This window comes from Vulpes lagopus, chromosome 4, assembly GCF_018345385.1.
Source record: "Vulpes lagopus strain Blue_001 chromosome 4, ASM1834538v1, whole genome shotgun sequence".
Taxonomy (NCBI): domain Eukaryota; kingdom Metazoa; phylum Chordata; class Mammalia; order Carnivora; family Canidae; genus Vulpes; species Vulpes lagopus.
In genome coordinates, this window is record NC_054827.1 from 80,915,226 (window position 1) to 81,203,583 (window position 288,358).

Sequence of the window (288,358 nt, forward strand, 5' to 3'; positions counted from 1 at the left end):
CGATCTGTTCTGTAGAATGTTTCCTGTGCACTTGAAAAGGGTATGTATTCTGATGTTTGGGGATGGAAACAGCCAACATAACATACTCCAACATAACATCCATAGCCACTGTTTTCTGGTTTATATTCTGTGTGGATGATCTATTCATTGTTGTAGTGTGGTGTTAAAGTCCCCTACTATTAGTACTACTACTGTCATTTTTTTCCTTGATCTCAGTTAATATTTGCCTCATGTATTTAGGTTAGGTAGTCCTATATTAGGTACATAGATATTAAAAATTGTTATGTCCTCTTGTTAGATTGGTACGTTTATAATTATATAATGTCCTTATTGTCTCCTGTAACAGTTATTTAGTTACTTTCAAGCCTTTATTTAAATTCCAGTTAACATACAGAGTATAATCAGTTTCAGGAGTAGAAGTTAATGATCTGTCACTTACATACAACACCCAGTGCTTATCACAATAAGTGTCCTCCTTGATATCCATCACCCATTTGACCCATACTTCCTGCCCAACTTCCCCCCAGCAACCCTCAGTGTGTTCTCTATAGTTAAGAGTATGTTCTTTGGTTTTATTCTTTTTTTCCCCCATATGTTCATTTGATTTGTTTTGTTTCTTAAATTCCATGTATGAGTGAAATCACATGGTATTAGTCTTTCTCTGATGTATTTCACTTAGCATAGTACTCTCTAGCTCCATCCACATCATTGCAAATGACAAGATTTCATTATTTTTGATGGCTGAGTAATATTCCATTGTGTATGTATGTATCAAGTTTCCTTTATCCATTCATCACTTGATAGACATTTGGGCTCTTTCCATAACTTGGCTATCATTGATAATGCTGCTGTAAACATTGGGGTGCATGTATCTCTGAATCAATATTCTTATATTCTTTGGGTAAATACTTAGTAGTGCAATTCTGGGTCATAAGGTAATTGAATTTTTAACTTTTTGAGGAACCTCCATACGTTCTCCACAATGTCCACACCAGTTTGCATTCCTACCAACAGTGTAAGAGGGTTTCCCTTTCTCTGCATCCTCACTAATACCTGTTGTTTCCTGACATGTTGATTACAGCCATTATGACAGATGTAAGGCAATATCTCACTGTAGTTTTGATTTGTATTTGCCTAATGATGGGTGATGTGGAGCATATTTTCATATCTGTTAGCCATCTGGATGTCTTCTTTGGAAAAATAGCTATTCATGTCTTTTCATTTTTTAACTGGATTATTTGTTTTTGAGTGTTAAGTTTAATAAGCTCTTTATAGATTTTATATTATAACTCTTTATTAGATATGTTGTTTGTAAATAACTTTTCCCATTCTGACGGTTTCCTTTTAGTTTTGTTAATTGTTTCGTTCACTGTGCAGAAGGTTTTTATCTTGATGAAGTCCCATTAGTTCATTTTTGCTTTTATTTTCTTTGTCTCAGGAAAAATACCTAGTAAAAAGTTGCTATAGCCAATGTCAAAGAGGTTGCAGTCTGTGTTATCCTCCAGGATTTTGATGGTTTCCTGTCTCACATTTAGGTCTTTCATCCATTTTGAATTTATTTTTGTGTATGGTGTAAGAAAGTGGCCAAGTTTCATTCTTCTGCATGTAACTGTTCAATTTTCCCAACAGCATTTGTTGAAGAGTCTGTTTTCCTTTGGATATTCTTTCCTGCTTTGCCAACGATTAGTTAACCATATACTTGTGGGTCCATTTCTGGGTTTTCTATTCCATTGACTTTTGTGTCTATTTTTGTATACTATCTTGATCACTACAGGCTTGTACTATACCTTAAAGTCCAGATTGTTGTCTTCAGCTTTGCTTTTCTATTTTAAGATTGCTTTGGTTCTTTGGAGTCTTTTGTAATTCCACACAAATTTTAGGATTGTTCTAGTTCTGTGAAAAATGCTGGTGGTAAAAAAAAAATGCTGGTGGTATTTTGATAGGGATTGCATTAAATGTGTAGATTGCATTAAGTAGTAAAGGTATTTTAACAAAATTTTTTCTTCAAATCCATGAGCATGGAACGTTTTTCCATCTCTTTGTGTCTTTTTCCATTTTTTTCATAAGTGTTCTGTAGATTTCAGAGTATAGATCCATTACCTCTTTAGCTAGGTTTGTTTGTTTGTTTGTTTGTTTACTCTTAGGTATCTTGTGGGGTTTGGTGCAATTGCAAATGGTATTGATGCCTTGATTTCTCTTTCTACTGCCCCATTAGTGGTGTATAGAAATGCAACAAATTAAGTATGTTGATTTTGTATCCTGTGACGTTACTGAATTTGTTCATCAGTTCTAGCAATTTTTCAGTGGGGTCATTCAGCTGTTCTACAGAATATCATGTTGTCTAAGAATAGTGAAAATTTGCCTTTTCCTTGCCGATTTGGATGCCTTTTATTTCTTTTTGTTGTCTGATTGATGAGGCTAGGACTTCCAGGAATGAGAGTGAACATCCCTTTCTTGTTGCCAAACATAGAGGAAAAGCTCTCAATTTTTCCACACTGAAGATGATATTAGCTTTTGTTTTTTTTTGTTTTTTAAAGATTTTATTTATTTTATTTGAGAGAGCATGCGCACAAATGGGGTAGAGAGCAGGGGAGAGGGAGGAGCAGATTCCCTGCTGAGCAGGAAGCTCCACTTGGGGTTCAATCCAGAACTGTGAGATCATGACCTGAGCCAAAGGCAGATGCTTACGCGACTGAGCAATGCAGGTGCCCCTAGCTTTGGGTTTTTTTGTATATGGCTTTTATGATGTTGAGGTATGTTCCCTCTATCCCTACTTTGTTGAGGGTTTTTATCAAGAATCAGTGCTGCACTTTATCAAATGCTTTTTCTGCATCTATTTAGAATATCATATCCTTTACTTACATGGTGCATCACATTGATTGATTTGTGAATATTGAATAATGCTTGCAACTCAGAATAAATCCCACTTGATCCTGGTGAGTGATTCTTTTAATGTATTGTTGGATCTTATTTGATAATATTTTAAAGAGAATTTTTGCATCCATGTTCATGAGGGATACTGGCCTGTAGTTCTCTTTTTTTTAATGGAGTCTTTGGTTTTGGAATCAGGGTAATGCTCGCCTCATAGAATGACTTTAGAAGTTTTCCTTCCATTTCTTTTGTTTTTAAAACAGTTTGAGAAGAATCCATTTCTTCCAGAGTGCCCAATTTGGTGAAATATAATTTTCCATAACATTTCTTATAATCAATTGCCTTTATATAGTATTGGTTGTTATTTCTCCTCTCTTCATTAGTAATTTTATTTATTTGAGTTCTTTCTGTTTTTTTTTTTTGATAAGTCTTCATAGAGGCTTACCATTTTTATTAATTCCTTCAAAGAACCAGCTGCTGGTTTCATAGATCTGTTGTACTGTTTTGGTTTGCTGTTGTTTCTTTATCATTTATTTCTGCTCCATTCTTTATTATTCCCATTCTTCTGCTGGCTTTAGGACTCATTTGTTCTTTTTTTCTAGCTCCTTTAGGTGTAAGGTGAGGTTACTTGAGATTTTTCATGCTTCCTGAGAAAGGCCTGTATTGCTATATACTTCCTTCTTTGGACCACTTTTGCTGCATCCCAAAGGTTTTGGGCTTGTGTTTTCATTTTCATTTGTTTCCACGTATTTTTTAAGTTTTTTAATTTTAAAAAATAAATTTTAATTTTCTGGTTGACCCACTCATTCTTCAGTAGGTTCTTCTTTAGCCTCCATGTATTTGTCATCTTTCAAACTTTTTATTGTGGTTAACTTCATATTTCATATTTTATGGTCTGAAAATATGTGTAGTATGATCTCAATCTTTTTGTGTTTGTTGAGGCCTGGTTTGTGACCTAGTATATGCTCTACTTTGGAGAATGCCCCATGCACACTTCAATAGAACATTTATTCTGCTACTTTAGGATTAAATGTTCTGGATATATCTGTTAGGTCCATTTGGTCCAGTGTGTCATTCAAAGCCATTATTTCCTTGTTGATTTTCTGCTTAGATGATCTGTCCATTGATGTAAGTGGGGTGTTCATGTTCCCTGCTATTACTGTATTTTTATCAATGAGTTTCTTTGAATGTTTATTATTGTTTTATACATTTGGGAACTCCCAAATTTGATCACAAATATTTTCAATTAGATCTTATTGTTGGTTAGATCCCTTTATTATGACATAGGGTTCTTCTTCATCTCTTGTTACAGTCTTTGGTTTAAAATCTAGTTTGCAAAATTAAAAATCAATTAAATGAGATGCAATCCAAACTGGAGGTCCTAACGACAAGGGTTAATGAGGTAGAAGAACAAGTGAGTGACATAGAAGACAAGTTGATGGCAAAGAAGGAAGCTGAGGAAAAAAAAGAAAAACAATTAAAAGATCATGAGGATAGGTTAAGGGAAATAAATGACCAGCCTCAGAAGGAAAAATCTATGTTTAATTTGGGTTCCAGAGGAGCACTGAAAGGGACAGAGGACCAGAAAGTGTATTTGAACAAATCATAGCTGAGAACTTCCCAAACTTAGAAAGGGAAACAGGCATTCAGATCCAGGAGATAGAGAGATCCTCCCCTAAAATCAATAAAAACCGTTCAACACCCCAACATTTAATAGCAAACTTGCAAATTCCAAAGATAAAGAGAAGATCCTTAAAGCAGCAAGAGACAAGAGATCCCTAACCTTTATGTGGAGAAGTATTAGGTTAATAGCAGACCTCTCCACAGAGACCTGGCAGCCAGAAAGGGCTGGCAGGATATAGTCAGGATCCTAAATGAGAAGAACCTGCAGCCAAGAATACTTTAATTGAGCAAGGCTCTCATAGAAGGAGAGATAAAGAGCTTCCAAGATAGGCAGAAACTGAAAGAATATGTGACCACCAAAGCAGCTCTGCCAGAAATATTAAGGGGGACTCTGTAAAAGAAAGAGGAAGTCCAAGGAAATAATCCACAAAAACAGGGACTGGATAGGTATCATGATGACACTAAATTCATATCTTTCAATAGTAACTCTGAATGTGAATGGGCTTAATGATCCCATCACAATCTAGTTTGTCTGATAGAAGTATGGCTACTATGTCTTTCTTCTGACTTCCATTGCACAGCAAATATTTCTCCATCCCCTCACTTTCAATCTTTAGATGTCTTTAGGTCTAAAATAAGCAGCATATAAATAGGTGTTGCTTTTTTAATCCATTATGATACCCTGTGTCTTGATTGAAGCATTTAGTCCATTTATATTCACAGTGAGGGATCCCTGGGTGGCGCAGCGGTTTGGCGCCTGCCTTTGGCCCAGGGCGCGATCCTGGAGACCCGGGATCGAATCCCACGTCGGGCTCCCGGTGCATGGAGCCTGCTTCTCCCTCTGCCTGTGTCTCTGCCTCTCTCTCTGTCTCTCTGTGACTATCATAAATAAATAAAAATTAAAAAAAAATATATTCACAGTGATTACTGATAGATATGAATTTAGTGCCATTGTGTTACCTGTAAAGCTGGTATTTCTAGTGATGTTCTCTGGTCCTTTCTAGTCTTTGTCATTTTTGGTCTTTCTTCCCCACTCAAAGAATCCTCTTTAATATATCCTGCTGGGCTAGTTTAGTGGTCATGAACTCCTTTAGTTTTCACTTGTCTGGGAAACTCTTCATCTCTCCTATCTTGAATAACAGCCTTGCTGGTTAGAATATTCTTGGCTGCAAATTTTTCCCATCAGCATGTCAAATATATTATGTCACTCTGTTCTGGCCTGCCTAGCTTCTACGAAGAGATCTGCTGGTAATCTTATTTGTCTTCTCTTGTAGGTTAGAATTTCTTTTACTTTGCTACTTTTAAGATTTTTTCCTTATTTCTATATTTTGCAAATCTAACTATAGTGTGTCTTGGTCTAATTCCACAATCCAAGATTTTTCTTTTCCTTTTCAGCTTCATTATTTTCCATAACTTTATCTTTTATATCACTTATTCATTCATCTGTTTTTTTTCCATCCTCGAGGTCATATGTCTTGTCTGTTCTAAATCTCAGTTATCATGTTTTTCATTTCAGCTTGATTAGTTTTTAGCTCTTTTATCTCTATAGCAAAACACTTTAGAAAACACTATAGCAAAACACTATAGAAAACACTTTCTGGTGTTTTCTATGCTTTTCTCAAGCCCAGCCAGTATCTTTACGATTGTTGCTTTAAGTTCTGGATCAGGCATATTACTTATATTTCTTATATCTGTTTTGATTAGATCCCTGATGTGACATTTTCTAATTTTCTTGTTTTTTTTTTCTTTTGGGATGAATTCCTTCATCATGGCATTTTGTCTAGTTGTCTGTCTCCTGTGTGTTAGGAGATCCTGTTATGTTTCCTGCTCCTGAGAGTAATGGCTTTATAAAGAAGAAGTCATATAATAACTAGGGCTAATATTTCCTACAGGACTAGTTTAGTGGTCACAAACTAGTTTTTGTCTGGTAAACTTTTTATCTCTCCTCCTATCTTGAGACAGCCTTGCTAGATAGCATCTCAGTAAATAGTTTTGGCGAATTGTTTTCTTTTTCTTATCCTCTGGGAGCTCCTTTCTCTATCTCACCTCTCTCCACAACTTGAGTTCCCTTCCCTGCACAGCACCCACATTCCATTTCTCCCCCAAAGCACATCTCTGCACTTCCTACCTTCCATGATGTGGCCTAGTCTCTCTCTCTCTCTCTCTCTCTCTCTAGTTGTATAGTTCTGTCAGTCCTCAAATTGATTTCTTGGATATTCAGAATAATTTGGTATTTATCTAGCTGTGTTCAAGGAATGACACAAGCCTACAGTCCTCCTACTACTCTGCCATTTTAGTTCCTCACAGTCTTTGTTTTTAAGTCTATTTTGTCTAATGAAAGTGTGGTAACCCTAGCTTTTTACTCACTGCCATTTCCATGAAATATCTGTTCCATCCATTTGCATTCAATCTGTTTGAAGGTTTGAAGTAAATCTCAGGTAAGCAGTATATAGATGGCATTCTTTGCTTGTTTGTTTTAATTCACTTTGCTACACTTTGTGTCTGGATTGGAGGAATTAGGCATTTACATTTAAAGTAGTTATTGATATGTACATATTTATTGCCACTTTTAATTCCTTTCTGGTTATTCTTATAGCTCTTCTCTGTTCCTTTCTTCTCTTGGTCTCATCCCTTATGATTGAGAAGTTTCCTACTGTTATATTTGGTTTCCTTTCCTTTATTTTTTGTGTATCTATTATAGGCTTTCAGCATGTAGTTACCATGAGGTTCATATATAACAGCTTAAGTGTATAGTAGTCTATATTAAGTTCCTGTTTCCTTAAATTTAAATATTATAGAAGCTCTACTTTTTTACTTCCCTCCTTTATGTATATCATATTTACATCTTATATACTCTGGAACTAGTTTTTGTAGATATCATTGATTATTTTTTGTTTAGTACTGTAGTCTTTTAATCTTCAAAGTAACTTTATAAGTGATTGATCTACTACATTCATTGTATGTTTGCTCTTATTCATGAATTTTTTCCTTTCATATTTTTCTTTTTTCTTCTGTTTTGCCTAAAGAGGTCCTAGTAACATTTCTCATAGGGTTGGTTTTGTGGTGATGAACTATTTAATGTTTCTGGCTGGGAATCTTTATCTCTCCTTCAATTCTGAATGATGTCCTTGCTTGGCAAAGTATTGTTGGTGGTGGTTTTTTTCCTTCCAGTACTTTGAATATATTATGTCTCTCCTTTGTGGCTTGCCAGGTTTCTGCTGAAAATATCTTTATAGCTTTGGAGGATTTTCTTTGAATGTAACTAGTTGCTTTTCTCTTGCTGCTTTTAAATTTTTTCTCTTAATCTTTACTTTTTGACTTTTTAGTTTTTAGGAATTTGGGTGTGGATCTCAACGTTTTTGGGGTTGTCTGTGCCTCCTGGATCTGAATGTATCATTCTTTCCCCAAGTTAGGGAATATTTTAGCTATTATTCCTTCAAATATGTTTCCTGCCCCTTTGTTTCTCTCTTCTCATTCTGGAACCCCTATAATATGAATGTGAGTTTGGTTAATTTGTCCCAGAGATCCCTTACCTATCCTCATTTTTTTTCTTTTTTCTTTTTGCTGTTCACCTCTGCTTTGATTTCCTTTAGTGTTTTTTTTGTTTGTTTGTTTGTGTTTTGTTTTTTATTGTAATCTTCAACTCTGGCTATTTTTTATATTTTCTATCTCTTTGTTTAAGTTCTTACTGAGTTTTCCACCTTTCTCTCTGTCCAGTGAGCATTTTTATGGTATTTTTAAAAAATGATTACCTTATTTTATTTTAGAGAAAGAATGAGACAAGGGAGGGAGCAGAGAGAGAGGAAAAGAGAACCTCAAGCAGACTCCACACTGAGCACAGAGCCCAGTGCAGGGCTCAGTGTCACAACCCTGTGATCACAACCTAAGCTAAAACCAAAAATTGGGCATTTAACTGACTGTGCCACCCAGGCACCCCCTTTATGGTATATTTCACAGTCTTTATCAGGTACATTGTGTATCTTTATTCATTTACTTTTTTGTTTTTGAAGTTTTGTCTTATCCTTTCATTTGGAGTATATTCTTCTGCCTCCTCATTTTGTTTGACTTTCTCTGTTTGTATCTATGAATTAAAACAGCTACATTTCCTAGTCTTGAAGACTGATCTCATATAAGAACATACCCAGAGGGATCCCTGGGTGGCGCAGCGGTTTGGCGCCTGCCTTTGGCCCAGGGCGCGATCCTGGAGACCCGGGATCGAATCCCACGTCAGGCTCCCGGTGCATGGAGCCTGCTTCTCCCTCTGCCTGTGTCTCTGCCTCTCTCTATCTCTCTGTGACTATCATAAATAAATGAAAATTAAAAAAAAATATTTTAAAAAGGAACATACCCAGAGTAGACTGCAAGTTGCTGGCAGCTCTGGCTGGAATTATAGCAGGCATGGGCTGAAAATCTCAGAGCAGTCTGCTCCAGGTCCATCCTGGTGGGGTAGATGGAGCTGATGTGGCTGTAGGCTGACTATCTATGTTTGATTCTATGGATTAGGTGAAAGAGCCACCCCTCTCAATCTTAGAGGAGTGTCCTTCTAGGGGTGATAAATCTACTCATTTAGTTTTCCCTAGCTCTGTGTTTTCTCTCTGATCTTCATGATTGTATAAACTGCCAGACATTATTGATACACTCCAATTATTGAGGATATCCCAAGATCTTTTGGTGGAAGAATCTCATTTAGCATTTAGTTGCTGGCTGATTGGAAGCCAGATCCTCAGGCAGCAGCCTTTAAAGTATACAAATATATATAATCCTATGGAGCCACACTTGTAGTCCCTGCTGGTGTTCAGACCAGGATACCTAGTGTTGTCCTCTAGATAGCAGTTGCAAAAATCAGGACTCCATATAGGTGTATAAGCTCTTTTCTGGGAGCTCTTATCAGGCATGGTGAGGCTGAGGGGATGTGCAAGAACGTGTCTCCTTGCTTACGTTCCATGGAAAAACCTCCTTAGCCTCTAGATGTATGGAAAACCTAAAGCCTATCTGTCAGGCTAAAGCTCCAATCTAGGAAATGGGCCCTTTGAAAAGGAAAACTGGGTTGTATTTCAGTCTGTTGTCTCCGTAGTGCCCACCAAGAACTCTTTCTGATTGTTGCAGTCTCGTGGTGTTATGGAATGACAGCCCTCTTATCCACCAGGGTCAGGCAATCAAGGGATGCCCTCTGCATAGGTTACCTGTGCCCACTGGCTTTTTGAGGCAACTGGATAGTGTTGGGGGCAAGGTAAGCTCACCAGCTTCAGAAAGGCTGTGAGGGAAATGTCTTGACTGTGTGAACCCACACTCTTCAGCAGTACAGTAGGAGGATGCCTTGTCTGTGCACTCATGCCAAATTTAGGCTGGGAGTGGGAGAGTGTTGAGGCAGCTTGCACTCACCAACCCCAGGCAGGAGATGGAGTATCACAACTGCCAACTCTCACAGACTTTAGCTAGGGAGTGGGAGAACTTTGCAACCATTTGTGCCCATCAGCTTTAGCCAGGGAACAGAAGAGCAAGTTCCATGTCTCAGCAAGTACCATGACTGCTCACCCCCACCTATTCCAGCAATGTGACAGGAGGATATCTTATAAGAACTTGCCCACCCATGCTAGTAGGCTAATGGAGAGTGCAAGGATGGTGTCAGCTGGTATCTCCACTGTCTCCTGGGAATGTCTGAACAGTCCTGTGTCTCTCTGGCTGATGCCCTCAGATATCAAATAAATGTCCCTCCCATGTATATGCACTTTCAACTACTTTTTTTCCTTCTGGTCTTGGGGTGAGTGAGACCACACATAAGCCTTCCAAGAGGGGAATTTCAGTTTCACATAGCACATTAGGGCTCCTGGACATCAACCTGCTGATTTTCCAAGTCAGACTTTGGGGGATTCAGCTCTCCAGAGAGCTGGAGTGCCCAATGTGGACACTAACCTTTGCTTCTCCAGAAGTGCTTATTTGGTGAGATCCCTTCCTATTATGTGTTTCAGCACTGGGGGTGGGGATTTTTATGAGATCATGTCTCTGCCTTTCCTAACCATCTTCATGTGGTACTTTAATCCTCCATTATGGAGAGCAGTTCATCTAGTGTTCAGATCTTTTTCAGAGGGAAATGATATGTAGCTGTATAGATTTGTTGTCTCCATGGTAGGACATGAGTGTTTAGGATCTTCCTATATTGCTTTCTTTGACCCTCTCCTCTCTTCAGAGTTTAAGAAAGTCACTTGTCCCTTTCTGTGTGCCTACATACTCAATGTCATTAGTGAACTCTGTACCATTCCAAGTCCATGATCCTTCCATTCTTTCTATTATTTAGTAAGCAATATATTTCTCCCAGCACTATTATATTCCCTGGAGATATGTCAATGAAATAGACAAAAACTCCTGATCTTACAGAGCTTATACTCTATTGGGTGAGGAAGAAAATGGGAAAGAAGTTAAAAAATAAAATAAAATAAAATAAAATAAAATAAAATAAAATATAGAGATAATACAATATTCTCCAGAGAAAAGAAAAGCAGTAATGAGCAGAGGTGTGTTTGTGAAGGTTAGGGGGAAAGAACATGGTTTTAAATAGTGTTTAGGAAAATTATCACTTAAAAGTCTGTTGAACACTGTACAAAGTAAAGTAGTGAATCATTGGTATAAGTATTCAAAGTAGAAGGGGAATGGGAAGTGCAAATTTCCAGAGACAGATAATGATTCTGGATTTAATTTGGGAAAAAATGGGGAGCCTTGGGATTATTGACAGAGTCATGTCATGATCTGACTTGCATTCATGCTTTGCGTTGAGAGTAAATGAATCCAAAGCTCTGTGCAGGCAAATGTAGAGTGGAAGATGTAGAAATGGAAGTCTTTAGTACAGATAGAGAAATTAAAACCATGAAGTTTCATGGAAACTCCAAAAGAAAGCATGTGAGAAGAATAATAAAATAGGGGCAATGATGGAAGCCTGCTGGATACCAATATGCAAGGGAAGAAACGAGGTGTATGAGCTTAAGGAATCCAAGAAAGAACAAGTCAGAAAAGCATGAGGAAAAAAACAGAAAGGCATTAAAGGTAAAGATTGTTGAACTTCATTAAGGAGCCAAATAAGTTTAGACACCATTAATTTGGACTGATCTATATTTGGACTGACATACGGTTGTTTGGTATATTTAACAGTACTACTCTGACAGGATAGCAAAGAAGCCTGGTGGAAGGATTGATTCAGAGTTGTAGTTCTGCTGAGCAGGTGCAATAAACAATAGAAACATCAAATAACCGAGATATGGATGAGAGAAAGTGGATAAGATATACAACCACATGGTTCCAGGAAAGAAAAAGTAAATAAATCCAAAAGAAAGACAAATAATGAGGAAACATAAGCATAAAGAAACGTGATGCATCTAAGAGCTTGAAGAGCAGATTTAGTGGGAATGAGGTTGAGATTGTAGGTGTGAAAGAGAGAGTCGGATCTGGGTGCTTAAGATTTTTAATGTGGAAATATAATGCAATGAAATAAAATTACACTGAACCTATTTCAATGTTGATATCTTTGTTTAATTATTTTAGGCTATAGGCAGTTTCATTTTGTGATATAGATTTCATCATTCTCATTTAACTTTTTTGCTGTTGTTATAAAATCCCAAATTAAAAGATTTTCTTCCAGGTGTTTTTAGTTACGGCTATCTGTACTGGTATATGCCAACTGGCCACTGTGAGCAAGTTTGAAGGGCCCAATGTAGGAAAGCTGCCTCTAGCTTACAGAATCTTCTTTTCATAAGGCTTATTTCAGAATGGATATGAGCATTTTACTCAAACTTACATAGTTCTAGGGAGTCCAAAGATCATGAAAGTAGCTTTTGCTGTGATCAAATGACAAAATGCCATCTGGGTAGATTTTTTTTGCTAAGTAGTCTGGGTTTAAAATCATTCATATTCATTTAGTAAAGCCAAAGAAACTAAGATATAAAGAAGCAAAGATGTATTATTTAAATAGAAATGTATTGCTTACTACCAAATATAATCACAAAGATTACATGGATAAGAGATGGATTACAGATAATAGCTAGCTAGCCAGACAACTTTAGTTTTAATTTTAAACTTTAGTTGGACATCTGTCTTTAAGCAACGTAATGTAGTTAACTAGTTCTGCTTGTGCTTCTCCAACTTTTCTGTGTCTTTTTTCCTAAATCAGCAGAACAAGTCCTGCCAGGTGTAATTTTCTTTTTCAGAGTCCAAGTTGAAGCAAATTGCTTCACCTTCTCTCAGGTGAACTGCACTACTTTCAGTTTGCTGCTGATCCCTTTAAGTTCCAGCCACTAAGTGTGAGCCTAAATTTTCAGCTTTACCCCCTCCTTTACTAGTATTCAAATCTGTCTGGCTGTGGGGTGGAGGTTCACTCTGTTAAAGCTATGTGTAAAATCATGACAAAATGATCTCAAAGGCTTCTCTTGGTCATTAATCTCCAAATGTCCCTCTCTAGTACATAACCCACAAAAGAAGAACTTGGTAACTCCCTGAAACAGAATGAAATCAAAATTTTATGGCCCTCAAAAGTAGTACTCCTGAAAGTAAATCTAGCAGCACAAACTCCTCCTTTTTCACTTAAATCAAATCTCCATTTTCCTGTACCATTATTAGAGAATGTATCAAAAGAGAGAATTCTCATAAAAGCTTAATCAGATATTAAGAAAAATAAGCTAAAAGAGTCAATAAAAGGGAAGATAATATCAGGCATAATTTGATGAATAATGTCCACCATTGAGTTAAAATAGGAAGTAAAAGAAAAGTTATGGAGGAAAAAAAAGAGAGAAAGGAACAATGTCCTAGAGGCATATAAAGAAAAAAATGAAGAAATGAATGAAAGAAGACAATGAGAAGTAAATTCTATAAAGAGAGAATAGAAATTTTCTTTTAAAGCATAATATTATTTTAATATTAAATATTAAATCAGAGGATGGTTAGTAAACAAAGATAAAATATTTTCTGATTAAAATTCTGTTTACATGCCACTTTACTGTGTTTTTATTTAGTGTACTGCCATTGGAGTAAAAATGTCAATGCCCCCCCCTTTTTTTTTTATCACTGAACGGATTATTTCCTACATAAATAAGTTCAGATGAAAAGAATAATCACACAATGTGTCAAATGCAGAGGACCCATTATGTGTGTACATTAATCAGAATTCTCAATTCTACTTGAATAAACACAATCATAGTACTAAAATTTTTTAATTTCCTGGATGTTTAACTATTCCATCAATGCTTTAGGATTACCTACTTATTTCAAGTATAATTGGGATATCCCCCCAAATCTATATTTCTTCTTTATTATAACCATGTGTTCAGATTTATTCAAACCGGGAGCAATTTCTGCAGCATCTTTTAAAAATAAATAAAAGTATCTGATTGTGATTGTTGTGTGGTAGGTTCAGACATTTTAATGCATTCTTCCTTGGAAAAAATAACAACTAGGAACAATAATCACAGGCAAAACTTTGCAACACCAATTGCCTTGAAAAGGAAACAAATATTTCCCACACACACAAGAAAAAATACTGTCCATTTCTGTCAGCCTTTTCAACCTCTTTTGTGTTCCAAGAAATTGCGAGTAATGAAAACAGGGCAGAGCCAATCAAATGGGTGTGTATACTAGTGCACTGTGAGAGTTGAAAGCTCTGCATTTAAAATAAGGTTTATGCATAATTCATAGACTATGCATGTTTATGTAAATTACCAAAGGCGGAAGTGTATACGAAACAGAATCTGAGGTAAAATGACGATGTTATAATATACTGCTGGACTTGCATCTCGCCAATTCAACATACCCCCGTTATACGATTCCTGAAAATTACATCATGTGCCAGTTCACACTAAGAAATCTAATAAAACTTTGGCTTACACATATTGTATATTTTTCAACATTCCTTTCAGATTCAATATAATATTAAACACTGACACTTAGCCATATATAATTCAAACAGTCTGGGAATAAAGATGGACATATATATTCCTGTTAATGGGTGTTATGTAAGTTGGGAGAAATAGAAAAGATGCCTGGAAATTTAACTTAAAGATAGGGAGGTTTTTTTAATGGATGGGAATTTTCAGTTTAAAAAAAAAAAGACAAAAAAGAAAATGAACTCTTCTATTATTGAAAATAGTGAATTTTGGAAGGTAAAATAGTATTTGGAAGGCCCCCTCCCATCTAACGTGGAACACTGGAGTGGTTTCTGGTTGGTGATATTCAGCTCAGACTCATCTTCTGGGTTAGAGTGTTCCTTTGAATCAGTCATTGTGGGCTGCCAGCAGAGGAGAGGAGCTCATTTGCATGAGCTCTCCACCTCCTGGTCAGCTCTGAAAATCTTGGCAGCTTAGCACTACAATTGGCAAAGGAGGGCTTCAAAAAAAAATTAATAAATAAGGCCTTCCAAACAAAACATTGTTGCTGAATTACGTCCAATGCACCTGAAATTCATTGCTCTGTTATCTTTTAAATTGTTATAAATATAGCAGGCATTTTAAAGTCATTTCTATTTATTCCCTTCCTAATGTACTGTGTGAACCATTTTTCACATGTGTTAACGTACTATATGCAAATGGCGTTTAATGTGTTTTATTCACAGAATGCATTTACAAATCATTTTGTGTGTGGAGGAAAGCCGTTGCTTCACTTTTGCATGTGACACAGAAAAGGAGGAGTACATATCACTATATTTCTAAAATGAGAGTAAATTTAAATGGAATGAGGAAAGCCCACAGATGCTATAATAGAAAATTTCTCTGTTTCTAATTTACTTATTAGTACCTTTTTCATAGACTTGCAAAATCTGGTGCTGAATTTCTCATGCTAGGAATTGTAAGCTCTTGTCATTAGAAACAATTATCCCTTCCATTATTCGTGCTTAAGTCCACGTGTACTGTACCTCGTAGAAATCAAAAGAAATGCTCGGAAAACAGCAAACACTTCTAGGTGAAGCAAAAATTAATTTAAACATTTGCGCTCCATGTGCTACCACAGTAACTGAGAGTAATTTCTCACACATCTAATCATCATGTGTTTTATTCACGGCATTTAAAGACTTTCAAATAATTTGCAACAGAATGTATTTTATTGTAAATAGTTCTCATCCCTAAACTATATAAAAATCACTTTGTTTAAAAATTGCAGAGTAGATTAAATATTGAAAGTATATTAAAATCCCATTCTTGTGTTAAACATGTAACAAAAAATGAACATCTCTAATTGTGATAAAAATAATGTGAGGAATATGTACAACATAATGCTTTTATTCTACTAATTTATAGAAATAGGTCTCTAAATGGTTATTATTTTCATTCCATGTATAGAATGACCAGGAAAAATGCTGGCAATTATTCTGTGAATGGTGTTCTACGCTGGCATGAAGCTATAACTAATTTGCATATAGCATTGTTGGAAATGAAGCCTGTGACATACAGATCATCATCAACATTGGGAATTCACACTGCCAACTGTACCTCCTCATACAAATACATACTGCCACTTATGGATCAAAGAGAGTGTTGCGACTATCGTCCTAAGCTATTAAAACACATCACGCTACCAGAATTTTAAACGTCTTAGAAGTGGGATATTTATCATTAGAAGGATTTTTTTCCTTTGTTATGTAAACAAAAGGAATTCTCTTAAAAGTTATTCCATGGAAATATTTATCTTTTACCTATGTCCTATTTTCCCCAAGTGAAAAATCATATAGTACAAAATTTTTAAAAACAATTTGATTAGTAAGTAGCACTTTGTATTTTTCTATTACAGGAAGAAAATTTAACTTTAACAGTAAGAGAGAGATAAAAACGAAGATAGAATGCACCAATTTTTGAACAATGGCTTAGTAGTTTCTATGGTGACATGAGTCCACAAATGAAAACTCGAGAGGCAACTTTTACCTAATTTATCAAATAGATAAGCAAAAGAGAGTTTTAAGTTACCTGGATAATTATCTCAGATATTGCTTTCAGGTCACGTATATTGATTGGCTTGTGTTCTACTATTCATCTTTATTTTTTAAAAAATAAAAATTTTGCTCTGGGCATTTTAGAAGACCACTTTCGACTTAATAAAATGAGAGATTATTGTTATTATTACTTGACATACATAAAAGCTTTCTTGACAACAAAACAGTGAATTGGTTATGAAACTTGAAGAGAATTAAGCTCTCAACAGTAAGATACTCTTCTACCAAATTTTTGAAAGAGGGCATGTGAATGTATTACAGAATTCACATCTGCCCTATGGGACTATCTACAGTAGATTGTTTCTATACATTTTATGTCAAGACTTGCCTACTGAGGCATATACAATAAGTATGCACTGGAGTATAATTTATAAAGTATGCTTACAAGATATTTCTGTAATGTCTTCACCTACTGCCTATTACCTTTCTTGTCCTCTAATTTTCATGAGGCTCCGTCGTGCATCTTATTTTCTATTTAGTTGAAGAAGTTGAGTGATCGGTTATGGATGATAACAGAAAAAATCAGTCAAATGTGGACAAGGCTGGCCTGATAAGACTGAAATGAAGTATGCTTTTGGTTGTGTAATAATTTTCCAGCTGTGTTCTAGTTTAAGAAAATGTCCAACATGACACTCCTAGCTTAACTCAGTCACACATTTCATACAGGTAGTATTTTTCAGATGACACCAACTTAGAAGGGGTTGCTAACACTTCAGAAGAGAAGATCAGAATTCAAAGTGACCTCGATAAATTGAAGAAACAGCGTGAACCAGATGAAATACTAGCTAGCCTCAGGTCTTATAGGAGAAAAAAAGTCCAAGCTAGAATTCATCACTCATTTATTTATGCATTCATCAAATATTTATTAAATGCCTACTATGTGCCGGCCACAAGCTGAATATCATTTGACACAAATGTATTTTTGGTTTTGAAATCTGCCCTCTCCTTTAATGCATGACTGGCCCCCATTAGGAAATCAATCCCTTTCAAAATTGCATGTTCTTACATTGTGCAAAGCCAATAGATTTAGAAAGGAAAATAGAAGCACCTCAAGAAATACCAGCATCATACTGAGATAGATGTGTATCTGTATACTTCTTTTAAAAGTGAGATATTTTGTGTGTGTTTGTGTAAAGTCTATTTTTTTTTTTAGTTTACATTTTATTTTGTTCATTTCTGTGTTTATTTGAGCACTGCTTGACTAGTTCAGTGACATTGGGTTGTTGTTGTTTTCTTTATCCCCAAAGTATTTGTATCTGGGTTATGGTCAAGATTCACAAGAACACAAAAACCATTTTCATTATGTTTCTTGTTCATTTATATACTACAAAAGCAGGAAATGCCTTTGTTTACAAGAATATTGATTGATTGAAGTATAGTTGACACACAATGTTATATCAGTTTCAGATACACAACGTTGTGGTTCAACAACTGTGTATGTTACCCTATGCTCACCACGAGTGTAGCTGCCATCTGTCACCATACAGTGGCTATTATAATGCCAATGACTTATATTCCCTATGTTGTATCTTTCATCCTCCTTACTTATTCATTCCATAACTGAGAGCCTGTACTTCCCACTTCCCTCTAACCATTTTAGCACATCCCCCCCGCACCCATTCTCTGTATTTATAGATATGTTTCTCACTTTTTGTTGTTTATTTCTTTGTTTTTAACTAGAATCATATGGTATTTGTATTTCTCTATTTCATTTAGCCTGATATTCTAGATCTATCTATGTTGTTGCAAAAGACAAGATCTCATTTTTCTTTATAGCTTACTAATATTCCATTGTATATATAAATACTAGATCTTCTTTATCCATTCATTTATCCATAGACACTTAAGCTGTTTCCATATCTTGGCAATCATAAATAATGCTACAATTAATGTGGAGGTGCATATATGTTTTCAAATTAGTGTTTTCATTTTATTTGGGCCAATACCCAGTAGTGGAATTACTAGTTCATGTATTATTCCTCTTTTTAATTTATTGAGGAACTTCGGTCCTGTTTTCAGTGGTTACACCAATTTATATTGCTGCCAACAGTGTATGAGGGCTCCCTTTTCTCCACATCCTCACCAACACTTGTTTCTCTCTCATGTGTGTTTTTTTTTTTAATACCAGCCATTCCGACTGACTGGTGTGAAATAGTACCTCATTATGGCTTTGATTTGTATTTCCCTGATGATTAGTGATATTGAGCATCTTTTCACATGTCTGTTAGCCATCTATATGTCTTCTGTGGAAAAATGTCCATTCAGGTCTCCAGTGCATTTTTAAATTGGATTATTTGGGTTTTGAGATGTATAAGTTCTTTATATTTTTTACATATCGACCCATCATTGGATATATTTTTTGCAGATATCTTTTCCTATTCAGTAGGTTGCTTTTTTATATTTTAAATTTTTAAAATTGCAATATATGTAATGTACAGTGTTATATTAGACTCAGGTATGTAATATGGTGATTCAACAATTCTGTACATTACTCAATGCTCATCACAATAAGTGTACTCTTAAGCCTTTTCATTTTGTCACTCTTTTTCTTTGTTGTACAAAAGCTTTTTTGTGTATGTTGTCCCAGTAATTTATTTTGCTTTTGTTTCCCTTGACTGAGGGGACAGATCCATAAATATGTTGCTGAGGTTGGTTTCTAAGAGATTACTGCCTGTAGTTTCTTTTATGAGTTTTATGGGTTTCAGGTTTCATTTTTAGGTCTCAAATCTGTTTTGAGTTTATTTTTGTGTATGATGTTAGAAAGTGGCCCAATTTCATTCTCTTACATGTAGCCGTCCAATTTTTCTTCCCCATTTATGGAGGAGACTGTCTTTACCCCCATTGTATATTCTTGAATCTTTTGTTGTACAATTAATTGACCAATAAGCATGGGTTTATTTCCAAACTCTCTATCCTGTTTCATTGATATATGCATCTTTTTTTTTTTAATGCCAGTACCATACTGTTTTGATTGCTATAGTTCTGTATTGTATCTTGAAATTTGGTATTGTGATACCTCCAGCTTTGTTCTTCTTTCTCAAGATTTCTTTTGCTACTCAAGGTCTTTTGTGGTTCCATACCACGAAATTTTAGGTTTACTTGTTCCAGTTCTGTGAAAAATGCTATTGGTATTTTGATAGGGATTACTTTGAATCTGTAGATTGCTTTGGGTAATCTTTGCAAAACTGAGTCACTTTAGAGATTCAAAATAAATCATATTTAATGTTTTATTTTGGATTATCATAAGGTAATAACAAAGGTGATTACAAAGTCATTTTACTGGCTCTTAGTCTGCTCAAATCAGTAATATTCTATTCATATTTAAAAATGTGATTCCAGTAGTGTCTTACCTTTGTTTCCACCCTGGCTGCCTTGAAGAAAAATAATCATGCATCTTGGTTTGATTGGGACAGTTTACACCTGCTGTGCCAGCATAATTATTAATGTATTTTACTCTAGAAGTGATCAGTTTAAACAACAAATTATGTGATTCCTCCTAGTTTGAAGTGTCTCTTCACTTGTACTAACTCACTGCACCTTTGATGGGGTGAAATAAAATGGAATTCCTTAAGAAATTGTCTGGACACCAAGGGAGGCATAAATATGAACAGATCCTTTCAGGGGAAAGCAAGGACCTGAAGGATGAACAGACTTCACACAAAGATGTAGATGAAAGGGAGCCAGGAATCGAGAACCCATTAAAGCTGTCAAATTTGAGAACATTGGACAGCAGAGCCTAATTAATAACTTATCAGACACAGTTCATCTTTGAGCAAAAACCACTTTAGGTAGGTATATTCAACTTGAAAAACATGTTCCAGAGACAAAACAGGCAGAAGTGATGAGTATATGCTAGTAATACCCATAAATAAATAACAAACACCCACATATAATGAAAAACATTTTTATTACTTTTCCAGCCTTTTGCCATTCCTTGAAAATAGACAATGTATATGTTTTTCTGATAACTAATACTTTGTTCTGCGCAAATTATATTTTTCATAATGTTTTTTCTCCTCTCCATTTTGTAACTTTAGGTGTGAGGAAATAAAGAGTTAAATTTTTAAACAGCCACTGATATGCTCTCTAAAGCAATTATTCCTTCTGTCACCAAGAGATAAATGTACTACCACAAGACATTACAAATGTGCTCCTCTAGACTCTAATACAAATTACTGTCAGACCACACCATTTAAAGTCTACCTCCTCTTATTTAGTAAAGCCAATTTCTTTTGATTCTTTTTACATACAAAGAAGAAAATATCTTGCTCTGATGATTGTTGAACACATTTTAACAATTTTTAACCCTTTTAAAATAACATTCACTGCTTAGTAACTCAACACCATTCAATACTGAGATTCACAGACATTCTACAACGAGTTGATGAGGAAGAGAGCCTCTGGTATTGTATGAATTTTCTACCATCTGTTAGGAATGCAGACAGCACCTCAAACAATGGAAGGAACTCTAAAGTTAGTCCTAATGCTAAACAAGCCTCATGAAGAATTCCAAGTACAAAAATTGGAGTATAGGTTTATCTCCATTATAGTCTCATCCCAAGAAGAAATTATATCTGAGTCATTCAGAGCATATAAATATGCTTAGGGATTGTGGGCACATGCATACATGTAAACTTATAGTTTTGCACTATAAATTTTTCAGTTTTGAGGGGCTATGACAAAAGTAAATCTAACTAGCAACTCATTCTTGGGAAGGTGAAATTAAAAACTGAACTATTTGGCAGCATATAGGCCATGAAAAATTGCCATGAATTAGGCTAAGGGCCATCCAAGGTTGTGAGAGACCACTGGCTTTTTAAAGTAAAGAACCAGTCTATAGAGTGGAGAACAGAATGTAGGAATTCAGAGCAAAGAATTGGTTTAACATAAGCCTAATAGACTGGCCAGTCCTTAGATATCTTTACAGACAAGGCTTGCTCTCCCAGCACTGGTTTCAGCCCCAGACATTCACTCTAACTACCAGTCCCCTTTAATTATTATATCTTAACAGCAATCTTGATTTGCTTTTTCAACTAAAAAAAAATCTAGGGGGGGAAAAAAGTGAAATTTTAAATTTCTGTTGTGAAACAGAAATTATCATGAGTACAAAGCAGAAGTAGTATGTTGAAATTGATGAGAAATAGGTCAACACTATGCCAAAACAGAAAATCTGGCTTTGAGACAATTTCTCATAAAAAAGTATTTTCTATACTTAATTGAAAAAACTTTCACCAGATTTAAGATAGCCCTTGGCCTTTATTCTCTCAAGATAATTTACACATTGATAAGATGTAACACTGGAGGAAATACATACATGGAATATTCTGCAAGTCATGCTTTGTTTGGGGGAAATTATGTCTACTTTCTACTTTATTGTATTCTATTAGATATTAGAGAACATTTGGGTTACCTCGGTGGCTCGGTTAAGCATCAGACTCTTAATCTCAGCTCAGGGATTGGTCTCAGGGTCATGAATTCAAGCCATGTGTTGAGCTCCATGCTAAGAGTGGAGCTTACTTAAAAAAAAGGGGGGGGGGGATATTAGAGAAAACCACTTCTCAGTGTCCTAAATACAAAGTTATATTTCAGTAGTATCACTTTCAATAGTCATTCATAAAAAAGGAAAAACTTCACCTTCTTTGAAAATAGCCCAAAGATCATTTCTCCTGAATTTGGGCTATGAAGAAAAAGCTATTTGGTAGCTACTCACAGCTCTGATCATGAATCTTATTTTATTGGAATTTTGAGACAACCAAAAAAACAGCAAAGAGTCAAAAACCCTATATATATATTAATATATATATTTATATATATATTTATATATATTTATATATTTTTATATATTTATATATATATAAAACCTAATTATTACCTAAAATTAACTAAACTTAATGCCACCAAATCATAAACTTAAAAGGGTTAAAATGGTAAATTTTGTTATGTACTATAAAAAATAAGTTAAAAATAAAGGCTTTGTTTAGAAAAGAAAAATCCGGGGCACCTGGTGACCTATTGGTTAAGTATCTGCCTTCAACTCAGGTCATGATCCTGGAGTCCTGAGATCTAGCTTTGCATCAGACTCCCTGTTCAGTGGGAAGTCTGCTTCTCCCTCTGCCTCTGCTCCTCCCCCCTTCATGCTCTCTCTCTTTCAAATAAAAATCTTTTGTAAAAATAAGAAACAAAGAAAAACTTGGTTTTGCTTCTTAAAATTCTGAGTATTAGAACCAATGGATTATGAAAATAACTGATACAATTAATTACGGCCTAAATAGACAAAGAAGACATCCATGATCAAGGTTTTCTAAAACCAATAGGCTAAGGCCAGAGTAGCACAGGCCTTTAAGAACTGGTTAGTATTATGTTAGGAATGCGTTTTAAATAAAACAAGCTTAGTCCTCAACCCGTCTTTATTTTTGAGGCCTTTATTTAATATTATGAAGAGAGATAAAGCACCAAGTGAACAGAGGAGGAGACAGGTGATAATTAAGAATGGAACAAATTGATTTTTAAACATTCAAAAGCCCTTCACTATAATTATTGCTTAGTTATAACTGCAGTGATAGGACCATTAGTTTTGTTGTTGTTGTTGTTGTTTTTTTAAAGAAAAGTTATTGGCACATGAAAGAAGTAAAATAATCCATGCTTATATGTTAAAATTATGGTTAGGATGTCCTCAAATAAACCAATGTCTCTTTACCCCTATAGAGAATGGCATTTTTCAAGAGACAAGATAGCACCAGAACCATATTTAATGAATATTTTCTCCCTCTGACCCCCTTTTGATAGTCCATCAAATGCTGAGGAATTCAGGAATCCTTCATACAATGCAAGCCAATATGTTCAATTGCTCTACCAAAAAAAAAATGTATGCAGTAGGAATTCAGCTAAATATACATTTATGGACTGTTTAAGGCCATTGATCCCTCTCTATGCTGCTCTACAGGGTCATTCTCATGCTCTTTTTCCATTCACTGTTCTCTGCCACAAACAACTCTTTGCTCTTGGCCTCCATCAAGAATCAAGCAAGACATCATCAGTTAAAATATAAAAGTGATAAGAAACTACCAACTGCCAGACAGTTGTATAAGCAGTAGGTTATTTCTTCAGAAAAAAAAAAAATGGCAGACAGGGACTCTATTTCAAATAGAATGTTGTATTTCTAAAATATTATAACAAAATACTTTCTTCCCTATTTTGTAGAAAATAAAAGGCAAAGATATGAAAAAATAATGAGGCTTTACTTTTATTTTTTTATGTTTTAGTGACATACGACCTGAGTCCAAAGACAAGGATGAAAAGCTTTAATTAAGGTTATAAGTAGGTAAGCATGACTCAGTTTCAACATGTCCTGATCTCAGGGCCCTGATCTCAGAGTAGTTACGATCAAGCCCCACATTGGGCTTCATGGTCAGCATGGAGTCTGCTTAAGACTCTCTCTCCCTCTTCTTCTACCCCTCCCTTCTGCTTGCACGCGTTCTCTCTCTCTCTCTCTCTCAAATAACACAAAATTTTAAGGAATTATTTTTCACATTTAATTTTCTACTCCACCTGCAATTACATTCTGTAGTTATAGAAAAGTGATCAATAAGTTCTCTTATCTTCCAAATGGATAGCTTCTTCTGCTGCTTATTAAAAATGTAGCCTCCTTCCAAATAATTGATAAATCATCTTTTGTATATTGAAGTACCTATGGACTGATCCCATAGGTACTGATCCCATATGTACTGGGATCTCTATTCTCACTGAATTTTCTGGTATACTACATTTGCCAGGACTTCCAAAAGAAATTGAATTATACTAATGGTGTCCATTTTAACTAACCTTTGTTTTGAACTTTTCACCATTTAGAATGGTATTTGCTATTAATTCTGCACAAGCAATATTTTTTCCTGAGTCAGTTGTATCTATTAAAAAATTATATTTTAATATAGTTGACACAATGTTAAATTAGATTCAAGTGTACAACATAGTGATTCAACTTCTCTATATGTTGTGCTATGCTCACCCACAAGTGTAGCTATTATGTCATCATACACTATTACAATAGCATTGACTACATTTTCTATACTATACCTTTTATTCCTGTAACTTATTCATTCATAACTAAAAGCCTGTACTCCCACTCCTCTTCACCCATTTTGTCCCAAATCCCCAGAATCCCCCTCACCTCTGACAACCATCAGTTTCTTCTCTGTAATTATAGGCCTGATTCTGCTTTTTGTTTATTCACTTGTTTTTTCTTAATCCCACATATGAATAAAATCATATGGTACTTGCCTTTTTCAGTCTGACTTATTTCACTTAGCCTAATACTTTCTAGGTTCATCCATGGTGTCAAAAGGGGCATGGTCTCATCCTTTTTTATAGCTGTGTAATATTCTGTTGCTTATATATATCACATTTTTGTATCATGCATTTATTGGATACTTAAGTTGCTTTTAATTCTTAGCTATTGTAAGTAATACTACAATGAACATAGAGGTATATATATCTTTTTGAAATGGTGCTTTTCTTTTCTTTGTGTCAATACCCAGCAGTGGGATTATTGGATCATATGGTATTTCTTTTTTATTTTATTTTTTTTACTGTTTCCCACAGTAGTTGCACCAATTTGTATTCCCACTTACAATGCACAAGGATTCATTTTTCTCCATGTCCTATCCAATAGTTGTTTCTTGTGTTTTTTATTTTAGCCATTCTGAAAGGTATGTGGAAATAACTCATTGTGGTTTTGATTTGTGTTTTCTTCATTATTAGTGACATTGAACATCTCTTCTTATGTCTGTTGAACATCTGTATGCCTTTTTTGGAAAAATCTCTATTCAGGTTTTCTGCCCATTTTTTTTTTTAGATTTTATTTATTTATTTATTTACTTATGAGAGAGAGAGAGGCAGAGACACAGGCAGAGGGAGAAGCAGGCTCCATGCAGGGAGCCTGACGTGGGACTCGATCCCGGGTCTCCAAGATCAGGCCCTGGGCAGAAGGCAGCGCTAAACCACTGAGCCACCAGGGCTGTCCTTTCTGCCCATTTTTTATTCAGATTATGGTTTTTCGGTGTGGAGATGTATACATTCTTTATATATTTGAGATACTAACCCCTTATCAGATATATCACTTGCAAATACCTACTTCTTTTCAGTAGTTTGGTTTTTTTGTTTTTGTGATGGTGTCCTTCACTGTTCAAAAGTTTTTTAGTTTGATGTACTCCCAATAGTTTATTTTTGCTTTTGTTTTCCTTGCCTTAGGAAACACATCTAGAAAAATGATGTTACAACTGATATCAGAGAGATGACTGCCTGTGTTCTCTTCTAGGATTTTTATGGTTTCATTTCTCACATTTAGGTCTTTAAACCTACTTGTGGTTTATTTTTGTGTTGGTGTTGACAAGTCATCCAGTTTCATTCTTTTATATGTGGCTGTCCAGTTTTCTCAGCACTTTTTATTGAAGAGGCTATCTTTTCCTCATTGTGTATTCTTGCTTTCCTTGTCATAAGTTAATTGACAACATAATCATGGGTTTAGTTCTGGGCTCTCTATTTTATTGATCTATATGTCTCTTTCTGTGCCAGTGCCATACTGTTTTGATTACTCTAGCTTTGTAGTATATCTTGAAATCTGGGATTGTAATACCTCTATCTTTGTTCTTTCTCAAGATTGCTTTGGCTTTTGAGGTCTTTTGTGGTTCCATACACATTTTAGGATTATTAGTTCTAGTTCTGTAAAAAAAAAAAAATACTATTGGTGTTGACAGATTACATTGAATCTGTAGATTGCTAGGGTAATAGAAATATTTTAACAGTACTAATTCTTCCAATCCATGAACATGGAATATCTTTCCATTTGTTTGTGTCATCCTCAGTTTTTTCATCAATGTTTTATTGTTGTCAGAGTACAGGTTTTTCACTTCCTTGGTTAAGTTTATGCCTCTATGTATTTTCTTCTTTTTGGTGAAAATGTAAATGGAATAGTTTTCTTAATTTCTCTTTGGGTTTCTTCACTTAGAATATAGAAATGCTACCAAATTCTAGGTACTAATTTTGGTACCTTTCAATCCCATAGAATTTATTTATTACTTCTAGTGGTGTTTTGGTGGAGTCTTTAAGATTTTCTGTGTATAGTGTCATGTCACCTGCAAATAATGGCAGTTTAACTTTTTCTTGACCTATTTGGATGCCTGGATGCCTCTTATTTCTCTTTCTTGTCTGATTTCCATGGCTAGGACTTTCAGGATTATTTTGATTAAAAGCAGCAAGAATGGACTTCCTTGTTTTGTTCCTAATCTTAGAGGGAAAACTCTTTTACCTTTCAGTATTATGTTAGTTGTGGATTTGTCATATATGGCCCTAATTATGTTTAGATATGTTCCCTCTAAACTCACTTTGTTGAATTCTTATCATGAGTTGATGTTGAATTTTGCCAAATACTTTTTCTACATCTATTTAGGTGATCATATAATTTTTATCTTTTGTGTCCTTGATGTGTATCACATTGCTTGATTTCTGAATATTGAGCCATTCTTGCATCTCCAGAATAAACCCCATTTGATTGTGGTGAATTTAATGTAATGTTAAATTCAGTTTGCTAATATTTTGTTGAGGATTTTTGCATCTGTGTTCATCCAATATATTGGCCTGTAGTTGTTCTTGCGTTTTTGTAGTGTCTTTGGATATCAGAGCAATGTTGCTCTCACAAAATGTATTTGGAAACTTTCTCTTCTATTCTTTGGAATAGTTTAAAGAGAATATATATACCAAGTCCTCTTTGCATGTTGGGTAGAATTCACATGTGAATCCATCACGTCCTGAAATTTTTATCTTTTGGTAGTTTTTTGATTACCAATTCAATTTTATTACTATTAATTGGTCTGTTCAGATTTTCCGTTTCTTTTTTTCTGATTCAGTTTAAGGTGATTAAATGTTTCTAGGAATTTATCCATTTATTATAGGTTGTTCAGTTTGTTGGCATATAACTTTTATAATAGTTTCTTATAAAACTGTGTATTTCTTTGATGTTATTATTTTGTTTCTGATTTTTATTGGGTCCTTTCTCTCTCTCTCTCTCTCTCTCTCTCTCTCTCTCTCTCTCTTTTACTTATTTATTTATTTTATTTTATTTTTTTGGTGAGTATGGCTCTAAGAGTTTACCAATTTTGTTTGTTTCTAAATTGGTATCATTGACTTTTCTTTTTTTGTCTCTGTCATTTTTTTTCCTCATATCATCTTTTTTATTTCCTTCTTTCTACCCATCTTGGGCTTAGTTTGTTATTCTTTGTTCATTAAGCATAAAGTTAAATTGAGTTTTCTTGTTTCTTGGAGTAGTGCTGTATCTTTGTATTTCCCTCTTAGGACTGATTTCATTCCATTCCAAAGATTTTGGACTATTGTGTTTTCATTTTCATTTTCATTTGTCTCCACGTATTTTTTTTTTTAATTCTTCTTTGATTACTCCATTGACCCATTGATGGGAGTATCATATTTAGCCTCCCCCTGTTTGGTTTTTTCCACTTTTTTCCTTGTGAATGATTTCCAGTTTAATACCATTGTGATTAGAAAATATGCATGGCATGATTTAAAATCTTAAATTTACTGAGGCTCATTTTGTGGCCTGACATGATCTATTCTGGAAATTGTTCTAGGTTCTTTTGAAAAGAGTGTGTATTGTGTGTTTTATGAGGTAGAACATTCTGTATTTATCTATTATGTTCATCTGGTCTAATGTATCATTCAAAGATGTTTCTTTATTCATGTTTTTTGCCTGTTTTGTTCTATCCATTAATATAAGTGGGGTGTTAATGTCCCCACTTACATTAATGCTATTGTATTACTGCCAATTTCTCTCTTTATGTCTATTAATATTTGCTTTATATATTAAGGTGCTCCACCATTGGGTGTGTAGTTATTTACATTGTATATCCTCTTTTTGGATTGATTATTTTATCATTACGTAATGGCCTTCTTTACCTCTTGTTACAGTCTTTGTTTTAAAGTCTATATTGTCTAATATAAGTATTGCTCCCCTGGCATTTTTGTGTGTGCTTTTTTTTTTTTTTTACTTCTATTTGCATGGTAAATATTTTTCTATCCTTCACTTTGAATCTGCATCTGTCTTTAGGACTGAAGTGAATCTCTTGTAGGCAACATGTAGGTGGGTCTTATTTTTCCATCCTTTCCATTGCCATATATCTTTCGATGGAAGTATTTAGGCCATTTGCATTTAAAGTAATTATTAATAGGTATGTACTATGCCATTTTATTATTCTCTAGTTTTGCTGTTTTTCTCTCTTCTTCCTCTATTTCTTTGAGATTAATGAGTTTCTGTAGTCTTATGTCTGGCATTCTTTCTCTTTATTTTTTGTGTATCCATTATATAGTTTGAGTTTGTGGTTACCATGGGGTTCATATATAGCATCCTAAATATATAACAATTTGTATTAAGCTGAAGATCATTTTATTTTTTTTAATAAATTAATTTTTATTGGTGTTCAATTTACCAACATACAGAAAAACGCCCAGTGCTCATCCCGTCAAGTGTCCCCCTCAGAGCCAGTCACCCATTCTCCCCCCCCCCGCCATCCTCCCCTTCCACCACCCCTAGTTCATTTCCCAGAGTTAGGAGTCTTTATGTTCTGTCTCCTTTCCTGATATTTCCAACACATTTCTTCTCCCTTCCTTTATATTCCCTTTCACTATTATTTATATTCCCCAAATGAATGAGAACATACACTGTTTGTCCTTCTCCGATTGACTTACTGCACTCAGCATAATACCCTCCAGTTCCATCCACGTTGAAGCAAATGGTGGGTATTTGTCGTTTCTAATGGCTGAGTAATATTCCATTGTATACATAAACCACATCTTCTTTATCCATTCATTTTTCGATGGACACCGAGGATCCTTCCACAGTTTGGCTATTGTGGACATTGCTGCTAGAAACATCGGGGTGCAGGTGTCCCGGCGTTTCATTGCATCTGAATCTTTGGGGTAAATCCCCAAGAGTGCAATTGCTGGGTCGTAGGGCAGGTCTATTTTTAACTCTTTGAGGAACCTCCACACAGTTTTCCAGAGTGGCTGCACCAGTTCACACTCCCACCAACAGTGTAAGAGGGTTCCCTTTTCTCTGCATCCTCTCCAACATTTGTGGTTTCCAGCCTTGTTAATTTTCCCCATTCTCACTGGTGTGAGGTGGTATCTCATTGTGGTTTTGATTTGTATTTCCCTGATGGCAAGTGATGCAGAGCATTTTCTCATGTGCATGTTGGCCATGTCCATGTCTTCCCCTGTGAGATTTCTCTTCATGTCTTTTGCCCATTTCATGATTGGATTGTTTGTTTCTTTGGTGTTGAGTTTAATAAGTTCTTTATAGATTTTGGAAACTAGCCCTTTATCTGATATGTCATTTGCAAATCTCTTCTCCCATTCTGTAGGTTGTCTTTTAGCTTTGTTGACTGTTTCTTTTGCTGTGCAGAAGCTTTTGATCTTGATGAAGTCCCAATAGTTCATTTTTGCTTTTGTTTCTTTTGCCTTCATAGATGTATCTTGCAAGAAGTTACTGTGGCCAAGTTCAAAAAGGGTGTTGCCTGTGTTCTCCTCTAGGATTTTGATGGAATCTTGTCTCACATTTAGATCTCTCATCCATTTTGAGTTTATCTTTGTGTATGGTGAAAGAGAGTGGTCCAGTTTCATTCTTCTGCATGTGGATGTCCAATTTTCCCAACACCATTTATTGAAGAGACTGTCTTTCTTCCAATGAATAGTCTTTCCTACTTTATTGAATATTAGTTGACCATACAGTTCAGGGTCCACTTCTGGATTCTCTATTCTGTTCCATTGATCTATGAGTCTGTTTTTGTGCCAGTACCACACTGTCTTGATGACCACAGCTTTGTAGTACAACCGGAAATCTGGCATTGTGATGCCTCCAGCTATGGTTTTCTTTTCTAAAATTACCCTGGCTATTTGGGGTCTTTTCTGATTTCACACAAATCTTTAATTTGTTCTAACTCTCTGAAGAAAGTCCATGGTATTTTGATAGGGATTGCATTAAACGTGTAAATTGCCCTGGGTAACATTGACATTTTCACAATATTAATTCTGCCAATCCATGAGCATGGAATATTTTTCCATCTCTTTGTGCCTTCCTCAATTTCTTTCAGAAGTGTTCTATAGTTTTTAGGGTATAGATCCTTTACCTCTTTGGTTAGGTTTATTCCTAGGTATCTTATGCTTTTGGGTGCAATTGTCAATGGGATTGACTCCTTAATTTCTCTTTCTTCAGTCTCATTGTTAGTTTATAGAAATGCCACTGATTTCTGGGCATTGATTTTGTATCCTGCCACACTGCCAAATTGCTGTATGAGTTCTACCAATCTTGGGGTGGAGGCTTTTGGGTTTTCTATGTAGAGTATCATGTCATCGGCGAAGAGGGAGAGTTTGACTTCTTCTTTGCCAATTTGAATGCCTTTAATGTCTTTTTGTTGTCTGATTGCTGAGGCGAGGACTTCCAGTACTATGTTGAATAGCAGTGGTGAGAGTGGACATCCCTGTCTTGTTCCTGATCTTAAGGGAAAGGCTCCCAGTGCTTCCCCATTGAGAATGATATTTGCTGTGGGCTTTTCATAGATGGCTTTTAAGATGTCAAGGAAAGTTCCCTCTATCCCAACACTCTGAAGTGTTTTGATCAGGAATGGATGCTGTATTTTGTCAAATGCTTTCTCTGCATCTAATGAGAGGATCACATGGTTCTTGGTTTTTCTCTTGCTGATATGACGAATCACATTGATGGTTTTACAAGTGTTGAACCAGCCTTGTGTCCCAGGGATAAATCCTACTTGGTCATGGTGAATAATTTTCTTAATGTGTTGTTGGATCCTATTGGCTAGTATCTTGTTGAGAATTTTTGCATCCATGTTCATCAGGGATATTGGTCTGTAATTCTCCTTTTTGGTGGGGTCTTTGTCTGGTTTCGGAATTAAGGTGATGCTGGCCTCATAGAACAAATTTGGAAGTACTCCATCTCTTTCTATCTTTCCAAACAGCTTTAGTAGAATAGGTATGATTTCTTCTTTAAACGTTTGATAGAATTCCCCTGGGAAGCCATCTGGCCCTGGACTCTTGTGTCTTGGGAGGTTTTCGATGACTGCTTCAACTTCCTCTCTGGTTATTGGCCTGTTCAGGTTTTCTATTTCTTCCTGCTCCAGTTTTGGTAGTTTGTGGCTTTCCAGGAATCCATCCATTTCTTCTAGATTGCCTAATTTATTGGCATAGAGCTGTTCATAATATGTTTTTAAAATTGTTTGTATTTCCTTGGTGTTGGTAGTGATCTCTTCTTTCTCATTCATGATTTTATTAATTTGAGTCTTCTCTCTCTTCTTTTTAATAAGGTTGGCTAATGGTTAATCTATCTTATTAATTCTTTCAAAGAACCAACTCCTGGTTCTGTTGATCTGTTCCACAGTTCTTTTGGTCTCGATTTCATTTAGTTCTGCTCGAATTTTAATTAACTCTCTTCTTCTGCTGGGGGTGGGGTCCATTTGCTGCTTTTTCTCTAGCTCCTTTATGTGTAAGGTGAGCTTTTGTATTTGAGTTCTTTCCAGTTTTTGAATGGATGCTTGTATTGTGATGTATTTCCCCCTCAGGACTGCTTTTGCTGCATCCCAAAGATTTTGAACAGTTGTATCTTCATTCTCATTAGTTTCCATGAATCTTTTTAATTCTTCCTTAATTTCCTGGTTGACCTTTTCATCTTTTAGCAGGATGGTCCTTAACCTCCACGTGTTTGTGGTCCTTCCAAACTTCTTGTTGTGATTAAGTTCTAATTTCAAGGCATTATGGTCTGAGAATATACAGGGGACTATCCCGATCTTTTGGTATCGGTTCAGACCCGATTTGTGACCCAGTATGTCGTCTATTCTGGAGAAAGTTCCATGTGCACTTGAGAAGAATGTGTATTCAGTTGAGTTTGGATACATCCAAAAGTTCTGTAGATATCTGTGAAATCCATCTGGTCCAGTGTATCATTTAAAGCTCTCGTTTCTTTGGAGATGTTGTGCTTAGAAGACCTATCGAGGGTAGAAAGAGCTAGATTGAAGTCACCAAGTATAAGTGTATTATTATCAAAGTATTTCTTCAGTTTGGTTATTAATTGGTTTAAATATTTGGCAGCTCCCACATTCGGGGCATACATATTGAGGATTGTTAAGTCCTCTTGTTGGATAGATCCTTTGAGTATGAGATAGTGTCCCTCTTCATCTCTCACTATAGTCTTCAGAGTAAATTTTAATTTATATGATATGAGGATGGCTACCCCCTGCTTTCTTTTGAGGACCATTTGAATGGTAAATGGTTCTCCAACCTTTTATTTTAAGGTTGTAGGTGTCCTTCTGTCTATAATGAGTCTCTTGTAGACAGCAAATAGATGGGTCCTGCTTTTTTATCCAATCTGAAACCCTGCACCTTTTGATGGGGTCATTAAGCCTGTTCACGTTCAGAGTTACTATTGACAGATATGATTTTAGTGTCATCATGATATCTATTCAGTCCTTGTTTTTGTGGATTGTTCCACTGAACTTCTTCTTAAAGGGGAATTTTAAGAGTCCCCCTTAAAATTTCTTGCAGAGCTGGTTTGGAGGTCACATATTCTTTCAGTTCCTGCCTGTCTTGGAAGCTCTTTATCTCTCCTTCCATTTTGAATGAGAGCCTTGCTGGATAAAGTATTCTTGGTTGCATGTTCTTCTCATTTAGGACCCTGAATATATCCTGCCAGCCCTTTCTGGCCTGCCAGGTCTCTGTGGAGAGGTCTGCTGTTACCCTAATGTTCCTCCCCATAAAAGTCAGGGACTTTTTTCTCTTGCTGCTTTAAGGATCTTCTCCTTATCTTTGGAATTTGCAAGCTTCACTATTAAATGTCGAGGTGTTGAACGGTTTTTATTGATTTTAGGGGGGGGGATCTCTCTATTTCCTGGATCTGAATGCCTGTTTCCCTTCCCAGATTAGGAAAGTTTTCAGCTAGGATTTGTTCAAATACATATTCTGGCCCTCTGGCCCTTTCGGCGCCCTTGGGAACCCCAATTAAACGTAGGTTTTTCTTCCTCAAGCTGTCATTTATTTCCCTTAATCTGTCTTCATGGTCTTTTAATTGCCTGTGTCTTTTTTCCTCAGTTTCCCTCTTTGCCATCAATTTGTCTTCTATGTCACTCACTCGTTCTTCCACCTCCTTAAGCCTCATCGTTAGGACTTCTAGCTTGTATTGCATCTCATTTAATTGATTTTTAATTTCTGCCTGATTGGATCTAAATTCTGCAGTCATGAAGTCTCTTGAGTCCTTTATGGTTTTTTCTAGAGCCACCAGTAGCTGTATAATAGTGCTTCTGAATTGGCTTTCTGACATTGAATTGCAATCCAGATTTTGTAACTCTGTGGGAGAGAGGACTGTTTCAGATTCTTTTTTTTGAGATGAGGTTTTCCTTCTAGTCATTTTGCTCAGTGCAGAGTGGCCAAAAACAAGTTGTATTGGGAAAAGGAGAAAAAAAGAGAGAAGGAAAGAAAAGAGAAAAAGAAAAAAGAGAAAGAAGAAAAAAAGGGGAAAAGAGAAGAAAAAGAGAAAGAAAAAGAAAGAAAGGTGAAAAAAAGGGGGGGTGGGGGAAGCAGTCAGAAATCAAAAAGAAAGAAAGAAAAAAAAACACACAAAACAAAACAAAAAAAAAAACAAAAAACACGTGGGAGTATCTTCCGATTCTGTATACTTTAAGTCCCTTGACTTCCCCTGGACCTGGTCCCTCCAGCTGCTCTTCTGCGGGAGGGGCCTGCTGTGCTGATTCTCAGGTGTTAGCACTTGGGGGAGCTGCTCTGCCCCTGCCTGGTGCAGGGCTCAGTGGGGGTTGTTCACCCCGTGAGGCCCCGGGAGGAAGCCACAGTGGCGGGGGAAGCTCTGGGAACCTGGATTCAGCCCCCGCAGTAGCTCCGGGGCTCTCCGTCTGCAGGGCCTGGGGGCTCCCGGGCGGGGCCGCTGATCTGCTCAGTTCCAGGCAGGAGCGTCCTCGCTGTCCTGGGCCCTCCTGGCCTCTGCCTGTCCCGGGGGGAGGCCGGATCCTGGGCTGTGTCCCGGCGCCCTGTGCTCCGGAGCCTGCGCTGGTGGATTCGCGCTCCCGGCGGTGCAGCCCCCGCCGCGGAGCCGCCGCCGGAGCCCCTCCGAGCTGCTTCGGGTCCCGCCGTGCGCACTGCAGCCCTTAGGGAGCTCGGCGCACTCTCCCAGGGCGCAGGTGCCTGTTAGTGCCCCTGGTAACCTGAGGGCATCCCCGCCCTCCTGGGTCCTGCTCTAACTCCCCCACTCTCCCAGGGCGCAGGTGCCTGTTAGTGCCCCTGGTAACCTGAGGGCATCCCCGCCCTCCTGGGTCCTGCTCTAACTCCCTTTCCACAGGGAAGGTTGGTGCAGCTCCTGCTCCTCCGGGACGGGGCTCTCCTGTCCTGGGGACACTCGCCCCGGCCTCAGCCCGGCTCCTCGCGGGGGCCCCTCCCCCTTGGAGGCCTTTTGTTCCTTTATTTCTTTTTCCCCCGTCTTCCTGCCTTGATAGAAGCGCGAACTCTTCTCACTGTAGCGTTCCGGCTGGTCTCTCTTTAAATCTCAGGCCGAATTCGTAGATTTTCAGGATGATTTGAAGGTTATCTAGGTAATTTGGTGGGGACAGGTGACGTGGGTACCCTACTCTTCCGCCGTCTTGCCCCTCCTCCTGAAGATCATTTTAGTTCAGATATATACTTTAAAAAAAACTTTTTCTTGCTCCTCTACATATTTTGTATACGCTCTCATATTTTACATCTTTTTTTCATAATTTACTTATGTCTAATTATAGCCATTTAGTTTCCACTTAAAGAAGTCCTTTTAACATTTATTATAAGGCTGATTTAAGGGTAATAAACTCCTTTAACTTTTGTTCATCTGAGAAACTCTAACTCTCCTCAAATTAAAATGATAGTCTTGCTGGATAGAGTATTCTTCATTGCAGATTTTTCTTTTCAGCTCTTTCAATATATTGTGCCACTCTCCTGGTCTGCAAAGTTCCTGTTGCAATATTAACTGATAGCTTTATGGGTTTCCCTTTTGGGTAAATTTTACTTCTTTCTTGCTGATTTAAAATTTTCTCTTTATTTTTTACCTTTGGACATTTCACTTATTTGACATATTCACTTATTTGACATTTCATGGTGCAAACTTCATTGGATTCACCTTGTCTGACACTCAGTGTACTTCTAGAACCTGGAGGTCTATTTCCTTCCCTAGGTTAGGGAAGGTTTCAACTATTAGTTCTTCAGATAAATTTTCTGCTCCCTTCTCTCTCTTTTTTTTTTCTTCTGGGAGCCCTATAATGTGATTGATTATTCTCATGATGTTGTCCAAAAGATCCCTTAATGTATACTAATTTTTAAAAATTCTTTTCTCTTTTTGTTGTTGAATTTTAGTACTTTCCTTTATCCTGCCTTCCAGCTCACTGATACACTATTCTGCGTCTGTTATTCTACTTTTGATTCCCTGCAGTGTTTTTTTTTTAACTTCAGTTATGTATTAAACTCTACTTCATTTTTATATTTTCTATCTCGTTATTGAAGTTCTTACTAACTTCAACTCTTTCTCTCTAGCCCAGTAAGCATCTGTACAATTACTACTTTAAATTCTTTATGAGTAAATTGCTTATCTTTGTTTCATTTAATTCCTTTTCTAAAGTTTATCTTGTATTTTCTTTTGGAGCATATTCCTTTGCCTCTACAGTTTGCTTGACTTCCTGTGTTTGCTTCCATGGATTGGGTGAAACAGCTACTTCTCCTAAACTTGAAGAAATGGTCATACATATGGTCATCCCCTATGTGGATTGTGTGTGCTTGGAGATTTTCACTGATTGGCTGGAGCTGTGACTGACACGCCTTGGGGGTCCCAGGGCTCTCCACATAGTGTGTACCCTGCTAGCACAGCTAAAGCTGAAGTGGGTACAGATTGGTACTGTCCCTGAGCTCTCTACACAGCAGGTACAAGCCAGACTGTCCTGGGACTATACATGTAGAAAGCACTTTGGCAGAATAGCTGAAGCTAATGTGGGTCTTATCAGGGTGTGCCACGGTGCTCTGTTGCACAAATATCTTTACCCAGCTTACTATAGCTCCTTTATCTGATTGATAAATCTCCCTTGATACTTTTGTGCAGCCTTAGTTAATAGGAAACTACAAATCACAATTTGATACGGACCAGGAGTCTTATACAAGGAAGAAACAATCACATGAACTTAAAAATACTTGTGTTTATTCAAAAGCTTTGCTATACATAGCCTTTCTCTTTCTCTATCCTGAAAATAAAAACATATTTAGAAATAGAAAATATTTACAAGTCCATAAACTTAAAAAAATAATTATCTGACTTACCAGGCTAAGTCATAGATCCTACATAAAATGAAATTTGTCTTTGCTATGTGCACAATCGTAAGTTATAGATCCTTTACATTTCTGACCAAGTTCAGCTACATGATTTGTGTGGCCAAGTGTAAAATTAAAATGTAGGGTCCCTCATTCAAAAAGTGAAAAACATGCCATGAAAGTTAGAAAAATATAAAACATTTTCCTTTTCCCCCACAGGGGGAAACTCTCTTGACCTGTCATGAGATTTGTTTGTTTTGTTACGATTTTTTTTATTTATGAGAGAGAGAGAGAGGCAGAGACATAGGCAGAGGGAGAAGCAGACTCCTGTGTGGAGCCTGATGTGGGACTCAATCCCAAGACCCGGAGATCATGACTGGAGCCAAAGGCAGATGCTCAATCACTGAGACACTCAGGTGCCCCTTTCATGGAGTTTTTATTTACTATGTAAGAACATGCTTTCTAGGTCATGGCAATACTTACGGCCAGAAACAGACTCTCACAGGCACCTAAGGACTGAACTATGATCTGCCCACAGGAAGACCCATTAGCTTCCAGGCTCCCCACCCAATCACTACCATCAGTATGCGTTGAGAGTTTCTTCACCCAGTAAATGATTTTGGCATGATTGTTGAAAATCATTTAGTCACAGTTGTATGAGTTTACTTCTGGACTCTCAATTCTATCCCATAGACATATATCTATTTTGTCAACAGAACACAAAATAGTGTTTTTATTGTACCTTTACTGCAAGTCTTGGAATCAGGAAATGTGAGTTTTCCAATTTTGTTCTCCTTTTCAAAATTGTTTTGACTTTTTAGGGACCCCTTGCAATTCCATATGAATTTGAGGATTGCCTTTTTCAGTTCTTCAAAAAGGGCCATTGGAATTTTGATAGGAAATGCATTGAATATATAGATTGCTTTGGATAGTAATGACATTATAATAGTATTAAGTCTTCCAGTTCATGAATGCAGATATCTTTCCACATATTTAGTTCTACTTAAATTTCATTCAGCAATGTTTTGTAGTTTTCAGTGTATAAATATTTTACCACCTTTTTCCACAGTATTTTATACTTTCAGATGCTATTGTAAGTGGATTATTTACTTGACAGAAACATTACTAAATTAATTACCTCTAATAGCCTTTTTTTTTTTTTTTGCATGAGGATTTTTTGTATTTTCTATATTTGGGATCAGATAAACTGGAAATAGAAATAGTTTTACTTATTTCTTTCCAATTAGGATGCATTTGTTTCTTATTCTTGCCTAATTGATCTGGCTAGAACTTCTAGGGCAATGCTCAATAGCAATGGTAAAAGCAGGCATCCTTGTCTTGTTCCTGTTAGAGAAAAAGCTTTCATTCTTTCACTATTGAGTATATTATGAGGGGTGGGTTTTCTATAAATGTTCTTTACTGTGTTGAGGAAGTGCCCTTCTGCTTTTGGTTTAGTTTACTTCTTCCTTAAGATATAAAGTGAAGTTACTGTTCTTTACTTATATTTTAAATATAAGCTTTCTTTTGTTTTTTTTTTTTCCAACAGTTGTCTTTCATCTTAAGTTCTTTCTCTCTTTGGTTTTTGGAACCTCCAAATAAGTTGATACATTTCTTTGACTACTCTCTGGAGTTCAGACAGCCATGGGGTACCTTAGGAAGTAGCACTACCAAAAATGGTGTTATGGGCTAGCTACAGAGCTGCCAAGGAGGTCGACAGGGCCCTGACTGAGAGTGGAAGAAAGTCTCTCTGCTCCTAGACCCCTCAACTGCAAAGATACTCTACTAGCCATTCTGCTTATACAGTAGAGAGAACTCAGCCACATACACAATAGAGAATTTTTAAAGATACTGATGCTTTGTGTAACTTTAAATTGAACTTCCACATAGGTATAATAGTAATTATACTAGCATTCCATGCTCAGAATAATAAATTAATTTCTTACACATATCCACATTGCTCCTTGAATTTTGTTTAGGCATTTTTAAGTATATATTTCTTCTTTTAAGTAATTGGTAAGAAATTAGTATGCTTGTGATTTAAACTCATAATAGATATTGCCTTTAAAGTAAAAACTTTCAGGTTTTTTTTTTTTTAATTAATAGACTCCAATTTTAAGAAAGTTAAGAGGCCATGAACTAGCTGGGTTGAACTATTATTTTTCAAAGGAACACTTAGGTATTTCTAAATGATTAAAAGTATTTAAGACCTCAGTAAAATAAAAGAAAGTATCATTCATAAGTAGATAGTAATTTGTTTTGCACCTAACTTATTCAAACAGTTCTTTCTATAAGAAGTATTTAGAAATTAACCGTAATTCCATTAGGAGGCTGACCTGAAAGCTCTTCTTCATCCTGAGCACTTAACACAAAAAGTTTGTTGTTAAAAAGTTGTTTGTTTGTTTTTTTTTTCATTACAGATGACCTTTATTGATAATGCAAAAAAGGAATTATAAATCACTTTGTGGACTGTTTTGATATCTGTAAAACAACTCGTAAAAAACAGAGCCACTCCTCTGCAAGAAGTTCTACAGAACTGAGAGCTCAGCTTGATAGATTGCATCATCTTTACCACGATTCCCTTGTAGATCGTGAGGTTACTAAGTATTTTTTTTCAGTTCTGTAAATCATATTAGTTAGTCTTTGCTAGATTATCCCTGTGACTTCATAGAAACCACAGCTAATGGGTGGAAGGGTCCCAATACTAGTAACAAATGTATTCCTTTCTTATTTTAAATTGCTACATTTTTGTATTGAAAATAAATGAGCTTATAATATTTCCTGCAGGCTAGTTTGAGGTCAGTCACTTCTACAACAGATTCAGGCAGTAGGATCTTGGGGAAAGTAGAGGTGATGGTAGGAGGAAAATACAGAGGAAAAGAACTAAAAGAGTGTTCAGAAGAACCCCATGAATATAAAATATCTGTGTACATTTACTTCTTGTACCATTTAAGATCCAGGTCAGCCATCTACTCTAAATGTTGACTTTGACTAGTTGAAATTAATTTCATTGTAGTTTTAGCAATGAATTGCAAGCCCTGAAAATAGTTTGTCTCCACTTTCTTCATTCTTGGAAATTCTCTTAATATAACAGTTTTGTTTTCTTACCCCACTCAAGCCTTCATCAGCATCTTCTATTATATGCAGTTTCTTTGTGAATATAATCACATACTATTATCTTCCTTATCTTTTTCACTTTGCATAAATCCAGTTTAAGCTATTTAAAGATCACAGATATGTGCTAATTAGAGTGGCCCCCCTAAAGGTATCAGTAAATCAGGCTGCTGCTAATCCAGCCCTTCCAGCATATTTGAAATGCCCTAGGATACACAAGGGTATTGAAAAATACCAACCCTGGAGAACAAGATTTATCACCCCTGTCAAATAACACTAACAGTGATGAATTCTGACATTCACCTCGATATAAGTTAGAATACACTTATTATTTAATTAGCCAATCTATGTAACTTTTGCCATTAAGTTTGACAACATATGCAGCCTTTCTCTCTCCTAGTATTATGGTGTAACCTAACCTGAAGTAAAGAGGAATTTAAAATTGAGAGTTCAGTCTTCAAAGTCACATATTCTTTGACCTGTAGCTGGCATCCTTTAGGCGATATGAGCTTTTACGAAAAACTAAACCCTGTTATAGCATTATAGTCTGATGACACTTTTTAAATGCAAATTCTTAACGCCAAATTGATAATTATTTTCAGAAAAAAACTAGCTTATGATTATATAATGGTTTGTATGATTTATCTGAAATATGTTGTTATTTAAATAGTCTTTGTCTTGAGTATTTCTCAACCAACTGGCTGGAACTTCTACCTCTGCGGGAACAGTAGTTTAGCTATAGAATTGAAAATGCCTCTATTTCCACATCTTGCATAACTTTGATGAATGGAATCCACTTTCCCTTTAGACTTAGAGATCTGGATTTATCAAAGCTACGCTGTGGACTGGTTACATGAGACAATAAATTATTTATATTTACTTTAGTGGAGTTTTGTCACTTGAAATTGTAAGGTTTCAAAAAGAAAAAAGAAATTGTAAGGGTTCTAAATATCTAAATAAGATATTTAGAGTTCTGAACCCTGGAATACGTGAAAGTCTTAATAATTTTCAGGAAGCCTAGCAGCCTCATATAAGCCTTAAAATTTTTAAAAGGAAACACAGACTTGTATGTAAGTACATATGATACACATACATACAGGATACATAGTGTTATACTAACTATTCCTGATAATCTCTTTGTCTCCAAGAGAAGTGACATTTATGAAGATGTTCAGATCGTGAGGTTTGCTCACATAATCTAAATCCTGGTTTTTCCACACCCCAGCTGTGTGACTTCAGGCAATTTACATAAACTAGAGCCTCAGTTTTCTCATATATAAAATAGATATAATAATACATACCTCACAGGATTCATTCAGTGTCTGGCACACACAAAGTACTCAAAATGGTACCTATTGTTTATACTTGAAACCAATGGCTTTATTCTTAGCTACCGTATTTTAGGCATCTAAAGCAGATAGAACTAAGATGTCCTAACCAAATATTTTATGCAATGTAATGAGCATAAAGAAACTTACTAACTTAAAACATTTACTGGGGATTTACTCTCTGCCAAGAAAAATGAGTATTAGAGCCTTCTCTCATAGTGATTAGTCTTATAGGAGAATGTAAACATGCACATCTTGTGGAATTATACAAAGTAGAAAAGTTATCGATTGGTATATGGGGAAGAAACATACAATAAAGCATTTTTGTGTCTGGAAATTCACCTTGTCAGAGCATGTAAGTTCTTTTTGGACTAAGTTTATAACATAAACTGGTCATCAGAAACTATAAAAGCTAGAAGACCAAAGAATTAGGTCTTGAAAATACTGAGGGACAAAAAGTCAACTCTACAATTATCTCGAATGAAAATAACAAAAGCTGAGAAATTTGTCATTAGAAGACTGAGATGGCATGAAATGATAAAGTTGTTCAGACAGAGGGAAAATGATACCAGATGGAAAGTTTGGACCTAAACATAAAAATAGCACCGAAGTGTTATGCTATACGGTGGCAAATTGAACTCCAATAAAAAAATAATTAACTTTAAATAAATAAATAAAATTTAAAAATAACACCAAAAAATAGTAAACATGTGGATGAATATAAAAGATTTTTTTTCTTACTTTGTTTCCTTAAAGGCTGAGTAACTGTTTGAAGTATATTATGGGGTTTTTCACATGTTTAGAAGTAAAAAATATATAAGAATTGTCCCAAGGGCAGAAGGGGAAAAAAGTATGCTCTTTTAAGGTTTATATGTTACAAATAAGTGATACGATATAATTTGAAGAAGGTGTTAAGTGTAGGTTTGATATAATAAACCCTAGTGTGAATGTTAAAAGTCATATAAGTAACAAGCCAATAATAGAGACAAAATAAAATATTAACAAGTATTTTATTTAAAAAGGGAAAATAAACCAATAACAAATGGAACAAATCTAAACAAAGCATCTAAACAAAGTATGAATGATCTGAACACAAAAGATAAGAGCGTCCTACTAAATAAAAAGTCAAGATCCAGCTGAATGCTATATATAAGAAATTTATTTTAAATATAAAGATAAAAATAACTAAAAGGATGTGGAGATACACCATGAAATACTAAGTGTAAGAAAACTGGAGTGACTATATTAATGTAAAACAAAGGAGACTTTAAAACAAGGAATTTTACTGGTGATAACATTTGACAATGATAAAAAGGTTCACTAGTCAAGATAACATAGCCATTCTAAATGTCTATATATCTAATAACACTTTAAAACACATGAAACAAAAACTGATAGATTTGAAAGAATAGACAAGTCCACAACTGTACTTATTTTATCACTCATTTCCCAGTAATTGATTAAACAAAAAAAATATTAGTCGCAATATAGAAGATCCAAACAGCACCAACCTCATTTAATTGATATAAATAAAATATTATATCCCACAATCATAGAATATACATTTTTTTTCCAGTGCACGTGAAACATTCATTGAGGTAGGGCATTTTCTGAACCAGTTTAAAGGGACTGAAGTCAGATAAAACATGTTCTGTGTGTACAATAGAGTTAAAATAGATTTTAACAGATTTCTGGAAAATTCCCAAATATTTGGCAGTTAACACACTTCTCTCTAACTCATGAACCGAAGAAGAAATGACTAGAAATAAAATACTTTTAAATCATTCATTCAATGAACGAATTTAACTCCTATCTTATATTAGATGTTAGCTTCTGGGAATGCATGATGTGAAAAGTAGCCTCTAATTCCAAAAACTAATGATCTTGTGGAGAAAATAATGTGAAGCAAATCTTTATAGTCCTTTATTGTTAACAAAGTTGTCCCATCTCAATTTTTAGTTTTACCCTCTAATCTCTGAGACTTCCCTATCCCTCTTCACTCTATAGTCAAATATATCAAAGTAATTTTCTTAAGTGTTTATTGGTAGATATTTAAAGTTTATACCAGGAACTGTATGGTATTATTTTTAGTTATTGCTATTGTAAATGGAATTACATCATATTTCTTAACCAGTTACTTAAGAATATGTAAGAATGTTGTTGATGTTATGCTAATTTTGTTATAAACTCTTATTTTGGATTTACTGATTATTTTTGCTCATTTTTTTTCGTTTTTTTACTTTGATTTATTTCAGGAACATAAGTTAATGATCACAATGTAATCTTCAAATAAAATGGAGTCTAGTTAGGTATTTTCTGCTATTCTTTTATTACGGAATATAATTGACATGTAACATTAGTTTCAGGTGTACAACATACTGATTCAAAAAACCTATATTCACTCAAGGCTCACCATAAGTGTAGTCACCATTTGTTACCATACAATGTTATTACAATTATTATTGACCATATTTCTCATACTATACTTATATCAGTGACTTATTTATTTTAAAACTATAAACTTTATACCTCTTAATACCCTTTATCTATTTAAGCTATCCCCCAACCCATTTCCCCTCTGGTGGCTACTAATTCTCTTTATTTAATAATCTGATATTTTTTCTTTGTTTTGCTTTTTGGATTTCACGCATAAGTGGAATCATGTGGTATTTGTCTTTCTCTGACTTATTTCAGTTGATACTATATTCTCTGGGTCCATCGAGGTTGTCATAATTGACAAAAATCTTATTTTTCTTATGGCTGAGTAATATTCCGTTGTACCTCATCTTTATCTATTTATTAATGGGCACTTAGATTGTTTCCAGTTGTTGGCTATTGTAAATAATGCTGCAATAAAGACAGGGGTGGTTATTTTGGGCCTTTTTAATACTAGCCATTCTGACTAGTGTGAGGTGCTATCTCCCAATGATTTTAATTTGCATTTCCCTGATAAGTGATGTTGAGCAACTTTTCATCTGTTTGTTAGCCATCTGTATGTATTCTCTGGGGGGAAAAAAAGTCCTTTCAGGTCCTCTGCCCAATTTTAATGGCATTAAGAGGGATTTTTGGTGTTGACATGAATACATTCTTTATGTATTTTGGGTATTAACCCCCTACAGGGTATATCATTTCAAATACCATCTTTATGCAGTAAGTTGCCTTTTCGTTTTGTTGATGGTTTCCTTTGCTTTGCAAAAGCTTTTTATTTTGGTGTAATCCCAGTAGTTTATTTCTGCTTTTCTTTTCCTTGTCTCAGGAGACATATTCATGAATATGTTATCAAAGCTGATATTCAAGCAATTATTGCCTTTGATTTCTTTTTAGGAGTGTTACGGTTTTAGGTCTCACATTTAGGTCTTTAGTCCATTCTAAATTTATTTTTATATAAGGTATTAGAAAGTAGTCCAGTTTCATTCTTTTTCATGGTTGTCCAGTTTCCCCAGCACAATGTATTGAAGATACTGTCTTTTCTCCATTATATATTCTTCTTCATCATAGATGAATAGACCATATAGGTACGGGTTTATTTCTGGACTCTATCCTCTTCCACTAATCTTTTGTGTCTATTTTTTTTTAAAGATTTATTTATTTATTTATGATAGAGAGAGAGGCAGAGACACAGGAGGAAGGAGAAGCAGGCTCCATGCCGGGAGCCCAACATGGGACTCTATCCCAGGACTCCAGGATCGCGCCCTGGGCCAAAGGCAGGTGCTTAAACCACTGAGCCACCGAGGGATCCCTTTTCTGTCTATTTTTGTCCCAGTCCTATACTATTTTGGTTACTACAAGTTTGTAGTATATCTTAAAATCTATAATTGTGATACCTCTAGCTTTGTTTTTCTTCCTCAATATTGCTATGGTTATTGGGGCCTTTTATGGATCCAGACAAAATTTGGAATTATTTGTTCTAGTTCAGTGAAAAACCTGTTGGTATTTTGATACGGATTATGTTGAGTCTGTAGATTGCTTAGGGTAGTATGGACATTTTAACAGTATTAAACCAATCTATGAGCATGGAATATCTTTATTTGTGTTGTGTTCCATTTCTATCTTCAATATTTTCTAGTTTTCAGAGTATAAGTTTTTCACTCCCTATGCTAAATTTATTCTTATGCATTTTATTTTTGGAGCAATTGTGAGTGGGATTGTTTTCTTAATTTCTGCTACTTTGTTATTAGTGTATAGTGTACTGGAATGCCTAGGTGGCTCACTCAATTAGCACCCAACTCTTGATCTCTAGTCAATTCTTGATCTCGGGATTTTGAGTTCTAGCCCTGCATTGGGTTCCACACTGGGCATGAAGACTACTTTAAAAAAAAAAAAAGTACAACGGATTTCTGCATATTAATTTTATATCCTGCAACTCTACTGAACTCATTAATCAGTTCTAATAGTTTTTTGGTGGAGTTTTTAGGGTTTTCCAAGTATAGTATCATGTCATCTGTCATTTTTACTTCTTCCTTACCAATTTGGATACCTTTTTTTCTTGTCTGCTTGCTGCAATTAGGACTTTCAGTATTATGTTGAATAAAAGTAATGAGAGTAGATATGCTTTTCTTGCTCCTGATCTTAGAGGAAGAAGTTTTCAGTTTTTCAACATTGAGTATGATGTTAGTTGTGGGTTTATTATAGTGAACGTTGTTTCCTCTAAAACCATTATGTTGAGAGTTTTTATCATAAATGAATGTTGTATTTTGTCAAATGCTTTTTCTGCATCTATTGAGATGATAATATTGTTATTATCCTTCTCTTACTGATGTTATATATCACATTGATTGATTTAAGAATATTGAATCATCCTTGCATCCCTGAAATAAATCCCACTTGATCATGACGAATGATATTTTTAATGTAGTGTTGAATTTGGTTTGCTAATATTTTCTTGAGGATTTTTGCTTCTGTCTTCATTAGGGATTTTCACCTGTAGTTTTCCTTTCTTGTAGTATCATTGCCTGGTTTTGGTATCAGAGTAATGCAAGCTTGTAGAGTTAACTTGAAAGTTTCCCTTCTTCTATTTTTTGGAATAGTTTGAGAAAATAAGTATGAACTTTTCTTTAACGTTTGTTAGAATTTTTGTTGGTATATAATTTTTTATACTATTCTTTTCTAATTCTTTGTATTTCTGTAGTGTTGGCTGTTTCTTCTCCATTTTTTATTTTGAGTTTTCTTTTTTTCTTGGCAAGTCTGGAAAAAAAGGTTTATTGATTTTGTTTATCTTTTCAAAGAACCATCTCCTGGTTTCATGGATCTTATCTATTGTTTTTTGTCTCTATTTCATTTATCTCCACTCTAATTCTTTTTTTTTAAACCTTTCATTTTTTTAAATTTTTTTATTTATTTATGATAGTCACACACAGAGAGAGAGAGAGGCAGAGACACAGGCAGAGGGAGAAGCAGGCTCCATGCACCAGGAGCCCGACGTGGGATTCAATCCCGGGTCTCCAGGATCGCGCCCTGGGCCAAAGGCAGGCGCCAAACCGCTGCGCTACCCAGGGATCCCCTCCCCTCTAATTCTTATTATGTCCTTCCTTCTATTCATTTTGGGCTTTATTCTTTTTTTTTCTGTCTCCTTTAGGCATAAGTTTAGGTTTTTATTTGAACTTTTTCTTGTTCCTTGAGGTAGGCCTATGTCACTCTAAAATTCCCCCTTAGAACTGCTTTTGTTCCATCCCAAAAATTTTGGACCATTGTGTCTTCATTTTCACTTGTATCCCTGTATTATTCACTTACTGTTTGATTTTTACACTGATTTGTTGGTTGGTTGGTAGCATGTTGTTTAGCCTCCATGCATTTGTATTTTTTCCAGTTTTATTATTGTAATTGATTTCTAGTTTCATATCAATATCATGGTGGTAGGAAAAGATGTTTAATATGATTTCAGTGTTACTAAATTTATTGGGATTGGTTTTGTGACTAATATGTGATCTACCCTGGAGAATGTTCCATGTACACTTGAAAAGAAAGTGTATTCCACCACTGGTTTTTTTTTTTTTTTTTTGGATGGAATGTTCTATGTAAATCTGTTAAGTCCATCTAGTTTATGTGTCATTCAAAGCCACCATTTTCTGATTGACTTTCTGTCTGGATGATCTACCTATTGATCTAAGTGGGGTATTAACTTCCCCTACTATTATTGTCAATTTCTCCCTTTATGTCTGTTAATATTTGCTTTGTATATTTAGCTGCTCCTGTGTTGTGCTCCTAGATATTTATAATTGTTATATTTTCTTGTTGTATTGATCCCTTTATCATTATATATTATCCCTTTTTGCCTTTTGCTACAATCTTTTTTTAAGTCTAGTTTGTTTGATATAAGTATCACTACCTGGATTTTTTTCACTTCTGTTTGCATGGTAAATATTTAATTCCTTCACTTGCAGTCTGTGTGTCTTTAGGTCGGAAAAGAGTCTCTTTTAGGCACCTTATAGACAGGTCTTGTTTTTTGTTTTCTTATCCATTCAGTCACCCATTATTTTTTTTATCGCAGTATTTAGTGCATTTATGTTTAAAGTAATTTTTGATAGTTATGTACTTATTGCCATTTTCTTAATTTTTTTCTGGTTGTTTTTGTAGTTCTTTTCTAGTTCTTTCCTTTCGTCTTGCCCTCTTCCCTTGAGGTTTGATGGGCTTTCTTTAGTGTTATGCTTGGATTTCTTTCTCTTTATTTTTATGTATCTTTTATAGATTTTTTTATTTGTGGTTACCATTGGGTTCATATAAAACATCTCATGTGTATAGTTGTCTATATTAAGTTGATGATCACAAATCCAAACATATTTAAAAGCACTGAAGTTTTTCTCTCCTCTCTATATTTTATATGATGTCATATTTTACATCATTTTATTTTTTTTGTATCCCTTGCCTAATTTTTGTAGATATAAATGATTTTTACCATTTCTGTGTTTTGTCCTCCATACTGGCTTTATAAGTGATTAATCTACTACCTTTATTTGTTGGCTTTTACCTGTGAAATTTTTTCTTCCCTGTTTTTCTTATTTTTAGTTATGGCCTATTCTTTTTATTTCAGGGATTCCCTTTGATATTTCTCATAAGGTTGCTTTAGTGCTGATAAACTCCTTTACCTTTAGTTTGTCTGAGAAACTCTTTATCTGTCCATCTGTTCTGAATGACAGCCTTGCTGGTTAAAGTATTCTTGGTTGAAGGCTTTTACTTTTACTTTGAATATATCATGCCACTCTTTTCTGCCCTGCAAAATTTCTGCTGAAAACTCAGCCAATAGTCTTATGGGGTTTGCCTTATGTCACAATTTTCTTGCTTCTTTTAGATTTCTCTCTTTATCATTGTCTTTTGTCATTTTAATTATTATGTATCTTGGTGAGAACCTCCTTGGGTTCATCTTGTTAAGGACTGTATTTGCTTCTTGAACCCAGATGTTTGTTTCTTTCCCCAGATTAGGAAAGTTTTCAGTTATTACTTCTTCAAGTAAGTTTCCTGCCTCCTTCTCCTTTTCTTTTTCTCCTGGGATCCCTATAATGTAAATAATGTAAATGTTGTTATGCTTGATGATGTTGCAAAGTTTTCTTATCCCCTTTCTTTTCTTTTTCTTTTTGCTGTTCAGTTTGGTTGCTTTCAATTACCATGTCATAAAAATTGCTGATTCTTTCTTCTGCATCTTCTAGTCTGCTATTAATTTCCTTCAGTTAACATTTTTATTTCAGTTATTGAATTCTTCAGTTCTGTTTTTTTTTAATATTTTCTGTCCACTCTTTTCCCAAGTCCAGTTAGAGTCCACCAAGTATCTTTATGACTATTACTTTGAATTTTTTTCTCAGACATACTTCTTATATCTGTTGAGTTAGCTCTTTTACTGTGGTTTTGTCTTACTCTTTCATTTCTGATTAATTCCTCTGGCTCCTCATTTTGTCTAATTATTTATGTTTGTTTCTATGTATTAGGTGGGTCAGCTACATCTCCTGGTCCTAAAAGTAGAGGCCTTCTGGAGAAGAGATCCTGTAGTGCCCTACAGAGCAATTCACCCTGGTCATCAGAACCAGGCACAGTTAGAGGTGTCTCCTGTGTAGGCTGCAGGTGCCTCCTGTTATTCCCAAGCCATGATTTCCTTTGGCCTAGTCAGTTGCAGTGCCAGCTTTGCCTGCTCTGGGTGCACTGGTCAAGGTTTCCTTTTTGCACTGTTAGAGACCTGTCTATAATATCTGTGTGCTTTTTGATGGATAAGGCTGGCAAGGCCTAGCATTCAGCCTGCAATTAGCCCCTCTGCCACAATTGCAGACACATCAAAGGGCAGGACTTGCTGCCTGCACAGCCATCTGTGATGTTCAGCTACAGAAACTGCAGGCATGCTAGTATGGGCCTATCTTCCCCTCTCCCCAGAGCAGGAAGCATTTGAAGGGATGCCTGCCTAGGCTGTTGGGGTGGGTGAGGCAGGTCCGCAGGGGAAATTCCAGGATGGGGCTTTCAGTGTTAGTGCTGGCTATTGTAAGTGTCCATCTTTTGAGGAAGGGGTTAGAAATAAATGGTGCCCACCTGTATTTTTGTTCCCAGAGAAATCTGCTGATCCCTGTCCCTTCAAAACATGTTCTGAGATTAAGATTCATAAATATGTCTCCTTCACATGTACCCCAGGCTCTTTTCAAACTGCTGCTTCTGTGACATTTCTCAGGTTGAGTTATTTAGTGTGCTATTTTTTTTAAGGATATGGACTTAGTTTATATAGCTCTTTGGCTCTCTCAGAGTTTTAAGCTCACTGATCTTTAAAGCTTCCAGAGTTAGGTCTTGGTGGTTTTCAAAGCCAGGTATAAAGGGGACTGATCCTCCCAGTTGGATCCCCAGTGTCAGGAGTGTTTGGTATGGCATCTGATATTGTTGCTTCTCTGTGCTTGTGGTATCCCTCCTGTTTGTGGCTAGTCATTCCAGAGGTTTGGTTTCCAAGCATGTATTCACCCCTTCTACCCTTTTCAGGGCAGCCTCTCTCTGTGATTAAACATAGAAGGTCTGTTCTGCTAGTCTTCAGGTCATTTTCACTGTTAGTCACATAGATGTAGCTGTTTTCTCAGTGTGTCCATGGGTCAAGGTGACTTCAGGATCTATCTACTCCATCTTCTCACAACTCTTAGAAAGTATTTTGAACTTAATGAAAATTAAAACCTTATGTATTAAAATGTTATAATAAAAAAATAAAATAAAATAAAATAAAATGTTATAATAAATATCAACAACTAAATGTTGTTAATCGGTCAGTTTCCCCCACATTGATAAATTGCCCAGAGTGGAAGCCATTAGCCACATAAGGCTATTGAATACTGTATATCTGACTAATATAAATTAAGATGTGCTATGAGTACCAGATTTTGATGACTTATTGCCAAAAAAGAATGTAAATGATTACATCAATACTTTCATATTGATAACATTTTGAAATGAAAATATTTTTATATGTTGAGCTAAATAAAATATATTAACATTAATTTCACAAGTTTCATTTTATACATTTTCGCCTTTCCTCATATATTTTGGCTTGAATTGTACTATGCTCTGAATATTTGTGTCTCCACACGATTCCAACCCAGATTTATATATTGAAACCTAACCCCCAAGGTGATGGCATTAGGAGGTGGGGCCTTTGGGAGATGATTAATGCAGAGCCCTCGTGAATGGGATTAGTGCCTGATAAGTGCAACCTATGAAAGCTCTCTTGCACCTTCTGCCATGTGAAGTTAGAGCTAGAATATTGCTGTTTATCAGCTGGAGGTAAGCCCTCACCAAACACAGAACCTGATCTTGCAGGCACCCTGATCTCAGGCTTCCAGCCTCCAGAACTATGAGAAACCTATTTCTGTTCTTTGTAAGCAATACTGTAATTTAGTCTGTGGTATTTCATTATCATAGCCTGAACAGGCTAAGACACATTATACCCCACTGGTCACATTGATCTATAGACTTAAGGCAATTTCAGTCAGATCCCTTACTGATGTTTGTTAAAAGTTGACAAACTGATTATAAAATTTATATTGAAATGTAGAAATTGAGTCTCATCATATATCCTCAATTACTTTTCAACAAGGCATGAAAGTAATCCAATGAGGAAAGGATTGTATTTTCAACAAATGGTATTGGAACGACTAGATAGAAGAATAAATCTTGATCCTTGTCCCATGTGATATACAACAATTAATTTGAAATGGCCCATAGAACTAAATATAAACTCTAAAATTATAAAACTTCTGGAAGAAAATACAAGAAAATCTTTGCAACCTTAAGATTGGTGAAAATTCCTTAGGAAGAAAAAAGAAACAAAAAGGACAAAAAAAATGTGTATTTGATATTATCAAAGTTTAAAATTTCTACTCAACAACAGACAGCACTAAAATTAAAATCCCACACACTGGGAGAAAATATTTGTAAGAACTATATATAAGGACTATATCCAGAGTATATAAAGAAATCAAAATGCAATAACAAGAACAGAAACAATATAGTTAAAATTAAGCAAAGATTTTAACAGAATTTTCACAAAAGAAAATAGATGGCAAATAAAGAATTAAAAAGACGCTCTTAGTCATTTGTGCAATGCAAATTAAAACCACAATGAGAGATAACCACAAATTCATTAGAATAGGTGAAATATTTTAAAACTGATAATACAAAATGTAAGAAAAAAAGTATGGAGTAAGGACTTTCATATGGTGTTAGAGATGTAGAGTAGTACAATCACTGTGGGAAACAGTTGGGCAGCTTCCTATAAAGTTAAACACTTACTTACAGACTGACCCAGCAATTTTACTCTTGGGTATTTCCTCAACAACAATGAAGAAAGGTCCTCATAAAGAGTTGTTTATGAAATTTTAAAGATTTATTCATTTATTTATTCATAGTAGCCCTAAGTCAGAATAGGTCACTGTCCATCAGTAGATAAATGGATAAATAAATTATGATATCCACACAATAGAACACTACTTAGCAATAAAAAAAAAAGAATACACTCTGATACATTCAACAACCTGAATAAATGTCAAAAACATCATTCTGAGTGAAGACTTTATATACCAAAGAGTACGTACCTTCTGATTCATTCATGTGAAACTCTTAAAAAAAAAAAAAGGCAAATTTAAACTATAGTGATAGGAAGAACATTGGTTGCCTGGGGTTGAGAGCAAGAGAGGGACTAGTTAAGGAAAAATACAAGGGAATCTTTCAGGATTCTGAAATGTTCTATCATCTTGATTGTGGTGGTTATACAGATATATGTGTTTGTGAAAACTCACTGAATTGTTTACATTAAATGAATACATTTACTGTATGTAAATTGAACTTCGGTAAAGCTGAGGACTTCTTTATCGATGAGAATGAAAGAAATTCTTCAAGTGAGATTATAAAACTATTTAACATTTCTATTTTATGTTTTTATTATAATTATTATTTAAAGATAAATTCTTACCAATAAGATTCCCTTTTACTCCATCCTATTCTTCTCCATAAAAATATCTGTCCTCATTTCATGGTTTGGTCTCCTATCCAGCACAGCATCAATGTTAAGATAAAATCAAGTTCTGAGGATGCAAAAAATTAAGAAGTCGTTTGAATACAACTTCATAAATTTAAGAAGTTGATGACTCACTAGCTATTTGCACCATAATTTTGTTTCAAAGAAAGGAAGAATTTTCCTTCAGAGTTCCAAGTTTCCGATGCAAAGTTGTTTTTGCAGATATTCTGAGAAATAATTTCCTGGCAGCCAAGTACTGTAACCCATATACTACACAGAACATCACTGTAAAATCATGAAAATTCTATCTATAAGATAAGTTAGTATAGCTATTGTCTTTTTTCTTCTGCAAGGGAAAATAAAATTACAGAACCTCAAGTCATAAATACATGGATCATGGCTTGTGAGGTTTTGGGCTTTTTTTTTTTTTTAACATTTTATCAACTACAAAAGAAGTCTAGGGAAGCTAAACATGTGCCTTTTTTTTCTGATTACTTTTTTATGCTATCCTCAAACTATTAACTTTTTATGTTATCCTCAAACTATTATCCTCAAACTATTAAACTATTGTTAGTAGCCAAACAAAACCATTCATGCTAACTGGAAGTGAGAAAGTTCAACTTGTTTATCAAGAGAGGAGTTTTTATTGTGAAGCAAACTAATAAGCTTTTTTAAAAGAGGAAATCTGCTCATGCTAGGAATATGGTAGAAGAATTTATCTTTAGGCTTAATCTCCTTTTTTGGAGTAGGCATAAAGAACAAAATTTACAAAATACATTTTTTTGCATCAGGCTAGCAGGTTACATTTCTACACCTTTAGCAAACAAATAGTCCAAAAAAGTCTTCAGGTTTGTTGATGATTTTTTTTTTAAAGGGTGTCCCTGTCTTTTTGTTTGGTTGGTTCTAGAGATCTACTACTCTTAGAAGTCTGACCTGAACTATACTGACAGCTTAGCCCCCAACTCACCATGTGTCTTTTGGAAAGTCATTTACTTTGTCTTACATGTATGTCTGACAAGACGAAGGAATCAAATAATACAGTAGATAGTTTTTCTTAAAAATACAGATTTTTAAATTAAGATTGGTTTCTGATTCCACATTCATGCTTGTGAATGTCCTGTGTGTTATAAATGATTCCAGTGTAGCATACATTTCACTGTCTTCACCCTAACTAAACACACCTTTACTTCTTTTTCTCCTATCTTTCTTTCAACGCAGATTAAAGGATGTTTGTCTTTGCAGTGGAAATCATTCTTCCTTCTCCTTTATAGCCACCACTCTTTGTTCAGCTAGCAAAATGGCTGACTGGCTACTGATTGTTTATACAATTACAGTCTTATGACAGCTTATTTACTTCCTCCTTTTATAAAGTTTTAGTTCCAACTGGAGTATTTAGCAATAGGTACAAAAGCAAAGTGGTGACTTTATTCTAACATTGAAAGGACACTTGAGGATTTCTGCAGAAGGAAAATGGAACTTGGTCCCTACTTCATACCCAAAATTCTGTTACCTAAAGATTAAAAATATAAATGTGAAGGATAAACCATAAACATTTTAAAGGAAATATGTTTATAATATCAATACATGAAAACAAGACATCAAAAGCAATATATGTAAAATAAGTTTAGTAGAAAAATTCAAATTAGAATAGGGAAGAATTTTTTGAACAATACCAAAAAATAATTACAAAAGAAGAAACTAAGTTCAACTACATTAAAATTAAAAATTTCTCCTCAAAATACACATAAAGAAAATTTAAAAATATGACAACTGCAAGATGAGAGTTGCAAATATAGGCAGAAAAGGACATATATCTAGGTATAGAAAAAACTCTTATACACAAAAAGACCCTCAAAAAAAAAAATAAAGGCTCAGTAGAAAAATGGACCAAAAAATAAAAAGAAAATATGCATTCATAGAAGAGAAGATATGAATAGCTCATGAACATAAGAGACTCCTAATAATTATTAGTTGTAAGGAAAATGTAAATTAGAAAGACAATTTGCTATCGTTTGACATCTACATTGGCATAAATTTACAAACCTGACAATACCCTGTACTGGCCACAATACGTATCACCAAGGAATCTGAGATACTTTTTGGGAATGTAAATTGACACTATCACTGTAAAAAACAATTAAGTACTATCCTGCAAAAGTGAATATCACATTACCTACAATTCGGCAATTGCACTCCTGGGTATAAAACCTATGTGAGAGATATGTATGACAATGGCAGTATAATTAATAAGCAAAATCCTGGAAAGCTAAATTCTTTAAACAAGAAAGAATACATATGTATGTGTATAATCACCTACTGGAATCTGAATATGATAGTGAAATGAATGAACCACTACTTGCTTCAGTGTGGAGGAATCTTGGACTCTGAGAGGGAAAAGAAACTATATACAAAGCGGGGCTATTTTTATAAACTTCAAAACCACAGTGCATTGTTTAAATATACATTCATGTGTGATTTTAGAAAAGCGAGTAGGGGCACCTGAGTGGCTCAGTGGTTGAGCATCTGCCTTCAGCTCAGGTCAGGATCCCAGGGTCCTGGGATTGAGTCCCACATCAGGATCCCCTCAGGGAGCCTCCTTCTCCTTCTGCCTGTGTCTCTCATGAGCAAATAACAAAATCTTTAAAAACAAACAAGTAAATAAATAACTGATAAATTTCAGCAGAGTGTCTACTTCTTGGAGGGAAGGGGTTAGGGGTACGAGATGAAGGGAGACCACAAGTGGTTTCAAAGGTATTTACAACATTTTAATTCTTAAGTTGAATTGTGATTTCATTGGTGCTTATTTTATTACTTATTTACCTGGATCAAATAGTTGATAAGTAAAAATGTAAAGATAAAGGTGTATATAAGCTAAAATGTGTCCCTCTCCAAATTCATATGTTGAAGTCCTAAGCTCAAGTACTTCAAAATGTGAGTATATTTGGAGGTAGTGTCTTAAAAGAGGTAATTAAGTTAAAGTCATTAGGGAGGAATCTGACCCAATGACTTGTGTTCTTGTAGGAAGAGGAGATTAGGACTCAGATGTTTACCGAGGGAAGAGCCTGTGAAGACAGAGAGAAGACAGTCATTTAAAAGCCAAGAACAGGGGCCTCAGAAGACACCAACCATACCCACACCTTGATCTCAGACTTCTGGCCCCCAAAACTGTAAGAAGATACATTTCTCTTATTGAAGCCACCCAGTCTAGGATTTATTATGGCAGCCCCTGCAAACTAATGCTATGTGACTCCATAAAACAGGATAAATTGTATTTATTACTTAAATTATTTTTTTAAGTTATTTGTGAGCTTAATTCATTTCTGTTAACTGGGAACTTAGCTATCATTTTGATGTGTTTTTTTAGGGACTATATTCCAGCTTTAAAACCAGTGACATATAAGTCAATATTTTTATTAAAATCTACTTATACACATAGGGCTCAGATTTTCTCAGTTTATGATCAAGGGGCCCTGACGTAAGTTCTTTAGTCACCGTGTTACTCAACCTTAATTTTTTTTAAGTGTCTAATTCTGTTTAAGAATGGTGATATTTGCTTCTTTCACAAAGCAGATGCTGACTTGAGCACAGGTAGTATATTTGGGAGTGAGAGAGTGGAGAGCCAGGGAAAAAGAACAAGCAAAGGGTATGTTAGGGAACTGGTTATTGTTCTGGGCAATGGGGCTTCTTTCAGCTGGGGACTCTCTGAGAAATCATAATCTTAAAACTATCCCTGGGTATATAGGAGGTTAGGGCATATCCATTAGTTCCAGTCCTCTACTAGTTGAGATTTGCTCCTAGAGGAATTAATGCTCCTGCAATGTGACACTGCCCTGCCCCTGGCTGAAGGGTCCTATGCTTGCAAAAATCCTCGAATACAAAAGTAGATACACCTGGTTAGACACTTGCAGTGGGTTGTGGTCCTGTGCATAGAAAGCATTCACTATTGCTTGTTTCTCAAGTCAGAGGCAGGCTGAGGGGATGTGACACAGGGTACAAAAGGCATCAATGTGTATTTTGCCATTCTAAAAAGAGTGTCTATGCTGTCCTCAGTTGCAAGAAGTTATCTTGGCCTATTGCAGGGAAAATTGCATAATTGAGGGAACAGAAAAGAAGCCCAACTATTAGGGCCATGATATCAGCAAGGAAGACGAATTAAAAAGAAATTGATACTTACCTGCTAGCTACCTAGTATTGATGCAGTAAAGGTGTAAAAAGTTTGTGTTATCAATGAGATAAAATCAAGCCATGGGATAACTGGGATAAAAGTGACTGAATACTTATCCAATTTGAGTGAACAGGTAGGAGTCCCAGCTAAATTTAAATGTAATATAAGAAATCACTAAGAAAAGTATCTATAGATCTGTAGACACCATGTAAGTAAAATACCCTAAAAAATATATAAAACCAAAATTTACTGGATAACAAATTACCTCTATTTTTTAAAATACAATTCATCTTATTTTAACTAATATCTTTTTCCCATCTGATAAAAATATTTTTTTTATGCTGGCTAAGCCTTAATGCCACTAACACCAATACAGACAAAAGCAGTGAATTAATTAATGAATCTGACTCCCTGACATAGTACCAGACTTGAGAAATGGGCACAAGCTTGTGATCTGAACATAGAATTTATTGTACTTGGAGCTATGATTAAAAGTGACTCCTTAGTTAAAAAGTCTGAACTGATGCTGAAAACTGCCTGGAATCACCATTATTAATAAGGTAAAATTTCTTTCCATGCAGAACAGAATCCTTGAGCAATGCATAAACATATATTATCACTTCTGAATCAGATTTTTCTTGTGTTCCCTGAAGAGGCTTCCTTTTGCTGGTATTTTTTTTCCCTCAGTGCCCTCTGCTTTTTTGTGAGACTAAATCTTCCCATTCATCAGGAGCCAGCTCAAGTTGGCTTCCTCTAGGAAGGTGCTCTAACTTCTTTTCTGATAATATCAGCCCCTACCCTTGAACCCTGTCTTTTTTCTTCAGATCTCAAGATTCCTAAGCCTCCATTATGGCTATTTATATATTTTCTGATCCACCAAATTATAAATCCTTAAATGTAGAATTCACATCTGATTTGTTTCTGAGCTTCCATTACATCTAAGACAAGCAATTTGCATATAGTAGTTCTAAAAATATTTATTGGCTCAGTAAGTTGAACGATTTGTACACTGGTAGCATACATAAATTATTTGTTGCTCCTTGCTTCTGTGTCCTAAAAATCACTTTGATCCTTACATGTAGAGGTCTAGTTCTCCCGTGAATCTGATCCATTTTGTAATAGATGATTTTTCCCTTTACTTCACAAATCGGTGATTGTTAATTATTGACAGTTTGGGCTTAAGTTGTCTAGTGACAGTATACTCTCTGAACTCTAGTTGGGCCATTGACAGTATTAATAAATGGTAAGGGGCAGGATCTCCTGATGAGACACTTGCCTGGAATTTCTTTGACAATAGAAAGCTTATAAATGAGTTTGTGAGCTCACATAATAGTTCCTTATTTATTCTATATCTTTATCCATGGACATTATTCAAAAACCTAGTTGTATCTTTGCTAACTAGTTCTTCTGAAAATGATTTCTAAGTATTACAGGAAATCGAGAGAGAAAGGAATTTGCTTGACTCGGCCAGTTGGCAGGGAGAAACCTACTCCTATCCTTCCTTTCTCTTTTTCTTCTCTGGAATATCATTCTGAGAAGGCAAGTATCTCTCTGCACTCAAGGAGACTGGAATGAAACCTCCCATTGAAAAACCTACAGTTTCCTCAGTTCAGTCATTCTGGATCTACACAGTATACATTCACATTCCAAAAATAGTGGTTATAAAGAAAATCAGCAAAGAGCTATTTTCTGTAAGATAGTCTCAATTCTATTATGCTAATATAACAACGCAATATACTAAATCGGCAAGGAAATTTTTCCAAGAATATTTCATGGAATAAACAGAATTAACTAAATTTGCCACTGACTTCCAATCTCTCTAATTATATTACCATCACCTTAATTACAGTCTCTGGGAAGAATGTTGGGAAAATTCTTTTGAGCATTTAAGTACTTTTTAGGAGCATCTAATATGAAATTCAGAAAACATTGCCAATTTATTAACTTTTCCAAACAAATAGAAAGATGGATTTTTTTAAAATCTTACTAGGAAAAATAGTGTTTCTACAGGGTCAGCATCCTTTTAAGAGGCTAAATCTCAAATACCTTTGATAATGTTTTATGTTCTAGACCTGTGCTGTCCAATACAGTAATCATGAACCACACGTGGTTATTGAGCATTAGAAATGTGGCTAGTCCAAACTGAGAGATTAAATGTAAAATATAAGTCAAATGTTGAAGACTGAGCATGAAAAATATAAAAATCTCACTAATAATTTTATATTGATTATATGTATAAATAATATTTTAGATATTTCTTTAAATATTATTTCACTTTTTCCTTTTTATAAAAATAGTTTCTAGAAAATTTTAAACCACACACATGGTTTGGTTTTTTTTATTCACATTATATCTGTGTTAGCATCATTTTATACTCTTAACCAGTGTTGCTCAAATCAGAAATATTTTTTCAAGAATACATGACTAAATTCATTACTGTAGATTTCACCAATTATTAGTAAGTCAGAAAATTTAAGAAAATAATGGATAACCACTGCTCTATCAAAAATGGACCAGTGTTTAAGAAGTAATAGTTTGGCAAGTGATCTTCCATCAATAGTTGTTTCCAGATACAGCGACAGATTTTTGAGTGAGTGCCAGTCCCTGTGTAATGACTAACAATCACATCAAAATATTAGTACTCTGATGTCAGGATATTAATAAAATAAGTGCAGAATTAAGAATAATTTGAAGACCTTAAAATGAAACACTACTAAGAACTAAAATGAAGTGACTTTCCTATCATATCACTTCATCTACAGATTGGTTTTTCTTTCTTTTCTTTTAGCCACTGAGATAGAAAGGATAATTGGCAAATATTAAAGCTATAATACGAGTTTTCTTATTTTTTTTAAATATGGTTTTTTGCAAATGTTTCACCTGCTTCATTTTTGAGAGAGAAAACTATTTGGTGGCTCCATGTTGTGAAAAGTGCAAAATCAATGACACACTAATAAGAAAGACATAATTTTAGAGGTGTCAATTAGTATATAAAAGTATATTGCACACTCATCGAATTTCCAATTTTTTTTTTTAGAACAACGCCAGTTCACTCTAATTCCATCTACTAGAATGATTCAGAATCAGATATGTACTTAGCATTCAGATCCTCGGTATTATTTAAACCAGAGGAAAAGAGACATGAGTAGTGGATAAGTAGTGTGGCTTTTCTTGCATGGTTTTTGTTGCTAGGGAAACCACTTCCTTCTAATCCCTGTGTTCAGCCTGTCCATCCTACTATCTGGCATCATTGCCTCTCAAGAAGGGCAATATCACAGCATGGAATAAGAACAGGAAACAAAGGACAAAAACCAGAACATTATCCTGCTACACATAAACATTTCTCAGAAAATCTGCATGGTAGTGACTTCTGGGAAACGAAAAGCAGAACCAATCCCTTAAAACTGCTATATACACATGTGCTGGTGGCTGCAAGGTACCGCATTCACACATACAAGTATGCAAAAACACCAATTTTCAAGTCACACTTGTGATTGCAGAAGAGAATGTAATGTGTCAGGCCTGGACAGGACAGGGCTTGGCACATCAGAATCTCAGGGCTTGCTGGGTCAGTATGGAGCCCTGTGATCTTTCTCAGAGGCAGTCACTGGCAGTCAGTGTAATCAGTGAAGTGACTTTGTAGGAGTAGATTCTCAGAACCAGTACAAAGACTAAGACCCCTTAGGTCCTGAGGTGAGGCTGAGGTATGAAACAGATAGTGAGCCGAATAAAACCATGAGTAAATGAAAAGAAAGCTGACATGCGCTGGTAAAATAACCATAGGCCATAAAGGTAACTGCCCTTACAAACTCAATATTGGCTTTTTTCTGGACATCTTAGCAACCGACTCAAAGACCCAAACTGACTCTCAAACAAACAAGCAAAACCCCAAACTCTGAAAAGTGATAACACACCACAAATGATTTGAATGAATATAGTCAAAAGCACAGTCCTGTCATCTGTGCATCTATAAGACATCAAATAATCAGTTCCTCTACTACTTTGTTTTACTTTGGTTTTCCAGTATTTACTGCATGTGTTCTATAGACATTGTTAAATTGAGTGTACGTGTATGGCAAAGGGTAAGTAGTGTCTACCAAATTCTGAAGACAATTGGCGATTTTTAAAAAAAGCTGCAGCCATAGTAGATAATTATGTAACTATTCAGATAAAAAAAATACCAAAAAATTAATCTGAAATAACTATATACAAAAGTTACTCTTATGAAACAGATATACTAGTGGGCACAGCTTGGTATAAGACCATGTTCAAAGACTATTCAGAGTCAGTCTGTTTCCTTTATTCTTTTATAAACCTGGTACTTCATCTTATACTGCATTCACTGCCATATATATGTATGTATACATGAGTGTGTGTGTATATGAATATATATACATATATATTCATTCATTCTTTTGTCTTCTCAAATGATAGCTGGTTCCCTAACCTTGCTACTTAAAGAGCATCTCTGAAGATGTCCTAGGATAGCCATATTAATTTAAGGCTTGTTCTTCTAGGCTCCCAAGAGTGACATTCTGTGTAATTCCACAATACAATTACCAAAAAACCACTAAAAAATGTAATAGCAATTTACCAAATATTTGAAAACAGAAGCAAATTGTCTCAAAATCTCTGTCCAATCAATTCTATCATCAGGTTCTTGACTGCTCTAAGTCAATCTTACAGACAGATGCCTTCAAATTTTCCTTCTGTAGACATATCCAAATTGTCTTCTGGAGCTCCTTTTTTACATGTTTATTTCATCAGCTTTGAAAATCCTAGTTATACCTGAGATGTGTAAGAGAGAAATTCAAATCCATTTTTAAGGAACTAAGGAGGCAAAAATAGTAATTTGCTATTGGTCACATTAATTGTGATTCTCTTTCTTTACCCTAGAGACTATCTTTCCATAAATACCCAATACAGGATTCCTTTCCTGACAGTTTGAGAAATTAGTTGCAGATGTTATGAATCCTTAATCTCCATGTAATGTAGGAGCTACTTATTCATGCCAGTAGAGAAACAGAAGAGGTAGGTAATATTCAAAACTGTCTACTTGTGACCTGTTTTTGCTCCCCAGAACATAGTTGTAGAACCACAGCACCAAAGACAAAGCCATATATGAGAAAAGTTACATTCTCCCAAAATTACCTGCTCTTATTTTCCTTCATCATCTATTGCAAGGGTACAGCCCTTTATAATGTTGTCTCCCTTCTACTCATAATGTTTGTAATTTAATATTATCACTTCATTGTTAGGCATGAATCACAAATACAATTTAGTAATAGTTCTCATAGTTATCATGAGGCATCCAGACACTTTGGGGCCAATCAGGCCATTTTTGAGGTGAAAATGGCTGACATAGATTACAGTCTGTTTGATTAGTTCACGTTAGTCATTGATACATAGAAACAAAAGAGCTTTTGGAGGAGACTGCATATATAGTAAAATAATTTTTAATATTTTAACAATCTCCAGTGGAACAAGAATTTGTGTGAAATTTGTACCCTTTCCTTCACCATCTCATGCTGCACCCTAACCCCCCAGTGAAAGTGCATTCGGGCATGTCCCATTTAGCTTCTGAGATGGAAAGAGGTCAAAATCTACACAGGTGAGTCTTGAGGAAAACAGTAAAAGCCAAAGACAAACTACCTATCACATGAGGGTGCATGTAGTGGGAGGTGATAAGTGTCTGCTGGGCTCCACGTAGGAAAGCAGGCCAATGGAGTATGGATTCCGGGAGCATAAAAGCCTAGAGAAAAAAGAGGATATGTGAGAGAACTGGAACCCCCACTGGGGCATTCCTGAAGTTCTACACCAGTGCAAGACTACACCCTTGGGTCTTAGTTTTGTAAGCATTGCACATAATAATAAATATCTATAATATTCAAGTCATAAATTTCTTTTGATGCAATTCTCAAACCTAATGTTTCCCCTGGGGGGAAAAAAGGCTACAGAAAATCATGGAACAAAATCCATACAAACAAATCCAAAACTTGGAAGACTACAGTAGCATCATGTTCATGTGTGACAATCAAGTATGCCTTATCTCCTCATAGTTGGCCTCCTGCTTTTTGTATATAAAATTGTCCTTGCACACATCTAAGCCAGAGCCCAGGCAGCAGCCAAGTCTCCCTAACAGGGCAGCTTCCTCCAGCTTCTCCTTGCCTTTTACACTTTTATTTCTCACCAAGTAGCCCAGAGCCACATTTTAATAAGTGACCTTCAACAAGCTGAATAATTTCTTCAGTACATGGGTACATTCAAAAGCCTTGGAGGATTTAGCTGTAATAAGTAGTCCTAGCAAATATACGGTCTTATGAAGCCTTTGAAGTCTCTAAAAACTTCCCTTAAATAGCCTCAATTGAAGGTTCGGGCTAGATGATTTACAGAGCCCCTTGCAAAGCAAAAATCCTGTGATTTGGGATCAGCAGAACCAGCTGGATATTACAGCTTACTGAAGTTAATATGGTTCTCCCATCTTTAAGAATATTTTTGGATCCAAAACAGGCTGCTTGAATTGCTCCGCTATTAACTATTAATTAATGTCCAGTCTTCGCTGGGCTAGCAGCAAAGCCAAACAAAGCAGCGATTTGTATTCTCATTCCCCTACCTTAAATAATGATCTGATAAAAAAATATTTCCATTAAACACATTTAGAAAATATTGTACAGTGCTGCAAGGCCAAAGATGTTTTCCACAACTCTGTTCACAACTCTGGATTGATTGTCAATTAACAGACTCAGGGTTTGTATTTATCCTCCAATGAATTCTTGAACTTTACTTGGAACTCATACCTTCCTCAACCTATGTCTGTAACTTTATTAAAAAGTTTGAAAATTGTATAGCAACGTGTTCTTAATATTTCATTTTTCAGTTGGAGATGTAAAATATTAAATACTTTTGGTTGGTCAGTGAATCAGATTTCTAATCATGTGCACTGAATAGCGTTTTTTGAAATCTTCAACACCTTTTTATATTAATCACTGTTTATCAGAATACTAACTATATACTTAATCATGTATGGTACCTAGAGCATGATTTTTGAAGAAATAAAAATTTAAAGCACAATCACAATAAATACACAAATAGAGAATCATCATTAATAGAGAACATAGAAATTAATAGAAAATTAATCTATTATAATCAGTTTGCCTAATAACCAATTTCTGAATGGCAAAATTGACTGATCAAATTTACCAAAAATTTGTTTTAAGAAATATCTTTTAGAGTATACCTGATGAAAATGATTTTTTTAAGTGTATCTACTGCCTCTAAACTTGTTTTCCCTTAATATTTATGGAGGACTTAAGACATGTAAGGCCTTGTTTTAAATACTTTACATAAATTAATTTACTCTTCACAATAGTCCTATGAAGTATATTATGTTATTATTATTGAGAAGAAAACAGACATACTGTCATGGTGGGTAACTTGCACAAGGTCACACACCCAACAAGGTGCAGAGTTTGGCTCACTGTGCCATACTGCCTCATAAAATGACATCCACAGAAATTAATGAGTTTAAGAAAGTTTCAGCATATCAAAAAATAAGGAGATCAGAGTTGAGAAGTTAAGATGGAGGAGTAGGAGGAGGACCCTATGCTTGCCTCATCCCTCAAACACAGCTAGATAAATGTCAAATCATTCTAAACGCCAAAGAAATCTATCTGAGACTATTAGAAAAAACTGCGCAACTAGAAGGAGAGAAGGGGCCACATCGTAGAATGTAAGAGGCGTAGAATGAAGGAGGTGCACAGAGATGATTTAGGGCAGAAAAGGATCGCAGGTGCTATGAAGAGGAGAGAGCCCTGATCATGGACAGAGGGAAGGAAGTGGAGAGAAGGTTGGGGGCGGGGGTAGGGGGGTGTTGCATAGAAAGGGAGAGGGAGGGAGTACAGCATACAGAGGATAGAACAAGGAAAACACTTCCTCAAAGCCATTGGCTGGAAAAATGAGAGGGACTGATTATCATTTTTATAACCAGCAGAGCTCAGACTGGAGTTTTAGAAGTCCACGGTCTGGCAGTTGTTAAGCCCAGAAGACACTGAAGGGCTCCTGTGGAGAAGGAGGTCTGAGGTGCACAGCTGATGGCACAGTCTGAGGATACCCAGGACACACTGGGAGAGAAGTTTCCCCTTCTTAGAGTGCATCTGGGAGAGGTGGCCTCACCTTTCAGAGGACAAAAGAGCTCGTGAACTATAGAGAATACACTGAGGATTGCTGGAAGGGAGGTGAGCAGTGAGGTGGGCTAAATGGGTGATGGGTATTAAGGAGTGCACTTGTGATGAATCCTGGATGTTACGTGTAAGTGATCAATCACTAAATTCTACTCCTGAAATGAATACTGCACTATATGGTAACTAGAATTTTAATAAAAACTTGAAACATTTAAAACATAAGGAGATCAAATCAGTTGTAACTCTTTCAAAATTCTGAATGTTTTTTTTTTTTTTTAAAGTACTGCTAAAACAGTCATATGCACTGGCTAAAATTTAGAGAATATATTCATATTTACAAAAAGTATTTAAGAAGAAAACTCCCTAAAATATACCATCACTTGGGCTTTATTCTATTCATTAGTAGGTTGTACTACATAAGGAGAGAATTAAGTTCCATCTGATGAGGGGAGAACCAAAGAATTCATTGACATAATTTGAAACCACCATGGAAAGAAAAATGAAATCAACAGAAAATCTTCACTATAGATTTTATATGAGGATTTCATGAGGTAAAACTAAAAGTACCATAGGTTAAATGTCCTATGAAGACTTCATTTACATGCAGGCTTTTCTTTTTAAATATTTTCTTTTAAAGAGATGAATATTTAGTTTACTATCTGTTTTAAATTATTTTCAGTGTTGAAATTTCTGCCGACATGGTGAAATGCATGTAATGGTTAGGGCAAGAAGCTCTTGTGTGCGTACTCTAAGAAACAAAATCTACTTCTTTTTTTTTTTTTTTTAATCTACTTCTTGACTAGATTCGTGGTTTGGTTCGCTGATAGCTCCTCACGCTAATTCTATGGGACTTAGGGTAGCTTATATTTCTGATCAGGGTCCGACTTTGTGAAATGATTTCAATCCTAATCCATTTTGAGTTGTTGATAGGATGTGCAGTCTATTTTTTTCTTCTAAAGTCTCTTAAGTCTCTTACCAAATTAACCAATAGTTCTCCACATAAAATCATGTTAATCATCCTAGTTGGAAATTTAATAATCGGAGTTGTGTAACTCCTTCCTGCCTTTATTGTGAAGATGTTGCCCTTTACGTCATGTGATGTCAGAAGAAAAAAAATAGATTTTTCTTCAGCAATGGGTCCATTTTTGTCCTATAGATATCATGAATCAATATAAATGATTATGTTTTTCATTTGCACCAAGGAAGTTCAGAGTCATGTTTGCATGCACTTCTACTCAGTTTATATAACTCTCTGACATGACCTTTGAAACAACATAACCCTGCTACATCATTCTTTGTCCTGTTTTATTCATTGTGTTTTGAATTTTATTACTATACAGAACATATTTATATAAGCAGACTTAATTACTCTTGAACAATTTAGAAAATACATAAATATATACCTGTACCAATCAAATCTCATATTTGCCATTACATCACTTCAGAACATGATTTTAACTTAGCTTCTCCACTTTTCACCTATATCATTTTTTAATAAATCCTTTTCAAACATCTTCATGGTTAATTTGCTGGCCAAGATATCTCATCCACATGCATGTCTTTGGCTAGAATCATTGCTAGATGTGACAACCAGCGAGGTGTGCCACTCAGATCTCTCCTTTTGAGAAAGATTTTTGTCAGTCAGTACTTGGAGGGCTGTTAGATGATAGCTTCTAGCTATAGTTCTTTCCAAACTCACCACAGTATTTGAGCCAAGGCTATGCTTTTCCTGGGAAGCACCTATCCAGTCACTGAGTACAGTGGGTGTCCTAGGGCCTGCCCAATGCGGCAACACAAGGGACTCTTGCAACAGGCCATCTTTGATCAGAGCCTCACCCTTAAGTTGGCCAGGCCGTTGTCATACCTACATCCCAGTCTACGATTTTCACTGTCCAATTCTTCCTCTTTCCTGTCAGGTGTTAGAATCAAAGCATCCCCATGATATAGCTTTTGTTTTTCTGCTTTACCTTTCATAGGCATTACCAACCCTCTACATTTCTAATCAATAAACCCCTTACACTTCTAACTCCAAATCAGCATCTGACTCTCAGAGAACCCAAATGACGCATTAGATAACTCACACATTTATATCTCCTTGATATAAGTTTCACACCTGTGAAATTGATGTATATCAATCCACTGGGATACACTTTGTGTTTTTTTATTGTGGTATTTAATCACAAGGGTCCCTATCTAAATCTTACCCATCCTTTAAGTTTCAGCTTAAACATCAGCCACATCAAGGTTTCCTTGACTTCCTAGTTGAAAATAGTTATGTACTCTATTATAAAATTCTGTATTCTTGTATGCTATACCTAATATGTAATTATTTGATTAAATATCTTTGATATTACTAATTTATCCAACTAAACTCCACATTCATCAAAGACAAGTGTTGAATTTATGCTTTTAAGTATTCTGTGCATCACCTAACATACACATGTGTATGTGTATACGTGAATGATTTGATTGACTAATCTAGCAACATCTGGATGATTTTTGCCTGCCACTAGAGCAACTGTGTTGATATTTGAAAAAGTGGATGAGGCTAATAAAAATGTGATGGCCCAGGGATCCCTGGGTGGCGCAGCGGTTCGGCGCGTGCCTTTGGCCCAGGGCGCGATCCTGGAGACCCGGGATCGAATCCCACATCGGGCTCCCGGTGCATGGAGCCTGCTTCTCCCTCTGCCTGTGTCTCTGCCTCTCTCTCTCTCTCTCTCTCTGTGACTATCATAAATAAATAATAAAAAATTTAAAAAAAAAATGTGATGGCCCAGTAAAAATGTTGGTTAGGCAATATATCTCTTGAATCTAACTTTAAGCATCAAGAATAGGAGACTCATTTGGCCTATAAAGTTTGTTGGTTTTCTAAACTCAAATGTCATAAAATCTACTTCATAGCTACAAAATATGCAGTGGCTGTGTGTCTGTAAGAATTGCCTAAGCTTGATAATAGAGAGATTTTCCAATATAATAATGTTTGTACTGTCAAAGACCAAAAAGTTGATTTTAGGTGCTATTGAGTCAGGGTGCTTAAAATTTTTCATCGATTCTTTTCATCGAAGCATTCAATATATATTGAATATATATATATTTGATATGCATTAAAAAACTCTCACATAAAAACCATGATTGTCATAGCTAATATTGCTTTGGATGGGATTAAGAAACAAGCATTTCAGTTTTAAAAGTAATTTTATTTTTTATGAATATTAATGAAAAAACTTTATATTTTGTATTGGTTTTAGGAGTAGAATTTTGTGATTTGTCATTTACATATAACATTCAGTGCCCTTCACAAGTGTCTTCTTGATACCCATCACTCATTTAACCCATCCCTGCACCCGCCTTCCCCTCCAGCAACCTTCAGTTTGTTCTCCTAGTTAAGTGTCGTATGGTTTGTCTCCCTCTCTGCTTTTACCTTATTTTATTTTTCCTTTCCCTCTTCTATGTTCCTCTGTTCTATTTCTTAAATACCACATATGAGTGAAATCATATGGTACTAACCTTTCTCCAAGACTTATTAATTTTTTTTTTTTATGATAGTCACAGAGAGAGAGAGAGAGAGAGGCAAAGACACAGGCAGAGGGAGAAGCAGGCTCCATGCCCCGGGAGCCTGATGTGGGATTCGATCCCGGGTCTCCAGGATTGCGCCCTGGGCCAAAGGCAGGCGCTAAACCGCTGCGCCACCCAGGGATCCCCAAGACTTATTTTACTTAGTATAATACCCTCTAGTTCCATCCCCATCACTGTAAATGGCAAGATTTTATTCTTTTTGATGATTCATAGTCCATTGTATACATGTACCACATCTTCTTTACTCATTCATCTGCTGATGGACATCTGAGGTCTTTCTATGGTTTGGCTATTGTGAACACTGCTGCTATAAACATTGGGTGCATGTGCCCCTTCAGATCACTATGTGTGTATCCTTTGAAATAATACCTAGTAGTGCAATTGCTGAATCATAGGATAGCTCTACTTTCAACTTTTTGAGGAGCTTCCATACTGTCTTCCAAAATGACTGCACCAGTTTTCATTCCCACCAACAAGATAGAAGGGGTCCCCTTTTTCTGCATCCTCATCAAAATCTGCTATTTCCTCAGTTGTTAATTTTAGCCATTATGACTAATGTGGGGTAGTATCTCCATGTGGTTTTGATGTGTATATCCCTGATACTGAGTAATTTTGAGCATTTTTTTTCACGTGTTAGTCATTTGTATGTCTTCTCTGGATAAATGTCTGTTCACTTCTCCCCATTTCTTGACTAGATTATTCATTTTGGGGGTGTTGAGTTTGATAGGTTCTTTATAGATTTTTGAATACTAACCCTTTATCAGATATGTCATTTGCAAATACCTTCTCCCATTCCCCAGGTTGCCTTTTAGTTTTGTAGATGTTTCCTTCACCATGCATAAGCTTTTTGTTTTGATGAAGTCCCAAAAGTTCATTTTGCTTTTGTTTCCCTTCTCTCGGCAGACATGTCTAGTAAGAAGTTGATACAGACGAAGTTAATGTAATTTTAAATAAAAATACTAAAATAATATGTGGTATGAGATATGGCCCAAACCATGGCTGAACCTTAGGAAACATTATTTTAGAGAACTGAAACATTAGTCTAACTCGTTAATGAAACCTAGGTTCTTACCGCTATTGAATCAGTAATCAGTTTAATAGCTTTCATTTGCCAGATATTTATGAGCACTGCGTATACGTAAAGCACTGAGCTCAAAACTAGGGAAATAAAATTAAGAACATGTCTTTCATCAAGGAGCTCATAACCCCAAGGGGAAGGCACTGTGGAAAAAAAAAAACAAACCTCATGTGACTGCCCTAATAGAAGGACATTTATTGAAGTTTCACTTGGCGGGGAGGGAGGTAAGAATGATTAGCTCTGCCTGTGAAGCGGCTAATCACATGAAAAAAAAGGATTAATACATGAGTTTCATTTGGGAGGCCAGGTAAAGATTCACCAGGCAAATAAGTGAGGTCCCTCATTTCAAGTGAAGGCAACAGTCTTGTCAAGCCAGAGAGGCTTCTACAACAAAAAGTAATCCCAAATGCCTGGAGTATGGGGTGCAGGATAGTAGGGGCTAGAAACTGAGGCACAGGTCTACTATTCTGTGCCAAAGAGTTCCTATACCTTAAAGGTGACAGAGGACCAATATACCAGATAACCACATGATCAGGTTTGTTTTTAAAAATAATAATAATGCCAGAGGACTTTTGTATTCTCTTTAACTTTAAGGCAGGAAATCTGAAAAGTACTTTTTCTCAGTATAGATTCTCTTAGAATAAATTTTTTCCAAAACACCCAAAAGTGAGATTTGAAGAGACAAAAGCTGAGGTGAGATAAGAAAAATTCAAACCAGAAGGGGGAAAAATCATCCACCTTAATGACTGCCATCTCCAGTCCTGAGGGTCTTACCTGTTTTCTAAGGGAAGCAGTTCTACCCAATCATTTACTATTTTTTCACTTCAGCATTTCCCGAAGTGCCATAGCCTTATCAGTCACAAAGTAACAAAGGTATATATTTTTATTGTAAAAAAAATCCTCAACCAGTCCTCAGAACTAGTATCACCAGTAATGCGATAAATAACAGTATGTGCTCTCAGATAGTCTTCCTGTCAAAAATGTTTAACCTAATCTAATCCTGCACAGTCCAAGTTGAAGGACACACCAACCTTTATGACGGTCAATGACAGCCTGGAGAACTGTTCTAGATTAAAGGAGAAAAAACAAGCAAGGTAAATTAACATCATTTGAAATCTTGGACTGGATATTGATTTAAAAAGAAAAAAAGCTATTTAAAGGATCTAATTGGGATTAGTGGAGAATTTTGAATATAGACCATATGTTAGATAATATATAATTATTAAATATCCTAAGTGGTGTTTTTATGTTGTGCTTATATAGAAAAATGCTCTTGTTCTTCAAGTTATATGCAGAAATGTTTGGAAGTAACATTTCATCATTTCAAAATAAGTTACTCAAACGTTTCAAGGATAAAAAAATGAATCTTACATAAACAGAAATCTAAACAAATGTTACAAGGATATATAAATGTTGATTTACTATTTAGTGGATATTCTGTAGGCTTGACTGTTTTCCAAATAAAATGTTGGAAAAGAATTGATCCCTGAATCCCATCTCCAAAATTTCTGATTTAATTGGTCAAGAGCCTAACGATGGAGACTTTTTGAAGCTCCCAGATAATGTTTAAGTTGAAAGCCACTGCAGTTGTTCAATATTATTATTTTACAATTATGAGGCCAGGAGTCAGCAGGTTTCACAAGTCCTTGAGCCTAGCAGTTCTTGAGCTTTAACTATATGCCCTACACTTTTGTAAGTGGTTAATACGTATTAATTGGCTACATTGATGAGTAACACAGGGAATAGGCCCAGATAGATGTTTAATTTTATTCTGTATTTTTACAAGATATATCTGTGAGTGATTTACTTTTCACCAGAAGCCCAAACCATTTCATCCCATAAATAAGACTAAACCATTTAAAAGAGCATCTGCTTGGAATATGTAAACTACCAGGCCACAGAGTTAAAATTTGAGAGTTTATGTGAAAAACACTCAAAATAATATGTGGTCATGATATATATCAGTGAAAAGGCAAGAATTTTTCTGCACAAAAATATATTAATGCAAGAAGAGAAATGATAAAATATGTACACAGTTAACTCAAACACTGAGATAATGACAGAAATATAAATTTCTAAAGTCAAAAACTTTATATCTGACTTTCACCCAGAGTAAGAGAGTCCAGGTTAAAATTTCAAGTTCTGTTATTATTTTATGTTACATTTTAATAAAAGGGTTTTTTAAAGATTTTTCTTTATTTATTCATAGAGACACAGAGAGAGAGAGGGGGGCAGAGACACAGGCAGAGGGAGCAGGCTCCATGCAGGGAGCCCGACGTGGGACTCGATCCTGGGTCTCCAGGATCCCGCCCTGGGCTGAAGGCAGCACTAAACCGCTGCGCCACAGGGGCTGCCCACATCTTAATAAAAGGTTTAATTGTTGACCTAATATTGAAGGAACTTTATATCTGTCTGGCCAAATGTAAAATTTAGGTTTCCTTTGGCTCTGATTTCAGGGATTTATTACTTGGAAAGCAAATGACAGACGTCATCTGGAGCTATAATTTACATCTTGGGTTTTTTGTTTTGGGGTTTTTGTTTTGTTTTGTTTTGGTTTGGGTTGGGTTTTCTTGGCCCTGCCTGAGCAATGTGCATTTGCCTAGTCAATGTTGTTGGGTCTTCCCATGTTTTTGCATGGCAGAAATTAAATAATATTATTTCTTAAAAAAAAATAGAAAGTACTCTTCAGTATAGCAGATTCACAATCTGAGTCCTTGTTGTCTCAAATAACATATTTCTTTATTGTTACTACAATAATTACATTTATCATTAAAAAGAATTCTATCCTTTAATAAAATGTAAATAATTAGATCCATACCTTTACTACATATGTGTTAAGAGTTCTAGTTGCACACCTTAAATTAAGGATCAAGTTTAGAGCTTATTTTACACAGTTGACCCTTGAATGACATCAGTTTGAACTGTGCAGATCCATTATACTTGAAATTTTTTTCTATAAGTATAGTACTGTAAATGTACTTTTTCTTCCTAATGATTTTCCTAATAACCTTGTTTACTTCTAGCTTAGTTTATGGTAAGGATATTTATAGGATACATATAACATACCAAATATGTGATAATCGACTATTCATGTAATTGGTAAGGCTTCCAGTCAACAGTAGACTACCAATAGTTAAGTTTTTGTGGAGTGATAAGTTCTACATGGATTTTCAACCACATAGAGAGTCAACATCCATAACCCCTATTCTGTTCAAGGGTCAACTGTACTGATGAGCACAGAACAGAATGAATTTTTACCTTTTAATATTCCTAGAAAACAAATTTTATTTAACTATTACTTCAGATATTAGCCCCATACGTACATTAGCTAAAGCAATTCAGCTCAACAATTCTTAGCTAGAAAAAAATGAAATTCTAATCCCACTCCTTGCCTCTTCACTGCCATCTGTCTACCACCCCCACAACCATAGAGAAGAATGATGCATTATTTCAGAACAATAATGTCCATGTCTTGGTTTGGTCATATACAGCTAAGGAAGCTACCATATGAATTTAGCATATTAATTATTTACTTTACCTAGTAGCTTTAGGAAACAAAATTTGGAAATGGAAGAATGAAAATTAATATTAGGAAAAATTTTGGATAATGGTAGTCTTAAAAACTATAGGGAAGGAAATTTCTTCTTTATGAATTTAGTCTTTCTTGACCCTGAACATTAATATCTGCCTTGAGGTGTGTGTGTGTGTGTGTGTGTGTGTGTGTGTGTGTGTGTGTGTGTATGATTCAACAGCTACTCACTGATCATTAAGAATAAACAACCACCTACAACTCACACCATTTGGGAGACTTTTAGAGGCTAAGCTTGGAAAGGCCACACCCACTCTTGACCTTTCTATGAGATTTGGAATGTGAATGATAGATCTGAACTGTCCTTCTTGAACCTAACCTGTATGGGATTCTTCTAATTCACACTTGGAAGAAGATACTTCTGTGAGAGAAGGGAATAGATTCTGAAGTGAAATCAACCCTTATGGTTAAAGTAGAGTTTCTAACACTAGTTGGTGAGATTGCCAAGGAGAAACCCTTAGAAATCTGTGTATAAAATAAGGTTGGGAACCAAAATATGGAAATCCTTGAGTGTTTTCCTGTTGAACTATGAGAAAGCTGTATCTAATACATGCATTATGATTTTTCTCCATTACTTTTAATTTTCTCCAACCCTTTAATAAATTCACATATAATTTGTTTGTAGTAGTTGTGAAGTAGAAGGAAAAGAGCCAATAAGACATATTATAGGGCTGCACCACTTTCATCAAGCCTATCTTCTGTGGAGGATTTTGGCAAGTAGCACCATTTTCCTGAAGGGACCTGACTTGCATGAACAGGATTTTTTTAAAGTAAAGTCTTGCATCTATTTCTTCTAATGTATGCCATTTCCGGCCATCCTGCCATATCTCTCTTTTCTATATACATTAGATATATTTTTTTAAGTTTTTAAAACTGAACTTTTTCTCATCAAAAATGAGATGGAAAAAAGAACTGGAAAGGAATAGTGTGGAATATGAGCTGCTGTTCCCAGAAGTCACTGAATTTCTGCAACCTCTACAGATGAACATGCGCTATCATAAAATCATTGTTAGGACCTTGGGCATTTTGATAGTAAAAGTATAATGCCAAGGAAGCCAGGGTTCCAAGTCATTTCAAGAAGAATATGAAATAGTTCTCACTTGCAAAGTTCATTTAGGAAAAAAATACATGTTGATGTGAGTATAAATGGACATTAAAAAGATAGATTGACCAAAACCCACAATTAGTAAATGAGTTAGTTCAGTTTTTTTCAACTCTAGAACTCTCACTGTACCCCCACTTGGCTGTACCACCCCCTAAGTGTATAAAGTTGGCCTGCACACCTAAGAGATCATAATGAACCTGTAAGTTCCTGGGATCTTGTGGAGTGACAAGAACCCTGCTGGAACCCTGAGGGCAGGTAGTGACAGTATCACTTATTTGAAAATGTGGAGCAGAGTTCTATTCATCACTTACCGTATAAGGATATTAATACTTTTTGTTCTTTATTCCAAATCAAGAAAAAGGACATGGGGCCATCAAATCTTAAATGCAGCAAGATCCTCCTGCCTCAAGCCCTGAGAAGCTGTGATATTTAGGTAGTTAAGAGGTGACTGGCAGGAGGATCCATTGTGTTCGCTGCATTGACACACACATCAGAATGTTGGGTAACAGTAAAATTCTGAATGCAGGATATAGATTTCTTGTCATATATCATGTTTAATAGATGTATTTAATATTCACTATTGAATATTAAAACTATATTCCCTTGAAGCAATAGAGGCATCAAGAAAGAAAAATGACATGTTATCTTTTTTGACATAGTGAACATTGGAAAAAGACTCAGAATAAATACTAACTTAACCATGACAGGCATGCCTGGGGAAAGCACATGATAGTTACCACAAGCACTAGAGCATCAGATGAGAAGTCCAGAAAGCCTAGTTCTGTTCATGGCTATGATACCAAATATATAAACTTGAACAATAATCGTAAGTCACTCTCCTTAGTATTTTTTTATCTATCAAAGGCAGTTAATCATAAGTAGATACTAATTATGAGGAGTAAATAAGATAATGGGCATGATCACAGCAAAATTTTATAAAAATACAAGTTAGTCTAATGGTTTAATGAGATAATGCATCTACTTTAGGAAAACTCCACCCATTAATCATAGAATTATTTTAATTAGCACCTACAGATCAGCTAAGCCATCTATATAAATTATGTAAATATTAATATAAATATTTGAATAGAAGTCAGAGAAACATTGAAATAGTATTAAGAGTAACTTCAGAAAAAAAAAAGTAACTTCAGGCCCTAAATCATTTCTTATCCCCTTGAAAAGGAATATGTTATTTTCACTGATAAATTATATCAAGGTCTTAGAAAATTACTGATATTTTAAAAGAAACATTTCAATGAACATTAAATTCTTAGTGGTACAATTTTTTAAAGAACTAGTGTAAAGAATAAACAAATATAAATTGATTTTCAAGTCTAAAAACTTAAACACTTAAAAAGTTAGAATTGATATATTAGGTGCATTAAAATAGTAGGCTGTAGGGTATGCATAAGTTTGCATATGTCCAGTTCCAGAAAGGCCCCACACTTTGGAGTGCCTTCCCTAAAGACTCTTCTGGTCCGTGGTGCTGGCCAGGGTTGGCAGTTCCATCCAGCATTCTCTGAGTCCAAATCATGAACCACAAGGTCTTCAGTCTCTTCTTCCCCACTTTGGGGAAAACTCCAATCCTCTTCCAAGGGTATAAAGTGAACCAAATGATCTGAGAGGCTCTGGTATTCATGCTGATGGGGTTGTCCTTCACTCCAGAGTTGGTCCTTGTTCCAGGAGTGCAGCCTGTTGAGTGGACAATTCCTGATAGTCAGCACAGCATTTCTTTGCAGGATCAAGTTGATGAGATTGGGTTGCCATAAAGGTACCACAGCAGCTGACTCTATCATCACATGTAAGTTCAGGCCTGGGCTACTGAGGATTCATTGCCAAACCTGGGTTTGAGCTATGTGTGTGGGCTTGTGAGTGGGCTCTCACTCAATTCTGTTCTGACCACAGTACCACCTCTGGTCTAGCATCCATGGGTGTGCTTTACCCCATGCACTCATGGCTACTGGCTCCTAGCACAGTCACTTATTCCCTCTGCAAACTCCATGCCTTATGTCTACCAGCTCTATGAGCATGGCAGCCGAGGGGTAGGAGTGGAGTTGGTAGGGGGAGGGGCTGAGGGAGAGGGAAAGAGTATCTTAAACAGGCTCCATGCTTAGCACAGAGCACAATGCATGGTTCGATCTCAGCACCTGAGATCATGACCTGAGTCAAAATCGAGTCAGACACTTAGCTGACTGAGCCACCCAGGAGCCCCTACAAGTTTTACTTTTATAAGAAAAGGCTAAAAGTAAAAATAACATTCAGTGTTTGTTTTGCAGTGAGTCATCATACAGGCAGCACCGCCAAGCTCCTTCCCTGGAAACTATACTCAGCATCTGGCCACCCTAGCATTCAAGTGTGTCAGTGAGCAACTGTGCTTTATCTAGATTTATTTTGTGCAACTGTTAGCAAGATGTGTCCTAAGGTATCTGAAAAGCCTAAAAGAGGTTATTTTTGGGATCTGGGGATACTCAAGAAATTTTCCATATAAATTTAACGGTAACTGTTCCTTCACTTCATGCCATTTCAGCTTACAAAAGTTTCATAGGAATGTTTTACTTTTGGATAGCAAGGGAAAATCTGTTATTATATGTATTAATTATTATAGTTCTCAAAGTATATAGTATAAGTAACTAAGAGATAACAATTAAAAATATTTTTATTGATTTATCATATGCCAGACCCTGATCAAATATTTGATATATACTATGTCATTTAATCCTAAGATCCTACTATCCTCAATTTTTTTTCAACCAAATAACATGTCTGAAATTTCATGCCTAGTTAATATTTTAAAATATTCTACTTAAAGGCATGGATAGAGAGAAGCCTAGAATAAAGAGTGTGGAGGACAAGGTGGGTGTTTTCAAGATATATTCAGAAGGCACCAGATTAGCTTATAGATTGGATAAGAACAACAGACATCAAGAACTGTGAAAACTAAGATTTTTCAAGGACCTAAGCATGTGAATGCCCTTCTCAGAACTCTGTTTCTTTCCTTCTTTTTATTTATTTTTTTTTCTGTCTGTTTAGAACTCACACCACCATCCACCACTGGCAACTCCTGGACTCATACCCTTAAATCTTTGCCACTTGAGATAAAAGGGCTCATCCTTCTAACTTAAGTTTAAGTTCCTAGGAAGGAGGTTGATGGACACAATACATATTATGTGCTCACTCCTTGGATTAATCACAGTGAGCACTGAGCAGAATGCACTATGATTAGCAATCTTTACAAAATATCAAGTTTAAATCCCAGAAGGGAAAGATGTCAGGCAAACCAATCAGAGAAATATCTATAAGGATGCATTAGATAGCTATGCATCCACCTTTACTATTAATTTATGAACTAACCTTATCAGTTTCATTGGTTTATTTTTTGCAAAGAAAGAAGATCAATTGTTATTCAAGCATTAAATACTTGAATAGCACCTAGGGAGCCAGAATCCACAAAGCCAAGAGCTTCCTACTATATATGAACATGGCCCTAAGGTTAAACAAGCAAAAAAAATGATGCTCTAATAGCCAAGAAATGTATTCTAAACACATTGTAGTTATCAAGTATCTTCAACCCTAAAATACTCCTCTCACCAAAAAGGGATTGCCCAGCAAGGCCATTAAAGGCAGTGGAGTTTATTATTTATCTTTAATAAAGAGCTAGATTAAGACTATCCAGTGTCACAGAAACACTAGTTAATTCATTCAGCAGCATGTTTGAATTTACATTAGAAAAGCAAAACCACTTGTTTAGTATTGCACAAAAATACCATCCATATTCTAATCATGAATTTTGACGTCAAAGGTGCTCAGCTAAATGTGAGCTCTTTGCAATGATTAACACTTTCAAAAACATTTATTTTCATAAACTTGCAAACTCTAGTAACCTCCTTCACTAGAGGGCATTTCAGAGAAGTGCTTCTGAAAACTGAGTGTACATGATAGAACTGTATTATTTTTATGACCGTTCGCACTCATTTCTAGTATTGGCACCTTTTTATTAGAACAACATCAAGATGTGTCTGTTAAAGAAAAAGTGGCTTTTACATGCCAAATGACTTACTAGGTGTGTGCTATAGTGAAAAAGCAGGTTAAGGGGATGATTAGAGGGACATTTTTCTGTTACTTGACATATGAGTGCCAGCAACTACCTCCTCTCCTGAAGGAAAAAAAAAAAAAAGTATACTAGGATAGATGTTGATTACCTGATAATAAAGACCAAGATACCCTGGTAGACACTATCAAGCATTTATATCCTGTGGCAGACATGGAGAGGTAGAATTTTTCTTAGGTCTGTAGGCTCCTTGTCTAGTTTTCCTGAAATCAGGGCCACTTGGCATTCCTGTGCCTAAGACACTTTGGTCTTCATAGACCCCTTCCTCCATAGAGATAATTACCGATTGTATTTATCATCATGTTGGCGTAAAGTTCGGTAACTTTATATAAAAGTTTTTATATTAAAACATTTCTTTGACCTAAAAGTTTAATTTTGATGTAAAGGATATTAAAACATGTTTGTGGACCTCTGAAAGCATTATGGTCACCAGGCACTGTGTCTGCTGCTGCCCAGTAGATAAGGTGGCCCTGACTGAAACCACACCTGAAGAATATGTGAAACCACATATTCTTCAGGAATATCCAGTCTAGCAAATCTAGTTCAGTTAGGGTTTTGACACTTCCAGGTGAGAACTATTTTAAGATCAAAGATGCTAAATGGCTAGCCAGTGAGTCCAAGGATCCACTAATTTAAAAAGAATAACCAAAGGGCATCATCACCCACAGGCAAACAGTTCAATCTCTGTTGACTCAAACACAAATGTTAGAGTTGAAAAATTTAGATCAAAAATAAATACAGTGCTGAAGCAACTGTTCCTAAGGAATCCTTCAAATGTTCCCTTTGAATGAAATAAGTTGGCAGAAGAGTGTCGGCTTTAGAATATATTTGACGTTTGTTGGTTAATATCGTGCCACATTCTGCACTCCAAGCCACAGAAAGGTAAGCAAACACTTAGGAGTTGTTTGACAGAAATAAACATCTCTGTCCTAAATAAGATCTAGCCATTTCATAGTATTCATTTAATCATTCAATAAATATTCATTCATGCCTACTGTATTAGATACTGGGGATGTGAACCCAAGCTTGGAGGTGTGAAAAAGCCTGGTGTGTTTCCAGGTAGGAGATGGTGGTGGTGATACTAAAAAAAGATAATGTGATAAGGATTGTTTGCTATGTTGAAGGATTTACTTTATCCTAAAATTGATGAGGAACCAATGAATGACTTTAACTGAGGAATGGCATGATTATAATTTAGAAATATATAGTAGTTGTAAGAATACGCATTGGTGTACAACCTTACTTTCAGGATAGAATCACCTATAGAGACTTGAACCTTGCCAATGCTCAGACCCCACCCTGCAGAGACACCTGTTCATTTAGCCTCAGATAGAGCCCTAACTATAAGGGTTTTTAGAAACTTCCCAGGTGATTGTAATGTACAGCCAATGTGGGAGAACCACTGCTATGGAAGACTGGATGGAACAAGACTGCACTATGCTGAGATAGATGATAAGGAAGCAAACAAATAGCACCCCAGGAACACGCAGGAATTAACAGAATACAGGAACAAGAAATTTGTTTGATGGGATTTACCATGAGAGATTTCAAAATGAGTACAATAAAACTGATGTCTCCAGGATCTAGCCACATGGCTCCACCATGTGGATAAACTGTGATGTATCAAGTCAGCTGATAGCTTTTTTCCTTCTGATCCTGGTTGTGGTTAACATGAGAATATCAGTAGAAATAAAAAGCCAAATATAGCGTGTTGCTTAGAAGAAAAATATGTATTGATGCATAAAAAGATTTGGAACTCAAATACTTTATTCAAGTCCAATATAATGTTTTACATATGAAATTTCTTTATAATTTTTCCTTGGGTATGATCTGTATGAAAAAAGGTATTTATTTACATTCCTTAAGTCTAACGTCTATTAAATAGTGAAATTATCACATTAGTTTTGGGGCAGAAGGTATTAAGAGTGTTGCTTTGAGGACTTGAAATGCCAAACATTTACAATTGCTTTTTATCTCTCTAGGATTCCTTGAAAGTAGCTTCATAATCACATCACTCCTATTCTTGGCCTATACTGAAACAATTCAGGTAGAAATTTTAAATTGATTAGAAGAAGATCAAAATAAGTTGATTAATTTTTATGACTGTAGAAGTTTCTCATCTTATTTAACTACTCACATAATTCTCTTGAAAGGCTTGGAATGTGTGATTCTTAATGGCAAAATAAAACATCTTCATAGTCTGTAAACTTTAATACATGATTGGCTACTGTAATTTATCAATATCTCTTCAAGCAAATTCTGAAAATGAGATTATTATACTAGTGAAATTAACATGGCATTTCTAATTCTCCAGTCTCCAGACACGGTGCTCAATAAGCACTTTTTTAGTTCATAATTAAGTTTTACTTTTCATCTAAAGGTTCAAGCCAAATTTAAATTTTAATTCCATAATCTGATTTAATATATCAATCCAAAGGTTTATATTTTACCTCAAAACTGTGTTTGTTCTGGACGAAATATAATGCTTACCAACTGAAATGTTTCAAAATCTATTAAAGCAAAAAAAAAAAAAAAAAGTTCTAAAAATGTAGGTGGCTAAGAATATTGCCTTATTGACTGTAGTGATACCCTATTGACAAGAAAGGTCTTTTCTACACATAGGACAGCTATTAACTTAAATATTTTTAGAATATCTCCCAGATGTAAGGCACTATACGAGCATCATAGGCGATGTCTAAAAACAGGATCCCTTCTTCAAAGGAGTTTAAAAGTCTTTGGGGCAAAGTCAAACAACAAGGCAACACGGCTTAATTTAAAGGCCAAAAGAGTGAAGCAAAGTACGTGCAATGAGTACGAAGGATAATATACACAGTAAGCTAATATACTTGGGCAGTAACAGAAGTAACAGGATTTAAGCTAGATGGACTCAAAAGAAATTTGTATAGGCAGAGGGAGTTTGGGGCATTGCAGTCAGGGACAGTGACAAGAGCAATAACAGAAATAAATCACCATTTGTCGACTAGCAGCACTGTCCTTACTTACAGGAGCATATTAGAAATGGAGGATCTTGGTCCTGGCCTATGAATCAGAGTCTGCGTTTGAACAAGAACCCTAGATGATTTTCACTTACATTAAAATTTTTAAAACACTCTTAGACAAAGTCAGCAAACTTTTTTCTGTAAGGTGTCAGATTATAAATATTTTTGGCTTTATAGGCCAACTACTCAGCTCTGCTACTTAGAATGAAAGCACCCATAAATGACAGTATGTAAATGAACAAGCATGGTTGAGTTCCAGTAAAATTTTATTATTGTGATGGCTAGTTTTATATGTCAATTTGACTAGGACAAGGGTGTCGAGATATTCGGCTGAACATTGTTCGGGGTGTGTCTGACAATGTTCTGGAAAAGATAGCATTTGAATTGACAGGCTGAGTGAAGCAAATTGCCCTCCTTAGTGTGGATGAGCCTTATCCAATCTGTCGGAGGCCCAAGTGGAACAAAAGGAGGGTTAAAGGTGAATTCGCTCTCTCTGCTTGACTTTTTTCCAACTCTGGCATTAATGCTCTGCACCCGGACTGGAACTTACACTATTGGTTTTCCCGGGTCTCCAGTTTATATACAGCTGATTCTGGACCTTCTCAGGTCCCATATTGCATAATCCAATTCCTTGTAATAAATTATAAAAGTATATAAGTAACTATATATCTATTTGTAGGATATCTATCTATCTATCATATTCCTATTGGTTCTGTTTCTCTAGAGAACCCTAATACAGTTGTTCAGTTACGGACACTAGAATTTGAATTTCATAAAATTTCATGTGTCATGAAGTACTACTCTTGTTTTGATTTTTTTAAACCATTTAAAAATGTAAAAACTGTTATTAGTATTCAGGTCCTGCAAAAATAGACATTGGCTAGATTTTGTCTGTGACTGTAGTTTACCGACTCCTGTCTGAGCAGCTAATAGAGATCCTGAAAACAGTTATTTTTATCAGCTAAATTCAACAGCAATAGAAGAATAATAACTAAAGAGGTTGGTAACTTTTATTACTCTATAACCAAAGGATATCTTAATCCAATTGTGAGAAAATGAAATTTTTTCCTTACCTTTTTTTAGCCAGTGGGAATGTGGTTATTAATAATTTTTCTTCAAATAGGTATTAAATTTCACTGTGGTCATGTTGCATGTGTATAAACACAAGGCCAACAAATGAATAAGCATCTCCCATTATTTTCTCTCACAAAGGTAACCTGGAATAAAAGTATAGTTTTCTTCATTCAACCCAGTAGAAAAGGTGGAGACTCTCCATGATAAGGCACACTGTCATTCTCCTCATTATCTGGGCTTTAAAAATCAACTGCATTGATGCAACTGGAATAGTAGTTCTCAAAGTGTAATTCAAGTTCCCACCATCACCTGGGAACTAGTTAGAAATGTTCATTCTTGGGCCTATCCAGGACTGGGTAGTGGGCCCCACAATTTGTATTTTAACAAGCTCTCCAACTGTTGAACATTAAAGTTTGAAAACCACCGAACTCAAGAGAACTCAACTTAAGAGTCCAGATTCCTGAGGCTCTACTCTAGATATATTGAATTGGAAACCTCTGGTTTGCATTTAACAAGCTCCCAGATGACCGTTAGATTCATTCATATTTCAAAGTCACTACTTCAGAGTTGGCTGCTTTTCTTTCATCCCACCACCCCATCCAACCTGTAGGGCTTTGTTAAGTTCTATACATTTTACATTTGCAAAAAACTTCCAAACCTAATGCTAATCATCAGAAAAAACTAATTTTTTTTTTAAAACACAGACTCCTAGGCCATGCTCCAAAATTACACACAAAAACAAATTAATGTATTACATTTCATACAGTATATATCATATATGATATGTATGATACAAGTGATATATATCTGGGAGCCTAGTGAGGATTTCACCTTTATATTCCTGAATCTGACAAAGCTACTCAAAGAGTAAATATTTGAGCCTCCCCATTAGAATTGACCCCCTTGTTCTATTTTAATGTGAACTTCATAAAGTCTTCATTATTAAAACAATCACAAATAACTTCTAGATTAAAGTACTTCAATTCTGATAATTTTTCTCTCTCACTCAAGATTTTTGACATTATTGCATACAAATTATTTGGCTTCACATTCAACACCCTCTGCTAATCTTCTTACAAATTCGTATCTCCATTAATTCACCTTATTCTCCAACCAAGCCATGTTTCTTCTGTCTCTAGATACACATTGTACTTTATGCCCCTCTACTTTGCCCACGCAGATTCCATCCAGCAGGAGTGTTGCCTCCCTCGATGTCAATAACAAAATCAAATTTACATAACTTATATCCTCCATCAGCCTGTTCTAGGTGTCCATTAAGTAATAACTAACATTTATTAAATAATTTGTAGAAGCCAGTCACTCTGCTATGTCTTCACATGCATTAACTAACTTAATTTTCATAGGTACTTTATTAGGTATCTACAACTATTTCCTTTACTGTTCAAAAAACAAAACTTAGGGCAAAATAGATTGAAGTGATTTTCCCAAGAATACTCAGTAGCAAGTAGTAAAGCTGGGATTTTGATTTCATATCCTGAGCGCTGAAATACTAGATTTATTGAGTCACAAATGAAATCTTTCCACCCTGTTAAATTGCTATAAAATTGTGTTGGAAATGATTACGTGGTACTCTATAAAAGAGATGTATTTGCTATTGATTAATTGGTATAAAAGAAGGATAAAGATCGTAACAGATCACTCCCAAACATGGTTGCAAGAGAACAAACCCCAACTCTTTTTTGGAAAGGTGGAGGTTAACAGTGATTAAAATACCACTCCCACCACCACACAGAAATTACTTTCATGTTGACCACACCTACCTATCAGAAAAGACACTTAGTCTTTGGACTGAACGTAACTGGTACAGGTTGAATGATCTAGGCTTTAGGCTTTCCGTGGGTTTCAAACCATATAAAGGTCATGTCTATGTCAATACCAGGTATCAGCACCTAGAGATAAGAAATCTTACTATCCCACTCTCTGTTGGGCCCTACCCAAAGTTACTGTCATTGAGAGGGGACTGTAATTGTACATGTCATAGTCATTCTACTACAGACCCTATCCTGAGATAGGAACTATGAAATAGTAGTCCACTTTTATGTCTCCTTCACCATCATCACCATCACCTAACAATTAGTACCAGATTTAGAGTATGGTGGGGATTTAGTAAGATGTGGAACTGAATATGGATTTATAGAATTTGTTCCTCAGTATGGTTGTCAATCCTCTTTACACTTTAATTTTAAACAGTCCTAAAAGGAAAGAAAAAGTGTTTCAATTTGGGGGAGAGGGTTACATTTAGGTCAAGGATATTTTTTAGATGCTGTGTCTTCTTTTCCTTTTCTATTACTCAGTTTTTGGAGAAACTAGGTATTTGCTGAATGTTGCTCCTTTTCTTTGAGTCACAATGTGAAAACTGGGGGAGGGGGGAGTAGGAAAGGATTTTAGAGCCAACGCTAATTGCATATATCATAAAGACTTGCAAAGAGTTTGTTTTTGAATATCATTGCCAAGCTATATTTAGAATGTCACATACCCATGTCAAGTAGCTTAAGGGGTACAGTTGCATGTCAGATTTTAAAGGAAGGAAGATATTGTGGGGTTTTTTTTGTGTGTGTGAGCATAGGTGTGCTTTATTCTCCCTGCCACTTTTTTTTTTTTTTTTTTGCCTTTATGGCCCTGAAATCAGAAACTTTGTGGATATGAGTATACTGATGTGTTTGGGAAGTAACTATAAGTTAATCAGGTCACTCAGTAAAGTGTTTTATTGGACTACAAATCTATTCAAGTTCCACATATGTTTATTGGTCATTCATTCCCTCACCCTTCTAATTTTCCTTTTCTTCTTTTATTCATAAGATCAAGCAGTCTGATACTCTTTTTTTTCCCAAAACATTACGATCACTAGGGTAGAGCCTGAAGAAGAGGGAAAGTTACAGCAAGAAGAGAAATTCCTAATGCTGTCATGAGAAACTTCGGCATCACACATGGGTAAGTACAGAGACTTTCCACCAGATGATGCCTGTTCTGCATCATCTAATCTCGGAGTCACAGTCCTTGGTTTTGAGGTAATGCATACAGTCAAAATATTTAGAGTTTGTCTACAAATACAAACTGCAAACCCAATTTAACAACTCCAGCACAATAAAAGAGATAGTGTTTACTTAAAAAATCACTGTCATCTTTTCTGCTAACATTTACTTTCTAGGTAGTATCTAACAAAATAACCTTGGCTTTCAAGTTTGCAATCTTTCTATTTTTTAGAAAGTATAAATTCTTCAGTTTGTTTAGTTTGTTTGTAATACCTCCAGCTAGTATCAGGGAAATTGTGACTTAACTGGGGTGGGATGTGGAGGGGAACTGACCGCCTGTATTGATAATTTTGAAATTTTCATTTCTCTCTCTTCTTTGAAGTTTTATACAAATAAAAAGTATGGAAGAAACACTTGCTACTTTTTAGTTGGAATTAGAAATGGAACTAGGTAAAGGCACCTAGTTCTATGTCCACAGTCTGCCTTCCACTGTAGAAATAGCACAAGGAATAAATTTGTGCTCAAAAAGCTTGACAGGGGAATGTGACTCTGACATAGTGACTGATGTAGCATCCAGCCTGCTCATCTTAATAAGAAGTCGTATGTGAGCCTCACTGTTAGGGCATCAGTAATAATTTTATCCTGTAGCTGGTTAACTTAGATATAATTCATTATACATCCCAAAAATATGGTCAGTATTAATTTTTGTAGGCTAAGATTTGTTACAGGTTAAAAAAAAATAGTTCCATCATCACCACCAGCTTTTTCACATTGACTTCCTAAATGAACTCTGACACTGAGCAATTTTACTGTGGAAATCTTATCCTATTTCTCCCAAATGCCCATCTTTGGATTCTCCTTTACATAAAATTAAAGGAGTTGTCAGATGTCTTTTAGAAAAAAACAAAAAGAATTGACATGGTGTACAAAACTGTCATGGGTCAAGATCTTCTGTACATACTAATTTACCTAAATCCCCTCATTTCCTGCTTATCTTTTATAACTTTTTTTTCCTTTATTTTTTTAAAGATTTTATTTATTGATGAGAGACAGAGGCAGAGACATAGGCAGAGAGAGGAGAAGCAGGCTCCGTGCAGGAAGCCTGATGTGGGACTCAATCCCCAGTCTCCAGGATCACACCCTGGGCTGAAGGCAGACACTCAACCGCTGAGCCACCCAAGCATCCTTGTTTTTCCTTTAAAATTATTCTTCCCTATTACACAATATTTTAAGGTGCTCACAGCGCACTGGGCTCTTCACTTACCATGTCCTACCTTAACATCATCACATTTTTTCCTTTCTCTTTACTGAGCCATTTTACTTGTCCATATTACCAACAAATGTTTAAGGAGTGTCTGGATTTCAAAAGTTACAAACTACAAATTTGCAAGTTTGAGAAATTCAAATGACTCTGGCAAACTCTACCCTCAACTGTACCTACCAAAATGAAACAAAACAAAAAAAGCCCTCCCTTAAACCTCTCAAAACTTTTTCATAGAACACAGACACCCTCCTACCTCTTTTTACCTATGCAAATTTTCAAGACCTAAATTCCTCATCTCCTCTTTATCTGCTTTTTATTTTTAAAAAAACCCAACTATTTGCTGTAGCTCATTCCATCTTTCTAACCTGATAAATTTTGCACAGAATAAAGTATGCCTGCCTACATGGGACAAATAAGAAAACCAGTAAAGGTTTTGTAATCAATATAAATTTTGTTTCACAAATGCAAGTTTGAAAATACTAGTAATAGCAATTGTAAATCTCTTCCGTATTAACAGTAGCTTATTGCAAGTCTTCCCTGGGGCAATAATGAAGATGAGAATTCAAGAAAATCGTAAAACTACCATATATAGTGCTTCAGATGTGGACATGGGGTAAGACTGGCTAGTAATCAGCAGAAGGGGAGGGGAAAGGTCCTGGGAAAAGGATAGGATCACAGCATTGGTGGAAGAGTAGAGAATGCATATGCACTGCTTCTGGCTTTTCCACCCTGTTTCATGCTCCCTGAGGCCATCTTTTGTGAGGTTCCAGGCACATTCTTCTTTAAAAGTCCCAGGAATGCTTCTGCCTTGGGACCCTGATGTTCTATCTGCCCCCAAATCCACCGCTCCCCCAAGAGGCCTATTCCCTCAACTCTCTCAAGCCTTTGCTCAAATGTCACCTTTTCAGGGAGGCATACTTTGAACACTCTATTTTTTTTTTAAACAATACATATGTATACATTATACTATATGAAAGAAGAATTAGCAGAAAACTGGATATAAGACTTAACATTTCTGGAACTGTAATAAACCATGTTAAACTGTTTACACAAATATGTGACTGTCGAGAATTTGCTAGGTGTATAATTAAATCCTTCCTACTAGGAATGTTATTTTTGCTTCAGAGTATATGAAACAGAATTGATCTTGAAGATCCCATTTCGGTGCTAAATTCTTTTCTAGATAACACATCTTCTGACTTGAAAAAGCGTCAATAATTTGAAAATTAGGTTCAGAGAGTAAGCTAAATGGCAGCAGGTTTTCTGCCTGATTTTGCCTAAGACTCAATGGGTAAGTGTGTGGTAGGTGCTCAGAAATTATTTGCCTAATAAATTTCACAACCAAAAAAAAAAAAAAAAAAAGAAAAAGCATTAACAGTATAATACCTTATTCTCTTACATATAGTAGCCATTTAAAATGAAAAAGCTAATCTAAAAAAATACATAAAAATAAAAAAAATAAAATGAAAAAGCTAGAAGCCTGGAGTTGCTTGATGATAGGATTAAATATAAAATGGGCGCATCATTACTTGAACACCTTACTTTTTTTAATTATTTACTTATTCGATAGACCTAGAGAGAGGCAGAGACGCAGGCGTTGGGAGAAGCAAGCTCCATGCAGGGAGCCCGGCGTGGGACTCGTTCCCGGGTCTCCAGAATCGGGCCCTGGGCTGAAGAAGTTGCTAAACCGCTGAGCCACGCAGGGATCCCCTTGAACGCCTTATTTAAAAGTTGACACCCGGGATCCCTGGGTGGCGCAGCGGTTTAGCAACTTCTTCAGCCCAGGGCCCGATTCTGGAGACCCGGGATCGAATCCCACGTCGGGCTCCCGGTGCGTGGAGCCTGCTTCTCCCTCTGCCTGTGTCTCTGCCTCTCTCTCTCTCACTGTGTGCCTATAATTAAAAAAAAAAAAAAAAATTTAAAATTGACACCCTCCCAGGCCCTTTAGCGGCTTCGGGTTACCGAACGTAAGTTGTTAATGTAGTCCCCCGCCCCCGCCCAGCCTCCACCTTCCATCCCTTTTGGACGCCCCTGCCTGGTGCTTCTCCTTTAAATTGTGTCGGGAAGCGGCGGGGCTAGGGCCTCGCGTCACCGTAAGGGGGCGTGCCCTTAGGCTCCGCCCACTGGCGTGCCGGGAGCCGCCCGGACCGACCCGAGGGCTGTTTTCCTTTCAGTCCGCTCCGGAAGCGCGACTGCCGACGGAAATATCACGTGATCTGGACGTCAACGCGCCGGCGCCCTCGGTTTCCGCGGGACCGCGGTGGTAGCCCAGGCGGTGTTCCCCGCCGCGTCGTGCCCTGTGGCGTCCTTTCCTCGGGCCGCCGCGGCCTGCCTCGCGGCTCCGCGATGTACCACAACAGCAGCCAGAAGCGGCACTGGACTTTCGCGAGCGAGGAGCAGCTGGCGCGCCTGCGGGCCGACGCCAACCGTAAATTCAAATGCAAAGCGGTGGCCAACGGGAAGGTGAGGGAGCCTGGCGGCCGGTTCCCTGCGCGCCCCCTTCCGCGCTGCCCGGCCTCGGCGGAGCGCGGGGCGTTTTCCCGACCACACGGGCGAGGACCTCGGGAGCGACCCGCAGCGTGCGGAGGCCCCGGCTCTGGGGCGCTTCCGCGGGGCGGGGCGGGGCGGGGCGCTCTAGTTGTGGGGCGCTGTGCGGGGAGCCGGCGCGGGGAGCCTGGGAAGGGACGTTCCGGGCCGGCGGGGCCACAGGTGCAGTGGGCAGGTCGGGGCCCGCAGGGGCTGGCGAAGGGCGAGGCCGCGCACCTGGAGGCGGAAGGAAGGAGTCCGGTTCGGGATGGCGAGATGGGGAGCCTGTTGTAAGACTTCAAGTGGGAGACTGAGCTTTCGGGTTCTGTCGCAGAGAGCTGGGAACCCCGGGGGTGCAGGGGGTGGAGGCGGGACGCGGGGGTGGTCGGCGCCCGAGGCCTCGGCCCTGCCCGCCGAGCCCGCCGAGCCCGTGCCGTCGTAGCTCCCGCCGCCCTGCTCCTCTTCCACGGGCTCCGCCAAGGGTTCCAGCACCAGCGTCCCTCCGGCGAGTATTCCGCCTTTCAGATCCCTTGGGGCCGAGGCCCTTTGATGCCCGACCGACGTCTGCATCACGCCGCCTGCGTTTGGCGCTGCCCCGAAGGGGGACCTCCCGGGCTGCGCCCCAGGCGCTGCTCTGAGTGTGTGTTAGCTCATTCAGTCCTCACAACTGTCCCACCAGGCAGATGCTGTTATTGTCCTTGCTTTACAGCCGGGGAAACTGAGGTATGGAGTGGTTGGATAATTTTTCAGGACTGGTAAGTGGCAGAGCCAGGATCTGTGAACCCATTCCTGCTGGGCCATCTCCATAAAATTAGTTGGTATTAGTTTCCTTGTGCTATCATTAAAAAAAAAAAAAAAAAAACACAAACTGGGTGGTTTAAAACAACAGAAATGTACTGTTTCACAGTTCTAGAAGCCGGAAGTCTGGGATAAAGTTGTCATCAGGATATATTCTCTGTAGTTTCCAGGTGACCCTTTCTTCCTTCAGCTTCTGGTAACTTAGGTGTTCCTTTGCTTCTACCAACTTTTTTTTTCTTTTTCTTTTTTTTAAGATTCCATTTATTTATTCACGACAGACACAGAGAAAGAGGCAAAGACAGGCAGAGGGAGAAGGAGGCTCCATCCAGGGAGCCCGATGTGGGACTCGATCCTGGAACTCCAGGATCAGGCCCTGGGCTGAAGGCGGCACTAAACCGCTGGGCCACCAGGGTTGCCCTGTTCCTTTGCTTCTATCTCTGTCTTTACAAAGTGTTCTCTCTGTATCTTCCCACATTGTTGTTATAAGGACACCAGTCGTATAGAATTAGGAGCCACCGTCCTCCAGTATGACCTCATATTAACTAGTCACATTTGTAGAGATTCTGTTTCCAGATAAGGTCACACTCAGATCCTGGGGGTTAAGACTTCAACATACCCCCCGCCCCTTTTTTTGGTAAACATAATTAATCCAGTAACACTGCCTAGTATATAATTGTTGTAAAATTGTCTTATAAACCATCTAGGTATTTTGTGGAGAGTTTTAAAGACAGGAGGTACTATTTGGGGGAGGGGGGGTTGGAGGTACTGTTTTTTTAAGGGTCATAATCATTCTTGAGACACTTGTTGATTTTTACCTCAGCCTATGTGACTTAATGACTGAGAAAGGGATGTTGAAACCTTTGCAACCAATGACAGTATGTATCCTTTTTTTTTTTTTTAAGATCTTATTTATTTATTCATGAGAGACTGCAGAGAGAGAGGCAGAGACACAGGCAGAGGGAGAAGCAGGCTCCATGCAGGAAGCCCAAACGCGGGACTCCATCCGGGGACTCCAGGATCAGGCCCTGGGCCAAAGGCGGCGCTAAACCCCGCTGAGCCCCCCCCCCCCCCTTGTATCATCTTTTTGATTTATAATTGACATCAAACTTGTGAGCAGATGCACACCCTCTGTCAGGATTCTTTTTACCCTACTGAAGTAAATGCCCAGCTGACATTCTGAGAAACTGTGATACAATAGGATCGTTTTTAGTTTATCAGATATTTCACTAATATTACTTCGTGTAATAATTTAGTTCTATGAAGAGAAAAGTGACATCTGGTTATTTCCCTTTGGTTGGAAATACAAATGCAGTCTGGACCGAGAAAAGTATTTTAAGATTATTCATTTCATTGAACTTCTGCTGTAACTTTTGATCTAAAGGTTCTTCCAAATGATCCAGTCTTTCTTGAACCTCATGAAGAAATGATACTCTGCAAATACTATGAGAAGAGATTATTAGAATTCTGTTCAGTGTTTAAGCCAGCAATGCCAAGGTCTGTTGTGGTAAGTTACAATAGTGATAAAGTGTAATGTCCTTTAGCTGACTTCTGAAATCAGAACTTTCCTAATGTGTAACACAGTTCTCTGCCCACTTTAGGCAAATGTATGTATTCATGTTTTTGTCATTTCATGTATTTTTTGATAAATTCCTTAACTTAGGAATTCTGTATCATTTCTTTTTCTTTAAAAAAAAAAAAAAAAAAAAGACTTATTCATGAGAGAGACAGAGAGGCAGAGACATAGGCAGAGGGAGAAGCAGGCTCCCTGCAGGGAGCCTGATGGGAGACTCCCAGGATCCTGGGATCACACCCTCCCTGAGCCAAAGGTAGATGCTTGACCACCGAGCCACCCAGGTGCCCACATGAAACTTTTCTTTCAGTCCAAAAATAGATAAGTATCTATTTCATTGATTCTAGTGAAATGACAGAGTAGTTAAAAGTACAGGCAGATCTTAGTTGAATCCCTCCGTGTTCCTTATTAGATATGTGACCCAGTTAATCTCACTGATAGGCAGTTTCCTTCTCTGTGGAGATAGCAATACTTCACCAAGCTGTTGTAAGGATAGAAAAAAGATGATAGCTTGGTGCTTGGCACAGAATCTGGCCCATGGGATACAGTCAATAAATGGTAGGTGCTGCTTCTACTATTTAATGTGGGAATACAAGCATAGTTCTACCACACAGAGCCAAAGTGGATTTACAGAGAGGGCTTATTGCCCCAAATGTATTAATTCTGTCCATGTTTTCACGAGTTTGGTTAAGCTGTGAATATTTGTATGTTTCTCCTTGATTTTTTCCTAATCTAGTTGGCTTTTGTTATTCTGAAGTCTAAAATAAACACACATAGACTTTTTAAAATTAACTCAGTGACCATAGGAAGGGTACCCATGGTGGGTGGGGAAGGACAAGAAAAGGTCTTTTGGCTGTGACATTGCTGTAATAATTCATCACAATTTATTTGATTAAAGAAGATTAAGTTTTGTATTTGTATCAGAAACTTTTTCAAAGAAACTTTTGCATATGTAAGTTTAAAAACATTTTATACAAAATTTAACATGGATGTGTGAATAGATTTTGATAATATATGTATTTTTAATCATAGGGTACAGCTTGTATGTATTTCAAGCGTTTTTATCTTAATAACTCAGTAATGGAATATCACCCCCGGATAATAATGTGAGTATAATTCTAATTTATTGATTTTCATTTAAGAAAATCTTTATTTGTGTGGGGAAAAAAAGAAATGGCTTTCTAATAAAGGGTAATTTAGACTTGCATTCTGTTATGAATTTATACTGTCCTTTTACTCCTATATATCTCTGTAATACTTCCCTCCCTATAGTACTTATGGCATCTGAACTTCAACTTGTTCAAAGTCTGTTTTTCTTATACTAACTTTCCCTAATACCTCTTTCTGTTGGTAGCACCTTTCTTCTCTTTGTTGCTTCCGCTGAGAATCATTTGTGGTACCTCTTCTCCTTCTGTATCAGTGGGTTTAAAAGTCTTGTAGCTCCGGATTCATATCAATTGAAAAAAAGTCCATTAAAAATAAAGATAAATCTAGTATGAGACTCATCAAAGAGCTTGCTATCAATCACATTCTCCTTATTTATTTTCTCTCTTTTTCATTTCCTTTTCTGTCAGTCTAGGTCAGGCCCTTGTTGCTTTCAATCTTGATTTTTGTGGTAATTTTATTACTAGATTCTTACTCTGATATTTATGGTAGTAGCCATGAGAGTTCCAGGTATGTTACTGACGTGGTAATCTTTTGAAATGCCTTCAGAGTCTTCACTGGTGGTCTTCCTTTCTTCCTACCTTTCTTCCCACCTTTCTTACCTTGCTTCCTTCCCAGGTATATCTGTGTATACTGCTGTGTTCTTCTGTCTACATTTCATGATCCAGTGTACTCTTATTTTTCAGTTATTTTTCCAGATATTTATGTTTAACTTTATGAAATTGCCATTAAGTCAATTATGGTTGAATGCTATGGCAAGATTATACAGTTCAACCTAATTATAGTCTTCTAATGGATAAAAAGCTGAAAGAGAAAACTCTTTAAAAAAAAAAAATTTCCTGTAATGTCTAGCATTGTCACCTGTTAATATTAGGCATTTTTGGAATTTATTTTAGCAATAAAATACTCAGATATTTCTCAAAGTATGTACAGATCCCATCCTATCCCTTTGGTTTTTTTTCCTCTAGGCTTACTTGTGCATTTTTGGCCTGCAAAGTTGATGAATTCAACGTATCTAGTCCACAGTTCGTTGGAAATTTGAGGGAGAGTCCTCTTGGACAAGAGAAGGCACTTGAACAGATTTTGGAATATGAATTACTTCTTATACAGCAACTTAATTTCCACCTTATTGTCCACAATCCTTATAGACCATTTGAGGGCTTTCTCATTGATTTAAAGGTATCTTGTTGATATAAAAAGTAAACTAGTAGAGTGTATACCTTTGCTATAGTTCTGTAGCTAGAAAAATCAAAATTTTATTTTAATATTCCTAATTGTTACAACATGAATTGCTCTAACATGTGAGTTTAGCTTGGATCTCTAATGTTATAGTTCTCAAACTTCGGTGCCACCTGGAAGGATTGTTAACCGTACTGTTGGGCTACAGTACCAGAGCTGCTCATTTAGTGGATCTGCATATTGGTCCAGGAACTGTAATGAGAACTATTATCAGTTTAGAGTAATGCTTTTGAAGACTTAAGTTAACTCTTCTAACTCTGAAGTATACTGCCATGGATCTGATTTAAAGAACCACAAAAATTCTTAATTTTAACTAGAAGATTGCTAAGTGATTTTTGTTTTTAGTGCATGTGTAGGCATCAAAAATGTAAGTAAATGAACCCTGACAAAAATAACTTGTTTTGTTTGGGTCCTGAAAGGGGACTTGGATAGTGTGAGTGAGGTCAAAATGGAAGTCAAAAACTGGTTCATTCATCTCAGTGAGTAGCAAAATTTGGGTACGTGTACCATATGCCAAGACATTGTGCTTGAGGATTAAGACAGGAACAGCCTCAACTCTCCTAGGTCTAATGGGAAAGATAATCATATATTCAGTGTGCTAAGTGTTACAGAAGGAAAGATACAGGATACTTTAGAATGAGATGGGTTGTTGTGAGAAAGGGTCATTTAGAGTGAAAATCAGAGCAAGAGTAGGAATTAGGCAGTAGAATAATATCCCAATTAGATTTCTTTGCTCAAAGGTCCAGATTCAAGAAACCATGGTGCAAGAACCTAAACAGCTTAGAGATAGAGTGGAAAAGACTGCCACAGAGTGCTCTCTGGGTGGAAGGTAGAGTCTAGACTGTGGAGGGGATATTAAGGATTTTGAATAGAGCAGTGGGAGACCACTGTAAGGCTTAAGTCTGGGCAGTGGCATAATTAGGTTTGCAGTTTTAAAAATTTTGTTTGGAAGCTCTTGAATCAGTCTGCATCAGCTATTTATTGCACGTATGTATGTGTCAGACATAATGTGGAGAATGGATTAGAATGGATGAAAGGATACCAGTAAGATGCTATTATGAGTAGTCCAAGCAAAAGATGGTGGTTGACTTGACTCATCCAGTGGCTGTGCATATAGAGAGAACTTCCTGGACTTAGGAGATACTAGTCAACCACTAGAGCTTGAGGATTTACTTCCTGTAGAGATTGAGAACAGAGGAGGAACCCCCAGGTTTCTGGCCTAAGAATATAGGTTGATGGTGGTTCAATTCCGGATACAGAAAATGCTGGCATAGAAGAGATTTATTGATAGTGGAGGGGTGGGGTTTGATGAATCTGGTTTGGGACATAATAAATTTCCAATACCTCCAAGACATCATGAGTGTCTGGAAGTGAGAGACGATGGCTAAGCTATTGGGTTTTGTTACTTCTGGAAAACTTAAGCTGGGTTGGCCAGAGGACCATTTAAAGGGTAGTTAGAGAAGGGTGCCTGGGTGGCTCATTGGTTAAGCACCCAACTCTTGGTTTTGGCTCAGGGTCATAAGATTGAGCCCCACGTTGCTCTGGGAGCACAGTGTCTCCTGGAGATTCTCTCCTTCCGCCCTCCCCCCTGCTCTCATGCTTGCTCCCTTGCTTGTTCTCTCTAAAAATAAGTTATTTTCATAAATAAATATAGAATAGTTAGAGGAATAGAAGATGCTAGTAAGGAGACTGAAAATATCCAAAGAGATAGGACTTTCTGGAGAAGTGAAGAGAAGTAGAGTACTTTTAGAAGATGAACACAGGTCAGTCTCTAACCTGTTCAGAATTCAGGCAAAGTAAAAGCAAAAGGGATAATGTTTGCTGGGTTGAGTGCCCGAAGGGTCATTTGCGATTTTTGTGACATTTGTCTTCATAGAGCATAGAGGAAGAAAGCAGATTGGAGCCAGTTGGGGAATACATAGAAGGTGAGAAAATAGGTATTTATGACATGGATTAAACAGCTTATCTTTGAAGTGGAAAAAGATGAGTGATTGAGAAGATAGAGGAACTCCTAGAAAGAGATGAGAGAGATGGCTTTTGTTTTGCTTTGTGGAAGAAACTGATGTGGAGAGCTAGTAGTGAGAGAGAGCTTAAAGGAAGAAGTGAAAAATAAGTTCAGCTTTCTCTTTGGAGTAAGGTATAAGGGACTGGCATGAGATTCAAAGCAAAATAGAAGAATTGGCCTTGAGAGAATAATAGCTCTTAGAACAGAGAAAGAGGAAAGCATGGGTTGAAGACAGCATTACCCCTGGGGATTGAGGCTGACAGAAAATAGTGTGTCTTTGTTTAAGGCAGAGATCATTTACAGAGAGTGATGGAATTTCTGAAAACTACCAGATACGTTGAGACAGGTGGAAAATGTTGAACACAGTTACTGAAAAATGGGAGAACAACTTTTCTATGGGATATTATCCTAGCTAGGCAGTGTTGAAAGTCCTCCTGAGGTCAGTGAACTTGAATTTATAATAATAGTATCAGACCTCTTGGTGGTACTATTTTCTATTGCAGCACCAAGAAATGTGGATATAGTTACAAAGCAGAAGATTGCTTGGATTCAGCCGTTGTTAAGGCTCTGTCTGAAATATATTGGCAGCATATTGAGGCAGGGAATTCTGGAGGGAAATGAGGATCCGTGGACATTGGTGAGTAGGAGCAAGTAGAGGGATAAGGGACCAAAGGTTCTGAAGAGAGAGTCAGGGAATAGCTGTGAAGTAATTGAGGAAATATATTGGGGGAAAGGAGCACTGTGGTCAGAGTGGAATGTCTGAATTTGTCATAGTAGAGGTCAGCCATTTCAGGGGAATAAGATTTGAGTGTGACTGCAGTTGACTCAGGATATTTTGTGTGGAGCATAGAAGAGATTTCTTAGTACCTTGGGACTTGAATGTGGATTTCTGAAATATATCTGAGGGTTTAGGATTTAGAGTTCAGCATAAGAGTTTTTAGGAAATACAGGCTCTTCCATATTTCCTGGGCATATTCTAAAAATAATTCTATAATCAAATTAAGATCCATTTCCATTCACTTCTTCCCAAAAGTAAACTTCAAGTAGCAGGAATTTCAAATCTAGATGAGGTGGTGCTTTGATTCCTAAACAGGCTTGCAGCTGAATCAAAGCTGGATTGCCTGGAAAGCCTTTTCCTTGGAGTATGTATGTCTTAGGTCAACTTCAAACCTCTCTTCCCCTTCCTCCTCAGCTGGAAAAGGATAAAGAGAGATTAACATAAATCCGAATAGTGCCAAGTACTATACTGGGAACATCAGATTTTTAAAGCATATATTTCTTGTTAGGGTTGTGATTTTAAAAAGTTTGAAAGTCACTGAGGAAAAGCAGATTCTTAAAACATGCAGAATTTAATGACTATACTTTGGGTACATTCTGATGCTGAGTACAAAACAATCATGTGGAAAGATTAAGCTGGTGTGTTACTTTTTTTTTTTTTTTTTTCTTCAAGATTTGAGAGCAAGAGTGCAAGTGTACAGGAACAGGGAGAGTAGGGGGCAGGGGCAGAAGGAAAGACTCTCAGGCAGATTCCCTGCTCAGTGTGGAGGCCAATGCAGGGCTTCACGCAGGGCTTGATCCCATCTGAGATCATGACCTGAGCTGATAGCAAGAAGTGGACACCTAACCGATTGATGGAAGCCACTCAGGCACCCCTGGGGTGTTATTTTTATAAATAAAAGAATCCTTTGTTAAACATTTTCTTGTTTATATAAATATTTTTGAACTCAATACTGTAACTCTCAAAAGTGGTAACGTTGGGATACTTTATTTCTAGACTCGCTATCCCATGATGGAGAATCCTGAGATGTTGAGGAAAACAGCTGATGACTTTCTTAATAGAATCGCATTGACTGACGCTTACCTGTTATATACACCTTCCCAAATTGCCCTGACTGCCATTTTATCTAGTGCATCTCGAGCAGGAATTACTATGGAAAGGTACTAATCTGTGTTTTAACTTGGATCAGACTCTTTATCCCTGCCTGTAGACCCAGCTTTTAAGTGAGACTCACTTTGTGACTGTAGTCCTCTGTGCCTCCTATGGTTGGGAGGGTTGGTGAGGGGCACTGAGAGAAGAAATGAAATCACCTTTTAAAGAAATCTTTAAAAATTGAGCATCTTTGAGCTGAGGGATATCCATTTTGTGATGAAAGTAGAAGTAAAGGAGGTGATCCTTGGAGGGCTGATGGAGCTGCCAGCAGAGGGTGAACTGGCAAGCAACATGCACACAGCAGATACGTTTGCCTTGATTTCTCATTATTCCCCTGCTGTGGAGCGTGTATGGCATGTAGAATTCCGTGAAGGTCTGTTGAATGAATAAGGCTTTAGAGACTGTCCATGTGACGTGCACCTGAGCTGCAGAAAGCAACAGCTGATGCATATGTGCACAGCGAGGACCAGGCTTCGCCATAAGCCCTTCACCTGAATTAAGTTTACTTGATTCTTCGCAATATCTTATGCACGAGCTAATTAAACATACTGATTTTTTTTTTAAGATTTTATTTATTTATTCATTTGAGAGACACAGAGAGAGGCAGAGACACAGGCAGAGGGAGAAGCAGGCTCCCTGTGGCAAGCCCAATGTGGGACTTGATCCAGGGTCTCCAGGATCATGCGCTGAGCTGAAGGCAGACACTCAACTGCTGAGCCACCCGGGCGTCCCTATTATACTGATTGTAACTCAGGCACAGGCCAGGGGCAAATGAGATTGTGTCCGTTTTTATGATGATTTCTCCGTTTCTCTGACTTTGAAGTTCTGACCAATCTTAGTCCTAGAAAAATCTGAGAAAGATGATAAAATTATCCACTCTCCACATTTGTGATACCCTCTTCCATGATCTCATGATGCATGGATTATGGTGGTGGCAAACATGAACAGATGTGTCTTTATTCCGCCTAATGGGAGTGTTTACATGTTTCTCAGAAAAGTACGGGCGTAACTGGCGACAGGCTGCTTCCCCAGACATCTCTAGCCTGTTGCATGTTTCATGGTACTTTCCACAGCTTCCCTTCCCAAAACATGAACAGTTTATGAATTTCAAAACAGATCTAAGATAAGGGATTGTGGGCTTACGTGTAAATCACATTTACTCTATAGTATGCCTCTTCTCTACAAACACAGCTCGCCAAATGTACATAATTTAATCCCAAAGTGATCATTTGTTTAATAGAGCAAAACTTTACCGAGTCCCTTCCCTGCACCATGCGCTGCACGGTTAGAATGAACCAAGCTGTCAATCCTTGTTCTAGTTAGAGAAGATAGCCAGCAGATGGTTGCTCTCTGTGGAGTTCAGGTGTGCAGCTTCCACTCTCCAAGAGAAGAAAGCCCCTTCCCCACAATTCAGATAACCTCACATTTGATTAATCTGTTGAAGCATTGTGTCTGATGCAGCATATATGCAAATTCTCCAGTGGTGAGATTCTTCTTCTGTAGTTGGAGAGGGATGAAGCATCCGAAAGTCCAAATCAGAGTTTATGTCATCTTGGAAGCATAGTTACAATTTCAGATAGTGGAAACTAAAATTGTGGTAACTTGGGCTCATTGCAAATTAAATATACTATTGAATTTCCAAGGGACCATAAACAGTTGGACTTTTTTTTTTTCTTTGAGGAAATACTTGCAGATCATTTTTAACTTCTGATATACTTTGCAAATTTTGAGGATATATTGGAATTCCCTTTATATTTATTGCTGGTTTCAGAAGGGGAAAGCCCTTGTGCTATTATATTCTGGATGATGCTTTAGATTAGTACTCATAGGATGTTCTGTTCTGAATTGTCTTTTTTACTGGATTTTGAGATTTATTTTTCATCTCCTACTTTGACTTGTTAAGTATTCCTGCTTGCTTATGGATTTTTTTAGAAAAATACTGAAATTCTCTAAAATTCAAAATCAGGATTGAGATTGAGTTGCTAATTTAAAGGTTTGTAGAGGTAAAGAGCCTGGTCAGCTCTTTTTTTTTTTTTTCCTGGTCAGCTCTTAGAACCCAATGTAGCACGCTTGCACTTCAGAAGTGGAAAGGAAAGGAAGAATAAAAAGAGACAAAAGAAGATGCCAGAAGTATAAGGGGTTTTAGGGAGAAAAAGGTTATTTTGAATTATTGATAACCAGAAATGTATTAGTTAAGGAAGTTGTTTTTATATCTAAAATTAATTCCCATCATTGATGATGAAGTTGTAACAACAAACTTAGTTATCAAAATTTATGTAATATTATTTAAATACTCTGGATAGTTTAAAAGATACCAACAAAATTTCTTAAAGAATTGTCTACTGTTGTAATTATATATCACCATTTATTCACTTTGCCATTTTTCAGAGACATTAATTTTTTGCACTTATGTTTGATGATTTATGTCTTCAAAATCTGTTCGCTTGGGCATTTATCAATTATAGATCAAGTTCAGAGTAACTAAATATTTACATACAGAAATTATTTTCATGCTGCTATCATTGGTTTTGAGAAAAACAGATAATTGGGCTTTATATCCATTTATGGAAAAGTATTAACACTTTTGATTCGGACTCTATGCAGATATGATGTGATAGATTTGCAGAGCATGAGGATATTCTCAACTGGTTTGAAACCTGTTAGTCTCGAGAAGAGCACCTGTAGCTTAACTTGATATTAAGGGGAGAGAGAATCCTTAGTCAGCTCTGCTAATTTGCAGCTTTATGACTTTGGGCAGGCAACAAGATCATGACTTGTCTGTCCTGTGATGGACATATATATGTAAAATATATATTACAAAATTTACACACTAATCTGAACATTAAACTTTTTTTTTTAACATTTTATTTATGATAGAGTAAGAGAGATGTGCTCCTCCACAAACAGGAGGAGCAGCAGGGAGAGGGAGAAGCAGGCTCCACATGGACCATGGAGGCTGATGTGGGGCTCAATCGCAGGACCCCAGGATCATGACCTGAGCCAAAGGAAGACACTTAACCGAATGAGCCACTCAGGCACACCCCGAACATTAAACATCTTTTAAACTCAGTTGTAGGGATTCCTGGGTGGCGCAGTGGTTTAGCGCCTGCCTTTGGCCCAGGGCACGATCCTGGAGACCTGGGATCGAATCCCACGTCGGGCTCCTGGTGCATGGAGCCTGCTTCTCCCTCTGCCTATGTCTCTGCCTATCTCTCTCTCTGTGTGTGACTGTCATAAATAAATAAAAATTAAAAAATAAATAAATAAACTCAGTTGTATTAAATTCTTAAGACTATAATAGTTGTAGATTATACAGTTTTGTGGAAATCAAAATATTGTTATTTAATACTTTTGAAGTAAATTACTTTTAAAATTGCCCTTAATGAAATGCACATGGGAGAAACTATGTTGTCATGTTTCTCAAGATGCTATATGGGTTCAATAGATTAAAACTTTTTTCTTTTCTTTACCAGTTATTTATCAGAAAGTCTGATGCTGAAAGAGAACAGAACTTGCTTATCACAGTTACTAGATATAATGAAAAGTAAGTGAAACAGGACAATTTCATAAAATGTTCTTCTATTACAAAGCTACTTTCTAAATATCATCTTGATATTTAACTTGAGGTATCCTATAGATCGTTTAGATTTATTTTCATTGAATTAATGTATCATGGAGGCATGAGGGATACATTCACTGATGAACAAATACAGCTTCCATGAAAGTAAGTCGTTTGTACATAAACTGAACTTACTAGGAAAGTGAAAATACAAGATTCAGAAAGGGTTAAGATTCAAAACAGTTCTTTTAAAGTGTACACAGATATATGATAGGCACAAGAAAAGATCTAAATGGAGCCAGATTAAAAGATAATACTTAAAATTTGAAGTTCTGTTTTGTAAACAGCTTTAATTAGTGAATAGACATTATTTGCTAGTCATGTTGCTATTATAAAAGCCCTGGTTCTCCACTGGGTGTGATTTTTGCAATGTCTGGGACACTTCTGGCTTTCAGGACTTGGGGCAGGTGGGGATGGTGGCTACTACAAGCATTTAGTTGGTAGAAGAATGCTGCTGAACATCTTACGATTCAGTGTAGCCCCTTGATAGGCTGAGAAACGGCTCCCCAAAATACCCATGTCCTAATCCTTGGAAACCGTGAATGTTCCCTTAGAAAGTCTCCGCAGATGTGTTAAAGTTGAGGATCTTGAGATGGGGACAGTATCCTGGATATCCAGGTAGGGCACAAATGCATCACAGGAGTCTTTATTAAAGAAAGGCAGAAGTTTGATCCAGAGAAGGCACTGTGACGACAGAGCACAGTGAAAAATCTGAGGGTGCAAACTTTGAAAATTGGAGTGATAGGGCCACAAGCCAAGGGATGTTGGCAGCCACAAGAAGCTGGGACAGAGAAGGAATGGATTTTCCACTAGAGCCTCCAGAGGAAACATGTCTATGCTGACATTTTGATGTTGACCCAGTGAAAAGGATTTCAGACTCCTGGGCTTCAGAACTGTTGGAGGAGAATCCAAATCCATTTATCTTGTGATAAGCCTTACTGAGTTTGTGATAATTTTCAATAGCTGACTCCAGAAACAAATAGAGCCCCTCACAAGAAGGCCAAACTGTCAGCATTGTCAGTGTCCAGAAACCCTGTCTTAATAGTTGAGTAGAGATTACCCACCCTCTCCTCTTCACTCTTGCCTGGGCGTCACTGATGCTCATGGCTACTAAGCTTTATGATTCAAAGTCAGTTGTGTGTAGCCCCCAAACTCTTTGTGCTATTTATCCTTGTTAATTAAGTATGTAGTTGAAATACTGAGTAAACCAATAAACTACGACTAAAAATCTTGATCTTGAATGATAGTAGTAACTGAGGGTACTTTTTATATGCTTTATGTTTCAGAAGGTAAGCTTCTTCAGGGCATGTAAAATATCATTTCTTGATTCTCTGAAATGATCTCATGGGGGCTTGCTTCAGTTGAGTGATGGATTTGTGATTTATGAATCATAAAACTGTAGGTCTTCAGTTACACCACTAGAGGGTTCACTTCCAGAGCTAATTGTGGTTTGGCCAGAGATTATTAGTTAGGATCATGAAATTGAGGAGGTAAAAGGAGCCTTAAAGATAACCCACTATGTTCATTGTACAGCTGATAGTTTTTGATTGATTTCTTCTCAGTACCTTTATTTTACTCCACTTGTTTTAATGTGAAGTAAGAGTAGCTCCTGAGAAAACACTCAGCTTTCACAATGTTAAGATGTCTTATCCTGTTCATAATTTTTCGGAACAAAGATACTGTCCTAAGGGTAGTGAGCCACAAGTATTAGTTCAGGTGAAAACACTGCTTTGCAATGCGAAATAAGCCAGTAGCTCCACCTATTTGGAGCATGTAGCTGCTAATAATAAACCTATTCCCCTAAAAATCTTGAGATTTATATTCTTTGGTTTATTGCAGTTGAATAACATAAACAGACCAGGGAAAGGACATTTCTGCAGTTGTAAAGTCCCTGACACAGTAGTTTACTCCTAGCCTAAAGAGGACGTTTTTGTTTTCTTGGTGATGCTTTATTATATAGCTTCTGCCTTTTATTGAAGCAAAGGATCACTGACACATTTTTACTAAGCATCCTCCTTCTATTGCATGTCATCTAATATTCGTTTCCTTTGTCAATAAGAAGTAAAGTCTTTGGGCCACCATCTGTAGCATAGAATGTCATAAATACAGTTGTTGGTAGAGAACAAAGCATGTTTACTAAATCATGGATTTTTAAAGCGTTAGACCTCAAAACCGACTATGCCGGGATTTGGTAAAAATACTGATTAGATTGTAGAACATGTTTATTTTTATGCTGTATATGATATAGGCTAAGCAGCAGACAGCTACCATTATTTGAAGTATGGTGTTCACTGTATTTTTTTTTTAAAGATTTTATTTATTTATTCATGAGAGACAAGGAGAGAGAGAAAGAGAGAGGGGGAGCGGGGCAGAGACACAGGCAGAGTGAGAAGCAGGCTCCATGCAGGGAGCCCGACGTGGGACTCGATCCCGGGACTCCAGGATCACGCCCCGGGCCGAAGGCAGGTGCTAAACCGCTGAGCCACCCAGGGATTCCCGTGTTCATTGTATTTTAATGCCTAACATTGCAAATCCTGATTAAGAAAAATCACATTTCTAGAGTTTTGTTATTGTTCCCATAATAAGATGGGAAAATACTCAGCTCCCTTAGGGAACAGGACTTTTTACTATGTAGTATGAATTTTTTTTTATCTCCATATAGGTATGAGAAACTTGGTAAAAAAATATGAGCCACCCAGATCTGAAGAAGTTGCTGCTCTGAAACAGAAGTTGGAGAGATGTCACTCTGCTGAGCTTGCCCTTAACGTAATTACGTAAGTAGATGAGAATATTATTCAGTAGATAAAACTGTTACTGATACTAGCTTGTCCTTAAATCATTTAACTGGTAAATGTGTGCTTTTGTGGGGAAAAAATGACTTACCCATTACACGACGTAACAGCTTGGCTTTCATAGTACAGCTCCTGCTGTATGACTAGCTTGTTCTTTAGCTTGTGGGCCATATCCTATTACTTCCGTGGGATCTCTGGAGTCTTTCTAGAGAATCTCTGAGCCTCTTCTTGCCCTTTTAACAATTGGGTTCTTTACAGGTCTGGTATCTTGTCTGAGAAAACAGGTATACTGTTTCAGAATTATTTATTAGCTGGAGCAAGAAAAGCTGACCTATTTTCTTTCAGGGTAAGCTTTAAATTGAAGATGGAACCAGTAAGAAAATGTGCTGTTAGGAATCCTCTTGGCAGCCATAAGGAACACCTATAAGGTCTCTGATTTGTAGGCTGACTGTGGGAATCACACGATTTGGGCTCTTTGTGCTTTACAAATTGAAGGATCCACTCAAGCCTCATCAACCCACTCAAGTTGGGGGTTTGGGCAGGTAGTAATGGGAAAACTTTTTTCTGTGGAATACATTCTGATTCAAAAGTTCTACCTTATTATGCAGTGGGAGTTAGCCTTGATATTTTACAGTTAACATCCATTGAATATGTTTTTGATTTCTGTAATTGGAAAATATACTGAAATGCATAATGTCTGAGAAACCAGAACAGCATTCCATAGCCTTCAGGTCCAGATCCACATGGCTCAAGTTCTATAACTACACAGTTGTAGGTGAAGAATATCCAAGGATTTATGAATCATGCAGAATAGGGAATTATGATAGCCTAGCTCTCATGGCAAAGCATGCCTTAGTCTAGAACTTCAGATTGGTAGACCTCACTCCTGGGTTTCAGTGGTAACTCACAGAAATGACAGAGTGGTTACAGAGAAGTATAGAAATGTTGACTTTAATAAATGAAAATATTGTAGCAGTGATTATATTCTTTTCACATTGATTTTGAAATGGGCTTCAACCAGGGGTCCGCAAACTGTGGCCCATAGGCCAAATGTGAACTCTGCTACCTGTTTTTAGAAAGACTTGTACTGGAGCAGAGACATACCCGTTAGTTTGCATATTGTCTGTGGCTATTTTCACACCATGACAGGAGTTGGGTAGTTGTGACTCCTTGTGTAGCCTAGACGGTGAAAAATATTTGCTGTTTGACTATTTAAAGAAAATGTTCTCATTCTCTGGATTAGACCATTGAACTATTAATCTGCCCTCTTAGGTAGGTAACTGAATGGACCATAGTCCAAAATTCCTAATTGCCAGAGTACCTCTTACTCTAAAAGTTACTATGTGCTTTTGTAGTATGTCAAGCAAATTCTGCGTTTCCACGAATACTTGAGAAGGGCTTTTCAGACCACCTGTAAAGGACTTTTTTTTAAAGTCCAGTATGAAATGCAATAAAATAAAGTACTAGAAAAACGAAATAGAATATAAGTTGAAATTTTATTAGAAATAGTCATAAAACTAATCGATGGAGTTGCTATAAAAGTTCTAAACACAGTCTGTTTCTATACTTCAACTTTTTCCATTCTGAAAATGGTTCACGACTGGTGCGTGGAACACACTGAGACAGGCACTACTTCAGGAAAAAATATTTGTTTTCTGGGTCTTTAAAATTCCTTTACCTTTCTTTTTCATTACACAATTAACTGTATTGTCGTTACGAAAGTCAGTTAATACAGGTAAACTAAAGTTCTCTTTGACCAAAACCCAAATCCAGTTGTGACCTCAGAGGCAACACCTAGTTGGTTTACTTTTGTCAGTCTTTTTTCTGTATATGTGTGTATCAAATAAGGTTTTTCGTCTGGGATGTTTTCATACATATTGTAAAACATATAATAGTATCAATCTTTAACTTGCCAGTCTGGGTGAGAAAGCTGTATCACATTGGTATTTTAATTTGCATTTCCCCTCTTACTCTGAGGCGTTGAGGCTTTTGTGTTTAACAGTCATTTGTAGTTCTTTTTTCCTCCTTACAACCCTTGTGCAGTTTTCTGGTGTTACTTTCCTGATTTGTAGTTCTTTATATATTTTATATACTTGTCTTTTCCTTTATAGCCTACAGCTGTTTTCTGGTTTCTTTCAACTTTGTGATATATAGGGAGATTTGTGTTCTGTTTCGTGCTTTTACATTTGAATGCCATTTCTTACACTAAGGTAATCCGTATTTTATTTTGCTTTTTGTTCAGCTGTTTAAACCACTTAGAATTATTTGTTAATGATGTGAGGTACACATCTCCTAACACTAACTTTTATCAAATAATGTTATCGCCATTTTTAAGAAATTGATAATTTTCCCCAGTTATTCATTGTGTATTAAATTCCTATATATACATCGTTTTTTGCCTGTCTGCTCCAATCATTGATCCATTTAATTCTTGCTAATACAGCATTTTATCTTATGTATATAGTGTTTTGATGATAACTGGAACAAAGGCCCCACACTTTATTCTTTCAGTTTCTTTTTGCTATTTTTGCATAGTCTTTTGCACATCAGTTACACTTGACAGGTTCCATGAGAAATTTTATTAGGATGTTAGTTAGAATTGCATTAAACATAAAGATTAATTTGAAAGGTAATGTCTTCCTCTCCATAATTCATCTCTTTCCATCTACTGCAGCTTAGTTCTTCACTACACACACACACACACACAATATTTCATATCACCTTACTAGTTTATTTTATAGTGTCTGTTCCCAGTTTTAGATTACTTATTGATGGCTGCCCAATTACAGGAAGAAGAGGAAAGGCTATGAAGATGATGATTATGTCTCAAAGAAACCCAAACATGAAGAGGTATGTTCTCCAAAGGTAAATTTAAAGTTACTGTTGTTGGATAATCTGTTATAACCATACTGTTCTGATTTTATTGTTCCAGAACACAAGTATCTTAGAGATGTGGGCTTTGAAGCCTTCATTTTTGTTTTTCGCATCCTTCTTGATGTATACTGTCTGATTATGGGGTTTTCTCACTTCTATCTTAGCGTGTTCAGAAGCAGTATGATAGTTTATTGATGAAGAATCCTTCCTGTGGTTCTGGAAAGCAGCAGAAATAGAGATAACATGCTAAATTTTTGCTTGGTTTTTGCCTCTTCAGGGATTTTTCTCTTACCTTTTTCAAAGAATTGTACCTTACATGTCAGATATAAATTAATAATAAGAGGCAGAAAGTCACAATCGTAACCTTTACTCCTGTGATTGGTGTAGTCTCGTGAGACTAAGCCACATTACTAGAAGATTGAACTCTACAAATTTTCCTAGTTTATTACCTTCCTGTAACCGGAGGGAAAGGAGGAAGATGATTTTCGTGAAGAGGTAAACAGTGCTGTTATCCTTCAGTGTAATGTCATTCTTACTATATTCTCTTTCCTTCTTAGGAAGAATGGACTGACGATGACCTCGTAGATTGTCTCTAGCCATTTGAAATTGACTTTTCAAGCTAACTGATCACACGGATGAAGCACATCTTAACTTTATTGAAAAATGAATTAATGTGAAAGTATCAAGTATATTAAACTTTTCTATTTGTTATTTTTTTTTCCTTCCAAGATAGCTTTATGTGAAATAAAACTTGCTCTAAAAGGACCCAGAATAGCACCTGGTTTAGATCTTACCCCATCATGACTAATATCAAATTAGTCTTTCTACAGTAGTCAAAGCTATAATTTATTTGCCTATATTGTCTTAAAATAAGCAAACCTATCCTTTTAGGGAATAAAGGCACAAAAAAAAAAAAAAAGGTCTACAAAAAATAAAACCAAGTAATCAGCTTTAAACATGGTAGGACATGGTTTTTGCCCTCTAGAAACCTTTATAAATGTCGTCTCAAAGGTCATCGTGATATACTTAGCTTTTTTGTATAGAACTACCGAACGACAAAAATGTACTTCAACTGAAAGCCAGTTAACCCAGGGTAATCATCATCTGCATTTTTTTCCCTCAGTTACCTGAAATCATTACCAAAGAAGTTCTAAAAAAGAAATCAGATAAACACATAGTCTTGGATACGATCTAGACGAAAAGATAAAAGTTGCTGTAGGGGAGCAGATAGCAAATTGTATATTCTGTTTCAAAACTAACATTATTCAATCTATATAAACAGGTGTTATAGTTACTAAGAACTTTTCAAATTAAATACGTTCAAAACATTGAATTCAAACTGAAGTGAGCTGATCTAAAATGTAATTGCACAGATGATGGTACCAAGATACTTGGGTATGACCTTGGCTGTTTCACTCCGTGACTTTGGTCGAGTTCTAAAGCTGTGACAGTTTTCCAAGGTATAAATAGGGAAGATAATGCCTACTTTTCATAGGATTAATGGGAGTGGTATTTGCATATTCTAAGTGTTCATTTGTTCGGGTATTTAACTGTGATCTTATTGTTCAGTTTCTAAGTTGGAACCAAATTATGAATGTCAAATTTTTGTCTGGAAAACTAGGTTGTAGGAATTCTTTTTTTTTTTTTTTTTTGGAAAGATTTATTTATTCATAAGAGAGAGATGCAGGCAGAGGGAGAAGCAGGCACCTTGCAGGGAGCCCGACGTGGGACTCCAAGATCATGCCCTGGGCTGAAGGCGGCGCTAAACTGTTGAGCTACCCAGGGATCCCTGGTTGTAGGAATTCTGAGGAACTCAGTAGCCCTGTAAATCTGAGTTTGATGGCTACACAGCGGTCTTCAGCGTCAGCACATCCCAGGCCGTGCTTACCATGAAAGTGCAGGTACCATTTTAATTCCACCTCAGTATTTGAGGGCAGTATTTATTATATTCTAATATTCTTCTAATTCTTTGCAAAGTTTATGACTTTTTTGGTTTATTTTTAGCACCTTCTAATTGTAGAACAATGAATGAAATTCATGAAGCGTGATTTTTTTTTTTTTACATAGAACAGAAGAAGCTTAAGTTGACAACCTTCTTACGCAGTCCAAGTGAAGCAGCAGTGCTGCTCGTCTCTAGACACCATTGTGTAGTGTTCATGCCTTTGATCCTGTTTCTCTTTTAGGTCACTAAGCTTTGGTATCAGAGCAAGGTCCACATTTATTTCTGAAAAGTCTCCTACCCAGCCCCTTTAGAAAGTTTGTGGTTTTCTTTCATCTTTGACCCAACTAGTTACTGCAAGGCATACAAAGGTACATGACACATTTCCTATTACAGCTTTAGAGATGAAGATGGCATTAAAATATCAAAGGCAGAAGAGGAAATTCCTGCCAGGGGAATGGTGGATGATAGGTCAGTATTGGTGAAGACTGACGAGTGATGGATGGGGGAAGAGTAAGTTGCCGTGCACTAGGATTTGGCCCTCTTTTGCATAGTGTTGAAACATTTCTGGAGTGGTCACTGGTCTGTATCCCTTCATGGTCCATCCTTTGTCCTGTAACCCAACTGGGCTACTGCCATGGCAGTGCAGCTGTGAAGCAGTTGTGATGGGAAAGGTCAGGAACTGCGTAGACACCAAGGAAAAGGAGGCTGTTCACCTGCGTCTGCAGAAGAAACAGCCTCCAATAGCTGACACCTTTGCTATGCATCAATCTTTTAAAGCCCTGATTGGTTTTTTTTTTCCTGTATTTTAAAGTGTTAACTGAAGTGTTGCTCTTGGAAAGTTAGTTACTGTGGAAAATGCTTTTCTGCCATTTACTTTTTGTAGGCCTTCTCTCCCCTGCACACTCATGGGAGAGAAGGAATTGTGATTCTTCTCTCCGGGCCTTGCTCTGGTGCTAAATTTGAACTGCCCCAGAAGGAGGAGGAGAATGATGAAACTGAATGCTGAGCTGTATTTAGACAGAAGTAATCAGTTATTCAAGATAACCCTTGGTTTTATTTTAACTTAAACCCTTGTGAATATTTCACAAAAATACATATACAGAAGCAAAACTATACAAACTAAATATGCAGCAGATAGAACAAGTAGTCAGAAGTTCAAAGATGGATAACTGTGTAAAAAAAAAAAAATCAATTTGGAAATGAGTACTTTCAACAAAAGCATTCCAGACTTTTAAACACAAAATAAATTGTAATCTACAGAATGGATGAATGGGTAACATGCATTGATCAGTACAGTGACCAATAATATTTATTGAATTCAAACTATTTACTGTTGTAAACATTTAACGAAAGCATCATGAGATCTAAATACAGTCTTTGACAATTCCAACAAAATAAGTGGTATGTTTAAAAAATAAAGCTGATGAGCAATAGATCATATTTTCTTTCAACAGTTCCAGCAAGAGAAATAGCACAGTATTTTAAAAAAGTATACAGCAAAGATTGTTCCTATTATAATGGCAGACTCTGAAAACTGTAAATACAAATAGTCATTGAACAGTCAAACGGTCATATTCCTAATCAGGAGGAAGTTACAGTAAGAACAGTCAGCAATCCAGTTAGAATCCTTTTCCTTGTCAGTTGGTTTCATAGTTCTTTTTCAAAGATGCAGCAAAACTTTGGCAATTGGATGTATTGAAAATATATTTTCCAAGTTCAAGGTATAGTCAGTCTCATAGCATTTTGTCATGTGAAAGGTGATCTGTACACAAAGGCTCAGATGTTGGTAAAGATTGATCCCATATGTGGAAAAAGTGCAAATTTCCTGCACAGATAGCTTACAAAGCTGCTGGCACATTTAGTCACCAGCAGAATCTTGGATTTTGTTTGCATAGCTCACACATCACTGGAATGTGGAAAGGTGTGCTATTTTTTTGGCAAGAGCAAAGGAGACATTGTACTGATGTGAATTACCATGTTGGGCATGCTGAATCCAAGCAGAACACTTGGGCCAAGGCTGCTACCTGACATCATTAGTTTTTGTATACTGGTTTTGTTTTTGTTGAAGCAGTTCTGTTATAGCCAGAAGCTTTTTCAGTACGTGCTAAAACAAGGAAAAATAGTATGAAAATAATTAGTAAAGAAATGAAAGTTCAGGCAAATTTCTGGGAACCTGGATTTTGTAAATAGTCACGTTGATTCAAAGGAATTCATAAAATATTAACCATTCTACTTAAAGCATAAAATTTTGATGGTTTCTATCATTAAGTCCTTGACTCAGTATTTTTGGTCAAGATAGAATTTTTGTACACTAGATAGAAATTCATTTGGCATTTTCATATCTACTTAGAATAGAACATCTTGCCAGAAGATAGATTTATCATTACAAATGACATTATTATCCTTAGTGGATCGAGGATCATGGAAGAAATAGAACTACACTGGGCCTAAAAATAGGCCAAATTCTCCAATAAGAATTTTATTTTAATTAAGGCAGATCATAATAAACAATGAAATGTCCAGTGTAGCTGCAAGACATTGTATGTACCACAGATACGTAAGTGGGCCAGTGGCACATACTCTGCTAAAGTGATTAGAATCTCTGGTTGAAGAAAACTTGGAATCCACAAACACAATGCTTTACTTTTAATCTCTTCTCCAAGGCCCCTGCCACTTGGTTGGCCAGTACAGCAACAGCACTCAGGAAGAGCTCATTAGAAATGATAGTTTTCAAGGCCCACACTCCAGAATCTTTGAATCTGGAGCTTGCAAGTCATTTGACCACGTGCTGTGTATGTGTGATAAGCCCACGTCACTACTGACTTGAGAGTTCACGCTGTGTGGTGTCAAACACACGCATTTCTGGTCCGGGTCAGAGATCTTTGGGGAGTAGGATTCAGATTCTTAAAAATATAACTGATTTGACCACAATTCAGCTACTTCTCTGAGTCTTATGCTGACATTCTGCTTAAGTGCTAATCAAACATCACTGTTAAGGAAGGCTGACAGAAACCTACCTGCTGTGCACCACGTTCATTGCTGAGCGTTCGTAGTTCATCTGAATGGGCCACACAAATCTCATGCAGTGCTGCTAAATCACGGGACAGGTCGGTTCTAGAATGCTCTGTAGTGTCCGGAAGTTCGGGTACATTCTTTATGGGAATGATAAGATTGCATTTAGAAATACAAATCATTACAGTCACTTCTGAAAAGATCCTAATTGCTTATAATATTTATTCTCTTACATTTCTCCTAACAGTCTAAGATGCTGTGTAACCTTCAGTTCTAAGATTCTGGGACCTTAATATTCACATCAAAACCAGGCTCCAATGTTCTTAAACAGGATTGGTATTCAGAATAACAAGAATACCGAACAAGAGTTTTGGGGGTTTTTTTGATTTGGCACATAGATCACAAAACAGTGTAACTGCTAATCTGGATTAAATGCAAGCAGAACTTGAGCTATGATAGTTTGTCCAGATTTATCAGTTTATATAAGTTAGGAGTTACACTGTGGAAGCGTGATGAGAACCTGTCAGGCTATTATTGTGGCCTGTGCCCAAAACACTTGATAATGTGTGGAAATGATCAGTGTTGATTATGGCATCTTCAGCTAAGGGTCATTAAATAACGTAGTACTTTATTAGTACTAAACACCAAATGTTAGCTTGAGCCTTGGAATAAAATTCAACATGGGCTCAGATTGCTGGTACTTTTGACTAAATCCACTGCATTCCTAAAAACTGCAAAATAGTTTTCTATGGCATGAACAAACAATTGAAATACAGTCCATTCTTGTTAATTAACTCAGTTACCCATTTATTCATTCAGTGAATGGAGGATTCTAGAGGGGAAAGAGAACCAGTATTTGCCTTCAGAGAACTTGCAGTCTCTCTAAAAGGTAAACCGACCATAGCAACATGGATATCCAGGATTGCAGAGGATACTTAGGAAGCAGATGAAAAGGTCTTGGACTCAGGTTTAGTTCCCATCAAAGCCCTTCTGAAGTAGATAATTTGAAGTGAGTCTTGAAAGAGTAGTATGGACTTATTATGTTGCAAGTAATTTCTTTCACACTGGTTTTATCCCTGAGGTAGCAAACGAGGGACACTCAGGCAGTACTGGTTAGCTGCAGAGCATACTGGTGTGGTTGTATTTTTAACTGGATCTGAATACATTAAGGCCAAACATGGAGACCTCAGTCTCCTACCCTAGCATTCCCTAATGCCGTAACACCTGGCTAACCTGGGAGTCTTTTTGATAAACCTATTTGTTTTTTAATGAACTGAATTACTAATATACTTTAGTTTCTGTAAGTCTATAACAAGAAAATTAAGCTTTACTAAGAAATACAGGGTCTTAGGGAATTTTTTAATATATAACCATTTCTATTAATTTATAAATAGTGATTTTTAAAAAACATAAGACACTGGTAGTCCCACTGAATGAAGTATATAATATTAAATCCATGTGTTTTATTCCTAGTGAAGCCCCAAGAACATTCACTCTACAGTCCATTTACTTATTTAACCTGGTCAGATCTGGGTCATCCATCTTGTTTCAAGTACAGCTAAGTACTGCAGTAAAGAGATGAACCAGCTAAAGGGATAATGGAAAAACAAGACAAACTAAAAAATAACACAAGAAGCACAAAAGCTACCATAGTAAGTACTTGATATAAACCATTTGGTGTAAAAATAAGTGGTTATAATCAATAATTTGCTTATGAAAGTAGACAAAAATAGGCAGCTTTTTGCCTTTTTTAAGTGGAGCCCAATGTGGGGCCTGAACTCATAGCCTGAGATCAAGAGTCAGAAGCTTAAATGAGTTAACTCTCAGCTACCTTAACTATAGGTCTCAAAGTACTTTAAAAATTATATACATACCCCAAGTTCATCTAAAAACATGATCATACGATGTTTGTTACTTTTGATAAATGGATTGACACCCTCCATATAGGGCTCCTAAAAATAGAACAAAAAACTTACTGTATGGCATCAAAACCAAACGTGTAGCAAGAATTCTTATGTATCTAATTACGTACATCAATACCAGTACATGTTCACAAGAATTGTAACTTTTCCTTCTAATAAAAGCTATACCAAGGAACTAGAGTATTTTAATGAAAGAGTAAGAAATTCTGGATAAAAACCCAGAGCACTACCCCAAGTGGTCAAAAATCCATAAATAACTTGACCCCCCCAAAACGTGACTGATAACCTAAAGTTAATTGACACATATTTTGTATGTTCCATATATTCTATTGTGTATTATTACAATACAGTAAGCTAGAGAAAAGAAAATACTAAAATCATAAGAGAAAATACATTAAAACCATGAATAAGTGGACCCGTGCAGTTTGAACCTGTGTGTCAGAGGTCAACTGTAATTCATTCAAAAATAATTATTGAGAAACTATTATTTGCCAACTGCCAAGATCAACATGGGCCCAACCCAGAGCTTAGAATCTAGCAGAGAATATAATTAAAATACAGTGTGCTAAAGACTGCAACAGGAATAGGTAATAGAACTTTCCTCACTATTCAGATAAATTCAGAAGCTAAGCCATACAATAAACTGCTCTTCATACTAACAACATATTAAGCCTATTTAAAAATGTGCTATGATGTAAAACAGAAAATGTTTAGTATTAACAGAAGCTCTTTTAAAGTCAATACACAGAAAATGATAAAGACCTCATCAGTCAATTCCAATGAAACAGACGTGAAAAATCAAAGTAACATTATTCCAGCAGGTTGGCAAAAAAATAAACAGAATACTGAATTTTGGCAAGGCTCTGGAAGCAAAAAGTCTTACTTGGGAATTTTCCTCCAAACTAAGTTTAAGGAAATAACTGGAAAACTTTGAAAGGAAATATATATGGATACTTGTAAGAGTGACAAGTTGGAAGCCATCTAAATGTTAAATAAAAGACTACTTAACAGCTATATGATGATGTAATGATTATTATGTTTCCAGGTATGGCAAGAAGTTTGTTAAATACTGACAAAATCAGGCCACATGGTACAACCACTACTAGATTATTAACAATCCTTATCCTTTATGTAGGATCACATATAAATGTTTTAAGACCTCATCTGAGTTATTTACAGTAAATGTTTATGGTGAAAATAAATAATAGGTACATTTAAAAATATGCTTACTTTTATATTTAAGAGTAGGAAAATATGAATATATTGGAAATAGAAAATGTAGTTTTCTATATACTTGCTAAAACAGTGGTTTTTAAAATTTCATTAAAATATACATTTAAAATATACAATATACATTAAAATATAGTAATATTTTTAAAAAGACCTACATACCAACAAAAATGAATAGTCTTTATGCAAGAGACACTACTGAAAACTTTATATTCTATGGTTTTATCATCTCAAGGTTTCATTTGTGATTTATCAAAATGTTTTTACCTTAGCTCCAAATTCCACAAGATTTGCTAAGTTCTGCACAGATTTAGCCACTAATATCAGTGTTCTTGCAGCAATAGGAGATGGGGAATCTATAAAAGAAAAAATGGGTACAGGTAATGACACAGACTCCAAAGGCATTTTCAGGGAAAGCAGTATAAAGTTTAACACTTAAACATTTTTTTCCTGCTAAAAATACTGACATTCTTGGAAATGACATGACCTGTATAATTCACAAGAAAACCTGAATTAAAGGGGGGGGGGGGGAGTTAAATACATTTATCAATACTTCTAGTTTGTGAAAAGCTGCTACAAGACTCAGCAATTCTCAGCTGGTTGATATTTCCCATAAAGCTTTATCTTTATTGCTAAAAACACTGTCATTCCACACACCTGCTTCATGATAATTCACAGCTAATTCCAACCCCTTCAGGTTAGCAATTTGCAATCTGAGCAATTCCCTATTACCAACCTCCAAATGACTACAAAATCACTTTAGAGCTCAATAACAAAGATAAAATCTGGGACTTCTGCTTTATATTGAAGAGAAAAAAAATAATAAACTTAAAATATCACAGAATCAAACATAAAGATTAGTCCGGAAACATTTCCCTAGAGAATGTACATAGTATGGTGTAAATGAAAACCATCTGTAGCGATTACATATAAGCCCGGAAACATAACAGAATTATGTAACTAAAAATGTATAGGTAGGTCTGTCTGACTGCGTGATTTTAGATTAATCTTAAGCTGAACTGTAAATAAGTATAGCCTAGTGGTTTGGAGGCCAACATTAAGATAAACTAATCTCTCCAACAGAATGCTAAACCCTTAATTCTTAATACAACCATGGTTTTAACCATTTTAATAGCAATAGAAGATAATGACAAGAGATGTGATGACTATAATAAGGTAAAACTTAAGATGCAGTCCGAAGTATTTTTAAATACAACTTTGAGCTTCTAATTACTAAAAGAAAAATGGTTCAGGTTCCTTCTGTTGTTAATGGCTCATTATTACATTTGTAGTCACAAATAACACTGTTCACCTTTCTTTGAAAGAAACTTATGGCATCTGAAAGTCCTTGCATAATGGACATATGGGCAGTAAGCAAACTAAATCTGGTTTGTTGGAGTTTAAACTGGCCAATTAACGTTATCTAACTGGTCACAAACCTCTATCTCTCAAGGGCCACTGTCAAGTATTCATAGAGTACTACTGCAACTGTAGTTATCTTTTTAATTTGACTTTAAAATACAGCTTGCAATGGTAGTGACAGGGTCTGGCATGGGCTAAGAGAACACAGAATCCTCTTCCCAATTGAAAAAGCCAAGTTGCAGAGTGGAAAAAAGTCATCATAATGAGAGTTGGAGACAAAGGTGGGAATGGGGAAAAAGTGATACGTGTCTAATCAAGCCACCTCAGGTTTCAGATACTAGATGGAAAGAAAAGCAGCAAAATGCAGAAGGTAAAGTAGCAAAAGGAAAGAAGGAGATAAGGATGCATTGGAATGTTTTATATCAAGTCTTAGAACTGGAGAATAATAAAAAATCAGATGTAAAAGAAAAAATGAATAACCTTACCAAAGAATATGAAATTTTATTCTAATTTTTTTAATTCCAAAATTTTATCAAAAGCTGATTACCTGAGATGATATTAAACATCCGTGGATTCAGGATGGCAGGACAGATAAGTCGAAGAAAAACAAAACCACTGAATGGGAGGGAAATTTTTTCTTTTTAGAAAACTACTATATATGTTACATAAAAATAATAAACAAAAAGTTTAATACTTGTAGAACCATGAGCTTTGAACTGATGTAAAAAGCCCAAACAAAGCTTTAAGAAAATAGCTTAAGTATCTTACTTAAGGTACGTGTATCTGTGCTTCTTACACTATTTACTTTTCCCAAATTTGGAATTTTCAGTTTATTTTGGGAAGATGTAAGTTACATCTGTAACATTTACTGTCTTGACAACTCCTTTTTATTCCAGTATACTTACTCTGAGGAAGCAGTAGCTTTAGGAACACTAAGATTTTCTGAAATACTATAGGAGTATGAATTAATCCTTTTTATAGAGACAGGCCTATATGGTGCTAAAACTCTCATTGTCTCACTTCTTTCTTTCCTTATTTTAAATAGAATAGCCAAATAAAATCTGTTATAAATCAAGTTGATTATAACTGATTTTGCTGGTGAATCCTAAAAATAAGAATCCATTCTAGTACAGAAAAGTGACTTCTTGATAAATGGAAATGTATACAATTGAATGCTATAAATATAAAGCTTTTATTAAAAAGACCTCACTTTTCACCTTCTCCATTACAGAGAGGATAAGTCAACTTTACGACATTTACTTTCCAACCTAATGACAGCTTACTACTTTTTGGACTCTTAGAAAATAATTGTGTATTATAATTGCAATAAATGGTATCTGAGAAGTAACAATCATCAGCTCATTTATGAAGAATCTTGCACAAATTTGCTTGAAAACATTTTGATACTTGTTTGAATTTGAACTATAACCTATAATTTAATCATGAAAGAATTTCAGTATACAAATCTATTTTCTGTGAATTTGTAGAGGTGATTTTAAATTTAAAAGGGATACTAGGTACATACATATATATTTAAAGGCTTGTTAGTAGGGACAGAAATCATCACCTTGGGCATCAATGCCCCTTAAAAACCCTATCGTGTCAGACGATTCACACAGCAGAAATTCCTGCTGTGTTTGCTTAACAATTATATTTGTTTGAAACAGTTTACAGAGGCTTTAATTTACATCACACACAAAACTGTGCTGAAACTTATGCCACTAGTGAAAAAATAGAGAATCTGTCATTCTTTCTTATGTCATATCATTACTAACCAAGAGAAATACTCTCTACGAAGAGTAGAAGCCTCTTTACAAAACTTTGGTTGAGGGCAGGATTAACACATTTTTTCAAAACTAAATGTATGCTATTGGTGTCTTCAGTGGTTGTCTAGTTTTTGTTTGTTTGTTTGTTTTAATGGGATATAACATGACAGGAGGATGTATTCTACTGAATCTATTATTAGTAGACCCCTATATATTCTCTGATGCTTTGACACTGATTTCCAGTGGTCTTCAGTGGGCCAGGTGTACCTACCAAAAGCCTACAATGGTGTCAGCTCTGATGACACCATTGGTTCAGATCTGACTGAATCTTAGAAGGCTGGCCTTTAGTTCTGCCTTAGTACGACCCCTTTCTATATAAAGTTAAGCAAACAATTTTAACTTCTACAGATCTGCTTCCTCATCAGAAAAAGTTAAAATAGTGATATCAAAGTGTGTCCCGCCGCTGTACAGAAGGTACAACATCCTGTGACTTGCCCAAAGCAATTCCTCCTAATTACTGTGTGGCAAGCTCACTGGAACTGGAGGTTCTGGCTTGGAGTTTAGCACAGAACCACTGCTACAAACCCATCAGTCAGCACCGCAGTGGTTCCATTATTGCTCTTCCTTGGTAGCACCACATCAAGCTCTGTCTCACTCCTGCCACTCTCCCCTTCCCTCTTCTTCCTCTCTAGATGTATGTACATGCGTGTAGGTAATGTGTATACGATTACTACTATATAAAGTTAGCTAAAGAGTTTGCTGGTTATGTAACTTTTAACCTTTCTGTCCACAGGATAAAAATTCCCAATAGTGAATTGATTATACGTAAGCGTTGAGGTTTTCAGAAATGCACAAAGTAGCTAAATATCTCTTGGTAACGTCCCCCCAAAAATAAAGTTAAAACTTAGTAGCTGTCCGAACTCAGCCAATATTCAACAGGGTTCTGAGATAAAAGAAAAAAGTCTTGAGTTGTATACTGTTACTCCAAATTTTCAGCCACTCTGCATACTATACACAATGATATATAACAAGTAAATTGATGAGCCTTACCTAACAACTCTTGTTCTCATGGTGGTATTTGTAGGCCACTTGTGCTGGACAGATTTCTGTAAACACCCATAAATATATCTCAGTGTCCTGCCAAAACAACACAATCATCTCAATACACAAACCAAGGGAAAAATGCTGATCTCATTGCTGCCAGAAGCTTAATTTGGTAAATACACATATGAATGCAACTGGCCTTTCCCCCTAAAAAGTACTCTGCTACAAGGAAGGAAGGACACACTCAGCAAGGGATAAGGAAAACAAATAGTTTTCATCATCATTTAGTCAACTCTTTACATTTACTTTGGAAGAAATCTTACCATTCTTACAGTGCCTCTGTATTAATGCAAAGGGGGGAAAAGTACCGGAATGAGAACACAAAGGAAATAAGTTCAGATTCCAGTGATACGGATTTTATAGGATAACTTCTACCTAAATAAGTGAATTCACTTACACTAAAAGCTATTAAGCAGGTACAAACTGTCTGGTGTCCGTTTAACTATGATATCTATGATCTCAAATCTGAGATTATAAGTCTCTATTCATGACTCAAGTTACTTTATAAACCAGACATGTTAGCCTGTATGAAAACACAATTTTGTTTTTATTTTAATGTAAATATTTCACCACCATGGTTTCTTCAAGTCATTCTTTTGCCTTAAACACAGTTTACCTTGTAAAGACAAAAAAAAAAAAAAAACTTTTTCAGAGTAAAAAACATTAAGATAGTTGAAAAGTTTACATGTTTTAGAACTACAGATTTTTCAAAATGCAGTACCGTTTGTCAAATTAAAATTTCACCACTTACGGTGGAAGTATTTCTGAAGCCATGAATATTTTCTCCACAAGCTCTGAAAGTATGTTCAATAGGTGTGCTAAATTAGTGTTCACATCTTCATTTTTTTCTAACTTTGATGGACTTAACTAAGAGAAGGAATAAATTAATATAAATGCATCTTGGCAATGATAAATGCAAATGAATCAAGGTAATCAAACAGTAGTTCTTCAAGGTTCTCTGTTATTCCATTTTTCAATCTGTTTTAGCTCTTGGGGGGGTGGGTATAAATGGGAATTCTTAAGTAGTTTGCTCTATGGAACTCATTTACCACTGATTCCCAATTACTCAAGTGTACAATAAGCAGTGATTACTCAGCACATTTTAGTTGCTCTGGGATTCATACCAGTGTTAAAGTTCTCTTATTCATTTACCACAGATTTTTAATAGCCACAGAAATTGGATTAGACTTTATTTTTAAAACAGTATTCTCAACTACAAGACAGAAATCCAGCTTTAGTGATCACATACACATAAATACACTGAGTATTTGAGAATAATGATCACCATGTATTATAAAATCTTTAATTATATTTGAAACAACCCTCATATTAAAATAGAAAGGCTTTTCTGAATGCTGTAGACAGAATAATGAACCTTTCTCAAAATTTTTCCAGTAGCCCTTGAAAATCTAAGACTTCTGATCTAGAATCAGTGGAGTAGATTCATCTACGTAAGTCTGAATTCCCTAGCCTGAATCTAAGAATTCAGCCAGAGACTCTCTGCAGACTTACTTCATTTCAGTAGGCCAACTATGGCATTACCCCAAGTTTTCAACACTAAATCCTCAATTTCTTCCCTTTAAGTTAATTAGTAAAAATTGACAACTTAGTGCAAAATTAGCCTCTGACAGCTCCCAATGTACATTATCAAAAGCAATTCCTTGTTTTATTAATAAGCTTCTATCAGATCTTTAAAAAATGTATCTAGTATCTTCCTTCTGTAGTTGCTCTAATTAGCTTCAAAATAAAATGAGACAAGAGTCCTGTGAGATTCCACTCTATCTCTTCATGGTTCATTATGAATTTACACTGAAGCCTTAGTAATCCTAAAAGAATGTTTTTATCTGCTTTTGAATGGATTATGTCCTACTTCTTTACCCCCAAAACCTTCAAGGACACCCCTGGCTGTTATTAGGAAGTGCTTCATAGACCTTAGTAACTAGTTATACAACAAAAGTCTCTAGCAAAACTCCCAATTTATGTCATGTACACTTTCTGAAAGCACCATATACTTTGTACAGTAGGATAAATGAGAAAGTAATTTGATTAATTTCTGGTACAATTTGAGGTTTTTAATCTCAAAGTACATCTTTTTTTAAAAAGTCTGTTTTGTCTAACATTTTTCTAAATGTATTACAAAATGTGTAAATGCTCTGATGAATAATTTTAGAAAGCTAATATATTTTCCTTAAAATGTAATTAGCTATAAAGCATCACCTATTAAAATATGCTCTTTGCTGAAATACTTAAAATATGAAATCCGTACCTCGCAAGACTGCTTGCTTTCCATTATCTTTAATATAGAGTCTTTCAAAGCATGATGAACAAATTGTGTAGCAGTGGCTTTCATATACTGCTCCATCAAGGTGCTTGCAAGTGTTGTGGCTCGAAATAGAGTAGTGGCTTCATCTACATAAATATTTATATTAAAAGATTATTTATATAAAGGATTGTACTAATGTGGACAAGATTAGAAATTAAATGAATTCTTTTTTTTCCCCAAACATAGCCATTTAAGTATGCTTATTTGCAGCAGCACTGAAGTATGGATTATAATGATATCCTATTATTTCTATAAATTTAACTCTTCAAAGGACTGTATTACTTCATTAGATCAACAGGAAAAGGTGTTGACACTGCCAGGAAAAGGTGTTGACACTGCCATATTCATAAGAAAAACCAAAGGCCTAGAATGGTTACACGACTTGTTAGGACCAAAGAGCCACTGAGTGACAAAAATAAGATCAGAATTCAGCTTTGTTATCCACTGAGCCCTCGCTTTGGAAGTTCTGGGTTAATTTCCGAATAAGAACATAGTAGTATGAATAATTAGACTTATCATGAGGGTCACTTGGTAATGTATAAAAATACCAAAGCGCACTATGATGTATTACTGAAACTAATAGGATATTGCATGTCAATAACACTTCCAATTTTTTTTTAAATGCAAAAAATGGGGGGAAAAAAGACCCACAAAATCCTAGTACAAATTATTACCTTAAAAAAATGGCTATTAATTATGTAAAACACAGAAATATTGCCCAAAAAAGACAATCTCAGTGTAACATCTGAACCATCACTTTATCTTTCCTGACAAATCTTATGTCTTTTATATTTTCTAGTTTATTGGGGAATCTAGAAGCAAGCACTGTTACTGAGCCAAAGTGCTAGCTAGAAAGGGATTGTGACAAATTTGTAAGCTGTCACAAAGCACTGTGTGTCCAGGCCACTTAGAAGCTAGAAATAAAATTCAGCTGCCACCTAACTTTTGAGCACTGAATTAGCAAGTAAAATATAAACAAGAGAGTATTGGTAGGCACACCAAACTATGCTTAATAATCAAGCACCCTGAGCCACTGATAGGGGTAAGAAGTCACTTTCTTTTGACTTCTGATGGATAATTTACTAGGACAGAAACCGCCAAATGTTAGCCAGCACAAGGATCAGAACTGACATCCCAACTTTAATTTTTAATGAAGGAAAGACAGAATAACAACGTATTTTGCAAGATGATTTTGTTTTAAAGTATCACACTAAAACATCTGTGCTTTACCTTCCATGCTTATTTCTCTGTCATTTAGTGTACATAACAACAATGATTCGAGCTTTTCATGAAGAAAAATCCTTAGCAGGATGCTAGCCAGTAGTGTTCGGTCCTGTCCACATACATGTGATAAAGCATAGACGACATGAAGCTCCTTTTGCAGTACAAGCTAAAAAGGACACCGAGAAAGATTGTTCAAAGTACACGGCATTAAACATTCTCAGTGAGATTCACAGGAATTATGTTCTTCTATTTAGAAATATGTTCTATTGAATATATTTATTAAAAACAATTTTACAGCCTACACATTTATAGTCTCTTAAGACCAGTATCATACTCCCGCAAGACTTTCCAACTTTCTATGCCTCCCACCATGCACTAAGCTACAACATTAACTATGTTTAACTTAATGGATCTTGTGTTTAAATGTTAAATATTTGTTAATTCCATCAAAAATAATCAGACCGGTAAATAACTTAATACCTCTTTAAATTCGCTGTACTCTTCTTCTGGCATGATTTTTTCCATAGAGTATCGTGCTCGGACACGCAGGGATCCTGGTTCAATACCTTTTAATGGTATATGGGAGCTAAGCAAAAACCATTCATCTGTGGCATGTCCTTTCTGTAACCGGCTCAACTGGCAGCGCATAAATACTTTGATAGAAAAACATCAAATGATTACTTGTCTAAAAAGAGGACACTGTAATTTGTCATACCAGTAAATTTTCCTGACATTTTGTCTTCTCTATGGTGTTAAATGCTTTAAAGGAGTTTTCAGTAGTAACATAAATTCAATACTTGATGCCTGCTTCATTCATCTACTCAATGCCTATTTTGTACTGACTATGGTAGGCAAGATACAGACATGGTCTCTGACTTGCATGGAGGTCACAGTAAGGCAAGGACTCAATCCTGGTACAGTGTGGTAAGTGCTGTTAACAATGGTTAATGCTACCAAAGTACAGAGAAATAATATATAATTCAGCCCGTGGAAAAATTCATTCCAAACAGGTAACCCTTAAGTCGACATGTAACAGGATGTGGAGGTGTAGCTAAGTACAAAGGCAGAGAAACAGCGTACGATCCAAATTGAAGGTACGGTGGGCACTTTTACAATCCGTGGATGACTTACGAGCGCTAAGAAGGCTGGTCTGTCTATAAAGAATATACCAAAGATACACTTAGGAGAGCAACAGGGGCACTTTTACAATCCGTGGATGACTTACGAGCGCTAAGAAGGCTGGTCTGTCTATAAAGAATATACCAAAGATACACTTAGGAGAGCAACAGGGGGGAAGAGTGGAACAGGAAGGGCCTTTCCTCTGTGCTTACTATGGGTTTGGATTTTCTTAAAAGTAATGGGGAACCACTAGAAAATGTTAAGCATTTAAGTAGTACAGAAACGAAAGAATAAATACTTTGTAGAGGAAAATTCAGGCTTTGATCTGTTAATGCGTATCACTTCTTTCCCTAAGCCTGACTTTTAAGAAGGTATTAACCTAACTCACGCTGATGCGATCTAAATCCCACTGCCACCTGTTTCAGCAACAGGCTGGGTGGGAGAAGATGTGCCAACTGAAAACAAGAATCAATAAGGTTCACCAGAAATGAATACAATCATAGACTAATTTAAAGAAAACATGTTAATAGAGGGCTTTTAACCACTTAGGTAACAGTCTATGAAAACAGGAAAAATGTAAAGTAGAAAGAAGGGATCCTGGAAGCACCACAGAAGGACAGCCACTCTTCCTGTTCTCTTGCTCCCCTGTCCTCTGGGGACCGAAGGAAAGAGAGTTCAGTAGCAAGGGCTGACATTTACAGTATGTACAGGTTAGCCATTTTCACCTTTTCTTTCTTATTAAAGAAACTTTTTCTCAATCAAAATTCTTAGGAGTACGAAAAAAAACTATGTCAAACTGTAGTATTTGCACTTTTTAAAAGTTTCACTTTAGACTACATTTCATTATGAAAAAAAGTATGTAACATTTTTACTTCAGAAAGAAATTTCTGCATCAACTTACAGATATCAGGATCTTTGCTTTTCTTTGTTTTATTACTAAGAGTTATCTCAAATCTGTTGATGTCAGGAGGAAGATCACTAGAAGAGAGAAAAAGAATTAAAATATTCTGGCCTCAAATTCTAATTCTTTTATTTCTAGTATCAAATAAGTTCCTTATTTCTGCTACTAAGCAATTTGAAATGCTAAATTTAAAACTAGATTCCAAACATATTATTTGAAATACAGGAATGCAGACAAGCAAATGATACTTTTCCTCCTATCTTTGACCATTATAAACATTTTGTATGTGTGTTAGTATATGTTTTTGAACTTGTCAGTAACACTAATTCCTATTAGGAACTAGGTGAAAAACCAAGGATATAGCACTTTGCTAATAAAAGCAGGGGGAAAAAATGTAAGTACTATTAAAATGCCTGGACTTGGTACCTTATTCTGATAGTTCAGAGACAGACACCCCAAAAAAAAAGAAAAAAAAAAAGAGAGAGAGAGAGAGAGAAAATGCAATAGGGTAAAAGAAGAAGATTTAATGTAATGATAAATGAGACTTACTCAAAGACAAACTCTTCTGACCATACAGGGTTTTGCCCTTCCCTTGCATGAGTTTTTGCTACCTGGACACTATTCAGGTAGATGTTACAATATGGATTAGTAAAATGTTTTACAGGGAGTTTATGGGCTTCTTCAATGTGTAAAACAAGACTGCTGACCTAAAAAAAAAAACATAAAAATTGTTATCCCAGATTTCAAGAATTATGAGTTATGTTTCAAAAGCAATTATTTAAAAAATACCAAAACGGATTTTTCCCCTTTCTTCAGACATTATGACCTGTAATTATATTTTCCTCTTTATGTGATATAATGTAACATTCAAGCATTTAAATTATTTTTTGAAGTGCAGATTTTCTTTTTAAGTTATTCCTTCAATAATATTCTTGTAGGAATTTAATGAAATGCACCTTTTTTACTAAAAAAAAAAAAAAAATAGAAAATGAAATAGAGGAGGATTTTTTTTATTAATAAAAGTAAACAACTGTCATCCCCAAATCAAAATCCTCATCTGGAAGATTTATCTATACACCTTCCACAGCCAGAAAATACTTTCACAACACGGATTATGCCTCTCATTTACAGATAAAGATACAAATCCAAAGAAGCTCAGTTATTCATCAGCTATGATGCCAAAACTTAGAAATCATTCACTTTCTAGCATGAGGGTCTCTTTCCCCCTTAGCACATACTACTCGCATGGCGCAGGACAAGTCAGCCTCTCTGGACCTCACCTCCTCAAATTTTTTTTTTTTTTTTTTTTTTATATTTATGATAGGCACACAGTGAGAGAGAGAGAGAGGCAGAGACACAGGCAGAGGGAGAAGCAGGCTCCATGCACCGGGAGCCTGACGTGGGATTCGATCCCGAGTCTCCAGGATCGCGCCCTGGGCCAAAGGCAGGCGCCAAACCGCTGCGCCACCCAGGGATCCCGACCTCACCTCCTCAGATACAAAATTAGAATAAAGTCCACATTGCAAGCTGTTTTAAAGATTAGAGGTAATACATGGAAATACATAGCAAAGTGCCTGCAGAAGGGCTCAAGGCACGTTAGCTATGATTTTATTGTATTATTTTTTATTCTATTATAGCTAAAAATGGTAACTTCATAGCTGAAGTCTCACACAAGACACAATCTGCAAAAACTGATTTTTCATGGCTTACAAAATGTTAAAATATGATTTGAGAACACATAATAATTATGTGTAAAATTAACTGTCCTTAGGGAAAGGGTCAGACTTTTGGTTACAGGAAATATAATCATCTAAATATTAACCATTTATTGACTTGCAATAGAACATTGTACTAAATTCACAAAGCTTACTGGAAATTTCCACGAATACAACAAGAATCACTTTGGTCAATAATACTGTACAAAATGTTGCTCCAAACTTAAAGAATAGTAAAATAACTTTTTCCAACTATCCAAAGATAACAATACGGGGGGGGGGGGGGGGAAGCAAAGATATGGAGGGTATAGAGTTGACTTTACACACCTAGAAAGTCTAGCTTATTAACTCTCTATAAATTGAACATGTACGACATGTTAAAGTTCAAAGATAGGACACTACCTAAGTTACATAACAGACTTCAAAGGCAATTACTATAAAGTGAAAAACAAAAAAATTTATTTGGAATAATAAAGTCAGATGATCTTTTCAATAATTACCTTAATTGTACTTTTTTGAAATAGGCCAAAATAAATTTTCAATAAAAAACTAATGAAGGTGCCCAACAGAATGGTTTCTGGCTGTTGGTTTGGTATTGTTATTTCAAGTAGAAGGAAAAAAAAAAATCTTTGGTATGTATTCAAAAGATAGCATTATGGACTAAAGTACCCAGCAGGTATATAAAGAATATTTTTTCATAAATATTTCTCCTGTTACTGAACCAAGTAAAAGCATGTCTTTAAGATGCCTGAAAAGATAAACCTCTCTTAAGAACTCAGAAGTGTCTGAAAGGTTACCCAAAACAGTTCTGATAGAAGTAAAGAGTAAAGTAATAAAGCGTCACAACATATAATTATATAGGTCAATTGACATAATTCTTAATTTAGAGAACCACAACATGAAATCAAAGAAAATTAAGTTTCACCTGACGCAGGCGTTTATTAGATGTCCCTGGACTACTTTTCCGTAAATTGCAAAATGCCTGCAGACCTTTCATCCAGTCCTACAAAAAATAACAGCATTTCAAAAAAATACACTATACAATAGTTTATTCAGTTTTCAATAACCAGGGTTTTTTTTCCCCCAAATTCAGGAATTCTTTCCTGCTCCAGACTGCTATTTCTATACTCAGAGTATGCTGCACTTCAATATATTTGTGGCCCCATAAAACAATGATCAAAACAAGTATAATCATCCCTAAAATCATATTTCTGTTGAGTCCCTAAATTAATGTTAAGTATGCCATGAGTGACCATTAGACAAAAAATATAATTCACGTCAAGTTATTAAGCAGTTTTGTATTGTGAAAGGAGGGCTGACTGAAAAACCAACTGATCATGTGATGACTGACTTGATGACTAGCATTCTAATCTTACCTTGGACCATGATGATATAGGTAGAAATGTGTAAGGGGATCTGGGTTAATTTGTAAGCTTTACAAATATAACATGAGGTTCGAAAAAAATTTCATGCTAATTTTCACATTAAATTGAAGCTGTATTTTTAAATGTTTATCTAGTGGTCTGGAGAAAGGAGAAAACAATCTTAGGCTTATCAAAAATAAATCTAAACATTTCACTTTGGCTTACTTACTTCCACAAAGCTCTGCACTGCTGCTTTACTCAGTTATATCCTTACCTTGCTGACTATTTCAGTCTGAACTCTGAATGTTTAGAGGATATCTTTACAGAACAAATTACGCCCTAATCAATTACTATAGCTTTTGGAAATAGAAGAGAGTAACCAAAGATCCCATAGGCCACCAAAGTAACAGAGACTGGAAATACAGGTAGTATTTTTGGACTTTAAGTGGTATATGGAAATAAAAAATATGTAAAATAGTTTACGTATAAATACAGTAAGAAAATGTTCTACTTATACTGAAATGTTATCGAAGTATATAACACATCTTTATTGAGAAAGAGGGAACCTGGTGAAATAATTGGAGCATAGGATACCAAAGGTTAAATTTCTTGACTAACTCAATTTCCAGCATTTAAAAAAAATATGTATCTGTTACTGAAATATTTTCAACTCTACTTTTTGCATCTAAATATTAGGGATAATACCCACAAAACAAGGTTTTCTGTGTTATATGTTTATAGTGTTTATTTGAAATATTTTGCAAAGATTTCAAACAGGACATTCAGTTGTGAACCATAAAATAATGTGGCTCATTCATCAAGTTTATTCTGGACTCTAAGACATTTTCATAATTTATGAATCAAGGACCCAAGCCAAGATCCAGTTCTAAGAGCTACTGCTCCATATCCAGAGTTTTCAAATTATCTTCTATTTACAATAAAGTTTTCTTTGACCTCTTAACCACCTTCAGATTCTTTCCATAGAGTACAAACAAAAAAATATCATATTTGTACAAAATACCAATAAATACCACCCCTGAAATATTACGGTTCGAAAAAATCCAAGTATTTTTAAAACATTCTCTCATCACAGTGATGCTTAAAATTTAATAAAAGTTATAAGGGCATTGCACATGGATCAATGCCTAGTGCTAAAAGTAAGACATCATATGTAGACTTAGAGAAAATAGAAAATTCCTAAAATACTTTTTATTTTTGATGACTGAACTTCTATTTTTAGACCTTGAGTTCAACCAGTGAAGAATAACACTGCTTCTTAGAAAAACTAACTGCCTTACCTTTCTATTGTACTGAGAATATCTATAACCTTTCTGCAGAAAGGACTTTAAATGAACACTTTGAGTTGGCCTCAACATGACAAAGTATTTAAAGGCCAATTTAAATTGGAGTTTTCATTTCTAATAACCCTTCACTGAGTTTTTCTGCATTTCTTTAAAAAAAAAAAAATTTACACATCAAAGTTCTCATTCCTTGAAATAATAAGATGATTAGATTTTCAGTCTTCCTTTTTATTACTTATCATAAATGCAGAAGTTTCCTAGTTAAAAAGAAAACATTGGCTAAATAAAGGTTTGCAGTAATTGAGAAAACAATTAACTTACCTCTGCTTGTTCTGGAGTTTCTCCTGCAAAGTAAAAAATGTAATGTTCTTCACTAAAGTGCTGAACCACTATCTGAAAACAGTTTGGCCTTTAAAATATAAACAGAACAGTTATTAGGAAGCTTAACAAAAAGCATCAAATGACACCAACTTTTAAAAAAAGTCACAACATATAATTATATAGGTCAATTGACATAATTCTTAATTTAGAGAACCAATATTCCACTGTCCAGATCATTAATGAAAAGAAAATGTCAGCTGCATACATTTTAAAAAACTTTTTGTCGGCACCACTGAAATTTTACCCTTCAAAGTTTAAAAATGTTTTATGCTAGAATTGCACATAGCTCATCTAAAACACTTTCTTAAAATTAAATGTTACTAAACTCCTTACTTCAGAATAATATATATTATACATTTATATGTGCTGGAAAAAAGACATGTTCTTAGACCAAAAATGTTCTTAGTGGTTATCTCTCAGTGGACTATGGGCGACTTTCTGGAAACTTTTTTTTTTTCTTTACAACTGACGATTTTTCCTCGTCTTTTAAAATGGAAACATCACCTGCTCACACATATGCTTGTTCTGGTGATTAAAGAACCCAACAGTGGTATACAGCACACATTAGTTTTTGTCCTTTGTCCTCCAATAATATGCACCATACTACAATTCATTCCACATTAGGTACCACATCAGATAGTAGTTTATATCTTTTTTGAAGATATGTTTTTTATCTTTCCAACAAGACTTGAAAATGATCATGAAATGTTTATTAAGGGCCTTCATGTTTTTGAAACTCAAAATTCAATAAATGTTATTTCTATTTCTTGCACTAACCAAAGATTGTATCTTTTACTTCAGTATTAGAAGACCATGGCAAAATACCCAGAGTAAAGTTTAACTTTTATTTTTAAAACCATTCTTTCATGCTTTGAAAATGCTATAAAATAATACAGGTACAAACTGAATACTTCAGCTTCTGAAAGTGCTTGAATCACACTGGCCTTCCTGACTCCATAAAATACAAATAAAACAAAAAGCAACTGTTCAAAATCACTGGAGAACCACCAAAGCAGCTCAGACTCAAGAGGCCAAGATCACAGTGAGCCCGAACTTCTCCACAGCTTTTCCTTTCAAGGTGTCTGCCAATTCCTAAAATGCGCGGGACAAAAAGTTGAGAAACTAAGCAGAAGGAAGGAGCCCCTAAGAGGCTCAAAAACTAACTAGCACGTTCAGCAGTTTCATATTGCCAAGAAAGACAAATGACTTTAGGACCTTTAAAAAGGAAGGCTTTCATCTGAGACTCCTACACATGCCTTCAAAATAAGGGCACCTTTCAAATAATGGTAATTAGAAGGTTTCATAAAATAGGTAATAAAATAGAGAATTTTGTCAGCTAACTACATCTATAAAAGAATCAAATGGAAACTCCAAATTGAAAAATGTAATAAAATTAAGACCTCAAGAAATGCATTTAGCTGCAGAGAGCATATTGGTGAACTGGAAGACAAATAAGAACATCCAGCCTAAGGCACATAAAGGAAAAAATTATGAAAAACATAGAAAACTATATCATAGATACATGGGACACAGTAAAAGATGGAATATGCTAGGGCAGCTGCGGGGCTCCGTCAGTGAAGCGCGAGACTCTTGATTTTGGCTCAGGTCTTGATATCAAGCCCTGCTCAGTGGGGAATCTGGCGGAGATTCTCCCCCTCTCACTCCGCCCCTACTTGTGCTTGTGCACACACATACTATCTAAATAAATTAATTGAATCTTTAAAAAAGATATACCCTGTAATGTGAATCTCAGAAGATGAAAGAGAATGTGGCAAAAGAAGTGTGTAAAGACAGGGTTACCAAGGCTTTCCTAAAACTCACAAAAGACATCAGGTATTGAACTGAAGTAGTTCTACAAATATTAGGATAAAGTTTTATCTAAAGAAAATTTACAGTAGGCACATTTCTGTTAAACTGCTAAAAATCTAAAGTAAAACCTCAACCAGAGAAAGATGAAATACAGTATACCTAAAGAGAAAAAAAAAAGATGTATTATCTCTAAAAGAGAATCATAAAAGAAAAAGTTGGAAGGCAGAAAACAATCCTTAATTAAAACACTGAAAGAAAATAACTGTCAACCTAAACATCTAATATCCAGTGAAAACATCATACCTAAATGAAGATAAATAAATATTGCCACAATGAAAGATTCAGCGCACAAAAAGGTGTAAACATTCCCACATAAATATTCACTACGGTAACTCTTTCACTGAAATGTCTTTCAACCTGTGCTTCTTAAATGATTATATTTAAACTAAAGCAATATTAAAAGTCATAAGTTTAATGTAAAGAAATGGTGTGCTTAGTGACTTCTTAGTATTGAAAATAATCTGGAAAACTTGCACAGCTCTGCAGCTAAAACAGTTCAGGAAAACAGGCCAATGAGCAGTGCTACCTAAACATTCCCTCGCCGTGGCCTGAGTAAGCATGCTGTCATTTAACCTGTGTTGCAAGGAGCTGTTACCTTTCACATTACATTTCACTCAAATGCAGGTCAGGCAGCGTATTGGGTTCTATGCAGACACAAAGCATAAAATGTCCAGCGCCAGTCATTTGTGTCAAAGAAAAAGGTAACTGCATTCATCCACAATTTCCCTTTTCGTACATGATATTTGCATTCTGTGTTACATAATTTGATGTCAATTTTTCATTAGTCCTACTATCTGGTAGAGGTATCTGTTCACGTCCTTGAAATATATTTTGCTGATGCTGTTTTTCTTGGGATCCACTCTTTCTTGGTACTTCCCATCTCTTTCCTAGTAAAGGCCCTCAAAAAAAGAGCTGGTGATGGTATACTGGCAGACTTTGGGAAAAAAACTCAGTTCTTTAAAATAAAAGACTTGTACCATAGTTCCTGTGAACATATCATTTGTAACACCAAGTTTAGACTTGGTATCATTAAATTCAATGTCAAATTCTTAAAAGCCACCTTCAACAAGAAACTCTGCACAAGAAGCAAGCTGTGATCCTGTAGCAAATGATAAATGTGTATTTACTGCTTTTCTGCTTCCTTAAAACTCCTTTCTTGATAGTAACCATAACAGAAATAATTCGCTCTTTAAATTGCACTAAAAGACCTGTTCTTTAACTCTAGCCATCATTTTCTTTTTTTTTTTTTTTTGATACTGCAAACTGGTTTTCAGTCCGCTCACATCTGTTCATAGAAAGTATGTCAAAAATAATTTACAGTTTTTCCCCAACCACTTTTACACAGATGTAGCTTTTATTAGTCTAAATGATTCTAAGATTCTTGTTATTCAAATTTTAAGTATCACTAGGGAATCAATCATTTTTTACCTTCATTTTTCCAAAGTTGAATTTCTGCTTTGAATCCATAAACTATCAGAGCACATTAATATATTTTTATGTTGTATTTCTAAATCTGAGGAAGTTTACCTATTCTTCAACTAATCTGTGATGTGGAAATCATTTGCCAAGAAGTTTTTTTTTCTTGTAGATCTTGTAGACGTCAGCAGAAGTCTCCTTTTGGACAGCTTATGGACTCTGGAATCAAATAGCTCAGTGGTATTCTGATCCCACTTCTTCCCATGAAAGTGAAAACATGTGTAGCTGAAGCAGCCTGGATTTTATTAGACTCATTTTATAATATTCAATGTGGAATTCTGGTCTACAAACAGACTTTTACATGTAAGAGTCTTTCTGTATTGCTTATTTTCCAGAATGAATTTTTGATGTAAAAACCTTTAAATGTTCCTCTCATGAAGTGTCATCATTGATCATGAACTTAAATACTATTTCTACAACATCTTCTTTGTTTCAAAGGATTAATTTACTGTTTTGAATACTTCATATTTTATAATTTCTTTTGGTACTTCTTTGGATGGCCAACAATTTACCTCCAAGTATTTCTCTAATGTTTGCAGATTTATCGGTGTACAGTGAAAATGTAATCTCTGGATCTGTATACAGCCTATCATTTGATTCACCAATGCGTTTACTGATAATACTATCTGAACGCAATCTAATACTATTTGAAAATCATATTTCTTCTATTTCTTTTGCTTTTTGGCTTCAAACATACAATTAGCAATGTCCATACAGACTGTTTCAACAAACAAATTCTCCAACTCTGCGTGAAGCATTTTGGCTTTAGCTTTAGCTCTTAATTCCAAGGTCTCCAAACAAGCTTCCCAAGTATACTTTGATAGTGTAGGAACAGATCTATGGAAAGGAGGGGGTTGGGAGGGGAAGCTATGTGGACAGAGGGACTTTTACTTAAAACTTACAGTTCTTTAGGGATATGGTGCCAACACAATGTGCTTGGTACCACTGATTCATTCAACTTATATGCAAAATATTTAGGCTGAGGAAGAGAAGATTTACTGGATTTAGTTATCCCAATCATTTCTTAAGTGGCCTAATACGTTGAATTTTTTAAATTAAGCCTACTGTTTTTATCTTGTGATTTTAATGACTTTCCAGCTTTATAATCATCTAATTGCCCCTGGTGGTAAAATAAGTATCTATACATTAAAGCCAATCAAAGAAGTAACAATGAAAAAAATATCTAAATATCTAAAATATCTAAACATCTAAAAAATATTTAAGTTATTATTTTTTGAGGAACTCCATTATATATTTTATAATAATGAAATTCTGAAATTTAAAACATTTAGTATTTTTATTACAGTAACATTTTTTACAACTACCAATATCTCAAGGGACACCTATAACCTATTTGTGACACATTGGTTGGGAAAGCTTTGATCTATCTAGATGAATGAATCCCTATCTTCCAAGACTCAGCTTAAGAACCACCAATTTCTTATTACCTATTTCCCCCCAAATCTCTTCCCTTTTGTAGCTGTTCATAGTACAAATAAACCATGTTTGGTGGTGAATAATGCAGTTGTCTCCTCAACATCCATTTCCCGCTCCCACAGAGAAGACCATTTTAAAAAGTCTATTAAAATTATAAATAACACTAATATGATGTCTGGAGAAAAGAAATGACAAGATTGTATGTTCTACAGCTACTTGTGAAGTTTTCTGAACTTAAACAGGATAAAGCTAGACTTGCTTAGTAGAAATGCCATCCTACAACAGAAAAAGTTGTAAAAAACCGTGTTTTTAATTGTCTTTATTAAAAATAATATGTAATAAAAATAAGTTTGTCTAAAAAAGACTCTAGAATGGATTATTAATAATACTGATAGTGAAAGGTAAAGACATGCCATTGTTCCTGATCAAAAAATTAGAAGTAATCAAGAGTTGCATGTGCTTTGTGATGGTCAGGATTCACTTTTAGCTTATACATTGATATTTATTTTTTTAAAAACTTTGAAATTAATTTAAGAAAAAATGCTTCCAACTCCAAATCTGAAATACTCTCCTTTTCCCTACTGAAGCAATTGTTTTTATATTAGAATTATTTCTTAATGTCAATTTTTTTACGGACATGCTTATTATCAAGTTAGTAATACAACTGAGTGTACTCAGTACTATCAGATGCAAGGAGTTAAAAGAGAATGGGATAAAATGGGAGAGGACAAGACTCACACTGAGTTACTCAAAAGACTGGTGCTAGGCGCAGGGAGGAAACATGCCTTACACAAGCCATGTTTTACTACAGGAGATGTCATTCCAAAGATTTCTATGTAATACAAGAGTGGAATTTCATGCACAGGTTAGTCTAAAATAAAAAAGGAAGACAGAAATTACCCTAGAAAGTAAATCAGACCTTTTCAGATGATTTTAGGACTCTGAAAATCCACTGGTTATGCTTCAAAAAATGATGAACATATCCACTATTTTACAATTAAAGCAATTCCAAAAAGAAATAGGAAATTAATTTCTTACCTGCCAAAGAGACTATCATGAACAACATAGACAGAACATACACTGAGATCTATTAATCCTTTTGGTTTTGTAGCTCGTTTTTCACTTTCAAAATAAATAAGTTGGGCATCACTGCCTTCTAAGATAAAATATAAATTTTTCCACCGTTTTCCTTTGCCTGTTTAAAAAAGAATGTTTTCTGTAAGCCAAATGATAAACTATGAAGCCATATATATTAAAATCATAAAAATTATTGCTGAAAATAAAAATCGTATATCCATTTTTATTCCAAAGCTTCAACCACACATCTATCCTTACAAAATGACAAAATACCTAAATTTATCTGTAGAAAAATGCCTTATGCTATACTGCTTGTTTTAATGAATCACAGAGTAAATGACAATGGTACCTTAACTATATCTTTGAAAGTTTCATTACGATAAAAATCTTTAAAATTCTTGCTTTGGAGTAATTCTTCTCTAATCATATGAAAATACTCTTCTACTCCACATCCTAATAACCAACCCCCTACATTTCTGAATGTTAAAATGAGGCAAATATATAAAACAGAAATATCAAAACAATGAATGTGACCAGTGTCATCAGAAGTCTCTCTTTAAGAAGAAAAATAATAATGAAGTGTGGGGTAGAGAGGGGGCAAAGAATCAAATATCTTGCACTGGAATTGACCTCAAGAATGAAAGACACACTTGAAAATATATAAGCTTGTTTCACGAAACTCTGCTTGGAAATGTGGACTTGATATACCTAGACTCTAGATTTTTTAATTTAAATTCAATTAATTAACATATACTGTATTATTAGTATCAGAAGTAGACGTCAGTGATTCATCAGTCTCATATAATACCCTGTGCTCATTACATCACCCAGTTATTCCATCCCCCTAAGCACCCCCTTCCCTCCAACAACCCTCAGTTTGCTATCTAGGATTAAGAGTCTTATAATTTGTCTCCCTCCGATTTTATCTTAATTTTTTCCTCTCTTCCTCTATAATCCTGTTTTGCTTCTTAAATTCCACATGAATGAGATCATATGATAATTGTCTTTCTCTGATTGACTTACTTCACTTAGCATAATACCCTCTAGGTTCCATCCATGTCATTGCAAATGGCAATATTTCATTTTTTGATGGCTGAGTAGTATTGCACTGTGTGTGTGTGTGTGTGTGTTTATATATACATCTTCTTTATCGTAGACTCCAGATTTTGAACGATGCTTATAAAAGCTTTAACCAAGGGTCAGTTATTAATAATTCATATCAAAATTTATTAAATAAATCAGTGGGAACTTTTATGCCAATATTTATAACGTGTCTATTAAATATTAATGGTAAAATACTAAAATTGAATCTTTAAAGTTAATACTTACCTTTTTTTAAAAGATAACCTTTTTTAACAATATTTTTATAAAAGGCATCCTTTGTTTTTCGACGAATTGTATTATAGATTTCCTTGCCATCGACTGTATCATTGAGTACTTGTTCTTGATCCTGAATTTTTAAAAATATTAAAATTATTTCATGAATTCTTGATAGAAATCAAATAAAATCTACTAAATTACCAATTTAAAAAAAACAGGCTGATTGTCTTTCTATGACATTTAAAAGAAGTTTTTAAGACTAAAATTCTAAAAATGTAACAACATTAAGAGATCCTTTGTTTTCCAAATAAAGTCTCAAAAATACAAGATTGTGTTACAGCAAGTAACACTGAAAACATGAATTTGTCCCAAGAGAACTGATAAACTGGGAGCCAACTTAAGCATAAAACAAAAACCTGGTTGCTTATGCAAAATTGTATCTGTGAGGAGGACTAGATGAATGCACAAAGCTATGCCCAGCTAAAATGAGATGCATGGGAATACAGAAAACATACCTCCAATACCTTACAGCTCTCAATTCACCAAGCATTCTATGCCACACTCATTCATCTACACCTGGTGATAGAACGCCATCTGATTTCAAATAATCCTCCTTCTACCACTTTATAATAATCACAACCCTTCTGGTGGTAGCCTCTTCCACAAGTAAGCTTCAGGTCTTTTTCAAGGTAAAGTACCATATTTATTGTTCTGGTTAAACATTTCTTAAGCAGTTATCACATATAAAAACTATACTACGTTTTATTAGGTTATCTTTATGTGTTACTGATGAGGTTCTTGAGTGTTGTACCCCATAATCTCACCTTCCTATATAATCTATCGTTCTTACTACATGGTTTTACATAACTGTGACTTGTAGGAATGGATGCATGTGTCTTAACTGCTAAACCCTCCTAAGTAACAAAAAGATTTCTGACGTCAGGGAGACTATAAAGAGAAGAGTGTCTTTATAATGATCTTTCCAAAATAAATCAATCACCAATATTATCAATGGGATCCACTAGACTTAATTTCAGTTTCTTAGTTTCTTTTTTGAGCAGTTCTTACTATTTACAAGGATTAATACTTAATGAATGATTTTTTAAAGACTTCATGGGTCTTTCTGATCCTTTTATAAATCTAAGATATGAGATTTTCGTAAATCATATTTTTCCTGTATCTTAAAACATTCTATTTCATCATCCTAGAAATCATTTCATCATTATTCAACAATTACTTTTCAAGTATACTAAAGAGCAAGAAGGGTTGGCAAACCATGGCATATGCGCCAAACCCAGCCCACTGCCTGATGTTGGACATAAAGTTTTATCAAAACACACCCACACTCATTCCTTTTGTCTACAGTTGCTTTTATACAACAAAGGCAGAGTTCAACAGGTGAGATGGAGACTGAATCGCCTGCAAAACCTAAAATATTTATTATCTGGTCCTTTACAGAAAAGTTTGCCAACTGTTAACTTAAAGGATGATGCAAGAGTGAAATAAACCATCTCTATTGCATCACCCTTTGTTGTTGTTTTTTTTTTTTTACTATGCTGCCAAGTATTGCAGCATCTTTCAAAAGTATAAAAGCCCATCTACCATCTGTGTTAACTTTTCAGTAGCCTTCATTGAACACAGCCCAGAACTTTCAATGTTCTGCTAACAGCAAAGAGAAAAAATTGACATAGGAAGATGTTTGACAATTATTAAAAGAATCAAAATACGAATGCAAAGAGGTAGTGGCATTTTGGGATCTACTGTGATGATAAAATTGATTTCTGATAAGCAAAAATCTCAGACTTTAATTCTTCTAATGCAGTATCCTTAAACTTTCTCAAACTCAAGAAACACTGAGTAAATGATAGATTTCTACGTGGGGGGAGGGATATGGGGTGTTTCTATCTAGTCAGTCATTTAGTAGGAAGGATGTCTTCATGCAGTATTTTGTGACAAGAATCTAGACTGTCTTGTTTTGCTAAAAAGAAATAATGGTTCTTTTAAATTTTTATGTTTGTGCACCAAGATTTATTTAAGATGATTTGTAGTGGCCAAAAGGTACTTTGTATCCAAAGGTTGCTGGAAGGAAACATAATGTAGAAATTTTAAAATTTACCATATTTATCACTGTAATTGATGTTTAAAAATCTAAACAGAAAAATATATTACCCTTATGGAGTGAAGAAGACTATACTCTCCCAACAAAATTTATATAAACCATACAAGTTTTCAAAAGTATTCTATTTGATGGATGATTCAAGTACATGAACAAAAAAGAATCATAAACTAAAATCCAGTAAGAGATAATTACATCTGGAATTGGATTCTGACCGTGAAAGTGTGGGAAGAATAACCTGAGTAATTATAAAGCAAAAATTAATTAGAGATGTATCTGAAATCTGGAATTAGGATTTAATAAGATGGATATGTTCCAAGTCCCTGCCTGAGAGTGGATTAACAGCTGCCTATTTTAAGCCTTTATAACAAAGGAAATATGGAAAAAAATTTTCAGTTTGCTATATTTAAATTCCTAGTATTAAACTTTCTATTAACTTTTTTTGGACTATATCTTTACTCCCACTTCTAAGAATTATTCATAAAATGACTTAAAAAGAAAAATTTTAAAAGGATACACTGGACCCAGATGATAAACTGTGATGACTACCTTCCCAGTTATATGGATGTGTACTTTTCAGTCTTTTATTTCAGTAATGATAATATTTAGTCTTGGCTACAGAATGGGCATATTTGTAGTGTGTGCATTAAGACATAACTATTATTTGGATTTAAATATCTGATTTCGGGATGATCTCCATAGCACTTTTCTAAATTATATTAGGTAGAGGCTGATATACTCATCTACAACTTCTGAAAGATTCTAATATATTAGAAGAAATTATGGCCAAGGACAGAACTTTGCTTTCCAAACTCCAGTAAATCACTGGATGACAGAAGAAAAGGCTGAAATCTACACAGTTCCAGAGAAGTCTTAAATGTTTCCATACATTTAATTCAATAAATGTCAGTTTAGTGTCAGGGTCTGTTCTAGTTCTTGAAATACATCAGCAAACAAATCAAAGATTCCTCAAAGATTATCCTCAAAGAAATGAGGGAAAGAAATAAACAATATATAAATCATACTGTATGTTAATAAATGGTTAAGCGCTTTACAGGGTAGGGCAAGTACCAGTATTAAATAAGGTGTATGGGTAAATCTCATTGTGAAGCTAATTTCTGAACAAAACCTGAAAGAAATAAGAGAATGAGTGAGGCAAGAGGATATTGGAAAAAAAAAAAAATCATTTTGGGCAGAGTGAACAACTAAAGCAAAGATCCTAAAGCAGAAAAGAATCTGGCATATTTTAAAAAATAGCAGAGAGGCCAGTATGACTGGAGACAAATGAGAGAGAGGATGGTAGTAAGAAGTTCAAAGGACTAATGAGATGACATCTATAGTCTGAGAAGCCACTCTAAGAACTTTGGCTTTCACTCCAAATGAAATATAAAACATATGCAAGTGAGTATTAAACAGAGGAGTGAAATGATCTTACTCGCATTTTAAATGGATCCCCCTGCCTGTTGTGCCGTGTTAAGGGGCAAAAGAGGAAATACGGAGACAAAGTCAGATTCTAACGGTGGTTATGTGTTAGATTTGGAAAGCAGAGTCAGCATAATGTACCTGACAGTATGGATACAAAGCATAGGAGAGAAAGAAGAGTCAAGGAAGACTCAATGCCCTAAGTTGTTATTTCCCTATTGTACAGTAGTTCAACACGTTGTTGAAAAACTAAATAAATTAATAAGAACAGTGTCTAAATCATAGTGCAAAAAAAAAAAAAAATGTTGCTCATTTAATTGTGGGCTGCATTGGCTCAAAAGGCTCCTTCTCTTCTAACATCTGTCTTGAGAAGTGTTAGCTCCAGAAAGTAAGCAAACCTACCAAAAACTGTTCTTTCTATTCCATCATCTTACTCTGAGTGGGGGTAGGCAGAGTCACCTCAGGGGGAGTGAGCTAATCAGTTTTTCATTAATAAAGGTTATTATTACACTTTCTGTTCTGTAATAGAAGCCTGCTGGGAAGGATAGGTAAGTATTCTGATTCCCAAACTTCTACAGTAACCTACTTTTAACTCCAGGCTCAAATTAAGAGACTTCAAATAGCATTTAATGGTTTTTATGTAGCAATCGAATTGCTTTGTAATTGGCATCAGTTATTTCTGAAGTATCCAAGGCACTAATTGACACTTTTACAAATGACAACAATTTGGGGTTTGTTGACTTATGAAACCACAACACAAGAGTGCAGCAGACTATAGTTGAAGTAATTCTTAAAACAACCTTATAACTGAAGTACAAAAGTTTACTAAAGGTCAAATACTACTTATTTATTGTGCTAAATAAGTTTTTATTCTAAAAAATAAACTTTTCTAAAAATTTTTAAATTAAAAAATTCTAAGCCCAAATCCAAGATGGGAAAACATAGGACTTAATTTTTAGACAGAATCTGTAGACTTCTGAAACAAATTAAAACCATCATTAACTCTAACAACCAGTGTGAATTAGAATTTAGGATACAGCCGTGAGACACAGTGGCACAATCTTCATCTGGAGGTAAAGGCACATCTGATCCCTAATAAAAAGACCCTGAGTAGTGCTTCTAGAAAATAAACTGTGATAACAAAAGCAAAACAACTTTTTTTAATTCATTTTAATATGCAGTCAGCAGAGCAGTGAACTGACACTGTCTGCCCAAACTGCCAAAGCAGGACATCAGGGCTGACTACCGTTATTTGGAAGGTGTCAACAAGGAGAAAGTAAAACTTGAGATGGATCTTAAAACTAGCAGTGTTTCGACAGTCCTAGAGGAAGGGGTGGACGTGGAGATAACAACAAGCACAATGATACTAAGACACATTAGTGATAATACAGAGGGGATGAAGGGGGTGCTTCCTACTGGAGAGCAAACAGTTATCCATTCAGTAACACTGATGCTACTCTAGACACTGGGAATATAACACAACACCCCTGGCTCTCATGGACCTTACAGTCTACCAGAAAAGTATGGGGAAATGAAGCTACCATAGTGTGACAAGATGATGATGATTCTTGAATTGATATTAAGCATCAGAAAAATGATCCCCCACCACAGCAACTTCAATGACTAGCAGGGACAACCCTCTGGAACTAACATGTTAGGAGGGAAAACTGAGACGCTAGAGACACTATCAGTCACTGGAAGTTTAGTTGGGTACCCCCAAAAAACCTTTATGTCCCTGAAGTATCAATACCTCCATTTTCCACATAGACAATTCCTAATCACTTTTTTGAAATACCTGTTCCTACATCTGCTAAAATCTTTGCCCACCACTCTTCAGAAAGTCTAAGAAATACACAGACTAAACAATCACCCTATGCATTAAGCAGCTAATACTGAACAGGCCCTCTTGTTAAGACCAATCTTCCTTCTTATACTGTGGATTTAGCCTAGGAAATTGTACATCAGGTACTGCCACTACCACATCTCATCCTCATCATCACTAGTGGCTTTACACAGAGTATGCAGACACGCACAAAACTCTCTCACCATAAATCTATAGCCAAATAAACCATGAAATAAAAAGTTTAAACCCCTCTCAACCCTATCTTCTTCTAGAATTAATTTTCATTTTATTTACCAAGCTCACCTAGGTAAGCCCAGCTGTGATTTATCCTTGTGGTCTCCACTTTTGCCTCCAACAAACTCATTCATTCCTTGACCCCATGTAACATGGCTTCTGTCCCACCACTGCTTCTATTCTCAAAAAGCCACAAAGGCTAGAATCAACAGAAATAAAAACTAAGTGATTCTCTTACAATGTACTTTCTGAAAGAATCTGAGTAATGGCAGTTTTAAATTTTATCCAATTTTAAATGCATGACTGTGTGCATAAAACATAACACCAAAAATGCATTTTAAAATAAAATGCTTATTACTGCAAAAAGAAAAACAACACTGACCTGCATTGGTACAGGTTCCTTAAGATAATACCCTTCAACAATTTGTTCTTTTCGATAGTGATCTATGATGTCCCCAATGCTGTTAAAATAAAAATAACTAACATTGACATAATTTGTCTTATAAAAAAATGCAAATCCTGAAAATACACAAAGACCCTGTTGGCAAGAATTATGTATTTGCCAGTTTTTTCCCAAAGAATATAACCCAAATACAGCAATAGTACATAGGATTATAATAGTTCCATTATTTTGGAAAAGCAAGATTTGGTTTACAGGTCAGAATACCTGAGTCAGAGATTCCAATTTTGCATGCGCATACTGAAAGAGTCAGTATAAGTAATGAAAGAATAAAAGCCTACTTTTTTTTTTTTTAAAGAGTATTTCTGAGGAATTGAGAAAGAACTAATAGAGAAATAGCATTTATATAGCAAGTTCAGGTAGATTTTAAGAATTTTTATCATGAAAACACACATTTAGCTTTCATAATAATCAGATGAGTTAGATCGTAAAACATATTAACAGCAAGTAAAAGGAGAAACAAACAGAAGACCAGGAGATAACTTTACATATAGGATTATCACTACAACAGAGAAGGCTTATTGATGATTTTGATAAACAAACACTATAAAATATTCTTACTATTTAGGAAATTTTACAAACAAAACTGAAAATAAAATGACATTGTATAATGTATTTTAACACATATTTTAGAAAGGCATAATGACTTTTCTCGATATTATTATCTGTATAATCAGTAGCTCATTTTATTGTCCTAACTATTTAAGTCCTAGACTTTTAAACTTCCCTTTAATATCCTGGAGGAATGGGTATTTTAGGGACAGCTAGGAAACATTTCTCAAAAACAGATCTTGTTTAACCTTCCACTTGATTTTTTCCAGTTCTACTGATGGAATTGAAATATATATATTATCTTCAGAGACACATATGTATGTATGTGGGTACACACACACACAAACCCCTCTCCAAAGATACACAAATATATACATATATATGTCTCCAAAGAAAAAATATCTCTGCTATACTACAAAATTAATTTAAACCAAATGTAAAATAGCGAAATAGAAGACTTGAAAGGATTAATGAAAAACAATCATGAATGGATATGAACTAAATACCAGACGCAGCATTCTACACAAGGGGAAGGAGTGCAAAATGAGACAAATAAAAAGGTATTAACATTTAAAAAGACAAGGAGGGTTATACATTTTTAGAGGAAAACGAATGCTACATATAAATCCAAAAATGTTAAAAGAAGAAAGAAAATCAGAAAAGAATACATTTGTAGACATAGAGATGACTATGTGTTTCAAAGCAAAAGGAAAAAGCATCAAATCTATATAAAACAGTAAATATCAAAGGTTTCTGATTCATTAACTATAAAGTGCATTTGATCCTGTGGAGCTTCTCAGCGTTACAATGTAAATTCTTGTCCAGGAGCTCAAGGAATAGGATACTGTTGTGGAATGCAGTTCAGGCTGCCCAAGAGCAAATTTAAGTGTGTGACAACCAATGGGAAATATTTTTACAAATGAGCTAGACCCTCAAGATTTTTTTTTTAATTACTTTATATTCTACCCAGATATACCTAAAGAAACAGTCAAGGAAGACACAGCAACCCAGAATTTCCTAGACATTCCATGAAAGTTTCAGATATGAAATCAGATAGGTTTATATTTCAGAAAACTAAAACATGTTCACTATATGTCAGTGAAATAAATGTGAGTTCTGAAAGACACCATATCCTATACTTTTATTTTAATTAATTTACTTAATAAATAAAACCATGTCTCTCTCTTTGAACCCCATAAATGTTAGTAATCTTCAATGTTTGACCAAAATCTTCCTCTCTCTCTCCCTTCTCATCACTACCTCAACTGCTCTCTTTCCACTGACTCTCCTATGCCTATGTTCACATCCCTGAACTTACCACAGTCAGCCCACCATCTTTTCTCATAAACCTGTACCTCATAGAACTTTCTCTTTAATGATATGCACAGGATCTATACAATATATTTCAAAAAGCAAATTAGTTAATAAATGCTTGCTGAATTATATTTGCTTTTAAATGTTTCTCCTGCTTTTCTTAAAGTTTATTTATAGGAAAGTTAAGAGTTATGTCTCAAAAGCACAGTTTCTAAATGAACCAGATATAACTACCTCTCTTTACCAAATGATTAATATTGAGTTAATGGGGAGAACAGACAGTAGAGTATGGCTCTTTTATAAACGTTTATTGTATAATTCAACTTTACACTTACATATCTAAACAATAACTGATAATCACAAAGGTGTATCTTTTTTAAATTCATTTATCTTTTCTTAGTAATCTTAGTAAAACTCACAACCCCAAGATTAAGAGTCACATACTCTTCCTAATTGAGTCATCCAAGTAACCCACAAAGGTTTATCTTCTAAGTTTTACTTTATTACTGACACTAATGCTGAAATGGTATATATATATATATATATGCATATATATATCCATGCTGAAATACATACTTCCAAAACAACTATAAAACTGCCTTTTTCCCAGACATCAGATTTACAAAAATATTTCTTTTAAAAAAATTTAATATTAATACTAGAAACAACAATCCCCCTGAACTTTACCAAATAAACTATAAAGAAAATTTGTGGGTGGGGGTGCACCTCGGTGGCTCAGTCAGTTAAGCGTTGGACTCTTGATTACAGCCCAGATCAAGATCTCTTGAGTTGTGAGATCAAGCCCCACATTGGGCATCACACGCTTGTTGGAGAGTTGGCTTGGAAGATTTTCTCCCTCTGCACCTCCCCCCCACTTACACATGCTCTCTCTCTAAAATACATAAATAAATCTTAAAAAAAAAAAAAAAAAAGAAAGAAAGAAAAGAAAAAATTAGGGAGAATGATCACAGTCACTAAATTAACATGTACACGTATTTAAAATTTTTTGTCATTTTGTAAGCAGACTAATAATTTTGCAATTTAGAAATATACTTCAAATACTTCTTTCTTCCTGCTTCATTCTAGTCTTTATCAATAAAAAAGATAATCTTTACACAATTTACAGACTTCCTCCTTATGTAGGAAAAATTTTCATCTTTGCAGAATGTGTATCATAAGGAAGTTTGTTTACTGACAAAAAATAAACCAAGTAAATTATATTATCTTTAAAAGTTTCCATGGACATTTATCAATTCAAGTAAGAATATATGTTTTCAATTTACAGTTTTATATATTCTAAGTCCTTAGAAAACTGGACAACGGGAAAAAGTAGTTTACCTTCATAAAGAGCTCAAATTGCAGGTAGCTAGATTTTCCGTGAGGATGTCTAGATTGGACTATTAATGTAGAAACCACTCAAGTAGCATTTCTGTATAAGGTGTGTGAAAGGATTCAAACGTCTAGACTCACATCTTCCAGTTGATGTCTTATAACTGTCCATGGGCCTTCTGTCAAGCAACTACAACTTGTTTTTGTTTTGTTTTGTTTTCTAAGATAAACCAGTTGCTGGATCTCTATACACACAAAGGTCAAGCTGGAATTAAGAAAAATTCTAAATGGGATGGAGAATACTGCTGTGGTATTAAGGGATTAAACTAGGCAAATGCCACCACTTTTGTTTATAAAAGCCTCCAAAAGAGGAAGACAAAACCACTCTAGAGTTAACTCATATGGGAGATTATTCACATTCAGAAGAAAAAAAAGAAAGAAAAAGAAAAGAAAGATTCTTTTCTAATATATGGGGGGGGGGGGTTCTATTATATGGTTTCTTTATTTTTTTAAAAAGATTTTATTTATTTATGCATGGGGGGGGAGAAGGTGGGGTGGGGCACAGACACAAGCAGAGGGAGAAGCAGGCTCCATGCAGGAAGCCCGACATGGGACTTGATCCAAGGTCTCCAGGATCATGCCCTGGGCTGAAGGCAGCGCTAAACCGCTGAGCCACCTGGGCTGCCTTATCATATGGTTTCTTGATTAACTTATTTTCTTGCTCCAGTGGCTACAGTTCATTCTGAGTTATGGGATAAGCAATGATTTCACTGTAATTTTTAAAATGAGAAGTAGGAACCAATAATTACAAACAAGAAATATCAACTTGAGAACACCCAATAACATGGGTAACATTTGTAATAAGTCTCAGTTTACTCTTTAAGAACTTTCTTTCTAGGGATCCCTGGGTGGCTCAGCGATTCAGTGCCTGCCTTTGGCCCAGGGCGTGATCCTGGAGTCCCAGGATTGAGTCCTGCGTCAGGCTCCCGGCATAGAGCCTGCTTCTCCCTTTGCCTGTGTTTCTGCCTCTCTCTATGTCTATCATTAATAAATAAATAAAATCTTTAAAAATAAATAACTTTCTATTAAAATGTCTCCCTAAAAAAAAATAAAATAAAATGTCTCCCTAATAGAAGAATGTAATATATTTTCTTTTTCTTAGAACAAATGTTTTGTTATCCTATAGTTAAGGACTTAGCAAATTTGCTGTAAACAGTTTGCATACAATCAACAAACAAAAATTATCTTAGAGGAAAACAAATTACAAGTTACTAACTTACATTCATGTTTTACATTGTGTGAATGTAATGTAAATTGGACATGACTACTATGTGGACATGACTACTACTAAATTGTATCAAAGGCCTTATAATTTTAAATGTTAAAAAGTCACAAACTTTTATGCAATTTTGAATCTGATACACTAAATATTGAGATTTCAACTACTTTTGCCAAAAGAAAAAGATAACTAAAATTTCTCACAACTCACCTGTTATAATACCGGCCTCCCATCATAAACTGATTGTTTGGTGTTGGACATATTTTGAATCGCTGAATATTTTCATTGGTCCGAAAGTAAAGTGAATAGTCACCAGGAGTATTATCTGAGGGCCTCACAAGAAAACTGCAGACTTGGCCAACTGTAAAAATTAAGCTGTTAGTTTTATTTCCTAATTATCAAATAAAAAAGAAGCAGTGTTAAGAAATGTAACTATAAAGTACATTTAAACCTGGAACTTGTTTTATAATAAAGACAATTTTAACACATTTTTGTATTTTCTAGTTTATAAGTCACAACCACCCATGATGGTGCATGTCTGTATTACATAGAAATAGGTCAGCAGCAGTGATTTCTGGTTAATAATGTCTATACCTGTCATGACTTGGAAAAAATAATCTAACCATGGGTAGAGGACACTGGCTAAAATGGGCACATTCTATTTATAAATCCTCTTAAGAAGAGTCTAAAAAAAGTTTAAGTCAATTTTGTATAGGAATACTCTATACGGGATCCCTGGGTGGCTCAGCAGTTTAGCGCCTGCCTTTGGTCCAGGGTGCAATCCTGGAGTCCCGAGATCGAGTCCCACGTCGGGCTCCCGGCAAGGAGCCTGCTTCTCCCTATGCCTGTGTCTCTGCCTCTCTCTCTGTCTGTCTGTCTATCATAAATAAATTTTAAAAATCTTTTTTTTAAAAAAAAGGAATACTCTATACTTAATGCTTTTGATTAAACATTAAAAAGTAATAACTGTAATAAAATAGTACCAATGCTTACAAAGGTAGATTCAAAAATGAAATATGTGTGTACCTTATCAAAATCAATACCTGTACACTATCTTTCCTTTAAGAACCTGAGAAGTCATATAGAAACAAATTATCATATACTAAAGATTTTCACACTAATCTTAGAGAAGGCTTTCTGATGTCTTCAATTGGCAGTGACTCTTAACACCAAAATACTTTGTCTTTCCTCTGCCTTAAGTCCTAATGACATAGAAAAGATCAGAACTTGATTGCTTTTAGGAAAACACATTGAATACTTAGAATATCAGATGTAATTTTTATGTAAATTATTGAGAGTTCCAATCATCTAGCTAAGACACTTACTACCAAGTAATTTCATGTTTAATACAAAGAATAGGAACTCATGCAAAATAGTGCATGCAAGTGCTTATGTGCATTTTTCAGGGAGAAAATCACCAGATTCTTAAAAAAAGCACATGACCTGAAGAAAATATAAAATAACATAAAGATATTAAGTTTAGCTCCATTCAACTTGAAATGCATAAAACAAGAATGAGTGCCTCAAGTATCTGGGGATCCAGTTCAAAAATATAAACTTCTATTCAAAAGTATGTAAATTTTAAATAAATATTTTGGCCCCACTCTCACATGCTGATAGCAGGTCACTGTGGTTGAGCATCTGGTCTCTATTACTCCCATAATGTATCATCATATTCTTTATTTTTAACCTACTTAATCTAGGTCCTCACAATAAAATTGAATGCTTCTAAAACCTTAAATCTTACAAAAGAGCCAAGTATTAATTACATTAGATTCCAAAGCCCACAGTTCAAAAGAGTAATTCAGATTACATCTTTAATAATCAGTAGTTTATTCACCATATATGGAAACTATCAAACGGGTTGTTTTTAAAGAACTAAGATTTCTACATTATAGATTATGGCTTCAACTTGTGTCAAATCCTCATATGTGTACAGTTTATGAAAAAGATACTCATTAATTAAATTAATTCTGTCTTAAATGTTAGATAAATGATGACAGGACAGTTTTTAGTTCAAATAATAAATCCACAATAAAAGTCAATCTTTACTTTGCATATCTCTATAACCAGACTTTTAGAAATGTTAAAATAATATATTTTAAATAAGGCACAATCTATAATTCCACAAGTGCACAACGATAAACAAGAACATATGCTGCAGTTGAACAACAAAAAAAACAAAAATATAAACTACACAATATTCCTCTAAGGACAGATAATAAATTATGGTTTTTATATAACAGAAGCTTATGGTCATTCAAAAGAATAATGAAAACTTATATATAAGCAGATATAGAATGATCTCCCAAAATACATCCTAACAGGAAAAAAAGTATGTTGCATGTTCCTAAAGTATGTGTGCGTGTGTGTGTGTGTGTGTAAGGGTATGTTTAGGAGAGAGAAACAGAGATACACACAGACACTGAAAACTTATAAAAATGCAGAAAAAGAAACTCGTCTGGTGCTGCTTGTAGGGAAGAGAATAGGGACTGGGACAGAGAGAAACATTTCACTGAATTTTATACTACATGGATGTATTCAACTAAAAAACACTGCATAACAAATATACAAGTTTCTCTGTGGTGGGCAAGAAATTACAGTATTTTTAAATTTTAAATGAGCACTAAAGGCAAAATTGATGATAAATGGTCAGTTTGCTCTTTTATTCTTTTTAAATAAAGTTATTTTAAAAGGCAAGTGAATATACAAGTACCTGTCATAAGTAAATTATAAGCTTCTTGTTTGGAAATTTTCCCATGGAACCATCTTAAAAAGAGAACAAATAAGATATGTAAATCTGAAGTCCTTTTTGTTATTATACAATCAAAACTAAACAACCAACATAAGTTTAATTCAAGCTGACAAAATGAAATGAATGCAAAAGCAACTGATCAAATTATGTCATCTTTTACATTTATGTTATTGCACTTTGTAAACGTATATAACTTCAGCGAAACAGAAAAATAAGGTACCAGTATGAACCATAATTTCCATATTAACAATACAAAAACAATAATTATTTTTAATTCTGATAATGACAAACTGTGCATGCTTACATCATAGCTAGGGTTCTCTTTTCTTTGTATTAGGAGGGAGGATGGTACAGGTAGAGCCCACTACAGAATTATCCAGAAAAAAAATTAGCAAATGAATTTTCCCCATATTACTCTCAAAGTGACCTTCCCCTATTATAAGAGGTAAGTTCTCTCTTGAAAGAAAACAGACATGGCTAATTAATACTTCCCATATTAAAGTCAGAAAGTAAGATTGAGTGATGACAAAGAGTAGATACCAGAAGGACTGAAAGAAATGAATGACTTAGCATTCCTAATTCTATCTGAGCTAATGCCCTAACAAATTAGATGGCTAGAGTATTTTAGTTTCTGTACACTTAAAATAAACATTTAGAAATTATTATAAATGGCATTATAGTTTGGATCCACTGCATATAATAACTAAAGTATTTAAATTTACCTTAGAATAAAATAACACACCTGGTATTACAAATTAATTAGTAATTAAATTTCCTAGAATCTCTTCTCATTTACCTGAAGGACTATTATCTATCTTGCTGATTAACACCTCTTAAGGCCAGGCTGACAACTCCAGATCATCCCTCTATCACTTTGCCATAAAAACTTGGGATCTACTATAACTTTTGATAGTGGCTTAAAAAACAACTTAGAAAGTGAAAATACTGCAAGACACAAAAAAGCAAGACACATCCATATGCCGCCTACAAGAGACTTACCTCAGACCTAAAGACACAGGCAGATTGAAAGGGAAGGGATGAAAAAATATCAAGCAAATGGATGTAAAAAGAAAGGTAGATGTAAAAAGAAAGGTGACAATACTTATGTCAGACAAAATAGGCTTTAAAAACAAAGGCTGTGATGAGAAAAGAAAGACATAAAATGATAAAGGGAACAACACAAGAGGATATAACAATTACAAGTACCTATGTATGGGAGCACCTAAAGACATAGAGTCACTATTAACAGACATAAAAGAAACAACTTGACAGGAATACAATAACAGTAGGAGACTTAAACATCCCACTTATATCATAGATGGATCATCCAGACAGAAAATCAATAAGAAAAAAGTGCTTTTGAATGACACATTATACTAGATGGAACATAGATAGATAGATAGATAGATATCTGCAGAACAATGCATCCCAAAACCATGAATACATATTCTTTTCAAGTGCACACAGAACATCTCCCAGGATAAATTACATTAGCCCACAAAAAAACAAACAAACAAAAAAAAACTCAAGACATTCAAAAAGACTAAAATCATATCATGCATCTTTTCTGTCCACAACAGTATGAAACTAGAAATCAATCACAAGAAAAAGTCTGGGAAGAATACATGGAAGCTAAATAACATGCTACTAAACAATGAATGGGTCAACCAAGATTCAAAGAGGAAATCAAAAAAATACATGATACAAATGAAAATGAAAACAGTACATAATCTTTGAGATGAAGCAAAATATGTTCTAAGAGGGAAGTTTATAGCAATACAGGCCTACATCAGAAATAAGAAAAATGGGCAGCCCAGTGGCTCAGCGGTTTAATGCCACCTTCAGTCCAGGGCCTGATCCTGGAGACTGGGGATTGAGTCCCACATCAGGCTCCCTGCATGGAGCCTGCTTCTCCATCTGCCTGTGTCTCTGCCTCTCTCTCTCTCATGAATAAATAAATAAAACCAAGAAAGGAAAGAAAGGAAGGAAAGGAAGAAAGAAAGAAAGAAGAGAAAAATCTCAAATAACAACCTAAACTTAACACCTAAAGGAGCTAGAAAAGAATAAACAAGCCCCAAAAAAAAAAAAAAAAAAGAATAAACAAGCCCAAAGCCAGTAGAAAGAAAGAAATAATAAAGATTACAGCAGAAGCAAATACAATAGAAACTAAAACAGTAGAAAAGATCAATGAAACCAGGAGCTCATTCTGAGAAATACACAAATCTGTAAACCTTCAGACAGACTCGTTTTAAAAAAAAAAAATTAAAAAGCAGGGCTCAAGTAAATACTATCAGAAATGACAGAAGAAAAGTAACAACCAACATTACAGAAATACAAAAGATTTTAAGAGATATTATGAAAAATTGTATAGCAAACAAGTTGGACAACTTAGAAGAAATGGATGGACTCCTAAAACATATAACCTTCCAAAACTGAATCAGAAAAAAATAGAACATCTGAATAGACTAAGTACTAGCAATGAGGCTGAATCAGTAAGCAACAAACTCCCAATAAACAAAAGTCCAGGACCAGACGGCTTCACAGGTGAATTCTGTCTACCAAACATTTAAATAAAAGTGAATACCTATTTTTCTCAAACTATTCAAAAAAAAAACAGAAGAAGAATGAAAACTTCTAAATTCACTCCACAAGACCAGCATTATCCTGATAACAAAACCAGACAAAGATACTACCAAAAAAAAAACAAAAAAACAAAAAAAAACTGCAGGTCAATATCCCTCATAAAGACAGATGTAAAAATCCTCAACAAAATATTAGCAAACTGAATTCGACAATTCATTAAAAAAACATTCAACACAACTAAATCGATTTCAGGGATGCAAGTAGGGTTCAATATTTGCAAATCAATCAACATGATACACCACATTAACAAGAGAAATGATAAAAACCATATGATCATCTCAATAGAAGCAGAAAAAGCATTTCACAAAGTACAGTATTCATTCATGATAAAAAAAAAACTCTGGACAAAGTAGATTTGGAGGGAAGATAACTCAACATAATAAAGGCCATATAGGGGAAATCCAAAGCTAGTACCATACTCAATGGTTACAAACTCAAAGCTTTTCCCTTAAGACCAAGAACAAGACAAGCATATTTACTCCTACTATTTTTATTCAACAAAGTATTGGAAGTCCTAGCTGCAGCAATCAGACAAGAAAAATAAATAAAAGGCATCCAAATTGGGAAGGAAGAAGTAAAACTTTCACTATATTTGCAGATGACATAATACTATATATGAAAAAGTCTAAAGATTCCACCAAAAGAAACTACTAGAACTAAATGGAATAAGGTCACAGAATATAAACTCAATATACAGAAATCCATGCATGTCTATACACTAACAATAAAGAAGAAAGAGAAATTAGGAAAACAATCCCATTTACAATTGCACCAAAAATAATAAAATACCTATGAATAAACTTAACCAAGGTGAAAGACCTGTATTCCAAAATCTATAAAATAATGATGAAAGAAACTGAAGAGATAAACTGAAAAATATTCCATGTTCATGGATTAGAACAAATGTTAAGATGTCCATACAACCCAAAGCAATCTACAGAATCAAAAACCCACCACATTTTTCACAGAACTAGAACAAACAATCCTAAAGTTTGTATGGAACCATGTATCACCTTGAATAGCCAAAGCAATCTGAAAAAGAAGAACAGGGATCCCTGGGTGGCGCAGCGGTTTGGCGCCTGCCTTTGGCCCAGGGCGCGATCCTGGAGTCCCGGGATCGAATCCCACGTCAGGCTCCCGGTGCATGGAGCCTGCTTCTCCCTCTGCCTGTGTCTCTGCCTCTCTCTCTCTCTCTCTATCATAAATAAATAAAAAAAAATTTAAAAAAAAACTACCTTAAAAAAATGTTTGAAAAAAAAAAGAACAAAGCTGGAGTTATCACAATCCTAGATTTCAAGATATATTACAAAGCTGTAATAATCAAAAAACAACAACAACAAAAAAAAAAACCAGACCTATAGATCAATGGAACAGAACAGAGAGCCCAGAAATAATGTATGATTATATATGGTCGATTTGTCTATGACACAGGAGGCAAGAATATACAATAGAGGAAAAAAAAAATCTTCAACAAATGGTACTGAAAAAATGGACAGCTATATGCAAAAGAATGAACCTGGGCCACTTATTACACCATTCACAAAAAAGAATGTTAGTTGCCATTTATCACCACACTTTGTGCTGTTGTTTGTATCATAGGGAAATAGTTCCATATGGCAAAGAGGTAAAATAGCAAAGATCAAGATTACTGTAATTTGAGAAAAATAGGAGTATTTACACCTGACTCACTTCATTTGCTTACATTACTGGTATGCCCCTTCCAAACATTAATTAGAATTTGTAATCTAATATAGGTAGTGGAAAGACTTCACACTAAAAATAACAAGGTACAGACTCATTCATGGAGCCTATTTTGCAGTTACACAGCTATAAAGAATAAGGAAAATGAACTTAGAAAACATCTCATATGTTCCACATCTAAAGAAAGGGGGGAACTAAAGGAGATTTACTGAAAGTAGAGAATTCAGCTTAATGTTTTTGTGTTCTAATGGTTACAAAACAGAGAAAGCAACCACTTGAGAGACAAGCCTTAAATTCCATTCATAAATACTAACTGGATGGTAAAAAGAAAAAAAAAAAGTTCCAGTGTAAAGAGATCAAAATATGAACAGTTTCTATTAAAATCATATGAGTAAAATAGAATTGGAATTGAGAGTTAATATCTTCAGAAGAAAATTAATATGCAAATAAATGAGGTGATAAGCAGGACACTAAAAAAGATCTCCAAGGACAAAAACAAAATTAGAGTAAATTTCCCATAGGAGATTATTGTTAACAGCTAATAACTTCTGAAATATGAGGATACTGTGGCAAATAACAAGTATAGTAATACCTGGTCTTTGAATTAGCCCTTACAAGATACTTAAAATCAGCCTGAAAAGATTATGAAAAGAAAGGCCTTGCAGATTCTTATTAATATGGTAAAGAACCATAATCTGGAGTAAAGTTACTCCCTTTCTCTCTCTGTCTCTCTCTCACACACACACAGACACAAACAAAAAAAAGAAAAAAAAAAAACTGAAACATAAAATACCCAAAGGATGTAGTCACAAAAACAAGAAATGCTATAAATATATCAGTAAAAAAAAATATGAAGAATTATGATTTATAATGTTATTAATGTTTATAGAAAAGCCTTTAGTTTAGTGACAGAAGAGTTTCATATAGGTAAAAGACATCTTCATTATTTAAAAATAAGACTATCAGTAGATCCTAAAGAAAATACTAATGTATCAGTTCCTGCACCAAAATAAAAACAATTCTTTGGTCAGCCTCAGAAGTAGCAATTTTCTTTTAAAATAAATTTTGGCCTAAGTATTCCAATTTTGTAGGTTTTCAACATATTTTCTTTTTCCTTTTAGTAATGAACACAAACTCACATTTTGCCTTCATGTGGATCTTCTTCCCGGCCCTAAAGGGTAAGACATTAAGACAGTATTTTATGTAACTTAAAATATTAACCTGTTTTTATTAAAATTAATAAAAATCACATCTGCAAACATATCTCTACCCTGTTCCTCATATTTACTTGTGCATATACAAGGAAAGATATATCAGTTCAAGATATCTTTTCAAAACTCTCTCCCTTACCATTACACTCTTTTCCGCTTGTTGTGGTTACTGTAATTCAGGCCCTTTTCCTCCCTTTTCTCAAACTACTACCACAACCCAGTGAGTTTAATTCCCCTATGCCCTGTCCCACCCCATCATCTCACCACTCCAATCTGGACTTATCAGTTTCAACTGCAACTTTGTCTTACAGTGAGAAACACCAAACAAAACAAAAAGAAACAAAATTTAAAAACCAAACCTGTAATACCTCTCTGCTCCCTACAAATTCCTCCTTTGATAAAACCAAAATCCTTTATCATATCACTCAAGTCTACATTCCTATCTCCAACTACCAATTCTCTTTAGTTATCTATAACAATGGACACACATAACTACTGATGTGCTAAACTATATTCTCACACCACTGGCTTGTTCTTTTTAACTTAGAATATCCTATTCCTGTTTGTTAACCTAAACTATCCAGACAGGATCTTCCTCAAATACTAGTCCTCAGTAAAACACTGAGTCTCTTCTAAAACATAAACTTCTACTTTGAATAGAAAAGAAAACCTTTTTTTTTTTTAAGCATCTTTTGAAGTTTACCTTACTCTGACATTCCTATTAGGTAAGATACACCAGTGTTACTCATCCCACTATAAAGGCTACAACCACCTTAAGATCTTAACCCTTCTTTGTTAACACCCAACCACCACCATAACCACCAGCACAATGCTGGGCATATAATTTTCAATGAATATTTGTTGAACTGTACTCCTAGTACCCAGCAAAACTGGGTACCTGGCACCAGGTTTTCACTGAGTAATAAAGGAAAAAAGTAGAAAAATGGTCTGTCTATATACATGGATTTGCTTCTTTCCATTTGTTCCCTACTCATCAAATACCTGACAGAACTAAAATCAAATAACCACTGAATGTCTTAAGAAAAAAAAATTACACAAAAACAAAATGCATAATCACTGCCCAAAAGGAGTTAATCTCTATAGAATAGATTTACAACATAATTTTATACAATAATTCTAATAAATACAATACAATTCTAATAAAATATAGAATTAACAAAGTGCTATAAAAACACAAGATGAAACAACTTAGCCCAAGAAAGGCATAAATCCTCTGTCAAAACAGGAGCAACACCTGAGCTGAATTGATAAAGATGAATCAAATTTTACATGGCAGTAGTCTAGCAAGGCAAGAGTTATCAGGAAAGTGTAGGCATAAAGAAATTCATTCAACAAACATTTGCTGAAGGCTTAATAATGCCAGACACTATACTATGCTGTGGAGATACACATCATTGAATCAGAGATAAAAATCCTCACGGACCTTACATTATAGATTTAGGGCATAAAAGTATAAATGTACTTGGAGAAGAGTAATTAGAATTTCAGAGTGGGAAAATCCTTAAATCTAACTACCAACCTAATGTCTGATATCTAGAAAACCTCCAAATGGCTTTTCAAGCTACAAGGAATCACTATGCTCCAATGAAAATCATTATGAAAACTTATTTTAACTATTAGGGTAAAAACTGTTTATTAATTCTAACTTGGAACTATTCCACTAATTAATTGAAAGTGCTTATATTCCTTTTAGCAGCCACATAATATTGTTCATTCATGCTGACTTGTTAACTTGTTCTTCTTTTTCCTTTTATTGATGTTAGATCATGAGCCCTTATCTTAAATTGGGATTTTTTTTCCTGTACTCATTGGGTAACTTTCACTTATCCTTCTTAAAGTTTATCTTATTAAGTTTGACCCAGAATCCCAAAAGCTGGAGAAAAATTAAACTATACTAAATCCTTCAAATAGTCAGGAAAAAATCGGGGGGGGGGGGGGGGATGATAGCAGGGAGGAAAAACTCCGACATAAAAAAGTTTTAACTAAGAAATGTGTAGTAATACCAAAACAGTAAGATTCTTCTGTTTGAACACTTCTGTCCTATATAAAATAAATTACTCTCCCTACTGTAAAATACCAAATACTAACCTAGAAATTAGGAGTTCTAATCCCAGCTCTTCCAAGTTACTATGTGCAGGCAATGCATCATACCATTTCCTCAACTGCCCTCCACTTTTCCTCATATGTTCTACTTCTACTTATCAAGATCTATTAATCAAGAGAATTAATAACAAAGAAAAATATTCTCCACTGCTATCTTCCTGGAAAATAATCAAAACACAGGTTTCAGAATATTACCAAGTTCCTGACATAATTTAAAAACAGTAGCTCTGAGGGTTATAAAAAGGAAACCATTCCATCATACTAAACAAATCCAAAAAGAAAGGATGAATTCCAAAATTGTAATATATTTAATAGGATTCAGTAATACTGGGTATTATCTCTGAAATGCAAATGCTGCTTGAATGCAGACCTGCTATCAAAAAACCACACAATTATACTGTGTGAAAGACTACTGATATGTATTATGTGGTGACAATGAAAGTGGGAATACTGGAAATGTAGAAATATAATAATAAATGTGTAATACAACTAAGTTTTCCCAAGGTTACTAGAAAATTGTACAAATATTTGGGAGATAACAAATCTGAAAGCAAACATGTGCAACCCTATTTGATTGATTCCGTGATCATTTTTTCATAGCCTCACTTATGAGGAAGACCACTAAAAGATACAAAGAAGGACAAATGTTCATCTTTTTCTTTAATCCTTAGAAACTCATAAAAACTTTCTGAAAATTGACAGTTATAGATTCAAACACGCTAGCTTAGTTATGCTCTTTACTTCAGTAAATTAGTAATGTTTACTACAGTAAATATATTTTAATGAAAAATTCCTCATACTTAGGAATTGAGGTTTTTCATTCAACAAAGTTTCATTTCTAACTTTGCCTGATTATGGTGAAGATCCAAAAATGTACATAATATTTAAAATTCTAAGAGTGAGAGGAAAAGAACAAAACTTACCACCTCTTCCACCAGGTCTTCAACAATAAGGCCCTGTTCATCTGTTCTTAGATTTGTAACCCACATCCATCCATCTTCTAATTCATTGTGAACAATAAACATATCTCCTTTTAGGAAACTGAAAACAGCAATTATGAAGTTATTAAAATTTAACTAAAATTTTAAACATGGAAATTTGAGTAATCATGTGCCATAGTACAGAGATAATATGATATTAGAAAATGCAAGAAATTAGAGTCAAATACCCTGGATTTTTTATCCTGTTTTTGGTATCATCTATATATAAAATTCTGAAGATACTTATTCTGAATCTTATTTCTTCATATGTAAAACGGATTTAATAATGGTATCTGCACTATCTACATTATTGGATTACTCTTAAATTCAAATTATAATTTTTGTAAACAGTAATTATATATGTATTACAGGCTTTAGGGAATAACTCCAAGAAGACTGAGCTTAAAAATTTAAGCTTCCATGTAATTAACTCTTTCAGATGTGGGCTAGATATAAAATCATAATATAATTAACTCATTACACATACACAAGATACAGTTACTTTAGAAAAAATTTAAGTAAGCACAATTAGCCTTATCAGCAGTTGTTTATGAGAACTAACATTTTTCTCATAAAAAAACAGTAAGGTTTATTTAATTCAATTAGATAGCCATGATACAACAAAGCACTTGTTCTCTGAAAGTTGTATCAAAGGATAGGCAAATGCATGCATGTTTTTTCTGTTATCAATTTCTGAGTGGGGGGATGCATACACAAACTAGTTTCTTTTTCTTGTAATCTATATGTTTTCAAACCCCATAAAATCACAGGAAGAATAAGTTTTATATTGATGCCCTCTATCAACACCAGTAATTCACTGAACTTTTCATTTTAGGCCTGATTGCATGCCTCTCCATGTTTAAGGTTTTAAGATTGATTGGTTGCTGCTATTCACCCTACATCTGTATCAGTATCTATTGCATGTTTTTTTAATCAATTTTCCTTCCAGTCTAAATTTTCACAAACCAAAGTTCCATTTAGCAAATCTCCTCTCATACTTCTAAAAACTGTTTTTCTCCAGAAAAATCACAAACTTCAGTGTTGGACAAGTTTAAGACTAGAAAACTTTAGATGAATACTATATCAATGAGCATGTAATACTGCATCCCATCTTGATTCTACAACTCTTCTTAACAGTGACCAATATTTCACTGATTGGCAGCAGACATAACTACTTAACCAAATAAATTATTCCTTTCTAGAACCAATCTCCTAAATAACTACATTAAAGAACAGAATTATGAGTAAAAGGAGAATACATATGGACAAAAATACAGAAGACAAATGTGAAGTGACAAGTTTCATTTCTTGGTCAAAAACAGTCTTAAGAGAATTCTGTGGTTTCTAGAACATGAAATATATGGTACAAAAATGAAAAAAATTTAATAAAATGATTACTAATACAAACAATATAAACCTAAGATTCTTTTTTATTTTGCATTTTCCCCAAAAAAGGTTAAGATGCCTTATTAAATCTCATTAATCTTCAGATTTTTTTACCTAAAAGAAAAAAAAAACCTTCAGATACATACAAATTTTTTAGGACTCATACATTCCCATATATTTCTATGATCAAATTAAAATTTATACATTCTAATTCTTATTTAAATTTTCATCTTCTTAGACCAGTAGCTGTCAGTTCTGAAGGTCTCTCAGGAATCTCTTATATACCTAAAAACTGATACTCTGATAGGCTTTTATTTACAGTGAATTTTATCTATTGATATTTACCATATTAGAATTTAAAATGTTCTTAAATGTTTACTAATTTCTTAAAAAATAATATACCTCATCACACATAACATAAAGAATATGAAAAATTATTTTTTACAAGTTTAGTGTGAATAATATTGTTTTACATTTTTGCAAATCTCAACATCTGGCTTAACTGCAAACTGCTAGATTCTTCTCCTTCTACATCCCATCTACTGTTTTACATTTTTTTGTTCAAAGCATATGAAAAAAAATCTGGATAGCCAAAATTATGTAGTTGTGAAAGGAATGAGTATTTTAATAGCCTCTCAGATAACTACAGATATTCTATGATATTACACCAAAAACTCAACAATTGGTACTTGGAAGGTTAGTCGTAACATGGAATCTATACCAATGAACTTTCCGTACCCCATTTCAGTAACATCTATTTATCCATAGACCTTTACCGAGGCATAATTCTTTAACAGCGTGCATTGATCATTTAAAAAATACTGATTCACTGAGCTGATCATCCAGATGTAAATACATTTTACACAATCAAAACATCACATTCTTTAGCATCTCTACCAATCTCATCAGAAAAATCAGGAAGTATGTGGGAAGCTATCAAACTCCTGATAGCAGATACAGGATTTCCAAAATTCTCATTTTTGCTTGCAAGCTCAAATTTTGTCATCGGCAACAAATATCACCAGTTATTCTCCCTAATGTAACATAATAGATTTACTCTTAAAAAAAAAAAAAAAAAGAAAACAGATACTCTAGACTGAATAACCATAGTTTGCCTGTCATTCTCTTAAGTACAAAGGGTGTGCACAAAGGCAGAAGCTAGCTCAGTTCTCAACTCACTGCTTTCCTCAAGACAAGGACCTGGGGTACGCAATGAAGATACTTTGTGTGTACTTTACATTTCGTCACACTGAAGATTAAAAATGTATTCACCACACAGAATATTAAAAGAGTTTAGATTTTGGAAGAAAAAAAAAAACAACTTTTTACAGTCTTATCAAGAAAAATATGAAAATATGAGGGGAAACTGGTTGGTACTATTTCTCCAAGTATGTGGCTGTAAAGAACACTGTATACTTTGGTGCCACTGCACTGCCTTGATTTGTGCTAAGGCACTAACAATTTTACTGCTTGATATTTTTGTCCCATCAGTGTAAATGGCACGGTGAAAAAGGCAAATTCTATGGTAGTCTTATTAAGAATAGTTTTGCTCTCATGAATCCTCTAAATGGATCTCAAGGATCTCCAAGCTTACATGGACCACACTTTGAGAACTGCTGTCCTAGATGATACACTAGGAATTTACAAGTTATTCAAAATTCCTGAATTGGTAGCTCACCAGTGTTCTTTTTTATTGTATACATTTCATTCCTTCTCTTTCTTTCACTGGCTTTTCCTGATTAGATCACAAATAAAGGTATGCCAATAAAAACTAAATGAGAAGTTGTTACTTCATGCACAATCATATAAAAATGGAATCCTTGGGATCCCTGGGTGGCGCAGCGGTTTGGCGCCTGCCTTTGACTCAGGGCGCGATCCTGGAGACCCGGGATCGAATCCCACGTCAGGCTCCCGGTGCATGGAGCCTGTTTCTCACTCTGCCTGTGTCTCTGCCTCTCTCTCTCTCTCTGTGACTATCATAAATAAATAAAAAATTATTAAAAAAAAAAAAATGGAATCCTTATTCTGAGATTCCAGATAGTTGAATCTTTGTTTTTTAAAATATCCTATTTCCAGAAATTTCAGTAACCTCCCCCCAGTTACTGTTTTTTAAATGCTGCTGTTGACTTCAGTGAGAAGCTGTACACTTAGAATCAGTAAACATTTTACCAGTAAGAAAATTTTCTATTGCAAGGTTAAATAGCTTATAGAAAGGAACTGATAATTTGATAATTAATCAAACACCAGATTATATAAAAATAATAAAAACAAGTTATATATCAAATTATATAAAAATAACTTTTAAAAATTATCATGTTCTGTAGTTCAATGCCATACTTAAACTATTCACTCATCATGTAAACAGAAGTTCAGTCATCATTTAGGTACAAATTACAGTTGAGACATAAATGCCACATAGTAATTAAAATTAAAATAAAGAATATAACAATTATCTTTACTTTGTCAGAGACAGTCTAATAAAAACTGAATTTATTTCACCTGCCATCTTCACTGTGGCCACTCTGATCCAAATCCATTCTCTGAACAAATAAGCCAAACACAGGAGTACAGAAACAATGAACTCCATATTTAAGTCACTTTCACCTTGTCGCATGCTATTTCCTCAAATTCCAAAACCTTCCTAGTCCAAGAGTAGCAAGTTTTCAAAGTCTGTCAAATGCCTACAAATGAGACTATGTTATAAAATACCTTATTTCATCAGTGTCTGGAACCTTTGTATAAGGTAGAATGGCTCGGACACGCCTTCTATCTTCTACTGGCTAGGAATCATAAAAAAATAAATAAATTTTACAAAAGATAAACTCTTTATGTCAAAGTCAAATCAGGTATGTTCACATCAAGTCAAAACCAACAAAAATCCACATTATGAACACCAGAGGATCCTTCAAATTATTCTTTAGTAAGGTTTAAATACTCAAAGCCTAGAAATACTTGTCTTGTTTCAGTTTTTTCTTTAAAGAAATTCTTTTAATGGTATAACCAATGTTTTTATCAAGTAGTATGAATAACCACTTGATTTTAAATGAACTATGTGGAACACATAAATTAACCTTTCTCTAATGATGTATAGGCATTTCAGAATCTTGCAGCAACTTCAGGATTACCTATGCTATCAGTCATTACTCTTCATTCACTTAAAAATATTTGTTAAGGTATCACCATATGATATTGTAAAAAAAAAAAAAATAGGCAACTTAAATAGAAAATTACAGAGAATTTTTCTTTTTTTAAGAGGGAATCGGTTTTGCTCACAGTACAACCAGAATTAAGAAACTGAACAAGAGCTAACCTCATTAGTAAAGTGAAATAATAAATTTTTGAAAATTATTAAAGTTTTACTTGCCTCTGGTGGTGCAACTGGATAAAGCAATTTTTCTCCTTTAAGCAAACAGGAAACATGACTGTAATAACCTATTAGGTCTGACAATGAAGAAAAACGTCTTCCACCAATGTAGTAATCTCCACACATAGCAATAATCCTATTTGTACAGGAAAAGACATACAGTATAACAAAAACCTATAGAGCCAATTTTGAAGACCAATTTCTAAAGAAATTATAAATCCCTAATTTTCATACTGTTTTCAACTATATCTTTGCATTACAATAATACCATTTATTAATATTTATGCCAATGCAAATTTACCTGAGGTTATTTCTTCAAAAAAAAATGTGTATATATGATATGAAATACATTATGTGACTACAAACCAAACCCCATTACATAACTCACTGCAATATTTATAAATCTATCCTCATATACCTCTGCTCACTTTTCATATTTAAGGCTGAATAGCAATTTTAGTAAGTTTTCTCTGGCTAAGAGTAGCTCACAGATCTCAAAATACTTAGAGGATTATAATTTTACATTCTATGTGTGGTATAAAATGCTCTTAAAATTTATTTTAAGATCTGAAAGTCAAGGGTATACAAACATTTTATCAGTTAACATTATAGGCAGCATATGATTTTTTCAATGTCTCCCATAAAAATGAAATTAAAGACATTAACATAGGGACATGTATTTATATAGACTTTGATATCTGTACTTGAAAAAATGCATACCTTTGACATGAATGTTTATAAAGAATTTCAGAACAGCAAAGCAAAATGAATTAAAGAAAAAGCACACATCTTGACTCTTAAATACTATTTCCTATAATTTATTACTTTGTAGTCTAAAAATATACATTTCATTTCTGCTTTACCGTTCAAAGTTCCTTCATAGCTCTTTATACTTTAAAAGTGATCATTATTTTTGAGATTGGCACAGTAATGCCCAATGTTTTTAAACCAAAAAAGCATTCAATTATCTACTCTATATCACCTGATTAAGTCACTTAATTGAAAACAAATCACTTTCCCCATCATTTAAATATGAGCGAATCATTCACCTTCATTAAGGCAGATATATTTAAGAACAGCAAAGTACACTATATTATCTAGCCTCATATTAGAAATAAATACTTACCTAAAATGGTTGACAACACTTGTCTGGCTAAGAAATGAAAGCACAAAGGACCCTGGCCTCCGATCACTCTCTCTTATAAGGTAACTGCCGGACTTCCCTGCCTGCCTTAGGCGTTCTTCTGCTATAGTTCTATCAAGTTTTCCATGATACCACCTATAGGGAAAAAAATTGACATTAGAATACAAATAGCAACCATAAAATTACTATTGGTAGTTGAAAACTTACCACTAGAGGTTTTAAATACCTAAATGTAACTTAAACATTTACCCTTTACTCTGCATTGGTTATTCCAGTTTTAACTCAATTGTTTTTAACTTCTCACTCTCTCAAAAAAAAATTCATTTACTCAGTTTCTAATTTGTTCTATAAGCTCAGGGCTAATCATCTCACATATAAACTTCTTCCATGTCTGTCCATCTGTCTCCCTCCAGGATTGTCTACCTCATGAAGATATAAACACTTATAACAGTCAAATCTTTATTTAGAAAAATTAGAATATGATAGACAATGGAAACAATTACTATCTCTCTACATACTAAGGAACCTAAGCATATAACTATCACTTGACATAACAAGCAAAATACATGGTACCTGAAAGAAAATAAAACTATTCCATTTCAGTGTCTGTGCTCTAGAACAGGAAAATAGAATGACACTGTTGAAAGACTACTGTTCTAATTTCCTATTTCGACATGCAGCTGATTATTTCCACTACTCCATAACCACACATATGACCTTAATTCCTCACATGTATTTAACAAACATGTAGGAAATAAATAATACCTTTGTTCCTTTAACTTTCCTATTCTGAAATTAAATATATTCTACCTACCATGCTACTAGATAATCTGCTTAAATGACTGGCTATAAATCTAGCATCACCCACGCTACCAATTTATGCCTATAAAAGACTCATAGATTGATATAAACAGAAGCATAATTAGAAATGTAGGGATCTCTGGGTGGCGCAGCGGTTTAGCGCCCGCCTTTGGCTCAGGGCGTGATCCCGGGGACCTGGGATCGAATCCCGCGTCAGGCTCCCGGTGCATGGAGCCTGCTTCTCCCTCTGCCTATGTCTCTGCCTCTCTCTCTCTCTCTCTCTCTCTCTCTCTCTGTGTGTGTGTGTGTGTGTGTGTGTGACTATCGTAAATAAAAAATAAAAAATAAAAATTTAAAAAAAGAAATGTATTAGAATTTTCACATGGCCATGGTAATAGTTCTACAAAATAATTGTTATGAAATATTTTTACACCTTCCATATGTTAGTCATCCAAAGTCATCTTGATACTTGTAGTCTCTTTTGAAACACTCAGGAAAACAATAAAACATTCATATTGTACTGATATATTTAATATCTAAAGAGAAGTCAATAGTCAAAACCATTACAGTCCTGTGACTATTTTTATAATAGTCCTATTTTTGTAGGCTTGTTGTAAGGAAGGCTAACTACTCTAGACTCATTAGTTTATTTTTTAAAAAAAGCTTAAAACTTATCAAATGAATTTTCAATTTTCTTTTAAAAAAACAACCCAGGGGATCCCTGGGTGGCACAGCGGCTTGGCGCCTGCCTTTGGCCCAGGGCGCGATCCTGGAGACCCGGGATCGAATCCCACATCTGGCTCCCGGTGCATGGAGCCTGCTTCTCCCTCTGCCTATGTCTCTGCCTCTCTCTCTCTCTATCATAAATAAATAAATAAATAAATAAATAAATAAATAAATAAATAAATAAATAAAACCCATTTATTTAAAGTCTATGCAGAAGACAAATAAAATAATAAAAAACTTAATCATGAAGCTAGTTTTAACTTAATAGGAAGAACATAATTATAAATTGTATTAGAGAAAGGAGGCAAAGAATAAACACTGCATTCTTCTAAAATTCTAATCTCAGTTCAATCATGTATTTGAGGCTACTGACAAGTAAATTCAACTTTCAAGAGCTATTTTTTTTTAATCTCAAAGGAAAAGTTTAGACTAATGATGATTAAAAGTTCCTTGAAAAAAAAAAAAAAAAGTTCCTTGAAAAGCTAAAATTTAACCATACATGATCACGACAAAATTTATTTAGAGGGCACCTGAGTGGCTCAGTCAGGTAAGTGTCTGCCTTCAACACAGGTAAGTGATCTCAGGGTCCTGGGATCAAGCCCCACAGCAGGCTCCCTGCTCACCAGGGGAGTCTGTTTCTCCCTCTTCCTTTGCCCCTACACCCGCTTGTGATCCCCCCCCTCCTCAAATAAATAAAAAATAAAATAAAGAGATTTTAAAAGTCATCATTTAAAAATATTTATTTAGAAGTTTATTTTGTCATGAAAATACATGGGACATGTCCTTAGAACATGAAATTGGTACATTCTTTATTACCTAAAGCAATGAAGCTATCCCACGGGGCAGATTTACACACTGAAAAGACAAAAATTAAAAACAATTATAAGCAGAGCACCTGGGTGGCTCAGTTAGTTAAGAGGATGCCTTCCTTCTGTTCAGGTCATGATCCCACAGTCCTGGGATGGAGCCACATCAGGCTCTCTGCTCAGCAGGGAAGTCTGCTTCTCCCTCTCTCTCTGCCCCTTCCCCCAATTGTGCTATCACTCACTCACTCTCTTTCAAAAAAAAAAAAAAATCCTTAAAAAAAAACAAGTATAGGGCAGACCCGGTGGCTCAGCGGTTTAGTGCTGCCTTCAGCCCAGGGTGTGATCCTGGAAACCCAGGATCGAGTCCCACATCAGGCTCCCGGCATGGAGCCTGCTTCTCCCTCTGCCTGTCTGTCTGTCTGTCTCTCTCTCTCTCTCTAATAAATAAATAAATAAATAAATAATCTTCAAAAAAAAACAATTATAAGCAAAACTCCTATTTTTATATGGTTTATATTTGTTAAAATTTCGGTTGTTTTGCCCAAAATGTCTTGATTAAAACATTTTAATCTCCTTCATCTTGTGAACCCACCATGAGGTGATACACAAGGCTTGAGGTGTTACACAATTACTAATTCATAAAAATACTTGACTAAAAACTTTTACTACTATATAAAAGTATATTTGTGATTTTGTTTTTAGCTCTATGTACTTTCTGTAAGATTATGGCATTAACACAGGTATTCAGTTTAAGACAAACATTATCTTAAACAATTTTGTTTCTTGAATACTAATAATTCCCTTTATGCCAAAAGCTCAGGAAGCTTCAAATACATGATGCAAAATATGTCAATTCATTATTATTTTTTTAATTGTTAAATAAATAAACTAAAGAGAATCAGACCTGTAAATACAGAGAACTAATGGTTGCCAAAGCAGAGAGGAGTGGGGGGATGGGCAAAATGGGTGAAAGGAGGTGAGAGATATAGGCTTTGGGTTTGAAATGAGTAAGTCATGAGAACAAAAGGCACACTATAATTAATATAGTCAATAATATTGTGGGATCCCTGGGTGGCGCAGCGGTTTAGCGCCTGCCTTTGGCCCAGGGCACGATCCTGGAGACCCGGGATCGAATCCCACGTCGGGCTCCCGGTGCATGGAGCCTGCTTCTCCCTCTGCCTATGTCTCTGCCTCTCTTTCTCTCTTTCTGTGTGACTATCATAAATAAATAAAAAAAAAATTAAAATATTGTAATAGCAATCTATGATGATAGATGGTAGCTACACTTAAGATGAACACAACATACTGTATAATTGTCAAGTCACTAAGTTGTATACTTGAAACTAATATAATGTGTGTCAACTACAGTAAAAGAAAAAGTCATTGATTATGATTATAAATAGAAAATAAGTTATCCAGTAACAGCCTGGATGAGCATATATGTAGTTGAGTTGGATACTCTAAGTGTTGAAATTCCATTGTTAAAACCCACCTGCTGTTCTACAAAAAACAAACCAACAAAACTGAATTGTCTTAATCAAAACCCATACTTTCTTGAATTATCTTTATTGTTTATTTGAAATTAAGGTAAATCATACTAACAAGAATATTTTAAATGTACCTGCACAGCTATTTTAAAGCTATTACTGAAGAATAAAAAGCACTTCAAAAAAGCGGTTACAACATGCAATCTTTTTCCCATTTAAAAACTTGGGGAAAAAAATCAGTATCAGGCTAGGTAAAATAATAATTTTATTATAAATGTATATAGTATCACAATATGTAGCTAAAACAAATATTTTATAAATGGATCACAATTCCAATGTGATATGATTTGATTAAAGTACTTCAGCTTTATAGAACCTAAGCTCTACATCCACAGAGCACTGGTCCTTCGGTCTTTAAAACAATGTCTCTCAACACCTTTTTTTTAACCCATGAAATTTTGATAAACATAAAATTTCACCTACCAGGAAATCCAGAATACTTAAGCTGTCACATTCTCACAGAGAAGCATTATAGATTCTATTTAACCCCGAGTCAAAAAAAATGCTATCTACTTTCATTTTCTGAAATTTGTAATAAAATTCATTTTATATAAAAAACAACGTGTATGAGGATCCCTGGGTGGCTCAGGAGTTTGGCGCCTGCCTTCGGCCTGGGACGTGAACCTGGAGTCCCGGGATCGAGTCCCACGTAGGGCTCCCTGCATGGGGCCTGCTTCTCCCTCTGCCTGGGTCTCTGCATCTCTCTCTCTCTCTCTGTCTCTCATGAATAAATAAATAAAATACTTTTAAAAAAATGTGTAATATGGCTTTCCAAAACATACCCCCATACCAAAGATGTGAACCCACTAGAGGATATGTGCCCCTAGTGGATATTGGTTTAAGATCCATTTTACAAAAATGCTACATTTTCTGACTGTACACAGTAGAAATATTACAAGGAAATAAAAAAAATCTGTTTAATCATTCCCACTATTTCTTAACAATCTTTACAATCAAAGTCTTATTATATCTTGGTAAGGGTAGTTTCGCTGGTGATTGTTTTCAAATAAGTTTTAAAAAATGTGAATCTGGAATATCTCTAAGGAACGCAGAATAACTAACTGGTATTGTATTGGAGTATGAGGATATTCTGAGTGGAACACGAGATTACCGAATATATATGGGCACCATTACCTAATGTAAATTTGTTACTCTACTTACTACATTTATGGCAAATTTTAACTTACAGAATATACCTGGCACATAGTAATATTAATTTTAAAAGCATTTGTTGAGGGATGCCTGAGTGGCTCAGTGGTTAAGCGTCTGCCTTTGACTCAGGTCATGATCCCGGGGTCCTGGGATTAAGTTCTGCATCAGGTTCCCCACAGGGAGGCTGCTTCTCCCTCTGCCTATGTCTCTGCCTCTATCTCTGTGTCTCTTATGAATAAATAACTAAAATATTTTAAAAATAAAATAAGAAAAGCATTTGCTGAATGAAGAAAGAAGTATCAAATCATAAACCATAATGTTGGGGAAATAAATTTTTTTTTTCTTCAATGTTCATAGTAAGTTAAGTCCTGATCTTTGAAGACTGCCAGCTAGGTCTAAAATGAATATGAAAATAATTTAGACCAAGGGAGCTCAAAGAAAGATGGCTACACTGACACCTCCTAAACATGTTCAGGAGAGACTAAACTAACTGGAAAGATGAAGACTTACCAGAAACCTCCATGATTCTGGTCAAGCCTCTACATTTTGTTACTTATTACTATCAGTTAAGAAATATGGAAAACAATTTTCATCTAACCTCAGAATAAATTACAGATTTGTCCTAAACTCCTTCAAAGAAAAATATAAAAATGAAAAACTACTACCTAGGCTATAATTGCATAATGGTTAAGTAAAGACTCTGGAGCCACCCTGCTCCTGATTGAATTGTAGCTCTGCCACCAGACTATACAAGTGTGGGCAAATGACTTAATTTCTGAGCCTCAGTTTTCTCCTCTATAAAAGGCATATAATAACAACATCTACCTCATAGTAGGTTGGCTTGATATTAGATGAAATAATACATATAAAATTATATATATACATATAAAAGACTATGAGACTGATTAATACAATTTCATCAGTGAAAATCCCAAATTTTATGACTCTGGTATAATGGATAATTAATATGTAGATCACATAAACTCCAGTTATCTTCCTATTTTCCAGTCTTGTTTCACCTTCCAGCTAATTTGGGGAAGAGAACACAATGTCTCTGCAAAAGTCTTATTTTTAAGAGAAAATTTCTTCTCCCAAAATTCCTTTTCTGAACATTACAGATCATACATGTTAAGTGGCACTGGAGATGCCACTGTATTCATAAACTAGAAATTCTTCCATTTCTCCTGGCAACTCCAGGAGAAAACCTGCAGATAGCCCCATTCTTTCTCCAGTGGATATATTCTCTGCAGGGATGACAAAGAATCACAATGCCAGATTTCCGGTTGTACTACAAAGCTGTGGTCATCAAGACAGTGTGGTACTGGCACAAAAACAGACACATAGATCAATGGAACAGAATAGAGAACCCAGAAGTGGACCCTGAAATGTACGGTCATCTAATATTCGATAAAGGAGGAAAGACTATCCATTGGAAGAAAGACAGTCTCTTCAATAAATGGTGCTGGGAAAATTGGACATCCACATGCAGAAGAATGAAACTGGACCACTCTCTTTCACCATACACAAAGATAAACTCAAAATGGATGAGAGATCTAAATGTGAGACAAGATTCCATCAAAATCCTAGAGGAGAACACAGGCAACACCCTTTTTGAACTTGGCCACAGTAACTTCTTGCAAGATACATCCACAAAGGCAAAAGAAACAAAAGCAAAAATGAACTATTGGGACTTCATCAAGATAAGAAGCTTTTGCACAGCAAAGGATACAGTCAACAAAACTAAAAGACAACCTACAGAATGGGAGAGGATATTTGCAAATGACCTATCAGATAAAGGGCTAGTTTCCAAAATCTATAAAGAACATATTAAACTCAACACCAAAGAAACAAACAATCCAATCATGAAATGGGCAAAAGACATGAAGAGAAATCTCACAGAGGAAGACATGGACATGGCCAACAAGCACACGAGAAAATGCTCTGCATCACTTGCCATCAGGGAAATACAAATCAAAACCACAATGAGATACCACCTCACACCAGTGAGAATGGGGAAAATTAACAAGGCAGGAAACCACAAATGTTGGAGAGGATGCGGAGAAAAGGGAACCCTCTTACACTGTTGGTGGGAATGTGAACTGGTGCAGCCACTCTGGAAAACTGTGTGGAGGTTCCTCAAAGAGTTAAAAATAGACCTGCCCTACGACCCAGCAATTGCACTGTTGGGGATTTACCCCAAAGATTCAGATGCAATGAAACGTCGGGACACCTGCACCCCGATGTTTCTATCAGCAATGGCCACAATAGCCAAACTGTGGAAGGAGCCTCGGTGTCCATCGAAAGATGAATGGATAAAGAAGATGTGGTTTATGTATACAATGCAATATTACTCAGCAATTAGAAACGACAAATACCCACCATTTGCTTTAACGTGGATGGAACTGGAGGGTATTATGCTGAGTGAAATAAGTCAATCGGAGAAGGACAAACAGTGTATGTTCTCATTCATTTGGGGAATATGAATAATAGTGAAAGGGAATATAAAGGAAGGGAAAAGAAATGTTGGGAAATATCAGGAAGGGAGACAGAACATAAAGACTCCTAACTCGGGGAAACGAACTAGGGGTGGTGGAAGGGGAGGAGGGCGGGTGTTGGAGGGGAATGGGTGACGGGCACTGAGGTGGACACTTGACGGGATGAGCACTGGGTGTTTTTCTGTATGTTGGTAAATTGAACACCAATAAAAATTAATTAAAAAAAAAAAAGAAAATATGCATTTGGGATACTGTGATTTAAACTTTGCTAATGTAGCATTTTAATAATAAAGTATCTAATGTCCTCCTATTTAAAAGTAAAGTACCTCTCTCTTTTTCTCTTTCTTTTAAGGAGGTAGGGAAAAGAAAACAGCAGGAAATTTAATAAGTAATATATTTTTCTCAGCTAGCTTTGTAATTTTTTGTTGAGAAATCTTTTCCCCAGTTTTTATTTAAATTCCAGTTAGTTAACATACAGTGTAATATTAGTTTCAGGTATACAATATAGCGATCTAAGACCTCCATACATCACCTGGTGCTCAGCACAAGTACCTTCCTTCATCTCCACCACCTATTTCAGCCATCCCACCCATTCCCTGGCTCACCTCCCCTCTGACAACCATCAGTTTGTTCTCTATAGTTAAGTCTGTTTCTTGGTTTTTCTCTCTTTTTCTCCCCTACATTCCTTTGTTTTGTTTTTTAAAGTTGAGAAATCTTACAGGCAGATACAGAGCTGATTTCATCAGAAACTACATAATCAGTTTATCTAAGATAACATGCCATACAAGATGATACTATATATTTCAAGAGTCAACAATAAAAGAGACAAGTTGGACACGTTGCAGGAAACAATTTACTTTAAAACTTGGAATCACCTGAATTGTTTTTATAAACTTCTGTTGTGTATCAGTAGAGGACATTTGATGGGCCTTATAGGAGCTTTTGTGCTCTTTAGTTTGTCTTTCTTAATCAGGAAAAATAATACAGAAACCTATGCAATGAGAAAACCAGCTGGTGTGAAGAAAGACACTTCAAACTATACAATTATTTGATACTAACTTGACATTCCTCTATGGAAACTGTCTACTACAGTAGAAAATAATTAAAACAGTGTCACCATCAACATACTTCCTTCTAAAAAGCAAACTACATTCAAGTTCCCAGTTCACTTTTACTTTCCACAATGCTCTTCCTCTTAATTATGTCACTGACAGACACCAAAGTCCTTCCTGAGAAATGTATCTGCATGTATCCTATTGCAAGAAATCCCTTCTGTCACCTAGTCACCTGGGATACTGTGTGCCTGATCATACTACGAACTCCTAAAGTGTTTTCTGTAATTCTCAAAGATGCTAATCAGATTTTCTTACATGCTTGTCCTTTTATCAATTGAACTGGTTATTTCAAGATGGTATGATATATTAAAAAAAATTTGCTAAAACTAGTATTCATCTCTTAAAGCCCCCATTTTTCCTTTCAACAGACTTCTTACAGTCACTGAGTCTGGGCCGATGATTAAGAATAACAAACTGACTTTTTAAAGTGAATGAAAAGTAAAGAAATCATGCTTTACACTGAGAGACTTTACTTGGTCCTTTTTTTCATATTACTATGCACAGACATTAAAATTTAGTCACTAATAAATTCATTTGAAAAACCACTGGACTAATAAGCATAAGGCCCCTCAAATGCCTTCTACCCTAGTCCAACTACATCACTTAAAACTTGAGAAAAAATGCTTATGTATACAGTAGGTATATGTAATACTTATGTGCATATATGTTAGGTACCTTGAGTATATTTGTGCATTGAGGCAAATATCCTGTGTGCATATTTAGTTATATGTTTCAGATCTAATTAGCTCAAATCAAGAGTAGAAAATCTATTTCCTTTTATTCATAAAAATACATATTTACAGAGTCCAAAAGAGTTAATTCCTGGGAGTACTTCTAAAGAAAAGCACTGCCATGTGATCTACCCACCAACAATTTAGTCTGCTAAAAGACTAATATATGGAAGATGGGGACCAACACACAATGCTTACACAGGCAAAAGCTTATTTATATTAAAAGGCACTCAACCAAGATAGCCTCATTCTCATCACCCTTAACTCCCATTACCCTAGGTAACAGTGAAGAGCAGAAAAAGCCACACCCTCCCCAAAAACGTTATGCACCAATCATATGAGAGAGAGAGAGAGAGAGAGAGAGAGAGAGAAGAAGAAGAAGAAGAAGAAGAAGAAGAAGAAGAAGAAGAGAGAAAAGAGAAGAGAAGAGAAGAGAAGAGAAGAGAAGAGAAGAGAAGAGAAGAGAAGAGAAGAGAAGAGGAGAGGAGAGGAGAGGAGAGGAGAGGAGAGGAGAGGAGAGGAGAGGAGAGAGAGGGAAGGAAGGAGAGAGGGAAATGAGGAAAGAGAAAGAAACGAAAGAGGAAGAAATGAAAAAGCACAATATCTACTAGCAGGAAGCTAATATCAATTCCTACCTCTATGGTCAATCACTTCTATCTGTGTAATTTCATTCCTCAAAAACTACCAATTCTTAGAACCTTAACAATTACAGTGTCATAAAAGTAACTGAGCACATGAAAAACAGGAGGAAATGACTTGTAGCCACCTTGCTGCAACAGAGTTGTAAATCACCTTTATGTAAAAAGAAACACTGTTTCTTTAGTTTCACAATGTTCATTCTAAAACTTTGAAGGAAATAGTGATTCAGTGGCTATCTGTTTCAACCAAAATATTTCTTAACCTGTATTTTAATTTTTTTTATTTATTTATGATAGTCACAGAGAGAGAGAGAGAGAGGCAGAGACACAGGCAGAGGGAGAAGCAGGCTCCATGCACCGGGAGCCCGACGTGGGATTCGATCCCAGGTCTCCAGGATCGCGCCCTGGGCCAAAGGCAGGTGCCAAACCGCTGCACCACTCAGGGTTCCCCTTAACCTGTATTTTAAAATATATCTTTAAAACACTGAATCTGAAGGTTAAAAGCAAACTTAGTTCTAACATTGCCTTTTAACTTAGTCCATCTCCAACAAACAATGGCCAACCATGGTGCTACATAGAAAACAAGTTAATGCTAATGAACACCATGACACAGAAATTTATGATCTAGTGGAGAATATAGATAAAACAAGCAACTGCAATCTGGTCCAGTAAGTATCAGAATGTGAGGGCACAGAGAAAAGCAGCAGTCTTAGGATTTTAGAATACACTTCCTAAAAACACGGATGGCTAAACAAAACTTAAAAGATGAATAGCAAATGATTCAGAGAAAGCAAGGGACTGAAAAAGTGAGAAAGTTTCATTAGGCAGAGGGAAAAGTATAGGCAAAGAAAAGTTTACATACAGATATAAAAACATAAGAATACTTCAAACTTTCAAAATATTGCTTACACATCAAATTCTTAGCAGAAAAAAATGTAAAGAATATATGCTTTAAAATTAGACTAGACTTACAACCTTACTTGCTGAACTTCTTTCAGTTCCTCAAACAGAAATATACCTCAAAGAACATTTTAAAAGTTCAAGATATTCTAAGTTCTATTCTCTAATCAGGTCCCAGACATAACCCTGAGAGGCTGGGGCGGGGGGGGGACATTATACCGTATCTCAAAATTCTCCACAATGTGTCCATTTATTCCCCTATAAACCCCTATATCTTGACCAAATTACATTTATTCATTCAACAAGTACTTTTTAAGCACTTGTTTTAGGCACTCCCTCTCTGTGCTTTCTCAAGGTCTCTTTCCTACATAACTTTTTAAATAAATAAAGGTGGAAAGATTAAGCACTTTAGCCAAAGGCCATCCTAAAATTAAAGCATTTCCTGTAAGGTTTTTTATTTTTTCTCAGAGTTTTCTGTTCTCCATTATTCTTACTCACAGAATATTATTACTAATAATAATTAGTAATAATATTATTCAGTATCAGCTCAAACTATAACCTTCATGAGAATAATTTTCCAACTTCTTTTTATCAACCTGACTTTCTTCCTAAGTATCAGGCCTAAATTAACAAGTACCTGCTAAGAATCTTCAACTTAAGGGTGAATATAGCCAAATCTAAAATATTGGCAATTACCCCTACTAACACACACCCCCATTCTTCCTCTTTACTTCTCTATGCTGTTAATGACATCAGCATCGTTCCTAACCTTCAAACTCGCAACTTTCTTTCCTATCTCTCTAGCCATAATACTAGTGCCAACTTGTATACCGCCTCTCCAACATCACTAGCGTTACAATAGACAAATTATTCTCAAGTTTTCCATTCCCTCCTCCATTACTCTGGTTTAAGCCCTCTTCTCACACTGTTTCAACCCTTCCTACAACTGTGGAAAGATTCACTTTCCCAACAGGCTTTTCCTAAACCATGAGCTCAAACACTTCACTCTAATAACTCAAGTCTACAAATAGCTATGCATTACCAAATACCAGGTATAAACTATTCACTTAGCATTCAAAGGCCACCACAAAAGGCTCCAGTCTTTGAGAAAGAGAGGTACAGAATTTAGAGAAAAGAAAGACAAAAAACCAAAAAGGTTTAAATTTTAAATTATGTTTGTCATTATCAAACTTAACATTTGTCTGTTCCTCATCTAGAAATGAGAATAAGCTATCCGTTGACTTTTAAAATTTTTTCCACAACTATATTTTACATTTCTTTAAGTGCATTATGAAACCAAAAGGCCCTGAATGGCATGACCATGGTAACTGTCTAAAGAAAGAATTGTTTAGTATGGCCAGAACAGTGAGTGATACCTTACAGGGTGTTTGTTAAAGGCAGGAGAACCATAGCACAAGCTAATAATTATTCCTTATATTGGTTTTAAATTTATACCCTTCTAGCTTTGTTTTCAAATAAATAGATCTGGCCTCAAGGTATCTGTACCACTAAGAAATTAAACATTAATAGCTCTCTCAAATCTACCCACAAAAGTATCAGTAGATAGATTTGAACATCTACTATCCCAATATTTGCTAAATTTTAATGAATTACAGATAAATTGTCTAAGAAGCTATAGAAAATTTTGATTAAAATTTTGATTAAAATTTTGAACTTTTGGGATGCCTGGGTAGCTCAGCGGTTGAGTACCTGCCTTCGGCCCAGGGCATGATCCTCAAGTCCCGGGATCAAGTCCAACATGGGGCTCCCTGCGAGGAGCCTGCTTCTCTCTCTCTGCCTATGTCTCTGCCTCTCTCTGTATCTCTCATGAATAAATAAATAAAATATTTTTTAAAAAAATTTTTCGATCTTTCATTAACAGAAATCAAAGGATTAACCCACATATTGACTTATAAAAATTAGGGGGGGTTCTTTGACCTAGAGTGCATTCTATTTTATATCAAAATTGTTAAGCCAGACAAATAACCATAATTGCTGGGAAGTATTTAATTTGCTTCATTACTAATGGAAAACAAAGCTGTCATTCTCAAGTTGCTTATTTACTAGTACATAAAATACAACAATGGCAAAAACAATTCTTCAATCCTCTCCCATATGAAGCATTCTAACATGAAATAACAAACAGGACTCTACAGTTGGCCCCTGAATAATGCAAGGTTAGCGGCGTACTAACCTCATACAGTGCAAAATCTGTAACTTTTGACACTCGCAACAAATAATAAATAAATAGTCTACTTTCCACTGGGAAGTCTTACTGATAACATAAACAGTCAATTTACAAATATTGCATATGTTATATGTGTTCTACATTGTATTCTTACAATTAAAAAATGTTAAGAAAATCACAGGGAAGAGAAAAAAACATTTACTATACTGTATTGAAAAGTCGCATGTTAGAGGACCTGTGGAGCTCAAATCTGTGTTGTTCAAGTGTCAACTGTACTTATTCCAGATTGAGATGTTTTCTGAAAACCCCGGATGATAGTTTACCTCTTTTAAAACCCTAGATTTTTTAAAAGGAAGCTTTTGCTTGTTGGCCATTAATAAGAACTGCAATATAATTCTGTACTTATCTATGAACATGGTGTTCCCTCACCTGGACACTCCAAGCACCCTTACTCTGAATTACCATAATATCTATCATCTATACAACTTGCTGAAACTCAAAGATGCTGATTTGGAAGTTGCCTGTTTGGCAGCCATCCCATTCAGGGAAAACACACCCCCTCTCTGGGAGGTCTTTCTTCCTCAATTTTAACAACATGGTTTCTAAGGAAGCTTTCATTTTCTTTGAAGAACTTGGCTTAGTCAAAATTCATCACTCCATGGTAAGTACCTGAACCAAGCAGAATCAAACTCTTTTCAAGTACTCTGTTCTCGCTCGAACTAAAAAAGAGTCAGTCTTTCTCTGATAGCATAAACTACGGTCAAAGGGTGCACGGTCAAAGGGTGAAGAGCAGGTTGTATGTTTGCTAAACTTCCCATCACTTGGAAGAACCAGTCTATAATAAGAAAAAATGAAACTGACAGGACTAAACAAATACAAAGATGGAAATGGAGACTCATGGGGTGCCTGGATGGCTCAGTCAGTTAAGTGTCCAACTCTTGATTTTGTCTCGGGCCATGATCTCAGGGTTTTGAGATTGAGCCCCACATTGGGGTCTGCACTGGATGTGGAGCCTGCTTAGGATTCTCTCTCTTCCTTTCTTGAGAAGAGAAGAGAAAAAGAGAGTCATGACTGTGTTCAAATCCCTGATTCCAGTTCTCTCTGAGATCTCAGTAACAAGCCTACCCTTCCCTTTGTTTAGCTGTTCATCTCATCCTTTTTTATTACCTATACACCAGCTATTGGTCTCTATGTCCTTTCACATGTTTTCACATGTTTTTTTTTTTTTAAGATTTTATTTATTCATTCATGAGAGACAGAGAGAGAAAGAGACACAGGCACAGGCAGAGGGAGAAGCCGGCTCCACGTAGGGAACCCGACATGGGACTCAATCCAGGGTCTCCAGGTTCACACTCTGGGCTGAAGGTGGTGCTAAACCGCTGAGCCACCTGGGCTGCCCCTTTCACATGTTTTTTAAAAAAACTACAGCACCAAATTTGTTTATGTGGGTTATATATATCAACATTAGCAGTATTAGAAACAAAACTGAGAACCTTATCTGGATATTCATATCTGTTTCTACATTTAATTAGTTGCTGCTACTGCTTTCCTTCATAGTATATGCAGATTGTTACTTAAGATAGTTACTTAAAGGGATCCCTGGGTGGCGCAGCGGTTTGGCGCCTGCCTTTGGCCCAGGGCGCGATCCTGGAGACCCGGGATCGAATCCCACATCGGGCTCCCGGTGCATGGAGCCTGCTTCTCCCTCTGCCTGTGTCTCTGCCCCTCTCTCTCTCTCTGTGACTATCATAAATAAATAAAAATTTAAAAAAAAAATTAAAAAAAAAAAAAAAGATAGTTACTTAAAGGTTAGATGAATATAGTATCTAACCATACCTATAAATGTTTCATACTCTGCTAGGTTAAAATCCACTGCTCTATCATTTACTCGTGTATATTTTGTAGCATCATGCAATAGTCATTTGACAATACTGATTCAATGGCCTATGACAATCTTTCAAGTTTTAACATTTTATAATACCAAAAATCACATTCTTTATAACACCACTAGACAGAAAACACACTTGGGGGGGATTGTCCAAACTATATACATTTGGCCCTTGACTGGCTGCTGGGAGATAACCTCTAAGCCTTTTCAATACCTGCTCAAAAAGAGTGTCTTAGTTTACTAAGAACCTTGGGCTATACCAGATTATTTATGATAACATAGTGATTTCTGGTGGGGATCCTAGACTCAAACTGATGGAGTAACTAAGATCAGCCACAGGGGGGCTCCAGACCTATTATAGGACCAACTCTTAAAACTTCTGGACACTAAGACTCTGGTGAAAAAAAAAAAAAAAAAAAAAGACTCTGGTGAGCTTTCTTGATTGACATCTGGTATTTGTCACACAGCAGTTGGGAGAATTAAGCAGGTCTGTGTGACTCCAGCAAGAGAGGAAATTAGAAGCCTGCATCTAGTCTCTTCTTGACTCTGCTGTATTCATTTTCTTCCTTTGCTGATTTTAATCCATATCCTTTTGTATAATAATTGGTTACTGTGAGTCTAACAGTTTTGACGAGTTCTGTTAGTCCTTCTAGAAAATCACTGAACTGGAGGGTGGTTTAAGGGACCTCAAACAACAACCATCAATATCATCAGAAAAGTCATTAAGTATTTCGGAAGTTCTCAAATTTAAAGATAGAAGGTTCTTAAAATCCTAACTTTTATTTAAAAGCTCAAATTTTGCTTGAAAGCACCAAATATTGTCAGTTATTTTCCGTAAAGTGACAGGCTCGTTTTGTTCTTTTTCAAGAAAAATGTCTGTTAAATATTCAAATCTGAATTACCATAGTCTATTATTCTTTATAGCAAAAATAGTGTGCCATAAAAGCAGCACCTAGTTAAGCTCCTAAGTCAATCACACAACCGTTTTCCCCAAGACAATGTACTCAGGAATACAGTATTATGTGTGTACTGATGAATACAGTATTATGTATATTTTCCATTTCACCACACAAAATATTAAAAAGACAAACTCTCAAGGACAGCAGCTTAAAATAATTCTTACTGCTGCATCAAGGTATTCTTAATTGAAACTGGTTTTCTTTTTTTCTACCAGTGTCTGGCAATGACAAACACAATGACTTAAACTAGTACAGTATGGTGCCACTGCATGAAATGACTTTAAAATACCACAAGTTTTACCTCCCAGTGCACCACTGTGCCAACATCAACAAAGTGGAAACAGAAATAGGAGTTTAGTATTATGAAAACCATTTTAACTTTACAGACCTCTTGAAACGGTCTCCAGCCTACCCTCCAGGTAGGGTTCAGAACTAATACCCAGTCGAAGTAGACTAGAAGAGGCTATCAATCCCAGGGAAGATATTCCAATCTCTTTCACAAACAACTTCAGCTCTTATACAGAAGACAAGGCCATCACCAGCATGACCAAAATCTTGATTAATTTCTATTTCTTTATGCGAAGATCACCCAGCCTCCATTTCTTATACATGGTTGTCATTGTTTATAAATAAGATCAACTCTATTATCAAGTACCTTATTTCCAAATAATTTACTAATTCAAACATTTTTATATTTTACTGACGTGCTTCAAATGTTTTAACTTCCAGCTTTGACATCTTTCTTCTGCTTACTAATATTTTGATGATCAACTATTTTCTCTTTAGATTATTAATTTTTCCTTAGCTGAATCACAGGCTTCTGGGATTCCTTAAAATTCTTTTAAAATTCCTCAGTTTCTACTTAACAATTTGCTATATTCTTTACCTTTAACATATTTTAGCTGTTATTAAGTCTTACTTACTGATAACTTTAAGTTATGCACAGAGAAATGAACTTCAAGCCAGCTAACATGTAAATTTTCAAAATCAATCAATCCTTGACATTACTTGACATAGCAAACAACATAAGTCTTCCCTCTAGTCAAAACACTATATACACCTGCTTCCTATTCTTCCCTCTAAAGCTTTTCCTCAAGGTACCCAACTAGCAACAATATCTTTCAACTACTATGCACACACACAAAAATAAATAAATAAAAAAATACTATGCACACATCAATTCCAGAAAAGGCTTTTATTACATATAAAAATGTAATATAAAGTGGGAGGCACAGCACAAAAAGTATTCAATAAATAGTTCTACAATAATCAATTAAATGTTTGGAAATAACTTAGATTCCCCAAAATAAAATAAATGCCAGATAAATTATTTAAAAAATGAAACTATGAAAACTATAGATTTATATATATGAATCTAGATAGATGACAATCTGTGCTTAGAAGCCAAAAAAGAAAAAAATACACACAAAGATGACAGAGATTTTATTCCACAAAAAAACTGAATACGTCAAAATAAAAGTAAAGTATTAAATGCACACAAATGCTCAAATAACCCACAAGGATTATCATAGTAGCTGTATACAATATCATGATTATATAAAACTGAATTATTTAATGGCTAGAGGACTAAATAAATTAGGTACATCCAATAGCAAACTATGTTGCTATTTAAAAGAATTCACAAAAAATCTCTGAGTCCTATTCAAACCACCCTATTTAAAATTACACCTTCCATTCTGGCACCACCAATACCCCTTTTATTATTATTATTTTTTAAGATTTTATTTATTCATTCATGAGAGACAGAGAAGGAGAGAGAGGAAGAGACACAGGCAAAGGGAGAAGCAGGATCCATGCAGGGAGCCTGACGTGGGACTCGATCCCCGGGACTCCAGGATCAGGCCCTGGGCTGAAGGCAGCGCTGAACCGCTGAACCACCCGGGCCGCCCAATACCCCTTTAAAGTGAGCAACATTTTCTTCTTTTTTTGTCTTAGCACTTATTACCTCTAGCATTTTGCACAATTTATTACATTGTCTTTCTACTCCTGGCAAAATATAACCTCCAAAGGGGAAGCCATCTTCATCTGTTTATTTATTTGTTCTAAATCATCCAGAACAGTGTTTGGTAAAGAGACAGGTTCTGAAAAAAAATTTACCATTAAATAATAAACATACGAAAAAGTGGTAAATGGTTGACCTTAGAAAGTATAATTAGGGAACCTAAAGCCTGTAATAGAAAAATTTTATCCCTTATTTATTTACATTTATTTTTATTGAAGTATAGGTTGACAAACTTGAGATGTATAGCAGTGATTCAACAACACTATACATTATGCTGTGCTTACCGCAAATGTACCTACCATCTCTTATCATACAATGTTTTTTAGAATATCACAGACTGTGTTCCCTATGCTGTACCTTTCATCTCTGTGACATTGATTTCATAACTGAAAGCCTGTATTTCCAAACTCCTCTTCACTCATTTTGCACTGCCCCTCTGCCAACTACCATTTTGTTCTCTGTATTTATGGATCTGCTTCTACCTTTGTTATTTCTTTGTTCATGTGTTTTGTTTTTTATATTCTACTTATTAGTCTTTCTCTTTTCATATTTCTCTTATACATACTTAATTTTTCCCCACAAGCAAACATAAACTGCCTATTGGAAAACTTCATAATCTTAACACTCATACTAATCATATATATATATACACACATAACTTGTAACAATCACATATATGCATATATATAACATGCACTACACATATATTTATGAACAAATACACATATAAATAATAGCAATGGTAAAATAATGAGATTAAGGAGTTATAAAGGAGAGGAGACTTTCCTGTATTGTTTGGTTCTTGTTTATTTTACAAGAAGTATTCATCTAATACTTGTAACTTTGCTCACAGCATAATAATCCTTCCACCAAGAATAACTTTCTCAAGCAAATAAAATACAAGAGAAAAAAAAAAAAAAAAGGAGTCTGTCCATTTGAAGTCATCCCAGAGTTACTTCAGGCATTCACAATTTGAGTAGCCCAAATTTCACAGGAAGTAGAGTGCCAGCAGCAGCCACACTGCCATTTTTTCCCTCAGAGTATTTCCCAACTGAGGTCACATAGAGGCTGAGAAAACAAGCAAATGACCCAGGTCTTCTGCCTGGGTCCTATTTAGAGGAAAAGAATCCAGTGGAGATTTTGATAGTCTCACGAAGCTGGTAAAACACATTGAGAGACTTGAAGAGGATTCCAGTCATAAAGGAGAGACAAAGGAACTAAATTCTCAACTAGAGGGATAATGAAACTTAGCAAAGACTCTGCATAGCAAAATGCATATTTGAAAATTCTGTGATTAAAGTAATTTGACTGCAGGACACATGGGTGGCTCAGTGAGTTGAGTGTCAAACTCGATTTCGGCTCAGCTTGATTTCAAGGTTGTGGGATAGAGCCTCACGTTGGGTTCCCCTCTCAGAGTAGAGTAACAGAGTCGGCTTGTCCCTCTCCTTTTGCTCCTCTCTTCTACCACCCCATGCTTGCTCTCCTTTCTCTCCCCTCTCTCTTCTCTCTCTCAAATAAATGGATAATTTTTTTAATTTTTTTTAAAATAAAGTGATTAACTGCATTCTATCTGTTTAGCAGAGGAAAGGGCAAGCTATCCTCTGTAATAAACTATCAATTCAGATCTCCTATAAACTGTTAAACACAATGTCTGGCATTTAAAAAGTAAGAGCATATCATGAGACAGAACCCAATAAAGAAAGCAAACATGCAAACAACAACAACAAATGTATAATATAAAAATTCAGGAAAAAAAATCAAAAGTTGTTTCTCAGACTAATAAGAGCAAAATTGATCAGAAGGGGAATAAAAAGCCACAAATTACCAATTTCCAACCCACAGATGAATAAATCACAAAGTTACAGAGACTGTAGCAATTCAAAAAAAAATAGGAAAAGATAAAATAAATAAAAAGATGGAATTTAACCATAAAAGCGGTATGATTAAAAAGCAAATTTACAAAGTTAAGAACTAAATATGAGATTAGTATTAAAAAAAGAGATTAGTATTAGATTAGGCATATTTTTAAGAAGCTACCAAATGATTAGCTTTCATAGAAAATATCCTATAGAAGCACAAAAAGAATACAGATATGGATAATAACAGAAAAGAGCATAGAAGATAAAGAGGGTATAATTTTTTAAAGTGATTAACATATATGTTAAGTCTCAGAGGAAAAAAGAGAAGAGAACAAAAGAACATCTAAAGAGAAAATGACCAAAAGTTTCTCAGACTCAAGGAAAAATAATCCAGATTCAAGAAGCTCAGTAAACCACCAACACATTAAGAAAAAAGAAAGTGAGAAAGAGAAAGCCACATCTAGGCACACCATAATCAAGATACTAAAAAACAGTAACAACTACATTTTAAGAGCAGTCAGAAGAAAAATGTATTATCTTCAGAGAAATAACAGTAAAATCTTTGCTGACTTTGCAACAGAAATACTGGAAGCTTGAGAGGATAAAATTATCTTCACATGGGAGAATAACTGCAAACCTAGAATTTTATGCCCAAAAATAATCCTTCAAAATCAAAACAAGCATGTTTTCAGATGGACAGTAAATTTGGTGACAGATGTTTACCAAAAGAAATACCAGAAGAAATTCTATAGTGGGAAGGGAATGGGAAGAGAAGGGGAAGGGGAAAGGGAAGGGGGGGGGAGGGGAAGGGGAGGGGGAGGGGGAGGGGGGAAGGGGAAGGGGAAGGGGAAGGGGGAGGGGGGAAGGGGAAGGGGAAGGGGAAGGGGAAGGGGAAGGGGAAGGGGAAGGGGAAGGGAAGGAAAAATATTTCCTTACAGGAAAACATGGAAATGCACTATGAAGTAAAGCAGGTAAATACATGGGTAAATCTAAACAAACACTGACCGTATAAACCATGAATATCTACTGAGTATTAAAGTTATGTACAACAAAAATTTAGGACAATAGTTAAAAAGCTAAAGAAGAGTAAGTAAAGTTCAAGCATTCTAAGTTCTTAGCATTGTTAGGGAAGTGGTAAAAGCAAATATTTTCAGTCGACTGCAGAAAGTCAATATGTGTTGTAATCTCTAAAGCAACCACTAAAAGATCAAGATTGTCAGAATAGATAAAAAATAAAACATATTTATGAGAGATACATCTTAAATAAAAGAACACAGAAAAGTCAAAAGTAGAATAGAAAAAGTTGTACCATACTAGCATTAATCAAAAGAAGAATGATATTAGCCAAACTAGATTTTAAGACAAGAAGTATTATTAGACATAGGGCAGAAATTTAAACTAAACTAACAATGCATATACCCAATAACGTAACATCAAAATATAAAGCATTGTAGGTTGGGAAACAAACTTCTCTATTTTAATAATTGACTACAGAAGTAAACAAAAGAAAAAAGTCAGTAAATATAAAAAGATATGACCAAGATTCTTAAATATAATTACCTATATAGAAAACTGCATTTAATAACAAAATATATATTTCTTTCAAATGAACATGGTACATTTATCAAAACTGCCATATGGTAAATCAAAAAAAAAAAAAAAAAGCCTCGTTTAAAGGACTGAAATCATTCAGACTTATGTTCCCTGCCTCAGTGGAATCAAAGAAGTAATCACTAAACCAAATGAACAAATAAAAAATAAAACCTATTAACAACTATGAAGAAATTAAGAAATGATTTCTTGAGTCAAATAAGAAATCACAATGGAAAACAAGTATTCAAATGGACGATAATGAAAAAAGGACATATAAAACTTATGAGGGACATCCAGCTGAAGCTTTACTTGGAGTTAAATATATGACCTTAAAGGCTTACGTTAAGAAGATGGACAATAATTATTTAAGTATCTACCTCAAAAAATTAGTGAAAGAACAAAGAGTTAAACATGAAAAAACGCAAAAAGAACAGAATTAATGTAATCAAAAGCAAAGGTATGGGCAGCCCCGGTGGTCCAGCGGTTTAGTGGTGGCCCAGCGGTTTAGTGGTGGCCCAGCGGTTTAGTGGTGGCCCAGCGGTTTAGTGCCGCCTTCGGCCCGGGGTGTGATCCTGAAGACCCAGGATCAAGTCCCATGTCAGGCTCCCTGGTGAAGCCTGCTTCTCCCTCTGCCTGCCTGTCTCTCTCTCTCTCTCTCATAAATAAAATCTTAAAAAAAAAAAAAAAAAAGCAAAAGTGTAACAAAACTTCAGAAGAAAAATTAAAGGTTGATTTTTGGAAAGATCAGTAAAACTGAGGATTCTATAAGACAAGTCAGAAGAAAAAAGTCATAAATTGTCAATTTCAATAATAAAAAGGAGGGACTCTTAAAGGTCCTACAGAAAAGTTATTTATGCAATCATTTATCAAGACTTATTACAAAGTTAATACAATAAACCAAAGGAAAAGAACTGAGATGTAAAAAACTTAATCATAGACTGCTGTTAATTTTTGACAATGGTAAAACCTGAAAAAGATGTTTTTTTTGGTGAAAATGCTGCTGGTTCAACAGGATATGCATGTTTTTTAAAGGGGGGAGAAAGAATGTTAACCTCTTCCTGCTCCATACACAAAAATCAATTCCATATGTATGTTACATCTAAAAGTGAAAGATAAAACAATAAAGCTTTTGGGGAAAAAAGATAGGCAAATATATTCACACCTCTAGGACAGGCAAAGATTTCTTAAACACGCCCCCTCCCCAAAAAAAAGAAAAAAAGAAAAGCACCAATCAAAAAGGAAAAAAGCCTGACACATATAAATTGGTATAAAATAATAGAATTAAGAACTTCTGTTCATTAAAGATGGCATTAAGATGGTAAAAGGGTAAGATACAAATTGACTTCTATAAGATATACATCCAAGAAAGGATTCATAGAACAAAAACAACTAGAAATCACTAAAAAAAAAAAAAAAAAAAAAAAAAACCAACAGAAAAACAGAAGACTTTGAATAGACAACTTATAAAAGAGGTTTCAAAATAGTCATTAAAGGGGATCCCTGGGTGGCTCAGCAGTTGAGCCCCTGCCTTCCGCCCAGGGCATGATCCTGGAGTCCCGGGATCAAGTCCCACATCGGGCTCCCAGCGAGGAGCCTGCTTCTCCCTCAGCCTATGTCTCTGCCTCTCTCTCTCTCTCTCTCTCATGAATAAATAAATCTTAAACAAACAAAAAAAAGTCAATAAATATGAAAAGATACACAGCATCATTATTCCTCACATCAGGAAAATACAAATTAAAACCACAAGGGCTATTTTCATCACCTACCCACAAAAACAGCTACAATGAAAAGGATAAAGCACTATTAACTGTTGGCAAGGGATCCCTGGGTGGCGCAGGGGTTTGGTGCCTCCCTTTGGCCCAGGGCGCGATCCTGGAGACTCAGGATCGAATCCCACGTCAGGCTCCCGGTGCATGGAGCCTGCTTCTCCCTCTGCCTATGTCTCTGCCTCTCTCTCCCTCTCACTGTGTGCCTATCATAAATAAATAAAATTAAATTAAAAAAAAAAACTGTTGGAAAGAATGTGGAGTAACTGGAATTCTCATATGTTGCTACTAAGAATGTAAACTGATACTGGCACTTTTTAAAACTATTTACAATATCTATCAAGCTTACCATATGAACATCCTACCAGTAATTCTAATTGTAGGTATACAACTAATAACTGCATATATATGTTGATCAAAAGACAAAGACATTACCAGAAAGTTCAAAGTAGTACTATGTCTAATATAAAACTGGTTACAACTTAAATGTCATGTCTGTCCATAGCAGAAAGATAGGGGCACCTGGGTGGCTCAGTGGTGGAGCATCTGCCTTATGCTCAGGGCGAGATCCCTGGGTCCCAGGATGGAGTCCTGCATAGGACTCCTGGCAGGGAGCCTTCTTCTCCCTGCCTATGTCTCTGCCTTTCTCTCTCTCATGAATAAATAAATAATGAAATAAAAAAATAATGTTTAAGAAAGTAAATTTTTAAAAAAGATAATAAACTGTGGTATACTCACAGTGTAACAGTATAAGCAATGAGATGAGTGACAATGGATAAAAAGTTTTTAAACACAAAAGAATATGTGCTATATTACTCAATTTACACAAAATCTTATTTCCATAGAATCAAAAATTCAAAAATAATCTATGGTATAAGATGTTAGGACTATGTTTATCTTTGGGAGAGGTGGCATAGGTATCACACTGGGAGCAAGCACAAAAGGACTTCTAGAACACTGATAATATTCTGTTCTCAAATTTAAGATGGATTACAGGGGACCTGGGTGGCTCAGTTGGTTAAGCATCCAACTCTTGGTTTGACTCAGGGTCATTGAGCCACATAACTGGCTCCTAGCTCAGGAAGTCTTCTGAAGAGTCTATTTGAGATTTTCTCTTTCCCTTTTTCCTTCCCCCACCCCTCCTGCACTCTCTTTCTTGCTCTCTAAAATAAATAGATAAATATTTTTTAAAAATAAAAGATGGATTACATAGGTATTATGGTAGTGGCAATGGCAGTAGTAACATACTAATAGATATTAACACATAGTATCATACATATACAATACCTAATAATAAAATAATTATGTATAAATACATAGATACTTGTTAATATTCACTGAGATGAAAACTTATGGTGCTAAACTTCATGTATGCTGTACTTCAATGTGTTATCCTTAACCACACACTTAAAAAGTAATTCTAAATAAAGAAAAAGTCTTTCTACTAAAACCTTCATTTTAACATTAAAAGGGACCATGCTTAAACGTATTTTGTTACACAAACAATATTAGGCAAAGTTATATCCACATTAGACACTCATAATAGTATACTGCCAACTGTTGCCCTCTCCCTCATCTATTACCTCGTCCTGGACTCAATATCCCTTAACACCCAATACTGCCAAATGTTAGCAGAAGCCAAGACTGTGCAATGTTATGTTCTGCTCAATAGCCTAGGACTCTATGATCAGTACTAGCAGCTGAGTCAATGGATAACAGACCAAGGGCCTAGTCCTGTCTGCCTGTGACTAACAACTCTGACCACTAAGGTCAGAGAGAGCAGAGAATACACACTTCTACCTCTTTGGCATGTGTATTTTTATATGTCTCAGGGTTTTGTCACCATTTTTCACTTTTTCTATTCATTAATTACGTAAACTTCAATCATATATGTCATTTTTAAGCTTTTCAGTGATTAAAAAAGCATCTGAATACTTTAGTCCCTCTTCAAATAAAAAGCTTTTTCATCCCCAATTACCATAAGGATTATTCTAAAACGCATACAATTTTAAGTTCCTTAGTACAGGGATCCCTGGGTGGCGCAGCGGTTTGGCGCCTGCCTTTGGCCCAGGGCGCGATCCTGGAGACCCGGGATCGAATCCCACATCAGGCTCCCGGTGCATGGAGCCTGCTTCTCCCTCCGCCTGTGTGTCTCTGCCTCTCTCTCTCTCTCTCTCTGTGACTATCATAAATAAATAAAAAATTTAAAAAAAAAAAAAAAAGTTCCTTAGTACAAAGCAATTAAACTAAGTATAGATGTTATCTCAAAAACAAATGCATATGATTTTATCCAAATCTCTTCTGTCATGTTCCTATCCTATCTCTGTCATTAATAAACAGGATAAGATTCCCCACTGGGAAATTTCCTCTTTTATCTAAATCTTAATAAGTAACACTAAAATGCATATTTATTCTTGTTTATTGTTATTTCATCCTAGTCACATACTTTTATGTGCAAAAAAATTATATGAAAATCAAGTTATTAGCACTGCTGCCTATACATACATAAAGTTAACAAGCAATTCACTTATGTACTTGATTCACTTACTATTTCAATATTTATACAGGTTTCTGATTTCTGTGACAATTCACATCAATGTCACCTGCTTCCCTAAAGGTAGATGTGAAATGTTCACTTTCTTCTTTAAGAACCACAAATTAACCTTATATGTAAGTGCTTTACAAAAGCTGTTTTTATAACTATGAAACACCAACATCACCGGAAATTAAAAAAGGAGAAAGGCTACAATATTTTACAGAAAAACTCAACCAAGAGGAAATTAAATAAAATTTCCAATAGTGATTCACTAAAAGCATTAAAAATAGAAGCTCAGGTTTCCAAACTCTATTATATAGGTTCTTCCTCTATATACTACTTCCTCTATAAGCACAGGTGGATAGAAACCTAGCTACTTACTGTTTCTCAACACGTTCCAACACAGGGTTCACTAAACATAGTAATTAATAAGTAAGTTCAAGAAAAGCAGAGTTAAATGAAAAAGTTTTTTTATCACAATAAAAACATAGGAATCTTGCGCCACATGCATTCTCGATTTCTTTTTTTTTTTTTTTTTTTTTTTATTTTTTTTTTTTAAATTTTTTTTTTATTATTTATTTATGATAGTCATACAGAGAGAGAGAGAGAGAGGCAGAGACATAGGCAGAGGGAGAAGCAGGCTCCATGCACCGGGAGCCCGACGTGGGATTCGATCCCGGGTCTCCAGGATCGCGCCCTGGGCCAAAGGCAGGCGCCAAACCGCTGCACCACCCAGGGATCCCCGCATTCTCGATTTCTAAGAACATGGATCCAAATTATTTAACTATCAAAAATGTCATAGAACACTAATTCTTATGACTGAATAATGCAGTGCACAATTTAGGAAATGCTACGAAACACAAAACAGTGGACACTGGTTGGCTAGTAATTCCCTCTTTTGTTCAAACTACTTTCTTCCAATGATAAAATCTCTACCTTGTTTTGCAAGTTTTTATTAAATATATTAATATATTTTAAAATAAAGCATTACTTACCCTTGAATACACTGAAATAAAAACAAGAAACCCAAGCTAAATGACTTTTTAAAAACACATCTAAGTATTTACTATTAGTAATAAAAATATTCTCATTCAAATTACTTCTCTTTGCTATTTTGAAAAAGCTGCTACGTTGCTATATGTCTTTTACTTTGCTACCATTCTCTTAAAGGATTTAGCCTCAAAATACCCATAAACCAAATTCATTTTAAGCTCTTTAAAACCTTTAACTTAAAACAATCCTTTAAGTCACCTGCAATTTTTTTGTCAGGCACATAAGGTACTTAGAAGTTGCTACTCTGTCCGAATGACAAGTAAAAAGCTCAACAAACTGAAATAGTCAACAATTCCTCTTGGATCCATCAGAGAAATGAGGTCATAGGGCAAACAACTGCCCCCAAACTTGAGAAGAAAACAGGTGATTAATGAGAATCCTAACTTATCTGAGCAGATACCTCCCTAGGAAAACACCACCAGAGTAGGAAAACCTAAAGCACAATTGAAGAATTAATTACTGGAGGTTCAGTGTGGAAAACTCTTAAGAATTAAAAACTCTAGGGAGACTCAGTAATGGAGGGGAGGAAGCAACACCTTTGTGACTTTTACTTTCAAGACCTCTATCAGGTCCTCACAAGTAAGTATCTGACAAAAATCACCTCATGCTTCTAGGAAGCAGAGAGAAATTAGCCACTTTGAAATCTCCAGAGCAATCTATTCTTAACAAGGCCTGCACCCATAAGAAATTAATTTATCAATGTCAAACCTGCTGGAGTCCTACCAAGAGTCCAAAGCACTAAAGGAAGGGAAATATCCTACTCAAGCCAGCTTTAGCCTTCAATATAGGAAAAGAGAAATATTCTAGCCTTCTGTAGCCATCCTGTTCCACCTAAAGGATAAAAAATAAACAAATTAATAAACATTGAGGTTCACAGTTCAGGGACACAGGATCACCAAAGAACTAAGACCTAATCACAGGACTATAGAACATTTCCTTTCTCCCACACCTTAGCACTACATTGTTAAAGACCTATCCACCAGTTATTTTACCCAGCACATCATGTCTACTTTTCAACAAAAAATTACAAAACATGCTAAAAGGCAAAAAACATAATTTGAAAAGACAGAGCAAGCATCACAACGAGAATCAGATGGGGCATGAATGATGGAATCATGAGACCATAAATCTTTTTTTTTAACTTGTTATTAGTATGCTAAGAGTTTTCATGGAAAAAATGAGCAAGAATAGAAAGGCAATGTAAACAAAAACCTGTAAATTCTACAAAACAATCAAAAAGAAATGTTAGATATAAAAAAGCATTGTAAGGGAAATGAAAGTTGTCTCTGATGGACTCATTTAGTAACTGGAAATGATAGGAAATAATTAATGAACTTGATATAACAATAGAAACTTCCATAACTGAAAATAAAAAAAGAAAAACGCCTTAAAAAAGAACAGAACATCCGAGAACTGTGGAACAAGTAGAAAAGATATATGTGTAACAGAAACACTAAGAAAGAAAAAAAAGAAAGGAAGAAAAGCAATATTTATAGAAACATAAAATGCTCAAAACCACAAAAGGCAAAGTGTGTTAAGATAAAAACAGGAACAAGAAAAAAGGAAACCAAATAGAAAACAGTAACAATTAAAAGGGATATTAGTCCAACGATATCAATAATTAAAGGTCAAAGTTCTAAGGCACCAATTAAAAGACAGAAATTGCCACATGTATCAAATAGCAAGACCCAACTGAACGCTGTCTACAAGAAACTGACTTTAAATAGAAAGATACATAAATATTAAAAAGAGATGGAAATCTTGAAAGTTCTCACCACAAGAGGGGGGAAAAAGAACACTGTAAAACAGACAAACAACAAAAGAATAAAGAGGGACGCCTGGGTGGCTCAGTGGTTGAGCGTCTGCCTTTGGCTCAAGGCCTGACCCAGATTCCCACATCGAGTCCCACATCTGGCTCCATGCATAGAGCCTCCTTCTCCTCCATCTGCCTGTTTCTCTGCCTCTCTTTCTTTGTCTCTCACAAATAAATAAAATAAAATCTTTTAAAACAAATTTTAAAGAGTAAGGAGATACAGAAAGATAGATCAGGTTAATACTATTTAAAAAATAATTTTGGGGGGTGCCTGGGTAGCTCAGCTGGTTAAGCGTCTGCCTCTGGCTCAGATCGTGATCTCTGGGTTCTGGGAAAGAGCCTCACATCAGTCTCCTTGCTCAGTGAGGAGTCTAATTCTCCCTGTCTGTCCCTCCCACCCCCTGCTCATGCTCTCTCTTGCTCTCAAATAAAGAAAATATTTTTAAAAAATAAAGAAAAAATAAAGTAAAAAATAATTTTTTAAAAAGCTGGAGTAGCTATAATTTCCAACAGAAGAGCTTCAGAGCAAAGTTATCAGAGTTAAAAAACATTACATGATATAAGAGTCAATACTCCAAGAAGACAGGACAATCTTTAGTCCATATGTCCCTAACAAAAAAGTATCAAAATATGTGAAGCAAAACTGATAGAACTGCAAAGGGAAATACAATAATTCACAATTATAGTTAACAATCCTCTTTTAGAAATGAACAGATACAAAAATCATAAAAGACATAGTTAGGGACATCTATGGCACAGTTGGTTAAGCATCCAACTCTTGGTTTGGGCTCAAGTCATGATATCAGGGTCCTGGGATTGAGCCCCACATCAGGCTCCACACTCAGCATGGAGTCTGCTTGAGATTCTCTCCCTCTCCTTCTACCTCTGCCCTTCCCACTTGTGCACCTTCACACATGCACTCTCTCTCTCTCTCTCAAATAAATAATACAATAAAAATTTTTTTAAAAAAAGGGGACACATAGTTAAATTCTGCACCACCAACTGGATATAATTGACAGCTATGGACTATTTCATCCAAAAACGGCGGATAACATATTCTGCTCAAGCTCATATGGTAAATTTATCAAGATAGACTACATTACAGGTCATTTAAAAAAAAAAGTAACAAATTTAAAGTAGAGAACAATGTCTGGTCTCCGACAATGGAATGAAAATAGAAATCACTAACAGAAATATAGTTTGAAAGCCTCAAAATACTTAGAGATGACACATTACATTTCTAAATAACATATGCCTCAAAGAAGAAATCTCAAGAAAAATATTAAGATATTTTTAACTAATTAAAAATTAAAATAATATGACTTATTAAAAATTTATGGGATGCAGCAAAAACTGTCCTTAGAAATTTATAGCACTGAATGCTTAAATTAGAAAAGGTCTAGATTCAATATCCTAAGCTTCCTTCAGAAAATAGTAAAAGAAGAGCAAATTAAACCCAAAGCAAGTACCAGAAAAGCAATAAAAATTAGAGCAAAACTCAGTATTTCAAAACTAAAATTGAAAACAAATCAATAGAGGAAAATCAATGAGACCAAAAACTAATTCTTTGAAAAGATCAAAAACTTGATAACCCTCATGCTAGGCGAAGATAAAAAAGAAAAAAGATGCAAATTACTAATATCAGGAATTAAAGAAAGGACACCACAACAGGTCCTACAGACATTAAAAGGATTACAAAGGAACATTATAAACTCTATACCCACTAATTTAAAACCTTAGATGAAACAAAAACCAATTATTTTAAAAACATAATTTGCCCAAGCTCATATAAGAAACAGATGTTCTGAAGAGAGAGTACCTATTAAAATAAACAATTAATAACCTTCCAAAATGGGATGCCTGAGTGGCTTAGTGGAGGAGTGTCTGCCTTTGATTCAGGGCGTGATCCCGGGGTACTGGGATCGAGTCCCACATCAGGCTTCCTGCATGGAGCCTGCTTCTCCCTCTGCCTCTGTTTCTGCCTCTCTCTCTCTCTCTGTGTCTCTCACGAATAAAAAAAAAAAAAAAAATCTTTAAAAAAAATAAATAAATAACCTTCAAAAAAAAAAAAAAAAACACTAGCCCAGACGGGTTCACTGGTGAATTCTACCAAACTTTTAATGAAGAAATTATACCAAATCTCTACAATCTCATCCAGAAGACACAAGTAGAGGGGAATAATTCCTGATTCTATGAACCCAAAACCAGACAAAGGATTACAAGAAAACTGCAGACCAATATCTCATGAACAGATGTAAAAACCCTCATTGAAATATTAGCAAATCACTTACAACAATGTGTAAAAATATACATCATGACCAAATATTTATCCCAGATATGCAAGGATAATTCAATCCATTACATCAACAAGTTGAAGAAACTCACATGATCATATAAATGCCAAAAAAAATTGACAAAATCCAACATCCCTTAATGATAAGACAACCTCTCAAAAATCTAGAAATATCAGGAAATTCTTTAACTTGATAAAGATCTTAAAACTTTAAACAACTTTATAAAAAAATTACAAGTGACATTACAAATGGTGAAAAACTTGAACTTTTCCCACTAAGACTAGGAATAAGGCATGGTTATCTTCTCTCCCCATGCCTTTTCAATCATAATGGAAAGTGCTAACTAACACATTAGACAAGAGGAAATAAAAGGTATAGAATCAGGAAAAAAGAAATAAAACTATCATTGTTCCTAGATGACATGATTTTCTGTAGAGAAAATTGAGAAGGATCAGGAAAAAAAATCCTGTAATAAGAGATTATACAGCAAGGATGCAGGATACAAAGTTAATATACAAAAGCCAGCAGCTTTTCCATTACAGGCTATGAACAAGTGGAATTTGAAATTTAAAACACATCACCATTTGTTTCAGCACCCAAAAGACCCAGTTTTTTTTTTAAGATTTTATTTATTTATTTATTCATGAAAGACACACAGAGAGGCAGAGACACAGGCAGAGGGAGAAGCAGACTCCACGCAGGGAGCCCGATGTGGGACTTGATCTCGGGACTCCAGGATCACACCCTGGGCCAAAGACAGGCGCCAAACCACTGAGCCACCCAGAGATTCCCAAAAGACCCAGTTATAAATCTAACAAAATATGTTTAAGATCTATATGAGGAAAACTACAAAATTCTGATCAACAAAGAGATAAATAAATGGAGAGACTATCTCCATGACCATAAATAGGAAGACTCTGTATAGTGAAGACGTCCTATCTTCCTAATTTGATCTTAATTCTAGGCAACTGAAATCAAAACTCTAGCAAATTATTTTCTAGAAATTAAGAAGTTAATCCTAAATTTTACACGGAAAGGCCAAGGACTAAGAATAACCAACTCAATATTAAATAAGTTGAAGGACTGGTATTATGTGACTTCAAGATTCATGGCAAAACCACAAAAGACAGGGTGCTATTGGTGAAAAAACAGATGAATAGATCAACTGAACAGAATAGAAAGCCCAGTAGCAGACCCACATAAATATAGTGAACAGGTCTTAGACAAAGGAGGAAAAGCAATACACAGAGCAAAGATAGTCTTTTCAACAAATAGTGTTGAAACAACTGGATATTCAAATGTCAAAAAAAAAAAAAAGAAAGAAAATCCTGCACACACCTTAAATACTGAAAAAAAATTAACTTAAAATAGATATCAGATGCAAATGTAAATTGCAGAACTACAAAACTCCTAGAAATAATACAAGAAAAAAACAATGATTTTTTAGATACAACACCAAAGACCTAATTCAGAAAAGAAATAATACCTAAGCTAGATTTCATCAAAACTCAAAATTTCTGCTCTGTGAAAGACAATGAAAATACTAGATAAAGACTGGGAGAAAATATTTGCAAAAGACAAATGTAACCAAAGGACTGACACCTATTAGAATGGCCAAAATCCAAAATGCTGACATCAAATCCTAGAAAGGGCATAGAACACAAACCTCCATTCATTGCTGGTGGGAATGCAAAATGTTACAGCAACTTTGGAAAACACTTTGGAAGTGTCTTAATAACTAAATATACTCTCTCTTACCATATAATCTAGTTAATTGTACTCCTTGATATTTCCCCCAAATGAACAGAAAACTATGGCCACATAAAATCCTGCAACAGATGTTTACAAGCAGCTTCATTCATTCCAACTTGAGTGCAACAAAGATGCCCTTCAGTAGTGAATGGATAAACACAATGAGGTATACCCAGAAAAATGGAATAATATTCAACACTAAAAATATATGAAATATCAAACAATGAAAAGACATATAGGAACCATAATTACATATTACTAAGTATAAGAAGCCAAACTGGAAGACTACATACTGTATGATTTCAATTCTATGACATTCTAGAAAAGGCAAAACCATGGAGACAGTAAAAACATTCTAGGATTTGGAGCATGGGGTGGGGCGGGGAAGAAGGGATGAATAGGCAGCACACAAAGGATGTTTAGGGCAGTAAAACTATTCCCCTGTGATACTGCAGTGGTAGATACATCTCATTTTACATTTGTTAAAAGCCATTAAATAAATGCACAAACCAAGAGTTCATGGCCTAATGTAAACCACAAACTCTGGGGGATAATGATGTGTCAATTTAGGTTTGTTGATTGTAACAAATGTACCAGTGTGATACAGAGTGATAGTATACATGTGTGGAGACAAGGAAATGAGAATTCTCTGTACTTCCTGTTCAATTCTGCCTTGAACTTAAAATTTCTCTGAAAAATAAATTGATTAGTTAAAAAAATTCAGTTAAGATAACATTCCTTTAAGCTTATCTATAATCATTCACTGTTTTACTCAAACAGCACTTCTATTAATTATTCATCACCTTTAAACAATAAAATCCAACACCTTTCTGATATGCATACCCCTGGCTCTTATTTACTTTGAAATGGTCACTGTAAAAACATAAAATGAAAGGATGCTAGAATCAACTTGCTGGTTCCCAACACACTTCATGAGATCACAATAGGCGAGGTGACTTCTCTAAGGTCTATAACTCAAAATCAAGTTAGTCAAGTTTCAAGAGAGGACTCAAGGTCGTCAGTCCATTCTAACAAAATTCACAAAGGACTAATATAGAAACCGTAATAATTTTTCTATTAATAACAAAAATGCCTGCCTGTATCTCTTCTCAGCTTATTCTGCAGAATGCGTATTAAGCAGGAAGCCAAACTGTTATCCCAAGGTTGTGTAATGAACGCTGCCAACTAGGAAATTTCAAAATAATAATAAATAGGACAAAACTCACCATCTTATAATACCAGTACAACAAAGTAACAACTGATTCAGGTAAAAAGCATCAAAGAATACTAAAATCACTAAGTATTCATTATTTATTAATTACCTCTTTTTAATGGCAAAATCTGGTGGGATCCATCTTAACCAAGTTCAAACTTCTATACATCAATAAGACAACTGACATTGTGTGCCCCTGGATATGATGTGTGGAAAACTCATGACTTATGGAGTATTTCTGCCAAGAATGGTTAACCTGCATCTAATTCTGAGGCAACAAATACAAATTGAGACACATTCTGCAAAGCAACTGTCCTGGACTCTTCAAAAATGTCAATGTCATTAAAAAAAAAAAAAAATAGTGGATGAACTGTTCTAGATTAAAAGAGACATAAATACAATTCACTAAAATAAATAAGTAGGTATCAAGGACAAAGGAACAATGGTCAGTATCTAAAAATGAATATTAGTGTTAAATTCATTCTATTTGACTACGTAAGCTACTGTCCTTATTCTTAGAAAACACATGATGAGTATTTGAGAGTGAAGAGACATGATCTCTGCAAGTAACTCCCAAATAGTTGAGTGGAACTATGTTGGTATAAAGGCAATCAAATAAATGAAATGTGGTAAAATGTAAAGGTAAATGAAATATGGTTACTTGGTACATTTTCTTATAATCTTTTTGCAAATATGAAATTTTGCAACATAAAAATTTACAAAAACGGTTGCTCATGGAGCATAAAATCTGGGCAAAAAGATAGCATTAATTCAAGGGAGTGGCTGGCTGGCTCAGTGGGAATCATAGGACTCATAATCTCAGAATACAGATAATTCACATATTTAATATAAGTATTTACATAATAAAAAAGATAAGTGCACCAGATATAAATCAGTTCCATCCTTGGGCTTAAAAAAGCCCACTCCTGGGAGGCCAGGGTGCCTCAGCAGTTGAGCCTCTGCCTTTGGCTCAGGGCGTGATCCTGGGATCCAGGATCGAGTCCTACATTGGGTTCCATGTGGGGAGCCTGCTTCTCCCTCTGCCTGTGTCTCTGCCTTTATCTCTCTCTGTGTCTCTCATGAATAAATCAATCTTTAAAAAAAGAAAGAAAGAAAAACCCACTCCTTTGAACATAGATGATCACTGACAAGCTTACCCTTAATATGGCTCCATTTTCTATGAACCCATTATGATCATGTTATTTAAGTCCCCATTATTTAAATACAGCAATAGCACCAACCACATTACTGCCAAGACTTTCTAACCAGAAACATTTTTTATTCATCTTGTGTTCATTTAACTGAGATATTGCGGTTTAATTCTCTGAGAAAACATTTCTTTGCAAGTCTGTTTGATGAAATCACTGTTATTACTGCTTAAGAAGAAACCTTTATTTTTATCATGATACACTACTTTGGGTAATGTCTCAGCTGTATTTTAGAAAAATGAGTGACAGTTTGTCACACAATCAAGATAGAGAGAAGGGCACTCCAGACAGAAGAAATAGTAAATTGGAGAAACAAAATACCACATCAAATTTAAGGAATAAACAGTATGGTACTGACAAAATATGTAATAATGGAAAACAGGGAGGAGTCGTGTTGTATGTCACACTAAAGTAAGCTTTAATTTTCTTTCTTTCTTTTTTTTTTTTTTTGTCTCAACCTGCAGGTCTCAATCTTTTAGTCAAGAAATGAATTTAGTAAGTCACAATCAGCATTTTCTTTTAATTAAGTGAAAAAGGTGAGAACAGAACAGCAAATGGTGTACCTCATAAGCAGTAAGGGTAAATTTTTTTCATTGAACTTTTGTTTCCATTATAAATATCTGTTTATATGTGTATACTGGGTCACAGATGTAAAATCTATTTCTTTTGGTGAGTGATGGTTAAACTGAAGTTTGAAAGCCACTACTCTCCAGATGATGGAGACTCATGGAAGGAAAGGTTTCAAAAAAGAATATGGTAAAATATGTCTTTAGAAAATCATGCTGGCAGCTAATACAAATCAGCTTTTCAAGTTAATGGGAGTCTCAAATTAAATTTACTCTCTGCCAGTATGTTTAAGTAGAACAGTATTAAAAAAGAAAAAAGAGCACATCATAAGTAGTAATTTATACTTCAGGCATGTTGGTTTCATTGTTTTGTAGTTTCACATACACGCACCCAGATAAATTCTGTATAACAAAGCACAATGAATTTCTTAATTTTTACTTGGATGAAATAAAATTTTTGGAAGGCAGTGATAAGGAGAGTGGCTAACTGGCAGAGAAAGAGATGAAGAACAAAGAAAATTTACAAACTATTCCAACAGGAGGAAAAAAGAAAATGAGGGTTTGAAATCATAGAATATTTAAAAAGAAAAAGAAAACAAATATTAGATCTGGGAGCACTTTAGGAGGTACAAAACAATCTTAGTAAATGCTTAGATAAGAGGGGGAGAAAGAGAAAAAGAAAGCCAAAATGACTGAAATCTTAAAACAAGAAAAACTATTTTGAGTAGTAGGAAAGGCTTTCCCTCTGGATTCTACACTATAATGCACAAGCTCCTTACTGTGACATTTAAAGCATAACATGATAGGTCTGCAATCTATTATAGTTCAACTTTTCTTCATTGTACTCACAGTCCTTGTTACTAGGCAAATAATGCCATTTCCATAAATATCAATACTACTTTTATTTTTAAGATTTTATTTATATATTTATGAGAGACACAGTGCGAGGGGCAGAGACATAGGCAGAGGGAGAAGCAGGCTCCCTGCAGGGACCCCAGAATCACACCTTGAGCCAAAGGTAGATGCTCACCACTGAGCCATCCAGGTGTCCAATAGTACTTTGTTATAAGATATTAAAGACTCTACAGCACTGTAAGATTTTGTATGATTACAGCGCTAAATGCTATTTCATCACATCATAGAGAATAGGTTCCTTAAAAAACCTATTAAAAAAAAAAAAGTCAAAATAAAGATACTATTTTATTTTCTATTCACTTTTTTTTTAAGATTTTATTTATTTATTCATAAGAGACAGAGACAGAGAGACAGAGACAGAGAGAGAGAGAGAGAGAGGCAGAGACACAGGCAGAGGAAGAAGCAGGCTCCATGCAGGGAGCCTGATGTGGGACTCAATCCCGGGTCTCCAGGATCACACCCTGGGCTGAAGGCCGTGCTAAACCACTGGGCCACCGGGGCTGCCCTTTATTCCCTTTTAAAATTATATCAAGAGGCACCTGGGTGGCTCAGACAGCTGACGTCTGCCTTGGGCTCAGGTCATGATCTCTGGGTCCTGGGATGGAGCCCAATGTCTTGGGCTCCCTGCTTAGGGGGAGCTGCCTTCTTCCTCTCCCTCTCCCACTCCCCAGGCTTGCGCTTTGTCTCTCTCTCTCAAATGAATAAATAGAAAAAAAATCTTTAAAATCCTATCAAAATAGTTTCATGATGAAAACATTCTGAGGATGATATTCAAGAATTTTAGTATTAATTAAAGGATGCAGTCTCTTGCAGTCTCCTGTCAGTCTGATCTGTGTTCCTTTCTTTTCAATTTCCTGAGAAATTTATGTAATGACTACAAAGAAACATCAAATCACACAGTTAACTTGTCTCTAATTGCTAGCAACGACAAATGAAGACAACTCTTACAGAGTTCCAAAGAACTATAGATGACTCTTGAAGTACAGGTTTGAACTACACAGGTCAATTTACATGCAAATTCTTTTCAGAAAGTACAGAACAGTACCATAAGTATATTTTCTCTTCCTTATGATTTTCTTAGTAACATTTTCTTTTCTCTAGATTACTTTAGTGTAAGAACACAGTGGAAAATACATGTAACATAAAAAACGTGTTAATGTATTGTTTATATTATCATTAAGGCTTCTGGTCAACGGTAGGCTATCAGTAATTAAATTTTAGGAGAGTCCAAAGTTATACACAGATTTGACTCTGCAGGGGGTCAGTGCCCCCAACTCATACGTTGTCTAAGGATTAATGGTAGTGAAAATTAATTTAAATTTTATTCCTCTTACCACCAATCATAAGCATTACTATGTCCCATAAGTAAATATAGTAGTAATTCCACTGTAGTAACTGGATTGGTTTTCTTAGCTAAGAACTAAAAGGCAATAAAATATATTAGCTTTCATACAGTCACTGATTAGGAATTTTCTCTAAACCAATGCTTATGTAGCCATGCTAAGACTCAACGGATATGGACAAACAACCAAGCTCACTATATGTACATAATGAGTGACCTTATGGTCTCTTAAGTGAAATAATATGGGGAAGAATATCTACAGTTGTTCCTCAACAAATAAGGAAGGGTAATAAAGATTTACTTTAAAAAAGAAAAAGAAAAAAAGAAAAACACTAATGCTCTTAAAGGAGGTACAAATCTTTTTTTTTCTTTTTTAAAGATTTATTTATTCATGAGAGACACACAGAGAGAGAGAGAGAGAGAGAGAGGCAGAGACATAGGCAGAGGGAGAAGCAGAAGGAGGTACAAATCTCTAAGAAAAAAAAAGGTCTATTATTACTTTCCATTCAAATCTAAGGAGATTTTAATTTATTTATTCATGAGAATGCATAAACAGAGGAATATCAAAGCTCCTTTCTCCACTACCAAAATATATATGTATGTATCTAAACAAACTTAAATTATCTATAAACACATATAGTGAACTACTAAAACATTATTCAAAATATTTTAAGAATGTTATTAATCTATTGATGATTCCTCCTCAAAGAAGTTCATTCTCCTATTGAAACAATTTATTTTAAGTGATTTTTTTAAAAAAGAAAAAGATAGAGTATTCCATAGTGGTTTAAAATACAGACCTAGGGCAGCCCCGGTGACTCAGTGGTTTAGTTTAGTGCCGCCTTCAGCCCAGGGCGTCATCCTGGAGACCCAGAATCGAGTCCCACATTGAGCTCCCTGCGTGGAGGCTGCTTCTCCCTCTGCCTTTGTCTCTGCCTCTCTCTCTCCTCTCTTTGTATTCTCATGAATAAATAAATAGAATCTTTAAATAAATAAATAAATAAATAAACAAATAAGTACAGACCTAGGGTTCAGAAGCTTGGTTTGAATTATTTGGTAGCTTTGTGAACCAAGAAAGTTACCTAAAACTCTCATTACTTCAATTTGCTCATATATATAAATGCTAGTTATAATTATATGTCAGGAAAATAGAAATATGCAAATATAGTTCCTTTCAAGAATTTTATGTGTGTGTATGTATGTATATGTGTGTGTGTGTGTGTGTGTGTGTGTGTGTGTGTATATATATATATATATAATGTGTAAATAATCTACAAAAAAATTAACAGTAGCTACCTTTGGTAGTGAAAAGAGTGATTTTTTTCCTTTGTATTTCCAAGTCTCCAAATTTTCTACAATAAAAATATACTCATCAATATTAAGGGTAAAAATGATTTTTTTTTAAAATTGCATAATAGGCAAAAAAAACCCAACATCCAATCAAAAATTACCCATCATACCAAGAACCAAGAAAATGACTACTTGAATGAAAAAAAGACAATCAACAAATGCCAACATTGAAATGAATTACATATTGGAATTGTCTAACAAAGATGTGAAAGCACAGGGCACCTCGGTGGCTTAGTCAGTTAGGCATCCTACTCTTGGTTTCAGCTCAGGCCATGATCTCAGGGTGGTGTGATCAAGCCCCATGTTGGGCTCTGTGCTCAGCAGGGAGTCTGCTTGAGATTCTCTCTTTCCCTCTCCCTCTGTCCCCTCCCTGCTCATGAGCATACATGTGCACTCTCTCTCTCTTTTAAATAAATAAATAAAATCTTTTTTAAAAAAGATGTGAAAGCAGCCATCGCAAATAATTTATCAATTAAAAATTCTCTTTAAAAAAAATAAATAAAATAGGAAATCCAAGCCAAGAAAAAGAAATTATAAAAATTATAATTATATAATTAAATATATAAATTAAATATATATTTATATATTTATATTTTTATATTTATATATTAAATATATATTTATATGTTTATATATTATATAATTAAATATATAAAAAATTTTAATTATATAATTAGAAACTACAGAATTGGAAAACTATAATAAGAAAAAAAATAGCTTAATGGACAGCTCAATAGTAAGAATAACAAATGGCACAAATTAGTCATTTTGAGGACGGAATTTACCCAATCTGAACAAAAGAGAAACATGACTAAAAAGAAACTAACAAAGACTCAAAATCTAGAAGATCCAATTCTGTATTCACTGAAGTCCCATAAGAAAGAAAAAGAGGGTTAAGTTGAAAAGGTATTCATAAAAATAATGGATGAAAATTCCAAATTTGTAGAAACACAAAAACCTACAGATTCAAGTGACAACTCCAAACGGGTAAATCCACAAAAATTACACCTTGCCACATCATTTCACATCTGAAAACAAAGAAAAAAATCTTAAAAGCAACCACAAAGAAAGGATTACCTATGAGGAACATGAATTCAAATAACAGATTTCTCATCTGAAATCACAAAGGTCAGACAAAAGTAACAAAAATTTTTCAAGAGCTAAAAGAACAATCAACCATGAATTCTATATCTGACAAAACTATCTTTCAGAAATGAAACAAAGACATAAGCAGGCAACAGAATACTAAAATCTGTTAGCATATGTATTCTTCAGGAAGAGCTAAGGAAGGTCTTTCAAATGATAAAAGAAGGAATCTTGTAACATCAGGAAAGAAAAAAGTACAATGGGAAAAGCAAGAATGAGTAAAACCTATAGATTCACCAGACTACCCTTCTACTACTCAATAAGTTTTAAAATCATAGTATTGATGGAAGAAATAAAAATTATACAGTCAACCAAAAAATAGAGTTCATCAAAATTTTTAAAACTTAAGTACATCAAAAGACACTATCAACAGAGTACAATGGCAACTGATAGAATGGAAGAAAACATTTGCAAACCATTTATCTGCAAAAGGATTGATATCCAGAATATATAAAGAACTCCTGTGATTCAAGAGGAAACAAACATTTAAAAATGGACAAAAGACTTAAATAGGTATTTCTCAGAGTATGATATACAAATAGCCAATAAGCACATGAAAATTTGCTCACTCATTAGAAAAATGCAAGTCAAAATAACAATGAGATAGCACATGAGGTCAGCTATTATGAAAAAGGAGAAGGAGAAAGGAACAGGAAATTACAAGTAATGGTGAGAATGTGAAGCAACTGGAATCCTTGTGCATTGCTGGTGGGACCATAAAATGGTATAGGCACCATCACAGATGGTATGACAATTCCTCAAACACGTAAATACAGAATTACCATATGATCCAGTAATTCTACTTCTAGGTATATACTTAAAAGGAGGGACTGACTTAAAGAGATATTTATGCACCCTGTTTGAGCAGCATCACTCACAAGAGCCAAAAGGTGGAAGTAATCCAAACGTCCATCAATGGGTAAATGAATAATCAAAATGTAGGAGGCCAAAATAGTGTTCAGGCTTAAAACACTATTATTAAAACACTTATTATGCTAAGTGAAATAAATCAGTAATAAACGAACAAATATGATTTGTATGTATGATTCCATTTAAATGAGGTACGTAGAGCATTCAAATTCATAAAAACGGAAAGTAAAATGGTGGATGCCAGGAACAGGGGGAGAGAGAAATGGGGAGTTAATGTTTAATGGGTACAGTTTCATTTGGGCAAGATGAAACAGTTCTGGGGATGGATGGTGGTTAACAGTTGCACCACAACAATGTGAATGTACTTTTTATCACAGAACTATACACTTTAAAAATGGTTAAAAAGGTAAATTTTATGCCATGTATGTTTTAGCACAACAGGAAAAAAAAATATTAACACTATCTGATCAGCTGTTCAATGTATGAAAACATATTCGTAACTGTGATATTTACAAAGTGGGAGAGTAAAGGGGTCTAAATGGAAGGGTAGTTTCCATACTTAAGGTACATATACATCTTAATATCCAGTACAACCACTAAGAAAACACTACAAAGTGATATATTTGAAAACAATTATAAATAAATCAGGATAAAATACTAATAAATGCTCAAGTGACACATAAAAAGAAAAGAGAAGGAGCACCTAGGTGGCTCAATCGGTTAAGCACCTGCCTTCAGCTCAGTCATGATCCTGAAGTCCTGAAATCCTGTATTGCATCAGGCTCCCTGCTCACCAGGAAGTCGGCTTCTCCCTCTCACTCTGGCCCTCCTCCTAGTTCACTCATGCTCTTTCTCAAAAACAAATAAATAAAATCTTCAAAAAAAAAAAAAAAAGGCAATGCCTTTGGCTCAGGACGTAATCCCGTAGATCCGGGATCAAGTCCCACATCGGGCTTCCTGCATGAAGCTTGCTTCTCCCTCTGCCTAGGTCTCTGCCTCTCTCTGTGTTTCTCATGAATAGATAAATAAAATGTTAAAAAGAAGAAGAGGAAGAAGAAGAAGAAGAAGAGGAGGAGGAAGAGGAGGAAGAAGAAGGAAACAGAGGAATGAGTGAGAGAGAAAAAACAGGAAATGAAAACAAAATGGCAGAAGCTCTAAGAGCAAATGACACATCCAATGAAGGGTTAGTATCCAAAATAAAGAACTTATAAATCTCAATACCCAAAAAATAAATAACCCAATTAAAAATGGGCAGGGAGACATGAAAAGACATTTCTCCAAAGAAGACATCCACATGGCCAACAGAAACATGAAAAGATTTTCATAATCACCATCAGGGAAATGCAAATCAAAACTACAATGAGCTATCACTTCACATTGTCAGAATGGCTAAAATCAACAATACAAGAAACAAGTGTTGGTAAGGATGCGGAAAAAAAAGGAACATTCCTGCACTGTTGGAGGGAATGCAAACAGGTGCAACCACTGTGGAAAACAGTTATAGAGGTTCCTCAAAAGGTCAAAAAGAGAACTACCTTATCATCCAGTAATGGCACTACTGGGTATTTTCCCAAAAAAATAAAAAAGCACTAATTCAATGGGATACATGCACCCCTGTGTTATGGCAGCTTTATTTCTGCAGCCAAGATATGGAAGCAGCCCAAGTGTCCATTGACTGACGAACTGATAAAGAAGTTGCGGTATATTTTTTTTTTTACAATGGAATATTACTTAACCATAAAAAGAATGAAATCTTGCCATTTCCAACAACATGAATAGAGCTAGAAATTATTATGCTAAGTGAAGTAAGTCAGAAAAGACAAATACCACATGATTTCACTCCTATGTGGAATTTAAGAAACAAAACAAGGGATCCCTGGGTGGCGCAGCGGTTTAGCGCCTGCCTTTGGCTCAGGGCGCGATCCTGGAGACCCGGGATCGAATCCCACATCGGGCTCCCGGTGCATGGAGCCTGCTTCTCCCTCTGCCTGTGTCTCTGCCTCTCTCTCTCTCTCTCTGTGACTATCATAAATAAATAAAAATTTAAAAAAAAAAAAAAAAAAAGAAACAAAACAAACGAAAGAGAAACATGAACCAAGAAACAGATTGGTTCCCAGAGGCAAGCGGGAGTGAGTTAAATAGGTGATAGGGATTAAGGAGTGCATTTGTAGTGATGAGCACCAGGCAGTATATGGAATTGTTGAAATATTGTATTGTACACTTGGAATTAAAATAAAAACTTTAAAAAAATAAGCCCTAACATTATTAATAATTAAAATAAATGTAAATTTAAAATATACCAAATAAAGGCAAATACTGACAATGTGGACTTAAGAAGAAATGATCCACAAATAGGCTGTTTATAACTCACTCACTTAAAATAAGAGGTGAAAAGGTACCAAAAAAGATGCATGGAAACAAAATAAAAGCGGAATGGCTATATTAATATTAGACTTTTGAGCAAAGACAATTGCTAGAGAGAAAAGAAAACATAATACAATGATAAAGGATGGATCCAACAGGAATACATAACCATTCTAAATGGTACACACCTAACAAAATACACGAAGAACAGATACAGAGCTGAAAGAGAAACAGACAAATTTTGTTATCATTGGGAACTTCAAGACTTCCTTCTCAGAGACTCACAAAAACACTAAACAGAAAATCAGCCAAAACTTAAAAGTTCTAAAGTTCTAACACAATCAACCAAAAGGATCTAATTGACATACATAGAACATTTGACCAAAAAAAAGCCAAATACCTATTTTTTTTTTAAATCCATAGAACGAACACTCACCAAAACAGACCATATACTGGGCCACAGAAAAAGCATCAACAAATTGTAAAGTATTGAAATCATATGAGAATATTCTCTGACCATAATGGACTTGAATCAGAAATCAAGAAGTACAACTAGCGAATCTCAAAACAGTTGGAAATTAAACAAAAAACTTCAAAACAACTCAATCATCAAAGAATAAGTCTCCAAGTAAAGTTAAAAAGAAACATAGAATTGAATAAAAATGAAAAGACAACACAGAAAAAACAACATCAAAAGACATGGGATATAACTAAAGCAGTGCCAAGGGGAAAAGTTATAACATTAAATGCTTACATTAGCAAAAAGTTCTCAAATCATTATCTTAAATTCCTACTTAAATTCCTTTCTAGTTTTCAAGAAACTAGAAAAATAGGAAAAAATAAACCGAAAATAATCAGAAGAGAAATAATAAAAATAAAAGTGAAAATCAACAAAACTGAAAACAAGAAAACTACAGGGAAAAAAATGAAACAAAAGATTAATCCTTTAAAAAAATTAATAAAATTGATAAATCTTTAGCAAGACTGGCAAAACAAAAAGAAAGGTACAAGTTACCAAGATCAGAGATAAAAAAAGAAAGTATCACTGAACATTTTACAGCCATTACAAGGGTAATTAGGAAATAATACAAACAAGTTTATGCCCCTAAATTAGAAGAAATGAATCAACTCTTCAATCAACCACATAAAGATCTTCCTCTACTTACCATAGGGCCACATGCAACTAACCCATTGTAAACTGAAAATATCACAAATCAAAAATGCATTTAATGTACCTGAACTACCAAATATCAGAGCTTAGCCTCACCTACATTAACCCTCCTCAGAAAACTTACCTTAGCCTACAGTTGGGCAAAATCATCTAATGCAAAGCCTATTTAAAAAAAAAAAGTGTTGACAATCTCATGTAATTTACTGAATACTGAGTGAAAAACAGAATGGTTCTAAGGATACAGAATCCTTTTAAGTGTTATACGTTGTGGTTGTTTACCCTTATGACTGCATGGTTGACTGGGAGCTATGATTTGCCATTGCCATCCAGCATCACAAGAGAGAATCTTACCACATATTGTTAGCCCAGGAGAAGATCATCATTCAAAATCCAAGTATGGTTTCTACTGAATGTGTCTCACTTTAACATCATCATAAAGTCAAAAAAATCTTAAGTCAGGGACTGTTTGTTCTACCAAGATTCAACTGAAATAAATAATACATAAATAATCCTACAACCACTAAACAATTAATTTGTAATTTTAATTCTCAAAAAGAAAATCTCAAGCTGAAATGTTTTCACTAGAGAATTCAACCAAATATTAAAGAATGTCAAAACTTCACAAATTTTTCCAAAGAACAGAAAAGGAGGGAATGTGTCCTACCTCAATCTGAGGCCAGTATTACCCAAATACTGAAACAAAACAAAAATATCACAAGAAAAATGCAGACTAGTTTCTCTAATGAACTCAGACACAAATTCTCAACAAATCAATAATCTAAATTCAGTAATATCTGAAAAACATTATATATCATAACCACATAGGATTTATTCCACATATGCAAGTTTGGTTCAACATTAAAACAAAACAAAACCCCACATATCAACTAAAGAAAATAACTCTATCATATAAATTCACTAAGAATTTGACAAAATTTGACAAAATCCACCACCCATTTATAATAAAAACTCTCAGTAAATTAAAAAGACAGGTGATCTACCTTGATTTGATAGAGTATCTACTCAACTACGCACTCCCCCCACAAGAAAACATACACTTAATACCATATTTAATAGTGAAATACTAAATGTTTTCCACCTAAACAAGGAACAAAGCAAGGATATCTGCTCTTACCACTGTGAGTCGATACAGTACTAGTTCTAGCCACTGCAATAACACAAGAAATAAAAGGCAAAGAGATTAGAGAGTATACTGTAAAAAGCCTCTAAAAACTAAAAGGTTAAAATTTTAGCAAGGTCAAAGAACACAGAATCAATGTAAAAAAAAAATCAATCGCATTTCTATGTATTGATAATGAACATTTGAAAACTGAGATAAAAAAATAATATTCACAAAATTTCTCCAAACAAAAAAAAAAAGTAAGTTTAAATTTAACAAGAGGCATACAATAGGAGTTGATATATATACTAAAAAATACAAAATGCTGATTAAAGAAATCAAAGACCTAACTAAATGAAGACCATGTCAATATAGTACAGATGTCAATTCTCCCCAAATTGATCTATAGGTTTAATGCAATTCCTATGAGAATCTCAGTAAAATTCGTGTAGATATGAGTAAGCTTGTTCAAAAATTTATATATGAAGACATAAGCCTTTGAATAACTCAAACCATATTGAAAAGTGAGAGGAACCACTCTATTTGGTATTATGGCTTATCTACATCTACATTGTTATAGTAACCAAGAGTGCAATATTAGCAGATGAAAACATATAAACCGGGATCCCTGGGTGGCGCAGCAGGTTTGGTGCCTGCCTTTGGCCCAGGGTGCGATCCTGGAGACCCGGGATCGAATCCCACGTCGGGTTCCCGGTGCATGAAGCCTGCTTTCTCCCTCTGCCTGTGTCTCTGCCTCTCTCTCTCTCTCTCTCTCTCTCTCTATCATAAATAAATAAAAATTAAAAAAAAAACATATAAACCAACAGAACTCAATAGAGAACCCAGAAGTAAACCTACACATATATGCCCAATTGATTTTTTATAAAATTGCAAAAGCAGTTCAAAAGAGGAAAGATACTTACCTTTTCAACAAATGGGGCTAGAGCAATTGGATAGCCATAGGTAAAAATATGAACTTCAATTTAAATGTATCTTTTATAAAAATAAAATCAAAATAAACTATGGACTTATTTGCAAACCATTAAAGTATAAAACTTTCATAAAGCTATCATAATAGAAAATTTTTGAGACCAATGCTAGATAAAGAGTTCTTAGACTTGGCTCCAAAAACACAACCAAAAAAAAAGTAACATTAATAAATTAAGCCTCAACAAAATTAAAAACTTTTGCTCTCAGAAATACCCCATTAAAAGGAAAAAGCGATAAGCTACAGAATGAGAGTATTTGCAGATAGCAGACAAAAGAGTAATATTTGGAATTCTCAAAACTCAACAATAAAACAATCCTATTGAAAAATGCACAAAAGACAAGAACAAACATTTTACCAAAGAGAATATACAGATAGCAAATTAGCATATGAAAAGATCTTCAACACCACTAGCCATTAGGGAAATATACATTAAAACCACAATAAGATCAGTAGACACCAAGAGAATAGCTTAAAGAAACACTTATGACAGTATCAAATGCTCGTGAGAATACAGAATCTGGACCACTCATGTTACTGGTGAGAATGTAAAAGCATCCAGCCAATCTAAAAATAGATTGGCAGTTTCTTCTATAACTGAACAGATAATTACCACACAATCCAACAACTGCACTCTTGGACATTTAACTGACAAAAATGAAAACTTATGTTTACAAAAAACAAACAGGAATATTCATAGCTTTTTTTTCCTAATAGTCAAAACTGGAAATAATCCAAATTGTTCTCCAATGGTGAATGGCTAAAATGTTATACAGCCACACCATGAAATACTCAGCAAATGTAAAGGAACAAAGTATTGACACATGCAAGGACCTGGATGAATCTTGAGGAATTATGTTGGGTTACAAAATGCTAACCCCAAAAGGTTACATACTTTATGATTCCATCTGTACAACATGGGGTCTTGTTGTTTGTTTTTGTAAAACTTTTTTTGAAATGACAAAACGAAAAACAGGTTAGTGGTTGCCAGGAGTTAGAGATAAATGGAGAGGTGAAAGAAGGGCAGCACAAGGAATCCTTGTGGTGATGAAACTGTTCTGTGTCTTTACTGTAGTGATGATTACACAATGTGATAAAACTGCATAGAACTAAAACCACATTGAACACATAGACACACACAACTGTATGCAGAACCAGTGAAATCTGAAGATGTAAATTAAATCAATGTTAATTTCTTGTTGCCATACCAGATGTTGCCACTGAGGAAAAAAAAATGGGTGAAGGACACATACTTTGTATTATTCCTTACAACTAAATTTTAATCTACAATTACCTCAAAATAAAATTTAATTTAAAAATCTGAGAGATAAAAAAAAAAAAAAAATCTGAGAGATAAATCAATATCTAGGTAGGTGGGTAGACACGGATGGAGGAGAGATACGGTGCTTTATATAAGTGTCTTAGCTGTGAACCCAGTCTAATAGGTTATACCTATAAAGAAGAGTTAAAAGAGTTAAGAATCTCTAGGTCTTTCCCTTAAGCTTCAGACAGATATGTAAGAGAAGGGGAATTTTAAAAGTAACACTGAGAGAGCTTCCAGTTGGTGAACACATAGAGGTGGGAGAGTGGCTAGAAGAGTAGCATCCCTATACAGGGCATGGAAGCTCTGTATCCTTCTCCACATACCTTGTCCAATGCCTTGCCTTCCATTGTTGTTTCTGAGTTCTATCTTTTGTATTAAGCTGATAATCTAGCTTGATAAAACCTTGATGAGGTGTTTATCTTACTTATCCAGACAAAATAATAATAAAAAATACATACACACACACACACACACACACATACAAGTAACACTGAATATTACAAGGAACACAGAGTGAATACAGAAATTTTGCTGAAGTAATGTCTCCCCCACAGGATTTCCCATGGGTACCATCATGGTCATATATAGGACCTTTTCAAGCTATACTACTCAAACATGCATTTAAATAATTTTTCCATCTTTCAACACACCTATAGCCAAAAAAGGAGAAATAAACCACTAACATATAAGGAAAGAAGGTAAAGTACATGGAAAGTTTTTCTTTCCTACAGTGGAAGATAGGAAATATAAACATGAGGACCCTGTTTCTCAAGTAGTAAATGTGCATCTGACCTGCATCAGAATCAGCCAAAGCCATTGTTAAAGAGACGGGGTTACTCAGAGTGTCAGTCAGCTCGGACTGTCATAACAAAAACCATACTGGATTGCTGAAACCACAGAAATTTATTTTCTCACAGTTCTGGAGGCCCAGTCTAAGATTAAAGGGCCAGCAGAGGTACTTTTTAATGAGGCCAGTCTACTGGGCTTCAAATGGCCACCTTCTCACTGGGGGTTCACATGGACTTTTCTCTGTGCACGTGCACTTCTGTGTCTCTCCCTCTTCTTATGAGGTCCAGTAGGATTATGGACCCACCCTTATGACCTCATTTAATCTTAATCACCTCTTTAAAGACCCTATACATATTCAGCCACACTGGGACTTGGGGTTCAACCTATGAGTTTTAGGGGAACAAAATTCAACCCGTAATACCCAGTGGCTGGCCAGCCCGGAAGTATATTCTATGAGTGAACATAATATGTGTGTATTATACTTAATGGAAGGGGACGAGGCAAAGGAAAAAGTATAGTATTGGCATCAGAATTCCAATTCTATCACTTAGTTTTCCCAGCAATAAAAATGAGGAGAGTATCTGACTGCAGACCTTTGAGAATTAAAATAATCTCTGTAAAGTGCCTAGCATATATGGTAAAGGATTAGTCAATCCTAGGCCTCTGCCTTTCATCCTCTACCCTCCACCCCCCAGCCCCGGCCAAATTAACTATAAATATTACTCAAATCTAAACATATCTAAAAAGTAACGGGAACTGAAGTGGGTGAAGGACACATACTTTGTATTATTCCTTACAACTAAATTTTAATCTACAATTACCTCAAAATAAAATTTAATTTAAAAATCTGAGAGATAAATCAATATCTAGGTAGGTGGGCAGACACGGATGGAGGAGAGATACGGTGCTTTATATAAGTGTCTTAGCTGTGAACCCAGTCTAATAGGTTATACCTATAAATAAGAGTTAAAAGAGTTAAGAATCTCTAGGTCTTTCCCTTAAGCTTCAGACAGATATGTAAGAGAAGGGGAATTTTAAAAGTAACACTGAGAGAGCTTCCAGTTGGTGAACACATAGAGGTGGGAGAGTGGCTAGAAGAGTAGCATCCCTATACAGGGCATGGAAGCTCTGTATCCTTCTCCACATACCTGCAGTCTAGCGCCGCCTGGAGCCCAGGGCGTGATCCTGGAGACCCGGGATCGAGTCCCACACGGGGCTCCCTGCATGAAGCCTGTTTTTTCCTCTGCCTGTGTCTCTGCCTCTCTCTCTCTCTCTCTCTCTGCCTCTCATGAATAAATAAATAAAATCTTTAAAAAAAAATTACGGGAACTAAATTCTGTCCCAGTTCTACCACTACCTATGTACCTTAGCCAGACTACTTCTGCATCTAGGCAGTCTCCCAGGTGGCTTCTGCGTCTGGGCAATGAGGGTTTCCTTCATCACTAAAATACTATGTATCTATGCATACTACTTTTATGATTACAATATCAAACACCAATACTATGAAAATTAATCAAACTTCCTATAAAACTCCAGTAAAAGAGGATTACAGTATGAAATTTCGATTTATTCTTTCAAATACTTTCATTCTTTTAAACTCTTCCACACTATCCTCCAGTTTGAAAAATGTTATCTGTACAATATATCTGTAAGATTAATTTTACCATCTTCTCTATCATTAATGCTTCATCTTCCAAGTGGACTGTATATTCTTTTCTATTTCTGTTCCCCCAAATGTTCACTGTTTTACTCATAAAAATCAGTTAATCACTGAAATGCCTAAAATCATACACCAAATCCCATTGAAATATGATCAGACATATGGAGAAGTTATCAGTAAATTGTATCTGACAACTATTTTTAATTTAGCTCATGACTGAAATGGGTTGCAGGTGATTTCAAGATGCTACACCTACCACCCATACACTGCACATTCAAACATTGAGCCATAACCAGCATCTATACTCCATAACTGTGATTTAAAATTAAGATAATGGTGGTCAGAAGCAAAATCTATTGTGAGGATATCTGATTCGTTTAATAAACAATTTACCGTGTTAAAGCCTAAGACAAGAACTTGTAGGGAAGCCTAGGTGGCTCAGAGGTTTAGTGCCTGCCTTCGGCACAGGGCGTGACCCCGGGGTCCTGGGATCGAGTCCCACGTTGGGCTCCCTGCATGGAGCCTGCTTCTCCCTCTGCCTGTGTCTCTGCCTCTCTCTCTCTCTCTCCCCGTGTCTCTGATGAATAAATTTAAAAAATTAATAAAATCTTTAAAAAAAAAAAAAAGAACTTGTAAGTACTTGCCCTTTCTCCCACCTCATCCCTCACCACTCCTATCCCAGTATTATCTGGTATTACATGTATATGAATAACACACGAGGTAGGTTGTTAACTTTGGTCCCCTCAACAAACCTCATCTCCCAGTCTTTGTATAGTCCCCACCCATACTTAATCCAAACTGGTTATGTTATTAGCACTGACTATTAGAACATTAGCAAACATAAGAATGCAGACGCCTGATAAGTGTTGGCCCAGTGAAGCTTGTCCTCTTGAAATGCTCCCTCCCTCATGAAACCCAGCTTCCATGCTGTGGAGAAGCTCAATCGAATTAAGTGGGGGAGGCTACCTGCACCGGGTAAAGGGAGAAAGGGGGAGAGAGGCAGTCATATTCCCAGCTATCCACCAGCTGGTCCAGCCATCCCAGCTGATGCATCCCAGCAGATTTATGAATTAAGAAGCCACCTTGGATGTTATAGCCAACAGAAGACATATGGAGCAGTCCCCATCAAGCCTAGCTCAACCTTCAGAATTAAGCGCAAATAAACGCTGGTTTAGTTATAAGTAAACAACACATGTAGGCCAATTAGAACAGTTCTTGGTAGGCAGTAAGCAATCAAGAAATATCAGGAATAATGACAGTTATTGTTAATTATTATGTCTCACCCACACCAAGGTACATTCTGGGTTTTAGAGCTGCCATTCTCTCATTTCCCTTATGGCCAGTAAAGAGACAGGGGTAAAGCAACCAGAAAGGCCTACATTTTGCTTTCCCTTTCTTCTTCCTAATTTACAGCTATCATTTTTCTTCTTTTTCCAGCTCCACACACAGTGAGGAGCCCAACACAGGGCTCCAATTCAGACCATGAGATCAAGACCTGAGCCAAGATCAAGAGTCAGACACTTAAATCACTGAACCACCCAGGTACTCCTGTGCTTTTACTTTTTATCTCTACCAATCATGTTTGCCTGGTTTCCCCAGAGTACCTAATCAATGATCCAAACCAATTCTAGCCTTTGGGTGTGCTCTGTATTCTCAGAGACTACAGGCATCTCCTTCAACCTCCTTCCAGATCACAGGTAAATAATTAAGGAGTTCAGTAGGACAAACCCTACATTCAGGGTCAAAAGTTTATACTACTTTAACTTGTAATTCTTTTTCACATGATAGAATCATTAGACAAAGGGCGTGGGGACCAATAAGGTCTTGTTTAGAAAATAAGCAGCAGGGATAACATACTTGATACTTTTCCTCAAAGACTTACTGATCCTAATTGCCTAAATTTTGTATTATTTTAAAGCCCATGACCCTTTGTTCATACTTCATTCATGATGTTTATCTTAATCTAGCCTGAATTATAGAAGTTGGTTGACTTAACTGCCTACTAGATCTGTAACTGCCCCGGAAAAGAGACTTGAGAAAATGGGCATCTTACTCATTTTTTTTATCCCTTATATCGAGCACCTACTATACTGCTCTACAATGCATACAAGTATGGTTTAAAAAAAAAAAGAAAAAAAAATCTGGGTCCTGGTCAGCAACCACTCTGTACATAACTAATCTTTGCAATCCTCACCCCCCATGTTTATTAAGAAATAATGACTCACCCATAGTTATAATGCAATTAGTAACAAAGCTAATGAACGCTACATGTCCTAACATTCACCTCTAATAATTATTTGGCTTAATTAAGAATGATTTTATTTTTGTAGAGATAGTCACATGTTTCTTAAGGAAAAGAAAGGTATCCTGTACATTATTTATTTCCTTTTCCTTCAAGTTTCAGGCTTGAGAACTCTTCATCTTAGGTCCAGGGTATGATCTAACCTGCCAGGCAAATAATATCAAAAGGCAAATGAAGCCTAGTGAAGACTGCAGCAAACTAGAGCTCAGAACTCACCTAAAAGGGGCAACACTACTCAGCTCTAGCAATCCACAAACAGGAACAGCAACCAGGTAGAGCCAAATCTTGTGATTTTGCAAGTGATGCTAGAAAGTGAGACTTCTTAAACGTGAAGTCTTCCTATTTTTAAATGGTGGCAACTAATTACTCAATGTTCCAAATACACCAAGAGAAAGCAATATATATCTGTGGGTTGGATTCAGTCCAAGGTCATCCTGCTACTGCAGGCTCATAATTTAAAATCTCTACATATAATTGAAGGTGGATTAAGGGGAAAACACTCCTTTTACCATCACCCTCACTTCTAAAGCAAAGAGAAAAAATAACCAGGAGCACTAAAAGCAAGTAAGTTCATAAAATTAGAAAGTGACCCGTGACAAACTCCTTTAACTTTTCTCTCTCTTGAAAAAGCAATCTGTGGGAATTTTAGATACAGAAACTTCTACAGCATAAAAATACATAGGAAGAATGTTATGCTTTTTAAATTTTCCTCAAAACTTGTAAAAGGAAAATATTCAAATAAATAGTTAAAACTATGTAAACTTTTCTGTCCTTAACCAAACTAATGAAAACCCTCGGTAATAAACATGAGACAATGACTCACCATGCACACAGAAAAACAAGATACAAAATAGTAATGGCAGTAAGGTATTTGCATTTGTCCATCCATATATCGTCATTTAACGGCTCTTGTGACCAACAGCACCAAACTAGCTGGACACAGGGTTGAACTCCATGTGCAAGGAAACCTTACTCTAACAAACCACTGTGGACTCAAACCTGTGACCTGAACCCCTTAATATCATGCTATGCAATAACTAAGGTGACCACTCACTAGTAAACAAATATTCACTTAGTCCAAGAACATTTATTTCTTCAGTACCTTACAAAAGATTTGGCATTAGTTAACCAAATCATTAAAGCCCTTTAAAAATATGCATTCATAGAAAAGATCTGAACTTCATCTCTAAACCTACTTAACCTGATGGAAACCTTTATGAAGTCATAATTTTTAATATAACTAACCATGGTAGCTAGACCTCTGTAGTACGAACCACTGCCTAAAGTAACTATCAGTGAGGGAGTTCCCTGTACCAATAGAATTAGTAGGCAATTTAATGGCAATAAAATATTACTGTTACTTTGGGATACTATTTACTGAACACTTACTATGTGCCAAGCACTGTGCTGACTGAATACTTAAGGGTTCTCATTAAACCTTAAAAACGATGGTATGACGGAGGTACCATTATTATCCCCATTCTACAGATGGGGAAACTGACCTTTCCAAGATCACACAGCTATAAGTGGTAGAGTCAGGATTCCAACCCAAATCTTGTCTAACTTCAGAATTTGCACACTTAAACACTACACTGTATTGCCTCCAGTGACTATGGTTTGATATCTAAGATAAAGAAAAGAGGGTAATTTGTACTCCTCACTGACAAATTTAAAAAACATACTTGAAATGGAGGATACTTTTCAGAACATTTACGATTCTCATATCATGCAAGTCATGCAAGTATTATTTTTATTCCCAAATATATATTAATGATGATGGAAACCTCACACACAGACTTCTAAATTTTTTTCCAAATACTCCTTCATGTTTATCCCGAAAAATCTAATGGGAACACTCTATTTTCTGCCGAGTTTTGCTGTGAACCTAAAACTGTTCCACAAAATCACTTCTTTTTAAAAAAAATTTATAACTGCAATATACAAACATGCCTAATATAACTCAGTTACGAACAGTGGCAAAAGACTGCCTTCTTTCACTATGAAAAGTTGCACTTTATTATAACCCTAGTGCTGAGCATGGAGTGATGTAGTGAGCACTTAAATATTTACTGATTCTTTCAAAAAGGCTTGAAGGTGTGTAAACAGTGCTGTAAAATTCAAATTTTTCACACTCCCAGAACACCTTCAGAGGTCTATAAAACAAACACATAACATGGTAAGTTGGAATAAAGTTAGACAAAAAAATTAAACTCTTACTGAGCAGTATACCACGGCTGACACAAATCAGGCTACTTTTACCTTTCCCCCTTAAGTATCAAAAGATGTAGCCCTAAGTTAAGAACGGATTATCACAGAATCTTTTTCTAATCATTTTCTAAGTCCTTTCTAAATCCTCCAAAGCTTATCCAAAACAAACAAACAAATAGTTTCAATTGTTCAGAGTGAATGTCATCATATGAACCAAATATTTTTTCCTCTGATACACCAAGGCTGTCGAAATTCTAAAGGTCAGATAATAACTGACGTGAAGGATCCGTAAGAACGGTTTTGCCATCTATTACCCCTTCCCAGTAACACTCTCCTCTCATCAAGGTCCACCTTTACAAACACACACCTATGTTCACTTATGGAGGGAACAAGGGGAAGGTACTCACCGTGTGAAAAAAGCCATTTGCCCTAAATGTTCTGCAATATACCGTCGAAACTGATTGTCAAATGGAACACTGCACTGGCCACCAACAAAGTACTGAAGTATCGACAATTTTACTTGAGAACTGCGCTTACAAAGTCTCAACTATAAAAAGATCAGGCTGTTATCAATAAATGGGAATTTCACGGCCTAGGTTACAGACACCGTAAGAGGAGAGAGACCCTTCACCGCACCTGTGATTCGCACAACTCCTTTCCTTTCTCGCCGACCCACATCTTCAGGAGAGACCCGAAGACTTTTCTGCATCGCTCTGCCTCCGAAAGGTCGGGGATGCACAGCACCACAAAGACAAAGCCTTCCGACCGGTGCATGTTTAAAATGGTCATCAATACAATACGCCTTCGAATACTTGCATACCCAAAGCCTTATGTCTAACGATAACCTGACTTCAACAGGGAATGCACGCACAGGCTCGGAGAGACTCCACGGCCCGGGCAGCTGCAAGCTCAGCTGAGCCCCGGGGACGCAACCTCCACTTGGAAAAGGCAGCACCGTATCCGGTTCCCGATGGACACACATGCCCCCCTCCCCCGCCCCCGCCCCCCTGCATGCTTTCCTATCTCAAAAACTTCACTTCTTCCCAGGGTCTATCTAACCGGAAAGATGCAAAAGACGCCGACGGGAGCGTGCATGCCCTCAGGGAAGAGGAGCGATCCAATCAAGTCCCGACGCACGCCAACCCCGAAGGCTCCAAACTTTTCCACCAACGGATCGCAACTGCAAGAAAAGCAGCAGGTCCTAGGGGTTCCCACTTGTGCCCAGGAGCCGGCGTCCCCGGGCCCGGGCCGGCTGCGTGCACTTACTGGTTAGTCGGAGGCGCGGTCAGGGGGATGGCCACCTCTTCCTCCTCGTATTCGGGTCCGTCCAGGGAGTCCCCTTCGTCCACGGTTCCCAGGCCGGCGGCGCCCAGGGCGGGCAGCTGAGGCGGCGGCGGCAGCGGGGGGAAGGCGCCGCCCGCCCCGAAGGTGTCCGCAGCCAGCGAAGCGGTGCCCTTGGCGAGGGCCGGCTCTCCCCCGGCCCCGGCGGCCCCGGCGGCCCCGGCGGCCCCGGCGGCCGCCCCTCCCCCTGACAGTCCGGCTCCCCCCACGGCTCCCGCCCCCGGCCCGGCGCCCAGCGCGGCCCCGCCGGCCTCCGGCAGCCCGGAGCAGGCGACGGCTGGCACGGGCAGCGCGCCGGGCATCCTCACCCTGCACGCCGCCGGGCAGGCGCTCGAGCCCGCGGCCGCGCCGCCCCCCGCCGCCCCGGCCGCCACCGGGCCGCCCTCCTCGCTGCCGCCCTCGGCCGCCATCATGTTGAAGCCCGCTCCGCTCTCCGCTCTACGCTCGCCCGGGAGCCCCGGGGGCCAGCAGGCCCGGGCTCCCAGCCGCCCCACCCGGGCGCGTCCCCCTGGCGGCTCCCCGGGCGGAGGAAACGGCAACAAAAGGACCGAGCCCGCCGCCGCGCCCCCTCCTCGGGCCACAGCCCAGGCTCCGGGGCGGCCCGGGTTACGGGAAGCCGAGTGGGCAAAAAACCTACCGCCGGCACCAACGCCAACCCGCACCTTCAGCCTGCACACCCACACTCACACACATGCACACTAGTGAGAAACTTCCTGGCCGCGCGAGAGGAAGGGAAGCACAGAGGAAGCGGCTGGCGCGGCTGCCGCCCGCTCGGCCGCCGCCGCCGCTTCACCACCCCAGTTCCGGCCACCCCCACCGCAGCCACCGCCGGTGCCGCTGCTGGGGCCCGGGCCGCGGCGGCCGCTGCATCCTCCGCGGGGCTGGAGGCGGGAGGGGTGGGGAGAGGAGAGGAGAGGAGAGGAGAGAGGAGAGGAAGGGGGCGGGGGGCGGGGAAGCGGGCCGAGCGGCTGCCGACCTGGAGCGCTCGCGGAAACCGACTAGAGAGAGAGGGAGAGAGAGAGAGAGAAAGGAAGGCGGGGCGCCGGGGGAGGAGCCAGCCGCGGGAGGAAGGGCGGGGAGCAGGGCCGGGGCGGGTTGTGCGCAGGCGCGGCCCTGGCGCGGGGGCGAGCGCGCTGCTGGGCCCGAGGGAAGGAAGCGGCGGGGGCGCGCGGTGCGGGGGACCGGCCGCGGGGGGGCGCCCGCCCGCCCCGCCCCTCCCGCCCCCCCGCCCCCCCCCGGCCCCCCCGCCCCGGGTCCGTGTGCGCTGCCGAGGAGCGGACGGAGGGCTGGGGGGCCCGGCTCCGCGAACGCGGCGGGGACGCTGCAGGGGAAGGGGAAGCGCCGAGGAAGACGGAAAGGAAGATGCCGCGGAGCCGGGGCCCTGCTTCCTGCTGGTAGAAAATAACGCCCTTAGGCAGCGGCGCAGAAAGAAGCGGGGCTGCCGGGGCCGGGGTCGAGGTCGAGGGGGATTGCAGGGCTATTGATTTGTTTGATTTTCGTCGCATACTAGAAATCACTATATGACTATTTTATTTTTAAGGTTTTATTTATTCACTCATGAGAGACAGAGGGAGCAGCAGGCTCCACGCAGGGAGCCCGATGCAGGACTCGATCCCGCGACCCCGGGGTCACGCCCTGGGCCGAAGGCAGGCGCTAAACCGCTGAGCCACCCGGGGATCCCCCACTCCGTATTAAAAAAAAAAAAAATCAAACTACGTTCTGAAACTCAAGAGAAGTAAAGGAAATAGATAAGGGGAGCCTTATGGGGCGGGGGGGGGGGGTGCTAAGAATTTTGGTAGAAATAGTGGCAAATTCTGATTTCTAAGACCGTACACGTTTTGTTTTCTTCACTCACACACCATCTCTTCTCTCTGTCATGTCCCTCCCCACCACCCCCCACACACACACAATTACCAGTGCCATCTCAGGGCTTGGGCACTAATGACGTGTATAGAGGAGGGGGTGCCACAAACAACACGTGTGCAGAAGGCAGGGGGCCTGTTCCAGGATGCATATGTGAAGCATGGAGAACCTTGAACAAGGCCAATGTCAACGTTGCAAAGTGCCAGAGAAAATAATGCATAGTTTCAAAAATTATCAATAAACTGATGTCTCAACCTAAGTAAAGCCAGAGAGATGGGTTTTGTTTCCTCTTTTATGCTAGAATATGTATAAACGATTGCGTTCATTCATGTAAGTGGAAGAATCACTCCCATTATTTGAAATTACAGTACGGGCAATTTGCCCTTTGCATTCATATATTGTTCTTTTAAATTCTCCCAGGAGGAATCTCACATTGACTACCTTCAAATATTGGTCTTTGAGATCAATGTTTTCTCTGCTAAAGACCCCGGCGGCCCCGGCGGCCCCGGCGGCCCCGGCGGCCCCGGCGGCCCCGGCGGCCCCGGCGGCCCCGGCGGCCCCGGCGGCCCCGGCGGCCCCGGCGGCCCCGGCGGCCCCGGCGGCCCCGGCGGCCCCGGCGGCCCCGGCGGCCCCGGCGGCCCCGGCGGCCCCGGCGGCCCCGGCGGCCCCGGCGGCCCCGGCGGCCCCGGCGGCCCCGGCGGCCCCGGCGGCCCCGGCGGCCCCGGCGGCCCCGGCGGCCCCGGCGGCCCCGGCGGCCCCGGCGGCCCCGGCGGCCCCGGCGGCCCCGGCGGCCCCGGCGGCCCCGGCGGCCCCGGCGGCCCCGGCGGCCCCGGCGGCCCCGGCGGCCCCGGCGGCCCCGGCGGCCCCGGCGGCCCCGGCGGCCCCGGCGGCCCCGGCGGCCCCGGCGGCCCCGGCGGCCCCGGCGGCCCCGGCGGCCCCGGCGGCCCCGGCGGCCCCGGCGGCCCCGGCGGCCCCGGCGGCCCCGGCGGCCCCGGCGGCCCCGGCGGCCCCGGCGGCCCCGGCGGCCCCGGCGGCCCCGGCGGCCCCGGCGGCCCCGGCGGCCCCGGCGGCCCCGGCGGCCCCGGCGGCCCCGGCGGCCCCGGCGGCCCCGGCGGCCCCGGCGGCCCCGGCGGCCCCGGCGGCCCCGGCGGCCCCGGCGGCCCCGGCGGCCCCGGCGGCCCCGGCGGCCCCGGCGGCCCCGGCGGCCCCGGCGGCCCCGGCGGCCCCGGCGGCCCCGGCGGCCCCGGCGGCCCCGGCGGCCCCGGCGGCCCCGGCGGCCCCGGCGGCCCCGGCGGCCCCGGCGGCCCCGGCGGCCCCGGCGGCCCCGGCGGCCCCGGCGGCCCCGGCGGCCCCGGCGGCCCCGGCGGCCCCGGCGGCCCCGGCGGCCCCGGCGGCCCCGGCGGCCCCGGCGGCCCCGGCGGCCCCGGCGGCCCCGGCGGCCCCGGCGGCCCCGGCGGCCCCGGCGGCCCCGGCGGCCCCGGCGGCCCCGGCGGCCCCGGCGGCCCCGGCGGCCCCGGCGGCCCCGGCGGCCCCGGCGGCCCCGGCGGCCCCGGCGGCCCCGGCGGCCCCGGCGGCCCCGGCGGCCCCGGCGGCCCCGGCGGCCCCGGCGGCCCCGGCGGCCCCGGCGGCCCCGGCGGCCCCGGCGGCCCCGGCGGCCCCGGCGGCCCCGGCGGCCCCGGCGGCCCCGGCGGCCCCGGCGGCCCCGGCGGCCCCGGCGGCCCCGGCGGCCCCGGCGGCCCCGGCGGCCCCGGCGGCCCCGGCGGCCCCGGCGGCCCCGGCGGCCCCGGCGGCCCCGGCGGCCCCGGCGGCCCCGGCGGCCCCGGCGGCCCCGGCGGCCCCGGCGGCCCCGGCGGCCCCGGCGGCCCCGGCGGCCCCGGCGGCCCCGGCGGCCCCGGCGGCCCCGGCGGCCCCGGCGGCCCCGGCGGCCCCGGCGGCCCCGGCGGCCCCGGCGGCCCCGGCGGCCCCGGCGGCCCCGGCGGCCCCGGCATATTGAGTTGTATTGTTTTCTAGTTCCTTTTAGGTATATGTATATACAAATCTACACCGCAAATACAACATATGGTCTGTCCTATGCCAACAGTTTTGGACAGGCCTCCATTCTTTTAATACTAGATTAGATGAGCTTGCATCTTTGGACATCAACTGCTCAACTCGTAGGAAAAACATACTGTGTCTGTCGGTATATCAACCTAATACCAATATCTTACCATATAGTCAGTCTTAGAGTTGTGCAGTCCTTTTTATCCAAAGAGATTGCCACTTGCCTTTCATGAGGCACTTCCAAATATCTTATGTACTCCTTTTATTGGACAGATCTAGGCTTTGATCTTTACTAATCCCTGTGTGCTTCCTGAATCTCAAGTCACTCTTTTATCTTCAGTGACATTTTATTTTATTTTTATACCTTTTTTTTTTTGTCTATTCCCTTTTTTCTTTTTCTACTCACCTTGACCTTCTGCGCTTCTCTCATTTATAGTCTCATGTTCTCTTTTCTCCAGCTAATTTCTCTCTCAATTTCTACTTCTGTGTTTCCTTTTCTCTTTTTCTAGGCCACTGTATTTCCTGACTCTTTGAGCTTTCATGAGTCAAACTCCGTAAAGTTTCATGAGTCAAAAACTGAAGAACAATTAAAAAAAAAACAAAACTATGAAATATCTATTCAGAGAGAGGCATTACGGAGATTCTGCAGGAACTGATGTTAGATGTGGTGTTATGTAACATCAGTTAACAAAGGGAAGTAAACAGTCTGTTAATTAAATTCACAGATTATATTAAACAAGGAGGTACTGAAAAACAGAACAATATACAAGAAAGAGGAAAATTCAAAATAGCATTTACCATTAGTAAAACAATCTTTGATATCTGTGATTTTAGAAAAGTTATCCAGATATTGAATTAAATATAGTATTTAAATAATCAAAAATGCTGGGCAAAGACATTGGTGAAAAGAATCTAAACATTTTTAATTAAAAAAAATTGTCTCATTTTGATTTTATTGGCAACTTAAATATGAATGCAGTACGTTCCAACCTTTTTCAGCCTTAATACCTCTGTATGTAAAAAGGTACTTCTTAGGCAGTAATACAATTTTAGAGAACCTCCAGGGGCTTAGAGCAAATATATGAGTTGTTTCTGAAGGGAAAACTAAGCAAGAAGTAACAAAGAGCTTACAGCTGTGTTTGAAGAATCACAAATTGTGTTTCATGCCCTAGTACATACTCAGCTATACAAATAGACTTCCAAGTTCATCTAAATACTATCAAAGGTTTCAATGACCCCAAAAAAACATTAAAAAGAAGCTTTTACTACTAAGCCCTAATATTCCTTCTGCATTTGCTGACCTCATCTTAAAGTCCTCAAGAGCTCACATTTCCTTATTAGGGAGATGTTTTGAGAAAATAATATTGAGGAGACACAGGTTAAAGGAAATTATTTTGATGAAAAAGTAAATAGCTCTACAGACATTACGGTATATGGTATAATAACTAAATAAGATTTATGAAAATTATAAAACCACTGTGAAGAAATTACATAATAGCCTGATCTCTGAGGCTGTAAAATAAACTTCAAAGAAAATCATCAGAAGCCCTCTTCTGATGGCTAAAGGAGCTTAGAGCAGTTGAATCTAAATATTCTTTCTCTTGAAAGAAGAGTAGACAAATGTCTTTATTTTTTATTATTCTTATGCTTTTATCTTTATTTTGCCGTTTTTTCATTATTCTTTAACAGAAATTCTCCTCCATTATTTCTAATCTGTTTTTCTTTGCCTACAATTTTCTTCTGACCAGAAACATTTCTTTATTTCTTGACTATACCTTGGTTCCTTTACATGATTGTGCCCTATGAGAGAAGTAAAAGAAAAAAAGGAAGTGGACGGTTTTGGGGCAAGGGAAATGGGAAAGTCAGGATGAGTAGGACTCTAGGTCTATGTTTTCTGAACTCTATGTTTCAGAGTTTGCTATATTACCATACTCTGTCTGTGTCAGCCATAATTTACCACCTAAAGCACAGTCATGGAATCCAATTCACGTTTGGCCTCTTCAGTTTAGAAGTTCTGCAAAATCTCTAATTCAGGTTGCAACCCCCTCCATCTCTAAGTTCAGTTCATACATTAAATACACAGGCATCTTTAATAGTCTTCATAATAACTATATGATGAAAGGGTAAACTGTGGTCTTGAGTTAATTATAGATAAAATAAGGTGAGAGTTTTAGGTACATCAGAAGAAGTTGTGAGTAACTTAAAGTCACAAAAACTAAAACTACCTTTCTTAGATATTTCTAACTATAGTTATTTCTCAATTCACATTCCTTTGAAGAAATAATTGATTTCACCTGTTAACACACTTTTTTATTTTTTAACTTTCTCTTCATTCTTTCTCTTTTTTTTATTTTATTTTATTTTATTTATTTATTTGAGAGAGAAAGAGAGAGCATGAATAGAGAAGAGGCAGAGGGAGAGGGAGAAGCAGACTTCCCACTGAGCAGGGAGCCTGATATGGGACTCTATCCCAGGACCCTGAGATCATGACTTGAGCCGAAGGCAGACGTTTTTTGTTTTTTTTTTTTTACGATAGTCACAGAGAGAGAGAGAGAGAGAGAGGCAGAGACACAGGCAGAGGGAGAAGCAGGCTCCATGCACCGGGAGCCCGACGCGGGATTCGATCCCGGGTCTCCAGGATCGCGCCCTGGGCCAAAGGCAGGCGCCAAACCGCTGCGCCACCCAGGGATCCCATTCTTTCTCTTTTTTTGTTTAAGATTTTATTTATTCATGAGAAACACAGAGAGAGGCAGAAACATAGGCAGGGGGAGAAGCCTGATGTGGGACTAGATACTTGGACCTAGGGATCAGGACCTGAGCCAAAGGCAGATGCTCAACCACTGAGCCACCCAGGTGCCCCTCTTCATTCTTTATCTAATTGTTAAGATAACAGTGATATATAACACATAGGAGAGCAATGATTTCTAGATATCTGAAGTTTACAAACTACTAAAGCTTCCACAAAAATTGAGAGACTATTAAATTGTTATGAAGTTGCTGACTTTTGGGTTTCTTGTTGTTATTAAATACTATTTCCTACCACTCTATTTCATAAAAGGAAAGAGCATTTCAAGGCAGAAAGAAAGGGGTTGGGGGGAGGGAGAAAAAAAAGGGGAAGGAATTAATTCAAGAAAAGTCTTGAATTACATAAATCAGCTGTCATGAAAAGTACATAAAATATTATGTCCTTTTTCATTTTCCCACAAATTTATTAAAAATTGGCATTTGGGGACGCCTGGGTGGCTCAGCAGTTGGGCACCTGCCCCTGGCTCAGGGCGTGGTCCCGCGGTCTCAGGATCAAGTCCCACATCAGGCTCCCTGCCTGGAGCCTGCTTCTCCCTCTGCCTACGTCTCTACTTTTCTCTCTGTGTGTCTTTCATAAGTAAATAAATAAAATCTTTTTTAAAAAATAATTTGGCATTGGTTTGCTGACAAGGTATCTTAGTCTAGCCTTCTCCAGAAGCAGACCCTGAATAAACCTTGAGTGGTAAGTCATTTATTTGGGAGGTGGTCACAGGAAATCTCAGAAAGAGAGTAGGAAAGGAAAGGAAGCTAATGCAAGATGTGTTAATGAGCAGGTTACTGCTGTGAGTAACTGGGGCCCAGTCCCACTGGGGAGCCCTGGGAGACAACACAATGCATCTGAGAGTTTGTCATACCTAAGGGACAAAGAAACTGGTTTTTGCTCATCAGTTCCCATTTGTCATTGATTGAGGGCTACTCCTGAGAGTATCTCCTCTGCAACCCCTCTACACTGCCTTCTATGCAAGCTGAGTGTCTCCCAGGGCTAGAAAAAGCCCTCAAGTAGAGTTAACTGGTGTTTGCAGTGAGAGGTTATCGAATGCACAGAAAAAGTAAGTGTCCCAGGAGTATGGAGTTGGTATGGACAGTACCTACTATCCCAGGGTTTGAGAATGTCTGTAATAAAGAACTTATTTCTGTTAAATATAGGTACTATGGAATGTTATTTGTTACACTTGAGCCATTTTACATTTAATTTATCCTACTCTATGACCTATTAAGTTTATTTAGCACAACTGACTAAGAGGCTTATTCAGTGTTAATCATGGCATAGGTGGAATGAGAACTCATCATTTCCCAGTAATGCATATTATCACTAGAGCAATGCTAACCAGAGAGTGGTTTTCTAAGATTCTCCATTTATTGCTTGATATCAAACATATTTCCTCTCTTTTTTTTAACATATATTTTGATCTAGATTATAGAATAGAAGCAAAGGTGATTATGCATTGGACATAAAATAGCTTATTCATAATGGAAAAGACTAAAAAACTATTATGAATTTTAAAATAGCATTTTTGAAGAAATAAAGTATGTTTTACTTTATTAAAAGTGGTTCAAAATTCAGTCCTTGTATTTGTAGAAAATGTTAAAGTCATCTAAGTGCTTTCTCATGCATTGTCTTTTTCACAATTCTGAAAAGTATAACAATACTGTTATTTTCAATTGACAGATCTATAAGCTTTTGAGTTCCAAAGGTGTGGTCAATTCACCTCAAGTCATGGTGGTTTATTATAAGGATGCCTGGGGAAGTATGGTAGGAAAAAAAAAAAAAACTGTCCCACAATAAAATGTCTAACCTCGTAGGGAACTGTAATATCTTTTTTGTTCAGGACCCAGAAGCAGCTTTAGGGAACTAACAGGAATCCTTGTGGTAATGCCTCAAGAATGAGGACCATGTTATTATTTCCTTCAATGGCATCATTCCCATGACTCAAGTGTTTGGTCACTACTGTATTCTGTTTCTCTGCTCAACATACCCCCTCTAACAACCACCTCTCTTGACACCTCTCTGTCTCCTAATTCCTATTTATTTGTGGCTTCCACTACTTCCTTGCTTCCACTTACAGATATTTAGTAAGTGCCAGGGAAACAGTGGTGAGCCAAAATAGGTGTAGTCTTTGCTTTCATGGAGCATACAGTTTGGAGAGAGGCAGACATTTCATCAAGTAGCCATATAAATAAATGCAGCATCTAACACTAAGATAAATTATATTAGGGGGGAAAAAACTAAAATGACTCGAAATCTTTATAGTTTTTATAGTAATTCAACAGAATCTTTGTTGAGTGTTCACAGACTGTTACAGTATAATAATGCAGACAGTGTATCATCCCCCAAACTGGGATGCTAGGAGAGAGAGACTGGATTTAAATCCCTCCTTTGCCACTGCTAGCTCTATAACTCTGGTCAAATTACTTAACTTCTCTGGGTCTCAGTTTTCACATCTGTTATATGTATGGAAAGCAATATCTGTTAGCTTTAGTTAGGTTCCTCCAGAGGCTGATCCCAACTAGAACTGGATCATAAGTTATTTGGTAGGTGATCCCAAGAAACTACGAGTATTTATTATCCAACTCTCTCTATCTATGGTGAAGGCTGCTCTGAGATTCTTTTAACTCCCTATACTTCTGAGACGTCCCATGCTCACAGGCAAGAGAGACCTCCCAGTCACTAGGTAGATTCCATGACCATGCACTAGAATAGTGAGTGACAAAGGAACATGGGTGGGGTGCTGACAGTTTTTAAACCTACCTGTAGGGGGTATTTATGAGGATTTGAGATACCCAGATAATGGAACAAAATAGGAGCTCAAATTGTATCCACTAAAATGGATAAAAGTCTTGTTGAGAGGATGAGATATACACTCATGAAATAGTAACATAATAATACATTACAATGTAAAATTAAATATATAATTGTTAACATGGGTCAACATGTTACAGTACTGCAATGGTAGTTCAGAAGAGTCAAATCAGTTTGTATCCTGGAAAAAAGGTAAAAAAAATTTTTTTTGAGCTTCCATTTCTCTGTTAATTCCTTTAGTAGTAAAAGAAGGACTGCATCTCCCAGGCAAGGAGATAAGCAAAGGTGAGAAGAAAAGATGAACATTTTCCTGTGGTTAAAAAAAACAAAACAAAACAAAACAAAACAAAACGGGGGGGGGGGGGGCGGATAGCCAGCCTTACTAGAGAGGAAAATACGTAACCAGAAAGCAAGATAATGGTAAAGTTGTAAGTTAGGGCAAAGTTATGGAGGCTTTAAAAAGCCTATCAGAGGCACTTGGATTTCATCCTCAGGCAAATAGGCAGCTTCTGAAGTTAGCTGAATGCGGAAGACTATCATGGTAACGAAGATCTAAAGATGAACATCAAGTCTTAGATCTTAAAAGGGACATTGGAGTTCATCTATTATTAAATCCCACCCAATACAAAAGGTCTTTCTAGAGAACTCTGTGACTTGGTAAAAATGTGAACATTTTCAGTGGTTCATAAGATATGGCATTAGCTGTGTTAGAAAGTGATTCCCTTTATTGGGCAGACATGTATTTTTGGTGACGTCCTTACGCTGGTCCTAGTTCATGTTTCTATATTTATGTTAAACCCAGAGCCATTACAACACTTGAAGATGCCTAGTAAGTTGTCCAAGACATCTTCCTAAATTCTAAATGTTGGGAGTACCCTTGGCTTTTTTCACTAACTTCTGCTCTTTCTAAATCATTTGATCCAGATTCATGACTTTAATATCATATATATGCAGATGACTCCAAAATTAATATCTCTAACCTTAGGCTCTCCTATTATCCCAAACTGTCCTTGGCATCTCCATCTGAATATCTTATCTTCAAAAGGAAAGTCTTGAATCTACTACACCTGAAACTTCTTCCCCCAGTATCCCCATGTAGTAAATAGTATCAGCAGCTCTCTTCATGGCCAGAAATCTAGATTACATCATTGATTCCTCTTTCTGTCCCATCCTACACTTAATTTATTAGTGCACCCTCTCAACTCTGCCTTCAAAATATATCCTGTATTTCATTTCATTTCAATCTTAATTGCTACCACCCCAGTCTAAACTACCATAATCTCTTACCTCAACTTCCATAAGAGGATTTTATAGAAGTGTTCTGGCTTTTGCTTTTTCTCCTCTTGTCTATTCAACACACACTAGCCAGAATGACCTTTCTTAAAATGCAAATCAAATCACCTCACATTCATTTTTGAAGTCTTACCATCACCTGCAATAAAATGTAAACTTCTTGCCATGATCTCTAAGGCCTTACATACCTTGGCCTCTGCCTCTCCTTTAAACCTCAGACCCTACCACACACCTCCACTTCTTAACTCTAGTGTTGTTACACTGAATATCCTGCTGTTTCCTGATTATACCAAGAAGCCTACTATCTCAGAACCTTTAGACTTATTATCCCCTGTATATGAAATACTCTTCAATGGAGTTTTACCTGGTTTACTTCTTCCCTTCATTGAAGACTGCTCAAATATCATGTCCTCAGAAAGTTCTTCACTGACCACTCTAACCACAAAAACCTTCTACTTACACTGCTTGATTTTTTTTCTTCTTAGTGCTTTTCAGTGCCTGAAATGATGACATATTTTCTTTGTTTACTTGTTTATTGTCTACTTCCACCAACAGATTATAAGCTTCACGAGAATAGGATTTCTGCCTATATTAACTGCCATATTCCACTTGCTTTGGACAGTGTCTGCCACATAGTAAGTGCTCAGTAAATTTCTGTGGCAGGAAAGAACAGATAAAAAAGGAAGGAAGAAGGAGGGAACTAGAATTTTTGGAAATTCACATTCTACTGTTGGAAAACACTGCATTTACAGCAATTATCATTGAAATATTTCTCTATGAATATTTGCCAAGTCTCCCCACTGCCATCTTCCTGCAGCTCAGTACTTAATCTGGTGCATTCTTTTAGTTTGGGTTGAATATTTCAGCTTTCAAGATTAAAAAAAAAACACATTATGTAACACAATATATTGACTATTTTTTCTACCATTTTGGTATCTATGATGGTTAATTTTAGTATCAGCTTGGCTAGGCTATTCTAGCCAGTTATTTAATTAAATACTATCTAGGTATGGCTGTGAAGGTATTTTGAAGATTTGGTTAATAGTTAATAGAAGTTGTCAACTCCTACCAAGTTTCCAGTTTGCTGGCCTGCATTTCAGATTTCAAACTTGCCAGCTCTACAACTGTATAAGCAAATTCCTTAAAATAAAAATCTCTCTTTGAGGTGTCTATCTATCTATCACCTATCTATCTATCACCTATCTATCTATCATCTATTTATTATCTATCTCTCTCCTCTTGGTTCTGTTTCTCTGGAGAATCCTGACTGATCAATCCCCAATTACTTGAAAAGCAAATAATGTATATTATCACTCCAATCCAAACCAGTAATATGATGAACAGAACAAGGACAAAGTTAGCAACCTTTCTACATGGACATGAATCCATTATTTAATACTATTTAGGTGTAGTTGCTCAACAGGCAAAAAAGTCCTCTTAGCCTACCTTTAGCTTATTCCTATGTTTAGTATAAGTGATTTTGAAAAACACCTTGCTAATTTCAAAAAGATTTCTGTAGCATTTTTTTCTATCAATTTAATAACTTTATTAAAAAATAAAGGAGAGCTTGGTATGTCTTGTTATAAAATTCTTCTTGATGATCATAACTAATCCATTGTCTGTTTCCACACTCAAAACAACTGGTTAATAATGTTTTCTAAAGTTTTGTTAGGAACTGGTGTATTTATTAAGCATTTCTGAAAAGTTTTTGTTTTTTAATAGAAGAGGTAATATTTAAAATTCTATTCTGTGTTATATGCATCTCATCTCATTTAATCCTGTCAATGACCTTAAGGAATAGATATTTCTATTTACATTCATTCAGTAAATAAGAAAACCAAAGCTTCTAAGTTTAAACTATTTGCCAAAGTCACAGTATATCACAGTACTCTTCTAGTCGTCACATGTATCTAAAAATCTACCTTTTGGTTTCTCTTGTAATTATTACAACAACTTATCCAACTTATCAGGGAATCCATTACATCTGTACAATCTTTCAGTAGACTAAGGCTAAGATGGAAATTTTATGAAGCTTTTTAATGGAGCCCATTTAAATCAACCATGTTCCCAGGTAGTATTGTCTAACTTACCTTGGATCACAAGTCTTTACTCAACCATATTAAGAGTTGACTTGGGAAAGGAATTGAAAGGAGTTTGTAATGACTAGATGTGAGAAGCCACGAAGACAGAGGGTTTTTTTCTGTTTTGTTTTTGTTTTTTGTTTTTGTTTTTTCTTTTTAATAACTCCAACATATTAAATCTAATATAGCACTGGTGGACTGTACTCATCATGAGTTGCTCTCTGCTTATCTGTAAGAAGATTATATGTACCCACATATTACCATGTGACTTATAGTACCTGCCTGTCAATGGGATATACTTTCTAGCCTCATTGTTTCGTCTGGCCATGTGATTTATTTTGGCCAATGATATATAAACAGAAATGGCATACACCATTGGATATTTCTGCCAATAATCTTGCTCTTTCCATTGCTGTTAGAATAAAATGTTCTAGAGGTGCCTGGGTGACTCATTCGGTTGGGCATCTAACTCTTGGTTTCAGCTCAGGTCGTGATCTCAGGGTCCTAGGATCAGCCCTGCATTGGGCTCTGTGCTCAGTGCAGAGTCTGCTTGTTCCTCTCTCAAACACTCTCCTCCTTACCCCCACCCCCCATCCTGCTCACATGCATGGGCATACTCTCTCCAAAAAAGAAGGAAGAAAAAAGGAAGGAAGGAAGGAAGGAAGGAAGGAAGGAAGGAAGGAAGGAAGGAAGTGTTCTACAGAAAGAATGTTCCTTCAGTCAAAGTCCCAGAATAAGAAGATACATAGGAGCAAAACCACAGGCAAACTTGTTAACAAACACGTAATATGAGCAAGGAATACATCATTGTTATTTTAAGTAACACATTTCTAGGATCACTTGTTACTGAAGCAAAGTTGACTAATAAAGGCAAAGGGTCTATAACAGAATCAAATATAGTAAAAAGTTATGGTTATTTAGGATTATGCTAATAGATCAGAGAATGTTACAAGTTTATATAGCCTAGAATCTGAATCATTAATAAGCTTCTGCTACATTTGGAAATAACCAAAAATATCTTCCAAAAGTTTATGAAGATTATTGAAGAATAAAAAGGCTTTAAAAATCTGAATTATCTAGATAACTGTCTACATAGCCATAGCTAGGTTCAAATATAGCAATTTATAGACAGAATTTGTATAATCATGATACATAGCATAGATAATTAGGTTTTTGTTTGGGATGGGGAGTTGTTCTTTTGGTCTGAGGTATTTTAATTGATTTTCTATTTTCAGTTTTGCCATTCCTCACCTGCTTTATTAATACATTTTGATTCTGAATCTGTACTTTTGTTTTTTAGTATAAATTTGTTTAAGTCTTGGTTACTGAAAAGGATATCCATTAAATTTCTATACCTTGGAAATGCTTGAACTAGCTAGAAAAACATATCAAGATTTTGTTGTTTTTTTTGTATTTCAATTAGAAAAACCAAAACAAATATATTAGGTTAAAAAAAAAAAACAGTGCCATGTTAATTTCCTAGTCAGTTACAAATTTGTGATCTATCCATATAGCTTGACTTATTTAAAATTGTGCTTTATTCAAGTAAAATATTCAGTCTTTTAAGACTTGGCATTAACCAAGGCATGAGATGATTTTGGCCTGAAGTTTCTTAAATGCATTATGTATTGATGATCTTATTTCCTGAGCTTTCTGACTGAGATCATGGACAATATGCTGCTTATATAATCTTCATCCTTAGATGATATATAGTATGTTCAGCTTTTTGAAATGTTCTGCTAAACCAATTGTCATAACATTACAGGAATAAATTCACCTAATTAAATAAGTTTTGGGAGATTACGTGGTTGTATGTATTACTATTTTTTTCTATGTTCTGCATCTACAAAGGCTTTATATCATATTATTCATCTGATGTGAAGAAAAGTTCTAACATATTAAAAATTTGTGATTTGTTTTCATCTAAAACCATTTGCTGTCCCTTATAGTAATTATTTTTTAATTGATTTGAAATTTGAAATTATTTTTAATAAGTTGATAACATATTAACATTTTATTTCATTTTATATAGACTAGATAAATACTTTCTTAAAGACTATTCTGTTTTTCCATATTATAACAACAGTACTTATTTCTAAAAACTTTATATTAGTCTTATGTTCTGTTACAGCAATATTTCATAATTTATATTTTTGTTTACTTTTTGATGTATCAGCACTTATTTTTACTTCTGAAATTAAAATAAAATGTTAGGGGCCACCTGGGTGGCTCAGCAGTTGAGCATCTGCCTTCAGCTCAGGGAATGATCCTGGGGTCCGGGATCAAGTCCTATATTGGGCTCCCTGCATGGAGCCTGCTTCTCCCTTTGCCTGTGTCTCTGCCTCTCTCTGTCTGTGTCTCTCATGAATAAATAAATTAATCTTTAAAAATAAAATGTTAGAAAATAAAACCAGGCAATGCTATGACAAGACTTATAAATTCTGTAGGAAAAGAACACCGTGATTATGGCAGATCTTCTTTGTTGTTTATCTGTGAACCTCCTCCTACCTCCTTTCTTGCTAACTGAATCTTGATTTTGCTTAGGATGGCAATGAATCTATCCTGAGCAATGAATCTCAACTTGCCAAGCCAATCTTTAGACAATCCTGTTCCCCTTTGGCATACACTTAATTTCCCAGCCACCCTTGCAACCCAACATGACCTATGATCCACTTGGGTTCCTTAATGATTTCTGGATTTGTGTCATGGTTAAAAAGCCCTTCTTCATTATTGTGCCAATTTTAGAAATTCTTCCGGTTATCTTCTGGTGTTTTTATGGTTTACAATTTTAGGTTGTTTAAATCTTTCACTTACTTGGAATTTATTTTAGAATAAAGAGCGAAAAAGTCATCCACTTTTTTTCTCTTTCCCTAAATATAACTTCATCCTTTCATACACTTAGTCATTGTCTTTACTTTTTTCCCATTACATACTTACCCTGGTTTAAAATATTTTTCATTCTCAGAGTGAGGTATTATTAAGAGGAGGAAGTAATGTTAGGACTCTCATATTTTAATTATCTTTGGCATTCAGGGAAAGCTTCTATTATATTTAAAAGTTTGAATAATGGGAGATCAAGAACAACCTGCTTGAAATACCTCTTCCTTCCTCCATTTTATGTAAACATCCACTTTAGAGTGGAAATACCAAGGAAAAAAGAAACTTCCATAAATATATGTGAAATATGATGATTTATCAAAAAATTTGTTGGAAAATTTTTGGGTGTCATAGAGATTTCTGACACTACATTTTTAAAAAGTTAAACAGAGACCTTTTGTAGTTAAATGCTGTGTTTTTAACAAAGGAAAGAATCACTTCTTGCTTTCTGTAGAGCAGATATGCTTTATATATCCCCCCTTTCCTCTGAATGGACCATGATTCTCTTTACAGACAGAAATAGAATACACCCATTCATAGTTATGATCCAGGTTAGGAACATATATTTACAGGATTCCCTTTAAAATAGTATGAACCCTTATTAGTAGATTTGAGAAAAGGTAATTTTTTAATAAAACTGGCAAACATGAATACTTGTTGAAGATGGGTCGTGATGTAGTTGGATGTTTATTATCCTATTCATTCTGCTTTTATGTACATTTGATAAGTTCCATAATGAAAAGAAAATAATGATATTTTAAACATTTATTAGTCATTTATGCCTTACTTTGTGTAAAGATCCTTAGAACAATGGGGGAGGAGCTTCCAGCAATAGATGAGGAGGGCTCACTTCAAAGGGATGCATTTGTATCAACTAACAACTGGAAATAAAGTTACCATTTTCCAAGCATTTGGAAATAACTCTTGTCTATCCAAGAGGAAGGAAAAGCCTGAAAGGGGAACCAGACAAAATCTTCAAAAGGTAATACAAAATGGATCTGAAGACAACTATCAAACATTCTTGAAAACAATGTCTCTCCATTAAACTAAAGTTGTATTACATCACTCCATGAGTGTGGCTGACTGGTTGTTATGAGTCAACATCACACCCCAACTTTAGGACATTATGTCATAGTTTTGTAGCTATTTATTATTTTTTGGGGGAACAAAAGGTCTTTCTCTTCACTATCATTTTGAGCTATTCAGGCAAATTTAGACTCTAAAATATAAATGGTATGTCATTTAGATTATTAAAGACCCAAATTAATGAATTAATAAATGTTATATATGATATTAAATATCATATTAATTATATAATATATTCAATATCATATATCTATCCTCTGATTTCCATTTCAATTCTAAGATTCAAATATTCTTTGATTTGAAATAAAGAATGAAACACAAAACAGTTGATATTCATTAAAGCCACATTGAGCCACTAATCTCATAGCTTCATTTTTATCAATATTCAGTTCTGCAAAATGGTAATTAAAAGAACAAGAGAAAAATGTTGGTGAATGTTGTATGATTTCTTCCTAAGCTAGATTCCTCTAGTAGGTAGGTGACTCAAGCCAAAAGTTATATCACGTTTATTCTCATCATCTCCCCCTACCTCAAAAAAAAAAAAAAAAAAAAAAAACCCACAAAGAAAGAAGAGAAAATTTTTTTAAAAAATCCATTGGGCTGAAAGAAACTGAGATACATAAAATATCAAAATAATTTTCAAGTATATCACAAAGTATATCACATGAAGACGTGGACTGTAAAATGACCCATTTTAAATAACAAAGAAATGGCAACAGAAGGAATAGATAAGAGAAAAAAACAATATGAAGATGAGGAAGGGAATTGTATTTTGTTATTGTTTTGTTTTGGCAGGGAGAGCAAGAAATTTTGGGGAAATAAGATGTATAAAGAAGGTTTTTATGAAGTTTGAAGAATTATTAGAATATGTATAATATGCTTTTAGGGTCTTATCTATTTATTTTGGATGTGTTGACACAAGTCTATCTGAAGCTGAAATAAAATAGGCCCAGTTTTATTCAACTTTCAATTCAATAAAATGAATTTCACTTACATTAGCATAAAGCATATGTGTTAATGCTGCTTCCTAAGGTCACTATTTTTTTTTTTTGCTTTTTTAAAAATTTTAAATTCAATTAGCCAACATTTAGTACATCATTAGTTTCAGATGTAGAGTTCAATAATTCATCAGTTGCATATAACACCCAGTGCTCATCATATCATGTACATAGCACTCATCTCCTTCATGCCTATCATGCAATTATCCCATCCCACCACCCAACCTTTCGTCCAGCAACCCTCAGTTTGTTTCATAAAGTAGAGTCTCTCAGAGGGGTTTTTCTCCCTCTCTGATGACTTCCCATTCAGTTTTTCCTCCCTTCTCCTATGGTCCTCTGTGCTGTTTCTTATATTCCACATATGAATGAAATCATATGATAATTGTCTTTCTCTGATTGACTTATTTCACTCAGCATAATACCCTCCAGTTCCATCCATGTTAATGTAAATGGCAAGTATTCATCCTTTCTGATGGCTGAGTAATATCCCATTGTATATATAAACCACATCTTCTTTATCCATTCATCTGTTGATGGACATCTCCGCTTTTTCCACAGTTTGGGTATAAGGTCACTATGTAAAAGATGTTAAGTTAATTTTATTTTCAGTGACTCAAATATTAGTTAATGTTAATTCAAAGACTGGGAGGAGACTTAAATATTGGAAACCCTCATCACTCATTTTTCTTTCCTCTAAATTCAGATACAGTATTAGTAAAAAGATCACAGGTATTGTTTTTACCTAGAACAGCTTCTGTTCCAGATCTGCCACATACAAGGTGGGTGATTTTAGACAAATCAAACTTAATGGCTTTTATTTCTACATATATAAATTCAATGATTATATTTTTTAGTTCTAGAAGTTCCATTTGTTTTTTTTTTCAAAATTGTCTGATACTTATTGAGAATGTCATTTGTTTTTCTAAGTTTTTTAATTTTTTAATTTTAATTTTTTAAAGATTTTATTTATTCATGAGAGACACACAGAGAGAGAGGCAGAGACACAGGCAGAGGGAGAAGCGGGCTCCATGCAGGGAGCCCCATGTGGGACTCCATCCCGGGACTCCAGGATCACACCCTGAGCCAAAGGCAGATGTTTAACCGCTGAGCCACCCAGGTGTCCCTCTAAGTTTTTTTCAAATCTTGAATCATTTGGGCATACTTATGCTAAAGTCGATAACTAATAATTCTACTTTCTGAAGTTTTTGGGGTCTAAGCATGCTGTTTGTTGTGTTTGTTGACTTTAATTGATGACGGGTGATTTTTTTTCATGTACCCATGCATTAAAGCAGAGCTTTATTTGTGGGAATCCTGTGTGATGTCCTTCTAGAATGGTTTGTACTTTCACATCTGGGCAAGATGGAGTAATGGAGACTATATTTATTATCCTTCCGGAAACAACTAAAGTTCTGGACAAAATATATAAACAACAGTTTTTAAAGACAACACCATTAAGTGACAAAGACAATGGTCCTTCAGAAATGGGAAATAAACAAAGTAAACTCCTTAATTAGGAGGGCTTCCAATGAAAGGGCATACAGAAAAGGCCCAGCAAGTTTTTTTGAAGTGAAAAAAAAAATGGAATTGGAAATGTGGAAGACCCAGGAAGCTAGTTAGATATTACAAATCAGAATAGCAAGGAGGAGAGCAGCAAAGAAAAAGAATTCCAGATATCTGTAGAGTGTCTCCTCACATCTAACATGCTAATTAAAAGGCAAAGACTGGATAGACTGAACAAAAAAATAAGACCTAACTATATTCTATCACAAGAAACCCATTTCAAATTCTAAAATACAAAGATAAAAGGACAGAAAATGATATAACCTACCAACGCTAACCATAAGAATGGTGGTGTGGCTCTATTAATGGAAGACAAAATAGACTTTACGGCAAAGAATATTACCAAGGATAGAGAGAATCACTTTATAGACTCATTTGGTATCTCCTGCTGCAATTCTCCCCATGAGTATTATTGGCTTTGATATTAATGGACAACAGGGAGAAGAGTGTAGGCCTTAGTCAAATAAAAGGCAAGATGTTGGCAAGAGAGCTGGGAATTTCTTGGCTTAGAGGTTTCTAGGCCCTAGAGAGAAACACTAATCTCAAATTGAATATTATCCTCAGGCAAATTCTGAGGAGATTTTGTTTTCTGACCCAGAGTGCAGTGTGATGACAAGCTTTGTCTTTGGTGTTACAAAGTTAATTTTTTTTCTACTTCACCCTTTTGGGGGATTGCAGTAAATCCATCTGTTCACAAAGGGTCTCAGTGCTAACCCTCTTCCCCCCATCTTACCTCAACCGAGGCTTGCCTCCCCATAGGTCTATGCTTACAACAAATGAGAATACCTCTCATGCCTCAACCCAAGACAACAGTACCATCAATTCACACTTTTTAGTTCTAATTTTTAGTTTTTTCTTCACATTTGATCTCTGTGGATTTCTTTTACTTTCCTGCAAGCTCAGCTATGTATTCAAAGGATGTTTGTTATATTTTACCAGGTTTTTGTGCATCTTTTTTGGAGGTTTTTCAGATAAAGATTGCCATATTGCCGGTAATGGAAGTCTGCCTCCTTTGAAGTGAAAGGGGGTTTTAGTATCACAGGATAAGGGTAATATTTGAAGACTAATATTTATAAAATGCCCAGCACAGTGCTTGGAGTGTGGTTAGTGCTTGACACAGATAGTTATCATGGGGTGAGTGACCACAATGTCAAAGCCATGGTGCTTTGAAGATTACAAAACTCTAGAAAGAGTGCACTCTGCAGAACAAAAATAGGTTGGACACAGATGTCTTGTTATTTTTGTAGAGTGTCAATAGGAATTTATCAATACTTTTTTCAAAAACTTTTTTTTCATATTAGTGATTCTAGTTTTTTTTACATGAAGTACTCTTCCCTTTTTGAGGAAAAAATAGTATATAAAATGGCTTGGTTATTTGAGAATAACTAACATCTAAGCAAACTATATCGATTAGGAGATCATTCTTTTTTTTTTAAAGATTTTATTCATTTTTTCATGAGAGACATAGAAAGAGAGGCAGAGACATAGGTACAGTGAAAAGAAGCAGGCTCCCTGCAGGGAGCCTGATGCAGGTCTTGATCCCAGGACCTTGGATCACGACCCGAGCCAAAGGCAGACGCTCAACCACTGAGCCACCCAGGTGCCCCATCAAATAGGAGATAATTCTAAAGAGGGAAAAGTTATCTTTTTGATATCTTTGTTGAAACTAGTATTAAAGATACCTAGATACAAAATAGACAGTTTTTGCCCTAATAAAAGCTAGGGATCTGGTGGAAATATGAAACATACATACTTGCAAAAAACCAACTGACTGTGTTACCAGAAAATATATGGTTTAAAAAAACCCAATGATTACAGTTAAAAAGTACTATGGGAAGTTCAAAAGAGGGAAAGCACCTTGGTTCAAATTAGTCAGGAAAGTAAATAAAAATTAAAAAAAAAAAAAAAAAAAACGGGATCCCTGGGTGGCGCAGCGGTTTGGCGCCTGCCTTTGGCCCAGGGCGCGATCCTGGAGACCCGGGATCGAATCCCACGTCGGGCTCCCGGTGCATGGAGCCTGCTTCTCCCTCTGCCTGTGTCTCTGCCTCTCTCTCTATCTCTCTGTGACTATCGTAAATAAATAAAAATTAAAAAAATAAAAAAAAAAAAAAAACAAATTAGTCAGGAAAGACTTCAGAGCAAATGTGAGAATAACTAGATAGAATTAGGTAGTGGGAGAAGAAGGTGGCCAGAAAAAAGGGTAAAAAGAAAGGCATGAGCATGGAAGCAGGAAAATGAAGAACTGAGAAGGCTCGCCTAATAAGGTACTTCATAAAAAAGGAGGACAAAGCACATTGAGGAAGGCTCTGAATGTCAACAAGTTATTTTAAGCATTAGGAGCAAATGAAGATGGAGACAATGACATGGAGAAAAAGACTTTAGAGGATAATTGCCACTCCAATATATTATATGAAATGCTCTTTTATATATGTATCTTCCTTATTGCACTAGAAAATATGCTTCTGAGGGCAGGGGCTTCGGTTGTCTTATTCACTGCTGTCGTCTTAGCATTTAGATCACAGTTTGATAGCGGTGCCAATGAAAGAATGAATGAATGATTCATCTGGCAGTAATATGCAGAACAAATTAAATATAAGGAGAGTTTTGCGGCAGGACAACTAGTTAAGCTTTTGAGATAAAGCAGGTGCAATGAGAATGGAAATTACAGGAAACATTGTAAAACCACTGGTGACTTACTCATTGTGGCAGTTCTAGTGCCTGGCATGGTGCCTAAAGGCAGCAAGCCCTTGGTAAATGTTTATTTAATGAATGAGGGGAATGATATTAAACTTTGTGACTCTATTTGTTATAGGAATACGGTAGGGAAGGGCATGGAAGATGACTTTGAAGTTTCTATTATTAGTAAGTGGAAGGATGGTGATGCCATTGATAAAAATAGACAAATTAGGAAGGAAGAGTTGTTTCAGGGAAGAAAATGCTGTATTTTATTTTAGAAATGTTGAATCCAGTTTAAGCTCTAAGATATGTGTACATGCTTGTAGTTATTAAACAAGTTCAATATTAGCTTATGTTTCACAGGTATGTTGGCTACAATATAATTCTTCATATTTTTTGGCAAATGATTTCTAGAGTTACCTTTTTGTAAAATACCAAAAAAAAAAAAATCAGTTTATTCTTGTGTGAGTCCTCTTAAAATGAACTATTTTATTGTAAAAAGTAAAAATATTGGTAAACCAAATGTGTTTCTATTTTTTTTTAAAGATCTATTCATTTATTTGATAGAGCAGCAGGCAGAGGGAGAGGCAGAAGCAGGCTTCCCGGGAGCAGGGGGCCAGATGCAGGGCTCCATCCCAGGACCCCGCGATCATGACCTGAGCCAAAGGCAAACCCTTAACCGACTGAGCCACCCACATGCCCCTCTATTTTTAAATTGTATATTATACTTTGCATGATAATGTTTAGTATATGTAGTTTTGTATTTACATTGTTTTATTTCTGTAATTTTTAACACGGAATCATCAGTTTTTCCTCCCTCCCTCCTTTAAATATCTCTTTCACATTTTTCTAATCTTCATATTGTAGCAGACCACTCTGTTTTTATTTAAACATGTTCCATATGTTGGGAATTTACATCATCTGACCAACGTGCACTTGTGGGGGTGAATAGGATTCTAAAACGACCTCCCAAATCCCCATTCCTTGGTGTATAAGCCCTGTAGAATCCTCTCACCTTGAATATGGATGGGACCTATGATTATGATGAGATAGTCATTCCCTTGATTAGGTTATGTCATACAAGACTTCATCCATGCCAACTGAACAGACAGATTCTTCTGCTGGTCTTGAGGAATTGCCATATTGTGGAGAGGGAATGTTGGGCAGCCTCTAGATCTGCAAACAGTCCCCGGTTGACAGACAGCAAAAAAAGCAAGAAGTTTAGTCTTGTAGTGGTAAGGAAATGAATTCTGCCAATAACTGATGAGCTTGACAAAAGATCCCAAATATTTAGAAGTGATCATAGCTTCTGCTGACACCATAATATCAACCTGATGCGAGCCCAAGTTCTAGACTGTTAACTTGTACCTGGACTCCTGACCCATGGAAACTGTGACATAATAAATCTGTGTTTTTAAGCTGCTAAATTTATAATTTTTATGCAGCAATGGAAAACTAACACATCACCTATAACTTGATTATAAATCATCATGCTTCTTTATCTTACACATTATTTGTATCATATTTTTGAATTTTAGACTGATGACCCTAGTTCACATATTTCTTTATCTGTAATTATCCAAATCCTAGACTTTAATGGCCTCTGTCATGGATTAGTAGCTAAATTGCTTCTCGATTATTATCATTTTAATGTTTAAGAATAACTTTATTGGAAGATTAATTATCACTAACAAACCATAACCTTCTCTTCAATATTTGTTAATCATATACTTTGATTCATAATATTTTTAGTCACAGGGCACCTGGGTGACTCAGTCAGTTAAGCAACCAACTCTTGGTTTAGGATCAGGTCATAATCTCAGGGTCAGGAGATGGAGTCCCTGGGTCGGGCTCCATGCTCAGTGGGGAGTCTGCTTGTGACTCTCTCTCTCTTCCTCTTCGTCTGCTCCTTCACACCCCCCCCCCCGTGCATGCTCTCCCCATCTCAAATAATAAATAAATCAATCTTTAAAAAATAATAGGAATATTTTTAGTCACATGTTTGAGATGCAAATTGAGGTTCAAATATTAAATAATTAAATAATCATCTTTGGTACTGCAAAAAAGGAATGACACTACATGTGTGTGGGAGTAAGATATCTATAAGTTATTGGCATACTTTTTTATTTCAAAAGGATATTTAGTGCTTAAGTAGTTTTATTTGTAGTTTTTAGCAACAGCCTTAACAGTCTTTTAAGTGTCAATGTTTAGTTAAATTAAATTTTCAGGTATGGAGAAACAGGTCAGTGAAGTGCTATTATTTTGAAGGGTTTTTTATTTATTTTTTTTTTGGTGAGGTTTTGCTTTTTAATAAGGTAACAAGGACATCTAACTTGTGAACAGAAAGGTATAAATAATATCTGTACTGCTTAGTTGATTTTCACAAAATGAGCACTCCCAAGTGATTAGCAATCAGATCAATACATAGAATGATAACAGAATCTCAGAAACCCCTTTCCAGTCCCTACACCTCTCACCCCATTAATAACCACTAACCTGACTCCCAACAGCCCAGACTGATTTCACCCGTCTTCAACCTAAATCAATGGACACATACAGTATATTCTCTTTAACATCTGAGTTCTTTTACTCAGCATTGTTTGTGAGATTAACTTACATTATGGTAATTACAGCTCATTAATTCTTTATTGCTATACAGTATTCTGTGGTACGAATCCAGAATAATTGATTCTGCTGTAGATGGACATTTGGCTTGTTTCTGGTTTCTAGCCATTACAAATAGTGCTGCTATGATCATTTTTACCCATGTCTTTTGTGGAACATATATACATATTTCTGTTGGGTTTATGCCAAAATGTGGAATTCCTAGAATATATGACATGCATATATTGAGCTTTAGTAGATGCTGCCACTTTTTTATAAATTTATTTTTTTTTTGGTGTTCAATTTGCCAACATATAGAATACCACCCAGTGCTCATCCCATCAAGTGCCCCCATGAGTGCCCATCACCCAGTCACCCCAACCACCCACCCACCTACCCACCTCCCCTTCCACCATCCCTAGTTTGTTTCCCAGAGTTAGGAGTCTCTCATGTTCTGTCTCCCTTTCTGATATTTCCCACTCATTTTTTCTCCTTTCCCCTTTATTCCCTTTCACTAATTTTTATATTCCCCAAATGAATGAGACCATATAATGTTTGTCCTTCTCCAATTGACTTATTTCACTCAGCATAATACCCTCCAGTTCCATCCACGTTGAAGCAAATGGTGGGTATTCATCCTTTCTGATAGCTGAGGAATATTCCATTGTATACTTAGACCACATCTTCTTTATCCATTCATCTGTCGATGGACACCGAGGCTCCTTCCACAGTTTGGCTATTGTGGACATTGCTGCTAGAAACATCGGGGTGCAGGTGTCCCAGCGTTTCATTGCATCTGTATCTTTGGGGTAAATCCCCAGCAGCTGCCACTTTTCTAAAGTAGGTGTTCCAATTTACACTCTCAATGACACATATGTGTTCCAGTTGTTATTTCATTGGCTATTTGGATATACTTTTTTTCTGTGAAGGGCTTTTTAAGTCTGCTATTCATTTATCTATTGCATTGTCAGTCTCTTTTTTTTATTTATCTGAGTTCTTTATATATTATGGATATGAGTTATACAAATATATTTTCCCACCCTATTGCTTGCCTTCTTAATTTCATAATGGTGTCTTCTGATAAATAGAAAATTGAGTTGTTGCGGACCGAGACAGCTACTTGAGCAGCTCCCTGAGCTCGGGCAGCCACAGTGGCTCCGAGTCCCCCAGCCTCGAATTTTTTTTTTCCTGGAAACTTTTTTTCTTTAATTTAACTTTCAATAAAAATATAGACTCCTAATTTAATGTAAAGACAGCAGTGAGAATAATTATCACACAGGAAGAACTCAACAAAATGTCAAAGTCTTTAGTTTTCAAGTGCCATGTCATGACCACGTCCTTCTCTCCTTCTCAGTGGAATTCCAAGAACTGGTGGTTGAGTTCACTTAATCTTCTCACTGGGGCTGGTCCTTTCCTGACATTCACCCAAATCCAGAACTCCCAATTTGTGGCCCACAATACTTCAGTCATCTATAAAAGTATCTGTGCAAAGGCTACTGGACATGTCTCTTTAAACACTAGATTCCAGCTCTTTCTCATTTTGCCCTAGAGATCCTTTCTCTTTAAGCTCTTTCTCATGGTCTGAAGAAATACTCTGACTTTCTATGGTAGTGACAGCATCCGAGTCCAACCTTCTTCTCTTCTTTAGTCGGTGCAAGTGGGATTTGGATTTTATGTGTGCTGCCCATTCACGGTCCCCAATGATGATTCGATCACAGAGGTCACACATGTCGGCCAGTATATCTTTTAATAAGATTTCATTTATCGCCTTTAGTTTATCACTTTTTGTGTCCTTTTTAAGAAAGCTTTGCCTGATTCAAAGACATGAAGATATTCTTCTATGTTTTATTCCAGAAGCTTTATATTTTACCTTTCACATTTAGCTCTACAACTCATCTGGGATTGATTTTTGTATGTAGTCTTTTGGATATTCTATGTACATGATCATATTATCTGCAAATAGTAGTTTTATTTATTTCCGCACTTTGAGCCTTTTATATATTTTTACTGCACAGGCACTTGAAAAGAATTTGTATTCTAATGTTGTTGGTTGTAGTGTTCTATTTACACTGGTTAGTTCCAGTTTGTTCATTGCGTTGTTTAAATTTTCTATACCCATAGTGATATTTTGTCTACTAGTTTTAGTGACTCTTGAGAGAGGTTTATTAAAGTACCCTATAATGTATGTGGTTTTATATACTTTTTCTTTGAGATTTATCACTTTTTTCTCTATATATATTTTTGTTTTAAGTAGGTGCCACACCCAGCATGAAGCCCAATGTAGGGCTTAAACTCATGACCTTGAGATCAAGAGCTGAGCTGAAATCAAGACCTGAGATGAAATCAAGAATCAGATGCTTAACTGGATACCCAGGCGCTCCACTTTTTGTCTTATTTAGTTTATTTTATTTTTTAAAAGATTTTATTTATTTATTCATGAGAGACACAGGGAGAGAGAGGCAGAGACATAGGCAGAGGGAGAAACAGACTTCCTGCAGGGAGCCAGACACAGGACTCGATCCCAGGATCCCGGGATCATGACCTGAGCCAAAGGATCATGACCTGAGCTCAACCACCTAGCCATTCAGGGATCCCTGCTTTACATATTTTAAATCTATGTGATTAGGTGCATTCAAATCTTGAATTATGATATTCTCCTGGTGGGTTAGTCCCTTTATTGTTATAAAATTTCCCTCTTTATCGCTAGCGATACTCTTGCTTTTATGTTCACTTTGTTCTGATATTATCCTAGGAATGTTTTGATTTCCTTTCAGGATCTCTTTAATTTAAGCTGCTTTAACACTAGATTCCCTCAATGTTAAAGGTAAGCTTTCTGGTACTATGGGACAACCAAATACATTTAAATGTAATACTGATAATGCCTTATTTTAAACGATATTTTAAATTTTTTTCTAAATACTTTTATATTTTTTGTATTATTTTCATAACCTACCTTTGTAGGCCAGATTTATTTTAAAATACTTATATCCAGGTGACCATAGTCAGTATATTTGACTACTAGTAATGCATGGGTAACAACCAATCAAAACAGATATTGTTACATAGGGCATAATGCTAGTAGATATAGACTAAATATCAGTTCAGGTTACACCTAAAACATTCTTTCTTCAATTATTAAGCTTATTCCAATAAAATCAAAGCAGTTTGAATGTCTGCATAATAAGAAATAAGATCAAACTAGGGAATTAACCACAAGTGAGTCAATCTAAGGTTGATGGTGCAAAAAGAGAAATCCAGGGAAGACCAGAATAGAAATTATTGTTTAGCTGTCCTTGATGATGAGTTTTTTTTTATTGAAGAGAACTCCATTACATTAGCTTTTAAAGTCAATTTGCTTAATTGATTTATATATGTAATACTAAATTAGTTATATATCACACTAATTTAATATATTATATATAAATTTAATATATATCATATATACACTTACATGAACTATGTAATGGAATATAGCTATTGTTCTATATAGCTTCAGAAATTCTTAACAAAAATTTATAAAAATCACAGTTAAAGAACTCAGCCAGGTACTCAGTTATAGTTAAATAATCTAATCAAGATAATCTTCTGGTGCTCAGATTAGACAAGACTATATAAACCATACCTCTATCAGAGTGTTTTCTAACAATTCTTTCTGCCTTGGTGTTTTATGAACATTTATTATTCTATCCTTTTGTTACTTTCATAACATGTTCTCTGACTTCTTTTCCTTATAGCTACCTATAAAGTTGCCCAAAATATACTTGCCAAGGGTGATACTAATTTAAAAAAAATTTAAAGAAATCACAGGAGTGACCAGATCACAGCAAACTTAAGATCACTGAAATTTTTCTTTAATAATGGTTTAGTATATTTCCTTCTTTACAACATATTTAGCCAGAGCTAAATTTAATACCCAATTATAACAACTATATTAGACATTGAAATGAACAATTTGGCTTCTTTTCATCATTTCCAATTTTTTATTATTTATTCAACTTTATTTATTTATATTCTCCCCTCAAATCCTTTTTGAAAAATAGTGATATATAAATAAATACTGTTCAGACCAACAGGTATCAATTTTCTATAATACTAAGAAGCCAATAATATTTAAGAAGGGCTATGTATCATCTTTTAAAATCCACTATAACCTAGTTTTATATGTAACATCAAGCCACCCAACACTGATTTAGTTTCTTTCAAACAACTTATAGTCAAACTTTTGTTGACGGCTCTTTGAAATTTTACTGATTTCTAAGAGTATGGATTGCATATTTACTTGAATCTTTTCCAATTTGATATGCCATATTTGCAAAGATAGGGCAAAACTCCAGAATATTGATTGCAAATTTCACCTTAAATTTAATAGTATATTTATTCTAAATGAAATAAATCCTGTTTCACATGCTACAAATACATAAAAAATTATAGTTCAACTATATTCAAAATAGATTTGAGATGGGATTGTAGTCTTATTTACTCTAAGCTTCTTCCATTTAAACGTAAAATACTAATGGAGATATATTTATTATTATACATGTTTTTTCTTTGCATCGCCATTCATATTTTAATTTAGGATTTATTTTCTATTTAAATATGACATATTAATGTCACATAAGTGTATATGAATAGGACAAGATGTGTGGTTGTTAAAAATGTTAAGAACTTTGTTCTAGAATCACAAGAATTTTATGGTGAATATGTTGCCTTGTGTGGCTACAGCTCTAGCATCAATCTCCTCAGCCTCCAGCAAAGTTACTGCTGGGTGAGCAGCTTCGATAGCACATTGAGCTTAAGGAACAAAGGTGACATAGAGAAGTAGCAGGATGAAGACTGATCAGGGCACTAAGGCTGTTCCATAGTCTCCAGTTGGCTTCATTCTCTATCTACATAGTCTTACACTTGGCCCCTTTTATTAAAATTATCTTACCCTAACTATGTAGCATATCAAAATTTTGTTCATTTATTCCACAAATACTTACTGAATTCCTACTATAGGTCAATATATTATTTTTCTATTGCTGTAGCACAAATTATCACAAATTTAGCAGCTTGAAACAACACAAACTTACAGACTCACAGTTCTGTAGGTCAGAAGTCCAGCACAACATGACTGAATTCTCAGTCTCATCAAGCTGAAACTAAGGTGTTGGCTGGCGCTATACTTCTTATATGGGGCTCAGGTTGTCATCCAAGCTCATCAGAGAATTGGCAGAATTCAATTCTGTGTGGCTGCAGAACTGAGGTCCCTGCTTTCTTGCAGGCCCTCAGGTGGGGTCTACTTTTATTTCCTAGGGGCTGCCCCTTTTTCCCTGCCATACGGCCTTTATTTACAGTCTGATTGTTACATTCTTTTAGATCAGTCAGGATGTGTCTTTCTGACTTCTTCTTCTATGACCACCAGAGAAAACCCTGTTTTTAAAGACTCATATGATCCAGTCAGGCTCACCAAGATGGTCCCTCATCTTAAGGTCAAAATATTAGAGACATTAATTGCATCTGTAAAATCCTTTCATAGTATTACATAGATTACTATTTGAGTGAATAAGTGGAGAAGATATATGGACAAAAGGGGCCAGGAATTTTGGAGGACCATCTTAGAATTCTACTTGAGTCAGTTATTTATTATGTGTCTCATTACTTGGACACATTAGAGAAAAAAATATTTAAAAATACCAGTCCATGTGGAGCATGTTTAGGGAAAGTTAAGGGAAAAAATTATACATAAGATATTAGTATTCTCTTGTTTCAGGAGCTTTAGAAAATATCCAGATATAAAGTTACCAGAATAGGCTAATATACCTGTTTCATTTTTATTATTCTTTTCTAGTGTTCAGTTAACTATTTTTAACAGATGGCATTTTTTTCTTATAAACATGTACATAATTAAAATATATAAGTTATACTTTGATCATTTCAGCACTCCTTTTTTATTTTAGATTCATGGAACTACAGGAGGGACCTTAAAGATCATACCATCCTTTATGAGCATTTAAGGGTGAGATAGTTGAAAGGAGAGCTTTCCTGTTTATAGCTAATAAAATATCAAGGTTCTATTATATGTTTTATGAATATGTGTATTTCTTTTCAAATGATAACAGATGTGACCATCCTAATGAGTGCATTTCTTGAAATAGACCAGAAACTTAAATAGCTAGAATGGGCAGGATACCAAGGAAACAGACTAATCAGGCAGATGGTGACTGTTTCCTAGGGAAAGTCTGAGTAAACCAGTAACTGCAGCAGGGAACTGAAAATAAAGGAACATACGTGAGCATGGAAAACTTAATGTTTTTCATATATTTTTTCATTACATTATAATCATTAGATTTATATATATTGTTCTTCAATACCATGATGAAATTTGTTTCCTTTATAATAATGTCTTCTTTTCATATTAACAAAATTTTGCCAAAAAGACACTTTAATAACTAAGATGCAGCAATAGTTTCCTTTTTTGTTATTTTTGCAAAGGATAAAGCACCTTTTGAGCCTTTCTACTAGTCTTTTAAATTAGTCATTTTGAAATGATTTACAAATTTAAAAGAGATGTATAAATGACCAAACTCTGTTATATAAAAAAGCAAAAATCACAATAAACTGAAATGCATTTGCTAAAGAATGAAATTTTACTGAAAAACAAAAGTAAAAAAAATATCCTAGCAGGAAACCAGGAACGGAATAAAAACACAGAAAGGTATCTCTGGCACAGTGCCCTGAAGGTCAACAATCATGGCCAAGAGCATGAGGTAATGTCAGAAATAAGAAAACACCCTGGGTCAGACCTTGTCACTCTGATCCTAAGACCATTAGTGATCATGTAAAAATGTAATCAGTATAGTTATTTACAAAATTGTTATATATTTCATCTCATCTGTACCTTATAACATCCTGGTGGGACAAAGTAGTTCTTGTTTTCCCCATTTGACAGATACAATATAGAGAGAAATTAGTTTTCCAAAACTCATAGTTACTAAGTGGAAGATCATGAAGAAGAGCTAAGTCTTCTAAATTATGTGATTCCATATTGCACTGAGAAAGGTTCAATATGCTCAGACAGTCCTTTCCTTTTCCCAGGTGAGAATGTTAATGATCAGGGTGACCCTGAAAGTTATTTGTGGAAGGGTTTATTTCTTCAACCTGGGTCCATGAATGACTGCGTGAAGATGAATCCTTTCCAGCTCTGGCCACTAACCTGCAGCTCTCCTGGGTTACTTATGTGTGAGAAAAATACATTGTTACTGAGTTTGAGCCATTGTATACTTTGAGTTCTTTCATTAGAGTTTTCAGTCTAACTTGTTGTATTAACTAGAGGAAGTGCTTCATCCAATAATACTCCTGTGATTTTCTTCACTCTTTATTAATAGCTGCCAAATCTATTTCCATAGTGCATATTCAGTTCTCCCCAAATTCAAGTTTGAAATATTTCAGGCTTGATACCCCACTCTCATCTTTAATTATATTGTATTTAGGTCCTCTTTGTTTTTAAGTACCCTCAAATTAGTCATTTTTTTTACAGTGTTTAGTCAAATTTACCAACTTTTGTTTTTTTCCCACACAGACGTTGCTTTTTGCAACTCACGTACTTTAGCAGTTCTTTTATGCATGGTCTGCAAATAGTAAACCCTCTTTTTTTTTTTTTGAAAATTACTTTTATTTCATAATAAATCTTTGATGATACTTTAGTCTTTGAAGATATTTGTTTCCCAGCATCAAACTTGTAAAGGTGAAAATGGATTAAATTAAGCTGTAAAATACAGAGATTCTCAGATTGGATTTTATTGGATTTAAAATCTAAATTTAAGCTATTTTTTTCAATAATCACACCTAAAATATAATAATCTCAAAATATTAAAAATAATAGAGTAAGAATAATTGGATGAAAACAGTTATACAAAAAATCCAACCAAAATGTATTTGGCAGAGAAACACTAATATTAGAAGAAACACTTTATAGCAGTAACATTATTAGGGTTAAAAAACTTGATTACTTAATGATAAAATGGTCAATTCACCATGATGACACAGACTGCTAGAGCTGATCAATATCTATTTTCTCCTCCTGTTTATTGGCACACAACTAAAATACTTTCATAGGTTTCTTATAATTTTATTGGGATCATGGAGTTGACCTTTAGCCATTGGAATATGTCCAAAAGATATTTGCCACTTCTAAGTCTCTTCTAATGTTAACTCTTTTGATTTATGACTTTTCAGACCCTCTCTCCCCATTCTTCAGTGATTTTGGATATCTGTTCCTGGAGATGGATATGTACTAGGTACTGCTACTTGCCTTCCATTTTTCCCCTTTACTAATCAGAGTTTTTATTATAGTTAGTTCATGATCTAATATTTTATATTAGATGTATGGCATGTTTGTTTGGGAGTAGTGGTAAAGATAAGTTGTGTCTTCAGTTCATAGAGTTCCATTTCAGAAGAAACCAAATATTCATATTTGGAGAAGACTGCACATTCCTTGGATATCTTGGATTTTGAGCTGAAGGTACTGACTGGAAGGGACATTCAGTTATCTGGGGAGGAGATAAGTATATTCTGCATGTAGAAATAAGAGTAAAATGATCACAGAATGTTTCCCCCTCCTTTGCTTCCTGGACAGCAATTCAAATGCATTTCTCAGAAGTCTTACAGTTGAGTTGAAGTCATTTGGACATAAGTGATTTATGCCACTTCTAGTCCTGGTACACAAAAACCATTTATTTGCTCCATCATCCATTTTCTGTTGCCATCCTGGGGTGATCTTGGAGACCACATGATGAAGATTGTGTGCCACAAGAAGGATGATTGAGGTCCTTGATTAACTGCATTGATCAATAAACCAAAACTTGGGTCTTCTCAAAGAGTAATAAAATAGATAATCTTCAGAAAGATAGATCAATAATTTAAAGAGAGGGCACTGGTAGATAGTATCAAGAATGATAATAAAATAATTATAGTTATGGTACAAATTAAAATATCAAAAATCATAAGAAAATTATTAAAATTTTATAAGAATAAATTTTAAAACACAAATGGAAAATTCTCTATATAAATTTAAATGACCTAAATTAACTTGAGAAAAATAAACCTGTGTCTGAGGATATAGCAGTCAAGGAAATTCAATCAGCAGGCAAAAAGCTATCCAAAATAAAGACACCAGGATGCCTGGGTGGCTCAGTGGTTGAAAGGTCTGCCTTCTGCTCAGGGAGTGACCCTGGAGTTCTGGGACTGAGTCCCACACTGGGCTCCCTGCATGGAGCCTGCTTCTTCCTCTGCCTATGTCTCCACCTCTCTCTGTGTCTCTCATGAATAAATAATAATATCTTAAAAAAACAAAAACAAAGTAAAGACACCAAGCCCAGACATACTGAAGCAGGTTTTACCAATACTTCAAAGGACAGAAAAATCCCTCTTTGCAACAAAATATGATAAAAAGTAGAAGAAGCAAATTATACAGCAGCTTTTATAAAGTTAGTATATTCTGTATACTAAAACTAGAAAAACAAATAAGAGAAAGAAAATTTATAGGTTAACCAAGCTTATAAGTATACATGTAAATACATACAGTTTGTCAACACTTATAGTTGAATCAAGTATTTAAAATATGTGATATTTTCCTACTAGGTTCTGATATCCCAAAGATATATTAATAAAAATGTGCTGTTATTTCAGGGATAAATTAATACACCAATAAAACAAAATTCAGAGACAAGAACAAACACACATATGTGAGGACTTGGTGTATGACAAGCATGGCATTAGAATTCAATGCAGAAAGACCAGACTACTCAAAAAACTGATGCCAGGACAATTGTTAGCCACATTGGAAAACATACAATGTCTGCCTCAAATTATTTGTAAGAATACATTCCAAATGAATGAAATTTAAGTGAAAAGAGCAAAACTTAAAAAATTTTAGGACAATATAGGAGAATTTAGGAATTCGAGAAGGAAGGATTTCATAAACCAGGCACAAAAGAAAAATATTGTCAACTTGATAACATTAAAATTTTAAATCTATGTTCCATAAAGGATGTCAAAATAAAATTAAAAGATAAGTCACAGACTGGGAGAAAATATTTACAACATATACAACTTATAAAATGCTTCATATCTAGATAAAATATAGATAAAACTTCATATCTAGATAAAATATAGATAAAACATATCTAGATGAAACATAGACACAGTTCACAAAAGAGGAGACTCAGATGGCTAATAAACATGAAAAAATGCCTAACTATTTTAGTATCAGGAAAATGCCAATATGAACAATTGGGTTTACATATAACACAGAACAGATAGATAAAACTTGAAATTACTGAAAATAAAAAGCTCCACTAAACCCCTAATGTGTTAGCATGTAACACACACACACACACACACACACACACACACACACACACAACCTCATAACAACACAAAACACAAAACCAGAAAGTTTGCTAATAGGAACATAAATTTGTACAACTGCTATAGCAGATGTCATCAGCTGCCTATCTAACATCCATTCCCCTTTCTTCCTAAAGAGCAGAAGTCCAATTTTGTTCAGGACAAAAAAAAACTGGGTTCCAAATAATGGTTCATGACTAGTCTTAATTCAGTCATGGCAATCTTGTCCCATCCCTTTCAGCTGTGCTTACAGATAGGAGCTCCATATGAAAATTTCTGGCCAATGAGACACAAGGAGAAATATTCTGGGGGTGTTCCTGTGAAAACTTTTGCTGTCTCTATCCTGTCCACCCTTCTTTCTGATTTGTATTAAAAAATGAGCATACCCAATAGCTGAGCTGGAGCTGCAACAGCTACCTTGTTGCCATGGAGGAAAGACGAAGAGAATTGTAAACCAATGGGTTGTGATAGTTAGATTCTTTTACCCTTGTAGCTAAATGCAATCCTCCTTGACAAAACTACATTGGTGAGCAATTTGTCAATATATACTAAGGCTGAACATGTTCTTATCCTAAAAACTGGGAAATCCATATCGACTTCTATGTCCTGTAGGAAATCTTGCACATGTGCACAAAGAGATATGCACCAGGCCCGTGCTGCCACTTTGATAATGAAATACTGGAAACAATCTAATTGTCCTTAATGAGTGAATGAATAACGCAATTCTGTATATTTCTACAGTAGAATGAAAGAGAAACTTTAAAGGAATTGGCTCATGTGATTACAGAGGCTTGGCAAGTCCAGATCTGCTGGATAGGCTGGGAGGCTGGAGACCCAGGACAGAGTTGCAGTTCAATTAAATCCAAACAAACAAAAAAATTAATCAAAATGAAACTCAGGAATGGGGAGACTGTGGTCAAAGAACTCTAGTGAATGTAATGTCTATTTAAATATAGAACTAAAACTAAACAATGTGGATACTGTGTCAGTGGATAGAGCATAGGTATTATTCAAGTTGATGAAGTGAAGTAAACACTGCTAGGAATTGGGAAGTGATAAAAGGAAGACAGAGGAAGCTTCTAAGCTTGCTGGTTTCCTCTGTTTATTATTAGGGAGTCAATCAAAAATGACTAAAATTGACACATGAAATTTAAAAAGTCCACAGTGACTTTGAACTCAATGATTTTAATAATAGTTCCTCAAGCTAGAGTGATTTCTTTTTTAAAGCCATCTTTGGTGACGAAGAAACATTTATCTGATGTTTATTCTTTTAGTCACATTAGGAGTTTTCATCTTTGTTAAATGCCACTAAAATTAACTTTATCTGAACTAGCCTGTGTAATCCCATTATAATATGTTTTCTGTATCAAACTATTTTTTCATCTGTATATTTGTGTAATGAGATGTCTGGAGTGATATTTACTCCAATGTAAAATATTATTTATGACCCTCTGAGACATAAACACTAGGGCAGGAAAGTTGGGTTTGTTCACTGCTAGATCTTTTTTTCCTGGAACAATACCTACCACAAAATAGGTGCTCAATGAAAATTTGTTGACAGTATGATGTTTTTATTTCTATTTCCCTTATTATTTAAAGTTTTTATATTGAAAATATGTCATTTTAATAAAAATAAAAGAATTATTTTAAAAATTAAAGAAAGAGTAAAGACAAACCCGAATGTGAAATTGTTATATGAATAGATTTATGAAACAGGATAAAAACTCCTGAAGCTATTTTACCTCATACATAGAAAAATTTCAAGACAATCTAGCATTAAACCAATTAATTTAAATATATTAGAAGAACACAACCTTATGTAGGGAAATCTTTACTAAGTCAGACTCAGAAACCAGGTAATGGACCTATCAGTAGTTTGAGTACATAAAACTTAAAATTTCTGCAAGATATAGGAAATCATAAAAAATGTAAAACACTGACTACATAATACATATCAAATTTTAATATCTATATTATATAAAAAAGTATCCACAAGTAAACAAGAGATGACCCAATCTAAAAATGAGCAGAGGATATGAACAAGCAACTCACAGAAGAAATAGCAAAGACTAAACAAATGAGCAACTATGAAAATAAGACTACATTTACTTAAATAAAAATTAAAAAAAAAAAAAAAAAAAAGGATCCCTGGGTGGCGCAGCGGTTTAGCACCTGCCTTTGGCCCAGGGCATGATCCTGGAGACCCGGGATCAAATCCCACATCGGGCTCCCGGCATGGAGCCTGCTTCTCCCTCTGCCTGTGTCTCTGCCTCTCTCTCTCTCTCTCTCTCTCTCTCTCTGTGTGTGACTATCATAAATAAATAAAAATTTTAAAAAAAGAGTACATTTACTAGTAACCAGGAATATGCAAAATAAAAAAGTTTTTGCTCATTATATTGACAAAAAAAAATTTTTTTTAAAGATTTTTTTATTTATTTATTCACGAGAGACAGAGACAGGGAGAGAGGCAGAGACACAGGCAGAGGGAGAAGCAGGCTCCATGCAGGGAGCCTGACGTGGGACTTGATTCTGGGTCCCCAGGATCAGGCCCTTAGGCGGCGCTAAACTGCTGAGCTACCCGGGCTGCTTTCCTAAAGAGTTAATATAAACATTATAATAAGTAGTATATTACTAGTAAAAACAATACTATAACTGGTTGCACTAAGGAAGTCATATTAGACTGGAAGGATATAAAGTGAACAAAATGAAAATTTTTTTTTCTTTTTTCTTTTTTTTTTTTCAAAATGAAAAATTTTTTAAAGATCTACACATTTCTGCTAATTGGAGGTTATGAGTGAAATATCTGTTAATATACAATTATTGTCAAGTTAGACATCAAACCTTTTTTTTTTTTTTTTTTTTTTTGAGAAAGAGAGAGACCACACTCAAGTGGGGGAAGGATCAGTAGAAGATGGAAAGAGAGAATCCTAAGCAGGCTCCACACCCAGTACAAAGTCCCACATGAGGCTTAATCTCCTAACCTAGAGATCATGACCACAGCTGAAATCAAGAAGAGTCAAATGCTCAACTGACTGACCCCCCAAGGTGTCCCTCAATCCTTTTTTTTTTTTTTTTTTTAAGATTTTGCTTTTTTGAGAGAAAAATAGAGATAGGATGAGCAGGGGGAGAGACAGAGGGAGAAGCAGACTCCTTGCTGAGAAGGGAGTCCAATTTGGGACTCCATCCCAGGACACCGGGATCATGACCTGAGCTAAAGGCAGATGCTCAATGTAAGCCACTGAGGAACCCCCCACAAAAAACTTTCTAATACAATTAATTATAACAGATATTTAAATTATAACCTCAGGGGATCCCTGGGTGGCTCAGTGGTTTAGTGCCTGCCTTCAGCATGAAGGGCATGATCCTGGAGTCCTAGGATCCAGTCCCATGTCGGGCTCCCTGCACGGAGCCTGCTTCTTCCTCTGCCTGTGTCTCTACCTCTTTCTCTCTCTGTGTCTCTCATGAATAAATAAAATCTTTAAAAATAAAATAAATTATAACTTCAAACAACAATATTTACATAATCTGTGATTTTTTTGACCTTTGTCAGTGTGCAGTTATTAGAATTTTGCCCATTTTCTGAGGTAAACTTTCCCCAAATGTTGCAAAACTTATTATGAATTGAATACATCTTAATTAATATTAATTTTACTGTTTTACAGAATATATTTGCATATATAATCATAAATAATTAAATTTATGGAATAACATTAGTTTTTATAAAATAGACAAATATCAGCTTAGGAGTGCCTGAGTGGCTCAACTGGTCAAGCATCTGCCTTCAGCTCAGGTCATGGCCCTGGGGTCTTGGAATCAAGCCCCACATTGGGCTCCCTGCTCAGTTGGGAGTCTGCTTCTCCCTCTCCCTCTGCTCCCCTCTGCTTATGCTCTCTTCTCTCAACTAAATCAATAAAATCTTAAAAAAAAAAAAGAAAAGAAAAATATCAGTTTAAATGCTAAAATGTTAAATAATTATAGATGACTCATATCTAGTAAATAAAATATAATTTTAAAAAATCCCTAATAAATACATATGTAATGCCAAATACTTTAAATTGAAGTTCAAATAGCTATGCTTAAAATATGAAATTAGTGATAGATGATATACAAACATTTGATAGAGCAATTTATCTCAAAATGAACAATTAATTTATTTTTAAATGCTGAATAAGAAATTAAATACTGAAAAAAAAAAAAGAAATTAAATACTGTTTGAGCAAAGGATCCTCTGCCTTAAAGCATTGCCTTCTATAGTTTCAAAAGGCAAATAAAATCAATTTTCACAATTTATGATTATTTTTCCATCTATTGGGCTATAACTCTTCCCTTGTTTGTGGAGCAGAGATGTCTGATGACTTCACCTTACCTTGGAGGTCATTCTTGCAATATAGGCATTGGCTGTAGCTTCTAGAACAGTTGTCTGTATGTCCTCAAGAAGGGGTACATACAATCAATTCAATTCAATTCAATTCAATTCAATTCAATTCAATTCAATAGATAAATGGAGATATTAAACTTCACTTATGTTTAACATATGGATTGACTAATAATCTATATATATATGGATCTGACTAAAATCAGGTATTTGGTCAGATGTTCATACTTCACACACAGTATGTGAAGTATGACTGATGAAAGAGTCCCACAGTTGGGAGGTTTTATACTGGCACTCCCATTTGTGTAAAATCACATTACCACACAACACAGTGTATATGTTCTTGAATAGGTCATACGATTATATCTCCTATATCATCATAAATATCATATAATTAGAGGAGGTATTACTATGAACAGATTTTATACAATAAGAGGTTTATACCTTATGTCAGGTAAAAATATTTATATCAGCTTGGGTTTAGAGCCTGCAGGGAAGGCTTATGTGCTACATCTGCATCTAGCAATGCAATCTCCTGGGTTTACAAGTGATAGAAAAGGGGAGAGTGGCAGGGAATGAGAGACAGAACAAACACAAATTTGCATTACCAAGTTCGCCACCACAAGGTTCAAATGCCACAACTCAGTCTCATGGGCTCATCTTCCAGGAGACTGTATAAAGGACTTCATCTTGCTTTGATTGTAGAAATGGAGAGAAGTAATAATCTTCTGACCCTCTTCTGTTAATCAAAGATTGTGATGGTTAATCTTATCTGTCACCTTGAGTGGGTCACCAGATGGTCAGCTCTCTAGTTAAACATTATTCTGGGTGTGTCTGTGAAGGTGTTTTTAGAATAAATTAGCATCTGAATTGGTAGAAAGGTGAAAGCAGGCCCTCCTCCCCATTGTGGGTGGGCATTCTGCAGGCCTGAACAGAACAAAAAGGCAGAGAGTTTGACTGCTGGAGTGGAGACACTGTTCTAGGTTCTCAGGCCTTCAGACTTGGACTGGAATCTACACCCTTGGCTCTAGCTCTTAGAATTTCAAACCACACCATTGGCTTTCTTGTGTGTCCAGTTTTGCAGATGGCAGATTATGGAACTTCCTAGGCTCCACATCACATAAGCCAATATCTTACAGTAGACCTCATTTTATACACACACACATTATATGTATACATATATATATATATGCATATATATATATATATATCCACGCATATATACATACACACACATATCCTACTAATCTGTTTCTCTGGAGAACCCAATCTAAAATAAAGGTTCACCCTGTGGGGCTTTAATTCTCTTGATCTTCTGGCTTGTGCATATGTGACCACTACACAGTCCTGTGGCATTTTATGGTTCAACATCCAAAGAGAATCCCAAGGCTGGAGGAGAGATGCCGTTAAATTGTACCCATATGAATTTGGTTGAAGTCCACAGGGTATGTTGCTGTTTGAATACTTTACTGTACAGAGCCCCCAGAGGCTGGTAAGGCCAAGATAAGTAAATCATTTTCCATTACAAAAAGAATTGTTTCAAGTGTGTATTTTACCTAGTAGCTTTTTAATTTTTTGAGGGGGAGAGGGTTATATTTAATCTATTCCTTAAAGAAAAAATATATTTTAGTAATAAAAAGGTAACACTTTGAGGGGAGCCTGGATGACTTAGCCAGTGAAGAGACAGACTTTTGGTTTTGGCTCAGGGTTGTAAGATCAAGTCTCACAGGGGCTTTGTGCTCACCTTGGAGTCTGCTCCCTGCCTCTCCTTCTGCCCCTCCATGGGCTCTTGTGTGCTCTAAGTAAGTAAACAAATAAATAAATAAAATCTTTTAAAAAAAGAAAGTAATGTTTTTGAGAGAACTTTATGTTATGAGAAAACATTTTGTATATAAACATTTATAAAATTTTCAGCTTTATGGAATATTATAACTGCAAATGATTAAGTATAGCACCTATGAATACTCCCGTATCTGTACCCTTAAAAAGATAATTTTCCAACTTATCCACAGTTATCCAAATAAAGAATTTCGATGTATTTTATTTTATTTTTAAAGATTTTATTTATTTATTCATGAGAGACACAGAGAGAGAGGCAGAGACACAGACAGAGGGAGAAGCAGGCTCCATGTAGGGAGCCCGACATGGGACTCGATCCCGGGTCTCCAGAATCATGCCCTGGGCTGATGGCAGCGCTAAACTGCTGAGCCACCCAGGCTGCCCTTGATGCATTTTAAATTCATTTGTTACAAACATAAAAATATTATACCTTTCAACTGGCTTAGGAAAACTGATTGACATTAAGGTAAATTAAAATTTACCATATAAAAGTTATTGAAAATCTTTGTATATTTGGTAGATGGGATTAGAAATCAGAATTTGGTAAACACAGTAAAAAATATATGTCTTTCATTTGGATATAAATGGTTTTGTGAGTTTTTTGGTTCAATTAGAAAAGTCATTATAATCATGTACTGAAGTAAACTAAACTTAGTACCAGACCTTCAAATCATTCAGTTACAAAATTTAAAACAGGATTTATTTTTTTTTTATTTTATTTTTTTTTTAATTTTTATTTATTTATGACAGTCACACAGAGAGAGAGGGGCAGAGACACAGGCAGAGGGAGAAGCAGGCTCCATGCACCGGGAGCCCGACGTGGGATTCGATCCCGGGTCTCCAGGATCGCGCCCTGGGCCAAAGGCAGGCGCCAAACCGCTGCGCCACCCAGGGATCCCTAAAACAGGATTTAAAAAAAAAAATAAAGTATTTTCCATTGTAAAGTGTTTAATAATAATTTTCAAGTGTGAGCAAAATAATTTTATAATATTAACAGTAACATGAAATAGTAGTTTTAAACATAGGTTACTTCATATAAATTTTCATCCTTTAAAATTGCTTTCGTAACAAATATCTTTAGAGTACCATATGTGTAATTTATAAGTAAATAAATATGGATATGCTCAAAATTCTTTGATAGGAGTGTGTGATAAAAAATGAAGATAACTACTATTGGAAGTATTAATTAAATAATAGTATATATATTATTCTTTAGAGAGCTATGCCGTACTGTCTTTAGGGCAATATCATTATAAACTTCGCTGAACAGGTACTCTGTAGGTTCCCATCTAGTTTTATTACCTGTGGCCCCTCCTTGGTGGTAATTCCTAGCTATCTTCCTAATCATTTTTCCTCATTCACTTAAGACTTCAACTACTGACTCACTGCCTTCCTGTACATCTTAATTCCTGTTATTGTTCTTAGTGATTGCAAGAACCATGTGAATGAACCACACTAAACTTTAGCTTCTCTGTTCCTTGACCTCTCCTTCTTCACTCTCTGCCTCAGCTCCACCTTTGCCACCCACTCACATGAGCACTGGAATGTGTCATCACTGGGAAAGCAACCGCATTTCCCATCACTGGGAAAGCAACCCGCCTTTATTTAAAGTATCCTACTTTATGACCATCACCTCCGAGTCTATTTTACTCATCCTAGTCTTGCATTGCTATAGGTCTTTAACCAAATAGCAACCTGCAATCTCCACATCCCTTTTCTTGTCTGCACTTCAGTAGCTGAACTTCCGTAGAAAAAACTCGGCAGACTGACAATTCTTGAAATTCATGACAAAATTTCACTCAATGCTGCCTAGAACTCATGTATGTCTTCCTAGTAAATTTGCTTTCCACGTTCTCAGATGCCTGTTTCAAATCTTCTCTTCATCCTTAACACCCATTTTCCTGAGTTTAACTGAGAAACAGAGGCATCAAAAGTGAACTCTCTCATCTTCCCACCCTAAATCTTACCAGATAGAACCAGTACCCTGGGGCTACAGGAAAAGAATTACCCTGTTCTTATCAAATGCAAGTCCTTGGGTGCCTGGGTAGCTCAGTGGTTGAGCGTCTGCCTTCAACTCAGGTTGTGATCCTGGGGGTCCTGGGATCAAGTCCCATATCAGGAGCCTGCTTCTTCCTCTGTCTATGTCTCTGCCTCTCTCATGAATAAATAAGTTAATTAATCTGAAAAAAAAAAAAAAACAACAAATGCAAATCCCTCTACTTTTCTCTAGATTTAATCCCTTCTTGCCTTCTCACAGACCTGGATCTTTGACACTTCTACCTCTCACCCTTTCTACTGGACCACACCAAAAAACATTCCAGCATGTCGCATGTTAAAAAAAAGAAGTATACACACATCTGTTGATCCCACATACTAGCAGATATTGCCCAATTTCTCTACATCTTTCTCTTAAACTTGTTGAACATAGTGTCAGTCCTCTTTATTACTTCCAATTAATTTTTCACCCAATTCTAATCCAGCATCCATTTCCACTCCTATATTGAAACTCTTTTATCAAGGACTCCCACAGTTTTTGCATTGCCAAAACTATCTTCTCTGTTCTCTCACTTGATGCCTGACCACATTTGATTCCACCAAACACACCCTCTTTGAAACCTTCTCTTCTCTTGGCTCTGTGACATCTCACTCTCTCTCTGTGACATCTCACTCCTCTTATCTCATTGTTGCTCCTTTTCTTTGCCAAGGCTCAGATCTAGCCCTCTTTTCAGTTCTATCAGAAATTTTCTCCTTAAGTGATCTCATTCAATGGCATAGATTTAAGTACCTTCTATATACTAATGGTTCTCAAAATTAAATTTCTAGCCCAAAAGTGAGCTTTTGATTTTTTTTTCACAAATCTGGTTTTCCACTACTCCTCTTCATCTTGGTATTTGGCACAAGAAAATTCATCCATTTTCTTAAATAAAACTTTTCTTTCTGCAATTCTCCATATCCAATCCATCATCCACTTCTCCTGTTTCTACCACCAAAAAATATCTGATTTTGTCATTTCCCTCCATCTATACACAACCGTCCTAGATTAAACCACCATAATTTCTTTTCTGTACTATTTGAAATAGCTCTCCAATTGGTCATTTTGCCTCCTTCCTTGTTCTTGTTCAAAAATATTTTTTCACAGAGCAATCAGAGTTATTTAAAAACATGAATCAGACCATGTCATGCGTTCTCATTCAACGGCTTCTGTCTTAGAAATAGATCCATACTTCTTAGGCGGGCCTATAAGACTGTATAATGTGGCTTCTTCTTACCTTTTGCAAAGTTGCTACATCATGTTCTCTCTTGCCAATTCCATTGGCCTCACTTCCATTTTTCAAATTCCCCAAGTGCTTTCTGACACCACTGCTTTTGCACTTCCTGTTCTCTGCCCACAAAACTCTTACCTCAAATTTTGCAGAGCTAGCTCATTTTCATTCTGTGGGTCTCAGCTTAAATGTTGTCTCCCTCAGAGAGTTCTTTCTTGACCATTCAAGACATATGTACTGTACGTGGTTACTCATTATTGCATCTCCCTTCAGTAAACATGATCTCTACATTTGTCTATTATTCTTGTTTGCAAATGTATATTATGTATCTTTGGGATCAAATACAATGTCTGGCACAAGATAAATTCCTGATAAATACTTAGGAAGCAATAAATGAAGATTTATTTTTCCTTGGCTTCCTGGATGCTACATTGTCTTGGTTTTCTTTTTATTACTCTCCAATTCCCATTTCCTCATTTACCCTCTTATTACCATCTGCATTAGTCTGCTCAGGCTGCCATAACAAATTATCATAGGCTCAAATAGCAAATCTATTTTCTTACCATTCCAGGGCTCAAAGTCTAAGATCAAGGTTTCTATTGATTTGGTTTCTGGTGAGACCTCTATTCTTTGCTTGCAGATGACTGCTTTTGCATTACTCCTTACATGGCTTTTCCTTGGTGCAGGCTCAGGGCAGTGGGGGGTGAAGAACCAGTTCTCTGGTGTCTCTTCTTAATAAAGACACTGATCTATTGGATCACGGTTCTACTATTATGATTTCACTTAACTTCACGTACTTCCTTAGTGGACCCAAAAACAGCCACACTGAGGGTTAGGGCTTCAGTACAGGAATTTTAGGGGCCCATAACATTCAGTTTACAACACAGTTTACAACCTGTTTCCTTGATGCTTTCATTTATACTGACAGCGTGGACACTCAGGCTACTATCCTGAACTCCAACACTGCATTTTTCCCCTAAATGTTAGTCAACACTGCATTGTTTTCCGTTGTTATCTTTATGTAGACATAAACCTTGACTCTCCACTGATTTTCATTTTAGTATATACTCCCTTCTCCATGCGGGAACTTAACAGCCAGTTATTCCATGTATATTTGCTGGTTGGTTGATTAAATCTAAATCTACATTCCCATTCATGAGCTTTCACTCAAAATCAAATTCTTTATCTCTAGCTGCTGATTATATTTATACTTGAATTATCCACTTTGGTCTGAAATTTCTTGTGTCCCAAACTTACCATTTGCTCAACTATCAGTAAGCTTCCTCTTTCACTTTTCCTCTTTGTCACAGCATTGCATTCCCCTGACCATTCAGGCCTAAATCTTTGGCAACACTCTATGACTCTATGTTTTCATTTACTTTATCCAATTAACCATCAAACCAGCTGTTACTTCCTTTAACATCTTGCATAAAACATTTATCCTTCTGAAATCTTTCTGCCATTAAATAACCATTGTATTTTAGAGTAGCCTTAGCTTTACAGAAAAGTCACAAAAATTATAGAGAATTACATTATACTCTATACCCACCTCCCCTACCATTAGCATCTTACACTGATATGGTACATATGGCATAACTAATGAAACAAGACTGAAGCATTTTTTTAACTAAAGTCCATACTTTATTCAGACTTTTAAATTTTTTTTACTTAATTTCTTTTCTGTTTCACAATCCCATTCAGGATACCACATTACATTTAACTGCATCTCATTAGGCTCCTTTTGGCTGTGACAGTTTCTCAGACTTTACATATTATTGATGACCCTGTGAGTTTTAAGAAATATTGTCCAGGTATCTTGTAGAATTCCCCTCATTGGGATTTGTCTGATGTTTTTCTCGTAATTAGATTAAGATACTGAATTTTGAAGAGGAAGAACACAGAGGCAAGGTGCCATTCTCATCACATCCTATCAAGAGTAGATGCTATCAAACCACCTCAGCCAGATGATCAAGGTTAACAATAACAGTGGTAAGTCATTCTGATAACAGGGAGCCCAGTGTGGGACACTGAGATCACTCCCTGAGCCAAAGGCAGACACTCAACCACTGAGCCACCCAGGCGTCCCTGTACTATATATATTTTCCATGTACTATATTCTTTGGAAGGAAGCCCACACTTAAGGATTGGGGAGTCATGCTCCTTCTCGTTGGGGGTAGAGTATCTACATAATTATTTCGAATTTTGCATGCAGATTTTTATATATACAAATATATATATTACATATATATATCAAGGTGGCTTCATGGATATTTATTTTATACTTGGGGTTATAACAATACTATGTTACTTATTTGGTTGCTCAAATTGTTCCAACTCTAGGCATTGGGAACTCTTTCACTTAGCTTCTATATCCTTTGGCATACCTCCTTGGTGTGTGTGTCTGTGTGTCTTTAAACACTTCCTTACTTTCTGGCACTATAGGATGCTGTAGGGTCATCCAGTATATTTCCTGCCTGTGTTAATTTCCTATTACTACTGTAAAAACTTAACACAAACTTAGTGGCTTTAAACAACACAAATTTGTTACCTTATACACTTTATAATTCTGGAGGTCAAAATTCCAAGAGCTAATATTGGGATATGGACAGGCCTGCATCTCTTCTGGAGGATCTAGGGGAGATTTTTTATCTTTCTTTTTCCATCCTCTAGAGTCTGCTGGCATCCTGACTCACATTCCTTCATCTTGAAAGCCAGCAATGGCAGCTTGGGTCCTTCTCATACTGTCATCTCTCTGCTTCTCCTCTTCTGCCTCCCCTTTCACATTTAAGAATCCTTGTGATTACGTTGGGCCTACATGGAGAACCCATGATAATATTCCTATACTAGAGTCAACTGATTAGCAAGCTTAAACCCATCTCTGACTTAATTCCTTTTTGCCATTTAAAATAACATAATCACAGATCCTGGGAATTCTAGATGTGGACATCTTTGGGTGGGAAGAGGCATTATTCTTCCCATAGAATCAACCATTTCTTTAAGGACTCCTAGTTCCCTTATTAGAGAATGGTATTAGAAAACAAGATTTGGACACTGGGTGTGCCCATTGCTGCTGGAGTATTTTGCTTTTAAGCCCTCTCAACTGACAGAGCAAGGAAATTTATGTATATATGCCAGTTCATGTAAATACACATATGTATAAATATTTCTATATGTATCCCTTTGCATCTATATTTAGTGAAACATCAATTCAAAGCAATGTGTCCAATCCTAATCTAGCATCTGCCATTTATTTTTTAATCCAGTCTTGGGCATTGTAAGCATACGTTATTTTAAAGCTTCCTGAATGGTTGTCTTGGCACTTTTGTCTTGTTTATTATACAAAGCACTAGCAGATCAGTTTTCGATAAGGACCACTTTTATCAAGTAATGCTTAGAAACACACAAGAGTACTCTATTCAACAATTTGTCCAGAGTTTAGGCAAAATCTACAAAGCTTTCTGCATTCAGCATCCACACTCACCATTTGAGTTTATTTTCCAGAATTCCCTACAGAGCCACTGTCTCCTCACAGCCCCACCAGGCCCCCTGCCACGTGTTAATCAAGCTAGTTTCATGGTCTCTTAAAATGTACCACCTCAGTTTTTAACATTACATCTTTGCATTTCTAAATACTCTCATCCCAAAACTTCATATATGTTTAGTCCCACTTATTTAAAACCCATTTAATCCTTCACAAATATTCTGTTAATATTTCTCTTCTTTAAATCCCATAGCACTTGACGAGATAATCCATAACATCTCAACCTTTTAAAAATTGTTTAGAAATCTTTGTAAGAAATGTTCTGTATATATCACTGAACAAACTGATTAGCTTATTATTTTTTTAACTTCTCCAAGTTTGTAGGTCTTTCAGAAAAAGTCTGATCTTTTTCTTCTTTTTAGCCTGTAAGACTAAGGGAGGAAATTAACCTTTTAAAAAAATCTTCAATTTTTAAAAAAGAACTCAAAACTAATATTGGGGTTTTGAACATTGGAGTACAAAGGAGTCATCTGGGAGACTGATAAAAAGCAAATTCCTGGACCTCATTTCCAGAGATTTTGATTTGGCATATATATTCTTTTCCTATTGCTTTTATAACAAATTACCACAAATGTAATAGCTTGAACAACATAAAATTATGTCACAGTTCTGTAGGTTAGAAGGTTAACCATCATCTCACTGGATTAAAATCAAGATGTCAGCAAGGCTACATTTCTTTCTGGATCTAAAGGAGAATCTATTTCTTGCCCTTTCTAGGTTCTAGAGACTGTTCACATTCTTTGGTTTGTGGCTCCATCATCCATTTTCAAAATTAGTAATACTGGATCTCTCTGCTTTTCTCCTATAGTTACATATTCCTCAACTTATTTTTCTCTTCGGCCTCCTAGTCTACTTTTAAGAGCCCATGTGATTATATCTGAGCCACTTGGATAATCCAGTATAATCTCCATATTTTAAGGTCAGTTGACAAACAAATTTAATTCTACCCCAAACTTACATTCTCTCTTGCCATGTTAACATAATATAGTCCCTGGTTCTCAGATTAGGATGTGAACATCTTTAGGGGGCCATTTTTCCACCTAACACAATAGCTTGGGGTGGGGAAGTCCCAGGGGTGGGGTGAGGGGGACAACCTTTTTATTTTTTTTTATTTTTTTTTTAAATTATTTATGATAGTCACACACACACACAGAGAGAGAGAGAGAGAGAGAGAGAGAGAGGCAGAGGGAGAAGCAGGCTCCACGCACGCACCGGGAGCCCGACGTGGGATTCAATCCCCGGTCTCCAGGATCGCGCCCTGGGCCAAAGGCAGGAGCTAAACCGCTGCGCCACCCAGGGATCCCGGGGACAACCTTTTAACAAACATTCCAGCTGATTCTAATAAAAACAGTCAAAATGCACTATGAGAAACATCCTTCTAGATATTTAAGCATAATATGTATATTTGTTCAATTTTGAAATTCAAACAAACACAGTAGAGTTGGTTTAAACAAGAGATTTGATGCAAAGAGAAAATTTAAATCAGACTCCAGTAAGCAAAATTATCTAGTGAGAACTGGTCATACAGGAATAGAGATATTGGATTACTTGATTTTTGTAGGGGTTTTATTCCCAGGTACCACAGGGTGGAAATATAGTTTTATCATTAATTTTTTAAAAGATTTTATTCATTTATTCATGAGAGACACAGAGAGAGAGGCAGAGACACAGGCAGAGGAAGAAGTAGGCTCCCTGCAAGGAGCCTGAGGTGGGACTCAATCCCAGGACCGTGGGGTCATGACTGGAGCCAAAGGCAGACGCTCAACTGCTAAGCCACCCAGGAGTCCCTATAATTAATTTTTAAAAATATTTTACAGCCTGAGTACCAAATATCAGGAAAACAACTAGTATATAATTTAAGATATGAAAATAAACTCTTTACTCAGTTGTAACATATACTGGGCTAAATGTTCTTTATTCTTTGATTGGTCTAATTTATTTCCATATACATTTATTTTTACACCCCCACCGCCTCCATATATATGAGACATCCTTCAGGACTCTTTCCTATTCCTAAAACCTATAACCGTGCTGGGAAGAGTCTCTAATCCCTTAATATGTATTATTGAGGAGATTAAATTTGTTGAGAATTATATTATTTATGAGGATGAATCTAGCTGTTTTGTTGTGTAGTTTACTCTACTTTAATAGTATTTTGAAACATCATCTACTTTTGCATAGCCTGTTTACTGGTCTATTGCTCACAAGTCATATTTTATCAAAGCTCAAGAAAAATTACTTAAAAAATTTTAGAGAAGTGGCCATGAGATTTAGTAAGAGACGAATGTTGACAATAAGCATATTTTTGAAGAGTAGGTTTCATCAGTTTAGTTCCCCTACTTAAAATACTAAATATTTAAATCTACTTATGTGCTTAATTTTTCTAAAGGAAAGTACTTTTTAGAGCTTGAGTATGGAAAAGCTATTCACAGTATTATGTGGGAAAATAGAGAACTTTAGAGAACTATGAAGTTTTAATGAATGAGCATATGAATTAATTAAACCAATATTTAGTCTAATCCCACTAACTTGAAACGTCAATTTAATTCTCAACAATCCATGAGTAAAGTATAATTATATGTCATTTTTTAATGAGGAAACATTCTATGTTGAGTGATTTCTCCCAGCTCTCAGAGTTATTAGGTAGTAAAACTAAGTATTCAAACTTGGATCTCTGATTTCCAAGATAAATGCTCTTACTAGTATAATCAGGCTTCTATATGCTTTATTCACTATACCAACTATTATCATTATTATTATTATTGTCATCATCATCATCATCATTATTATTATTTGATGGGGAGGCAAAGTTTCACTTTATTTATAACTGTGTACTCATTTGTCTACAAGGGTAGAAAGCAGACTGAGTGGAGAATGGTTGGCCAATGTTTGGCCCTGAAGTCTAGGGGTGATGCTTCTAGAGCTGGCTCTTACTGCTGAACCAAGGAATTGATTTCCAGAACTTAGTAACCAGTCAGGAGTTAGTCCATAATTTGAAGTAGTTCAGTATCCTGTAAGTCACTGGAATCAAATGTGCTTCATATTTATTTAATAATTACTTACCATATGAAATATTTTTGAGTATATAGGTATTTCAGTTGTCAAAATATGTTTTGATTCCATTTCATCATCTACCAGCTTGCTCTGTTCCCAGCTGTAGAAAAGGGAGGCCAGCAGAGTCCAGATCCTGAGAGCATGGAATGTGAGCATATCTCTGTACTAGCCCATGGCCTGGTCAGTAGCCAAGACTCCATCAGAACCAGGCCACCCCATGCTGGGTGCTTTGAGGGCCATAGATCAATTCCTAAAAATGCTGATTGTCCACCTAAGCCAGACTTCTGTGTTATCCTAAATCTTTCTCTGCTGGTATTTAAGTCAGCACTTGACTTAAAAGTCAGCACCAAATCAGTCAAATCAGGTAATTAATCAGTTTTTTTGAATCTGCAATTTAGTTAGCATTATCCAATGGAATTTAAGTATCATCTAACTCAGTTAATTGATCAAAAATACTACTAAGTGGTGGTTTCTGGAAGTATGCAACATCTACCAATGATAATATCCAAGGTGATATTAAGAGGCACGAAACGTGACATGAGGTTCATGGATAGGACACAAATTAATGTCAAATCATAAAAATAGACCATTTCATTTTCTTTGCAAACATCTTTTTTTTTTTTGCAAACATCTTTTAATCCTTGTGATTATATCAAGGATGAAGTTGTAGTTTGGTGTTAATCTATGTCTAAACTCAAACCCTCCATTTTAATAAGGCATAGCACATTTCTGAGAGTTTTCAACAAGTAAGACACTGGCTAACATAAATTACCATGTATTGTTCTTTGTGCTACATTGTATTAATATTTACTGTTCCTTTCTATTTATGGCAAATGATTCTGGTTTTCTTTCTTTTTTAAAAGATTTTATTTATTCATGAGAGAGAGAGAGAGAGAGAGAGGCAGAAGGAGGAGCAGACTCCATGTAGGGAGCCCAATGTGGGACTCGATCCCGAGTCTCCAGGATCAGGCCCTAGGCTGAAGGGAGTGTTAAACTGCTGAGCCACCCAGACTGCCCTGATTCTGGTTTTCTATTTGTGGTAATGATATAAAGTTTCATCTTCATGTAAATATATTGAATAAAAACAAAGAACATATTTCTGGAAAAAATATGATAATGTTAGTGTTATTGTAATGAAGCAAAAGGTGAAGAGGAGATAGAAATGACCAAAGATGGGCAAACACTGGTGTAGAACAAAAGGAAGAAAGTTGACCTGGCTGTTTGGAGGGGATTCTGTTACTAACTTGTTGGTAACATTGGGCACATCATTTAACATGTCTGGGTCTTAGCTTCCATATCCTCTCTTTGAACAGTGTGAACCAGATACTCTCTAAGGCCTTTTTTAGCAATAAAATTTGTAAAATAATTATATATACATATAATTACTTATATATAGAATAAATAAAATCCTTCTCTCTCTGTCTCTCTCTGTCTTTATATACATATATAGAGAGAAGGATTTTATTTATTCATGAGAGACACAGAAACAGGCAGAGGGAGAAGCAGCCTCTCTGTGTGGAGCCTGATGTGGGACTCAATCCCAGGACCCTGGAATCATGACCTGAGTCAAAGGCAGGTGCTTAACCATTGAGCCACCCAGGTGCCCCTGTGCAAATATATTTTCATCTCTGATTTTAGAGTCTCTCCTGTCAATAAAATCACTGAAGACCATTTTCTGTTTTCCTTCCTTTTCTTTCTAATCAAAGTTTATCTGTACTATACGACCAATTGGATATCTTTTCAGGAAGCTGCCACTATTGAATGCAATCAATGACAGACTATGCCACATGATAGACTAATGAGTTATTCCCTCTGGAATATTAGTGCACTTAATTATGTGCCCTTAGGAATGACAGTCCAAAGAACCATGGTATTCCAGGCCCATGGGAGAAATTTTGAGAAGGTTTTTTCTTTTGTAGAGAGAGCGCACATGCACTTAAGCACATGAGCATGTTAGGGGGAAGGACAGAGGGAGAGAGAGAGAAAATCTTAAGCAGGCTCTACACCCATGTAGAGCTGACATTGGGGTGGATCTCACAACCCTGAGATCATAACCTGAGCCAAAATCAAAAGTCAGATGCTCAACCAACTGAGCCACCCAGTCACATGGAGAGACTTTTCTAACGCTCCTAAAATAATAATTTAAGCAACAGTCTCTGTCATTTACATATAATAAATCCAAATTAATTTTGTTGCAAAACAAGGAGAAGACCAATAGTAGAGTTGAGAAGATCTTGGGTTCTAAATAGAAGAAAGACTTTGGGTTCTGAGCAGTAGAGCATACACCTTCTCTTCCTTCGGACAATGCCTTTCCTTTTTTTCCCCCAAGATTTTATTTTTATTTATTTGAGAGAGAGCACAAAGGGGAGGAGAGGGAGAAGCAGACTCCCCAATGAGCAGGGAGCCCATGTGGGGCTTTGTCTCAGGACCTAAGATCATGACTGGAGCCAAAGACAGTCACTTAACCAACTAAGCTACTCAGGTGTCCCTGCTTTTTCATTTTAAGATGAAGGCGGAGAATCTTTGTTTAGTTAACTGCTCTATTCTCATGGTTTTAGAGTTTATATAAAGATACCTTTATATTTTCCAAAGGCTCAGATTTCTTGTGAGCTTATGGAAAGATTTCATTTAAGTATATTATTAAGGACCATATATCAGTATTTATTAGAAAGTGCAAATGAAAGTATCATTTCTTTTCTTGCTTTACTTTTAGTCTAGAATATCCAGGATTGGCATTACCTTTGTCTCAAACTTTTTCTTTTCCTTTTTTTAAAGGAACCCTACTTCAAGGCTACCCCAACACAATCCCATCACACAGATATACCAGCTTTCAGGTACAGGATGGCAAAATATTTGCCAGAAATTCTCCCTGTTGCTTTTGGCATTCAGCCAAACCACACCTCTAAAGGACTTACTAAACAATTTAAAGAAAAGTCCATTTTTTTCCTTTCCAAATACATATTTCACTATCCTCTTCTCTGTAGCCTTAGTCAAAGGTTGGTTTGGGACTGAGAATTCCTACAAATTCAGTCTATTTTTAACTAAGATCAGTGTGTCTCCCTTAACTATATTTTCCCCTGGCTCTGCTATGTGTGATTTTGCTTCTCCTAATGCTAAACAGTTGTTATTTCTTCTGGGTTGGCTGGCTTCCCACCAGATCCTGATACTGAAAAACAGGTTAGATTCGTTTAGCCCATGTCTGTCAAGGTCAGGCTCTTTGGGTGGAGGAAATGATTTAAATGAATCTCACCCATTTTGAAACTGCTCCATCAAAGGCTGCTTACAAAATAAGGCAAATGGATTTTGAAATTGCTGTCTTGAATATCTACTGTGGCAAAGTCTACTGCCAATTTTTTTTTATTACCTTAAGTGTCTATTTGTCAAGTCTAAACTCCAGCTGTTTCTCACTATTTACTAAAATCTAGACTATGAGACTACACTGAGTTCTACTTCTGCATACTCCATTATCTGTCCGAGTGAGCATTTTCATTCATAGTTAAGAAAAACATTACAAGTATAAACCACCCAAAATACACATTTTGTATTAGAATCACCTCCAAAAGGCACTGGCAATGGAAAAAGTGGTTTCTTCCCCTTTATGTATCCTGCAATGCTAAATTTCACTTCATGGGTAAATTATTCTTCATATACAGCTGGACTAGGGGAGCAAGTGTGATACAATACAGGGAGGAGTGGAATTTGCAAAACTAGTTACTCGTGATTACTCAGTTACACTCAGTTGTATTTAAGATACCGAATGTCTGGCTTATGGTTATTATTATTATTTATTTCAGCCCATTGGTCACAGTATAGGATTGTCTGAGAATCCTAACTCCAAGAATTCAGGAGAAGGTTTTTCTTCAAGTACATTCATAGTAGAATAACAAGGTCTAAGAGTTGTTATTATCTGTGCTTTCGGTCTCATTCCTTTTTTGGGTGAATGCAAAGAAAAGTAGAAAGCCAAAAGTAGAAAGCCTCTAAATGTCTCAGACCCTGATATACTTGAATTTTTTCCCAAATTATTTATGCTTCTTTAATTAGTTGAATTACATACAGTACTATGGACTTTATACTTTGATCTCCAGGTCTGAGGCTGATAGGCCTAAATAGTGACCAATGAGTTGGGCACCTCTGGGAACAAATGATGCATTGATTCAAAATGCTCATGCTGAACGCTGTCTTTGCTCTATGATCTTGGATGGGTCACTTTACCTCCCTTAGTCTCAGTTCCCTCATCAGTAAAATGGAATAATAATGTCCACATTTTAGGGAGTCCTGCCGTGAAGATTAAAGATGATGTTTTTGAAATGTATAGGGTATGGCGATTTGGTGTTTAAAAATGTTATTCATTATAATGATTCATTTTAACTAAGAGTAAGGTACTAGAATGGTCTGTATTATTTCTAGATGTTAATATCATAATTACCATTCTGTAAATCAAAGTCAATTCCCAGTTCCTAGCCCTATGGCTGGACATTTTTTTCTGCTACTGTAATAGTGTTGGAGGTATAAGCCTTTCTCTTAATTATATGTTATGCAAGTGGAACAATTAGTAATGGTTAAGTATAAAGATTACAAACCTATTTCTAAAATAAATCAACCACATAGGAACGCCTTCAAAACCCATTTTCTTACACTGGTGATATTCTTTATTGGAAGTAAAAGAATGTAATTTTATTTCTGTAAAGATCAACTAACCATTTCTAATAATGCATCTGACTCACAGTTGTCCATCTGCATTACCATCTAGAGTTAATTAAAAACAGAATGGCAAGCTTTCTCTATTTAGGACACGTTAGTCCCTTGATTGATATTTATTAACACTTCGTGAAGTACAGGATAGGGTCTGATGGCAAAATGTGGCAGTCAAAGTTCTAAGAGCTTATAAGGAAGATAATAAGGAAAACTGCAAATGGATTCCTTTGCATTGCATAACAGCGTCATCTAAGCTCCATAAAGGCAGGGATCTCTTTTCTGTTAACTGTATTCTCAGGGCTTAAAACAACTCCTGGAACAGAATAAGCATTGAATAAATTGAATGAATACTTGAATAACTGAGCTTAGACATATTATCCTATTAATAAGCAGTTCTTTTAATTTTTGCATTTAAGTTTTTGCGTCTAAAGGCCACACCAACATAATATGTGAATTTGGTATTACTACTTAAAAATAATTGAGTACAGCTGTATGCTTATGATAGAAAAGTGAGCATTTCTTAAAATAAGACTTTATATACCTGAAATATATTAAAACAGCATAGATCTTTTCCAGAAACATAATAAAATATAAATAATTTTAAAGTGTTCATTTTGAAGATAATCGATCACTGTGCCTGGCACACAGTAGATGCTCAGTGAATATTTCTTTACTAAATAGCTGATTTAATCATGTCTTACATACATATACACATTGTTTCTAATATACCTGTTTATAATGCATATGAATTATTTTATGTATTCTGCTAATACACAGTAATTCAAATATCATTACAGGAAACACTGAAGCAGAATAGTCTGGAACATAGATACATTAGGCTGACTTATTTAAACACTTGGTTTTTAGTTTCTAGGATCTGTAATGTAGATTCACAAGTTTGTTTTTAAGGATAAAAGGTAATTTAAAAAATGTTACTCTAACAACTCAATAGTATCAATTTTAAAGCCATTAAGAATTTAGTTATTCTAAACTGCTAAATAAAACTTAGAACAGGATTTAATTGTTGATACCTCTTATTTTTAGTCATACTTCCTCTAATGAGTGAAAATACTCCTGACCATTCTTTCACCTCAGCTTTCAGGAAGGAATTTTGATTCTTTTTATGTAAAATTTTTATTTGTTCATTAGTTTGTTTTGTTATAGCAGTAGCATTCTAGAACCTTTGAAAGCTTAGCTAGAACAAGTGAAGGCATTCAGGATGTTTTTAATTTATCTCGTTGGATTGAAGTAAATGACAACATGAATCACTTTTTTTTTTTTAATTGCTTTTTTCCTCTCTACAACTGTAAGCCTTATATGCCTTAGATCTAAATCACACTATTATCTTTGGATGTTCTTGGTCTAGGAAATTATTTCCTAAATATGACATTGCTTGGAATATCAACTATTGAAGTATGAGAACTGCATAGTTTCTGTAAATTCATGCTAGTAGTAAAATATTGTGGAAAAGAGGGGAAGTTATATTATAACCTGTTCTCTTTGCCTCTCTCTCTGCCTCTCATGATATTAAAAAAAAAAAAACAGCTGCTGCTCTTCAGTAGAAAAGAAATTTTTTTTCAATTTTGGCAACGTGTGTGTGCATGTGTGTGTCTGTGTGTGCATGTACAACCTATACACACACACACACACACACACGTAAGAAATTTATGGGTATGTTTTCCCATTCCACACAAACCCATAGACACTAACTTCCATAGGCCTTGGACAGATATCTCAGAGTTTACATTAGAAAATGGTAGGGCTGTTCTAACCTACAAACTACTTCCTTGGAATTTGGATTTCTTGGTAAACTGTAATAATTAACTCTTTCAGGACAGGAATATCAGTTTCTTAAACTATGAAGCAATGTCATCTGGTAACTCATCATTATCCTGAGTGAAAAAATTTGTCTGGCAAAGTTAATGTAGTCAGTTTCCAATATAGCCATAGGTTACTGTCCAAAAGTTTGTGAGTTTGCTGTCTGAACATGGGGCAAACATATATCCTCAGAGAAGCAGTTTTCTAATATTAAAACCAAATTATATGTGGCATGAAATCGGAGATCTTTCACGACATAAAGCTAAAGCATCCAAGGTAACAACATTAAGTACAGGACTTTCTGCCTTACAGACAATTCTGTAGTTCTAAACCCTGAGCAAAGCTACAGTGTTGAATTCATAGAGCGCCAGCAAGGTCAAGTTTTACGAAGACTTTCCTCCTAGAAAGAACAGAAAGTAGTTTGTGCATAGGAGCTGAATTTTATCACTACTTACAGGGTTTTGTTCTGAAAGTCTCTGTGTTTGACCTCACTATTGGATTTGCCTCTAGTAGTATCAGAGAAGATGCATTTCACTAAGACCCAAGTTTATTTCATTAAAAATTCTTCTTTAGGGATGCCTGAGTGCCTAAAGTGGTTGAGCATCTGCCTTCGGCTCAGGTCATGATCCTAGAGTCTTGGGATCAAGTCCCACATAGGGCTCCCTGCATGGAGCCTGGTCTCCCTCTGCCTATGTCTCTGCCCCCTTCCTCTCTGTGTCTCTCATGAATAAATAAACAAAATCTTAAAAAAATTAAATAAAAATTCTTCTTTAATATTTTTTCCTATAGTAACAGGGACATCTCTGGATTTGTATGCTCTTGGTTCTTGAGAGAATGCACAGGAAATCTACTGAAAACTATCAATAATGCAACTTTTTAATGGATCACATGTTTAATTACAGATTGGTTCCCAAAAAAGTTTTTTCATCCCTGTTTGGTGATTACTAGATGATGAAAGGACTAAATGTCTTGTTTTGCACTTGCAACTTCATTTATCAACACTGCACCTCTGTAGGGGTGCCTGGGTGGCTCAGTGGGTCTGCCTTTGGCTCTGGTGATCTCAGGGTCCTGGGATCTAGCCCTGCAACTAGCCTGCATTGCATGGGATCTCTGCTTAGGGGGAGCCTGCTTCTCCCTCTTCCTGTCCCCCCCCCACCCCGCTCATGCTCTCTATCTCAAATAAGTAAATAAATAAATAAAATCTTAAAAAAAATACTGTATTCTCTGTAAACCTTGAGGGAGCATGACAGCTTCAGGAAGAATACAGTTGGCCTCATGAGAAACACTGACGAATGCTTTATGAATGTGCGCTGTGAATGTATAATTCGATTTTGAAGAGAATGCTTCGTCAGAGCACCTTCGTCACAACGTGTTCTCTGCGTCTGTTTAGTGTGCACTAGGATTGAAGGGAATGTATTTCTACATATGGACTCTGTACCTACATTTCCTCTATTCTGCTTTCCTCCTAGCAAAATCTGTCTGAACGTGCTGTGTGTGGCATTTGGAGAAGTTGATTCAAGTTCGTAATAAACAGGAGAGCAGAGTCTACCTATGCCTTCTCTCAGGGCATCACAGTTGGCCAAACGGGTGTACGTGTAGGATGCCACTGAGGAGTCTGATTGATACCTGTATATACAAGATGGTGTGCAATACTCTCACCTAGGAAATCCTCAAGAGTTCAGTGTGAAAAAGGGAACACAAGCACTCTTCCAAAAAGCTGAGACTATAGAACCTTTTGCAGATTCTACAGAATGGTCACAAAAATTGTCATGTACTAGGCCAGGGATGAAGCTGCAGAAGGTCCCAAATATGAATGCCAGGTAGACTGCACTTTCTTACCAAAGTGTGGAATAATGAGAAATAAATAACCTATGAATATCTTTGAAAATTGTGCGAGTCTATAACATAAGCAACAATATTCTCTCTGGGCTACTGATTCTGCTTAAGTAATTTAAATCTTTGAAAAATAGCAGGTAGTAAGTATATCCTTTCATAATACAAGCTTATCAATCATCTAACATAGGTGAGGCAATGTTTAGAGCTAATCTCGTTCACAGAAATGCTTGGGCACTACAATCAGGATGATTCCATGTTATTTTTCTGTGCAAGTATTTGGTGGAAACAATGAATTATTTTTTTCTTGTGTCCTTGTATGTTTTATAATTAGCATGTATTGCTCTTAAAAATGAGAAAGATAAAATGTCAAGGAAAATAAAGAGTATATTTCTGACGAGAAGCAGTTTACAAACCTACTCTCAGAGAGTAGCCTCTATCAGGAACAATCTAATTCTAATTTATTCTAATAAAGTAAATTTTTTTTTGTAACTCAGTAATTCACAGAAAATCAAATCTGATATATATTTTGGTTTGGTAAGGAAAGCATATTTAAAAAAATACCCTCGGTTTCCTTAGAAAAAAGTAAAGCCAGTCCTTTCTCAGCCTTTACATTTTGCTAAGGGTAGCAACTAGATTTATTTAAACTCAACAGTTTAAGCAGCTGAAAGTGTTTCTGCTCTGCCTGTGTCCTCCTGGCCCTCCCTGAAGGTCATCTGCAACTGTGGTGGACACTTGCAAGACCTGCCAAGGGCTTCCTGTCTCAAGCACTTTTATCTCGGCCTCAGGGCCTTCTCCGACTACTTGGAGGAATGCTTGGCCTAAGAATAGATCTGGCAGGCAGTGACTTTGAGTTAATCCTCCATTAAGCGACCCTTGAACAAAGAGGGTAGAATTGAGATTTAGACCCCAGCGTTCTCATCTCGGGATAATCACAGGCACGTTCTACATGGATTCTTGGAGGGTCTTCAGGAGGAGTAGGCCCCACAGTTCAAACCTGTTTATTATTTTCCCTCCAGTTTTACTGAGGCTAATTGACATATGAAATTGTATATACGTGAAGTGTGCAATGTGATGATTTTATATATGTATACATTGTAAAATGATTACCACAATCAAGTTAATTAACACATTCATAACCTCACATAGTTACCCTATCTTTATTGTTGTGGTGGTGGCAATGCTTAAGATCTACTCTCTTAGCAAATCTCAAGTGTACAAATAGTACTATTAACTGTAATCACCATTGTCCATTAGCTCCCCATAACTTACACATCTTCCTGCTGTAAGGTTATACCTTTTCACCAACATCTCCCACTTTCCCCCACACCTCAGCCCCTGGCAACCACCACTCTATTTTTTATTTCTGAGGAAACCTGCCCATTATTAATGTGCTTCTTTTTTGGCATTCTTCCTTTTATGATCTCATTTCCTCACTCTCACTACTTAGATCAACTACTGGCATTCAAATCCTTATGTCAAGATCTGCTTTCCGACAGGGGAATATAACCCAAATTATATTTGCATGCTAGATTTTAGGTAGTTTCTTGAAGCCAAGGGCTTTTTCATGTTTACTCTGGAATCCCTGGTATTTAACATGTCCCCAGCACATATAAAGATAAGTAATTTTCTTAGGTCTCAAGTAGGTCTGAATCCAACAAGGAAGACAGCCACATGGTGCTCAGAACAAGGTAGACTGGATTCATTTCTCAAAGAGATACAACAAAAGTGCTATGGGAAGTAGTCACTAATTATACATTTATAGATTGCCAAAAGCTCTAAGGAGGAGGTAGTATCAAATCAGGTGTTGAAGGATGCCTAAAATTTTGGCACATGGAAAAGAAGGAGGGAAATGACATCCCAGGAAAGTAAAAGAAAATAGGAAAGCCACAGACATGTACATGGATTACTAGAAAAAAATAATAATGTTCTTGGCCTATGGTACACGAAGCAGAAATTGAGGAAGCAGAACACACATAAATTAGTTCATGGCAGCCTGGTCATTCGAGGAAGCCCTGAAGAGTAGAGGAAGAATGTTAGAACTGTACACATAGAACTATTTTTTTCATGTGACTTCTAAAAAAATCTCACCCACGCATTGACAGTCACTTCCTTTGCTAACATTATTTTGAGAGTCTGACTCATTAATAGAGCATTTTTCCTGAAACTCAAGACATTTAGAATTTTTTCTTTTCTTTTTCATTTCTTTCTTAAAGAGGACAACAAAAAGAGACATGAGCTCCTCTTCTTGCCTGAAATTTCAACAAATGTTTATACCTTGTGTTGTCTATTTGATTAGAATTCATTTCTTTAAGCCTTCCACTTTAAAGCTATCCTGCAGCCCCACTTTTTCCTGAATGGGACTATCATGTGAGTAGTTCTCCTTATCATATGAATACATTTGTGGGCAGGAAGAGGTAGCCAGGCCAATGTAAGGATTAAGGAGTGTAGTTGGGTGGGATAAGCACTGGTCTGGAAACCAGAAGACTTGAGCCATAGCTCTGGATCTGCCTCACCCAACCGTTTTGGCCTTGGGCGAGTCATTAAAGTGTTTACTGTCTTTAAAATGATGTGTTGGATTAGAAGATCTCTAAGATCTCTTCTAGCCCTAAACTCTTATGATTAAGTAAAAGTCAGAAGATAAAGCCAAGTCTCTTATGCGTGTCTCACACATACACAAAGTTATTGGAAAGTTGATGATGTTAGAACTTTTTGAAAAAAAAAAAATGTATGAAGATCATTGCCACTAGTTCTTCTAAAAGATCTATTTTCCGATGATTTAATGTAAGCCCCATCAATTAAAGTAAGCAAAACAGTGCTCATATAAAATAGTAATTTTCTAAAATGCATCTGATGGCACCAGGCCCTGAAGTATATTCCATTAGTTCCTATAAGATAATAGAATTTCATTAAGAAATGAATCACCAGCAAAGAACTAGATTATGAATGTATCCTATTTCCCAGGGAAATGTAGACATTATTAATGGTAGTCTGTTTTGAGATCTAGTGTTCTTTAAGATATTGTTGTAGGCACAAAACAAGAGGTTGAAAAAAAAATTCATTGTTCCTATATCCATATACACCACATAAAATAGTGATCAGGGAAGCATTTCACTATTACCTTCTTTTATCATGCATTTTCTAAATCAAGTTTTTTTGTTTTTAATTTGAAAATACTTGAGATTGTTCTGTGAATGTTTTTCTCCTAGGTGATAATGATGGAAAATTTTTAACTTGCAGAAAAATAACTGTGGGAGCGGTGAGCTCAGGGACAGAGAGAGTGCAAGGGAGGAAGTCCTTTTGCTCAAGGGTAACTCTTGCGGGAGAACATAGAACAGAGCAGCATTCTAACTTAACATTTTTTTATTTAAAAATCTGAAGCAGAGTACCAATATTATCAAGGGAACCCAGAGAGAAAAACTGCTATGCTCAATAAATATTTTTTTAATCATATTGGATTTTAGAAACCTTTAGCCTGATTGTTTACTTTTCAGACATCAAACAGTTCAGGGGAATACAAAACAAACTATACTTTGAACCTAAGCGTACAATGACAAAATAACTATTTTATTTCTAAAACATTTGAAAATATGTCCAGGGTGTTCTTAAGAAAATTGTAGATCCACAGACATTAAAGTCACAAAAATGATTTGGGTGAGAAGTAGCGAGGAGACCAGGCAGGAAACATGAAGAGACAGAGACCTGAATCAGAACCCGCTCACTCTGTGTCAGGTAGGTGACTTATGCTTTATATGTATTGATCTATATAATCTTCACAAACAAGTCTGTGAGGTAGGTATTATCTTTATTATATAGTTACTAGAACTGAGATTCAGTAAATTTAACCAACCCAAAATACAGTAGCTGCCAATGTCAGAGATCTCATTTGATTTCAAAAGTTGTGCTCTTTTGAACAACACACTATTTTTTGCATCAGATTATACACCTTTGCTGGAGTAAAGGTGTACACAAAAACATTTATTTTCCAAAAGTCAAATCATCATTGTATGATTTTAACACAAACATGGTAAAGGTCCCAGCACCTTAGCCAAATATCGTTCACCTACTGTGTACTTGAGTATCATAGGGCTCACCTGGCAGGCTGGTGGGACCTCAGTTTAGTTTGCTGGAGGGTTTGATGCACTTGATGGGAGAGACCAAGTACTGTACTGATAGGGACCTGTGCCTGGCCACCAGCAACCTGCATTCCTAGCCTACTGACAAGACTGGACTAGGGTAAAGTAAATGAGTCATTAACCTTAGGAGTTAAATTTAAAGGGTACCCGAAACACAGTAATTAAGATAAATATTTTATTTTATTTTTTAAATATTTTATTTATTTTTTCATAAGAGACAGAGAGAGAGAGGCAGAGACATAGACAGAGGGAGAAGCAGACTCCATGCAGGGGAACATGATGTGGACTCCATCCTGGCATCCTGGAATCACAACCTGAGCCAAAGGCAGATGCTCAACCACTGAGCCACCCAGGTTCCCCAGGATAGACATTTTAATGTGTTTTCTTAAGAAATAAAATTAGCAAATTATAGCCCTGGGCCAGCCACCTATTTTGAACACAAAGGCTCTGAGTTTCAAGCTATTCCAAACAGTGGTCTTCCTTTATCTTCTCAGTCTGAGGAAGAAGGAAGATCTAACTCTGCCTGAAATCAGAATAAAGATTACATGCTGGGGCAGGCACTCTGTTTTTGGGGAAGAGGAGAGTCCTTTCCAGCAGGAATCTCCTATGTTCTTAGGGTAGGAGATACATTTAGGGTGACTAAATGTCATGGTTTACTCAAACTGTCTAGGTTTTATTTTTTTTTTTATTTTTATTTTTTTATTTTTTTAAATTTTTATTTATTTATGATAGTCACAGAGAGAGAAAGAGAGGCAGAGACACAGGCAGAGGGAGGAGAAGCAGGCTCCATGCACCGGGAGCCTGATGTGGGATTCGATCCCGGGTCTCCAGGATCGCGCCCTGGGCCAAAGGCAGGCGCCAAACCGCTGCGCCACCCAGGGATCCCAACTGTCTAGGTTTTAGCAATGAAAAGACCACCTTCCTGAAAATCCCTCAATCCTGGGTGAACCATGACAGTTGGTCATTAGAACAGAAGGGAATAGAAGAGTACCTTTGAAAAATGAAAATGTGTGGATACTGTGCTTGGGATGGCTACTAGAGTTTAACATAGGAGGAAGAAGAGTATTCTGGTCTAAATTTGTTAAAATTAGAATCATGATAAACTGGGTGGGATCACAAGATGATGCTATTTGTGTGTCTCAGGCTATACCAGCCTATATCACTGTATGGGGAGTCATAGTTTTGGTGGCTTCTCGAGCAGATATCCCCACCTGCTCCATTTGTCCGCCCATTCGCTTCCTCCCTGCTCACTTCAGAACTGTTTCTACTCATTTCTGGAGTCCCTAGGAGGTATTTCACCTATGATATTGAGCAAGTCCTCCCAGGCTCTGTTGTTTGGCATGGACAATGATGATCATTGTGATTGAGAGTTTGGGATTTCTGAAGCAGCCATGGTCAACGCTTCCTACAGGGATGGCCTCCTGATTTATTGTCATGCTTACTGAACTAAGATTTGCTTCCTAAGTCTCTCATCTTTTCCATGAATTATCTGCACCATTTCCTGAATACTTCCAAGTTAGAGCTGAATGGTAGTCTAATGACTTCCTAATCAGAGGCAAAGTTACTGGGAAGCTGGAGAAGTATCATTTCAAGGGCCTTTGGGAAGCTCTGGACTAATTCTGTGTTATCTTTCTTAAAGAAGATCCCTGGGTCTATGGCATGGACTGAATTGTGTTTCCCCAAACTCATATGTTGAAGCCTTAACCTCCAATGTGACTATTTTTGGAGACAGGGCCTTTAGGAGGTAACTAAGGTTAAACAAATTCGTAAGGCTGGGATACTAGTTCAATAGAATCAGTGACCTTATAAGAGGAGAGAGAGAGAGAGAGAGAGAGAGAGCGCGCTAAGTCTTTCTCTCTCCCCCTCCCCCTGTCCCTCTCTCAATGTGCAAATATTGAGGCAAGGCCGCAAGAGGAAACAGTGAGAAAACAGCCATCTCAAAGTCAGGAAGAGAACTCTCACCAGGACTCAACCTTGCTGGCATCCTCATCATAGACTTCCAGACTCCAAAATGGTGAGAAAATAAATTTCTGTTGGTGAAGCCATCCAGTCTATGATATCTTGTTATGGCAGTCTGAGCAGACTAAGAAAATTCATTTGTCCATGAACCTGCATTGGACCATGAGGAATGCAAATTGGAATCCTTTTCTCTCTGTCCCTCAACTTCAAATTACAGCAATAACTTATGGCCCAGTGAGGTGATACCAATGCGGAGATGGAAATTCTTTCAGTCTGGAGAATTTATAGCAACTTAGTTACTAGAAAGCTATGGTTATAAGCACTGGAGGTGACCACTGAAAGAGAATGAAAGCCATGAGGTGAGCTGGGAAGGAGAAAGAGGTCCTTTTGTTTGAGCTAAGGGAAACACATCTTGAACAGGAAGGAAGCATGGCAAAGTGGTGAAAAGCATAGCTCTGGACTCAATACCTAGATCCACTACTTGTATCAATGTGTAAATGAACACATTGCTTGATCTTTCTCTGCCTCAGTTCTTCATCTGTAAGATGGAGAACACAGTAGTACTACCTACATCATAGAGTTGTAAAAAAAAACTGAATTTGATAAAATGTGCAAGGCATTTAGAATAACTGTTGCATAGTAAGTGATCAATAAACACTACCCATTTCACTTATATAAAATTTCCATTGTTCCCCAAATGAATGGCATTTTCACCTGTTCAGTTGTACAAATCCTCAACTAGCTCTTGCGTCTTGCAACCATATCCAATCTACTACTATGTCTTGCCAATTTTATCTTCTAAGTATTCAACTAATCGACTTCCATCTCCACTACAGAAGGGAGGTTTTCTCTGGGAAATAAGGTATTTTTCCTAGCCTCCTAAGGAGGAAAGAGTGGCCAAAAGGTTTTACAGTGGACTTAGATTTGCACCATTTACTGCAGTAGCCTCCTAATGCATCTACCTTTGCCCTTCCCTTCCAACCATGGGTTCTCTGCACCTTAGGACAGTGGATTTTTCAAAAGGCAAATCTGATCCTATTACTCTTTTCTCTCCACCTTTCTCTAGCTTAAAATCCTTTGATGACTTCTCTGCATTTAAGATGAAAATCAAGCCTGACCTTTATTTACCAACTTCTCTTTTCCCCTTCAACAATTGCCTGC

At 36.1% G+C, this 288,358-nt stretch overlaps 2 protein-coding genes across 4 annotated transcripts; one reads left to right on the plus strand and one right to left on the minus strand.

Annotated features, from left to right (window-relative positions):
• Window positions 1-89,051: 89,051 nt before the first annotated feature.
• On the plus strand, window positions 89,052-108,731 carry CCNH (cyclin H). Of its 2 annotated transcripts, none has more exons than XM_041750988.1 (9): window positions 89,052-89,344; window positions 91,587-91,709; window positions 92,808-92,881; window positions 93,908-94,118; window positions 97,958-98,121; window positions 101,587-101,657; window positions 104,395-104,506; window positions 107,314-107,389; window positions 107,956-108,731. In XM_041750988.1, the coding sequence occupies exons 1-9, from the start codon at window positions 89,228-89,230 to the stop codon at window positions 107,992-107,994; spliced, it is 987 nt and encodes a 328-aa protein (XP_041606922.1). In that variant the 5' UTR covers window positions 89,052-89,227; the 3' UTR covers window positions 107,995-108,731. The 2 variants fall into 2 exon arrangements, with proteins under 2 accessions (XP_041606922.1, XP_041606921.1); XM_041750987.1 differs by having other exon boundaries at window positions 89,082-89,344; window positions 107,314-107,374.
• Window positions 108,732-110,375: 1,644 nt separating this feature from the next.
• On the minus strand, window positions 110,376-222,597 carry RASA1 (RAS p21 protein activator 1). Of its 2 annotated transcripts, XM_041750986.1 has the most exons (25): window positions 221,538-222,593; window positions 165,083-165,235; window positions 163,957-164,092; window positions 163,302-163,372; window positions 159,150-159,267; window positions 156,031-156,062; window positions 150,509-150,561; window positions 148,003-148,153; window positions 143,241-143,319; window positions 137,253-137,373; window positions 135,885-136,041; window positions 130,005-130,092; window positions 127,944-128,021; window positions 125,853-126,010; window positions 125,304-125,380; window positions 123,764-123,936; window positions 123,290-123,449; window positions 122,003-122,145; window positions 120,488-120,603; window positions 119,683-119,769; window positions 117,414-117,481; window positions 115,772-115,860; window positions 114,227-114,304; window positions 112,358-112,492; window positions 110,376-111,444 (listed from the first exon to the last, which is right to left on the minus strand). In XM_041750986.1, exons 1-25 carry the CDS (start codon window positions 222,023-222,025, stop codon window positions 111,361-111,363), a joined length of 3,093 nt encoding a protein of 1,030 aa, XP_041606920.1. In that variant the 5' UTR covers window positions 222,026-222,593; the 3' UTR covers window positions 110,376-111,360. The 2 variants fall into 2 exon arrangements, 1 of the variants encoding a protein (XP_041606920.1); XR_005987194.1 differs by lacking the exons at window positions 110,376-111,444; window positions 117,414-117,481 and having other exon boundaries at window positions 112,429-112,492; window positions 221,538-222,597.
• Window positions 222,598-288,358: the final 65,761 nt, after the last annotated feature.

What these genes read in the sequence shown, in the direction of transcription:
- CCNH (XM_041750988.1), top strand. Translation starts at nt 89,228, where the DNA reads ATGTACCACAACAGCAGCCAGAAGCGGCACTGGACTTTCGCGAGCGAG. An exon ending in CAATGCCAAGGTCTGTTGTG is followed by an intron (nt 91,710 to 92,807) that starts GTAAGTTACAAT and finishes TTTTAATCATAG; the next exon opens with GGTACAGCTTGTATGTATTT. An exon ending in AAGAGGTATGTTCTCCAAAG is followed by an intron (nt 107,390 to 107,955) that starts GTAAATTTAAAG and finishes TTTCCTTCTTAG; the next exon opens with GAAGAATGGACTGACGATGA.
- RASA1 (XM_041750986.1), bottom strand. Translation starts at nt 222,025, where the DNA reads ATGATGGCGGCCGAGGGCGGCAGCGAGGAGGGCGGCCCGGTGGCGGCC. An exon ending in GGAGGCCGGTATTATAACAG is followed by an intron (nt 143,320 to 148,002) that starts GTGAGTTGTGAG and finishes TTATTTTAACAG; the next exon opens with CATTGGGGACATCATAGATC. An exon ending in AAAGCAAGCAGTCTTGCGAG is followed by an intron (nt 120,604 to 122,002) that starts GTACGGATTTCA and finishes TCCTTCTCTTAG; the next exon opens with TTAAGTCCATCAAAGTTAGA.